This window comes from Bubalus kerabau, chromosome 15 (assembly GCF_029407905.1).
Source record: "Bubalus kerabau isolate K-KA32 ecotype Philippines breed swamp buffalo chromosome 15, PCC_UOA_SB_1v2, whole genome shotgun sequence".
Taxonomy (NCBI): Eukaryota; Metazoa; Chordata; class Mammalia; order Artiodactyla; family Bovidae; genus Bubalus; species Bubalus kerabau.
In genome coordinates this window covers 40,136,458-40,352,552 of record NC_073638.1, presented here as the reverse complement: position 1 = coordinate 40,352,552, position 216,095 = coordinate 40,136,458, and the positions used below count along the sequence as shown (strand labels likewise).

At 44.4% G+C, this 216,095-nt stretch overlaps 2 protein-coding genes and 1 long non-coding RNA gene across 21 annotated transcripts; 2 read left to right on the top strand and 1 right to left on the bottom strand.

Annotated features, from left to right (window-relative positions):
* Window positions 1–823: 823 nt before the first annotated feature.
* Window positions 824–182,113, top strand: PARVA (parvin alpha). 6 transcript variants are annotated; one of them, XM_055548607.1, is made up of 14 exons: window positions 824–1,183; window positions 1,662–1,875; window positions 109,418–109,507; window positions 109,589–109,659; window positions 112,569–112,671; window positions 133,361–133,501; window positions 142,577–142,692; window positions 146,492–146,550; window positions 148,131–148,150; window positions 149,659–149,720; window positions 150,384–150,452; window positions 153,243–153,344; window positions 154,241–154,313; window positions 179,304–182,113. In XM_055548607.1, exons 2-14 carry the CDS (start codon window positions 1,740–1,742, stop codon window positions 179,378–179,380), a joined length of 1,119 nt encoding a protein of 372 aa, XP_055404582.1. In that variant the 5' UTR covers window positions 824–1,183; window positions 1,662–1,739; the 3' UTR covers window positions 179,381–182,113. The 6 variants fall into 6 exon arrangements, with proteins under 6 accessions (XP_055404582.1, XP_055404578.1, XP_055404580.1 ...); XM_055548606.1 differs by lacking the exon at window positions 824–1,183 and adding an exon at window positions 1,245–1,500; XM_055548603.1 differs by lacking the exons at window positions 824–1,183; window positions 179,304–182,113 and adding an exon at window positions 158,937–159,222 and having other exon boundaries at window positions 1,238–1,875.
* Window positions 148,272–194,805, bottom strand: LOC129628937 (uncharacterized). 14 transcript variants are annotated; one of them, XR_008703004.1, is made up of 5 exons: window positions 193,670–194,800; window positions 193,140–193,360; window positions 186,889–187,121; window positions 159,292–159,467; window positions 155,345–156,222 (listed from the first exon to the last, which is right to left on the bottom strand). XR_008703004.1 is itself a non-coding variant. In XM_055548610.1 (4 exons), exons 1-4 carry the CDS (start codon window positions 193,792–193,794, stop codon window positions 156,188–156,190), a joined length of 552 nt encoding a protein of 183 aa, XP_055404585.1. In that variant the 5' UTR covers window positions 193,795–194,781; the 3' UTR covers window positions 155,345–156,187. The 14 variants fall into 14 exon arrangements, 5 of the variants coding, with proteins under 5 accessions (XP_055404585.1, XP_055404586.1, XP_055404584.1 ...); XR_008703003.1 differs by having other exon boundaries at window positions 186,889–187,124; window positions 193,670–194,798; XR_008703008.1 differs by lacking the exons at window positions 155,345–156,222; window positions 159,292–159,467 and adding exons at window positions 163,288–163,424; window positions 173,433–173,523 and having other exon boundaries at window positions 186,889–187,124; window positions 193,670–194,805.
* On the top strand, window positions 191,528–192,977 carry LOC129628938 (uncharacterized). The gene is made up of 2 exons (XR_008703012.1): window positions 191,528–191,992; window positions 192,126–192,977. It is a non-coding gene; the product is annotated as an uncharacterized LOC129628938 (long non-coding RNA).
* Window positions 194,806–216,095: the final 21,290 nt, after the last annotated feature.

Genomic DNA, 216,095 nt, shown 5'->3' with positions numbered 1-216,095 from the left:
ATAATTTTCAAAACAGGTAAAATTATGACTCTTAAGCAAAGACAAGAAGAACACTGAGAATCTGCTGACCACCTTGTTAAATTTATGTTCTCAGGAATTGTGAATCGGCTCAAGCACAGGCAGATGGGTTATTACAAGGCTTTAGGAGCATGTCCTAGGACAGGTGGGCCCTTGAAAGAGGTTCTAAGTCCAGGCAGCTACTCCCAAGGTTCTTCATTATTCGGACCACAAGGTTTCTCCAACACACTTATTTGTTCCATTGTTTTGCTTCTCTACTCATCAGTATGAGTGAGAGCTAAGTCACTTCAGTCGTGTCCGACTCATTATGACCCCACAGATTGTGGCCCGCCAGGCTCCTTTGTCCATGGGATTCTCCACGAAAGAACACTTGAGTGGGTTGCCATGTCCTCCTCCAGAGGATTTTCCCAACCCCGAGTTTGAACCTGCCTCTCTTATGTCTCCAGCATTGGCAGGCGGGTTCTTTACCACTAGTGCCACCTGGGAAGTCCAGGCATCAGCTTCCCTGTGGCTAAAAATGGATGCCCCCAATCTGGAGTCTGCATGATCATCACTAAGTGCTGGACTTCTGACAACAGTGTTTAGCTTAGATCAGGTTCTTGATGGCGACTATCTGATTGGCTGTTGTCCAGTCAAGCATTAGGGCCCTTTGAATCATGTGATCACTCAGTATCAATCAGCTGTAGCTACTTGGAGAAAACAGTTTGGGTGGGTGGGTGTCTATTTGGGGGGCAGGAGAGGGGTGTGTATGTGTGTCAGATTCAGGCAGGGGAGTCCAAGTGAGAACCTCAACTTGGCCAAACACTATAAAACGTGCCTTTAATCATTTCCAGCAAGAGTCTTTGAAATGCGGACATTTGTGCCCCACCCCCCACCCCGTTAGCCCAAATGAGTGTGGTTGTCACCGTTGCTTTTAATTAGGCAACATAAGTTTGGGGGGAGGGGCGGGTTGGAGCCCCCACAGGAGCTGATGACCACATCTTCCAATTCATGTTTCCACCTACATTTGAGATCCTCCTTTGTACAAGCCATTGAGCTGCTAGAAACACGGATGCCTCTAGGTGTTAACGAGTGCTCATGAACTTCAAACTTCTCACTCTAGAATGGGGTTGAAGAGGAGGTTGATAGCTATGATAAGAGCAGAACAGTTGGATGTGCTGTTCGGGTACGGCCCGAATACATTTCGGTTCACTTTCTTTCCGGAGCAAGCTCATTCTTTTTCGGGGGCACAGAGATGGGCCCAATAACTACACTTAGAAATGCAGCAGGTGAAAAGCGAGCTCCTCACCAAGCAGCCGGGCCAAATCAGTGGGAGGCAGAGTAGCAGGTGGGGTCGGTTCAGCAATCACTGAACTCGGGGCTGGAGCGAGGACGTGTGCCGATTGCAGAGCCGGGGAAGAGCGGCCTCCAGGCTCCAAGGCTCCCAGGCCAGAGGCTCACACACAGCGAAAGAGATGAGACCCCACGTCCTGCCAGGCGCAGGTTTGGGGCATCCTCCCTGCTCCCAGCAGCAGCGGGCGCGGGCCCCGAGCGCTCCAGCTCCTTGCAGGGCGGAGGGCGGCGCGAGGGAGGGAGAGAGGGAAGGGAAAGGCGAGCGTGAGCTGCCTCGAATGCTTGGAATAATTCCGCTTCCGTTTGGAAAGCCGCAGCCTCAGTCCCGCCGCGTCCGCCCAGCGCCAGCTCCGCGTCCCGACCGGCCCGCGGCTGCCCGCTCTGCCGCCATGGCCACCTCCCCGCAGAAGTCGCCGTCTGTCCCCAAGTCCCCCACTCCCAAGTCGCCCCCGTCCCGAAAGAAAGATGACTCCTTCTTGGGGAAACTCGGAGGGACTCTGGCCCGGAGGAAGAAAGCCAAGGAGGGTGAGTGCGGCCCGGGCAGGGCCGGGAATCTAGGGGCCGGAGCTCAGGGGGTTGGGCGGGAGCGCGCCGCGGGTGCCCGGCGCCGGGGAGGGGGGCGCGCGGTGGCGCGGGCGCGCGCTGCCCGGGAACGTCTCACGGGGCCAGTCCTCGCCGCTGCCAGGCTCGCTGTCGCCTGGGCGCTTGCCCTCCCGGGCCCCGAGGCGGTCGGGTGGGGCGGCCCGGGCCTGGGATCAGAAAGCGCCCGCGCTGGGCCAGGGGCCGAGGAGGCGGCCGGGCCCTCCTGCCCGGAGGCGACGGCCTCCCCTAGGCCCGAAGTCCCCGCCTTCTCCGCGCCGAAGGCTGGCAGTTCCCAAGTTTCTGCTGAAACTTTTCTGGGCGCCGTCACTCTGACTTTTTGCCTTCATTGGTCTTTGAAATCAGATCTTTTCCTAGTATGCGGTTGCAGCCTTGGCCTCCTGGAGCTCTTGTCTATCCCCAGGGCCAAGCCGGGCTCTGTAAATGCGTAGATCAACACCAAATGTTTGTTGAATGAATGATTGGAGCGGTGGCAGTCTTCAGTGGTCCCACCTTGTGAAAAATGATAAACTCGCACCCTAGGAGAAAACCTCGATTAGATACACGCACTCTGTAGCATCCTGGGCTCTGACCCTTCTGTGAACTCTAGTTAAGGCCTCTTGCAAAAACCATTTCCTTTTTCCCATCAGGGTGAATTGAGGAGAACTTACTTTTTTTCCAGGACAGTTTACATGTAAAATATTTTGTCTCGTGGGCAGATTTTACATCCTGTTTTTTTTTTTTTCTTAATTGAAGTATGTGTTAGTTTCAGGTGTACAGGATAGTGATTAAGTATTTCTGCAGATTATATTCCGTTATAGGTTACTTCAAGATAGTAGGTATATTTCCCTGTGCTATACAATATATCTTTGTTGCTTGTCTATATGTAATTGTTTGTATCTGTTAATCCCATACCTCTTATTTGTCCTTCCTCCTTCCCTCTCTGGGGCTTTCCAGGTGGTTCAGTGGTAAAGAATCCACCTTCCAATGCAGGAGATGCAGTGTAGGGAAGATCCCCTGGAGGAGGAAATGGCTACCCACTCCATTATTCTTGCCTGGGAAATCCCATGGACAAAGAAGCCCTGCTGGGCTACAGTCCATAGCGTCAAGAGTCAGTCCTGACTTAGCATCTTCACCACTGCCATGCTGTTTTCTAAAGTGGCCGCAGCAGTTTACATTGCCACCAGCAGTGTGTGAGGGTTCCCTTTTCTTCACATCCTCTCCAATAGTTGTTATATGTAGCATCCTGATTGTTGTTTTGAGCAATGAAGTGACAGTTTGGGAAAAGGCCTAGTGATGGGTGTGTAGGTAGAAGTTGCTTAGTTAAAAAAAAATTTTTTTTTTCAGACTCCTTAGTGGTTTGGGAATAAACCTTTTTAAGTTAGTGATGGTGATATGTAAAATAAGTTTCATGTTCCTGACTTAACTTATGAAAACTCAGTGTTGAGAATTATCAAACATGACACAGAGAACTAGACTTCTGATTATCTGTATTGAATTGAGAAGCAGCAAAACACATCCCTAAAAATGTTTCGCCCGAGTGTGGTTACTTTGGTAAACCACTGTGGAATAGTGTGCTTTTGTTGTTGTATGGTTGCTAAGTTGTGTCTGACTTTGTGACCCCCATGAACTATAACCTGCCAGGCTCCTCTGTCTTGGGATTTCCCAAGCAAGAATACTGGAGTGGGTTGCCATTTCCTTCTCCAGGGGATCTTCCTGACCCAGGGATCGAACCTGTGTCTTCTGCCTTGCCAGGCTGATTCTTTACCAGTGACCACATATATTGTGCAATACATGTGGCTTGGGGAGTGTTTTTCTAGGCTATCCCTGTAACTTTCCTATGGTGTTCTCAATATGGGCTCTCCAGCTTGAGACTGGGCAACTCAGAGTTACTGAAGCTCATGACCTATCAGAAGTGCTCACCCCACTTTGCCAACTCTTTAGAAAAGTTTACTTTATATTGAGCCCAAAGTTGGTTTCTCTGTATCTGCTACTGTTCTGTTCATGCAGCCAGGAGGAGTGGGATGGTGGCTCTTCACTTTCTCCAAGTGGACCTGCTTTGTGGAGTCCCTTGACCCTTCCAAACATCCTCTTTTCCTGTAGCTGGTTCTTGCAGATAAACTTCATGGCCCTCTGGTTTCCTGTCTTTTCAGTTTCAGTCAGAGTCCCTACAGGAAACACAGGAACAAATTAGTTGCGATTTTAAAACTAATGTGGTAAAGAACCTTCTGTGTAGGTTCTTAGATTCTCCTTGCTAAAGGGTCACTTTTCACCTTCCTTCCTCCAGATCTGTCTTCAAGGCTTGCTCTTTCCAAGAACACCATCCTGAGTGGTATCTGCCACGTGCCAGGCATTGCGCTAGGTACTGGGGTATGGCAGGGAAAGAACACACAAAAATCCCTGCCCTCACAAGCTTGCCTTCTAATAGGGAAGACAGATCACAAACAAGACAGTGAGTGGGTAAAATTTGTGTGTTATGTTATAATGGTGATTAGTGCTGCAGAGCTAAATAAAGCAGGGAAAGGGGAGATGGAGTGTTGTGGGGTGAGGGAGGGGGGATGGTTGGCAGTTTTAAGTAGGGTGGCTAGAGAAAGCCTCACCAAGAAGGGTTTACTCAGGTAAAGTCCTGAGGAAGTGAGGGAGAGCCGTATGTGTATCTTGGAGAAGAGCACTGCAGGTGAGGGAATGGCTGATGCCGAGACCCTGAGATGGCAGTGGGCCTGGTGTATTGAGGACAATTGTGGAAGGTGGTGAGGTCTCAGGGGTACTTAGAGTGAGGGTGGGGACAGGCTGTGTAGGGTCCTGGAGGCCTTTACTCAGTGACATGGGAAGGTCTTAGAGATTTTTGTGCTGAGGAATAGCATGATCATGCTTCTGTTTTAACAAGATGGGTCTGATGGTGATAAGTGGCTAAGGGGGCAGGGTTGCAGCAGGGAGATGGTCTGTGAGGCCACTGCAATGATCCAGCTAAGACATGGTGGTCTGGTGCTGAGTGGTAGCAGTGGAGGGGTGATCATTCAGTTCTGGATATAGTTTGAAGATACAGTGGATAGGATTTATTGAAACACTGGAAGGAAGATGAGAGAGTAGAATCAAAATGACTCCAGGGTTTGAGTTTGAACAACTGGAAAGGTGGAACTGACTTAGCTGAGTTGGAGAGTTCTACAGGAAGAGCTGGTTTGGAAAGAAAGGGCAGGGCTCTGTGTTGGATCCATTTAATTTGAGGTGCCTCTTGGATTTCCCAGAGGCCATATTGATTTCACAACTGGTTTTAGGAATCTAGTTAGGAGAGGGATCTGGGCTGGAGACACTCTGTGTAGGTGTATTTAAAGCCCGGAGACTGAATGGGATCATCAAAGGAGCACAGGACATACAAGAGGTCTAAGGACTCTCCAACATGTAGAAGGTGGGGAATGCAGAGGAACCAGTGAGAGAGGCTGGAAAGGAGTGGCCAGGATGATAGGAGGGAAACTGGGAAGGTGTGGACTCCTAGAAGTTGATTGGAGAATTTATTTCTATGGTTTACACTTCACTGAATTGATGCTTTTGAACTGTGGTGTTGGAGAAAACTCTTGCCTTGGACTGCAAGGAGATCCAACTGGTCCATCCTAAAGGAATCAGTCCTGAATATTAATTGGAAGGATTGATGCTGAAGCTGAAACTCCAATACTTTGGCCACCTGATGCAAAGAACTGACTCAATGGAAAAGACCCTGATGCTGGGAAAGATTGAGGGCGGGAGGAGAGGGGGATGACAGAGGATGAGATGGTTGGATGGCATCACCGACTGGATAGACATGAGTTTGAGCAAGCTCCAGGAGTTGGTGATGGACAGGGAAGCCTGCTGTGCTGCTGTCCACGGGGTCGCAAACAGTTGGACACGACTGAGCGACTGAGTTGAACACTTCACTGACTAATGTCTCCAGAATCCACTGCCTCCTTGTCAGTCCTCATTCTACTTGGGCTCTTGGTGGCATTTGTATTATTCAACTTTTTCTTTCCCTTAAAATTCTCCTCTCCCTTGATCTTATCCACAATGAATTGTTCCCTGTGCCTTTATTTTTTGGACTCCTTTTCAGGCTTTCAGTATTTGTTTCCCTCTCAGCAGTATTTCCCGGGGGACCTGCTTTGCCCTTTCTTTCTATTTTCCCCTCCATGGATTCTCTTACCCAATCCCATGATTTTGGCAACTACCTGCCAATTGATGGTTCCCAATCCACATCTCCAATGCAGATCTTTCATCCGTATCCAGATTCATCTTTCCCCTGTCTCCTGGGTGTGTCAGGGATGCTCAAACTCTGCATGCCCATGATGGAATTATTGGGTGTCCCACTGGCCCAGATCTGGTGCTTCTCTTTCAGCATTCTACCAGCTGAGGTGGAAATGTTGCAGTCGTCCTGTTTGAGAGGTCAGCATCTTTTTTTTTAAGAGGCAGATGGTAAATATTTTAGATGTTGCTGGCCCTCTGGCCTCTATTCAGCTCTGCCTTTGAGGCCACAGATGATAGGTAAATGAACAAGTGTGGTATGTTTCAATAAAAATATAGTTATGGACATTGAAGTTTCACTTAATTTCATAATATTCATATTTTCATAATTAATTCATAATTTCATAAATTATGAATTTCACATAATTTTCTTATGTCACAAAATATTCTTCTTTTGTCCTTTTTCAGTCACTTATGAAACATGAGAATCGTTCGTCGTACTGGGGCTGTGCAGAATCAGATGGAGACTGGATATGGCCATGGCAGTAGTTCGCCTGCCTCTGCTCTGTTTCATCCCCGCACCCAATCATCTCTCATGAAGTCCTGCTGATTCTGCCAGCTAAATATTTCTGTTTTAATTCAGACCTCATTGTCGTCTTCGGGATTGCATATTTTGTTAAACTTGAGCATCTTTAGTCTCCACCTAAAGTATTGCCGTAGCCAGCCCACTAGTCTCCCTGTCTCTGGTCCTTTTTTGTTCAATCCATGCATCATCCTTTTGCTGATATGTTGTTTTATTTTTAAGCACAGAGATGAAATCTCCCCAACAAAGTCCTTAGCATGGCATTCAGTCCTTCATAGTGCTTTGTGGTCTACCCTCTTTGTCTTAGTCTTCATTTCCTTTTCAGAAAGGCTCCGTTTTAGCTATATGAAACTGCTCTTCATCCCCCAAACACATCATGTTCTTCCACGTGTTTGCACCTTTATACATGCTGTTCCATGTTTCTGGAATGACCTTCTTCCCTTCTCTATGCAGCAAACTCCTATTCAATCATTGAGACCCAACTCAGATATCCCATCCTGCTTGAGGCCTGCTATAGATCCGATAGGAAGAGTGAGATACTTCTTTCTCTGTGATTCCATACTACCTTGTCTGTGTACGGGGGCACACTGCATTGCCACCCTTGTGGCTGTGCATGTCACACTATGGTGAGAGTGCTCCTGGGCCTGTCCTGCCTGCTATGGCATTTAACACATAGTGATATTGCAATTTCTATGGAATGAATTTCCCCCTATTTTTCTTGGTGAAAACAGCCCACCACTAACTGGCTGTGTAATCTTAGACAAGTCTCTTCCCCTTTGCTCATTTCTAACGTAAGTGATTAGGCTAAGTAACCTTTTGGGCCCCTTGCAGGTCTGGTATTTGATGACTTCTGAGTTCTCATTTCACCAGGCTTCTCTCAAATTCAGTTTTATTGTCTATGTCGGGTGGTCTGGGAGTGACATCATCACAAAGACCTCTTTCTTTCCTCCACTAATGAAGGCACCTCTGTGTCGGGAGGAGGAGATGGAAACCAGGATAAGTGGGCCACAGCCCAAGGACACCTCCATATTAGGAATCTGTCTCCTTGTCTCAGGGAATATCTCCATTTGGTCAACAAGCGCAGTTCATAATTATGTTTTAGCCATTAGTACAGGAGGAGAGACGAAATCCTGTAAACATTTGTAAGTGTCTAAAATCTCCACTTGCTGTCATGGAAAGAAGAACACAGTTGGGGAAAGTTATGACAATTTTAATAATAAAAGACTTCAAAAATACGTTACAAAATAAAAGTAAAATCCTTTAAAAATGTAAACATTCTGTTACATGTTCAGTATGTTCTGTAGCTTTGCAGTCAGTGGGAAGCCCAGATGAGGGCTTTTCCCTGAGGGCCAGGGCCCCCGGGACAAGGTGGCCTCATTCCTCCTTTTCCGTCTTCTCTGCAGACTCCAGAGGGCAGGCGTTGTTTATGCTGCTCATATCGTACCCCGTGTGCCCGGCACAGCATTGGCACTTAACAGGTGCTCTGTAAAACAGTACTAACTACCTGAACTGTCAGTGGGAATAAGATTCCCCGGGTTACTTTGAACTCTGCTCTAAGCTTTGATGACTCTTCTGGTGCTCTGATTCCACCCAGGCCTTCACTTCTTGCCCTGTGTGAGGGGTGGGCAGGGGGCAGGGGGAGGGAGCTTAGAAAACAGCCTCCTTCCTCCCCTCAGGAATCTCTTTACCCTTTTGTGGGAAGACGTCACTTAGCTCTGTTATTTCACAAACACACAAAGGCCCCTGAGACTGGAGGAGTGGGTCCTAGAACCAGTGGGCATGGATTGGTCAGTGGCAGCGGCAGCAGAGAGCCTGAGAGGAGGCCCACTGGTCAAGGGTGGTGACAGGCCAGTGTTCTTTGTTTTCATACAGAAAAGCTTGCTTTGTGGAAATGACATTTCACATGTTCATGTTAAAGTGCTTAAAGGAAGAAAGACCAGAGGTGAAATAGCCTATTTGCCAAGTTTGGGGAAGATGAGAGCAATGTTCAGACGGAAGCTCTTGCAAGAGAGATTCGGAATCCCTTTCATTCCCCCGAGTCAGCCCCGTCCCCTCACCCTGTTGATCCCTTCTAGCTTCATTTACGCACTAAGTGAGAACTCAGGAAATCTGAAAATCAGCCAGGGGCCTACCTCTATCACTGCAAGGGAGCTCCAGCACGACAACTCCCCCGACTCCAGCCCACCAGGAGAAGGAAACTCCCTGAGCCCAGCCTCACTCCTGATCATTGTCGCTGCCACCTCCTTCAGGCCTGGGACAGCTGTCTGCGTGGCGTGCGATCACTCTCGCCTGCGTTCGAAATCTGGCTCTATTAGCATTTCTAAGTGATAATTCTGTTTTCTCTGAACATACCCCCCGCCACAGCCTTAGAGAAACCCACTTGTGACTAGTGTCCTTGGCTTTCCTTCAAACCAGCCTTAGGGAAATGGCTAGGCCATGGATGGAAGAACCAGTGAGCTTAATCAGTTTAAACTGATATTAAACAGATATTAAACTGAAATATCCTTAACTACTGCACACTCTCTTGGGGAAAGGGAAATGAAACCAAATTACTTAGCTCCTGACTTTTTAAATAAAAGTTTTTTTTTTATTCTCCATTATAAAATTAACCTGTGCTTATGGGATTTATGGGAAAATAGAGAAAACAATCATGCAATGTTCTAATTCTCAAAAGCAATCATTATTAGGATTTTGGTTTATTTTTTCTATTTTTTTCTTTATAAATTTTTTCTTTTTTATAATTGTAACTGTGCCATTTCTGTTTAGTCACTCAGTCGTGTTTGACTCTTTTGTGACCCCATGAAAGCCCATACCATCTTTATATAGATAAAAATTCTGTATCTTTATTTTCATTTATTATAAATATTTTTCATCTTATTAGATTTTATTGAACATGCTTTTTATTGGTGCATAATACTGCATTCATAATAGTGAATGTCCTATTGCTTATTTAATCATTTCTTTTGGTGCTCTTTTTTATTTTTCTAGAAATAATGCATAACTTTTTTTTTTTAATATTCAGAATAATTTTTTTGCCTGGAGCCCCAGAAGTACAATTACAGGGTCAAAGGGTAACAGTTGACTTGCTTACCTTCAAGAGTTTATAACTGGTAACCAGGTGACATGACTGCTTTTGGATCTGGTGGTCTTCCTGGTAGTTTGCTTGAAAGTGAAGCCAACATTGTTAGGCTGAAATATTCTGGTCCTGGGAGGACTGGTCACTGGTGGGGTGGGGTGGGGTGGGAGAGTAATGGGTCAGGAGAGCACAGATTTCCAGCCTGGCCACTAACATGTACAAAGTAAGCTCTACTAGAGGCAGGTCTTCGTTTCAGAACATTCTCTTATGGCCATTCTTCATGCTTTTATGGCCTGGCCCTCAGCCCCAGTGCTCGTCCTTCTAACACGACCCAAGGAGGGGCTGCCTTGGGAATCGTCATCCTCGAAGTCAGGGCTGTCACTTCCTGCCCCGCTCTGAGTTCTCCCCAGGCTTGTGTGAGACCCGCTGGAGATTTGTTGAAGAAGTCCCTCCTTCCCTTGATCACTTCCTCTTACCTCCTAGTCCCTGAATTCTTGGACTTGCCGCCCAATTTGGTGACCACAGACAGATGGGAGGAAATCAAGACAGTGGGCTGAATGCTACAGCAGACAGATTCGAGTCAGGGTTGAAGGACCCCTTAGGAGATACAGTGCTTCAAGACGCCAAAGGAAGAAACCCATAGGCTGACAAGAGGAAGGACGGGATTTGGGGGCCTTCTGAGCTTCAGGTTGGATTTTGACACAATGGGCTGGGCTGTTGCCTCTGGGGTTGTTTCCTCAACCTGCACAGAAGGCAGTATTCAGGTGTCCCATTTCATCTCCTAAGAAGGGATCGGAGCCAGTTGGAGCACGTAATTATCACACCTACCACCCTAGCGGGTATTTCTGGGAGTCACTTGTGGAGACAGGCACCCTCCCTTAGTAGTGATGTGTTGCGGGCATTTATTGCATCACTGAGTCATATCCTATTCTTTTCACTCATCCCCTTATCACTTTTAAAATCCAGAGGCAACTCCCCTCTTTATGCTGTGAAATACAACCTGACACCAAGGAGCCAGGGATGATGCAGCGGTTCTCCTGGGGACGAGGATGCTGGATGATAAATGGGCAAGGCTGCCAGCCTCTATCTGCTCCCTCAGTACCATAAACTCAGGTTGCAGGGCTCCCGATGACCCTAAGGGGCTTCGTGAAGCAGGCCCTGCACTTGTGTTTTTCCAGGAAACATTTATTGGTAGAATAGTTAATCTGCCAATCACAGTGTTACATTGACTTTTCATTCAAAACCATTATTCCTAAAGCAGTTTTTGTCTTGGCCAATGTGACTTTGGCTACGGGGCGTGCTGGGAGGGAAATGCTTCCTGTGGGGAGGGGAAGTGAGAGAGGAATTCAGGAAGAGGGTCTGCAAGCCCAGTCACCCAGTTTCAGGGGCAAGGGCACTCCTGGTCTGTTGTGGTGGGCACCGAGGTGGCAGGATACAGAGATTCTTAGCATCCACTGGGTGTCTGAGTTCTGAACTAGGGAGGCTCGTCCAGATTAGGTCTGCGATTCAGGGTCTTGGCAGTGGAAGCTGGAGGAACTTGTGTGTGTTGGTCGCTCAGTCGTGTCCGACTCTTTGTGACCCCATGGACTGTAGCGCACCAGGTTCCTCTCTCCATGGAATTCTCCAGGCAATAATACTGGAGTGGGTTGCCATGCCCTCCTCCAGGAGGAACTTAAGCAGGCTAGTCAGGACCCTGACTGAGGAGGTGAAGAGCAGAGACAGTCTAATGCTTGGTGTGGACTCAAGGTTCACCACCTCCCCCAGAGTAGAGGTAGGTGGGGGAGGCTGCCAAGGCTCACAGGACGCCTGGGTTTTGCCTCACTTACCTCCCCTAGACTCCAGGCTTGGAAATAAACTTTCCTCTCAGGATAGGGGAGGAGGTTTCTGACTAAACATAAGGCTGAGCTATCCTGGGCTCCCAGCCCTGGTGGGTAAAGCTGCAGATGACAGCTAGTTAATGATGACAGTTGGGAGAAACAGGGGGGCAGTCGGAACTGACAGTTTTGATGCTGTTTGCAAAAGGCAGAAGAAGGGTAACACAATTCCATCTTAAACAACTCAGGATACAGGCAAGTCCCAAAGTAGCCCCTTGCAAGGAGGAGCAGCTGCCCCTTGGCTGAGGGTGGCGAGGCTCAGCAGCCCCTCCACTGTGTGTCCAAGCGCCTGGAGAACAGCACGATCCCTTAGCCTGCTTTCCCTCCACGCCTGTCATTATGGTAAATTACAAGGCTCCCATTATGGTCGGGAGAGGCAGGTTGATTTGTTCCTTCTGATTGTTACTGTGCTGAACTTGGCCGGGGTGAGGGGCACCCAGATTTCACACCTTGTAATGGCCCTGCCAGGGGTGGGTGTTAGCACAATTGGGACCTGACACTTCAATAAATCTGAGACATTCTGCTGCGGAGATCAAAGTTCAGAATTGCTTAAATTGGTGTTGGAGCAGGTGGGAAACAGGAGTCCAGGGCCATGAATTAGATAGATAGCAATTGTCGTTCAGTTTGTGAGGCTTGAACGTCAGTTTTTCAAATGATACGACATCAATTTAAGTAATTTGGGCTCCCAGCTACCTAGCCCTTTCAGTATTTCTGGTTCTTGGAAGTGTGATTCATGGTCTCGCTTATGTTCTTAAATGGAAAAAACCCCGAAAACAAACAAAACCTCAAACACACCTTGCTTGTATCACTAGGGTTGGACAGTTGTGTTGGATTATCAGTTTCCATGGGAGTGTGGATGACAGTTGCATCTCCTACCTGGATGTGCTGGGAACTGCCCAAGCTGCCGTAACCTCTCACCTGAGCTTCGGACTCATTAACATGTGCAGCTTATGGCATTGTAAATTGTGCACAGAGATGCACCTGGATTTTAACACAGGGCACATAATTCTCAAAGGCTTCTGATGAGGTGAGAAAGTGCTGTGGTTTCTAATGACAGCTCGAGTCTAGAGGAGAGGTGGTCTGGTTTATGTGCAAGAGTAGGCACTTCAAAAAAAATTGCAGCTTTATTGACATACAATTAACTCATTTAAGTGGTATAACTCAGTAGTTTTTAGTATAATCAAACTTATACAACTATTGATACAAACAATTTTAGAACATTCAGTTCAGTTTAGAACATTCTCACCACCCCCAAAACATAACCTGTACCTGTTAGCAATCTCTCCCCCTCTCCTCCCCATTCTCCTCCTCCCAGGTAACCATCAATATATTCTGTCTCTCCAGATTTGCCTGTTCAGGGCATTTCATATAAATGGAGTTCTGTCATATGTGGTCTTTTGTGATTGACTTTTTTCACTTATTTTCAAAGTCCATCCATGTTGCAGCTTGTATCAGCACTTCATTCCTTTTTATGACTAAACAATCTTCTATTACACAGATATACTACATTTTGTTTATCCATTCATCAGTTGATAGACATTTGCATGGTTTGTAGTTTTTTTGGCTATTACGAATAATGTAGCTGTCAATTTTCAGATGAAGTTTTTGTGTGGGCATGTTTTCATTTCTCTTGGGTATAAACCTAGGAGTGCCATTGCTGGCATTTATGCTGACTCTGTGCTTAACATTTTGAAGAACTGCCAGGTTGCACCGCTTTACCTGTTCACCAGCAGCGTATGAGGGATCTAATGCCTCCACATCCTCGCCAGCCCTGGTTGTTAATCTGTGTTTTTGACTGTAGCCCTTCCAGTGAAGTGGGTCTCATTATGGTTTTTATTTGCATCTCCCTAATGGCTAATGATGTTGAGCCTCTTTCCATGTGCTTTTTGGCCATTTGTAGGTCTTCTTGGGCACTTAGGTTTTTAAAATTCCATGGAGTTCAGCGCACATCTCCTTTGTCCTGAGCAGGATGGGAGTTCTGCCTGCTCATGCAGAAAGGGGAGGCCTGGCGAAGTCTCACCCTCCCGTTTTTCAGAGGTTGGCCGGGAGCCTGGGGGACATGCCGTGTCTTGTACTAGGTGTATCTTCATCTTGCAGAATGACTGTATTCCTGAACTCTTTCCTGTGGAGCAAATTGTCATTATCCTGTTACACCACCAATTTGCATGATTAAATGAGAAATTGTTTGGCTGGAATACAATTTTAGCCCCAAATTGTTAAAGAAAAAATATGCCAGAAAACCAGCAAAGATTTAGAACATGTCCATTTAAGTGGAATGTGGAAATTCTTGGTATTACACCATTACTTTTTAAATAATATTAACATAACAATGACAACAATTACATAAGAGCTTTGTGCTGTTATGGGCCAGAACGCAGTAGATGCTTTACGTATATTAACTTATTTGATCTTCCTAACAACGCTATGAAACAGGTATTATTAGCATCTTTGCCCGTTTACAGATGTGGAAAGTAAGGGACAGATAGGCCAGGCAACTTGCTCATGGTCAAGGCTAGTGTTCTCCAATGCATGAAATTGAAAAGTGAAAGTGAAGTTGCTTAGTCATCTCTGACTCTCGGCGACCCCATGGACTGTAGCCTACCAGGCTCCTCGATCCATGGGATTTTCCAGGCAAGAGTGCTGGAGTGGGTGCCATTGCCTTCTCCGAAGGTAACACTAGCAGCAGTAATAGATAAGCCCCCATTTCTTAGAAGCTTAACATCATAAAAACGTATTTCTTGTTTATAGCAGAACCCAATGGCAGCATTCTTGGTTGAATTGCCCTCTACACGGTCATTCAGTGATCCCAGACCCCTTAGCCCCTGTGGCTCTGCTTCTTCCAGGTTCTTTGAATCCTCATCAATCACCCAGTTAGTGAGAGAACAGGACTGCAGTGGGAGGTTTTTATGGGTCAGACACCTACAAGATCACTTCTGTCCACTTACCACTGGCCAGAACTCAGTTATGGAGCCATACCTCCATGTAAGAGAGGCCACGAAACAGAGTTGAGTTGTCTGCCCAGAGGGAAAGGAAATGAGCTTTGGCAGGTGTATCCATCATTATGCCATTGCTAGCAAGTGGAAGACATGAGATTTGAACCCTGGCAGTTTGGGACCAAAGACTGACTCTACAGCAGCATGTTCTACTTCCTCACCATGAACAGTGGCTCAAAGCCTGAGAAAATGTGGTGGACTGCACCAGTTTTTTTCTGTTTTCTTCCCACCTATAACTGTAGGTGGCTGCCTGGTTGCTGTGCTTAGGAATTCTGTCAAAGTTGCTATCTTCAGAAAACAACAACCATGAGAACAGATATTAAGTGTTTGCTCTGTTCCAGACATGGCTCTATGCATGTTACATGTTCTGCTTTATTTAATCATCACAATTACCCAGGAGATAGGGAATTATTATCGGTCCCATTTTCCAGGCAAGGAAGCTGGTTATGTGTCCAAGGCCACATAAGTAAGCAGTGTCTCTGGGCTTCGAAAGGCCCTTACACAAAACCCCACAGTACAAGGTGGGGGCTGAAGGGAAGAGAAGATGAGAAAGCCAGACACACTGCAGGTGCCATTCAAAACCCAGCCAGAACCTTGTTGGGATCTTGCTTCAAACAAAGCAGCTCTCTAAGTCATTTATGAGACAGTGGAGAAAGTGTAAACACTGGGGACGTGATGACACTAAGGAATCATTGTTAATTTGTAGGACGGCTATATTAAAAAAGAAAAAAACTCTTTCCTTACATTTTCAAAATACATCCTGAATGTTTATGGACAACATGATCAAATGTCTAGGATTTGCTTCAAATCATACAATGTTGGTGGAGAAGAAGCGACCATGAGTTGCCAATTGTAGGGTGGTGATGAGTCCATGGAGGATTAGGGTACTAGTCTCTCACTTTGGAGTCTATTTGAAATTGTCCATAATAATTATAATAAAAAAGGAGACTTTGAACCAAACTTTGATGAACGGACTTTCTGCAGCCCCCTGGATAATGAATGGTAAATGAAGTGCTGAGGGTGGGCTCAAAGCACTAAACGAGTTTGCTGAAGACCAGCTGAGTGGCCTGGGATGTTTTGTGGATCAGGCCCTCCAGGGCCCTGGGGGCCATTGGCTGGTGTTTGAATTATGGTTTGAGATACACCTGGAGGCAGGGTTTAGTGCCTGGAGAATAGAGCTTCTGAAAATGAGCCCCAGGGCCTCCAAAAGGCAGGAGCACAGGCTTCTGGGTGAGGAGAGACCAGGTCAAAGTTAGGCTCTGCCCTGGCCAAATGGCCTCAGATACACAGGCTTCTTGTGCAGCCCGTGATAAATATCTTGCTGAAAGGTACAGCTCGGCCCCAGGCCCCAGCTGCACTTTAATTAAACGGTGAAAATCCATCAAAGACGCGGCCTCCTCAGCCGGCCTGTTCTCTGGAGTCCCAGGTGAAGCCAGCTCTTGGCTGGCCGTGGGCCAGCAGGAAGGTGGGCTGCTGGCTTTCCCAAGCCCCTGCCTAAAATCAACATCTACCGCTTAGCAACCCGGCTTCCAACTTGATGCAAATTAAGCCTGGCATTTGGAGATGGTATTAAATGTCCTAAATCAATATTCTAGAGGCAGGATCAGAACAATTAAAACCCTGATTTTCTCCTCAGATCATTGGTGTATATATGAATAAGAAACTTAGCGGGTTGAAAGAGATGAGGGTCGGCTTGGTGGTGCTCTGAGCATAGCTTATTCCATCCTCAACATCTTTTCCTATTTTTCCATGTATCCAAGGTATGTCCAGCATAGAGGGGCTTTCATGTGTGATGTTGCATTTAATCCTTGCAATAACCTTAGGAGATCCTGTCATGTACATTTTACAGGTGGGGAAACTGAGGCTCAGAGAGGTGAAGTGACTTGTCCAAGGTCTCTCAGCTGCTAGGTGGTAGAGCAGGGAGCATAATTTGTTTCTTCACACTCAAATTTAGTGCATCACTCACTCTAAAACAACTGGCTTTTTCTGAATAGCTTCCGTGGCTCAAATGGTAAAGAATCCCCCTGCAATGTGGGAGACTCAGATTCGATCCCTGGGTTAGGAAGATCCCCTGGAGAAGGGAGTGGCTACCCACTCCAGTATTCTTGTCAGAGAATTCCAGTCCATGGAATTACATGGACTGGATTACTGTCATGGGGTTGCAAAGAGTCAGACACGACTGAGCGACTTTCACTTTTCTGAAGTTTTTCTTTCGCCAATAATAATAATAATTAACAGTGATAAATTAAACAGTATCAATAATAAGTGGCTAATAATTTACAGTTTCTCTGGCCTTAAAGGTGGTGGCAGCTTTTCTAGTTTGTCCATTTCTTTGTTCAACAAACAAAGGCAACCCAGTCAGGAGGTTTCTGGCTCTAGAGCCTACCAGACTCCCTGGCCCTACTACACACTGGGTGTGTGAGCAGGGACAGTCTCTCTGAGCCCCAGTTTCCTCATCTGTGAAATGGGATGTTACTAGTACCCACTTCACAGAGGTGTCATGAGGGTTAAATGAACTGGTACTTGCAAAGTGTTTAAAGTAGGGCCTGACCCTCAGGGGGCATTCCATATATATGAGTCCCTGGCAGACACTGTCATGGCCATAGGGATAGCTGTGTCTTGTCTCCCTTGGAACTTACCTCGTATGTATGGCCAGATGATATTATTGCCTCTTTTTTATTAAACTAAAGATATTTATGATAGAAAAATTCAAAGAGGCAAGAAATATGAACTGGAAAGTAAGGAAGGGCCCATTTCTTTTTCAGCTCTCAGGCTTTCAAGATAATAGTGTATCTGATGATGATAGTGTGGTGTCAGGCATTCTCTTATAAAGCATAAGTTTATACTCTCTGGAATAGCACTGTAAAGAGCATTCAGATGCTGCTGCTGCTGCTAAGTCGCTTCAGTCGTGGCCGACTCTGCGACTCCATAGATGGCAGCCCACCAGGCTCCCCCGTCCCTGGGATTCTCCAGGCAAGAACACCGGAGAGGGTTGCCATTTCCTTCTCCAATGCAGGAAAGTGAAAAGTGAAAATGAAGTCTCACAGTCGTGTCCGACCCTCAGCGACCCCATGGACTGCAGCCCACCAGGCTCCTCCGTCCATGGGATTTTCCAGGCAAGAGTACTGGAGTGGGGTGCCATTGCCTTCTCCAAAAGAGTATTCAGCAGTTTATACTTTTCACATACTCATTTATCTTGAGTATCTTTCACATATTGATTTATTATTTTTTTAATAAACATTTTTATGCACTGTCTGGATGTGCCACTGTTAACATTTAAGCAATTCCCTATCAATGGACATTTAATTTTTTTGTATTTTGCTACTCCAAATGCTGCATTGTATAGGCTTGCAAATGAAAACATTCTGTATCTGTTTATTTGTAGAGTAAATTCTTAGAGGTGAAATTGCTGAGTCAAAAATTTGTTCTGTTTGAATTTTGTTGGTTATTACCAAATTGCTCACTAAAAAGGAAATACTTGGTAAGAAAAACAAAAGTTGTCCTGAACTGTAGTTTTATTGGAAATGCTTTTCCTTGGCCATACAATTTTAGCTCTCAGACTTCTGATATAGATAGAATGTTCTGAATTTCAAGGCAAAATTCTGTATGTTCTTAACTGTCTACTCCCAGGCCCCCTATCCCTGTTCTCTGAAGGAAGGGTTTTGTTTTCTCCCTTCAACTTTCAGGATAAATATGTAGAGATTTCACACTCTTCTGGAATGGATGCTCTATACTGCAGAGGGCCCAGATTTCTCCTTGGTGGGAAAATTACAGGAGAACATCCCCCAGTGGATGGCTGGAGCCAGGGTCTTGCTGAGCATCCCACAAGCCTCCTTGAATCCCTTCAGACCCGGAAACAGCTGGGTCCTGCCAGTGTCCTCCCTTTTGCCTCCAGCCCCTACGGCAGGGAGAGATGGGACTAGCTAACAGATTGATTTCCTTTTAGGGATGACTGTTCCACCAACCCCCAGCCAACCAGGAACAGAAAGCCCAGTGACAAAGGTAATAAATTGTATCCAGGACCACAGCTAGGAGGGGGAGTGAAATGACTCACGAGTCTCTGCATCCTCCCATCACATTCCAACAGCTGCCTTCCTCGGGGCTTAGGTCACTCCCTAAGAGCAATACCCGGACCGGGCTGCAGAGCACGGCCACTGGTGGCCAGCCTGGCTGAGGGGGACCCACTGAGGGGGCTGCAAACGAGTCCTGGACTTTTCTTGTGGCCTGGTCCTTGGATAGGCTGGTGACCCTGGCTCCCCCTGGGAACAAGACACAGTGTGTTTCTGCTCTCAAAGGGCTCACAGTCTAACCTCTAGGGACCCCTGTCCTCCTGTGCCCAGCTCAGTGCCCTAGAGGGAGATACACCTATGAGCTTGGCGACCCTGGGCAAGTCACTTCATTTCTCTGAACCTCAGTTTTCCCCTCTGCAGAAAGGATGGGATGAACTTAGTACCAATCTCTAATGAATAAGCTGATTCATGTCAGAAACTTAGCTTGGGACCTGGCACACAAGCACTTAATATTAGTTGTTGTTATTACTACTATTTCTACTGTTCCTCTTGACCCATTTTGCAAATAAAACATTGGGAAATGTAAATTGGCTGTAGCTCTCATCCCTGCCTATGATTTGTAATAATAAGAGTGAACATTTATATAGAGCTTATTATGTTCCAGGGTCTTATGTGTGTTGACTCATTTAATTCTACCAAACCCTATGAGTCACCATGCTGCTGCTGCTAAGTTGCTTCAGTTGTGTCCAACTCTGTGCAACCCCATAGACGGCACCATGAGATAGGTTCTATTATTATCCCCATTTCAGTTCAGTTCAGTCGCTCAGTCGTGTCCAACTCTTTGCGACCCCATGAATCTCAGCATGCCAGGCCTCCCTGTCCATCACCAACTCATGGAGTTCACTCAGACTCACGTCTATCGAGTCAGTGATGCCATCCAGCCATCTCATCCTCTGTCGTCCCCTTCTCCTCCTGCCCCCAATCCCTCCCAGCATCAGAGTCTTTTCCAGTGAGTCAACTCTTCGCATGAGGTGGCCAAAGTACTGGAGTTTCAGCTTCAGCATCAGTCCTTCCAAAGAAATCCCAGGGCTGATCTCCTTCAGAATGGACTGATTGGATCTCCTTGCAGTCCAAGGGACTCTCAAGAGTCTTCTCCAACACCACAGTTCAAAAGCATCAATTCTGCAGCACTCAACCTTCTTCACAGTCCAACTCTCACATCCATACATGACCACAGGAAAAATCATAGCCTTGACTAGATGGACCTTTGTTGGCAAAGTAATGTCTCTGCTTTTGAATATGCTATCTAGGTTGGTCATTAACTTTCCTTCCAAGGAGTAAGCATCTTTTAATTTCATGGCTGCAGTCACCATCTGCAGTGATTTTGGGGCCCAAAAAAATAAAGTCTGACACTGTTTTCACTGTTTCCCCATCTATTTCCCATGAAGTGATGGGACCGGATGCTATGATCTTTGTTTTCTGAATGTTGAGATTTAAGCCCACTTTTTCACTCTCCTCTTTCACTTTCATCAATAGGCTTTTTAGTTCCTCTTCACTTTCTGCCATAAGGGTGGTGTCATCTGCATATCTGAGGTTATCGATATTTCTCCCGGCAGTCTTGATTCCAGCTTGTGTTTCTTCCAGCCCAGCGTTTCTCATGATGTACTCTGCATATAAGTTAAATAAGCAGGGTGACCGTATACAGCCTTGACATACTCCTTTTCCTATTTGGAACCAGTCTGTTGTTCCATGTCCAGTTCTAACTGTTGCTTCCTGACCTGCATACAGATTTCTCAAGAGGCAGGTCAGGTGGTCTGGTATTCCCATCTCTTTCAGAATTTTCCACAGTTTATTGTGATCCACACAGTCAAAGGCTTTGGCATAGTCAATAAAGCAGAAATAGATGTTTTTCTGGAACTCTCTTGCTTTTTCCATGATCCAGTGGATGTTGGCAATTTGATCTCTGGTTCCTCTGCCTTTTCTAAAACCAGCTTGAACATCAGGAAGTTCACGGTTCACATATTGCTGAAGCCTGGCTTGGAGAATTTTGAGCATTACTTTACTAGCGTGTGAGATGAGTGCAATTGTGTGGTAGTTTGAGCATTTTTTGGCATTGCCTTTCTTTGGGGTTGGAATGAAAACTGACCTTTTCCAGTGCTGTGGCCACTGCTGAGTTTTCCAAATGTGCTGGCATATTGAGTGCAGCACTTTCACAGCATCATTTTTCAGGATTTGAAATAGCTCCACTGGAATTCCATCACCTCCACTAGCTTTGTTCGTAATGATGCTTTCTAAGGCCCACTTGACTTCACATTCCAGGATGTCTGGCTCTAGGTCAGTGATCACACCATCATGATTATCTGGGTCGTGAAGATCTTTTTTGTACAGTTCACCGAGGCAGGGAGAGGTTGAGCTACTAGCCCATGGCTGGTAAATAATGGAGTGGTGGATCCAGGGTTCAATCCCAGACTGTCAGCTCTGAAATCTTATCTTCCTAACCACTGTGTCTTCGTGCCTCCCACTATATGTTTATGTATTTCTATAGGAAAGTTTTCCAAAGTTATAACAGTTAAGTGACATTTATTTTCCTCTTTTTACTTGCATTAAAAAAATAAAACCTGTTTTTTTCTTATAATAGCAATATAATATTATAACAATTTTGAAAAATAGAGACGAGGAAGATTCAGTTATCTACAGTGCTATCACCTAGACCAGCGGTCCACATGAAGGGCCAGTTCTTCCGTATTCCCGGCCCACTGTGGACTGTGATGTCCCACCGTGTGTGACTACCGTACAGTTTGTGTAACCTGGAACTTCCGTCCCGTTTGACAGCATTCACGCTGGTCTGCACCCTGTTCAACTCACAGTTCCATGGGACATGTGCTTGGATGTCGCAGCAATACTAAATTGCTAAAAGTTTCCAAATGCACACTCTACACTTATTTTCATGATAGGGTAACACACAGTTCACAGGCTGCTCCTGTCCTGTGAGTCACACTGCAAATTGCATTGAGTTAGACACTGTTTCCATCTTAGCATGTTTTCCAGAATTTTTTTTAAAAATTTATTTTTAGTTTCTTCACATTTCTTTTTCTCACTGTATTTCCTGTTACGATGTTCACTGTAAATAATTATTGAATATAAGAATTTAGTCTTTAATGACTATGATGTTATAATATTCCATCTGAATAATGTACTGTAGATTACCAACCTAGTCCTTCTGTCATGAGGTTCAGTATATTTCCATTTATTTGCCATGATAAAAGTATGATGTTGAACAGGTTTAGTCTAATTGCTTTTCCATATTTAATATTTCCATAGGGTAGATTTCCTAGAATGGAATTACTGGATCAAACAATATGAAACCTTTTCAATTTCTTGATAGTTATTACCAAAAGGAGATATGCCAATATATGCTCCCAGCAGTAGTCTATGAAAGTGTCTGCTTAACGACATCCTTTTCTGCATTTGTAATTATAATTTAATTAATGAGAACAACCTTAATTGTTTTTAATTTCTCTGATTACTGGTGAAGTTGGACATTTTCCATGCATGTAACCATTTATATTTCCTCTTTTGCTTTATACTTGACTGGGCACTAGAATAAAATGTTATTACTTTGAACAGATTTCAAACTACTTTAAATTGGAGGCCAAGTCAATCCATACAGAAAGTCTGTACTTCCTGATGTATGGTATCTCCTTTTTCTGGGTCTCTTTTCTCTGTTGCCAGAATTAGGGGATGCCTTTATATGGTCTCGATGGTCCCCTCTTTAGAATAAGCCATCTGAATTCATACTGAACAGTATATGGGATTGTGGTGTTTCTTTGTTTGGTTTGGCCACGGAATGCAGTTTATGGGATCTTAGTTTCTTGACCAGGGATAGAATGTGGGCCTTCTGCAGTGAAAGCTCGGAGTCCTAACCACTAGCCTGCCAGGCAGTTCCCTATATGGGACTGTTATCTGAATGAATGTGTTCCCCCAAATTTATATGTTGAAATCCTAACCCCCAAGTGGCGACGTTAGGGGGTGGGGCCTTTGTGAGGTGACAGAGAGAGGTTAGTGCCTTTATCACAGGGGCTCCAGAGAGAGCCCTTGCCTGCTTCTACCATGTGAGGACCCAGTGAGAATGCATCAGCTGCACACAACCATGCCAGGGCCTTGGTCTTAGATGCTGACCCTTAGGACTGTGAGAAATAAAATTCTGTTGTTTGTAAGATACCCCGTACATGGCAATTTGTTATAGCAGCCCAACAGACTAAACTGAGGATATTTCTTGAGTATTTTCAATTTTTTGCTCAAAAAATTTTTTTTCTTTTCCTTTTGTTTCTGTTTGTGTCAAATTTTGTCTTTTGTCGTTTGTAAGTATCACATGCCAACTTGAATCAAGCAGTTTTTGAAACTACTGATCTGCTGGAATTCCTGATGTATTTTTGTCAGTGGTGGGTAAAGTAGGAAGCACTTTTGAAATCTGGATGAGTTTAGGACAGTCTAGATGTCTGAGGACAAATATGTAACCATATTCCCATGTGCTGTGTGCTTCACTGGTGGTGTAGGCAAAGCGGGGCCTGAGGAGCGGTTCAGGCTGAGGTCTGGCAATAGACGTGGACCTGTGTTTCCCTTAAAGGGATATGTTGAGAGCTCTTAATTAATATTGGGCTTCCCTTATAGCTCAGTTGGTAAAGAATCCTCCTGCAGTGCAGGAGACCCTGTTCGATTCCTGGGTTGGGAAAATCGGCTAGAGCAGGGATAGGCTACCCACTCCGGTACTCTTGGGCGTCCCCTGTGGCTCAGCTGGTAAAGAATCCGCCTGCAATGCGGGAGACCTGGGTTTGATCCCTGGGTTGGGAAGATCCCCTGGAGAAGGGAAAGGCTACCCACCCCAGTATTCTGGCTAGAGAATTCCATGGACTGTATAGTCCATGGGGTCACAAAGAGTCAGACACAACTGAGCAACTTTTCACTTTTAACAGTGAACATCAGGAGATGTTTGTCAGTGAGATGTGATTTCTCTGTGTGCCCTTTCAAAGTCTGTGCCAATGGCGGGTGTAGCAGTGGTAGTGGCACCAGAATGCCCGACTGCAGGTGGTTCTCACCTTAACAAACCTCCAGTCCCCTTCCAGGCTTGGCGGATATTTTTAAGCAATGCAAAAGACCCTGATTGGAACCTATAGTTACCATAAGGGCAAATAATTTTAACTAGCTAAAATACAAAGACATTAAGGGAATTGAGAATGGAAATTATTTAATTTCATACTTCAGTTCAGTCGCTCAGTCGTCTCCGAGTCTTTGCAACCCCATGAATCGCAGCACGCCAGGCCTCCCTGTCCATCACCAACTCCCAGAGTTCACTCAGACTCACGTCCATCAAGTCAGTGATGCCATCCAGCCATCTCATCCTCTGTCGTCCCCTTCTCCTCTTGCCCCCAATCACTCCCAGCATCAGAGTCTTTTCCAATAAGTCAACTTTTCACATGAGGTGGCCAAAGTACTGGAGTTTCAGCTTTAGCATCAGTCCTTCCAAAGAAATCCCAGGGCTGATCTCCTTCAGAATGGACTGGTTGGATCTCCTTGCAGTCCAAGGGACTCTCAAGAGTCTTCTCCAACACCACAGTTCAAAAGCATCAATTCTTCGGTGCTCAGCCTTCTTCACAGTCCAACTCTCACATCCATACATGACCACAGGAAAAACCATAGCCTTGACTAGACGAACCTTTGTTGGCAAAGTAATGTCTCTGCTTTTGAATATGCTTTCTAAGTTGGTCATAACTTTCCTTCCAAGGAGTAAGCATCTTTTAATTTCATGGCTGCAGTCACCATCTGCAGTGATTTTGCAGCCCAAAAAAATAAAGTCTGACACTGTTTCCACTGTTTCCCCCTCTATTTCCCATGAAGTGATGGGACTGGATGCCATGATCTTCGTTTTCTGAATGTTGAGCTTTAAGCCCACTTTTTCACTCTCCACTTTCACTTTCATCAAGAGGCTTTTGAGTTCCTCTTCACTTTCTGCCATAAGGGTGGTGTCATCTGCATATCTGAGGTTATCAATATTTCTCCCAGCAATCTTGATTCCAGCTTGTGTTTCTTCCAGCCCAGCATTTTTCATGATGTACTCTGCATATAAGCTAAATAAGCAGGGTGACAATATACAGCCTTGACATACTCCTTTTCCTATTTGGAACCAGTCTGTTGTTCCCTGTCCAGTTCTAACTGTTGTTTCCTGACCTGCATACAAATTTCTCAAGAGGCAGGTCAGGTGGTCTGGTATTCCCATCTCTTTCAGAATTTTCCACAGTTTATTGTGATCCACACAGACAAAGGCTTTGGCATAGTCAATAAAGCAGAAATAGATGTTTTTCTGGAACTCTCTTGCTTTTTCCTTGATCCAGCAGATGTTGGCAATTTGATCTCTGGTTCCTCTGCCTTTTCTAAAACAGCTTGAACATCAGGAAGTTCACGGTTCACATATTGCTGAAGCCTGGCTTGGAAAATTTTGAGCATTACTTTACTAGCGTGTGAGATGAGTGCAATTGTGCGGTAGTTTGAGCATTCTTTGGCATTGCCTTTCTTTGGGATTGGAATGAAAACTGACCTTTTCCAGTGCTGTGGCCACTGCTGAGTTTTCCAAATGTGCTGGCATATTGAGTGCAGCACTTTCACAGCATCATCTTTCAAGATTTGAAATAGCTCCACTGGAATTCCATCATCTCCACTAGCTTTATTTGTAGTGATGCTTTCTAAGGCCCACTTGACTTCACATTCCAGGATGTCTGGCTCTAGGTCAGTGATCACACCATCGTGATTATCTGGGTTGTGAAGATCTTTTTTGTACAGTTCTTCTGTGTATTCTTGCCATCTCTTCTTAATATCTTCTGCTTCTGTTAGGTCCATACCGTTTCTGTCCTTTATCGAGCCCATCTTTGCATACTTAGGAATTTCATACTTAGGAAAGCCATTAATAAGCATCCACTCAAAAAAAAAATGCACAACGTTCAAATTAGTTTAGAAAAAGCTAGGTTAAAGGAACTTCTTTTCTTCCTATCAAGGCTTAATACTCTCTAAATTTCTAAAGCAGGAGCTAAGTAACATATAGGATACAATGTTTATAAAACTTTTCCTGTAGGATCCTACATTTCAAGAAGCATCTATTAACCTCTTGCAAAATAGGTATTTTGCAGCATACATCATTCAGTGGAAAATGCTGGAGCTGCCCAGCTTCTGTGGCATCGATGTTCACGTTGATTATGAGTCTTTGAAGCTGGTGATTGTTGTGCTGAATTATATAGGATCATCTGGGAAATAGGATGGGCTTTCCTGATAGCTCAGTTGGCAAAGAATCTGCCTGCAGTGCAGAAGACCCTGGCTCGATTCCTGGGTCGAGAAGATCTGGAGAAGGGAAAGGCTACCCACTCCAGTATTCTGGCCTGGAGAATTCCATGGACTATATAGTCCATGGGGTTGCATATCCCCTGCTTTATAAAGATTGATTTTTTTTTTTTTGTAATATAGTTATTCACCACCAGCTCTCTTTTATGTCCAGTAGTAGACCAGTAGCCTTTGGGGAGCAGTAGGATTGGGAAGTCATCATCGTAGGTCAGGTGTTTAATGGCACTAAAAATGTGTCTTCCTTTTACTAAAATAGAACAACCAAGACAGTCCAGTAAGCTAAGACATGTGATACAATTTAGGTTAGTGGGCCAATACTACATAGTGGTTAAGGAGAGTGGATGCCTAGAAATACAACTGCATATGTCAGACCCAGGCATTGCCACTTAACTAGCTGTATGACTTTGGGCAGTGAGTCAACCCATCAGAATTCTCAAGTTCCCCACCTATAGGAGAGTGAGGATAATAATTTCACCTACAAGGGTCGATGTGAGAATTAACAATGCATGGTAAGAGCTCAGAATTTCACGTATCAGTTGAGAGCCTGGCGGGGAGCAGTTGGCATCCATGATGAGGTAATCAGAGAGAGTGATGAAGGTCCCTCTGGGTGGACCTTCACCCAAGTGATGTGGGTGGAGTTGAAGGAAACCAAGGATAGCAAGGCACCCCAGGGCCGACAACAGCTGGGAACAGATCCTACCCATGAGCCTTTAAGGGGCAAGGGACGGGGCACTGACCAGCAGCTGGGAAGAAAGCTGTAGCTATAGAAGAGCAAACCATGACCCGGCAGGGAGGGAGCCAGGGGATAAACATCTCATCCACTGGTCCAGCCCAGCTATGGTAGAGAGTGGATTTGGAGCAACAAATGGTAAGGGCTCAGTGGGTGTTAACTAAAAAACATTTTTTTTTGGCATCAACTCTTAGTTGTGGCACACAGGCTTCTCTAGTTGTGACGTATGGTCTTAGTTGCCTGAGACGTATGGGATCTTAGTTCCCCAACCAGGGATTGAACCCTTATCCATGGCACTGGAAGGCAGATTCTTAACCACTAGACCACCAGGAAAGTCCCCAGCTAATTTGATGGATACTATGTAATTAACTTCCTCTTTTCTCCCTTGGTCACAGAATCTTCTACAGGATTGCTCTTGCTTATTCTCAGTGGCACTTCTGGAAAATTGAAAATGACTTAACCTTATTGCGTCTCAGCTTGCTTTCTTTCTGCAAAGGAGATACTGCTGGTATGTTTCTCATGATGTGAGAAATATAATGAATTAAAACATGTCAGGCACATAGAGCAGTGCCTGGCACATAATAAGCTCTCAGTAAAAATGAAGCCATGAGCTGTTGCCTTTTCTCACAGTTCCAAAGGGATATCAATGTGTATATTCTGCTTTGTTGCAGGTAATACGTATGTACATAAGAAGGAGCTTGTTTTTCTCCTGGGCCTGGCCCTCCATCTGAAAGTTTAATACCTTTCTGATTGTGTGTTCAGTGGTTGAGTCTCCATGCTGGACCTTAACTCAGTCCCAGAAACCTGAATACATTTTCTGACGCTGATGGCAACTTTTCTGTACTGTACTTGGCACAACGAAGAAGGCATTTCTCAATCCTGCTCTATTAGCTCTGCCTATTAAATCTTTGTGCTGAAGCACATGCCATCAACCCCGCCAGCATGTGTCTGGCAGCCTTCCTCCCTTCTCACAGAGGCCAGGAAGGCGGGGGCCATCGCTAGGATCCTGTCCACTTTTCTCAGTTTCCTCTTCTCTCTCTCTTTCCAAGGCATCATTGTGGAATCCCTGCTCCACTCTGCCTTCTCCTTTATTTTCCCCTTCCCCCACCTCTTTTATTGAAGACAAGGGTGTGGAAAGACAGGGAGAGGGATCCTCTTGGTTTTCCAGTTTTGCCATGAGCAGGAGTCTGTGGCTTTGATGTCACCTGGATAGAGAGCAGGTGCCCTGATTAGTCCTCTAAGGGCACGGGGACCCTACACACCCTCGGGGTGGAGAGCTGATGATCAGAAGCTGATCGGAGCCCCCACTGTGTTTCCCAGCCAATGCTCTGGGCATTTCCCCTGTGGCCTGAGGGGTTCTGCTGTGGGACTCAGGCCAATATCAGACCAAATAACTCAAGTATGTGTTCAGCATTTATGTAGGGTGGATGGGGAGAGGCTGGCATTTATATAAATGAAACTAGCAAGGCTGTTTTTTTGTCTTCACAATAAGACAAAGGGATTACAGTATTTTTATTTTGCATCATTTTCTGAGGTAAGCAACATCTTGAAAAATATTTAAAAAGGGAGTTTAATAGTTACTCAGATACATCACTTATTCCCCTAAATAGGTCTAATGGCTAGGGTTAGTTTAGTTTTTAAATTTCAGTAGACCTGGACCTGCTGAACTCAGGATCCTGTCAGCTTGCTGGTTTCGGGCTTGGTGGTGTGGCCTCTTGTTACACCTTGCAGTTCGCTCATTGGGCAGTGCAAACAGCTTTATCCAAAGTAGCTTTCCAAGAGGACTGTGCCTTTTCTCCCCATCCTACCAAGTGCATCATCTTCTTTGGCAAAGAGGGACCCATTATGTTTTATCAGTATGGAGGAAGCAGTATGGAAACTCAAGTTAACTGGTACCATATTTCCAATTTATTCCAAGGATGTTTTAGAATTTCTTATAAACTTGCACCCCACAAAGCCATCTAACTGGCTTACCACTTAATATAGCATTTTTTCTTTTAATCACTAGGAAACACTTAGATAGGAAGCTGGCCAGGACCTGAGTTATGGCCTGTGTGTAGTATGTTTATTCATGTGTTCAGCAAACAACCAAGTGTTATTCCAGCCTGGATGGCCTTTAGGTCTTGGGGTTGCAGGTGCCAGCAGGACATCCTGGGGCACTCGTGTTGGAGGTGAAGGGCTCACGATTTGGGAAGATCAGCCCATTTGTGGTAGGGGTCATGGTACATGCAGACCCTGCTCCCTGGGGATGCCAAGGTGGGTGTCGGGGTCCCAGGGAAAGGATCCAGTCCTAACGGGATTCAAGAGGACACTCAGTCTCAGCAGGCCCAGGATTGGGGGAGAAGGAAAGCCCTTCATGCTAGAGCTCAGTCCAAGAACTTGATGCTGCCAGCAGTTGGAATTGCTTTTGTAGCCTAAGTCTTCTGCGGTGGGACCATCCCTCATGGGCATGGGATGGCAGATGGCCAGGACCTTGCGCCAATCACTAGGTGGGGACTGGAAAGAAAGCACTGAGTTTGGCCCCATTTGGGGCAGTGTGGGTGGTCCTGCTCACTTCCAGCTGTGGGGCTTGAGTCATCAGAGGCCTGGCCAGGGTGCTTGGACGTGTGGCCAAACCCAGAGTCCTTTTGGTCCTGGCACCTGACCCTGGCCATCCACGTCTCATCTAGAGATTAATGAGCCATTGTCTGCAGTCACTGAGGAAGGCTGTGGCAGGCCGGGGAGAAGACCTCAGAATATAATTGACATGGTTCTCACACGGTCCATATGGGAACAGTAATGAAAATCACTCCCATGTGCCTGGTTTTCCAGTTTACAAAGGAAGGAATCTGGGCTATGTCAATTACCAGCTGGGTATCTATGTACAAACCACTTAAACCCTCTTAGCCTCAGTTTCCTCGTTTATAAAAAAAGGATAATGAAAGTCACTGCCTTGCCCATCTAATGGGTTTTTTATTTGAGACAATGAAGGACAGGGCAGGAGGCCAAATGGGACACACAAAAAAAGGGCTGGGACAGGTCTGGAGGAAATGCGGAGAATATAGTCTGTGACTTGAGAAGCAGGTGAAATGGTGAAGAAGGGCGTGCTCTTCTTCAGATTGCCCAAGACTGTGTAGTCTCCCTCTCAGTGGACACTGAAATTGCAGTGTTCAATGCAAATCAGATTGTAACTATGATTTCCCTGATCATAAAAGAAATACATGCTTATAAAAATTTAAAAAAATATTAAATATCAAGACAAATGTTAAAATAAACCATAGTCTTTTTATTGCTAATATTTGGATGTTTTCTCTCTCGTTCATATATCTAATATTTTAACAATAAAATAAAAATCATATTGTATATTCAGTTATAGGACTCAAGCTTTTGCAATGTAATTTGTAACATAAATGTTTTTAACAGAAGTAGACTCATGCTGTGTATATCAGTCAGGGTTCTCTAGAGAAACAGAACCAATGGAGATATATCTGTATGTGTGTATTGTGTATACATATACACGCATACAGACACATAACATACACACATAAGCATTTGTACTAAGAGATGCACACACACATACACATATATTTGAAGAGATTTATCTCAAGGAGTTGGTGTACATGTTTATAGGATTGGCAGATCTGAAACCTATAAGGCAGGCCAGCAAGCTGAAAACTTAGGCAAGAGTTAATGCTGTAGTCTTGAGGCAAAAATCTTCTCTTTCCGGGAAATCTCAGTTTGTGTTTGTAAGGCCTTGAACTGATGAGCTCTGCCCACAGTACAGAGGTAATCTTTTTCACTTAGTGTTAATCCTATCTATAGAATACCTTCACAGCAACATCTAGCTTTTGATTCATTAACTGGGTACTATAGCCTAGACAAATTGACACACAAAACTAACCCATCTTTGTATTTTTATCTTTTTGTTTCTCACGTCATGAATATTTTTTTCACAGCAGCACCAAACATTATATAAGAACTTGATACGACTATATTGTTTTATTCACCAAATGGCTTTACCATCATTTGTTTATAAATTTCCCTGTTGTCAGATACTTAGGTTGTATCCAGTTTCCACTGTAGATGTAATGTTTGTGATAAACATCTTTGGCTACATCTTTTGAGAAGGCAGTGGCACCCTACTCCAGTACTCTTGCCTAGAAAATCCCATGGACAGAGGAGCCTGGTAGGCTGCAGTCCATGGGGTTGCTAGGAGTCAGACACGACTGAGCGACTTCACTTTCACTTTTCACTTTCATGCATTGGAGAAGGAAACGGCAACCCGCTCCAGTGTTCTTGCCTGGAGAATCCCAGGGACGGGGGAGCCTGGTGGGCTGCCGTCTATGGGGTCACACAGAGTCGGACACGACTGAAGTGACTTAGCAGCAGCAGCAACATTCCTTATTAGTCCCTAGAATATATCATTAGTGAAGAATTAGTGAGTCAAAAGTAATAAAGATTTTAAGGCTTTTGATACACTTGGTCAAATTTTCTCTAAACTTCTCAAGGTGTGATCCTTGTACCAATGCCATCAGTATAACCAAGTTGTGGTTGCTGTTTTTCAGTCACTAAGTCATGTCTGACTCTCTGACCCCATGGACTGAAACACACCAGCCTTCCCTGTCCTTCACCATCTCCCAGAGTTTACTCAAACTTACATCCATTGACTTGGTGATGCCATCAGCCATCTCATCCTCTGTTGTCCCCTTCTCTTCCTGCTCTCACTCTTTCCCCAGCATCAAGGTCTTTTCCAATGAGTTGGCTCTTCACATCAGGTGGCCAAAGTCTTGCAGCTTCAACTGGGTAGCTTATGAGAAAGGCAGATTCTTGGGCCTCACTCCAGATCTACTGAATCAGAATCTGCATCTTAACTAGATGTCCATGTGACTTGTGTACATTGCAGTGTGAGAGGCACTGCCCAAGAAAATTTGTTCTGATTTGTAAACCAGCTGTAGTCTGAATGTTTCTGTTCTGAAATGTATCTGCTGAACTCCTGATGCCTGGTGTTGTGATATGAGTAGGTGAGGCCTTTGGTAGGTCCTTAAGTCATGAGGGTAGAGTCCTCATGAGTGGGATTAATGCCTTATAAAAGAGGGTCCAGAAAGATCTCTAGCCTTTTTCACATAAAGGGACACAGGGAGAAGGGGCCAGTTATGAACCAGGAAGACAGTCTTCACCAGAGAACTTGACCAGGCTGGTGCCTTGACTTTGGACTTGGGCCACCAGACCATGAGAATCAAATTTCTGTAGTTTATAAGCCACCCAGACTGTAGTATTTTGTTATAGTGGCCTGAATGGGCTAAGACATACCAGAAGTATTTGGGGATACTCGGTTCTCTTATCAAAACTGGGTGTTACTTTGTTTTTTTACCTTATAAATTTGCTAGCCCAAAAATGATATTCTGTTGGTCGTTTGATTTTTATCCTGTAACAAATTTATTGAATCAGCTGACTTCCATTGGAATTCAGTCAGGAAAGAGCTCTCCCTACCCCGAGCACTGCCTTAAATCATGCTCTGTGACATCTTAGGTGGATTGTGTGTCCAGCTATGAGGACATTTAAGGAATTAGGACTCACTTGTAGGTATGAAGGCCTAGTCCAGTCTGAAATCAAAACTTCAGCTTCCCTTCCAATTCCATGCTCTTCCACTCCCCCTGGCCCAGCCTGCCCCACAGCTCCGGCATGGGAGTGGGTGGTGGGCCTGGCATGGTCTTCCGCTCTCTTCATTCCCCCCTCCTATTTCTCTTATCTACAGTTGGGACAGGAAGGAATATGAGAAGGGACAAAAGTCCTCCTATACTGGTGCCATTGTTACAATGCTCTCCTGATGGTTGCTGGCTCACTGCTCATGTGTTTGGTTCTTCAGAGCTCCTGCAAGGAGTTTTAACAGAGTTCTTCAATGGGGTTAGCTCGCTTGGGATTTCAGTCTCTGAATCCGTGATGCAATGGCCTCCCCTGTCACGCACTAAACTAATGGCATTCTAGGACTGCTGTTGCCATCACCCATAGGAAAGCGTAATGTCATCTATTTAAATTCCCGCCAGATGACAGCAACGTGGAATGAAAATTCTGATATTTAAAAAGCATATTTCTGATTGTTAGAATATGGAAAAATCACTTCCTTTGCACATTGGAACTTTTTTCTTTTTTAAGGTTCATTTCGGAGGCCTCAATTCCACTAGATTAGCCCAAAAGTTCATTTGGATTGTTTTCCCCTGATAAGGAATTCTTGGTTTGCCATGACCATGTCGTCTCCCGATCTGGTTTCATAGCTCTCCCAGCCAAGTGTGCAGACCAGTCTCTGTTAGGCTCGCTGATTGATTGGGCTGTGGTGCTTGGTCAGCGGGTTGTGTCACTATTTCACTGCTGTCCAGTGAGCAGGGGACTGCTCAAGAGCTCGATCTGGTGTTTTCATCCCCGCACCACCCAGCTGCCCTAGCGGTGTCTGATGAGGAGCTTGGGGCAGGCTCATTGAGAGGCTGGGGTGTTGAGTATGCTCTGAGTTGGAATTCCAGCTGACTAGCTCTGTGAACTTGGCTTTATCATCTCATTTCCTCACTGACATAATTCAGATTAGTTCATTTATAAATGTGTATCATGTGCCTACTATGTGCTAAGCACTATTTTAGGAGTTGGAGATGTGGCAGTGAATAGGCTAGAGATCTGAATAATGAGAGAGGGTTGACAATCTTGGGGATGAACGTTCCAGAAAGAGGGGTCTGCAGGTGCAGCCACAGAAGTTCAAGGAACTGAAAGGCTCCCATGGTTGAAGCTTGGAGGTCGAGGGGAAGCTGGTGGGAGATGGAGCTGGGAGTCGGGCCAAAGTTAGATCCCATGAGGCCCCAAGGGGCTGCCAGAAGCCTGAGTTTTTCCCTAAAACATATGGAAAACTATCAGAGGATTTTAGAGGTGAATAACATGATCTGGTTTACTAGTGGTGGTAGTTACTACTACTCTTTGAACATTAACTGCAACTAAATAAGATAAGATATGCAAAAGTACTTAGTGGTATGCCTTGTATTCAGTAGGTGCTTGATGAGTGTTAATGAATATTTTCACCTTTTGGCGAAACACCGGTGGTCTCCTACAGTTTGACCTTAAAAGATGAAGTCTGTGATAGACTGAATAATGGCAATCCACAGATGTCCATGCCCTAACCCTTGGAACTGGTAACTATGTAACCTTATATCGCCAAGGAGAATTAAGGTTGCAAATTGAATTAACATTGTTAATTTAATTTTAAGGTGAGACCTTAAAATAGGGAGAGTGTCCTGAATTATCCAGATGGGTCCAGTGTAATCATCAGTTCAGGTCAGTTCAGTCACTCAGTCGTGTCCTACTCTTTGCGACCCTATGAATCGCAGCACTCTAGGCCTCCCTGTCCATCACCAACTCCTGGAGTTCACTCAGACTCACGTCCATCAAGTCAGTGATGCCATCCAGCCATCTCATCCTCTATCGTCCCCTTCTCCTCCTGTCCCCAATCCCTCCCAGCATCAGAGTCTTTTCCAATGAGTCAGCTCTTTGCATGAGGTGGCCAAAGTACTGGAGTTTCAGCTTCAGCATCATTCCTTTCAAAGAAATCCCAGGGCTGATCTCCTTCAGAATGGACTGGTTGGATCTCCTTGCAGTCCAAGGGACTCTCAAGGGTCTTCTGAACTCCACAGTTCAAAAGCATCAATTCTTTGGCGCTCAGCCTTCTTCACAGTCCAACTCTCACATCCATACATGACCACAGGAAAAACCATAGCCTTGACTAGACGGATCTTTGTTGGCAAATTAATGTCTCTGCTTTTGAATATGCTGTCCAGGTTGGTCATAACTTTCCTTCCAAGGAGTAAGCGTCTTTTAATTTCATGGCTGCAGTCACCATCTGCAGTGATTTTGGAGCCCCAAAAAATAAAGTCTGACACTCTTTCCACTGTTTCCCCATCTATTTCCCATGAAGTGATGGGACCAGATGCCATGATCTTCGTGTAATCATAATAATCCTTAAAAGAGGAAGAGCAAGGCAGAAGGGAGTCAGAGGGAGACATGACCATGGAGGAAGGTCAGAGAGAGACAGTGTTACTAACTTTGAAGATGGGGGAGCAGCCACGAGCTCAGGAGTGCAGGGGGCCGCAGAGCTGGAAAAGGCAAGGAAATAGAACCTTTTACATTCCCCTTAGAGCCTTAGATGATTGCTTCTTGACAGGAAAGCTACAACAAACCTAGACAGTGTGTCAAAAAGCAAAGACATCACTTTGCCAACAAAGGTCCGTATAGTCAAGGCTTTGATCTTTCCAGTAGTCATGTACAGTTGTGAGAGCTGGACCATAAAGAAGGCAGAGCACCGAAGAATTGATGCTTTCAAACTGTGGTGCTGGAGAAGACTCTTGAGAGTCTCTTGGACAGCAAGGAGATCCAACCAGCTAATCTTAAAGGAAATCAACCTTGAATACTCATTGGAAGGACTGATGCTGAAGCTGACGCTCCAATACTTCAGTCACCTGATGCAAAGAGCTTTTTCACTGGAAAAGGCCCTGATGCTGGGGAAGATTGAACACAGAAGGAGAAAAGGGTGATGGGGATGAGATGGTTGGATGGCATCACCGATGCAATGGACATAAACTTGGGTGAACTCTGGGAGATGGTGAGGGACAGGGAGGCCTGGCCTGCTGCAGTCCATGGCATTGCTGAGTCGGACACAACTGGGCAACTGAACAACAAAAACTAGAGCCTCTGGAGGGGATGCAACCCTGCCAGCATCTTTTTTTTTTTTTTTTAATTTTGGCTGCTCTGGGTGTTGGATGCTGTGCGTGGGCTTTCTCTAGTGGTGGTGAGCAGGGGCTTCTCCCTGTGGTGGCTTCTCCTGTGGCAGAGACTAGGCGCTCAAGCTTCAGCAGCTGCAGCACTCAGGGTCCAGAGCATGTCTTCTTCAGTAGATGTAACACACGGGCTTAGTTGCCCTGTGGCACGTGACATCTTCCCGGACCAGGGATTGGACCCACATCCCCAGCATTGACAGGCAGATTCTTAAGCACTGGACCACCAGGGAAATCCCCTGCCAACATCTTGATTTGAGTCCAGTGAAAAACCCATTTGGACATCCAACAGCCAGAATTCTGAGATAGTGAACTTGTGTTGTTTCAAGCCACTAAGTATGTGGTAAAGATTTTGTACTAAATATTCCAAACTCCAGTTCAATTCACTCCAGTATGACCTATGACGCATGCATTTTAAGATTTCCGTTTAGTTCACCATCTATTGATGGATGCCTACGGCATGCCAGGCTAGATAAGACGACTCTGGAGAAGCTGACCGTCTAGGAGACTTTCTGGTATTTTCCACAACCTTTAGGGGTAACAAGCTCCATATGTGCCTCTGGTGGCACATGGCAGCCTTTCAAGTACAGAAGTGAAATGAGGCCTGCTTTTCATTGACCTGGGAGGGCAGGGGAAGCAGCTGAGCTGGTGGTGAGAGGTTGGGCTCTCAGCTCCAATCCCCTTGGCTGGTGACCCAGACACAAGGACTGCAGGGAGGGGTCTTGCCCTGGGCCCAACCCCCAGGCCTCCTCCATGAGGCACCCCAGCCCTCCCCCTGCCCCCACTAACACCCTTTCTCAGGCCCTGCCCCTCCCCTGGGGGGCTCTGAGCCCGCTGCCTCCTTGCTTGCAGCTCTTATTTTCCCTTTACTAATCATCAGGTCCTGTCTGTGGAGGCGGCCAACAGGAGCTCCTGGAGGCAGACCTGCCCAGGCACAAGTTAGGGGCTCAGCAATGCCTGGGGTATGATTGGTTGGGGCTGGATACAAAGGGTTCCTGTATAAAGCAAGGGCCTTCGCTTTATCCTTTTAGGGAAGTTCATTCTCTCTGGTTGCCTCTCCTCCTCCTTTTGGAGATGTTGCTAGAATATCTCTGCAGCAGGGGCCCAGCCTATACCAGTCCACCCTTCACACTGAAACTCTTAGAACATTTGCGCCAACACCAACCACCAGCTCTGACCTAGTCCCTCGTTGACTGGAAATCCCCCTCCTCTTATCATCCCATTTATAACTGTGGTTTTAAACCTTAAAAAGAATAGTAAAATCAATGCATTTTTTTTCAGTGAAATATCAGTATATAAAGCTGAATACCAGGAGGCAGTAAAGTATAGAATTGTCATTAAGTATCTGGACTCTAGCATCAGACAGAGCTGGGTTCAAATCCAGACTCTGCCACTTATATAATCCCAACAAGTTGTCTAATTGCTGTCTTCATTTCCTCACCTGTAAAATGGGATGTTGGCAGTTCTTAGTGCATGGGGCTCTTTTGGAGATCAGAAGTGATTACTTAGGAGAGTGCCTGGCTGAGCATACATACTCAATAAAATGTTGGCTCTTATTACTAGAATATGAATTAATCTTCTAAGTTCTCGTGTGTAACATGTATTATCATTTTATTATACAGTTGTATAATTAATATTTAATTATACAACCCATTGCAGACAGTAGTTTGGCTATCTGTATGAACAAAGAACTTTTTAAAAATTAATTTTATTTTTTCAAACCACTTCAGACTTATAAAAAATTTTGAGGAGTACAGAAATTCCCATTTGCCTTGCATATAGTTTCCCCTATTGTTAATTATTAACATCTTACAACTAGTATGGCACATTTGTTACCATTAATGAACCAAGATCGATACATAATCATTAACTAGGCTCTGTACTTTATTCCCTAGTTTTCACCTAGGAACGTCATTTATCTGTTGCAAAATTGCATCCAGGATAGCAGATTACATTTATTATTTTTTTTAAGTATGATAGCATTTTATTTTAGTTTTTAGAATGCTTATTTACTTGGCTGCGCTGAGTCTTAGTTGTGGCATGCAGAATCCTGTTCCCTGACCAGGGATTGAATCTGGGACCTCTGCATTGGAAGTGCAGTCTTAACCACTGGACCACCAGGGAAGTCCCGGTATATTACATTTAATTGTCACTCAGAAATGGAATTAGGCTCCTCTAAGGAATTAGGCTCCTGTTGCCTGTGACAGGCTCTCAGACTTTCAGGAGTACTGGTGTTTTGTAGATATTTTGTAGGATGCCCCTGTATTGGAATTTGATGTTTCTCTCCTGGTTACCCTGGAGTTGAACACAGGAATTTGCAGTCAGTGGATCGTGGATGGCTACCACAGAGTTCTCTTAGCTTCAGCATCCATGAAATTAGAATCAAATGTCTGCGGGAACTCTCAAGCACAGTTTGGAGAATCACGGATAGATAAGCAGGGCCCTTGGTGTGGCCTATGAGATCCTTCTCAGCCTGTCCTACCCACTTCTCTAGCCTCTTCTCCCTGCTGGGAGCCCTCCAGATTCACCACAGTCCCCCAAGAAGTCTGGGCCTTGATGTATATTGATTCTTCTATATTGATGTATATTGATGTATATTGATTCTGGAATGCCTGTCCTCCTTTCTCTGTCCAGCTAATTCTTGGCCTCTGAGATCTAGGTTAACTTTTGCCTCCTCCCTGATGTCCTTCCCACTTTCCCTAAGGAGGCTGACACTGTCCCCGGGGTTGCCTCAAAACTTGGCATTTCTCTCTGTATTGTCCTTCTTGGTACAGGTATTGGTCCACCTCTCCCTCTGGGCCAGAAGCTTCTTGAGAGCAGGGACTGAGTCATAATCCTGTCTGTATTCTTCATGCCTGGTATGAGGCCTGGCATGCAGTAAATGCTCAAGAGCTAGCTGTTCAGTGAACGACTCTGACATTTAAGAGAGGTGCTGTGTCTGTACCAGCCTTAACACAGCATGTTTCCTTGATCCTAAAAATGTGGGGGTGTCCCTGTGGATGAAGGATGCCAGTAACCACCCCTTGGGTGGCTCTTTTAAAGCCACTTTCTCCCTGCCCCTGAGGGGTGTGAGTACATGGTGTGAACATGGAAAAGGCCACCAGGGGGCGCCAGGGAGCAGCTCACCGACCCAGCCTGAGAGGAAGATTGAGTGGTGGCTTCAGCAGCCAGCCTTGAGTTCTGCAGAATTCACAAAAAAAAAGTGTGTCCAAAGAGAGGTCTGTTTTGCTACTGATGTACCAGGCTCTGTAGCAAGGACAGGATGTACCAGCCTGTTCTGAAAACACGTGTGGGCCCCAGACAGTCTTTTTCCCCCCGAGATCTCTGCCTGCAGAAATTCGCACAGAAGATACCGATGGCCAAGAAATAACATTTGCAGGAGCAAATGATCTCGTTACAACTGCCAGCAGACTTTCACTTCATTCAGATATCCGAGTTTCTGCTTCCACTGCAGAGTTAATAGTTCTCCCTGGATTGGAAACTCTTAATGGATATTACTAAAGCCAAGATTATCACTGAGAAGTTGGAGCCAAAATCTCAGGGCTTTTTTTCAATTCTATGAGAAGGGGGGAAATAATAGCTGAGTTAATTTAAGATAATGAAGTTTGAATTAGAAATTTCTCTCTGGGGTCAGTAACCTCTTTAATTTTGTCCTTGTGGCTGGTATTATTAACACTCATAAGAATAATAGTAGCTCTATTGTATTGGGTACCTACTCCATGTTACACTCTGGATGCCCATGCCAGGCACTTGCCCTTGGGCATCCAGGGGGGATTAAAGCAGCATAATCCTCACCCGTTCTGCTACAAAGATAAGAGCTCCGTCTCACAGGTGAGGCAGCTGAGGGTCAGCCACATTAAGTGGTTTGTCAAGGCTGGAAATCAAATACTTTCTGGCTTCAAGACTTGAAGTCTTGTCAGTCACACAAGCACACCCCAAAAGGATCTAAAATAGCTGCCAATCATGAAACATGTCCATGCTCCAGGGGATGGGATGGGATTATTGCAGGAGACAGAAAGATATGGTATTGCAAGTAAACCCATGATTAATAATAATGATAAAAAGTATGATGGTATCTTACAGTTCTGGGGCTACAAGCTTCCCAGCAGTCACGGTAGACAAATGAAAATACGGGGGGTGGGGGGTGGGTATCTGCTAGAATTGAATGCGGTTTGCACTCAGAAGACTTTTATAGTTTAAGAGCAAAGTTAAGATGGAATCTGAACTCGCATGTTTTAAGAGGCAGACTCCTCCTCCTAAGGGTTTTGACCCAGCTGCTCATGATCCTCCCACACCCACCTTCTGTTTGGCTCCCCAAATGTGACAGTGATCAGGTGAGGTGCCCATCGGACAGGCTCCAGGAAACTGGCCCTGACGGCTCCCTATTCCATAAGGCTCTCTCGCCAGAATTTCTGAGAATGAGCATGCTAAACCATAGAGCCCAGAACCAAACTTGGAGAACACTCCAGCCCCAGCTGAAAGGCATTAATTGTCTATCCACAGCTTTCTTAAACAGGAGAGCGTTTGTAACTGGAGCGCAAAGCAGTTTCAACACAGAACCATGACTAAAGGAGGATGTGCAAAAACCTCTCGTACTTTTGTCCCATAGCCTGAGTCCCTTTAGAAGCCTCCAAGCTTCTCAGGACCGGGTGTGTGCCATGCCCTTGGCCGGGCATCACGCGCCCATGCCCGGCTCATCCTTGGCCAGTTCACTTCGCTGTGCTCCAAGACTTACCCCAGGGTCAGCATGGAGCTATTAATTATTTTTCTTTGTCAAACCTTTGTCAGCAACTTCATCCCTAAAGAAGTGGTTTGTATTCCCTTTGGCAAGAGTTGTGACTCTAGTAAATAAGAGATAATTACACTCGGGTTTTAAAATTAAAACACAAAAAGCTAACAGTACCAGTGAGGAGCTACTTACGTTTTACGGCAGCCTGCTTCCCTCGGGACAGCAGACTGAGTTTGCTGTGTTTCATGCAGACTCTGAGGGGTTTGAAGATAGATTTTTATTTTAAGAGGCCTGAAACTCCTCTCTTGCTTCTAGTTAGTATGAAATCATGCTTCACATTCTTTCGTATTTTAGCACCTTTGGAGGAATTTAAGGCTCTAAGACTGCAATTAAAATGTGAGCATTAAGGAGTCGCAAGATTAAATGAGAGAATGTATCAGAAAGCATTTGGAGATGTTTCTATTGCATCATGTTCATTCTATGTGCATAATGCTTGGATTTGGCAGGGAAGGAGAAAGGCGTTCTTGTCTTGTGGCTGCTGAGAATTTCTTTCTTTTTTTTTTTGTCCTCTACTTTGCGCTTGGAAAGTGAAAATATATTCAAGTGAGTCCTTACAAACATTTGATCTTGTTTTCATAAGAAGTGAGAGGAATTGTGAGATGTAATTTTAAAAGTGGAAATATATATTTTTTTCTCATGTAGAATTATTTGCTTAGCGTCGTTTGACCAGTGACCCCATCTTCGGGGCGGGAGAGAAGTGTGAGGTGTGGCTGACCTTTGCTGCCTGTTCACAACGAACCTCTCCGTAGTATGCCTGGTGGAAGTTGCTGAAGTTTTGCTTCATGGAGCTGCTGAGAGAAGACATCCTGCCGCTGTGTCAGAGGACCTAATGCCATAGAATGAAGGGCTGTGCTCCTTTTAGAATGTAAGGCTGGCTGCGGCGCCCACCTGGGCACTGGTGGGCAGGCTGAGCTCTTTGCTTTTCACCCGCGTGCCCCTCCCCCACCACCTTGATGAGTGATGTGCGGAGGCCAGTAGGGAGCACCGAGGACTCCAGGACTTGGGGAGAGTTTATGTCTGACAAGTGAGCGGCCAACTGTACTTACACAGATGGGCGTTCGGGCCCTGGATATCTATGAACATCCCCCAAAAGACACTGTAGGGCCCGTAGGAGTAAAGATGGTGTGGGAAACTTGAAACCAGGATTCCAACGTGGTGGAGTGGAGAGAGTTAAGTTTCATGTGTTGTGTGCTAAACTTTCTCATAGGGCTTTCATATCTGTAAATTATAGGAGAAAGCCCTCTTTTGACAACCCTGCGTTTAAGACGTTTCCACCACTTTGACTATTAAGTGGCATTATCTTGCCCTCCCCACCCCCACCCCAGATGTGCTTTGATAACCGGGCAGCACTCCCTGATGTCATCAGTACTTAAATTTATTTGGAGGGATGAGGAGAGTTTTAGCCCTTGAGAAACAATGGCCAATGTTTACTCTCCAGGGGAATCAGCCTTTACATCATCTGAACCTAAGACATTTTCTGAACTGTAATATATATTATCACAGATCTTAATTTGAGGCATAGATGTTAGAATAATTTCATTTTGAAATATGGTGGTAGTAAAATCCAGCATTAACATGAGCAGTCAGTAATTCAAACTTTTATTTGCTCTGATATCAAAGGACTATCTTTCTGCTCCCACCAGCCGGGTGTGGGGAGCAGGGAGGGTGGGGGTGGGGGGAGGAGGGAAGATTTAGCGTTTTGCTGATTATAGTACTTTTCCAGCCCAGTTTGGTTTTTTTCTTAAAGAACTGCTTCCCCTCCCCCCACTTTGTAACTGATTTGTTTAGTTTCTGAAGTCCACAAGAGTTCTGCGTGGCTCCCTGGATCTTTGTGAAAAGGCACATGACCTTTCCCACTAAGCTGTTGGCGCTAATCTATGCATGCCTTACCAGGGGCAGAAAGTTTGAAAACTTATGAGAACTGTTTATAATCTCCATTTGTTTCCCCCTTTCAACATCTTAATGCCACAGTGAACTGGCTGTTTTGGCAAAGAGGTCTCAAGTGGGATGATTGAGGGGGAATTTTCCCCCTTGGTGGAACTGATTGACTAGCCTATGTGAGCTGCTTTAGAAAACTTTTCATCTGTAGAATAATTTTGGCCATTATGAACATAAATGGCTTTGTCACCCTTTAGCAGGCAGATGGAGCATGTGTTTCACATTATTAATTCGAGGCGGCGTTAGGGCTGGTTGAAGCAGCTTTTAAGAAAGCAGGGTCTACACGTCCCCATCATGCTTCCAGTTCCACTGCAAAAGGCAGTGTTCACACTGCCCAGGGTTGCGGAACAGCCCCTTCTGATGGGAATGCTGTGTGACATGGACCTTGCCAAAAACTAATGGATCATTTACAGGAAATAAGAAGTTAAGGAGGAGGATGAGTCAGTAGACTTCAAAGCAAACCCATTTCCACAGAACTTAAATAATGAATACCAAAGACTGAGGATTTCACAGACAGCTTCTCCAGCTCTCGGTGCAGCTGGAAACTTCGTGCAACTCCAGTACTGTCTGCTCTGATACAGGGTCCCAACTGCTTCAGGAAAGAAGAGGAGATAAGGAAGGCAGGGAGAAAGAGTAGGGCAGGGATGAAAAAGAAAGAAGGGGAGTGATTTGAAAAGAAAGATAGAGGAAGAAGGATGGATGGGTAGATGGATGGGATAGATGGAAGGAGGGATGAAGGAGAAGGGAGAAGGAACAGAGGGACGGACAGGCAGAGGTTGGGGGTGTCAGATGGTGGGTAGTTAAGTCTAATTTTGTACAAATATATTTTGTGTGGCAAGTATCCTGGTACCCCTGTCACATGGGTCTCTCTTTAGCGGGCTGTGCTGTGCTGTGCTTAGCCACTCAGTCGTTGAGTGGATTACTAAAGTCAAAATGAAATTGTGTATCTTTTAAATGCCACTTAGTCATTTATGAGATCATAGACAAGGGGTTTAAGGAGTTTTCTTTTGGAACTGCTTATGATGGAGAACTGTGTTTGAGAAAATTGAGGGCTGGTTCAGATTACGAGCACAGCACAGAGGTCCCTCACTTAAGGAAACTTGTATATATCAGTGAAACAGTTGGAATTGGGAGATTTATGTGTATGACATAAATTTTTTTTTTTTTTTTAGATTTAAGGGAAACTTTATTCAGTCTTTTCCAAAAGCAACCTAGTTTAAAAATCGAATTGAGATGAATAGAGAAGGAAACCCTAGACAGATAGACACACACACACACACCCACGAAGGGAAGGTAGTACAGGTAGGGCTGCTAAGTCAGATTCTCTCCATCTTGGAAATGAGGTCATCCCAGATCCTGGTCAGCTCATCCTTCTCTTTAGTCTTCTGCTCAACCACCTCCTCCAGCGAGTAGACTCGCATCTGCTCCTTCCTCAGGACCACCTACAGCGCCAGGGCGTCCGTAGGGGCCTTGTTCCAGACCTGGGCAATCTCCTTGTTTGCCTGCGGAAGCTTCTCCTCCCCCTGGGCTTTCAGCACCTGGTACTTCTGGCCCTCCTTCCTGATCCTCTCTGTGTAATCTTCAACGCACTTCCTCGGCGACTCTTCATTCGTGTGGTAGCCTTCGATCACCTTCTTCTGTTTCTCTGACGGCTTGACGAGGTCGAAGAATGACTTCTCCTTGTAGTACAGGTCTGCTGTCAGCTGAACTTTCTCCTTCAGAACCTTCTGGATCTCGGCCTTGACAAATTCCTTCTCTTTCTGAGCTCCTCCATCGCCTGGTTCACAGTCCCCTCAAACCCATCCACGATCTTTCCCGTCTCCAGGATCCTCTCCTGCAGCTCCGTGCACCTGCCCTGCGGCGCCTGGTTCTCCTGCGTGACCTCCACCGCTGTGTCCAGCGGTTCCACTTTCAGGAGTTTATTCATAAGAAATAATTAGACAAAGGTATGAACACTGTGTGGATAACAGCATTGTTCATACTTGTAAAAACCTTGAAATAAACTTATACGTCTAATAGATATCAAGTAAATCATGGTGTATGTATATTGCATATACTATAACATCATCAAAAATACAATGCGGTTCTGTATTATTGACATGGAATGATTTCCACAGTATATTAAAAATTTTTCAGAAAGTATATGCTTATATGTGTATAAACATTTATATTTACATTGAAAAAAAGTCTGGAGGGATATACCTAAACTGTTAACAATGATTAAAACTAGGGAGGTAGGGTTTGGGGTGATTTTAATTTTCTTGTCTGCAGTTTCTCATTTGTTTTCTACAATGAATATGTATTACTTGCCTACTCTAAAAAAACAATTGAAAGAAAAAAAAAAAACAATTGGTAGGAGAGGGGGATTTTTCACTCTGAGAGAGGATTTATTCAAGCTTTTTTCCTACAGACAAGGGCCCAAGTTAAGTTTGTGTTTACAAAGCCCCTCCCAATGTTGGAAGGGGGGGAAAAAAACCTTCCCCAGTGTCAAAATCCTGTTTGTGGATCTCTTTTGCTTCAAGGGCCCTCTGGTGCCAAGCCCTCCTTCTTGCTCATAGCCTGACCTGAGTCCCCTCAGGTGGCCAGATGCCCTTGCAGCCAGCAGCATTGGAGGGGGAGGCAGCAGGTGTACCTCTGGCCAGATGGTAGGTACCCTTGCCTCTGGGCTGGAGACTCTAGGTTCTAATGGCAAGTGACCAGAGACCACCCAAGGCCAGCATTGGTATTTTAAAAGACTTGGGGACTGGAGGGGGAGGAGAAATCACTTATTTAAAAGAAGAAACCCTAGACTGCCTGTCATTGGAAGGTTTTTGCTGGACCCAGGCTCTCTTGGTCTGGAGGAAAACCAGGAAGTGCATTTGTTCCCCATTCTCAGAAGTTCTCCAAGCACATCAGCATGGGCCCATCAAGGGTCTGAGGCAGGGTGTGGGGGCTTTCTCTGCCTTTTCCATGATAAATGCTTCTACTTTCTGGGTGATGTGGGGTTTTATTCCCTCACTGTGGGCTTGACAAGGGTGCTCTGGCAGGTCCTGACCACAGGCCTCTGAGAAGTCCCTTCTGTGTCTGCTCTTCCATCTGCTGGAAGGCCATGGTGACCTCTGGGACTACTTCCCACTCTTGTCTTGATTTTTCTTTGTTGGATCCAGCTGGTCTCATCCCCGGGGTAGGATGGGTGTGGGAGGAGGACCAAGACAGTTGGGATTCTTTAGCTGGTGGGTTGCTGGCCTGGAGCAGAGCCCAGCTTCTCAGCCATCCCTGCCACAGCCTCCCCCCACCGCCTAGTTCTTAGTTGGAATGGAAGATTCAGTTCTATCTTGGTTTAGAATCAGCGTGCTGATTGCTTACTTCTCAGCAACCGGACCTCATTGGAGCCAGACTTAATCTTTGTTCATCACCCACTGGCTATGTGATCCAGGCAGATCATTTAACATTTCTGAGCCTCTGTTTCCTCATCTGTAAAATTTCAGCTTTACTGGGGGTGGAGGTTGGAGGGGAAGATGGGTAGGTTGAAGACTTACTTCCCTAACATAGGGAAGTGCTTCGAATAATATCTCACACACTGTAATAATATTATTACTGCTGTGATAACTGACATTGACTGAACAATACTTTATGTCAGGCAGTTTTCTAAATACTTTGCATATAGAAATTTACTTAATCCTCACAATGGCCTCTGGAGTAGATACTAACTAATCCCACTTACAGATGAGAAAAATGGAACCATGGAGAAATTGAATTAACTTGCCCAAGTTAGTATATGAATTAGTGAAATAACCAGGCTGTGACCAAGAAGCTTTTTTTGTTTTTTTTTTTAATTGTGGTAACATACACATAACATGGACTTCCTAGGTAGCAGGAGACCCGGGTTCGATCTCTGGGTCAGGAAGATCCCCTGGAGAAGGAAATGGCAACCCACTCCAGTATTCTTGCCTGGGAAATCCCATGGGCAGAGAGAGGAGCCTGGCAGTCTATGGGGTCGCAAAGAGTCAGACATGACTGAATGACTAAACAACACATAACATAAAATTTACCATCTTAACCATGTTCAAGTGCACAGTTCAGTGGTGTTAAGTGAATTCACATTGCTGTGCAGCTGATCTCCAGAGCCCTTTTTCATCTGGTAAAACTGAAGTTCTCTAGCCACTAAACAGCTATTCCCTATTACCCCTCCCCAGCCCCAGGCCTTGGAAGCCACTGTTGCACTTTCTGTCCCTATAAGTAGGACCGCGCAGTATTTGTCTTTTTGTGACTGGCTTATTTTACTTTGCAGAACATTCTCCAAGTTTACCTATGTTGTGGTATGTGTCAGAATTTCCGTTCTAAGAGTGAATGATATTCTATTATGTATATATATACACCAGATTTTCTTACCCATTCATCTGTCCCTAGACATCTGGCTATTGTAAATAATGCTCTTGTGAACATAGATATATCTGTTTGAGTTCCTGCTTTCAGTTCTTTTGGGCATATACCCAGGGGTGGAGTTACTCCGTCTTATGGTAAATCTATTTCTAATTTCTTGAGGAACAGCCATACTATTTTCCATTATGGCTATACAATTTTATGTTCCCACCACAAGAATTCCTATATCTCCACATTCTCCCCAACACATGTTTTGTTCATAGTAGCCATCCTAGTGGGTATGAGGTGGTATCTCACTGTGTGTGTATGTGTTTTTTTACAGATTTTGGGGTGTGGACATTTTTAAAGTCTTTACTGAATTTGTCACAGTATTGCTTCTGTTTGATGTTTTGCTTTTTGGCCCTGAAGCATGTGGGATCTTAGCTCCCCAATCAGGGGTTGAACTCGCACCCCTGCATTGGAAGGAGGAGTCTTAACCACTGGACTGCCAGGAAAGTCCCTCATTGTGGTTTTGATGTATGTTTCCCTCCTGACTAGTGATGTGAGCTTCTTCTCATGTTCTCCTTGGCCATTTGTGTATCTTTGGAGAAATGTCTATTCAAGCTCTTTGCCCATTTTTCAATCAGGTAGTTCGTTTTTTTGTTGTTCAGTTATAGGAATTTTTAATATATTTTGGGTATTAACCCTTTATCAGATATATGATTGACAAATGTTTGCTTCCATTCTGTGGGTTGCCTTTTCACTCTGTCGATTCTGTCCTTTGATACACAGAAGTTTTAAGTTTGGTGTAGTTCAATTTATTTATTTATTTACTTTTACTTTTGTTGCCTTTGCTTTTGGCTCCATAGCAAAACAAGGAATACTTTTGGGTGATCTGTAGTTGAGGAAAGATGAGGGAATAAGCAAATTTCTGTTCATTTTGTTTGGAAAAGTAAGACGTGAAGACAGGAGCCAGCACCCTTGGTGGTGTTGAGTAGTGTAGAGAGACTTAAAAAAAAAAAAAGATAAGAAGCTATAACTAAGCAAAGGCAGTTTGGGATTGGATCCCAGCCCAACATGAAGAGAAAAAGAGCCTAAGAATACTGTATTAGCAGACAATGTTTGAAGCAGAAAAAAGAAAAAGTCCTAAAGGGCTGAGAGCCAAAAAGTCCAAGTAAGAATAAAAAATTAGGAGAAAATGGGGAAATGATGGGCCTTTGACAGTCTAAAGGGGGGAAAAGGTGGTGTGCATTAGAGAAGGATTATTGGGTTGAAATTTGAGCAGGGAAGTTAAAAAATTCTTCTGGCTGGGCAAAAAGGGAGATTCTGCTGCCGGGGAAAATGGATTTTGCAACAGTAGGGGAGAAAAAGCAGGACACGAGGAAGTGAGGCTGCTAATTACGAGAGGGAGGGCTTTTCAGAGACTCGAGGAAATGACTGCAGAGCTAAATTCTTAGTCCCTTTCAGCCTTCCCTGTCAGGGGTTCCAGCAACAATGAATCGAGCACAGCCAGAGCAGGCGAGGAACAGGAGACATGGCAGCCCTGAAGAGCGTGCGGAGAAATATCTGAAGCCCATGTACGCCCTTTGGTTTCTATTATTTATGTTAAAAATGGCGAGCACTGTACTGTGGCAGGAAGAACTCTGGCCATGATTGCTGCTGCAGACCCCTGAAAGGCGGGAGAAGTCTTCAGTGTCTGAGGCAAACAGACCTTGAACAGCAGCAGCCTGGCCGGAAGACAGTGCCACAAGCCAAGGGAGAGTTCACCTGGAAAGAGCACTGTGCTGGGAGTCCAGAGGCCTGGTGCCTTCCGGCTTGGCCATAAATTCACTCTCCTTCAGTGATTCGTCGCATCTTCTTCTAGAAAACAAAGGCCACAGCTAGTTGATCTTCTTTTCAGAGAGGCAAAGAGTCTTATTCAAATGACCTGAAGTCGATGGGGATTATTTTAAGGACGTACGTGGACAAGAATTCTGAAGAAGCAGAACGGCTGGGCCAGACACCACAGGAGAGCTGGAGGGAGGACCGTGAAGGGTGCTTGGAACCTCAGGCAGCAGGAGAGGCCTCAGTGGTAGAAGTTTCTGGACTGTTCGTCTGGCATTCTGCCACTAACGTGACTCTGTTCTGTTCTCTTGCTACTGGCTTCCTGCCCCTCCTCTCTGGATCTTTTCTCTCCTTTGCTCCTGCTTGAAGTAAAGATTGTTCTGTGCTCTGATCCTGAGCCCAAGACTTGTTCTTAGAGGATAATGAAGATGATAATAGCAGCTAACATTTATCGAGTGCCTACTATGTGTCAGGTGGTGTTACAAGCACAAGATAGGTCTTAAATTACTTTATAGTCTTGGCAATCTTGTGGGGGCAAGAACCACCATTATCCCCAGCTGGAAAAAGCTGAGGCCCAGGGAAGTGATTTGCTGTGGTCACACAAATAGTAGGTGTCATAACCAGCATTCAGATTCAGTCAGCGAACTCCAGAGCCTGTGCTCTGCACACCACCCACTGCTCCCAGCAAGGAATGGGAACAGTGAGCTGCCAGAGGTCTTCAATTCCTGTTTCCCTCAATGGTTACCCAAGCAGCAGTCATCTGTCTGTTCATATCAAGCTGTTTAGGACATTTTGGGGGGTATTTTTCAATCTGTACGAGCTCTGAGAGTTAGTACTGAGTTTACTGTATGTAACATCTTGATGGACTCAGGCATTTGCCATTATGAATTGCTTGACATGGGTTGGTCAGGGAGGCAGGCCGACAAGAGAGGAGATTGAGGATCTGGTTTACTACAAATTCGTGGCACAGACAAGGGCATTCAAGCCTGGTAACAGAGGGATTACAAACATCTCAGCCCTACTCGGATGTCTAGGCAAAGATGTGGGACTAGAGTTCAGGGTGGGGGTGGTCACGGTGGACATTAGGCCATGAGAATGAATGAACTTTCCTGGAGAGAGTGTACAACGTGGTGAGTCTGACTATATTTATCAAATTCTTTCTCTGCGAGTCTAAATACCGGATGAATCCCAACAACAGATTTTTTTTTTTTTTAATTTGCCCTTTTTTTTTTTTTTTTCTATTTTTGTGATAATTTCAGACCAGTTTTGTTGAAATGGACTTCCCACGTGCTTAGGCTATCCACTAAGACATGTCTCAACTGCCCGCCTCTAATACCTAACTGCTCAGGCCATGCATTATAGTCAGGTTGGTGATGGTTGCAAGGGCAGTCAGAAATTAAGCGTTTGTTGGCAGTCATCTAGGTGCAGTGCTTTTAGTCATGTATATATTTTGGTGGGAAACAACAGCTTAAGTTCTTCAACTGAAATTGTGCAATTATCGTCTGTACACTCCGACCCTTAATCCATGAAGTAAAAGGACAAACCAGAAGGATGTGTTTCAAAAGTACTGGGGCTGATCAAATCTTTACTGATTATGTTCTTTTGGAGTTTAACTGTCTAAGCTCTAGAATATGGAAATGGGTCATCCCTGGAGCATTCTGGACTGTGTATTTCAAGATCTATTGATAGAATTCAAAGTCTTAGTAGGTGGCTGTGCCAGCCAGATGCTGCTGCTCTAATTTCACTTCTCCCTGCATTTGGAGAGCAAGTGTCCCAGTCAGGTAAGGGCTTCCACTCACAGTCATAATCTTCTGTGTATGATTGGAAATGTTCGGGAGTATGCTTGCTCCCATTTAGGATTCTTACACTTTTCTTTTTTTTAACTTAAAAATGGTTTCATGTTTACATTTCTATCCATAGATCTACTTATGTGATCCCTATAGTTTTTAATAACTTCATGGAGTCCTGTTGGGTTGCTATACTGAATTTACTTAACCTGTTCTGTGATTGGATGTTTAAACCGGTTTGATTTTGCATCTTAGTAATAACGCCGTTAGAAACTTTGTTTGCATTGCTTCCTTTTTTCCTTTCTGTCTCTCTTTTCTGTTTGAGTATTCCCTTGGGAATATAGCCCAAAGAAGAATTAAGGATCAGAGGTTTCATGGCTCTTGTTCCATGGCAACAGGCAGCCAGCAGAAACGCTGGAGCACTCACAGTGCTCCCGGTGATGGCTGAGCATGCTTGGTCCCGACATCTCTGCCAATATTGTTCTATCATTGTCTCTTGTACTGTTTGTTAGTAGGTTTACAGTTATTTTGACTCATATTTCTTAAGTTATTACTGAGGTGGAACATTTTCTCCATGTTGGTTTATTGGGTACATTTCCAGGGAGCATAATGTGTATATAAGAGGCTGGCACAGGGTACCACTTTTTAATGTTCCTTCTCTCTTTTCCCTTTCCCTCATTGGCCGTTTGTCAAATAGGGTGTCATTACTGACAACAGTATGTTTATATCATAATATAAGATTTCATTCCTATTTTGGATCGTAAATATCTGTTATAATTTAAAACTTTCTTTTGCTCCTTTTATGTTTGTTTTGTTAGTTTTTATTAAGGAGACTTTTTTATTTTTTAAATTGAAGTGCAGTTGATTTACAGTGTTGTGTTCATTACTGCTATACAGTGAAATGATTCACTTATACATATATATTCTTTTGTAAAATATTATTTCTATTATGGTTTGTCATTGAATATTGAATATAGTTCTCTGTGCTTTACAGTAGGACCTTGTTGTTTATCCATTCTATGTATAAAAGCTTACATCTGCTAACCCCATCCTTCTGCTTCATCCCTCCCCAACCTTCTCCCCCTTGGCAACCTCCAGTTTGTTCTCCACGTCCATGATTCTGCTTCTGTTTCATGGAGAGGTTCATTTGTGTCATATTTTAGATTCCACGTATAAGGAACATCACATGGTATTTGTCTTTCTCTTCTTGACTTACTTCACATAGTATGATAGTGTCTAGTTGCGTCCATGTTGCTGCAAATGGCATTCTTTTCTTTTTTATGGCTGAGCAGTATTCCATCGTGTGTATGTGCCGTGTCTTCTTTATCCATTCTTCTGTTGGTGGACATTTAGTTTGTTTTCATGTCTTGGCTACTGTGAATAGTGCTGCTGTGAACACAGGGGTGCATGTATCTTTCTGAACTATAGTTCTGTCTGGATATATGCCCACATGTGGGACTAGTGGATCATATGGTAATTCTATTTTTAGTTCTCTGAGGAACCTCCATACTGTTTTCCACAGTGGCTGCCTCAACTCACAACAGTGTAGGAGGATTCCTTTTCCTCCACATCCTCTCCAGCATTTATTATTTATAGATTTTTTTTTAAATGATGGCCTTTCTGACTGGTGTTAGCGAGTACCTCATTGTAGTTTTGATTTGCATTTCTAAAGGAGATCAGCCCTGGGTGTTCTTTGGAAGGAATGATGCTAAAGCTGAAACTCCAGTACTTTGGCCACCTCATGCGAAGAGTTGACTCATTGGAAAAGTCTCTAATGCTGGGAGGGATTGGGGGCAGGAGGAGAAGGGGACAACAGAGGATGAGATGGCTGGATGGCATCATCGACTCGATGGACGTGAGTTTGGGTAAACTCCGGGAGTTGGTGATGGACAGGGAGGCCTGGCGTGCTGCGATTCATGGGGTCGCAAAGAGTCGGACATGACTGAGCGACTGAACTGAACTGAACTGAATTATTAGTGATGTTGAGCAACTTTTCATGTGCTTCTTGGCCATTTGTATGTCTTCTTTGGAGAAATATCGATTTAGGTCTTCTGCCCATTTTTGCATAGGGTTGTTTGCTTTTGTTGTTGTTGTTGAGTTTTATGAGCTGTTTGTATATTTTGAAAATTAAGCTCTTCTCAGTCACATCATTTGCAAATATTTTCTCCCATTCTGTAGGTTATCTTTTCATTTTTTATGGTTTCCTTTGCTGTGAAAAAGCTTGTATGTTTTGATTAGACCCCATTTGTTTATTTCTGTTCTTATTTCTTTTGCCTTGGGAGACTAAGAAAATGTTGGTATGATTTATGTCAGAGAATGTTTTGCTCATGTTCTCTTCTACTAGTTTTATGGTGTCATGTCTAATGTTAAATATTTAAGCCATTTTGAGTTTATTTTTGTGTATGGTGAGATGATCCAACTTTCTTAATACCACTTACTGAAGAAATTGTCTTTCCCCCCATTGTACATTCGTGCCTGCTTTGTTGAAGATTAATTAACTGTAGGCATGTGAGTTTATTTCTGGGCTCTCTATTCTGTCCCATTAATCCAGTTGTCTGCTTTTGTGCCAGTACCACACTGTTTTGATTACTGTAGTATCAAAATTGTAGCTAAAAATACTAGTTTTGTAGTATTGTATGAAGTCTTGGAAGAGTTATGCCTCTTGCTTTATTATTTTTTTGGGGGATTGTTTTGTTGATTCCTGGTCTTTTATTATTCCATATGAATATCAGGATTATTTGTTCTAGTTCTGTGAAGAATATCATGGGTAATTTTACAAGAATTGCATTAAATCTGTGGATTATTTTGAGTAGTGTGTCCATTTTAACAATGTTAATTCTTCAATCCAAGAGCATGAAATACCTTTCCATTTCTTTGAATCTTCTTCAGTTTCCTTTATTAATATTTTATAGTTCTCAGAGTCAAAATCTTTCACCTTCTTGGTCAGATTTATTCCTAAGTATTTTATTTTGGGGAGTACAGTTTTACAGGGTATTGGTTTTTTTTTACATTTCCTTTCTGATACTTCATTGTTGTAGTAAAGGAATGCAACTGATTTTTGTATCTTAACCCTGTATTCTGCCATGCTATGCTATGCTAAGTCACTTCAGTCGTGTCCGACTCTGTGTGACCCCATAGATGGTAGCCTACCAGGCTCCCCCGTCCCTGGGATTCTCCAGGCAAGAACACTGGAGTGGGTTGCCATTTCCTTCTCCAATGCATGAAAGTGAAAAGTGAAAGTGAAGTCACTCAGTCGTGTCTGACTCTTAGGGACCCCATGGACTGCAGCCCACCAGGCTCCTCCATCCATGGGAGTTTCCAGGCAAGAGTACTGGAGTGGGTGCCATTGTATTCTGCTGCCTTACTGAATTCATTTCTCAGTTCCAGTAGTTTTTGTTTGGTGTCTTTAGGGTTTTCTATATATAGTGTTTTTCTCATCTGCATATAATGACAATTTTACATCTTCCCTTCCAATTTGGATACCTTGTATTTATTTCTTTTTCTTGTCTGATTGCTGTGGCTAGGACTTCCAAGACTATGTTGAAAAAAAGAGATGAGAGTGGGCATCCTTTTCTTGTTCCAGATTTTAGTGGGAAGGCTTTCAGCTTTTCACCACTGAATGTGAGTTTGTCATAAATAACTATTATTATGTTAAAATATGTTCCCTTTATACCCACTTTGATAAGAATTTTTATCATGAGTGGATGTTGAATTTTGTCAAGTGTTTTTTTCCTGCATCTGTCATGATGTGCATATAGTTTTGTCTTTTGTTGCTGTGGTGTGTCACGTGGATTGATTTGCATATGTTGAACCATCCTTGTGAACTTGGGATGAATCTCACTTGGTCATGGTGTATGATCTTTTTTATGTGTTGTTGGATTTGATTTGCTAATACTTTGTTGAGAATTTTAAAGGAGACTTTAAATAGATTTTAAAATATTTGAGTCTACCTTCTTCCTGCCTTATATTAATAATACTATTTAGTCAGTAGTCATGAAGTCATCTCTCTACTATAACTGGGGTAAATATACTTTTTGATTAAGTGCTCTCTGAGTTTAATTAGTTCATTGACCAATTTGGAAAGTATTCTCATATTTGGTAAGTTAAGATTTAATCTACTTTTCTTCTTATTGATACCAGATTCTTCCACCAGCATTTAGTAGATGGTGATTCTCTCATCCACTTATTGTGATTCTTAGTTTTTGTTTGTTTGTTTGCTTGCTGTATTCTAAGGACTTATAGGTGCTTAAATTCACCCCTGGAATCACTACTTTATTGGAATCTTTATCCTGGCTTTGATCCAACAAAATTCAGTTTTGATGAAGATTACTTTATAATATATCCTTAAATTTGATTATTACATCCTCCTCCAATCTTCTTTGGTATTATTGTGTATTTAGTTTTACTTATAAATTTTGCTAGTGATTTATCACATACTAGAGCACTCTAGCCAGAGAAGGCGATGGCACCCCATTCCAGTATTCTTGCCTGGAGGATCCCATGGACGGGGGAGCCTGGTGGGCTGCAGTCCATGGGGTCCCTCAGAGTCGGACACGACTGAGTGACTTCACTTTCACTTTTCACTTTCATGCATTGGAGAAGGAAATGGCAACCCACTCCAGTGTTCTTGCCTGGAGAATCCCAGGGACGGGGGAGCCTGGTGGGCTGCCACCTATGGGGTCACACAGAGTCGGACACAATTGAAGTGACTTAGCAGCAGCAGCAGCAGCAGCAGAGCACTCTAGCAGGAATTTAATTGTTCTTATGCTAATCTATTTTTGATTTATAGACTAATGTTAGTGATATTACTCTAAATCAAGAGTAGTGGCTCTATAAGTATTGCTTTATTTTTAATCCCCATTATAGTTTGATATCAATAATTTCTACTTCACCATGATATGCTATTCATCTAGATTCATCTAGATTCTCAAGCTTTTTTTTGTTTGTTTTTTTTTCAGTACTGGGAATCGTATCATTTTTCATTGCCTTTTCTAGCTTTATATCACTGGTATGTATTTGGTTGTTTTTGCATTCTCTGTTTACACTTATTGGGCTTCCCTGGTGGCTCAGACATTATTATCTGCAAAAAAAGTAGTATTTTTATTTCTGCTTTTCCTATATTTATTCTCTATTTCTTATTCATCATAATCTTTTCTACTATGACTTCTAATAGAAATACTGAGAGGAGAATCTTAGACCTCTGACTATGTTTGCAAAGTAAAGCCCTTGGGACTGCGCTATCCATTATGGTTAGCTGCTAGTCACTGATGGCTATATTTCAATTCAAATAAACTAAAAATTCAGTAAACTTAAAAATTTGGTTTCTTAGTGACATTAGCCATGTTTATGTGTACAATATGCCACACGTGACTCGTTGCTACTACACTGGACAGTGCAGGAATATTTCCATCATTACAGAAAATGGACAGCTCTAATCGAGGCTCTCCACACTAAAAATAATATTGATATTCAGCTTTTAACCTATAATCATTTTTATCTTAAGGAAAATATCCCCTCTTCCTAAATCAAAGGTTTCTTATGAAGAGGTAGTGTTGAACATTAATGATGGCCCTCTCAGAATCCACCAAAATAATTCTTAGATTTAAAAATAGATTTTTCTTATCAAAGTGTTGAACAGTCCTAATAAATTTCCCCATGTAGTGCAAGTTCTATCTTTGTAGAATAGCTCATATTATTCATTTTTGAAAATTTCCCCTGTCTATAGGATATTATATGTGATTTACTAAACTATATTCTTCAGTAAGATAATCTTATAATTTCAAGACACCTCCACCCCCCCACAGTATTGTCCTCATTAGATGTTCAGTCACGATATTATTGGCTTCCTAACAAGACTTTATGGTATATAATGGTTGGATGGCATCACCGACTCAATGGACATGAGTTTAAGCAAGCTCCAGGAGTTGGTGATGGACAGGGAAGCCTGGCGTGCTGCAGTCCATGGGGTCACAAAGAGTCAGACACAACTGAGCGACTGAACTGATATTTTGAAACAGTTTATGTAACTGGTATGTGAAAATTTAGTGATGTTCTCCTGAGAATTCATTAGGGGCTTCTTCTGGAAATGGATGGATGGAGCAAAATTTTCCCAAACAGTTTCTCTGATATGAGTCTCTTCATGTTTATAATTTGTTATCCAATATAACTAGTTTTTTAATCCAATATAATTGGGCTTCCCTGGTAGCTCAGTTGGTAAAGAATCCACCTGTAATGCAAGAGACCCTGGTTCAATTCCTGGGTTGGGAAGATCTGCTGGAGAAGGGATAGGCTACTCACTCCAGTATTCTTGGGCTTCCCTTGTGGCTCAGCTGGTAAAGAATCCGCCTGCAATGCAGGAGACCTGGGTTTGATCCCTGGGTTGGGAAGATCCCCTGGAGAAAGGAAAGGCCTACCACTCCAGTATTCTGGCCTGGAGAATTCCATGGACTGTATAGTCCATGGGTTCACAAAGAGTCGGACACGACTGAGCAACTTTCACGTTCGTAATTAATTCGTTAGACACCATTGAATGTAAACTTCTGGTAGAACACCAGGCAGCATGCTGGCTGACAAGATGAATGTGACATTGGCCGTCAAAAAGAATGAGGATTTTCACGCCCCCTCGTCATTGGGTTCCTCAAGGCTTATCCCTGCCCCTCAACCCCTCCAGCTGGACTCCCCAGCTTGAGTCCCCAGGTCAGTCTCCTCCTCTACCCACCTCCATCCCTTGACCTCATTACCTCTGCCCATCTCCGAGTTTCTAATGCAGAGAATACCCTTTTCCTCTTCACCTTTCATTCACCCTGAGGATCCACCCAAAGTTTCTGTCTAGGATTTTCTCTGAGTGATTTCTCTCTGCTCTCATCTTAATGTATTCCTTGATCATGTCATTCTTTTTGGCAAATAACTATCCACAGCCTTGTCATATTATCTGATTATCTTCTGTATCATTATGTATGTCTCATATGTCTAATATCCCTGTAGGGGTGGGAGTGGAGGGAGAGTTCAGGTTTTCTATTTCTTTTGTTTAGCAAAGAGAGTCCAATACATAAAGCTGAGTATGTGGATGAAGTTAAGAGATACTTATTGAATAAGAATTTTGATAAATTAAGGATTCTCATTTCATTACCAAGCAAAGCCAATAAAATCTGTGTCCAAGGGCAGGTTTTATGTAACCTAGGAGGAGAAAAAGGCAAAGGAGATTCCATAAAGGACCAGACTCATCTTCCAAGTTTGTTAATTCAGCCGCTATTTCCCCTTCACTAATAGATGACTCTTGAGTACCTAGCATGTGCTGGGTGAGGGAGATACAGGGTTGAACAAAATCAATATAGTCCCTGGCTTCATGGTGTTCACACCCAAGTAGGGGAGATTGGTATTAAACCAGTAAACCAATAAGTTGTTGGTTTCAGTTGTTGTTCACTCACTAAGTCACATCCAGCTCTTGGTGACCTCATGAACTATATAGCGTGCCAGGCTCTCTGTCCTCCACTAATTCCGGGAGTTTGCTCAAATTCATGTCACCTGAGGAGAAGGAAATGGCAACCCACTCCAGTATTCTTGCCTAGAGAATCCTGTGGACAGAGGAGCCTGGGGGCTGCTGTCCATAGGGTCGCAAAGAGTTGGACACGACTGAAGCAACTTAGCATGCATGCATGCATTGGGGAAGGACATGGCAACCCATTCCAGTATTCTTGCCCGGAGAATCCCAGGGACAGAGGAGCTTGATGGGCTGCCAGACACAGAGTTGGACACGACTGAAGCGACTTAGCAGCAGCAGCATGTCCACTGAGCTATCTGACCATCTTATCCTCTGCCACCCCCTTCTCCTTTTGCCTTCACTCTTTCCCAGCATCAGGGTCTTTTCCAATGAGTTGGCTCTTCGCATCAGGTGGCTGAAGTATTACAGCTTCAGCAATAGAGCTTCCAATGAATATTCAGGGTTAATTTCCTTTAGGATTGACTGATTTGATCTTCTTGCAGTCCACAGGAATCTCAAATGTCTTCTCCAGCACCACAATTTGAAAGCTTCAGTTCTTTGGTGCTCAGCCTTCAAATATATAATTCCAAATTGTATTAAGTGCTATAAAGGCAAGAGAAGAATATTGACAATTAAAGTTAGCCTAGGTGGTTGTTTAGGGCCTCAGTCAGTTCAGGAAGTGACATTTAAGCTGAGTGCTGAAGGATGGGTCATTAGCCCAGTATAATCAAGTAAAGAAACCAGGCAGAGGGAACAGCTTGTGCAAAGGCCATGAAATGTGAAAGAGCTTAGTGGGTCTGAGAAACCATCAAAGGCCATCGTGTCATTGAACATTTAATTAAATGTTCAAAGAAAAAAGTGTTCCCTAAAATAACAATTGTAATGTTAGAAAAACTTAGTCATTAAAGATCTGTTGTGATATTTGGTGGATATTTTTCTTTAATTTTAGACATTAATTCTGAAATATATAGCTTTCTTTTTAAAAATCTTACCATTTTTTCAAAAGTCAAGTGGACCTGACTGATATTTGAACATCATGCCTGCCAATATGCCTATAAAGTCATTGATAAATGTCCAAATGAACCCAAATTGTTGGTCATAATTTTAATCATGCCTTTATTTCTTCTTTCTTGGGGAAAAAAAAAAAGAGATGTTATTTTGACTTTTGGCTAAACATATTGTGTTGTAGATTATCCTTCAATGAACTATTTAAAATGTTTAAATTAGGTACTACTTAAAATTTTATTTTATTATACCATCAATAGCCAATTTAAAAGAGCCAACTATTTCTAGTTAAAAAGAAAAAAAGGCCAGTGTATGACTGGAGCTTGATGAATAAAGGGGAAATTTCCCATGGTTGAGGCAGATTCAGATTCAAAAGTACTTGGATTTTAAGCTATCTGACATGCATTTTAGAGATTTTTTTTTTTCCAAGCCAATGTATGAGCCTAGTACTGTCCAAGTAATATTACCGTGTATAATCTTATTTAATACTGAGAACATCCAGATTACATGGGTACTTTATTATGCCCATTTTCCAGTTGAGGAAACCAAGGCCTAGAGATGTTAAGCAGTTAGCCTGGGGTCACACAGAATATTGGTGAAAGAGTCTATATATAAACAGGTTGCCTTCAGCCTCCAGAACCTAAGCCTAAGCTCTGACCGCTGGGTCAGACAGAGCCTTGCCACAAGGTCACTTGACCACTGTGTGGCTGATGGAGTTAGGCAGTAAAGGAGCAGGCAGATAAATTAGGAGACTCTTTCAGTGGTCCAGGTGAGAGGTCAAAGCTTGGACCAGGGACTGCTGTGTAATTGAGAAGAAATTGGTATTTGGGGGTCAGGGCAAAAGGTTAGAAAAGGAAATATGATATAAGGGAATAAATATGCTTTACTTAGACTCTTTTTTAAAAAACCTTTGAATTCTTATTTTAAAAAATTTAGAATTTAGGGGGGAAAAAAGTAACCAGCAAAAGCATAGCAAGAAAATAAAATTAGGATCAGAAATGAAGTACGAATCAAACTAATAATTGATAAGTAGAAAAAAAGAAAAGTGAAAAATGATAATTATTATTAAGTGAGTCATTTGTATGGAATATTATTTATAACTCCTAGCTAAATTAGCTAACCAAGCTGAAGCAGATAAGTTGAGTGAGATAATGAAATTAGTCAACAATTTATTGTTATGAGATGTGAGAGGAGATATATTGCCCTCCGTGGGGCCCATTCTTTTTCTTTTTCCCCCGTTTTCTTTCCCTGTCTATTGAAGTCTGACCAGTCTGCATTATCCTGTTTAAATCCCTTCCTAAAATAGAAAAATGAAACCATCAATGTGTACACATGGTTATTTTAGCCCAAATCAACAATTACCAGCAGTAGAGATGGCCTTGCCTTTGTGCAAGCAAAGGTTACATTATATTCAACCTTTTCTGTTGAAGGGAGCAGAGATGGGTTTCATCTGCTTTAGAAATGCTTTCTACCCCAACAGACATATTTTTAAAAAGCAAGTTTTGTACGTTTATCATATGGATTATCAAGTCCAATGAACAAATTAGAAGGAAGCATCTGTGGGTGAATTTAGGTTATGTGTTGAGGTACAAAGGTCAAGTATAGCTGCTGTGTTACTTACTTTTATTCTCTTGAGAAAAGGTGAATGCACAAAGATGAGAAGTAAATTACCATCAGGCTTTGCAGCTGAGATGTGAGGAAACCTGTTTTCGGTTTCCAGGGAGCAGGACTGTGTCTGTCTAGGTGTGTGCCCAGAAACTCCTGTAGTGAGAGGGCAAGAGAGGGGGGAGGAGACCCCGGGAGCGACTGCCGAGGCCCACTTCATGTAAACGAGAGATTCACCTGAGTCTGCTCCGAGACTCCCTCCTCCTGGGAGAAGTCTTCACATCTGGGATTGGGCTTGCTACCAGCCTATGGGACCCTCCTTAGAGAGCCAGCAGCCCTCTTCCATGGTTCCAGTTGCTTTCTATAAGAGGAATTAGGAAACTTGCAGAACAGTGGGCGGAAGATGAGCAGAGAAGGGCAATAAAGGAGTCTCAAGCCCTGTGCATTAGACATGAAAAGAAGGAAGGAAGGAAAGTTAGGTAAACTGAGAGAAGTAGAGAAGCAGCAGAAAGGATGGATAACTAGATGCTAACACTAGGCCATTCAGTCATTCATTTGCACACTCATGTATGCATTAGACATTACTAAGCCAGGACAGAGTGGGCCCCTGAGATGGCCAAGGCACCATAACCTTTAGGTATCTTCTCTGGATGGTCCGCCACAAGTTCACAGACACTGGTGTGCCTAGATATTATATTCAGAATCCTTGGCATAGCTTCTGGCACATATCTGGTACTTAGCAAACCCTGACAGTCATCACATCACCAGCATCGTCATCATTACAAAGCTGTGAGATCCTTGAGGACAGACAGGTTGTTCTTACATCTTGAAACTCCTGGGTTGGCAAAGTGTCTAATGCAGAGATCAGACTCCATGAACCTTACGTTGAACTATCGACCAACTGAATGGAGACACTTTTGAGCACCTAACTCCATGCTGGCACCTTTAAAAGGCATGGAGAAAGCTTCTGAGACTGACCTTTGTCCTAAAACAAGATGGGGCATAAATTTAAAACGTTTTAAATTGAGAAGTCAATATAGGGGTTGCATTTGCTAAGTGCCAAGTGAATAGAAACAGAAGGAGCTTCAGGTATTTGGAGGAGGAGCAAATTCTGTCAGTTGGTAGGGAGTGGGTGATATGGATTAATCCAGAATCTAATCAGGTTCAGAGTTTTAAAAGCGCACTGATAAATATTTAACAAATAGCTCTCTAGGAAAAATGTATATGTCTGAATGCATGTGTAAGTGTGTTAGTTGCTCAGTCGTGTCCTACTCTTTGCCACCCCATGAACTATAGTCCACCAGGCTCCTCTGTCCATGAAGTTCTCCAGGCAAGAATACTGGTGTGGGTAGCCATTCCCGTCTCCAGGGGATCTTCTTGATGCAGGAATCGAACCCAGGTCTTCTGCATTGCAGGCAGATTCTTTACCATTTAAGTCTTACTGATAGGAAGGATCTACAGCACACAATTCACAAGTAATAATACAACGTCTAATACTCTTTGTTGTAGATATCACACTCCACTTGATTCTCACTAATTTTTTTTTTTTTTTGCTATTTTTGTGTTGTGTTATCCATAGCTAGCCTGTGATTGCGGTTCAGCCATGGTTTGACTAATGGAATTTCATCCCAATCCACCCACTCTTTCCCAATGCATTTGCTGTCATGGAATTTGATACATGATTTGCTACTTTTTTACCCTTGTGCAATAGTTCAATCTATGATTTTTCAGCTTGACCATGGTGTGAATGCTATATACATTCAGTAGAAAGAGTACTTCAACTTTTAAATTCTGGTCTTTTTCTAGGCTGGTGATGAGCTACCGGTTTGATACTGTCTCATAATGCTGGGCAGTGGCAGCAGCCACAGCTCGCAGTCAGGCATCCATGGGTGAACAGCTCATACTCGTATAACCTTTCTGTTCTCATATAACCAGTCTGGTTTTCATTTTCAGTATAGCATTCAATCAGTTACATGAGACATCCCACACTTTGTTATAAAATAGGCTCTGTGTTAGATGAGTATGCCCAACTGTAGGTTTATATAAGTGTTCCGAGCATGTTTAAGGTAGGCTCAGCCAAGCTATGATGTTTGACAGGTTAGATGTATTGAATGCATTTTCAACTTTTGCTATTTCCCCCGGTGGCTCAGATGGTAAAGAATCTGCCTACACTGCAGGAGACCCAGGTTTGATCCCTGGGTCAGGAAGACCTCCTGGAGGGAGGGAGGGAATGGCAACCCACTCCAGTATTCTTGCCTGGAGAGTTCCATGGACAGAGGAGCCTGGCAGGCTACAGTCCATGGGGTCACAAAGAGTCAGACACAACTGAGTGACTAATGCTTTCACTTTCTCTTTCAGACTTAATGATGGGTTTGTGTGCTTTGTCGCTCAGTCACGTCTGACTCTTTGCGTCCCCATGGACTATAGCCCACCAGGCTCCTCTGTCCATGGAATTTTTCAGGCAAGAATATTGGAGTGGGATGCCATTTCCTACTCCAGGGGATCTTCCCGCGTCAGGGATCAAACCCATGTCTCATGTATCTCCTGCATTGTCAGGCAGGTTCTTAACCACTAGCGCCACTTGGGAAGCCCCAACAATGAATTATCGGGATGTAACTTCATCACAAGTCAGGGATGATCTTTGTTATGTTCACTAAACTGAAACCTCTTTCAGCTTCAGCATTACATTTGTCAGAGCTTACTCATTCACCACCAACCTCAACACCTTCTTTGCCGAATCAAATAATCGTTTTCAAATACTGGGAAGGTATTTTCCTTTTTTTTATACCATTCACAATGTAATAACTACAGACATGACTCACATCTGCGTTATTGACATTTCTTCCGTTACTTTCTTAACTGTAGATAATCAACAGAATAAGAAACCAAGCTCTGACCTGCAGTATTTTCTATTTACATACTTGTAGCATGCTTTCCTGGTGGCTCAGCGGTAAAGAATCCACCTGCCAATGCAAGAGATGAGGGTTTGATCTCTGCCAATGCAGGAGATTTAGGTTGGGAAGATCCACTGGAGAAGGAAATGGCAACTCACTCCAGTATTCTTGCTTGAAATCCCATGGACAGAGGAGCCTGGTAGGCTACAGTCAATGGGGTCACCAGAGAGCCAGACATGACTTAGCGATGACTTCAACAACAACAGTGTATAAATACCACCCCATTGTGGCCAATTTTGTGGTATCTTTGAATGTGGACTTGGGAAGAGAAATGTTATACAGAACATCATTATACAGCATTTCTACCATATAGATCCCATAAATGCAAATAATCCCAAGAGCATAGATAACAGAACAAGTAATGAATGTTGAGTATTTATTACCCTTGTTTTTCAGTATCATTAATTATAAGTGTATGATTTAAATTTTAATAATGGCTGTTTTTAACAACCAGCCCCATGAATTCCTGAAAAACGTAATACCAGCAGGCTCTAACACCCCAGTGGCCCCCACTCCTAATGAGGAGGGAGGTCTCCTCTCTGGGGAGGAGCTCTGTATACCTCCTCCCCCTCCCCGCTCCCAGACATACAGGGTGTAGTTGCTCATGCCGCCCCAGCAGGAAAGCTCACATAGAGGCTCATATCTTTCCAGAATCTGATACCAGGCATTCTCTGGGGGGTTTGACATGGATCTTCCCAGGTCCATTACTCACCCTGATCCTGACGTTTAGTGCAGTTCCTAACAACTCTACAGTTCACACTCACTTCCATATCTCTTTCTTTAAACATGAGAAAGAGGAGCACTGGGGCCAGCCTTCAAGTCGGTTGCCCTGCAGTGTTCTGCACAGCCCCTCCCGCCCAGCCTCCTGAAAGAGACCCAAACCTGCCTGACGGGTTAAAGAGGTTCTCAAACTTTTTTTTTTTCCTGCCACAGAACAAAGAGACATGATTCCTAATATAAAAAACACATATTTTTATCAGGAAGGCATAATTTTATTGAAAAATTTGACCAAAACAAGCTCTGCTGGCTCCACCCTCAACTATATTTTCCTTTCTTAAGCAATATTCCTTTCACACAGATGTGAAAGAAAACCACCAAGTGGGAGCTTGGAGTAACCTGCCTGCTGACACGTAGCACTTCATTTTTGTGTTGGTTGGTGAATAGCTGATCCCCCATTTCCACTAGTACCTCCTGCCCTGCATGGGCAAGCTTGCCCCTTCCAGGCTGTGCCAGACCCTCCCACAATCTGACCCCAGCAGGTACCCCCACACCTGCTCCCACCCTGCCTGGACAGTGCCCAGATGTTGCCATTCACCATCACCCTGGCTCGCATCCTCTCAATCACAAGGTTTGAGCCGCAGAATACCCTGTGTGCTCAGCCCCCACCTCTGGATCAAAGCCAAAAGGCTCAGGCCTTGTGGCTGTGCAGCCCCTCTTGGTTTTGATAGAGAAGACCTCTCAGCAGCCTAGAATCAGAAAGGGGTTTTCAGAATCCAAGCCCTGTCTCTGATGTGTCTACCCTGCCTTTCCCATCCTTGGCGGGTTCCCAGGTAGCTTCACTCCTTTATCCCCACATTCTATTTCCTTTAAAACCCAATGAGCTCTCACCTGTCCAACAGCCCCACCCCCACCTCCATCCCCACCCCCATCCATGCTTGAGCCTTACCATCTACTATTAGACCTTCCACCTGCAGACCTTCTGCCCAACTGACTGGGCCTTGGCTTATGTCCAGATGACCCTGAGGCTGACGCCACCTGGATCCTCACGTCAATCTCCATCAACTTTCCTGCCTCTTGGTATTCTCCTTGTGCCATCAACACTTAGTCACAGCGCCTCACTTGCCCTTGGACACTTTTTCCTTGTCTTTTGCTGTGCGTGTGTGTGTGAGCACTAGTCCAAACCCAGTAGTTTTTGGAAATTCCCAACTTTCCCTGTTTTGACTACAACTCTGATCTTCATAGAGATAAGGGTCCTAGGTAACACTGGCACCTCCTGTCCATTTGACCAAAACCAAGAGATGGAATCTACGTCTCCAAAGGGAAAGGAGCTGTAATGTGATTGATGTCCAATCATAGAGTTAAAGTAAAACTGTTTCTTCAATTAATGTGAAAATTTTCCTGTTGTTGTTTAGTTGCTAAGTCATATCTGACTCTTTTGTGACCCCATGGACTGTAGCCCATCAGGTTCCTTTGTCCTTTGGATTTTCCAGGCAAGAATACTGAAGTAGGTTGCCATTTCCTTCTCCAATGGATCTTTCCAACCCAGGGGTCGAACCCACATCTCCTGCATTTGGCGGGTGGACTCTTTATCACTGAGCCTTCAGGGAAGCCCAAATAGCTCCTACTATGCTTTGAATTGTGAAATTACTACTACAATTGAGGAATGATTAAGTCGTCGTTTTTTTCCCCCTCATTTTCTTTCTTGCCTGTTGCTTGAAAAACATTGCTCACAGATGTTTAAGAACATATATTAAAAGTGAATTCCAGTGAAAGGCCTGTTAATTACATTATTCAGCCTGGTTCAGTAACTCTCTTTAAAAATAACATGCGTGTTTAGGACAGGAGTGTTTTCCAGTTGTCATTTCATGAGATAAATGTGTTGGGAAATGAAGAGAGTATAAATAGATGTGAAAGTCACTTTATCTAATTGCAGATGAATGCTGAGCTTTGGGAGCTGTAGCAGAATTGAGTCCTGGTTCAAACTTGCCTCGAAAGAGATTTATGATCATGGGATATGAAGCTTCATTTCCCAGGGGCTCTCCTGGTGACCATTAACTCTTCAACTCAGTAGTCCGTCTTTTTATCCAGCAGAGGCAGCTCGAAAGGTGGATGAGGGGAGAAGAAGGATGCAGCAGTTCATTTGTCAGGTCAACAAAACTAAACAACAACGGCAAAGCCACTGCTCCATGCTGTGGAATTTAAAGTGCTTTGACAAACTACGAGCCGCATTCTGTCATGAGTGTGTGATGCCAAGTGGCCTTCCCTTGGGCTTTGATGTCTTCTTTTTCTGTTTATGTCATCGAGATTTTCCAGAATGCTTTTAAAAGGGAGAATTAGGAGTAGCTCTAGCACCGTGGGTTTTAGACATTATTGTTGAAGCCTGGCAGAGCCATAGTATTTGAGCTCGTTTTCTGCCTTGACCTCAGAAAACCTTTTTCCAGAAAACTGACTACTTAGGTCTCATCTGTGGTTACACACAAAGGAGATCTGGGCTAGAAATGAGGGTTCTATTGTGGCCGTTATACTGAAAGATGCTTTCCTGATGGAATACTGCAGTACCACGTGGGTTAAAATATTAAAAGGTGTATTAAACTGAATTGTTTTAATGGTTGGAATACCCTTAGAGGTTGCCAGAGGGAGGCGGGGAGCTAGAGTTCTTAATGACGGACTGGAAGAATAAAATGCACTTGAACCTCGAGGTCGGATGCTGAATTCCTCCTGCAGGTGGAAACACTGCCCCTTACAGGGAAGGCCAAGTCTCATTTTTGTGATGACCTTACCACCTAGAAACTTTCCAGGAATCCCTTATCATCAGTTCCCCACCCAAAGGATGAAAAACACCATCTGATTTCCAATTTTCCCATCTCTTATTGGAGTTTGCAACTTTCTTGACTAACAGATGGCCAGAAAATGTGTAAGCCCAAATAAAAGCAAAGCACGCCTTCACTGTGTCTTCACAAGTGTCAGTTGCTTTTTCAAATTAAAATTATGTAAATCATCCCTTGGCTGGAAGTAGGAGAATCAGATATGAAGGAAACAAGCCTAGCACTGAAGAATATTTTAGTTTGGGTTGTGTGTTGGGCTTTTTTTTTTTTTTTTGCTTTGCTTCCCCCCCCCCGCCCCCCCTCCCCCCCGCCCAGCTTTTAATGTTTCCTTTTAAAGAGAAAGAAGAGAAGAAGCATTTGGTAGAAGCATTTTGCAAGTTGCTCATTCACAAAGCTCGCCGAATTTCACCAGCAGCCAGCCTAGAATATTAAGGCTGGCAGAGACCTTAGAGGTCCTTGTTTTAATTGACTTGAAGAGGGAGGGAAAGATTCTGGAGTAAAAAACCGAAGGAGGGCCTGGCCTCTCTGGGTTTGGTGTCTTTCTTACCTCAAGGAGTTAAAAGTCTGGGGCTGAGCGTGATCAACCAGATGGTCTTTAACAGTAACATGGTTCATATTGTTTACATTATCCTCTTGCAAGTACCGTGCCTCGTTTACCTTTTATGGAATAAAGTGTGGAAAATTGACCACAGATGTAAGTAACCAAGAATGACGGGGAAGCTGTTGTTACCAGGCCTCCTCTTTTCTCTCCAACACGCCTGATCCCGAAGATAAAAATAAAGAGAGAAATGGGAGGCTGGCCGAGCAATAATTTGCCTTACCTCCACGGCTCGGATACGGGCCGCCCTCTGCTTGACGTCTCCATAAATCCACGGTTGGCCTTGAGACTCCTGTGCAGGCTACCCTCACTTTCTGATTTTCCAAGTGCCCTCCGGTTAAAATATCATACAACGTAAGCAGTTTTTCCATCCTGTTTGGAAAGGCAGAGGGGGCAAGTCCAACATACTGGCAGGGAGCGGTTTTGCAGCCCTCTGGTCCCTGCAGGAGAGCGGAGAGCGGCATTTTGCAGCCTGAGGGGCACAGGTCAATCCTGCCTTCCCAATGCTGTGATTGCTACCTCGGCTGCAGCTGCAGGCTGGGCCCAGTGAATTAGAACTAGGCCTTCATGATTCTTGGGAAGCTGAGATCTCTGAGCTTGACAGAAGACTTGAATACCCAGAAAGGGCCCAGCTAGGCAGGAGCTTGTTGAGACAGGCCTGTGCTTTCCTTTACAGCATGCTTTTTAGGATTAGAAAGGCATTTATGCCTTTTTAAACCTTCAGAAGAATAGCCTCCCACCAAAGTCATAAACTAGGTTTCCTGAAGTCCCTTTGTTTTCTCCATCTTTCTCCCTCCCACGCTCCATTGCCAAGGCCATGTTGGCCCTCACCTCTCATCTTTCTCCATGGCATTTGCCACCTTTACCTGTGGCTGTGACCACCATCAGGTGACCGGACTTCTGCTCACAGGGCAGCTGGAGGCAGGGAGGGCCAAGGTGATCCACCCGGGGACCGCGGGCTGCTCTGGGCCTCTGTGAGATGGTTGCTATGCCTCAGAGTAGAAGACCAGATTGCCTTCCCTTTATGAGGGGCCAGCATGAGATGGGACTCCACTCCTCTGCTGTCTTGTATTCTCTGTCTTCTCATTCACATCAGTGCAGCTCCCCTTCTTCCTGCCAGGCACCTCCACTCACCCCTTCCACCAAGCTCTCTGTCTGGAGTCCTGGCTCTGCTGTCAAGAAACTCCCCACCATCAGACCGCCGGAGCCCACTCCTCATGCACTTTCCCAGACACTCAGGCCTGTCTCTGGGACATGGCCTTTTTCCCACACTCCCCTGGTTTTCCATGCATACTTGTAGCTCACTGGCCTCCAGGACTCCTTTGAAACCTGCCCTGCTTTTAAGGATTAGCCCACTCTCCCTGGAGGAGGAAGTACCAACACACACACACACACACACACACACACACCCCCCTGTTACAAGCCCCTGGAAGCATCTTGCTCACCGAGGACTTGAGCACTTGGAGCTGTCACACATGCCCTTCCCCTCTGTGAATGCAGCAACCTCCTTCCTGACCTGTCCATCAGCCGTGCAGCTCCTCTGTCCTCTTGGCATCGACAGCTACTCCATCCACTCCACCACGTGACTTTGCTCCCACGCCTGGAATCCCAAATGCTTGCCCTCTGAGCGTCCCCTCCCTGCGCACAACCGTCTGTGTCAGCACCTCTTCTAGTCTGCCATCCCCAGGAAGACGTGCTCGCCAACCTCTCGCTCCTGACCCTCGCTTCTCCCAGACCCTCAGTCCCCCACACCTCAGCCTGGTCAGCTGGAGATTATTTCAGCCACACTCTCCAGCATCCTCAGTTTTCCCCACCTCCACTCCAACCCCTTTTGTTCTTTCACTGTTCCAGCTGTGCAGTCTCCAGCCTGAATCCACTCACAAGGCCTTTTTGCAGAGCCTGGCACTGGCCCACTAAGAGCTGCTGGAGATAATCTCATAAGCTGCCTGAAGGACTTGGGACAAACCCCTGACTCTAACATTACCCCAACCCTCAGGGCCGCCCAAATCCTTTCTCCTCAGTCATCTCCTCTTTTCCCCTTATTCAGCAAATGTCTTGAAAATCCACCTACAGCACGGTGCTTTCCCAGTTTCTAATGGTGTATCAAACTGCAATCTGACTTCTGCTTCCTGTGAAATTGTTCCAGCAAAGGCTACCCATGACTTCCCAACTTCCAAATGTTCTTTCTTCGTCTCATGTGATCTCTCTTCAGTGGTCAGCCTCTTCGAGTACTCCTCTTCCTTGGCCATAACAGGTATCCCTGAGGGTTCTCTGAGCACTTCATCTGTTTTTTCCCCATAGAATCTCCCTTTTCTTCCTGCTTCTTAAAAATTACAATTCCCTGAGTTCCATCTTCTGCCACCACTCCCCTCACTCCTATCCGTGACCTTGATCCTGCAAGGTGGGAAAAAAGCAAATAGGGTTGATCTTCTGAAACCTTATTTCAACCCACTTCTGAAAATATCCTTCCCATTTAACACGGATGGGGAGGGAAACACTAGGTGACCATTGGTGCCTGACAGTCCGCTTCTGAGATGATGGCATGTGTCTCAGGGCTGAAAAATACTCATTTTGGTGGCAGTGCTGGTGGGCCATAGAGGGCAAACCCATGACATCTGCAGAAGGTTTGCACTGCTGTGTTGTGGATACAATTCTCATAGGCCATCAGGAGCAATGGATGGGCAGTTCCTAGAACCTGGGGAAGAGCTGCCGTTTATACAGCAGAAATGGTGCTAGGTTTAGAGTTAGGCATTTTATTTTAAATCCTATTTTCCTCTTACCAGTTGTGTGACCTTGGGCAACTGACTTCTTTCCTGGCTGTCTCTTAGTGTTTTCATTTGTAAAATAGATAAACATTATCATCTACCCAGGATTGGGGATAAAGCATATCTTAGGAAGATGTCATGATCTGCTAGACTTTGTTCAGTAGGATGATTGAACTGATACAGTGGTATTCTCTTAAGTCACTACTAAGCTGACAACTTACCCCATATTACTTAACATCCTCTTTTTATGGCGCTGGCATCAAGAATTGAGGAGAGATTGAGCAGAACTTGTCCCTGGCCTCAGGCTGGTTGAAATCACGCACAAAACAGGTAGAGTACTTGCAGTAATCATCTCTAATCCAGGTTTCATTGAAATTGCATAGCAGGAGCTCTGAGAATAGAAAGATAAGTGTGGGCTGGAGTAGACGGGACAAGTGGCCTGAGAGAAACTGGCTGCTTGGAGTGGAATGTCATGTTATAAAGCAAGTAGTGAGTGATCCAGTCATAGGCTTTTTTTTTTTTTTTAATATGGATCACTTTTTTAAAAGTCTTTATTGAACTTGTTACAGTATTGCTTCTGTTTTATGCTTTGGCTTTTTGGCTGTGAGGCATGTGGGGTCTTAGCTCCCCAACCAGGGATCAAACCTATGCCTCACCTGCCTTGCAAGGTGGAATCTTAACCACTGGACCATCAGGGAGGTCCCAGTCCTGGGCTTATATTAAAATTAGGTAGAGAAATTAAAATTGATGCCAGAGGCCCCAGGGAGTCACTAAATATTTTTGAGTGGGAACATGAAAATGGTGTTTTCAGAAGCTTAGTTTAGCTTCCTCGTATATAAGACATTTTTGATTGAGGGAATTGTGCCAAGGAGGACATTGGACAGATGGTTGCAGAACCTGATCTGAAGAAGTGCAGGGTTAGGTTGGGAGGGAAAAGATGGGAGTGCAAGCTATTTCATAAGAAAAAAAAAAAAAAAAAGAAAACACCTTCAAAAAGCAATGACCATTTTCATATTGTAGTTTCAGTGTGTGTTTTCCAACACTGTCAAGCAGTCATCCGATTCTCAGTGGCCACTGACCTGATGTCCTACAATTTAACTCAATTCTGATACTATCTACCTGAAAGATGCCGCCAATCCAGCAGGTTAAGGGCCTCAGTTTTACAAGGGTCTCGCATCCATACCCACTCATTTTAAATAAAACTAGACTCAAGTCCAGGTTGTTACCTATGTCTCTGACCTATTATGGATTAAAGGCTCCCACAGCCCCCTCCTCAGTTCAGTTAATTTGCTAGAGTGGCTCATGGTGTTCAGGAAAACAGTTTACTTACTAGATTACCTATTTATCAGTCATGTAGCCCAGGAACAGCCAGAGGGAAGAGATGCTTAGGGCAGGGTATGTGGGATGGAGCTCGGAGCTTCCAAGCCCTCACTGGGCGTCCCCTCTCCCAGTACATGCATGTGCTTACTAACTGGAAGCTCTCAGAACCCCATCCTTTTTCAGGTTTTTATGGAAGCTTCATTATGCAAGCATGACTGATTAAATCATCGGCTGTTTGTGATGGAACTTAATCTCCAGCCCCGCTCCCCTCCCCTGAGGTCAGGGGGTGGGGATAAGTCCCAGCCCTCTGCCTAGAAGTTGGTTCCCCTGACAACCAGCCCCCAACATTATTTACATAAATTCACCTCACTAACAGAAATTCAGGAGTGATCGAAAGGGGCTTGTAATGAGTATAAAACCTGTGTTGCTTTTATCAGGAAATTTGAGCAGCTTCAGGAGCTATGTACCAGAAATGAGAATGAAGACCAAATATATGTTTCTTATTGTAAATCACAATATCACAGAGATGAAAGCACAAAATGACTTAAAAGTAACTTTGACTTCTAAAACTTTGACCGGGGGTATTATGAAAATGAAGGAGAAACTTTTGTGTGTGGTAAAATATACATAACAGAAATCTGGAGTGGGTTGCCATTTCCTCCTCCACGGGATCTTCCCAACACAGGGGTTTAACCCGTGTCTCCTGTGGCTCCTGCATTGCAGGTGGATTCTTTATCTCTGAGCCACTAGGGAAGCAAAATATGCATAACAGAAATCTTACCATTTTAGCCATTTTTAAAGTGCACAGTTCAGTGGTATTAAATGCATTTACATTCTTGTGCCACCATTGCCACCAGAGGAGAAACTTTTTTTTAGATTTATTTATGTATTATTTTTGTCTGCACTGGGTCCTCATCACCGCACCTGGGCTTTCTCCAGTTGCAGAGAGCAGGGGCTCCTCTCTAGTTGTGGTGCGTGGGCTTCTCGTTGCAGTGGCTTCTCTTACTGTGGAAAAAGGTTCTAGGCACACAGGCTTCAGTAGAAGTGTGTGGGCTCACAAGCTGTGGTGCACCAACCTAGGTGCTCTGAGGCACAGTCCCAGACCAGGGATCAAACTTGTGTCCCCTGCGTTGGCTGGAGGATTCTTTACCATTGAGCCCCTGGGAAGCCCCAGAGGAGAAACTTTTACAGCAATCTGACTCACTGTACCACCAGAGCATGTGATCGATGTGCTTGCATTTTGTGTATTCTGTTATTTCAACATTTTCTACTAATTTATTTGGTCAAATATTGCAAAACACCAGTCTACAATGATTTGGAAATTTTAAAAAGCTGGTGCTTTTCTTCAGATTGCTTGAGAAGCACTCTGCTAAAGGAATAAGAAAGATACGGGGTGGGGGATGGATAAATTGGGAGATTGAGACTAATATATACACACTATATATATTAAAATAGATAACTAATAAGGACCTACTGTATAGCACAAGGAGCTCTACTCAATACTCAATGACCTGTCTGGGAATAGAATCTGAAAAAGAGTGGATGTATGTGTAACTGATTTGGTGTGCTGTACAGCAGAAACCAACACAACATTGTAAATCAGCTATCAGTTCAGTCTGTTCAGTCGCTCAGTCATGTCTGACTCTTTCCGACCCCATGGACTGCAGCACGCCAGGCTTCCCTATCCATCACCAACTCCCAGAGCCTACTCAAACTCATGTCCTTCGCGTCGGGGATGCCATCCAACCATCTTATGCTCTGTCATCCCCTTCTCCTCCTGCCTTCAATCATTCCCAACATCAGGGTCTTTTCCAATGAGTCGGTTCTTCACATCAGGTGGCCAAAGTATTGGAGTTTCAGCATCAGTCCTTCCAACGAATATTCAGGACTGATTTCCTTTAGGATGGACTGGTTGGATCTCCTTGCAGTCCAAGGGACTCTCAAGAGTCTTATCCAACACCACAGTTCAAAAGCATCAGTTCCTCAATGCTCAGCTTTCTTTATAGTCCAACTCTCACATCCATGCATGACTACTGGAAAAACCATAGCTTTGACTAGATGGACCTTTGCCTATCCTTCTCCAGGGGATCTTCCTGACCCAGGAATCAAACCAGGGTCTCCTGCACTGCAGGCGTATTCTTTACCAACTGAGCTATCAGGGAAGCCCAAATCAACTATACCCCAATAAAAATTCATTAAAAAAAAAAAAAAAGGAAAGGTATAGCATCCCTGGGAAGGAAGAGGTGGGCTATAGGAAGGGTATCTTCTACCCTCCTCTACCGGGCAAGATCTTATCCATTCTTGAAGCTCAACTCCTGGGTCCCTTCCTCTGAGAAACCTTCTCTTCCCAACCTCCCTGAAAACTCCCAGGCCTCACCAGAGATCAGTCAGCCCTCAGGTTGCTGCTGTCCCATGGACATACTTCTTTCTTTCTTTTTTATTTGGCTGTGCCAGATCTTAGTTGCAGCACGCAGGATCTTTACCTTAGTTGTGGCATGTGAACTCTTAGTTGCAGCGTATGGGATCTAGTTTCCTGACCAGGGACTGAACTCGGGCCTCCGGCGATGGGAGTGCAGAGTTTCAGCCATGGACCAGCAGGGAAGTCCCCATGGACATATTCCCATAGCTACTGTTGTGGGACCAGGTGGACTGGCCATCTTGGTGGTCTCCCTGCTAAAATGTGAGCTCTGCATGGATACTGAAGCCTTCTCATCTCTATGTGCACATTACCCTGCACGTAGTAGGTGTTGCGTGAAGATTTGTTCACAAGAATTAAATTGAATTTAGACAGCTGACTTAGAGAGTGGATATAGAGACGACGACATGTTGGGGTATAAAAGAAAGGATGTCAAGGCCATGCTTGGTACCAAAACTCCTTTGGGAAGGAGGAGGCCATTCATCTATTCTGAGGAAGATGTGTGGGGAAGACACAGAAGCTGATGCACAGAAGTGGAGTTGGGCAGCCTGTGTAGGGAATGTGCTGGGGAGGCAGAGAGGAAGAGGAAAAGGCAGCAGCATGGTCTCTGCTTTCCATTCACTCTTTAACCTCATACTTCTGTTGAAGCATTCATCACAGTTTCAATATCCAATCATCAGATATACTTCAACCCTGTCACTCATTTATTCGTTTATTCAATCAGTACTCACCAAGGGCCTATTTTGTGTCCAGCTTTGTGTTACAAACTTTGCTTAATAATGCTAACCCCTGAACATCCTTTCATGGTAGGTATTTTTGTCTCTGTGTCATAGAAGCAGCTCAGGAGATTGAGTTATTTGCCTGAATTAAGGCAGCTAATCAGTAGCATATCAGGGTTTGAACCAAGGGCCTGAATCCCTCCTGCCTTGCATAATGTCACGAGGCTGGTGCTCAGTAAGTGTTCATTGGGTCGATTCCAGGAAAACTTGGACCAAAATGGGAAGAAAGGGGACAGAAGAGGCAGTTTGGGGTTAAGGGTTGGCTTATCCAGTTTGGAGGAAGATTGTGAGAGAATGGGGCTGAGGTAGGCACTGTGGAGCCTAAAATGACCCATAACCCAGGAGAGAGAGGTCTGGGAGACTGTATTTTAGACCTTGTTGGGTCTCAGCCAATCCATGTCACTCCCTTGCAGTCAGCTCTGCCGCTTTTGCAAGTTCTCTACCGTGGCCTCTCCACTGTACTTGAGCTGCCACTGGCTTCCTTGTTCCCTTCACAGGACATTTCCACACAAAAGCCTTTTCACTTTCTGTTTCCTCTTCCCGAATGTTCTTTCCGCTTTGCGTTTGCATTTCTGGCTCCTTCACATCACCCAAATATGTTAAAATGCTCCCCTCTCTGCAGGCCCATGACCACCAATTTAAAAAGAACACTTCTGGTTTCCCTGTATCCCGTGGCCCTGCTCTGCGTTTCCTTACAGCCTGTCTTTGCTGGCCTGACGAATGTACTTACTTGCCTTTTCATTGTGTCTCCCCTTCACTAGGCCTGAAACTGCCTTGAGCAGGAGTTTATCTTGTCTGTCGTTGTATCCCCATAGCACCTAGAACAATTCTTACAACATTGATTGCTCTCCATTCATATTTGCCGGATAAATGAGATGACCAGCGTCTCTCTCAGAATCTGAACTGAGAACACAGCGACTTTCTTGGTTGGAGTTAGGTGTGGCCCCATGGAGTTGGTTAGGCTTGGGTTGACAGCCACATTCATCACATGTAAGCCTGGGAAGTTGGTCAAGATCAAAAGAAAAGCTAAAGGGAGAAAGAGTCCAGGTGTCAGAGAAGGTTTCACAGCCAGGGGATTCTTTTTCACATCGTGGCCTAATGATATTTGTATTGGCTTCTGTATTTGTTTTGTCCATAGACTTGTCTGGGTATCTGTATTAGTTTTCTCTGACTACATCATGAACTGTCACAAATTCAACAGCTTAAAGCAACACCCATTTATTATCTCACAGTTCTATAGGTCAGAAGTCTGGGTGGGCTGGGTTCTCTGCTCAGGGTCTCAGACTGAAATCAAGGAATTGGCAGGACCGGCCTCATATCTGGAGACCCTGGGGAAGATTTCGCTTCCAAGCTCATTCAGCTTGTTGGCAGTCTTCAGTTCCTTGCAGTTGTAGGACTGAGGTCTCTATTTCCTCTCTAGCTTTTGGCAGGAATTGCACATAGCTTGCAGAGGCCATTCTCAGCTCCTTGATATGTGACCCCCGACTCATCAGCAAGGGAGAGCTTCCCACATATCGAATCCCTCCCACACATCGAATCCCTCCCACAAAGCTCTCTGAATTCCTCTTCTGCTACTAGCAGGAGAAAACTCTGCTTTTAAAGCACTCATGATTAGATTAGGCTCACCCAGGTGATCTTCTGTTGATTAACTTAAAACCAACTAACCAGTAACCTTAATTATATCTGCAAAATCCCTTTTGCCTTTTAACCTAACATTATCAGGGCATGATATAGTCACAGTCCTAGCTTTAGGATAGGAAATCTTAAGGGCGAACTTTAGGATTCTGACTATCACAGTATTCATTTTTCTAAGCTCCTTTAATTCATTAGCTTGGAGGGCTGGTAGAAGGGGGAATCTGTTATTTGCAACTGAAGAGCAATGGCAATAATTGCTCTTTATTGCAATGGCAATAATCCACAGAGGCCTGGCAGCCCAGTGAAGTGGGGGAGGTGAGTGTACAGTTATAAACTTTGTCTTCTTGACCTCTGCTAAATTGTGGTTCTTATTTTTTTCCTCTGGAATAGAGTTCAGTATATAGAGATGTGAAAGATTAGACCATCTGCCATACTTCAGATGCCAAAAATAATGAAAATAGACCCTTGCCTCTAAACTCTTGGGTAGAAAACTTTTTTTCTTTTTTTAATGCTTTTCCTTGCGGATTGCTCTCCGAATGAGATCATTGGTGATCCTGAGCCTTTTCCCATGACTTAATTGATGAGGAGAGGACCGCCCAGCTAAAGCTTACAGAATACATTGGAGGTAATTGGCTTAAAGCCTACAGGCTCTTGTCGAAATGAGTGGTTTTGGTTAAAGCACACCATGCAGCCGAAAAGTATTATGTATGTATGTTTTCATCTTGAGGTATTATCAAGAAATTCCACATAGAAAGGAATAAACTATGGTTTGGCATTGAAAAAAAAGTTTTTTAAAGAAAAATGCAAGAAGTAAACTCTGTTTCCTGCAGATGTAAATCAGGGCAAATTTTAAAGCCTTTCGTGACTCAGAGAGAGATCACCAACCAAATCTGCGGAGAGAGGCAGACTAAAACAAAACAGCTACATTTTTTATGATTTTTCCTCCTGCTGCTTTTAGCTCTTCATTTACCCGACATAACACAACTTTCCAGACGCTGCAGGAAATCGGAGATACGGAATTGCTGTCCACTTCACTGCCTAGCTTCAAAAAATGAATAGTCAGAGCTGAGCATCAAAACCTAGTAAACTGGGGATTTGAGAAAGAAAGCATACTTTGTGGCACGTTGGTGGCAGTTTGCAGGATTGTGAGATGAGCGATAGAAGGATCATCACCCCTCGGAGCCTAGTCCGACCCTTCTTTAATGCACAGACCGACTCAGCAGCATGGGGACAGGAGGTCATCAGCTCTGCTGGATCCTACTCTTTGGAGTGAATCAGGAGCTAAGGAGGCAGCAGCTATGAATGAAGATAAGGAATCCTAGATCTTGGGTAGTACCTGGTGCCGCTGCTGGGGGACCTGGCAATTTTGAGCCTCGGTGTCAATTAGAGATCATGATGCCTAGTTAGCAGGATTGTTTCAGAATTAAAGAAGATGTATGTGTAAGCTTTGTAAACCATTAAGCAAATGTAAGTGATTCTATTATATGAGCATTATTAATAGGAAGACATTGAAGTTCCCACCTAGTCCCATCCAACCTGGTCCCTAGGTTCCCATTCCATGGAGCCCAAGACAGGAATGGGAAATGCAAGGAGAGGCTTTGTGTTTTCAAGGCCAATAAATCTAACACTGGAAGCTTGAAGCTGCTTTTAAAAGGGAAAAGGGGGCAGCCACTGTGCAGCATAGAAGCCTCAGGCCCTAGACAGAAATCCAGGTCGAGCTCCAGGAATTCAGCCCAAGAGCAGAGCTCTTGCAAGCTACCCACCAGACTCCCTGAGGAACCAGATGCCAAGCGTGAGTCTAAGGACCCGAGGGGATAAGAACCTGAAGCTTCATGAGGGTAGAAGGCAGAGGGCTTCCATGGCCCCTAAATGAAATAGAGGTTGTTTCCATAGCCAGTGGGGAGCTATCCAGGTGTTTCATGTTTCTTGTTGACTTAAGTTTTTAAAAGCATCTGTCACAAACTTTTTTCTCTTGGGTAACTCCTTCCCCCTGCAGATGTAGGATTCAAAGATAGAAAGCTGAACTCTGGGCTTTTGGCAATAACCGAGTCAAGTATATTGATTGATTTTTTTATTCAACAAGAGTTTATGATGCCTGCTCTTTTTCAACCCCGTTCCAGACCCAGGGGAATCAGCGATGCAGCATAGTGAGTATCAGATGGGTGCACGTAGATACTTGGATGGAATGGAAGCAGGTGTGGCATAATTTTTGACTTCCCTCTCCATGCTCTCAGCCAATAGTGATTTCATACAGTGACCGCTGCTGCTGATTTCTATCCCTAAGATGCTGATTTCTGTCCCTAAACCTTGCTTCCGTACTTTCTTCCTTTCCTCTACCTTTAAGTCCTAGCTTGAGCCCAGCTTCTCCTCCAGAGCCTTCCTAGATCTTCTCATATATGTGGATCACCACTTGCTTGTTGTCTGTGCCGCACATTTCCTGTCTTGAGATCTCATTCCTGTTTGCCTCGTCCTTTTCAGCTTGGTTTGTAGATCCTGAGCCTGGCTCAGTGGGGGCTTGTTGAGCTGAACCTAGAGATAGTCACTTCCAGCACTGTGTGTTTTGAATTTTCTGCCCTGACTTCTGTCTGCTCGTGGTTTCTCCACAGAGTGGGGGCATGTCAGTGTTGCCCCCAAATGGTATAGACTTGGCAGAAGTGGAATCCACATTGTCATTGGGAACAGCTGTGGGTGAGACATAGGTCAGTAGACAAAGGAGGCATTGCAAGGTCCTCCAGGCAACACCATGAGGCAACGTTCAAGGGCAAAGAAGAGGGGGACCCCCACTAAAAAACATGTGGGGGACCAGGAACAGGCAGCTCAGATGATTATCACTGTGTGCTTGCAATGACTCATCCAGTTTTTAGGTGTAAGGGCGCTGGCCCGGTGTGTCTTAAAGGTCTTAGTCTGACTGTCTGGTTGAAGGAAGAAGCCACTGACTGTTGCCACATAGGTGGACCTGGGCCTCCTGAGCCCCTAACCCTGGGCTGGGGGAAGAGAAAGCAGCTGGGATGGGGTAGAACTAGGACAGGAAGTTCAGGATTTCAAGATCATATGAACAGCTGGATTGTAGTGCCTGGTGGCCTGTCTAGGATAGAGCAGTCCTATAGTCAGTGGGTAGAGCTGAGGGATCCTGTCCTGCAAGTAAGGGGCTGATAGAGTGGTCAAGAAGGCTGTGGTCTCGGGGAGGGCTGTGCTTCAAGATGGAAACTGAGCACTGTGATGGAGTCTGGGGAAAACTAACTGCAGTTGGATGTTGCATATACTAACGCACCCAGGCAGCCTGGACATTGGGTGTCTAAGTTAAGGTCCCTGCATACTCCAGTTTATGTAAAAGAAGTGAGCTAAGTGTGCTCCATCCTGGGGTGAGTAACCATGGGAAGCTCTTACCACTCCTGGGCCTGAGTGGTTACTGAATTCCAGAGATTAAAAAAAAAATGGCGCGCAGAGGGCCACCCAACAGCCAGAGCCTATGACCTTTGGTGATGGTGACTCCATAGCAAGAGAATCAGGAAATAACCCAAGCTCCTCTCTCTCCTGGCCTTCCCGGGCTACTTCGCATTGGTCTGCTTAATCAGAGGCAGAAGGCAATCTTGCCCACTAACATAGCCACTCTCGGGCAGGAGAGGGTGGGGGAAAATGGATCTTGAGGGGCCAACTGTACGCTTTTGCAACATAACTAATACTCGATCCTCCCTTCTGAGGGAACTGGCCCTACCAACAGCCTCTCTCTCCAAGAAAGGCGGGGCTCAGGATTCATGTGAGGTGAGCCTCAGACTGAAAATCTCTGTTGCTTGGAGTCGACAGGAGCTGAGAAAAGAGGGTCTGGCACTGTACCTTTAAAATAACAGCTTGCTCCATACATACGGGGGCCATGTGTCCTCAATTTTCCAAGACAGTCTCAATTTCAAATATTCTGTCCCATTTTGCCCATAAGAATACTGGCACTTGTCAGATCACATGTTCCAATTTTTGATTCAGAAAATATGGTCACTGTATCCCTATACCACAACAAATGCCAGATGGTTAAAAAAGCTAATTTTTTATAATGGTATACTTATCCCAGTTGTTGAGAAAAGACAATTTTCTGACTATTGAAGCAATTGAAGAAATTATCAATGACAAGTTTGATGGGTTCAATTACATTTTTAAAAATCACCTTTTTTCTTTTTTCTGTACAAAGAAAACCAGCAAAGCTAAAAGGTAAACGGAGAAGCAACAGATTGGGGAAGTAGTTACAATAAACATAACAGCTAAAATTCACCATCCAGACACTTTGGAGAATTTTATATAAATTTTAAAGGGTACAATCAAGACTTCATTGGACAGATGGTCAAAGGATATGAGTAGATAATTCACACAAGAAAAACATTCACTGTAAACAAATCCCAGGGAGGTAATTTAATATGTTCAAGTTAAAACAACTGTGAGTTACCATTTCACACCTATGTATATTATAAAAAATAAATAAAAGCTATAAAATATAATGTGAACAGGGCTTTGTAAGAACATGCACATTGCAGAAGGCATTAATATTTCTTTTTCTTTTCCCCTTCCTAGAGGACAGTATGGAGATATGTAAAATATATCAGGACACAAAAGCAATCCCTGACTGACTCAGCAATTCTATTTTTGGAAATATAGCCCAATAAAATTATTAGAAAAACTATTATTATTAAATTAAAAGTATTATTAGAAAAAAGTATATATACTATATTGTATATTATATGTGCACACTCTTGATACAACATAGGTTTGAACTGCATGGGTTCACTCACAAAGATTTTTTTCAAAGGATATGTATTGCAGTATTACATGACCTGCAGTTGGTTGAATTCTTGGATGCAGAACTTCAAGTACTGAGGACTGACTATAAAGTTATATTCTATTTTTGACTAAGGAGAGGATGGATACCTCTAATCCCCGTGTTGTTCAAGGGTTAACTGTACATATGCACATACACACACACACACACTTTTACCTGAGACAACCCAATTTACCAACAACTGTGTGATGACTGAAATATAATAGTCTAGAATAAGTATTATATTATTAAAATATCAAATATATTCACTTTGTAAACATGCTGCTAAGTCACTTCAGTCGTGTCCAACTCTGTGTGACTCCATAGACAGCAGCCCACCAGGCTTCCCCGTCCCTGGGATTCTCCAGGCAAGAGTACTAGAGTGGGTTGCCATTTCCTTCTCCAGTGCATGAAAGTGAAAAGTGAAAGTGAAGTTGCTCAGTCATGTCCGACTCTAAGCGACCGCATGGACTGCAGCCTACCAGGCTCCTCTGCCCATGGGATTTTCCAGGCAAGAGTACTGGAGTAGGGTGCCATTGCCTATGAGAGAAGGTATATTTTAAAATGTTAAGTTTTGAAAAAGTACAATGAAACTCTGGCAATAATGATGTGGTCATGTGAAAGCTGCTGCTGCTGCTAAGTCGCGTCAGTCGTGTCCGACTCTGTGCGACCCCAGAGACGGCAGCCCACCAGGCTCCCCCGTCCCTGGGATTCTCCAGGCAAGAACACTGGAGTGGGTTGCCATTTCCTTCTCCAATGCATGAAAGTGAAAAGTGCAAGTGAAGTCGCTCAGTCGTGTCCGACTCCTTGCGACCCCATGGACTGCAGCCTTCCAGGCTCCTCCATCCATGGGATTTTCCAGGCAAGAGTATTGGAGTGGGGTGCCATCTCCTTCTCTGATGTGAAAGCTAGTTTTGTCCAATTATAAGGATCAGATAAGAGTCTAAACTGTGCTGTTCATTAGTTTTCTAAGGTGAAAGTGTATTCTGTGGTTTCTGGCTCATTATTCATTATTGCTGATTTTAGATATTCTAAATGTAGCCTGTTCACCATAAAAATAATGAGTAAAGTAAGAATAAGGCTCTGACTCCTATTGGTTTGTAGATTGAGTGTCAAGGGTGATGCTGGTTACTTCTTCAAATGTATCTCCATACAGAAGGGGTGGTGGTGGTGTTCAGTCACTCAGTCATGCCCAACTCTTTTGCAACCCCGTGGACTGTAGTTTGCCAGGCTCCACTGTCCATGGGATTCTCCAGACAAGAATACTAGAGTGGGTTGCCATTTCCTTCTCCTGGGGATCTTCATGACCCAGGGGATCAAGACCTTCTTGACTGCATTGGCAGGCAGATTCTTTACCACTGAGCCACCAAGGAAGCCCACAGGAGGGGTGGCCACTTCCTATTTAATGCTGTATTCCTCGCCTGTGGAACCCTCTGTTCCCTGTCTCTTTTCTCTCCCTCTTGATTGTGATCTGTGAGTACCAATGCACCTGGTTCTAGTAGGTGAGGAGGCTCCGTGTGTGTGGTACTCAAATCCTTGAACATAGCCATTTAAACTCAACCGTGAAGTCGCTTCAGGTCCATCCGTGTAAAGGTCAGTCTAGTTACTGTCCTCCACTGCAGGAAAAAGACAATTCAATCTCTAGTGTATGTTTCTGTGGTGTTTTTAAAGCCTTAAATGCTAATCTGTTAAAAATAAGGGTGGGGAGTTCATTGTGCAAATGTGAAACTTACAAATGCCAATCCCTGTGTTCCTCCTGTGAACCAGTAGCCAGTGTCTAGCTGACTCCTTGATCTCTGGCAGCAGGGAGAGAGGGACTGGGGCACGCAGCTGAACCCCAAGCCCTGGAGGTAGCATCCCAGTCTGCTTGGGTGCATAGACTTCCTCTGGGAAACCCAGGGCCCTCTGGTACCTTGCTCACTGAGACAGTGACTCCCATAAACGTGTAATAAGTTCTTGTATGCAGACCCCTTGAGAGTGTTTGTGGAAATTCCACCTTTCATTTTCTGTGTGACCTTGAGGAAAGCACTTGAAACCTGAATTCTCATAGCAGAAAAAGCATAGGAGAGGAGGCTGAGGAAAGTTTGTGTGAGTGCTCTCAGTTCAGTTGCTAGCCCTGAAAGTAGATGCCATATATATACTATGAAAATTCATAAAAGGCGGAAGAAAGGCTAGAAACCCCATAGAGCTCCAGTTATCCATCAAAAGGACTATTCCTGGTTGTCAAGGAAATGAGCATAAGTTTTGAAGTCAGCTGGACCAGTGTTAACCTAACTGATGCCTCATTGCCTCTCCTCCTCACACCGAAACTGTTAATGATGGTATCTACCTCTTGGAGTGCTTGTGAGTTAAAATTAAATAATCTTGTAATGAACATAAATGAATGTATGATACAAAATAAACCTTCCATAAGCGTTAGTTCTCTTCCCCTTCTCTCCCATAGGTTATCTTGCATACAGGAGGTATTTGGTTTATAGTATATATACACTGTATGATAATTGAGTCATATGTAGAGAGTGACAGTCTGATTCACCTGCCACACAACAGAGATAACCAAACACCGGGAATATGATCTCTGTTGGCCATAGTGCGGCATGGCCAGCTACAAACAACAGAAGGAAGAAGGCAGAAAGAGATGGGATATGGATGTGACTCTTCTCAGGGATAGGATTGCAGTCTCTGAGCGCAGTACTGGTCCACATACTAACATGAAGATGCAGTCTGTCCAGCATGGGATACAGTAATCTCTGATCACCATTCCCCAAAACCAACAGCAACAAAGAAGTGTCCAACACGAAGTAGTGGGATGTCCCAGTGGGTAGACGGAGCACAGCAGCAGGAACTTGGGGGAGTGATGCTCAGATGTGCAGAAAAGCAAATGGTAGTCTTGGGACACATTTAGCCCCAGACACTGGGGAGGGGTTCTTGGACCAGGATTCATCAACAGGGACTAAGGCAAAAGGTCAACAATAAGAACTTTGATAACAGACTGGATAATGAACTCTGTCTGGTACTAGAATGAAGCTCTGTTTTGGGGTCAGATGATCATGCTCTTGAGCCCAGGACAATCTCAGATCAAGTTGGAATCCTGGAAACTGAGGCAGGACTGAGTCACAGATGAGAGTCAGTTGGTCCAAGTCATGAGGATGGGATGGGATGCAGCAGCTGGGAGCCAGTGTGGACCAAACCCTATTCCTCTTGAAAGCGGACTCACTTGCTGCCACTTGGTTAAACTTTGGGCTAGTCTCCACAGATGTCAGTGGAAATTGCTCCAGAGTTTTCCAAGGATGCCCCCAAAGTTTCCCTTTCCCTGCTCCTTTCTCTTTATTCTCTCCCCAGCTTATCTAAATCTGTGTGAGTAACATTTAGCCAAGAAGCTCTAGCAGGATTTTGGTGAGAGGAAGGAACTAACTGTAGGTAATGGAAAATTATATTCAGTGTATTATGGTTGCTTTAATTGGGGCTTAGTCATGATGCTTAATTCATTTCTAAATCTGAAATCTCACTGTGAATTTTCTGTTTAGCAAGAGGGATCTGGATTCAAGATGGTCATGAAGCACCATTGCGGCCCCTCTTGAAGCAGCCTTCCCTGACTTTCTGTTGAAGGGCTCCCTCATGGACTTACTGTTTCTCTTCTCCTCTTGACCACAGACTCCAACTCTGTATTGTCTCCCTTCCTCTCGGTGCGTTGTACTTTCCAGCTAGACCAGTGGTTTTTTTTATGGGGGCAATTTTTGCTCTCAGGGGACATTAGGCAATGTCTGGAGACATTTTTGATTGTCGTGACGGTGGGGGTGGATGCTCTTGGCACTAGTGGGGAGAAGGCCAGGCTACTACTAAAAGCCCTACATTGCACAGGACAGCCCCCCACAACAAAGACTGATCCAGTCCAAAACATCAATAGTGGCTCTGTTGAGAAACCCTGGTCTAGATTGTCAGCCTGTTATGAGCTGACGTGATGTCTTAGATTCTGGCAAAATAATAATCACCACTAGCAACTAACATTTATCAAACTTTTACTATGTGCCAGGCATTGTTCCCAACACTTTCTACATATTAGCTCATTTAATCTTTTTTTGTTAGGAATGATTGTTATCCCGTTATACAGATGGGGGACCTGAAACGTGAGAAAATTAACTTACTTAAGGTCACACAGCCAGTAGCTGGTGAAGACCCTTACTAACAGTAAGAATAGTAGTACTAATAGCAGTGGACTTTTTATTAATTTTTATCAAGCCAAGGGCTTTGTATATTTTGTTTCATCTTTGCCAGAACCTCTGGCAACAGAAGTCATTTAAGGTTTGCAGAACCTAGGTCTCAGTTGAACTTGCCTTTTTTGTTTGTTTTTGTTTTTTAATTAATTTATTTTTTAATTGAAAGATAATTGCTTTACAGAATTTTGTTGTTTTCTTTCAAACCTCAACATGAATCAGCCATAGTTATACGTATATCCTTTCCCCTTTAAACCTCCCTCCCATCTCCCTCACCATCCCACCCCTCTAGGTTGATACAGAGCCCCTGTTTGAGTTCCCTGAGATGTACAGCAAATTCCCATTGGCTGTCTGTTTTACATATGGTAATGTAGGAACTTACCCTGTTTTTATGAATGTGTATGTTTTTAAACTTAGTGTCTCTCTCTCCCACTGCGCTGTAATCCTAAGACTGCCAGGCTCTTACTGCTGTCCTGCTCCCGGAGTGGCCTCTGTATTCAGCTTGAGTTCTGGCAGTGGTGTGCGCTCCGTAAGTGATTAAGGGGCGAGAGAATGAAATGGCAGAGTGCTGGATGCCCATAGATGGGCCTGCTGAGACCTAGCTGTGGCTTGGCAGCTGTGCCATGTTTTCTCTGCCCTGGAGCTTTCCTCCGATTCTTTCCCTCCACTGGACCTCAAAGCTGCCCCGTGAAAGGGTCTGGTCCTTATCACCATATAGAGTCCAAAGAGTGTTGGGGACGGGCTAAGAGTTTTCACTGGCTGGCCTCTCCTGGGCCTTGTCAAAACAAGCAGGAGCATCTTATTGTTTATAGGAGCTAAAAATCATGACCATGTTAAACCCAAGATTGTCAGGCTCCTTTGGACGTTTTTACAACCCACTCTCAGACGAGGGATGGTCTTTCTTGTGGCTGGATATCAAGTCCCTACGTAATGAAATTTGATGCCATATGATGCTAGGTAGAGATACTCCTTTTTCTTTCTGATATCTGGACATTTTCAGAACTTAGATAATTTTATCCTATTTACATCAAACATGCAGGTAACTCTAGACTTTTATATCTGTATTATTTCTGGGGAGGTCTAATATGATTATGAATGACAGTAATTGACATTACATGCTTTGATTAAATTTCCTTTGCTGTGAATCAAAACCTTTTAGTCCAGTCCTGCAGTGCTATTTCTGGACTTCTCTTTTACATACTCTGATGCGTTAGGCAGCAAGTATGACACAAATTCACTGTCATAAATTCTGCATCCCATAGATTAAATGAGATAGGGCATGCAAGGTTGACTTAATGCGAGCCACATGATAATTAATCAAAAATGTTAGTTGAATTGCTTTATGCCTTTTAGGTGTACACTATTTGAAGAATTATAGTGTTTCTTGAATGATAATTGTAAAGCTGATGTTTATGAGCTGGCTGTTTACAGATGATCATGGATAGCATAGTAATTACATCCCAGGATTTTTCTCCCTCCAGGGTTTTTAGGTGGTCAGTAGGACCTTAGAGGAAACTACCCCAGATAGCCTCCTGCCTCCTCATCCCCTAAACAACAGCGGCAAACTTGATCATCACCTGGTCAGCCTGCTAGAGATGGGTAGAGGGGAGGGAGGGTCTGGATCAGTTACTTGATCCTGACCGCCTCGCCCCTTCATTTGGGTGCACAAAGCATGTTGCCTTGGAAAATGCACCGTAGCATTTCCAGGTGTCCAATGCTCCTGGCCTTTGAGCATCCTCGGGCCCCTCTGCAGCACTGTCTCCACCACAATCCATACTTTGATCTTTGTGGTCAGATAGAATAGGAAGTAAAAGTCCTCTGCTTAATTGGCCATGGCATCTCCTTCCAGCCTAGGGATTTTTCCCAGGACTGACTCTCAGTGAAGCCATCTCTGTCTCTTTGTTAAGTCTCTCCCCACCCCTGGGGCAGAGTGATTTGGACACAGGGTCCTGGAGGACTGATCGCATGGTGGGCATCCCCACCAATGCCTCATGAGTTGGCATCTTGGGAACCTGTCCTGAGTCTCTGCAGTACTCTACTAAGGTGCAAATGAACTTGTCCCAGCATCTGAGGAGTCCACTGGGCCAGTGCCAGTACTGGATCACCTCCCAGCTTAATCTGGGAGTGAAACAGGTGCACAGGCCACCCCTCACCCCTAGCCAAGCCTTTGCCTTAAGCCATCTAGCCAACAAACCCAATGGGCCATGGTGGCAAATGTTCAAATACAAGAACATTTTCCTCTTGGCCTTAATGCATGTCTAAGATGATAGGTTCATGCCTGGAAATGTCTATGTAGATACCTTCCCATGTATATTACCTAACTGTGGGTTTAGGTTATCTTTCCTGAAAGGATGAGCTCCCCATAACTGAGATAAGACTTGAAAGCACAGCACAGCCCTCATGCTGTGTCTGGGGCAGCTTTAGGTCTCCCAGCTATACCCATACTTTGCTGTGCTTAAAGAAATGCTTATGACCTTGAGTCTGTGGGCAGGCTAAGGAATTTCAGGTCCCCCCAGATGAGACTCACTTCTCAGTAGTCTAAGCATCAACCCCTTGAAAACACCCTACCCAGCTCTGACTGAGGTGTATACCCAGCCTAAACAGAAAAAAACAGGCACTCCAGATTTCTAGTTGCCAAGAGGCAAGCGCTAGAATCCTGTTTGCTTTGCAGCAGGTCTGTGAGTCCCATGTGGCATCATATTAAATTATATAGGCAGCCACTTGTTCTCAACTGATGCACTGAGCTGAGAGTTGTGGGTTGAGCAGGCAGCCTTCTCCTCGGGAAATGGCTGAAAAGATGCTGTAGCTCCACAGACCTCCGGACCTTGGAAACTGGGCCTGAAAGCAAAGGAGTGAGGGCCACCGCAGGGAGACCTCAGCTCTGGGCAGAAGATACCATGATTGTGGCTGAAATCCTAGACCATGGGCTGCGGGGCACTTTGCCCTAAAGGTGGGTCAGAGTCTGGGCAAAGTTGGATGTGCTATGGTAGGGGTGGTTCTCTGCTGGGGGTGCCCTGGCCACCTCCTGGTTGCATCTCTTGTGTTTGGGCTTCTGAGATGGCAGATGCCCCTCCTCTTGCCTCCGAAGGTTTATTGTGTCAATCTGACCTGCATTAGCCTAGCTCTGTTGTTAGAGAGAGCTCTGGAGGGATGGGGTGTGTAGGTGGGGGAGAGAGTGTGGGGTGTGTGTAAGGTGTTTAGAGGTTGGGGTGGGAAAAAGAAGATGAACATGGAAATAAAAGAATGAAGGACTTTTGAAAGAAAAGATCTACCTAATTTTACTGCTTGCTGTCCTCTGCTCCCTTGTAAAGGTAAATCTAAGCATGCATTCTGAAAGTGTAGTGAGAAGCTTTTGGCTTCTGTGAGGTATTAGCCTGCTAAATGCTTTTCCTGAGACCTAACAGCCAGCTCTGCTCAGTAGCTGGAGCAGGGAGGGTGTTGTAATTCTCATTAGTGACAGTAATATCAACTGGACAAATATCTTACTTCAAGAGCTCGTAATTACTGATGCCTAATGGACCTTTGAAATTCTCCCAAATAGTTTGGGATAAATAGATAAAGGCAAGGACTGAAATGAGTTTGACTGATGTGCATGCAAGTCCTTGGCAAGACTTTCCACTCGGTTTCCTCTCAGATTAAACATGGCTTGAACCTAAACATGTTTGGGTTTATGCCTGGGCTGAAATTCCTCCCCATGGACCTTGATAGGTTAAAGATTACATCAGTTTCGGCTCTTGGATCCAGGTTCTGAAAAGACCACAACTAAAAGGAGTAAAAAAGGTAGCTGTGAGCAACGTTTAGTCAACGTGGGAGCCTGAGGGATGGCTGTGTTGACAGTCTCCTTGGCTCCCCTGAAGATGTGCAGGGGGGACCTGACTCCTCCCGGGGGCCCACAGTGCTGTTATGACAGATTCACAGCTGGATGATGAATCGATGGACCCCAGAGTCACTCATTTGCCCCCTCTGGGAAAGCACTTGTGTTGAAAGTCCCAGCATCTCTCGGGGGAAAGAAGGAGACTTGAGGGATCCTGAAGTTACAGCTGACCCTGGGATGCTCCAGAGCAGAGCTGGGTATCAAAATTGGGGCAGGGGTTGGAGCAGATGCAGAGGGAAGGAGGGGGATGGAGAGAAAAGAACCCAGGCTGATGCTGAGTGAGAGGCATTTTGTTGTTTCATTTAAGACATTGTGGAGACCATTGAAAAGGATGATTTTCCCCTTTATTTACTAGATATTTATATATATGTTTTCTTTATATTAATTGCCACATAATATATTGTATTAAATTTCCCTAGGGACTTTGATAGACTGTTATTATGGATTTTTAGAATGAAGTTGTTCTCCATTAAGAATATTAATCATGCTTACCCTATTAGTTCCATTTTTTGTTTCCAGATTGACCTTATTCTTACTTGCTTGACCTGATCTGCCTCCTTAGTTTATAAAACAAGCCTGTGGTTTCCTTCTGCTTTTCTTCACCCAGAATCTAGTTCTTCAGTACCATGAAACACACACACACACACACACACACACACAGAAACAAGAACTTCTTGCTGTAGAAAACTTCTGACAGATACTAAAGTAGAAAGAATAGCATGGGACACACCCTCAAGCCCATCTCTCTCTTCTGCAAGGATTAATCCACGGCCAACCTTGTTTCATATATACCTCCCATCTGACCCTCAGCCCCCACCAGAAGATTCTTTTGCAGTGAATCCCAAGTATACCATTTCAGTATTTTTATTTCCGTTATAGCTCTTAAAGATAAGGGGTTTTTTTGTTTTGTTTTGTTTGTTTTTTTCAAAAAAGAGAAACACAATTATTATATTACATGTAGATAAAAGTCTAGTAATTTCTTAACATGTTTAGCTATTCAGTCTCATAATTTTGATCATTTTTTATTTTTAGTTTGTTGAAATCAAGATCAAAATAAGACCCATGCCTGGCAATTAATTGATATTATACCAGATCTCATTTATTCCTTGAAATGTATTCATTGAAGAAACTCACTGAGCTCCCATGGTCTAGATTCCGCTGGCTGTGTCTTGACAGCATCAGTTAGCGTGTCTGTCTGTCCCCTGCGTCTCCTGAGAATTGAGAGGCAGACCTAGAACCGATGGTGCTGTGTCCCTTGGGGGCAGGAGGAAGGAGAGGCATGGTGTCTGGTTGTCACCGGTTTGTCAGGATCCATTAGTGCTCATTGCCTGGAAACCTTCATTCATTAGGGGTTTCCAGATCATCATGTTCTCATTCATCTGTTCTATCATCATTTATCAGCTGAAATGCCTTATAAGGATAAATGTTGCCTCATTAAGCATTTGATCAATGCAAGTATGGTTTGATTTAAAGAGAGAGGATAAACATCAGATATTTTCTCTTTATTCACCAGTTTTCAGAAAGAAGGGGTTTCCTAGCATCTTCCAGAGGTGACAGAGAGGTGTTGAGTTTTGTTTTTCTGCATCATTATTGACTCGTGGATTTAACTATGTTTGATGTATTTGGACCCCTTGCAGTTATCGATGTTGAGACTTAAACTTTTCAGTCTTTGGCCAGTGAAAGCCTCTTGGATGTGATCTTAATCTGGTACAAGTTCATACCTAACTGATTTCTAGCAATAAGATGCTTCAGGCTCATCTTATATATTTTCTGCCTCAGAGCTAGAATTGGCCATTTGTCCAAGAAGCCCTGATTCCTTTTATAGGAAATGGCATTATTGTTTAGAGCCCACAATCCAGATGCTATGCATGTTGAACAGCATCTTTTTCCACCTCTGAAAATACAGCCAAACCACAGTCGACTCCACCACTCGTTAAAACCGTGACGGTCATCACCCCTCTGTCATCTCCATCTGGCCTTCACCTTGCCTCCAGACCACCTCCCAGTCTCTGTAACACCCACAAAATATTACTTCTTAACATTCCTGGGTACTTTCACCATGCCACTTGACCCAAAACTTCCTTCTGCATTATAAAGCATTTCATGGGCCTTTTTCTACTGTCTCTTTCACAATCCTATCTGTCCTTATCAACCCAAGATAAAGGGATAGATCATCACTTCTTAAAAGTCTCCTCCAACTTTATTCTTAAGCTCTGTTGTCTCGCCAAAGTCTTGCCTGTTTCATGAGATCATCTCTAAGCAGTCCCACTCTCTCCCAGGGCTTGTCCACATTCCTAGACACACTGGGGAGAAGTGGGCTAGCAGTTACCAAATGCTCACTAGGGCATGTCCTCCTACTGTGCTGAGCATTTCGTGTGTGCTCTGTCATCTAAGCTTATTTACAGTCTTGTGAGCTAAGAATTATGATTTCCATTTCAGAGGGGACAAAAGTTATTAAATAAGAGGCAGAGCTGGGATTCATCCTTTCTTCAGAGCCCAGGCCAGCTCAGATCGCCTAATCATGGTGCTAGATCCCAGGAGGACTTCTGCATGGATGGATCCACTAAGGAATCTTCCTGAGCTTTCTGCAAATCTGCAGAGCTCTGCTCTCCTTATCCTACATTGCTTTCAGGAGTAAATCCACACCTTGTGTGTTCTGGCTCTTGGTTTAACTCTCTGACACCTCACAGACTCTTTGCACTCCAGCAGTCTTCCTGAAAATGGGTCTGTTCTCTTGTCTCTTCACCTGATGAACTCCGACTTCTCCTTTAAGAAGCAACTGAAGCATCTCTTTTAAGGAGCTCCCCCCAGACTTCCACCTCCAGATGAGTTAAGTGATGCTGCTTTGGCTCTCCCAGGGGACCATGCTCTGGGAATGGGTCTCATTCATATCTTTGACCCCAATTCCAATTATTTGTGGAACTGGATCAAATGGCAGGTTGTACAGAAAGAAGTTGCAGTGGAAGTGTTGGGCGGGCAATCAGAACACCAAACACAGTAAAAGCATCTCTGATTTACTACAATTTCTTTTAATAGGTTCTCCGTATAGTACCTGGCCCAGGAAAGTTGCTCAGCAACACTGTTAAATCCATACTTACACAAATGGATGAGTGTTTGGTACCAGTCATCCTATGCTTGCTCACATGAATCAAATGTTAACCTTCCTTGAAATGGCTTTTACAGTTTCTTGTGGCCTCTGTCACTCTCTGCTTCCATTGTACGTGTGTATTTTTGTCCATAAGTTAAATTATGTTCTGGGCCTGGAAGATGCAACTGGCAAGAGGCTCCCAACGCATTGCCTTGCACGTAGTCAAGACTCAGTAATTATCCGTGGAATTTAATCAAATGGCAGGTTGTACAGAAGGAAGTTACAGTGGAAGTGCCGGGCAGGCAATCAGAACACCAGACAGACAGTTAAAACATCTCTGATTTGCTACAATTTCTTTTAATAGGTTCTCTGTACAGATTTGCTGTCAACGTGGATTATTGGTTTAGTAAAAAAAAAAAAAAAGGAATCCAGGGAGCTGCAATAACGCTTATGAGGCACAGAGACTGGCAGCATTTTGTCACTGCTTCCAGGGTGATGGGCACAGATGTCTGCTCTGGGACAACACTTTGTCATAATGCTGAAGACGCCTAGATAATAAGTAAAAAATGCTTCCGCCTAAAGAGCCAAGACCTGTTGGCCTTCTCTGCTCCTTCCTTTGCTGTCTCCAATTCTTTTTCTTTTTAAAGCCCAGACCCACCCAAGATTACCATCTGTCTCTGACCTAGAAGGTGGAGCTGTTTGTTTATACTATGTTTATTTCTGCCGGAAGGGGGCACTGTTCAAGGATCAGCCTGGCCACACTGCCCATTCATTCCGAAAATATGTATTAACATCTCATGGCCATACAGCAGTGGGCAGGCCTCTTGGCACACTCAAAAGAGTGGAGGAGATGGGTTCTTCAGATAGGTGCACAGATAGATAATTACAAACAGTGCTAAGTGAGATGGATAGAAGAACAAAGATGCAGCCATGGAAGGGTCTGGCACTGCCTTCTCCATGAAGCCCTCCCTGGTCCCTTCTGGTGGTGCAGGCCTAGCCTGGTCTCCCTCATTGCCCAGAGCCATGCCTGTGTTGGTCCTCAGACCACTGAGACTCCAGGTATATATGAATATGAGCTCCTAGGGCAAGGGTTCATTCTTTTCTAGAATATGTGTGGCATATAGCAGGTGCTCAATCAGCATTTAAGACTGGGAGGAGGCCAATGAGCACATTTTACCAGGCCTCATTCCATTAGATGAAGAAGTCAGAAACTTCCCGCAGCACTGTGATTATAGTCGTGTGATGATGAGTTAGTTCCAAAACTTCTGCTCCATCCCAAGAAGGAGGAGTCTCTCTTCCAGAAGGGATGGAGGGAGTGAATAATGAGCAGAAGTCTTCAGCATAAGGCCTGGCCTATTCAGGAGCTCAGCACAAGGCATGTCCCTTCCCCTGCCCCCTAGAAGTTTCCTTAGCGTGGTCTTGTGCTCTGATGCAAGAACCTGCCCAGCAGCAGTACCAGCCTCCTCTCAGGGCAGACCTGAGCCAGGTCAGGTCCATCTCCTGCTCAGCTCTGAGTCTCCAGCCTGGGCATGTCACAGTTGGGATTAAGGGGTTGTCTGTTTTGAATGGCATGGGCTTAGTGTCAGAATAAGATGAACAGGGTTCTGCAGCCCATCCATTCTGGTTTGCTTCTTCCTTGGAGAACAAGAGTATGTTCCCCTCCCAGATATGTTGCCAAAAACATACCCTTTTAGCTCCCATCAGGTCTCCTAGAATTTGTCTCCTAGGGGAAGGGGTGGCAGACCCTGGCCCCCAGATCCCTGGGTGAGCACAGTAGATGCTTTTGCACTGAACACAGAGTCCCGGGTCACCTCCTTTTTCAGCCCGGCTTGGTAGATGGTTTGGTGTACACAGAAGGCTGCCCACTTAATCAGGCACCTCCACTTTTCTGTCCCAGGGCTCTGGCTTCTGAAGCCCCCTCAGTTGGTACCCAGTGTGGCCTGGAAGTACAGAGAGGTAGCACCCGGGGGCTACCTCAGTAGTAGGGAAGTCTCCTGGAGACACTGTGTATGGTTCCTTAGCCCCATAGAAGCTGCGGTTCAGGTGCCCACAGGTAACCAGCTCAGTAACATGGGCCTCCTTCTCTGGCTCTTCCTATGTCTCTGCATCTCTTTCCTCACCCCTCACCCCTTTTCCTGGGATTTCTTTCCCCTTTCATATGACTTCAAACTCATACACTGGGGAAAGGAGACAGCTAACTGGTAGAATCATCTTCCAGAGAACTTTTCAGGAAGTCTCTTACACTTTCTGAACTTTGGCTTCCTCATCCACTAAAGAGAGCGAAGAGCCTGTAGCCTGAACCTCACATCAGGCTGTCATCTGGTTCCCCAGAGGCCCCACATTTTGCACTTGCTGGTCCTCCTGCCTGAGCACCCCCTCCCCTCCCCACCTCACCCCCTTCCATAGCTGGCAAATGACGCAACTCTCCAGATCCAGCCGCCTTCCCCGAGGACTGGGAACCACCTAAATGTCCAACAGTTACAGAAGGGTTAAGCAGTGTGTGTGCATACCTTCAACAGAGGTTGAGAAAGCCAGTTAAAGGGATATTTTTGATGGCATAAGGAAGTACAGTGAGATTATCTGATACTATAAAAACTGGCCATGGAACTACCCAGTATGTACCCAGTATGGAGTATGTGTAAGTGTGTATATAAAACATAGAAAAGCAGAAGAAAACATAACATGTTACCTCTAAGCAGTAGGGTTGTTTTCCTCTTAGTTTTTTAATATTTTTCAGGTTCTCTTAAATTAGCATTCTTTCTTTTCTAGCCAGAAATAAGTCAACTTGTTATTTAAAACAAACAAAAATACAGCTTAAGTGTCGCCTCTGTCCTCAGAGAGGCTAAGCGTACAAAGAGTGACCAGACCACCTGTAGGGCTCAGTGTACAAAAAGTGTTACACAAAATGGGAACAACATACAGTGTAGTGTTGAGGGTGTAAACCCTGGAGCCAGCTGTGGTTGTTCAGTTGCTAAGTCATGTCCGACTCTTTGCGGCCCTTTGGACTGTAGCACGCCAGCTTCTCGGTCCTCCACCATCTCCCAGAGTTTGCTCAAGTGACTGTAGCTGTGAAATTAGAAGACATTTACTTCTTGGCAGGAAAGTAGAAGAAACCTAGACAGCATATTAAAAAGCAGAGACATCAGTTTACTGACAAAGGTCCACATAGTCAAAGCTATGGTTTTTCCAGTAGTGTACAGATGTGAGTGTAGTTGGACCATAAAGACGACCGAGCACTGAGCACTGACGATTCGATGCTTTTGAATCACTGTGGTGCTGCAGAAGACTCTTGAGAGTCCCTTGGACAGTAAGGAGATCAAACTAGTCAATCTTAAAGGAAATCAACCCTTAACATTCATTGGAAGGACTGATATTGAAGCTGAAGCTCCAATATTTTGCTCACCTGATGCAAAGGGCCAACTCATTGGAAAAGACCCTGACGCTAGGAAAGATTGAAGGCAAAAGGAGAGGAGGGTGGCAGAGAATGAGAGGGCTAGATAGCATCAGTGACTCAATGGATGTGAACTTGAGCAAATTCCGGGAGCCAGATGACCTGGGATCAATCTGGGTTCCACTTTTTTGCTCAAGTTACATAACCTCTCTGGGCCCCATTTTCCTCATTTGTAAAATGGGGATAATCAGTTCCTACTCATCAGATTGTCAGGAAGATTAAATGAGTAAATATATATATTAAAGAAAGGGGCCGCATCTGTGTCCCTGGTACAAAAGAAATGCAGTGCAAGTATGTGTTCTTTTCACCATTATCCATTCAAGGGAGAGTTTCCACCAACAGTGCTCCTTCAGGATAAACCACCAGCTGACCTCCAGACAAATCCAGATTTAGCCCTCTAGTGAACTGATCCAAACAAAACACAACGATGCTGTGGCCACTCCCTGGCCACCCCCCTACCCAGAGCCCTTGCTTCAGTGGAGTCCACCACTCGGAAATTCCAATGAACTGGTACTTGATGTGGCACTTTAAGCAGCACTGAGCCACTGCAAAAATAAATGACTGGCTTACTTTGAATTAATAAATAAGAATGCTATAGACACGAAGGCCAAAGAGCCACAGAGAAAGAAAGAAAGAAATTTGACTCCGGCGATGCAGAGATACAAAGCCAGTGAGTTGCAGAGGCCACCCTGGTTGCCTAGAGCCCCGCTGGTCTTCCCATGGTCTCTGCATCTCCCATGTACTCCTCTGTTGTTCCCTCCACTTTGGAAGAATGCTCTGCTCTCAGGACTTGGCTCAGAACTGCGTAGAGGACCATAGCGTTACTGCAGTGCAGTTTGTGGGCACATCTTTCCCCTCCCTGCTCAACTACAGCATTCTCTGAGCACTTACTCAGTGTGTAGCAGCACATGCCTGGTGTACTGGTCTCTCGCCGTCACGGGCATCTACCAACCCCAGAAGGAAAGTACTTGTTTGTCATTGTATTCACAGCTCCTGGCCCAGCCCCTGGTACCAGAGATGCCCATGTATGCTTATAAATGAAAGAGATGAGCAGGGCCAGTTCTACCCTGGCTGTCCTGAGTTGTGCCCACACTTCACATCTAATTAGCTAACATACCAGGTCAGTTTCTGTGGTCTCCCCAAGGCTGTTATTAATACAAATGCTAGGGTATATGGATGCACAGAGATGCACACGCATGCATGACAGCCTGGTGTCACCCGTTATAAACTCCCGGAGAGACACACCTGCACCACTTTCTACTTAAGTAGGAACAGACCTTTAAAACCAAGAAAACGGTTCTGGTGCTAGATCTAAAGTGACAGCGGGCATGGTGTGGCAAAAGACGAAGAACGCTGATGTGTTTGATTTTGATCATAGACCCTCTGTGCCTGAGCAGTGTTTGAAATTCCCACGGCTTACTTGAGACCTCACTGGTGTTTCAGTTCACATGGTTTTGACAGCCCAAAGCTAGTCAACGGTGCATCCGTCTCCCTCTGAGCGTACTTGCAATTTGAGGGCTGCTGAATCACGTGTTTGGCTGAACAATGAATTAATATCCAGGGGCCATCTGCCTGGCAGCCTTCCAACTCTGCAGAGACTATAAAACTGACTAAAACAAAGACATGGGTGGAAACTTTAAGACTTGACACTATAGATTCCCCTGTCGGCTCCCATCATAAAACCAACCTTTAAGTTCCTTTTTTGGCTGTGCTTCAAGGCCCATATGTCAGACCCTGGTGACTAAACAGCTGTGTCAGGTAGAGCAGAGTGTGGGGGGACCCTGACAGTCTGCTGAGGCCACTCTGAGCTGTTCCCATGTTTGCCTGATGCTTTATATTATGGCCGCTGAAATAAGTTTGTTTTTTGTTGTTTTTTTTTTTTAAGTAATAAAACTCTGGTTTAAGGGCTAGGATGGAGGGGGTGGTGATTTTGCATTTCCTTTTGATAATTTCACACAGAAGAAGAATGAACCCACATGTTGTAGGCAGGGGTGAGATTTGAGAACAGAACCTGTCCCCCAAGAAAATGTTGGAGCCAGAGGAATGCCCCCCAAAGATATCCATATCCCAGATATGGATTTTAATGAATCTAGGGATATATTAGCTTACTTGGCAAAGGGAAGTTAAGGCTGCAGGTACAATTATGGCTGCTCATCAGCCGACTCTAAAATAAGGAGATTGTCCTAGGTTTTCCAGGCAGCCCAGTGTAATCATAGAGTACTTAAAAATAGAAGAGATAGGTAAAAAAAGAGGTCAGAGTACTGCAATGTGAGAAGGATTTGACCTCCATCCCCCATTGCCGACTTTGAAGATGGAGAAAGGGGACTACAAGCCAAAGAATGCAGGTGGCCTCCAGAAGCCAGAAAAGGCAGGAAAATGAATCCTCCCCTAGAGCCTCCAGAAAGGAGCAAACCCTGCCAATGCCTCAGTTTTATCCCAGTGAGACCCATGTTGGACTTATAACCTACAGAACCATAAAGATAATAAATCTATGTTGTTTCAAGCCACCAAGTGTGTGGTAATTGTTACCACAGCAATGGAAAGCTAATACAACAGCCGTGTCATAAAAGCCCCATCAGGAACAATGGATAGATTCAGTTTCCAAAGCAGTTCCAGAGAAAGCAGTAAAGACACCTTCAGTGATGGTTGTACTGGTGGGACAGATCTCTTCTTGGGAAAGTAGAAATGACCTTGCCAGGCATCCTTAAGTTATGAGGAAGCTCCGTCTTCTCATCTCAGCCCTGGAAACAAACCTAAAAACCATGCAGTTTCTATGTGGAAACAAGTTCTCACTTGGGAATAAGTACAGCTTGCACTATAGGACTTTGAGATGGTCTTTGTGCTTTGCTTCCTGTACAAATGCTTCTATAGGGGTCAGCTAATTTTGGATAAATTACCACTGTCTCCTTGGTGATGGAAAGAAACATATGCATCTCTTAAAATTATGGATTTCCCCCCAGTGAGCACTGTATTTCATTGGAAAAATAGAAAATTTGGGTTGATTTTTTTAATAGACTATTTTTATAATACTTTTAAATTTATAGGGAAAATGAAAAGATAATACAGAGAGTTCATTTATGCCTATGTTCAGTTTCCCCTCTTATTAACATTTTATATTAATATGCTGCATTTGTTATAATTCATGAACCCATATTAATATTATTAAGTTATTCAGATTTTTTTCAGCTTTTACCTAATGTCCTTTTTCTGTCCCAAGTTCCCTTGCAGGATACCGTGTCACCCTCAGCTGTCACATCTTCTAAGGTTTCTCTTGGCTGTTATATTTTCTCAGACCTTCCTTGTTTTTAATGACCTTCTCACAAAACTCAAAATATAGAACAGTCTTATGGACTCTGTGGGAGAGGGAGAGGGTGGAAAGATTTGGGAGAATGGCATTGAAACATGTATACTATCATGTATGAAACGAGTCGCCAATCCAGGTTTGATACATGATACTGGATGCCTGGGGCTGGTGCACTGGGACGACCCAGAGGGATGGTATGGGGAGGGAGGAGGGAGGAGGGTTCAGGATGGGGAACACATGTATACCTGTGGCAGATTCATTTTGATATTTGACGAAACCAATACAATATTGTGAAGTTTAAAAATACAATAAAATTTTAAAAAAAGATTAAAAGTGATTAGCATAAAGAATAAAAAAATTAAAGAAAAAAGAAAAAAATTATCACAGACTTAAGTATAAAATATAATGTATAAAATTTATAGAAGAAAATTTAACAAATCTATTTGATTTAGGAGTTTGGTGATGAGTTTTTAGATGCAACACCAAAAGGACAAACCATGAAAGAAAAATTGATAACTTGGACTTCGTTAAAATCTGCATAAGAACTTGTTAAAATGAAGGGTATATGGTCTGTGTCTAGATTAATTTTTGCAGTTGGCTATCCAATGAATTCAATGTAGAAAGGATAGTCATACCAACCAATACTAGAACCATTGGATGAAAGTGAAAGTGAATTTGCTCAGTCATGTCCGACTCTTTGCGACCCCATGGACTGTAGCCTACAACGCTCCTCTGTCCATGGGATTTTCCAGGCAAGAGTACTCAAATGGAGTACTTTCATCCAATGGTTCTAGCATTGGTTGGTATAACTGTCCTTTCTACATTGAATTGCCTGTCCTAATTTATCAAAGAGCAGCTGACTGTATTTGTGTGGGTTCGTTCCTGGGTTCTCTATTCTGTTGCATCGACCTATGTGCCTGCTCTTTTGCCACTGTCATTTACCTTGACGTCTGGTAGTGTCAATCGTCCAGCTTTGTCCTTCTTTAATATTTTGTTGTCTACTTTGAGTCTGCCTTCCTATGTGAACCTTAGGATTGGTTTGTCAATATACATAAAATAGCTTGCTGTGACTCTTGACTAGGATTACATTGAATATATAGGTGTACAAAAAAGATGTTCATGACCCAGATAATCACAATGATATGATCACTCATCTAGAGCCAGACATCCTGGAATGTGAAGTCAAGTGGGCCTTAGAAAGCATCACTATGAACAAAGCTAGTGGAGGTGATGGAATTCCAGTGGAGCTATTTCAAATCCTGAAAGATGATGCTGTGAAAGTGCTGCACTCAATATGCCAGCAAATTTGGAAAACTCAGCAGTGGCCACAGCACTGGAAAAGGTCAGTTTTCATTCTAATCCCAAAGAAAGGCAATGCCAAAGAATGCTCAAACTATCGCACAATTGTACTCATCTCACATGCTAGTAAAGTAATGCTCAAAATTCTCCAAGCCAGGCTTCAGCAATATGTGAACCATGAACTTCCAGATGTTCAAGCTGGTTTTAGAAAAGGCAGAGGAACCAGAGATCAAATTGCCAACATCCGCTGGATCATGGAAAAAGCAAGAGAGTTCCAGAAAAACATCTATTTCTGCTTTATTGACTATGCCAAAGCCTTTGACTGTGTGGATCACAATAAACTGTGGAAAATTCTGAAAGAGATGGGAATACCAGACCACCTGACCTGCCTCTTGAGAAACCTATATGCAGGTCAGGAAGCAACAGTTAGAACTGGATATGGAACAACAGACTGGTTCCAAATAGGAAAAGGAGTACGTCAAGGCTGTATATGGTCACCCTGCTTATTTAACTTATATGTAGAGTACATCATGAGAAATGCTGGGCTGGAAGAAGCACAAGCTGGAATCAAGATTGCTGGGAGAAATATCAATAACCTCAGATATGCAGATGACACCACCCTTATGGCAGAAAGTGAAAAGGAACTGAAAAGCTTCTTGATGAAAGTAAAAGAGGAGAGTGAAAGAGTTGGCTTAAAATTCAACATTCAGAAAACGAAGATCATGGCATCTGGTCCCATCACTTCATGGGAAATAGATGGGGAAATAGTGGAAACAGTGTCAGACTTTATTTTATTACTCCAGAATCACTGTAGATGGTGATTGCAGCCATGAAATTAAAGGACACTTACTCCTTGGAAGGAAAGTTAAGACCAACCTAGATAGCATATTAAAAAGCAGAGACATTACTTTGCCAACAAAGGTCTGTCTAGTCAAGACTATGGTTTTTCCAGTGGTCATGTATGGAAGTGAGAGTTGGACTGTGAAGAAAGCTGAGCACCGAAGAATTGATGCTTTTGATCTGTGGTGTTGGAGAAGACTCTTGAGAGTCCCTTGGACTGCAAGGAGATCCAACCAGTCCATCCTAAAGGAAATCAGTCCTGAGTGTTCATTGGAAGGACTGATGCTGAAGCTGAAACTCCAGTACTTTGGCCACCTCATGCGAAGAGTTGACTCATTGGAAAAGACTCTGGTGCTAGGAGGGATTGGGGGCAGGATGAGAAAGGGATGACAGAGGATGAGATGGCTGGATGGCATTACTGACTTGATGGACATGAGTTTGGGTGAACTCCGGGAGTTGATGATGGACAGGGAAGCCTGGCGTGCTGCAATTCATGGGGTCACAAAGAGTCGGACACGACTGAGCAACTGAACTGAACTGATAGGTGAATTTGGAAAGAACTGACACTTTAATACTATGTCTTATAATCCATGAACACTGTCTCTCGATTTATCTAGATCTTTGATTACTTTCATCAGAGTTTTGTAATTTTCTGTATGCCATCCCTGTGTACATGCCACTAGATTTATATCTTAGTATTGCATATTTGGGTGCTACTATAAATGTTATTGGGCTTCCCTGGTGACTCAGATGGTAAAGAATCCGCCTGTAATGTGAGAGACCTGGGTTCAGTCCCTGGGTTGGGCAGATCCCCGGGAGGAGGCATGGTAACCCACTCCAGTATTTTTGCCTGGAGAATCCCCATGGACAGAGGAGCCTGGTGGACTGCAGTCCATGGGGTTGCAAAGAGTCAGACACAACTGAATGACTAAGCACAGCACATAAATGATATTGTGTTTTTAATTTCTAACTTTAATCATTTATTGTTGGTGCATAGGAAAACAATTGATTTTTGTCTATTAACCTTCTATCCTGACCCCTTGCCATAACTGCTTATTAGTTCTAAGAGATGGACTTCCCTGGTGTCTCACAGGGTGAAGAATCTGCCTGCAGTGCAGGAGCTGCTGCTGCCAAGTCGCTTCAGTCATATCCGACTCTGTGCAACCCCATAGACGGCAGCCCACCAGGCTCCCCCGTCCCTGGGATTCTCCAGGCAAGAACACTGGAGTGGGTTGTCATTTCCTCCTCCAATGCATAAAAGTGAAAAGTGAAAGCAAAGTCGCTCAGTCGTGGCTGACTCTTTGCGACCCCATGGACTGCAGCCTACCAGGCTTGTCGGTCCATGGGATTTTCCAGGCAAGAGTACTGGAGTAGGGTGCCATTGCCTTCTCCTAGACCAGGGTTCGGTCCCTGGGATAGGAAGATCCCCTGGAGAAAGCAATGGCTAGCTACTCCAGTATTCTTGCCTGGAGAATTCCGTGGACAGGGGAGCCTGGCTTCCTATGAACAGTCCATTGGTCACAAAAATTCAGACATGACTGAGCAACTAACACATAAGACTATGGGGTTTTTTGTTGTTGTTGTTTTGTTTCATCATTGGTCAATTCTTTGGGAGTTTCTACACAATCATATTATCTACGAACAGAAGTGAAAGTGAAAGTTGTATCCGACTCTTTGCAACCCCATGGACTATTACAGTCCTTTGAATTCTCCAGGCCAGAGTACTAGCATGGGTAGCCTTTCACTTCTCCAGGGGATCCTCCCAATGCAGGGATTGAACCGAGATCTCCCACATTGCAGGCGGATTCTTTACCCTCTGAGCCACAAGGGAAAGTTGTATTTCTTCCTTTCCAACTTGTGCACCTTTTATTTCCTTTTTCTGCATTATTGTAATAGCTAGAGTTTTTAGTATGATTTTGAATAGAGGAGATATCTTTGTCTTGATTCCAGTCTTAGGATATAAGCATCCATTTTCTCACCAGTAAGTGTTTTTTGGTAGATGTTCTTTCAGGTTGATTTTCCACATAGAGAAAAGTTGTTGGGATTTGCCAACCAGACAGTGTAGATGTCTCTAGCTGCAGGAATTTCTGGGGGACCATTGAGCCATTTAGAAATTAAAGGAACTTGAGTGAGCTTTCATGACGGCCAGAAAGTAATCACTGGGGTCCCGAGAACGAGCTAGAGCAGCCTGAGTACCTCACTGGGGTTCACTTGCACTGGAGGAGAAGGAACAACCTGCATGTCCTCTTGCTGTCCCTCAGTATGGTGTTTGGGTTTTTCCTCTACAGACATGGGGAGCATGGTCCAGTGCACTCTGGGGAACAGATGGGTTCACAGCCCTCGATGCTCTGGACCCTACCTGCTTATTCACCCCTGTTCTTCCACCCTGTTTCTCCTGTGTGAGCCCTACATTCCCAGTGCTCAGGCATAATCACTGCTGTCTCAGTAGCTGCCCGGTTTGTCTACATTTTGCTGTTTATACATAAGGCGTGCTTTTTGTGAGGCACCTGTGTTAGATGAAAATGTAAATTTTTCAAAGTCCGGCTCTCGTGTCCCCCTTTCTGAGAATCCTTCCCAGTCTTCCCCATCTACAGTTAACCTTGTTGCCCCCACCACTGAGCTCCCACAGCCCTCTGGTTACATGTATCTCATCCGAGTGCAGCATACTGCCCATCGTGTTTTTCTGTGCCTGCCTCTCCCACCAGAATAGACTGAGGCAGACTCATGTCAAATCCCCAAAGCCTATGCCCAGTGCTGGCACAGGGTTTGCTTCAAAGGAGGTGCCCAGTAATGTGTATTGGTCACATGAATGAAATTACTAGCTTTGCACAAATGGACCCTTTTGTACTCTTAGAAACCTCTGTGCATTCTTCTCACCATACTTGTTTTCCATCTGGTGTTCTTCGGGCCCTTGTATATATATTTTGGAGTATAAGAGATATCTGCAGCTATTCTGTTTCTCATGAAAAAAAAAAAAAAAAAGGAAGGGAAAATTACTGTTGTTTGTATACCTACTGTCTTCATCCATCAACTTTATAATCTTGGTGTCCCATGCACCAATTAGGGAGTTAAGGCTCCAAGCCCCAGAAGACACCAACTCAGCTGACTTAAACAAAAAAGGAACTTCCTTTATCACTTATAACAAGACACAAAAAGCTAGGGTGGCTCTAGGGATGGTGGCTTAGCAGTATCAACAAGAACTCCTTTCTTTCTTCCCTGCCAACCTTAACGTATTAGCTTCTTTGGGCAGACCTAACTTCATGACTACATATCAAGGCATAACATCCTGATGCAGTAATGGTTAGAAGGAGAAAGATAACTTCTCTTTCCTTGAGCCTCTTTTTAAAATGAAGGACAACTTTTATAGAAGGTTCTAGAAATTTCCAGTTACAGCTCTTTGATCAGAATTGTGTTACATGACAATGCTTGAGCCAGTCACCACTAAAGGAATTGAGATTATCATGATAAGCTTAACTCAATCGAAATCTCACCTAGAAGCATGGCGGTGGTGGGGGTGAGGGGGTTGTGCAGTGTATACTGGGACAAAATGAGAGAGTATTATTTCAGCAGAGAGAGAGAAAAAATAAAATCAATATTGGGGAAGAAACTAATAGTGTCAGCTGCACCTTTGTTTTAAACAAAATTGTTTTCTATCACATTTCGTGTTGAAGTGTTTAAGTCACCAACATAAGGTCCCATGGCTGATAAAAAAGAGAAGTAGGATTCAAATCCAGGTCTTTCAGACTTCAAAGCCCATCCATGTACTTGTTCTGCGGCACAGCTGGACCCAGAGTCATGCTGTGTTTCCCAGAAAAGCCAGGCTCCCTCCCTCATGGTGAGCGCTTCAGGAGTTGAGGCAATCGCCCTGCTCTCCCAAGCCCGACCTTCAGCCGGGCATTTAATCTGTTTATTAAGTTATGACTAATGGCACCGCGAGACACCAAAGGCTGCACATTCAGACCTAGTTTTAGGTGGTTGAGGAGGTTCGGGGGAAAACATCATATTCATATTCTATGCCGAGAAAATTCAATTGCAGCTCTTTCTCTTTCAGAGTGCAGGGGTGGCGAGGGGCTTCTGCTGGGTCCTGCTTTGGTTTAATAGAAATGAAACCTCCAAAGCACGTGGGCTGTTTTGGGAACATGGCCACTAATGCGGCCCCATGGGGCGGGGGGCCAAGGCTGAGCCGGGCAGTTTGCATATTCACTTTTACAAACAGTTGGCTCCAAGTCAGCAGTTAATGGGATGGGAATGATGTTCCTGTACCAAATCATTTCCTGAAAAAAAACATTTCCAATTGCAAACATATCTCTGCCTTTCTTCTTGGGTTTGTTTTGTCTCTGTGAGTGAATTAAAGAGGCAGGGCAGAGGGGAGTGTTTCTGACTGGGGATTTTTCATCTAAAAACATTTCTAACAATGATCTACACAGAAAAAGAGGTCCTGTTCAGACCCACCTTTAGGAGTCCTGGCTGCAAATATGGTGTTTCTAGTCACACGTTAGAGGTACAAATATCTCTATATTCACAGATTGGCTCTTACTCGACAACAGTCTTGGGACAGAGGTAGCTTTTTTCTCTTTACAAAAAGTAAGCTGGAAATTCTGGCCTAGAAATGTGCCCACACACGCACACACAGGATCAGGCCAAAGTATGGTTTTCCTCCCCTAAGGACAGGCTGAAAGTCTTCTTTGCATGCTGTACACTGCTCTGGTAAATTGTGCTTCAACTTATAACCTGTGCAGTGGAAGGGTAGTCTTAACAGGTTTATTCATTTTATTCAACAAATGGTCCTTGAATGCTTATCATTTTAAGTAATAATTGCAAATAATTACATAGCTCTTAACCAGGTACCAGACACTCTTCTAAATGTTTTACATGTATTAACTCATTTAATCTTCTCAACAACTCTAGGAGGTAGGCAATATTATTATTACCCCCATTTTGCAGATAAGGAAACTGAGGTGTAAGATGGATGAACTTGTCCAAAGTCACGTACTAGTAAGTGGTAGAGCCTGTATTTGAATGTAGGCAGTCTGACTCCTCTTCAGAGATCTAATATCAAACAAAAGAGGAAAAGTGCCAGTCTTTCCACAGCTTACATTCTGTTGAGGAGGGGATAGATAATAAATGTAGAAATAATAGTTATTTCAGATTGTGATGAGTGCTAAGGAGAAAATACAACACAAGACGGAGGCAGGGGACTATTCAGAGGGTCGTGTAGGTCTTAGGAAGGAATTGGGGTTTTATTCTGAGTGTAATGGGAATTCCCAGGTGGCAGTAGTAAAGCATCCTCCTGCAATGCAGGAGATTCAGATTCAATCCCTGAGTCAGGAAGATCCCCTGGAGAAAGAAATGGCAACTCACTCCAGTATTCCTGCCTGAGAAATCCCATGGACAGAGGAGCTTGGCGGGCTACAGTCCACAGGGTCACATAAGAGTCAGACATGACTGACCTACTAAGCATGCACATGAGGGGAAGCCACAGGAAGGCGTAAAGCAGGAGAACGTATGATTGTGTTTAATCCTTATAGATCATTCTGATTGTGCTCTAGGAAGTAGACTGGCATGGGGAAAATGCATCAGAAAGCAGTGGGCAGGTTAGAAGGTGGTTCTGGTTATTTAGGTGAAAGATAACGGTGGCCTGAACCAGAATGGTGATGATGGAGCTGGTGAGAAGTGGTTGGAATAGTGTCCTGTTTTGGAGGTGGAACCCAGAAAACTTGCCAATGTATTGGCTGCAAACAGTAAGGAAAAGAAGGGAAGGGTGATTCCTCAGATTTTGGCTTGAACTCTTATGCAAATGGTAGTGCCATTTACTGAGGAGGAGGAGGAGGAAGGTGGACGAGTCTTGATGTGGTGTTGTTACAGTGGAAGTAAGGGTACTGAAGATCACGTGTTCTGTTTTGGGTGTATAAATTTGAGATCTCCATTAGTAGACAAAAGAGGAGATATTGAGTGAGTCTGGAGCTCAGGGTCAGGCCGAGGCTAGAGATTTTGTTTGTTTTTGTATGTTTCTGGTTCTTGTTTTAATAATGAGTTGACTTTTGTTTTCACAACCCAGTGATGCTGGGTAAATAAAACCACTCAAAAGAATAAATTAGGACAGAGCTTGGTTGTTTTTGTACATGAAAAATATCTAGGAAGATGCTGCATTTTTACCCTATCCCTGATTTTGTTGCCTTGAATTCAGTTTTAGATAATACAATCTTATTAACTTTAAAAATATATAATACAGCATACATCAGGCTGGAGATTTAAATTTGGATATCATCAGCATTTGGACCTATGGCATCAGTCAGGATAGCACCATCACAGAATCTTCTGTGATAATGGAAATCTACATCGGCACTGTCCAATGGGCTGCCACCTGCCCCACGGGGGCCACCGAGCACTTGAAATGTGACAGGTGGAACTAAGAAACTGAGTTATTAATTCATTTAAACTTCAGTAGCTGCATGTGGTTAATGGCTACTGTATCGGACAGCACAGACCTGGTGGCAGGGTGGGATGGGGTGGAATATACAGATGGAGAAGGTTCTGGGCAAGAGCTAGTCTCTTCACTGGCCAGTTAACCCTGTCTCACACCCACACTGAAACGTAACTTTATTTCCACTTCCCATTGCCTGTGTAGTGATGCTTGTTAAGTGGTAGAAATCTTGCTTCTTTGTGAGAAACAGCCTGGAAAAGCAAATGGCTGGTCCTAGGAGGAGTGCTAGGAGACATTATAAAGCCGAAAGAAGCAATTGTACTTTGCTGGAAAGCAAACACAAGCCCATATTTATAGAATCATTTAAACCTTGAAAGTGTCACTTATATTTTTCAATTATGTTTTGTGGGGGGAATTATATAGAATGGTGGGTGTCTGTGGATTTCGAGATTCAAGATGGTGACTGGCTGATATCCCATCTGAATGTCAAGAGCCCACAGCAACAGGACTGAATACCAGCCTCATAATGCAAGTTGTGTCTCTCTAGGGCAGAGTGGGTTTCACTCCCTTTGTTAGGCAATCTCGCTCCCTGTCCAACTGCAACCATCAGTGAAGTCTGCTAATGTGAAAGAACTCTTTGTAAGCAGCTGCCTGTGCTTAAGAGTACTTGCAAGTGTATGCTGGCAATCGGTGAGGCCAGAGTCAATACAAAAAAATAAAATGGAAAGATGGGACATTGCTTTTACCAGAGTTGATTGCAGCTGCCGAATCACCTCCTTAAGAACTGTTTGGTGACCAGCTCCTTCAGAGAAAACGGTTGTTCTGTGCTTAATTGGTGCAAAGGAATTGCCCATACTGGAATTGAGTAGAACTGAGGGGATTTGAGCCACTGCTTTTAGGAGAGGTCAGTGCTCAGCAAAGGGCCATCACACAACTGGTTTTGTGGTAGGAATTTATATATATATATTTTTAACTAAGGCTTCATGTCGGGGGTGGGGGTCAATGGATGGAGGGGGTGGGCTGGAAGTGTCTAGTGGTCACTGACCTCTTGTTATTTTTCTTGAGGACAGTGGAATTGTAGACTTCTAAGATTTGGGAAAGTATAAAAGAACTTGATGGTCACCTGTCCAGCTTTTGATGTTCAGCTGAGGGAACAGGCCTGGAGAAGTGAGGTGCCTGACCCCAGGGCCCATGACTCCCTACGGTTGAAGGGATAAATCCAGAGCCCAGGGAGAGGCCAGAATGAGGCATCCTCGAGCAGTGCAAGAGGTGGGTGGGAAGGAAGGGGGAGAGAGAAAAATGTCCAAAAAAATACACAGGAGCCAATTCAGGAGAGAAGTCAGAGGAGGGTTGACCTGAGGATGGAAAAGGCCTGTGGCTCAAACGGAGCCTCAGCGTGGGGACCTCATGCATCCAGTCAGCAAAGACTTGTCAAGCGTGCACTCTGAGCCGGACGGCAAGCCCTTGAAGGAGGGACAGGAGGGAGGCATGGCAGAGACTTAGGAAAGACGTCAGTGCTCACTTTGCTTCCATTTATTCCAAGATCATCTCTGAAGGGAGGCAGATGTCCATGCCCGATTTTTCTAGGAAAGCAAGTGAGGTGACAGAAGGAGTGAGATGAAGGGGACGGTTTGCTCCTTTTAAAGGAGAGGCAGGAATCGGATGCAGGCTGCGTCACAGCTGTACGCTAACCCTGGTGCTTTCGTTTCTCAATCCGCCTCAGTGTGGAACACGGCTATGGGCTGCCGCATAACGCTGCGCTTCCTTCTTTCAGTGTCCGAGCTTCAGGAGGAAGGCATGAACGCCATCAACCTGCCCCTCAGCCCCATCCCCTTCGAGCTGGACCCTGAGGACACGATGCTGGGTAACGGGGTCTCTTGTTCTCTCTGGGTTAGCCTGATGCCTTCAGAGCCACCACCTCGCTGACTGCCTTTTCTTTTTAAAGAGGAGAATGAAGTGCGAACGATGGTGGATCCCAACTCACGCAGCGACCCCAAACTTCAGGAACTGATGAAGGTAAGAGGAAATTAGAAGGGGATTCAGGTGCCTCCAACTCCACAGGTGTCTCTAGACCAGTCACCCTGTGTAGGTGGCACCACTCGAGCCACTGCAGAGAGAACAGAAATCCACAGCAGTCCCTGGCCACAGGCAGCTTGCAGTCCAGAAGGTGGACATCTACAGGTTAACAGAGGTGGGACGTTACAGGTGCCCAAGGAATGGTATGGACCATAGGCACTGGAGAAGTTAGTGCAAAAAACTCACATTTGCCAGGATTTTCTCACTCACACAGCCCTTTCACTGCATTTCCCAAGGACCCGCAAAAGTACCCTCTGAAGTTGGATTTAGTATCCTCTCCATCTCTTTTACAGATGAGGACACTGAGTCTCAGAAAAGCCAGGTGATTGTTCATTTATAGTCATGGCATGAGTGGAGGAGATGAGATTCAAACAGAAATGATTAAGATGAAATAACATACTGTGCATAATGTACTTGGCACAGTGACTGACCAATGGTCACCCTCAAAAAATCTCTATTTCCTCCCCCTTCTGATTCCCTGTCCTGTGTCTGTCTTCTTCAGCTTCTCCAAGCTGCACTTAAAACAGGACCAAAAGGCACTGGGTGCAGAGTGATTCACTCAAAATGCAAAGCTGAATGTTCATTTTCCTGCTCAAAACCTGTGTGTAGCTTCCTATGAACTGCAGGTTGAAGCCCACAGTCCTGGGGGTGGTGTTTGGCATCTCCATGCTCCAGCTGCCTCTTTAACCTCAAATAATCCCTGCTTGGCAAGGGCACCACGGGGACAGCAGACCTGTTCATGGCGGCTCCCGGTGCGCACCTGCACACAGCTGCCCCGCACTCCCACCGCCAGGGCTTTGGCCATGCAGTCCCTCTGCCCAGGCACTCTACTTGCCCTTCAAAGCCAGGTCATGTCCTTCAGGAAGCCCTCTCTAAACCCCGGGGCTGTCACTCAGCCCCTCTGTGCCGCTGTGGTTCACGCATTTGCTTCTGTACTGTTGTCATCAAATGACGTTCCTACGACTCATATACGTCTCGGTCTCCTTCACTAAGTGGGGAGCTGCTCCCGGTTAAAGATTGTCCTTTTTTTTTCATCAGGGACAGTCTTTTTGTACCCTCAGGATCCAGCACAGAGTGATATATAGCAGATATTAATAAATGCTGGATGCGTAGATGGTTGGATGGATGAAGGAGAGAAGGAGGGAAGGGGGAGGGGAAGAGAGAGGAAGGAGGAAGGGAGGAAGCACGGAAGCTCCTGCCTTAGGCCAGTAGAACACTGTGCTTTGAAAGCCCGAGCCTCCACTCAAGGGTGGAAACCAAGCCCAGCTCCCACCTGTGTTGTAAAGACAATCTGCTTATGTGAAGTCAAAGACGTCAAAAGGTGATGCTCTGGGACCTCGCTGGCAGTCCAGTGGTTAAGACGCCACGCTTCCACTGCAAAGGGGTGTGGGTTCAATCCCTGGTCGGGAACTAAGATCCCACATACCACATGGCATGCCCCCCCCCACAAAAAAATGGGTGATATTCCGTTTAGGTGAAGTGGTCAAAAAGTCGGAACTGTAGTGCTTGCCTGAAGCTTGTGATCAGGAGAGGTGACTGAGCACAGAGACCAGAGGGACCTTCTTAGGGTGAGGGAACTATTCTGTATCTTGATTGCGGTTATGGTTACCCAACCGTGTACAGTGACCAAAAGTCATCACACTATATACCTAGAATTGGTTAATTTTATCATATATGAATGATACCTTCATAAATAAAGCAAGAGGTTGAAATTAAAAAGGCAGTGGCCTTGTGCAAGCTTCAGTTTCCTCACCTGAAAAGCAAAACTGATGCTATCTGCCTCTTGGGATGCCGTGTGGATTAACTGAGTGACTGGTCACCTGGAACGCCTCTGCTGGATGCCTGATGCACAGAGGCTAAGACACGGACCACAGAGGACACCGCGCAGCCCCACTGAGAGGAGGCCTGGCGCAGGGAGGACACCATGTGCTGTAGAGTGAGGTGGACAAGAGTCTGATTATTCCTGTCCCTGCCCACAGTTAGCTCTGGGACCTGGGGCTATGATTACTTCTGTGTTTGGTTTTACCTCCTGAACATAGGGGTGACAGTAACCACCTGGCCAGATGTCATAATGGGAGAGTGCTTTATTTATTAATACAATCTGCCCTTATTGGACATTTGGCCCTTGGTGTGTGTAATTCCTTTCTTTTTTTTCCCTGATATTGGTTTTGACTTTTGGCCACTCGGTATGGCATGTAGGATCTTAGTTCCCTGACCAGGGATCAAACCTGTGCCCCCTGCAGCGGAAGTGTGGAGTCCTAACTACTGGACCACCAGAGAGACCCTGTAATTCTTTTCTACCACCTAGTGTGGGAGGTGTCTTCAACTTCCATTATAGAGGTGGGGAGTCAGAGGTTCAGAGCAGACAACTAGCTTGCCGTAGATTCATAAATCACAGAGATATGCACACAGTGTTCATGGATGACAGAGGTACACACACACAAACACATACCAGTCCATGGATCCCAGAGATGCACAAATTATTTTAGTAGGTAAAGTGAGGGTTTCAACCCCGGTTTGCATGACTCCAAAGCCCATCCTCTCCTGGCTGCAAAGCCACACAGCCGAGCACTGCGTGAACGATCCTTGCCATTCGGGGAAGGGAAGGCAGGGCCAGAGGTATTAGCAGAGACACTGGAGGCACTGGCACTAGCAGAGCCTATACCTGCAGCTTAACAGGACTGTTGGGCTCACACTCACAGCTGCTGGCACACATACTCAGGGGTGTGGATAATTCTGCTCCGTTCAAAATCTGAAGTTCATTTAAATTTTCACTGTCCAGGATGAGAACACTGGTGTGTAAGGAAACACCCTATGACTCTTCTCTTATTCTCTCTCTCACTCTGCAGGTATTAATTGACTGGATTAACGATGTTTTGGTTGGAGAAAGAATCATTGTGAAAGACCTGGCTGAAGATTTATACGATGGCCAAGTCCTGCAGAAACTTTTTGGTAAGAGGAGAGTTGAATGTCGCAGTGGGTGTCTTTAAATCTAGTTCAGAGCTGTTCTCCAGTCACAACAGTTCACCGAATGGAATAGGGATGGGTGCCTTGGGCTAGCAGACCAGTGAGATGTACTCAGGATGTTTTACATGAATGCATTGCAAAGGGAGGCTTTGTGACCAGACAGGGTTGCTCCGCCTAGCAGCTGAGAATCACCAGCAGGGCAGTTGACAAGACTCCACTGCGCACTGAAAACATGCTTCACCCTCTCCAGAAAATTGTGCACCTGTGGCCTCTGTAGGTGTATTTACATGTGCGTGGAGTTGCGTGTGTGTGTTTGTATACCTCTGTCACCTGTACATATGTGTGTGTTTGCATGTATATATGCATACCTCTGCAATCTATGGCCAGGTATGTGTGTGTGCTCCTCTGTGTATCTCTCTCCGGTTGGTGCAAGTACGCAGGCGTGTGGCCCTGTGACACTTGGCTCCTGTGTGTCTCCGGGTGTCTCGCTTCCGGCAGCGTACGCATCCCTGCGGCAGTTTGCAGCTGTTCTGTGAACGTGTGAGGCTGTTGGGGAGGGAAAGGAGACTTCCGGGTGACATTAGTAGGGAGAGGACAGATTCATCGTGACTGGATTTGGACTCCTCCTCTCTGTCCCCCACTTTCTGTCCTCCTAACCGCTGCCCTAAGTTCTAGACTCTCATTCTTAGCTTCCCACTAGCGCCTCACACTGAGCGCATCCTCTTTCCTAAGGATGTTTCTTTCCTTCCAAGTGAATAAAACCCCTTCCTCCCTTCCCTGCCCCTCCATGGCTGTGGGGCAAGGGGTCTCCATGTCCCAATTTCTTGCTCAGAATTCTCTCCCGCATCCCCTCCTCCCTGCCTTTTCACTTGTCTGAACTGTTGAAACAATTTCCGAGCTCACCTCTTTGCCTCGCATCTCACCTGCCCCACCCCATTCCCCTTTGCAGAGGGAGGCTTTGTGACCAGATGGCGCTGCTGGTGGAGGAAACTTTTTTAATTGCAAGTCTCATTTTGTCAGTACTCGCTCTCCCCTACCTGTGGGACAAAGTCCAGACCTGTTAGCACAGCATCCAGAGCATCGCATCTGTCTTGTCAGCCTCACCTCCAGTCACTCACACGCGTGGCTCATGCCATGTAAAATGCTTAGACGCTCACCTAACACACAGTGAGTGCCCAGTCAGTGTCTTCTATCATTTCACTGGTAGTTTGTGAACACCACACCATATTAAGACATACACCAGGCATATTCACACCTCTTTTCTTCTGCCTCTGGGGCCTTTCTTCCTCCTTTATCCACTGAGGTAAACCATCATTGCTCATTCTTCCTATCTGTAGAGTCAACCAAACGTGCCTCCCCTCAGCACATAGTCACATTTGAAAGAAATAGTCGTGTGTTCTGTGTTCTCTCAGATATAGATACACACACGTATATAAAGCATTCATGCTTTTATTATATAGATAGACACACATGTACATAATATGCATGCCTTTGTTATATAGGTACACATACCTATATATAACATACATGCTTTTATGTTATAGATACAGAAGACATGTATACATAATATATATGCCTTTATTATTGTAAGACATTCCATTTTGTTTGTAGCTGTTTATGTAAATGTATGGGCTTCCCTGGTAGCTCAGCTGGTAAAGAATCTACCTGCATTGCAGGAGACCCTGGTTTGATTCCTGGGTCAGGAAGATCCCCTGGAGAAAGGATAGGATACCTACTCCAGTATTCTTGAGCTTCCCTGGTGGCTTAGATGGTAAAGAATCCACCTGCAATGTGGGAGACCTGGGTTCGATCCCTGGAATAGGAAGATCCCCTGGAGGAGGGCATGACAACCCACTCCAGTATTCTTGCCTGGAGATCCCCATGGACAGAGGAACCTGGTGGGCTACAGTCCATGGGGTCATAAAGAGTCAGGCACAACTGAGCGACTAAGCAAACACGTATAAGTGTATGTAGGCTTCTCAAGGGCAGGAGCCATGTCATATTCCTTTTTCCAGTCTTCTCCGGTAATAACACATTGCCCAGCACTTAATCAATGTATACTGAACAAATAAATGAATAATATAAAATCTAGTAATTTCTAGGAGGCTAAGCTCATTTGGTACTCAATCATCAATATTAATGAGTATTAATATTTAAAGGCTTGTAAATGCAACTGAACACAGAGGGGAATGTGTTTGGCACGTGCAGATGTGGAAACACCCTGAGCCTCACTGATGACCTCTCCTAGCATTTGTTGCTTTTAACTGCACCACCAAATTTCTAGTTGGGACCTGACACTGTCCAGAAGTGTTCTATGCTGGCCTTCGCAAGCAGAGGTGGGACATGGCTGTGGGGTAATGGAACACGGTCATGAAGCAGTGTCCCCTCTGGGAATGGTTACAAAACAGCCCAGCATCGTCCATGCTGCCCCGAGTCAGGCATCAAGTACAGTCAGGTTAGACTACCTCAGATCTCAAACTTCACGTTGAAAAGGTGATTAAAAACAGAGCTGATGCCTCTTTAGTTAACATAAGTGTGGGTCTAAGGCTAGACATACACATTCAGAAGCTACAGACAGCATGCCCACTGTAGAGAACTCGTTTGCAGTTTAAAATGTGCATCAGGAGCTCCTGGGAGGAGGCGGTCTGGAGATGGGGGTTTGGGGTGACCCCTCTGACCTTGAGGTCCCCTCTGGCTATTTTCCTTTCTTCGTGCCCAACCACATTTCTCAAAATAATGGTTGGCACTCCCTGGCCCTGCTTCCCCCCACTAAGCATGCCCTCCTGAGGCACGGGCTGGGTGCCACCACCGTGCCATCCGCACTTCCTTCCCACGTCGCCAGTGTCACCTGAGAGTCCCGCTTGCGTGGCGACACGTGACCCTACAGGCGTCTCACCTGCCTCCCCACCTGACGGTCTCTGTGGCCTCGCGCTGCCGTTCTCTTCCACCTCTGACACCCGCTTCTCAGCCGTCCTCCTCCTCTGTTCTTCTCTCCATAATGGTTGGGTTTCCTCCAGCTTCCATCCTTGGCCTCCTTCTCTTTTTCTTTCATACCTTCTTCCTGGGAGATTTTGTCTGTTCCTACAGTTTCACCCATCAACTACATGGTCATCAGCCTCAGATCTCTATCCTGGAATAGCTCTCTCTTTGAAGCTGTGAGTAAGGTTATCTCTTCCCTGCCTTTCCAGCCTGCCCACCTGCATCTCACATGGGCACCTGTAACCCGCCTGCCCCCAACTCTGCTTATCTTCCTCCTCCCCAAACCCATTTTGTTTTCTCTCTTGAGGAATGCTATTACGAGCCCAGATTAGAAATCTGGGGGTAATCCTGAATTGCTCCTTCTTCCTTCATATTCTGTTGGTCACAGTTCTAACAACTGTATTCCCATATATACGTGTCAAACCCATCTCATTTCTCAATCAGCTAGAACATGTGCAATGGCATCCCACTCCAGTACTCTTGCCTGGAAAATCCCATGGACGGAGGAGCCTGGTAGGCTGCAGTCCATGGGGTCGCACAGAGTCGGACACGACTGAGCACCTTCACTTTCACTTCTCACTTTCATGCATTGGAGAAGGAAATGGCAACCCACTCCAGTGTTCTTGCCTGGAGAATCCCAGGGATGGGGGAGCCTGGTGGGCTGCCATCTATGGGGTCGCACAGAGTTGGACACGACTGAAGCGACTTAGCAGCAGCAGCAGCAGCAGAACACGTGCAGCGTTTATAAAAGTGCCTGGCGCACTGCGCCCTGGGTCAGGGGTGGCTGTCACCAATATTTTCCAACCCCACTGCTGCCGCCTTAGCTCAGAGCCTCATCATTTGTCTTAACTTCTCTGGCTCCAAACTCCTTTTCTTACGTTAAGCTGTTTCCTGCCTTGGGAGCATTCTGAAGTTCTCCCAGATCTTCTTCATATTTCACGATTTGTTTTACCACTTAAACCCATAGCCCATTTGTCAGTGTTTCTTTAAAACTTTTTTATTTTGAAATAATTTTAATAGAGTTGCAGAGACAGCCAAGAAGTTTCCCGTCTCCCTTTACTCAGCTTCCTCTAATGTCAACATCTCACCAAGCAGACGGTAAGCATCAAAACTAAGAAATCAGTCTCAGGACAGTGCTTAACTGAATCGCAGAATTTATTTGGATTTCACCAGTTTTTACATTCATGTCTTTTCTTGGTTCTAGGAGGTAAACCCAGAATCCCCCATTACATTCAGTTGTCACATCTCCTATCTTTCATGACCTTGGTACTTTTGAGGAGGACTGGTTAGTTATTTTGCAGAATGGACCCCAATTTGGGTCTGCCTGGTGTGTTCTCATGATTAGAGTTGTGTGTTTGGGGAGGGGTAGCACAGAGCTGATGTGTCCTCAGCGCATCATTTCAGGGCAGACACGATGTTACCGTGACTGGTCACTTGTGACATTAACCTTGACCACTCAGTTAAAGTGGTGTTGGCCAGGCTTTCTTCACTATAAAGTTTTACTACTTTTCTCTTTGTTATTAACTTATATGCAAGGAAATACTTTAAGACTTTGAAAATATCTTGTTTTTTCTTACACTTGTCCCACTAACTATAATCAGTGGAGCATGTCTGCTGGTTATTGCTGTGGTGGTCTAGTGGAGGTTTTCTATTTTCCTATTCTCCCATGCCTTCTACATTTATTAATTCAAAGTCTTCTGTAAGGATAAGACTTACATGTGTATACAGTATTTATTTATATTAGTATGGATACAAGGATACTTACTTTATAATCATTCGGTTCAGTTCAGTTCAGTCGCTTAGTCATGTCCAACTCTGCAACCCCATAAACCACAGCACGCCAGGCCTCCCTGTCCCTCAGTAGCTCCTGGAGTCTACCCAAACTCATGTCCATTGAGTCAGTGATGCCATCCAACTATCTCATCCTCTGTTGTCCCCTTCTCCTCCTGCCCTCAATCTTTCCCAGCATCAGTGTCTTTCCAATGAGTCAGCTCTTTGCATCATGTGGCCAAAGTATTGGAGTTTCAACTTCAACATCAGTCCTTCCAAAGAACACCCAGGACTGATCTCCTTTAGAATGGACTGGTTGGAGCTCCTCACAGTCCAGGGGACTCTCAAGAGTCTTTTCCAACACCACAGTCCAAAAGCATCAATTCTTCTGCACTCAGCTTTCTTTACAGTCCAACTCTTACATCCATACATGGCCACTGGAAAAACCATAGCCTTGACTAAATGGACATTTGTTGGCAAAGTTATGTCTCTGCTTTTTAATATGTTGTCTAGGTTGGTCATAACTTTCCTTCCAAGGAATAAGCGCCTTTTAATTTCATGGCTGCAGTCGCCACCTGCAGTGATTTTGGAGCCCCCAAAAATAAAGTCTTTCACTCTTTCCACTGTTTCCCCATCTATTTGCCATTAAATGATGGGACTGGATGCCATGATCTTAGTTCTGAATGTTGAGCTTTAAGCCAGCCTTTTCACTCTCCTCTTTCACTTTCATCAAGAGGCTCTTTAGTTCTTCTTCACTTTCTGCCATACGGGTGGTGTCATCTGCATATCTGAGGTTATTGATATTTCTCCTGGCAATCTTGATTCCAGCTTGTGTTTCTTCCAGCCCAGCGTTTCTCATGATGTACTCTGCATATAAGTTAAATAAGCAGGGTGACAATATACAACCTTGACGTACTCCTTTTCCTATTTGGAACCAGTCTGTTGTTCCATGTCCAGTTCTAACTGTTGCTTCCTGACCTGCATACAGATTTCTCAAGAGGCAGGTCAGGTGGTCTGGTATTTCCATCTCTTTCAGAATTTTCCACAGTTTGTTGTGATCCACACAGTCAAAGGCTTTGGCATAGTCAATAAAGCAGAAATAGATGTTTTTCTGGAACTCTCTTGCTTTTTCCTTGATCCAGCAGATGTTGACAATTTGATCTCTGGTTCCTCTGCCTTTTCTGAAACCAGCTTGAACATCAGGAAGTTCACAGTTCATGTATTGCTGAAGCCTGGGTTGGAGAATTTTGAGCATTACTTTACTAGCGTATGAGATGAGTGCAATTGTGCGGTAGTTTGAGCATTCTTTGGCATTGCCTTTCTTTGGGATTGGAATGAAAACTGACCTTTTCCAGTGCTGTGGCCACTGCTGAGTTTTCCAAATTTGCTGGCATATTGAGTGCAGCACTTTCACAGCATCATCTTTGAGGATTTGAAATAGCTCAACTGGAATGCCATCACCTCCACTAGCTTTGTTTGTAGTGATGCTTTCTAAGGCCCACTTGACTTCACATTCCAGGATGTCTGGCTCTAGGTAGTGATCACACCATTGTGATTATCTGGGTCATGAAGATCTTTTTTGTACAGTTCTTCTGTGTATTCTTGCTATGTCTTCTTAATATCTTCTGCTTCTGTTAGGTCCATACCATTTCTTATAATCATTGCAAACATTATAATCATTATTGTCATTATTCTTGGTTTGTTCATATACTTCTAGCTTTGAGCACCAGGAGCTCTTTCAGGTTGGCTCCAAGTACCTCCTGTACATACTGCCCTTTACTTATTTTTTTTTTTTTTTCTGAGCGTTTTCTTACTTTCTAATATCATAAGATGCTCCAGGCTCATCTTATATTTCACTTTTACTCTGACCCTAGAATCAACTACTTCTCCAAGGAGGCCCAGTTTCTTGAATTTGAGAATGGTGTTTAGAAGTCGATATCAGGGTATATGCCTTAGTGTTTTGAAATTGCTCTTTGTTGCTCAAATAAACGTCCATGTTTAAGGACGGTACTATTACCTGGTGGTACCACAGTGAATCAGGCATGATCATTTCCATAAATTTAGCTTAAAATTGTACTGGGGCTGGGCATGGAGAGCAGGAGGGAACTGAGTTTGGGATTAATAAACCAACTATGAAATACTGGCACTTAGAAAAAATAAAATGGCATAGGGGCCTCCAGGAGGCCAGATATGCCAAGTCACATCTTGGGAGCAGGATACAGATCTGGAATCTGGGAATCCATGCTGATGATATCGTGCAGCAAGGGCTCAACTCAGAAATGAGCAAGATGCCAAGGCAGAGATCTCTGGACCAACAGGTGTGTGTATGTGTGTGTTGTGTGTTGTTTGTTATTGTTATGGTGAAATTCTGAATAGGTGAGCATCCCTGACAGGGATCTCTGGACCAACAGGGGTTGTGTGTGTGTGTGTGTGTGTGTGTGATTGTTGTGGTGAAGTTCTGAATAGGTGAGCATCCCTGACAGACAGGGATCTCTGGACCAACAGGTGTGTGTGCATTTGTGTGTGTGTATCATTGCTGTGAAGTTCTGAATAGGTGATCATCCCTGCGGTGACAGGTAGACCATCTGGCTGGGTGCTCTCTGATCATGAGCTCTGAGAGGGCAGCAGCATACCCGGTGCTCCTCTGTGTGGCCAGATGCCACTTGCTCAGCATTAGTGTCTGGTCTGCTTTCTGAGTCCCTAGGCATACCTGGGAAATTCTTCTGGCACAGCCTTCTGCAAGTCCTTCTTTCCAAGCTGCCTAACCCAGCTGCCCATTTCTGCCTCTGTCGTCTGCACCTTCCCTCTTGTCCTGGCAACAGAGCTGACAAAGTTTTCCTGAAAGGAGATGCTGAAACAAGGACGTAGGTGGAAGAAGTTTATGTGAGGGGTAATCTTAGAAAATACAAGTAATGAAGTGGAGAATGTAAGAGAGGAAGAGAGAAACAGCACTAAGTGTGCAGTGATAAGGATGACAGCTCTCTTTGCAGCCAAGGCTCAGTGCTGGGGGGTCCCTCTGAGAAACCAGGTGACACCACCCGTCAAAATCAGGCAAGGGAGCAGGGGCATTTATCCTAAGGCTCCCATCACTGTGCGGATGAGGACTGTGTGGGAATTAAGAACCCCTGGAATGTACTCCTGGTAGAGAAGGAGAGAGCTTCAGAGCTGGAGACAGGAACCATCAGCATGCTGAGAGCTGCCTGCAGTGGCAGGTGAACGCAGGGAGCTCTGGAAAGAGGTATCAGCATCATCTAGGGAGACCAGAGGGTGCAGCTTCTGCTGTAAGACTGCGCCTCCCGACGCCGGCCACTTCTCTGTACCGTTGCTGTAGCCACCTGGGAAAAAGCAGCTGCTGGCCGCTCTGGCCGCTCTTCGTGGTACCCACCCCCGTGCTCTCACAGCAGTGGCTCCAGCCCTTTCCACACCTCAGAACAAAAACTTCCCACCCCACCCCCAAATGAAGAAGTTTCTCCCTACCCTGTGCAGAAATTCACCTCATCTTTTATCCCAGGATTAACCTCTTCTCGGCTGCACAGGCAGCACTAGTGGTAAGGAACCCGCCGGCCAGTGCAGGAGACGCCAGAGACGTGGGTTTGATTCCTGGGTCAGGAAGATCCCCTGGAGTAGGAAATGGCAACCCACTCTAGTTTTCTTGCATGGAGAATTCTGTGGACATAGGAGCCTGGCGGCCTACAGTCCACGGGGTCCCAGAGAGTCTGACACGACTGAGCACGCACACAAAGACTCTTCAGGTTAACTGATAGATGTAACATCCTCAGTTCCCCTGGGTGTACTCTTACCCCAATGCACCAATGGCAGAGTCTCAGAACTGCCCAAAGGTGGGATAGCTTTCCCAGCGTCTCAGTATGCAGGTGCATCCATGGACACCTTGCTATATTTGCATTCCCAACACCGAGGCAGTAGATGTGACTGAGTGAGGCAGGAGGCGAAGGATTCAAGGGAAATGCTTACCCCAGATCATCATTTCACTTGACTATGGGCTGCTACCTGTTTCTTATTGGGGTTTTCTGACTTGGGACAGCTCTGCCAGTTTCCCTATGGCTTGTTTGATTCCCCTGATCCCTATCTATGAACATGTGTGTGTAACTGGGAACAGAAAAAGCCTATTCTGAGAGATGCAAGCCACAAGGCTCTCCCTTCTGGTTTTCACAATTGCTTAGGACTGAAACAGGATATCTTCTTGAAGCATGAGACCAGGAGGGTTTTTAGTTTTGTGTTGGGTGTCTGTGTGTGTGTCCTTGATGAATTAACATTCATCAAGCAATAGCCATTTGATTTGCTATGTGCTGCTGCTGAGTGTAGGGCTTTAGAGGCAAGTGCATCACAGCGCCGCCTTCAGAAACTCATGGCCTGGCACTATGAAGGGCTGTGGGCTATCAAGTTGAAGATTTAGAAAGGCATCCTGAAAGAGGGGACGTTTTGAATCAGGCCTTCTGGAAGGGCAGAATTTCAGCCAGATGAAGGAGGAGAAGAACATTCTAGTAAGAAATGTTGCTGGTAAGCCCCTGTAGATTTCGGCGTGAGTGAAGAGAGAGTGTCAAAGAGAAAGGAGCACATCCAGTGACCATCAGGATTGGTTGGGTGGGGTATGTGGCGAACATAGAAGACGGGACCCAGCACCCAGACCTTGGTTTCTGACACTGGTCTCCAATAAGAGAAACCAGGGCCTCTGGAGTATTGGCGACTCTGAGACTGGAGCTGGGCATACCAATGAGCCTGCAGCATCTTGCAGTGCAGAAAGAGGCATAAGGAAAAATATGCACATATATATGTGGCAGCGTGCTGCCAGTGTTTAGGGCCCATGCGAAAGAGTTCCCAATGGCTAAACTCGAGCAAGAAAATGAGTGACAATAATGTTGGATTATAACCCAAAGGCTAAAATAATATCCTTAAGTTCATATTGATATCAGTAAATAGCTGAATAAATAATGAAGGAGAAGAGACAAATCTTCTTTACAGAATAATTCCAAATAAGTTATTAATTTATAACTCCTTCAAGGAAGTAGAAGTTAACTCCCCACCCTTGAAATGGACTGAATTTAGTGACTGGCTTCCAGTGATCAGGGTATGGAGGAACCTCATGCAGACACTACTTTGGCCAAATCAAGGTTGCATCTCCAGTGATAACTCCCATCCATAGCATGAACCCTTGATAGGAGGCAATGAAAGGGCACTTCACCTCTGTGGTCTTCCTCTCCCAAATCTCCAGTCTAACTATGAGAAAAACAGAAAAAAAAAAAAAAAAACACAGGATCCCTCAAAACTGTCAAGGTTTTGAAGAAACAGGTATCTCTGGGGGGAAAAAAAAAAATGATCCTAGAAGACAGGAGTCTAGGCAGGTAATGAGGAGGTGTGAACAGAACAAGATGTTAGGGAAAACTAGTGAAACCCAAATAAATATGGAGTTTAGTTAATAGTCATGTACCCGCGTCAGTTCATCCGTTGTGACAAATGTACCATAGTAGTGTAAACTAGGTTAAAGACAGGCGAACCTGGATTTAGGATGTAGGAACTACCTGAACTGTCATTTCAGCTTTTCTATAAATCTATAAACCATTCTAAAATGAGAAATTTGTTCAAAGAAACATGAGCCTGCCTCATAGAAGACCTTTGCACTAAGAATTTTAGACTATATTCAGTGGGCAGTGGTCACTGTTGGTGGCTTCTGAGCAAAATGGCACCATCAGAAATAGGAGCCACAGGAGGATTGCTTAGAGGCAGTAGAAGAAACTCCAGCAAAGCATCTTTTTACAAGATAATGATGGTGTCAAACTACAGGAGTGGCAGTAGGTAAGGAAAAGCTTCAAGAGAACCTGTTGTTTTTCAGTCGCTAAGTCCTGTCTAATACTTTGCAACCCCGTGAACTGCAGCACACCAGACTCCCCTGTCCTTCACTATCTCCCTGAGTTTGCTCAAACACATGTGCACCGAATCAGTGATGTCATCCAACCGTCTCATCCTCTGTTGCCCCCTTCTCTTACCCTCAATCTTTTCTAGCATCAGGGTCTTTTCCAATGAGTTGGCTCTTCCCATCAGGTGGCCAAAGTATTAGAGCTTCAGTTTTAGCTGAAGTCTTTCCAGTCCTTCCAATGAATATTCAGGCTTGATTTCCTTTAGGATTGACAAGTATGACAATCTTCTCCCACAACAATTCGAAGCATCAATTCTTTAGCACTCAGCCTTCTTTATGGTCCAACTCTCAGATCTATACATGACTACTGGAAAAACCATCGCTTTGACCATATGGACCTTTGTCAGCAAAGTGGTCTCTGCTTTTTAATATGCTGTCTAGGTTTGTCATATCTTTTCTTCCAAGGAGCAAGCTTCTTTTAATTTTGTGGCTGCAGTCACTGTCTACATTGATTTTGGAGCCCAAGAAAATAAAATCTGTCACTGTTTCCACTGTATCCCCATCTATTTGCCATGGAGTGATGGGATGCCATGATCTTAGTTTTCTGAATGTTGAGTTTTAAGCCAGCTTTTTCACTCTCCTCTTCCACCTTCATCAGTTCAGTTCAGTTCAGTCGCTCAGTCGCATCCAACTCTTTGCGACCCCATGGACTGCAGCATGCCAGGCCTCCCTGTCCATCGCCAACTCCCAGAGTTTACTCAAACTCATGTCCATTGAGTCAATGATGCCATCCAACCATCTCGTCCTCTGTCGTCCCCTTCTCCTTCCACCTTCAATCTTTCCCAACATCAGGGTCTTTTCAAATGAGGCAGTTCTTCGAATCAGGTGGCCAAAGTACTGGAGTTTCAGCTTCAGCATCAGTCCTTCCAATGAATATTCAGGACTGATTTCCTTTAGGATCAACTGGTTGGATCTCCTTGCTGTCCAAGGGACTCTCAAGAGTGTTCTCCAGTGCCACAATTCAAAAGCATCAATTCTTCAGTGCTCAGCTTTCTTCACAGTCCAACTCTCACATCCATACATGACTACAGGAAAAACCATAGCTTTGACTAGGTGGACCTTTGTTGGCAAAGTAATGTCTCTGCTTTTTAATATGTTGTCTAGGTTGGTCATAACTTTTCTTCCAAGAAACAAGTATCTTTTAATTTCATGGCTGCAGTCACCATCTGCAGGGATTTGGGGAGCCCAAGAAAATAAAGTCTGTCACTGTTACCACTGTTTCCCCATCTATTTGCCATGAAGTGATGGGACCAGATGCCATGATCTTAGTTTTCTAAATGAGTTTTAAGCCAAGTTTTTCACTCTCCTCTTTCACCTTCATCAGGAGGCTTTCTAATTCCTCTTTACTTTCTGCCTTTAAAGTATATCATCTGCATATCTGAAGTTGTTGATATTTCTCCCAGCAATCTTGATTACAGCTTATGAGTCACCCAGCCCAGCATTTCACATGATGTACTCAGTGGGTAAAGAATCTGCCTGCAATGCAGGAGATGCAGGTTTGATCCCTGGGTTGAGAAGATCCCCTGTAGAAGGAAATGGCAACCCATTCCAGTATTCTTGCCTGGAAAATCCCATGGACAGAGGAGCCTGGAAGGCTACAGTCCTTGGGGTTGCAAGAGTCAGACATGACTTAGTGACTAAACCACCACCACCACTCTGCATATAAGTTAAATAAACAGGATGACAACATACAGCCTTGACATAGTCTTTTCTCAACTTTGAACCAGTCCATTGCTCCATGTCCAGTTCTAACTGTTGCTTCTTGGTCTTCATACGGTTTTCTCAGGAGGCAGGTAGTATGGTCTGGTATTCCCATCTCCTAAGAGAACCTAGTGATGTGTAGAATGAGCAGCTGAATGTAGAGTAGGCTGACTCTACCTTGTTGTTGTTCAGTCACTAAGTCATGTCCACCTTTTTGCAACCCCTTGAACTGCAGCACACCAGGCTCCCCTGTCCTCCACTGTCTCCCAGAGTTTGCTCAAATTCATGTCCATTGAGTCGACCATGCTATACTCTAAATGGTGAGTATTAAATAGGGTTGATTCCATGAGTCCCAGGAGGAACAGCATCTTGAAGGGTTTGGTCATATTGGTTTTGAGAATCTCTTCCCCACACCCAAAAAAGTACTTAGGCTGAAGTAGTAGCTATGCTACAATTGAAAGAGTAATGAAAAGCAAGATAGATCGGAGTTCCAATCCTGGTTCTGCCACGAAAACATTCCTCTGCAACTCGGGTCACTTTTCTATAAAACCAGGAAGATGACCTGTACAGCTTTACAGTAGAGCTGTTCAAAGAGTACCCACTAACCACATGTAGTTATTAAAAGAAATTAAAAATTCATTTACCTAGTCACACCAACTCCATTTCAAATGCTCCCTTGCCAAATATGTCTAGTGGCTACCATACTGAATAGTGCAGAAATGAGCATTTCCATCAAGAAATTTCTTTTGGATAGCACTGCCCTGGCTGTTGCTATGATAGTCATTGATTCTAAGATGATTGAAGATAATGTATACTGCTATTCTTAAATTGGAGGGGACATTTTCTGGTCTCTGAAAAACTCAAAAGCTGGGTGAAAGTCTTTTTATTCTTATTCTTTTGTTTATAAGCAGTAGAGAAGCTCTCCAGAGTGTCTCACTAAGTAAAAAAAATAGCATGGTGCCGAAGTGCTGTGTCAGTGTGCCTGTGCATTGAGACGCATCTAATATTTGAGTGCATAGAGAGTATCTCTGGTGAGTCACAAAAACTCTCCATAGCGTGGAACTGGGGAATCTGGGACAGCAGAGGGAAGAGGGGACTTAATTTTCACAGCCTGAATTTTGTCGGTGTTTGTATGTTCTCAATTTTAAAGTACACATATAAATTTCAATAGCAAAACTAAATCTCTCAGTAGATGTCAAATAATAATACGTCATACATTTCAACAGCTCTCCCAAGTGTAACAGGAAGAGAAGGAAACTACCTAAATATGATAAAGACCATTTATACAAAACTTAACAGTGAACACATTAAATAGTGAAATATCAAAGGCACGACATTGGGAACAAGTCAGAGAGGGTAGCTATCACCACCATTATAAGTGTTTTGGATATGCAAGCTAATGTAATAAGATAAGGAAATAGGTTTGCAGGCTGAACATTGTGGCTCACTAAATGTTGAAGCAAATCTTCTTGGCCTGCATACTTTAATATAAACCTTAAAAAACACATATTTTTTTGTATTGTATGGCTTAACTGGAAAGGAATGAAATCCTACTGATGCCAAGAACAACAAGGAAGTGTAAATCCAGTAAAATAAGTGTTAATTTCTAAACAGTAATTAGCCTGAGGTTTAATGGCTCACACAGGGTCAAGAGAGAAAGCCTGAAAGGAAGGGGAATTGGATCAGATGCTCCTGAGTATACACCAGGGTCTCTGAAGTGTAACACTTTCAGTGGGTGAAATAGAAAATCTTGTCCCACAGAGAGGGTAAGTAAGGATAAATGTCTATCTCAGCCTTGGATGTGAATAGGACACAAGAAAGAAGTCTGCACTGATAATTCCTTATCATCAAATGTCTGTACTCACACACATTTTGGACTAGAATTCACAGTACTTATGTGGTTTTAAATGGCCCAAGCTGAAAATGTAGTTAAAACCTGTTCCAAGTTTTTAGTGCTTCCCAAGGCAGGAGCAAACATATGCCTCTTTAAAAGGATGAACCTTAAACCCAGGCTACAAAAAATTCCCAGAGATAAAATTCCAAGGTAAATGAGCTCAAGATCAGAAATCACCAAACACATGAAAGTAAGCCAGTATGACAGCATCAGCCAAAACAATAAAGTACAGCTTCATCCCACAAATGCTAGAGATACGAGCAATTGCTCAGTTATGGAATATAAAATACATTTAATATGTCAGAAGTTTTAACACTATTGAAAGGATGATAAAAGCACAAGTAACTATCAAAATTGGACAAGCAAACTATGAGAGAAAACTAAATAGAACTTCTAGAAATGGGAAAAAATGGAATAATGTAATTAGAAACTTCAGTGGATTAGACACAGCTGATTAGGAATTGATGAGCTGGAATATGGCACTGAAGAAATTACCCAGAATGCAATGTGAGAAAGACAATGGAGTGGAAAATGAGAATTAAAAACAGAGATTAAGAAAATCCAACACATGGCTAATTGGAATTCTATCAGGAGAAAACAAAGAGAATGGTGTATAGATAATAATTAAAGACACAGTGAATTAAAAATTTCAGAACTGATGGAAGATATGAAGTCTAGATTCAGGAATCTTAGAGTATCTCAAACATGACAAATAATCAGAAGTCTTCATAATGAAACCTAAGACACTGAAGGCAAAGAAAAGATCAAAAGCAAAGAGAAAAAAAGAGATTACCTATAACAACAGACTGAAAGCTGTCTTTTATCAGGAACAATAAAATCCCAAGGCTATTGGAATGAAAATTTCAAAGTGCAGAAAAATATTGTTAACTTACAAGTTTATATCCAGAAAAAAAAGAAAAAACTTTTAAAAATGGGAAGAAAATTAAGGCATTTTAAACAAACATGAAGTGAGAGGGTTTACTACCAACAGACCCTCACTAAAAGGAATTTCTAGAGTATTCTCCACAAAGAAGGAAAATGAACCCCCAGAAAAGATATGAAATGCAACAAAAAATGAAGATATAGTAGAATCAGAATCCCAGACAACTATAGCACCTAAGTCAGGAGTGGTGATTAGTTAGTGTGCTGAGGTCCTTGTATTATTTAGTACGTGGATAAAGAGACTAATTAGCACAAGACTGTAAGTTAAACACACATGCTAAAACTTCTAAGGAAACCACTAAAATAATAAGACAGAGTATATAGCCTCCCTACTTTTAATAAGGAGAAAATGAGAGGGAATAGAAGCCTTAATCTAAGAGACGACAAGGATGAAAGTGGGACATAAAGAATCAGAAAAATAGAGTAACAGGAAGTTCAAAATAAGCTGATACAAGTGAATCCAAGTATATTTGTAAACCCAATCAATGTAAATTGGCTTTATGCTTTTAAAAGATTGTCACACTAGATAACAAAAAATCTTTCTATATGCTGTTTACTAGACATAGTCTTTAATATATGAGGATACAGAAGGGTTGAAAGAAAAAATGGAACTAATCGTATCTACTAGACAATACTAATTAAAAGAAAGCTGGGGTAACTATTTTAATATGAAGTAGACTAAGGAGAAAAACATTGCTGTGGAGAGTCTCTACATTATTAATGAGACTAACATTACTAGGAAATAAGGACATTTTGAATTTCCCTGGTGGATCAGATGGTAAAGCATCTGCCTACAATGTGGGAGACCCAGTTTCGATCCCTGGGTTGGGAAGATCCTCTGGAGAAGGAAATGGCACCCCACTCCAGTACTCTTGCCTGGAAAATCCCATGGACAGAGGAGCATTGTAGGCTACAGTCCATGGGGTCGCTAAGAGTCGGACACGACTCAGTGACTGCACTTTCACTTTCAAGGACATTTTAAAACTAAAACACTTCTATGCATTAAATGTTACTATATAAAAATTTTAAATGTCGGTCAGAATTACGAGAACTTGACAAATCTACCATTAACATATTTCTTTTAATAACACATTAAGAAAAAGTTCATAAAACTAGAGAAGAGCTAGACAATCTAAATGACCAGCAACACCTCCAAATGAGTATTCTCATTCTTTTCAACTGCATGGAACACTTACAAATTTTGACTATGTCCATAAAGCCTCAACAAGCTATACAGACCAAATTCTTTGACCATGATACAATAAAAAAAACTTTTTTAAACTAGCCCTCTCCACGTTTTTGGAAACTAAAATATAATAACTTAGGAATTGTTCATATTGGAAGGAGTAGTTTATGTATTCTAATTCTTTGAAGGGTGGTTACATGTATATAGTATGATATACGTGGCGACTGTGTTTGTTAGAATATCTAACAATTCTAACAATTCTGAATGACAACCATTCAGAATACTTGAGTTTATTCTGCCCTGTTTTGATATTTGAGAACTTTTTGAATACTGTTTCATTGTTTCTATAAATAACCTCTGCAAAAGCCTATTTGGATGCTAACTTCAAAAACAACTGAAAGATTTACAATATAATCCTACCTGAGAAAATTTTCTAAATAGCATCCTATTTCAAAATCATGTCTACTACTTTACAACAAGTTAAACTAATGATGAACAATTTTCAGAACTATAATAACATGAGAGAAACAATTTCCTGGAAGAATAAGAATTCGGTAATGGAAATTTTCATAGAACTAGCTGAAATTAGCTGAATAAAGGGGAAAAAAAACTAAAGACTTTAAAAAGAAATGATCTATAAATTCTTAGTAACACTGAATGAAGTTATTTAACTGTAGGACTATTTGACTAGATCTCTTAAATTTTAAGGGTTGAATATTTTTAAAATAATATGAAGGGTAGAAACAATAGAAGAGACTCTCAAAGAAATCTATCTTAAAATGTCATAAAATTGAAATAAGTGACATAAGCTTACAAAATAGGGACAGTAATGTTTTATGTTATTTGTGTGCCTAGAGAATACTGAAAACTCAAAGAATAATAAAGGAATTTGATAAGATGACTGTATTTAAGAAGAAAATTTATAAGACAATAACTTCTATTTTTACCAGTAATAATCAGTTGGTAATACAGATATACATACACACACACACAGGATGTTTACTGCAACTTTATTACAAATGGGGAAAAAGTGGAATATAACCTGACTGTGTATCTACAGGGGAATGATAAAAATTCATTCAGGCTTTTCCATAACCCATTTTCTACTAGGCAATTTTGTCTTCAAAGAATTACTCAAGAGGCATTTGACTTGGATAAGCTATAACTACTGAAAAGTAAGATAATGTAAGCTATATGGGGACCACTGATGTATGGTGAAGTTTCATTAGTTTGTATGGCATGCCTAAAAAATGAGGAGAAAAGACATTTTAAACATGCTTCAGAAAGTCCTGTCAGTCCTCCAGTGAGTTGTGGAGAATGGATTAGGTGAATCCAACAGCAACGTAGATAGCATATTGAAAAGCAGAGACATTACTTTGCCAACAAAGGTCCGTCTAGTCAAGGCTATGGTTTCTCCAGTGGTCATGTATGAATGTGAGAGTTGGACTGTGAAGAAAGCCGAGCACCAAAGAATTGATGCTTTTGAACTGTGGTGTTGGAGAAGACTCTTGAGAGTCCCTTGGACTGCAAGGAGATCCAACCAGTCCGTTCTGAAGGAGATCAGCCCTGGGATTTCTTTGGAAGGAATGATGCTAAAGCTGAAGCTCCAGTACTTTGGCCACCTCATGCGAAGAGTTGACTCATTGGAAAAGAGTCTGATGCTGGGAGGGATTGGGGGCAGGAGGAGAAGGGGACGACAGAGGATGAGATGGCTGGATGGCATCACCGACTCAATGGACGTGAGTCTGAGTGACCTCCGGGAGTTGGTGATGGACAGGGAGGCCTGGAGTGCTGTGATTCATGGGGTTGCAAAGAGTCAGACACGACTGAGCGACTGAACTGAACTGAACTGAATAGCAGACAACATATTTCCCATTCAGTTCAGTTCAGTCACTCAGTCGTGTCCGACTGTTTGCAACCCCAAGAATCGCATCACGCCAGGCCTCCCTGTGCATCACCAACTTCCGGAGTTCACTCAGACTCACGTCCATTGAGTCGGTGATGCCATCCAGCCATCTCATCCTCTGTCGTCCCCTTCTCCTCCTGCCCCCAATCCCTCCCAGCATCAGTCTTTTCCAATGAGTCAACTCTTCGCATGAGGTGGCCAAAGTACTGGAGCTTCAGCTTTAGCATCATTCCTTCCAAAGAAATCCCAGGGCTGATCTCCTTCAGAACGGACTGGTTGGATCTCCTTGCAGTCCAAGGGACTCTCAAGAGTCTTCTCCAACACCACAGTTCAAAAGCATCAATTCTTCGGCACTCAGCTTTCTTCACTGTCCAACTTTCACATCCATACATGACCACTGGAAAAACCATAGCCTTGACTAGACGGACCTTTGTTGGCAAAGTAATGTCTCTGCTTTTCAATATGCTATCTAGGTTGGTCATAACTTTCCTTCCAAGGAGTAAGCGTCTTTTAATTTCATGGCTGCAGTCACCCTCTGCAGTGATTTTGGAGCCCCAAAAATAAAGTCTGACACTGTTTCCATTGTTTCCCCATCTATTTCCTATGAAGTGGTGGGACCAGATGCCATGATCTTCGTTTTCTGAATGTTGAGTTTGAAGGCAACTTTTTCACTCTCCTCTTTCACTTTCATCAAGAGGCTTGTTAGTTCCTCTTCACTTTCTGCCATAAGGGTGGTGTCATCTGCATATCTGAGGTTATTCATATTTCTCCCAGCAATCTTGATTCCAGCTTGTGTTTCTTCCAGTCCAGCGTTTCTCATGATGTACTCTGCATATAAGTTAAATAAGCAGGGTGACAATATACAGCCTTGACGTACTCCTTTTCCTATTTGGAACCAGTCTGTTGTTCCATGTCCAGTTCTTTCTAACTGTTGCTTCCTGACCTGCATACAGATTTCTCAAGAGGCAGGTCAGGTGGTCTGGTATTCCTATCTCTTTCAGAATTTTCCACAGTTTATTGTGATCCACACAGTCAAAGGCTTTGGCATAGTCAATAAAGCAGAAATAGATGTTTTTCTGGAACTCTGTTGCTTTTATGATGATCCAGCAGATGTTGGCAATTTGATCTCTGGTTCCTCTGCCTTTTCTAAAACCAGCTTGAACATCTGGAAGTTCACGGTTCATGTATTGCTGAAGCCTGGCTTGGAGAATTTTGAGCATTACTTTACTGGCGTGTGAAAGGAATCCAAAATTGTTCCTTAAGATAGAAATATAAATTTACATGAATAAAATAGACTTTTTTTTGCCTTTAAGTATTAAGGGGTTATTGCGTACCTGAACCATTGATTTTAAAAGATACCAGGATAAGTACCACTCAAAGAGAAAAAAAAAAACCTTCAATTAAACTATTACCTGATGCTTTCTTATGACTTGGAATTTTTATGTTCTACTTTTTGAAATTGCTCATGTAGGCTTTCTTTAAATTTATTGAAGTATAGTTGATTTACAATGTTGTGTTAATTTCTGCTGTACAGCATCTTGTAGGCTTACTGAGACATGGACGTGACCACACTGTGAAGAGTTATGACCAAGTTCATCCACATAGAAGCAGTGGTAACTCTTATAGCTTCCATCTGGCTGTCAGCAGTTGTAGGATCCCATCAGTTTTAAGACAGCCTGATTTCAGAGATGTTAAAATGTGAAAGGACGTGTGCGTTAGAGTTGATTAAGTAGGACACATCAAATTAGTTATCTTCCAAGTGGGTTTAAAAGGAAAGAAGGTTCTTGAGATATAAATATGATTCATATTGTACTACACTACAAGAGTGTTCAAACACCTTGAATTAGGACTTGACCACTGCCCAGGGGAAGCATGGAAGGCTTTCCAGTCGGGGCACAGGAATGTCCTTGGAGAAGAAGGCAGACATGAAAAAAAGAGGGTAAACCCCAGATATGAGGGGAAATAGTTCAAATATGATAAACTGGGTTAAATGCCCACCTGTGGTCCTGGATTCCCTGGAGAAGGGAAAGGCTACCCACTGCAGTATTCTAGCCTGGAGAATTCCATGGACTGTATATAGTCCATGGGGTTACAAGAGTCAGACATGACTGAGTGACTTTCACTCATTCACTCATGGTCCTAAGGCCTTATCATTTTGGGGTTTCAAGACACAATCCCTAGGTCTTCACAATACATACCAGCACCACAGTGCCACCATCAGCTGAGGAAGGGGCAGCAGCAACCCTGTCTTACTAGGTGCCAGTATGTATTTGGTGAGTGAGTGAGTGAATGAAGGTGTGAGTGCATGGCTTAGGGTGGTGTGTAGCAAAAGTAATAGCTGTTCTCTTTCCCTTGTCGCCCCAGAGAAACTCGAGAGTGAGAAGCTGAACGTCGCTGAGGTCACCCAGTCAGAGATCGCCCAGAAGCAAAAGCTGCAGACTGTCCTGGAGAAGATCAACGAAACCCTGAAACTTCCTCCTCGGAGCATCAAGTGGAATGTAGACAGTGAGTTTTGTGAAGGGAAATGGGATTGGTACAGGACACCTGTGGGGTTTCCCCAGAAGGTTGCATCATAAGCTGGGTGAGTGCAAACCCATATATCTCTGAGCGAGATCTGCCTTTTCTTAGAATGCAAGCTCATCACCCTCATCCAAAGGAATCTGAGGAAGACCACAAAATGTCAAAATCTAGTGTGCTTTTTCTGTAAAAGACATTCTGTAGGAACCTCATGTAGATTGTTGGGAAGGAAACTCCTGCTCGTTGAGCTACGTCTGAGTCCCAGCACAACCTTCTGAGAAAACTGTCTCCAGCTTGTCAAAGCTCTGGAAAGCGGAGATCCCTAGTTTGAGCAGCTGAGAAGTGGGGAGCAGGGACTTGGCTCTATTCCAACGCCCACCCTCTTCCTCTCACCCCCTTACTGTCCAGAGGGAGCAAAGATATGGTTGAGAGCATAGGTACTGGAATAAGATTTTAAAATTCAGGTTTTCATGCAAGTGTAGCTCAAGGATCTCAGAGAGTATAAATGGTTCATTCTCTTGCTGCCTCAAGGGCCTGGCTGTCTAATATGGACCTAATTGAGTCCATATCAGTCAACATGAGATCAATAGATTTGAGCGAATCCAGTAGCAACAACATGTTTTCCTATCGGGAGCCCAACATTGTTTTGTTCTTTGTGATAGAATAAAAATATACATTTAGATGAATAAAATGACTTAGACTGTAGGTTTTGCCTTTTAAGTATTAAGAGATTGAGTATTATATCTTATTGTATCTGATGTAGACAACTTAAAATTTTTTTTTGGCTGCACTGGGCCTTTGTTGCTGCACACGAGCCGTCTCTACATGCGGTGTGTGGGCTTCTCATTGCGGTGGCCTCTCCTGTTGCAGAGCACAGGCTCTGGGCACCGGGCTTCAGTAGTTCTGGTGCGTGGGCTCTAGAGTGCAGCCTTAGTAGTCGTGGTACACGGACTTAGTTGCTCCACAGTATGTGGAATCCTCCCAGACCAACGATGAAACCCACGTCCCTTGCATTGCAGCCTGATTCTTAATTGCTGGACAACCAGGGAAGTCCTGATGTATACTCCTTAAAATGGATGCCTCCTCCCCACCTCACCCCACCCCAAAAAACCACCTTTTAGACCTGAGAAAGTAAGGTCTCTGACCTCTCCAAGTCAGAGACATAGTAGCTGCCACTGGCGATCTCTTCAGCAGGTTCCTAATATCCGACATTGGAAAAAGATGCCAAGTACCTCCTTCAGCATAATTGCACCTTTGCTTACAGGCATGATAAGCCGCCTGGAGCAGCACACAGCACGGGGAACAAGGCGTCCTCTGCCGAGCAGAGCAGACACCTGAGGGCGGGAGGGGGCAGGCCGTGGCTCTGAGCCCCAGAGGCTGCCCCAGGCCCCAGGAATGCTAATCATGTTCAGCGGGGGAGAGAAAGGGAGCTGATCACTAGTTTGGGTAATGTATGTGCATTCTGGAAATCCATAATAGTAATAAGCATTAAAGTCCTCCGATGGTGACCTCTGGTCAGTTTTGTTTGATCCTATTTCCTAGTCCTTTGAATATGGACCATCTCTATATACCTCTCCAAAACAAAACACCTTTTACCTCTTTTTTTTTTTAATTGAAGTATAGTTGATTTGTTAGTTGCTCAGTCTCCTCCGACTCTTGCGACCCCATGGACTGTAGCCCACCAGACTTCTCTGTCCATGGAATTCTCCAGGCCAGAATACTAGGGGGAGTTGCCATTCCCTTCTCCAGGAGATCGTCTCAACCCAGGGATCGAACCCAGGTCTCCTGCATTGCAGGCAATTTCTTTACCATCTGAGCCACCAGGGAAGGAATGAAATACTGGGGAAACCCTCTGGAGCTCTCTTTTCCTTTTTTTTATTGAAACATAATTGGTTTACAGTGTTGTGTTAATCTCTGCTGTACAGCAAAGTGATTCAGTTATACATATATATATATATATATACACACACACCCATTCTTCTAAAAATTATTTTTCACTATGATTTATCACAGGATATTGACTATAGTTCCCTGTGCTACTGTAGTGGGACCTTGTTTCAAAACTCCTTTTTGTGTATCATGGAATCCAACTCGGAAAATAGGAAAGATGGAATTGTTTTGTTTCATTTGTTTTTAGGCAACAGAAATTTATTTGCTCCCAGTTTTGGAGGCCACAAGTTTGAGACCAAGGGGTGGGTATCTTGGTTCTTTCTGAGAGCTGCAAGGGGAGGATCTGTTACAGGCCTCTCTCCTGAGCTCACAAAGGGCTGATTTCTTGCTATATTTCTTCACATCATCTTCCTTCTATGCATATCTCTGTGTCCAAATTTTCTCTTTTGATAAGGACACTTGTCATGTTGGATTAGGGACTCCCCCTACTCCAGCATGACCTCATCTTAACTAATCACATCTGCATTGATTTTACAAATAAGGTCACATTCAGGGGGACTGGAGGCTAAGACTCCAGTGGGTTTTCATTTCCTTCTCCAGGATGAATTGGAGGCTGAAGTGAGCAAATCAACCCTTAACATCTGGCCAGCCGCCCACCTACCTCTCTGTCCGCAAATGTATTTGATGCTGTCTCAGCCTCTCTCCTTGTCATCCATACACTGGCCTCATTTAAATAGGGCACAATATTCCCACCTTTCTAGAACCCTTTCTGGAAGACATTTCCTTGATCTGAAACATTCCTCATTTCATCTTCCCCATCCCCAAACCATTTTGCCTGGTTTAAGATTGGAATTTTTTAAAGCCACATCAGAACCCTTGTCTTCAGTGGCTTTGAATGATTTGTTTTGGGTTCGCATTCACTTTCATTTCTTATAGGGAAATGTCTACAAGTAAAATAATCACATCTATTACCACTCTCATCTAGCTGTTTTCATTTTTTTGTCATTACTATCCACATCAATGCATAGTTTTTCATATTTTTACTTGATGAAGGCATGTACAAACTCATTTTGTTATCCTCTCTTAATATTACATCATACATATCTTCTATATTCGCATGTGGTCTTTGTAGTCATAATTTTTGATAGCTGCTCTGTTTCCTGGGCTGGGTATCCCATAGTTAACTTAAACCCTATGTTGACATTGATCTTTTTTAGAATGTTTTCCAGCTTATTGCTAATATCAGATAGTGCCGAGTTAAATGTTAGGTTGTGACTCTTTGCTTCTCTTGAATTATTCTCATCAGATAGCTTTCCAGAACTGAGAGGAATTACTAGGTCAGAGGGAATAATTATCTCAGGGACCAGCTCCCTGTGATGCCTTGGGGCTTCAGGCTGCAGTGGTTTCTGTGATAAGGAATGTGGCGGGCATGACTCCCAGGGCAGGCTCTAACCCCTCCTCTCTCGGTTATCTTCCCTGGCTCTTTCTGAGGACATTGTGTCATCTTTCCACTCAGGATCAAGATGGCAGGGACAGCACTGAGTTTTCAAGGTCCTTGATCCAGGGTTTTAGGGGATTCTTCCTTTTCTTTTCTTTTTTATTCATAGTAATAATTTTTATTTTTGAAAATTTAGAAAATACAGTTAAAAGATGCTTAAATAACATCTAACATATTTAATATATTTATTGTGCTGTATGCCTTGTACTTATCTAAACACTTTACATATTTTGAGCCTTGCAATCATTATTCAACCATCTGAGGTAAAGATTCTACAGTCCCCATTTTACAGATGGGAAAGTTAAGGCATAGAGAGGTTAACAAACAATAAATGTAAGCTTCCCAAGGGCAAGGATTTTTGTCCCTTTACTGTTGTATCCCTAAAGCCTGGAAAAATGATTGGCAATACTAAGAACAGTACTATTTGCTAAAGAAGTGTCATTGTTCAAGGTCACACGGTGGGTGAGTGGTGGAGCCAGGAATGAGACCCCAAGAGTCTGGCTGCAGAGCCTGTGTACTGAGCCCACACATACTGCCCCCGAGAGCTGTCCATCAGATCCAAGCACTGTCAGCCTTGTGATGTTCCTTTGGGGGGTGTGGGTGTGTGTGTTTGTAAGAACTAAATACATCAATAAATGAATAAAATGTGTGCATATACTTTGCATATAAAGTATATTTTTATGAAGATGAGATAAACCTGTATATATGTTTAGAAAGTGTTTATCTTTACAGATCGTTATCCTTTTTTATGTCACTTTTTAAAATCTAATATATAGATTAGGTATATCATAATTTACTTAACTCATGCAGATTTTAAGATTTTTTTTCCATTTTCTCACTAATATCGGTACAGCCCGAGGAGTTCTGTCTGCTCATAGACATAATTACTTCTTAGGAATAAAAACTCAGCAGTGTTAGTTTAGAGCCAAAGGATATGTACATTTTAAGGTCCTAACACATACTGTCAAACTGCCTCCTCCCAAATTGCACCAATTTCTGTTTCCACCACAATTCATGTTTGGAGAACTATTTCTCACTCAGCAGCACCCTTGAAACAGTTTCCCAGCCCTGGAGCGACCCTCGTGGGGTCTGCAGGGCCCAGTTTATACAGTGGAGGCCTGGCTTCTCAGCCCTGCTGTCGTTCTGCACGTTTCCACCCTGACTTGAGCACAGGCGCACAGTGGCCCTGCATTCTGCCCGGCATCAGGGAGAAGACACCCAGGAGATGTGCTGAGAGATAAAGGGATGAGAGTGCCCAGATACACAGAGGTTGTCAGAAGCTTTCTTAATTGAAATGATAACATGTCTTTATTCTAAAGAAACATTTGAAGCAGGAAAAAAGAATCTTTCAGCTATAGCATTTTGTTTTTTTTTTTCACTTTCCAAGGCTTGGCAACAAGTACCTGTGTGTATGTGTGTATTTGTGTACATATGTGTATGTGTGTGTATTTATATACATGTATGTATGTGTGTATGTACAAATATACATGTATTTATAGGCATACATCCATAAATGTATATATTTACCTTATTTCTAGTTCTCTTTAATATTCTTAATATTTACATCTATCTACTTTGTCAATGATTTTCAATGCATGCAAACTATCTCATCTTGTGGATGTCCTATAATTTGTTAAAGCAGTGACTATTAAATCATGTTTGTCCCAACCTTGGGATTTGCAAGGAAAATCTCAGGCATCGCTGAGGAGAAGAGAAACAGCCCTGTAGTTAGGATAAAGGGGCCAGAGCAGTTGTGCTCCTTTTCATCAGTTTTGCCTGATGACTTTTGGAACAAAGGATTTCTCTGCTTGCTTTTTTTTTAAAAATTGAAGTTAGACTGCTTGTCTAAACTGTCATCTTACATTTGGGTGTGCGTTTCCCAGATTTTTTAAAAATGATAATACATTAATGATAATTACCCATGATGTTTTATCACAGCATACTGAATGTAGTTACCTGTGCTGTGCAGTAAGGCCTTGTTTATCCACTGTGTGTAATACCTTGCATCTGCTGACCCTAACCTCCCAGCCCATCCCTTCCTCACCCACCCTCCTCCTTGGCAGCCAGACGTCTGTTCTCTGTGTCTGCGAATCTGTTTTGTAGATAAGTTCATTTGTGTCATATTTTAAATTCCACATAGAAGTGATATCGTGTGATATTTTGTCTTTCTCCATCAGGCTTACTTCCCTTAGTATGATCATTGCTAGCTCCATCCAAATGGCATTATTTCATTCTTTTTAATGGCTGCTGCTCCTGCTGCTGCTAGGTCGCTTCAGTCATGTCCGACTCTGTGTGACCCCATAGATGGCAGCCCACCAGGCTCCTCCATCCATGGGATTTTCCAGGCAAGAGTACTGGAGTGGGGTGCCATCTCCTTCTCCATTTAATGGCTGAGTAGTATTCTATTCTGTAAATATGCCATATCTTTTTCCCCCCAAACTTTAAACTTAATTTTGTATTGGGGTATAGACGATTAACAATGTTTACTATCGGGTGAACAGCGAAGGGACTCAGCCATACATAGACATGTATCCATTCTCCCAGACCTCCTCATATGCAGCCTGGCACATAACACTGAGTCGAGTTACAAGTTCTATACAACAGGTACTTGTTGGTTGTCCATTTTGAATATAGCAGTGTGTCCATGACCTTCCCAGACTTCCTAACTGTCCCTTCCCTCTGGCAACCATAAGTTCATTTTCTAAGTCTGTGAGTCTCATTCTGTTTTGTAAGTTTATTTGTATCATTTCTTTTTAGATTCCACATTTAAAGGATGTCATATGATATTTCTCCTTCCCTGACTTACTTCACTCAGTATGATACTCTCTAGGTCTATCCATGTTGTTGCAAATGGCATTGTTTCATTCTTTTTAATGGCTGAGTAATATTCCATTTATATATTACCACTTCTTTATCCATACCTCTGTTGATTACACCACATCTTCTTTATCTATTCATCTTTCAATGGACATTTAGGTTGTTTCCATGTCTTGGCTATTGTAAATAGTGTTGCTATGAACGTAAGGGTGCAGGTATCTTTTTGAATTATGATTTTGTCCAGATATATGCCCAGGAATGGGATTGCTGGTTCATATGCTAACTCTTATTTTTTGAGGAACTTCTGCACTGTTTTCCATGGTAGCTACACCAATTTACATTTCCACCAACAGGATAGGAGGATTCTCTTTCTCCGTGCCCTCTCCAGTATTTATTATTTAACATCCTTTTTACATAGCATGTATGTGATGTGAGAGAGAGAGAAAAAGAGAGAAACTATGTAATTTTCTCTCTTGAAAGTATACGCAGAAAGAGCACTCATTGAAAGAGTCTGACATCTGTATGGTGCCTGCAACACAGCTCTGCTTTGCTTACCAAGACAGTCAAGGCAGCAGACAGCATCACCAGAGTGTGAGAACAAGATTTCTGACCACAGCTTTTCCAGCATTATGAAAAAAGGAAGTGGTAGCAAATGTCCTTACGAGCCTCAATGACAGGACTGATGTGGTCAGTTCTGACTGGAAGAACAAACCCAGATTTTGCCTTGTCCATCATGTCAGTAGGTCAGTCCCATGCAAGGTGCCCTTTTTTGAAAGGGTGAGTGGGTCACACTGGGTGTTCCTTGTGGTGCTCGGGCTCTCTAGTTGCTGCATGGGCTCAGCTGCCTCATAGCACATGGGATCTTTGTTCCCCGATCAGGGATCGAACCCATGTCACTGCATTGGCAGATGAATTCTTTACCACTGGACCACGAGGGAAGCCCCCAGGTGCCTTTTTTAAGGCTATAAATGTTGGGAGATTCTTAGTTGACAAAACCAAAGGCCCCAAGCTGAAAACTCCTTCTGGAAGGCCATGAGTTAGGAGCAGTTCATCTGCTGTTTGGTGGTGGTATTGAGTTGCTGTTCATCAGAGTCAGTGGAAAACCTTCTTTGAAGCAGCAGTGATAACAGAAAACTCTAATAAGTTCCTAAGAATGGTCTGAATCATTTCATTTTCTTGGTGATTTCCCAAAGCTTCTGTTCGAGCAGATTTATTGATCCCAGGGCAGACAGAATGACACCCTAATAATGGGCCCAGTTCACACCCACTAACTACACAAAATAGACATTTCTTGTTCCTTCCTTAAATGCCCCTGTAATTAGACCCATAGGCTAGCAGGACTTGCTTTCCCTGTGAAGGTGGGTAAAGTATCCAGAGACTTTCTCCTTTCATGAAAGAAAGGGGAGAAAGTTGACATGGTTTAGTTGCCTGGATGCCAGGCACTTCCTCATAAGTGATAATAAAAAAAATCTCCCTGGAGAAGGGAATGGCAACCCACTCCAGTATCCTTGCCTGGAGAATCCCATGGACGGAGGAGCCTGGTAGGCTGCAGTCCATGGGGTCGCAAAGAGTCGGACATGACTGAGCGATTTTTTTACTTTTACTCTTTACTTAGTAACGATATAACATCCAGCTAAAGACTAGCAGGCAGGTAGTCTTTCTGCCCTCTTCTGATGTCTATGTCAGAAGCTTTCTCTATCTCCTTTATACTTTAATAAAATTTTATTACACACACACACACATACACACACACACATAAAACCCACCATTCCTAGGCATTGCTATGTGCTAGGAGCTTTGCCTATGTTATGTCTGGAAGTTCTTACCACCTGCATTTCTTCATAGGCATTGTTGTCCTCATGTGCGAGGTTGAGCAGGTTGAGCCTCAGGGGCCTTGAATGGCTTACCCAAGGCCGTGAGCTCAGTAAGGGAATGGTAGTTTGTCAGGTCAGAACGCAGGCTCCAGTTGGCTTGACCCTGTGTGCCCGTTACATCACACCCTTTTTTCCCTCTCGTCTCAGAAAGCTACACCTCAGTAGTTTCCCAGCCTTTTCTCGCATATACAGCTTACCATCCAGCACACAGCTCAGCTATAGAAGGCAGCTGGGGCTGAACATCCCCTCCCAGCTATGACCCAAAGGGCAGTGCCTGCACTCAGCATGCATGGCATCAAGAGGGCAGCAAAGTCCTGGGGTGTCTCTCATGCCTTCCTCTGGGGTCTTAAAGCCCTGGACGAAGGAAGGCACCCGGTGTCCTGACTCCGTGTTCACTGATTGAGGGCCTGCTTTGTGTAGAGCCTTGGAACAAGAGTAGGGGTGATAACCCAGAGAGTTCCCCGTCAGATGGGAAGGGAGGGGGAAACAGCAGACATGCTTACGGTCATCAGCAGAGAGTGAAGAAGGTGGCGGTGGCGCCGCGCTGATCAGCACTCAGGGTCCAGCTGTTGTCAGGATCCCAGTCAGAGTGGAGAAGCACTGCGCTGCAATCCAGGAGTAACACCATCTACGAAGTGAATCCACGGGATCTGGCTGAGAACCGAGGGGCCCCAGGGTGAGGCCTACAATAAGGGTGTCCCCTGACCCTTAGGGGTGGGATAAAAGGGGCATTGATTGTGGATCAGAGTGAATCAGGATGCTGGGTGAGGGGTCACTGAACCCAGATCTCTTTTCCATTTTGTGTACAAGCATTTAATTCTGCATGTAGCTGAAGATGAGGTTTGATGGCCATGAACGGCCTCACAAGACCAGGACACAGACTGCATTAGCCCCATGTGGTACTGCTTTGTTTTGAATATCTGTTTATATCTGCCTAGAACCTGAAAGAAGATTCTCTGATTTATAAATTATCTTTTATTTCAGCCGTCCATGCCAAGAGCCTGGTAGCCATCTTGCATCTGCTAGTTGCTCTGTCCCAGTATTTCCGGGCACCAATCCGACTCCCAGACCATGTTTCCATCCAAGTGGTTGTGGTCCAGGTAAGTCAGAAACCCCTACAAACATCAGTGCCCTTAAAGGGGTGCAGGGGCTGAGCTCTGGGGTGAGCTCGGGCACACTGGGAAGCTTGCTAGGAGGACCGAATGAATGCTGAGTGTGCCTGGGTGTGCTGTGTGTTGGGAGGCATGTCAGTGAGCTTTCTGATGCATGTGGGCTCATCTCCGATAAATGTACAAAGGGTGGAACAGCGTGTGCTTGTGTCCGGGACAGCCTTATGTGGGGCGTGTGCCTGGGGTTTACATGCTTTCGTGAGGAAGGTGCCTGGGTGTTATATATTTGAGGGTGGGTGCTGTATATATTCGGAGAAGGCAATGGCACCCCACTCCAGTACTCTTGCCTGGAAAATCCCATGGATGGAGGAGCCTGGTAGGCTGCAGTCCATGGGGTTGCTAGGAGTCAGACATGACTGAGCGACTTCCCTTTCACTTTTCACTTTCATGCATTGGAGAAGGAAATGGCAACCCACTCCAGTGTTCTTGCCTGGAGAATCCCAGGGACCGGGGAGCCTGGTGGGCTGCTGTCTCTGGGGTCGCACAGAATCGGACACGACTGAAGCGACTTAGCAGCAGCAGCTGTATATACTTGTGAGGTCTGTGTAGTAGGATTAGGAGAACATATTCCTGTGTGTCTATGTATATGTCCTACAAGCCATGGAGAGTCATTTTTTGGTTAAACAACCAATGCACAGTTATTGAGAAGAGGCAGGTATCTGTGCATGTGAGGGCACGTGTGCGTGTGTACACATGTGTGTTTGAGAGAGACTCTGACAGGCCGTGCCCGTGTTGAGGGCACTGCCACTTTTCACCTGCCCAGAGAAGCACAGCTGGGGTATCAAGTCATCTTGTGCAGATTATTATGTGGAATTTCCATTCACACATGGCTCTGTCCTTTCCACAATGAGGGGATGCTCTCTCCCCATGACTATCTCATTCTGCTCCTAACCCCATTAGATACTCAAATTCAATTTTATTTTCCAACTTTATGCTGTTGAGCAAAAGGTCGTCATTTTGTTGGCTTCTGTTCTTTTCCAAATAAACATGCTGCAAGGGAGAACATCCCTAATGAACAACTCCCTGGTTATTCAAGGTTATCCAGGGTTCTGTCTGGCAGCTCTGCCATCCCTTGGTGAAGAAGAGCCTGGAGGGCCAGTAGGATTTGCTTGAGAAGCCAGGCCAGGCCAGCTTCCTGGACAAAAGGTCTTTGGGCCAGGCTTTCAGGGATCAGAAGTGAACCGGAGGAAAGGTGGACATGGGGGTGCCAGTCTGCTGTGCCCTAATGAAAAAGTATTTTTTCCAATGCCCTCTGGGTACTAAACTTGCCAAACATTAAGGGGATATAATAGGAATATGACACCTTGGCCCTGCTTGCCCAGAGACAGGACTACCTAAGCAGCAGAGAGGGCTATCAGCGGCCCCTTGTCAATGCAAACGTGTGTGGTTCAGACAGAGTGCAGCTGACTGAAAGGGACTAATTGGCCTCACTTATTGGGCTCTCAACTGTGTCAAGCATGGCATGAAGGATTTTATGGATATGCGGCCAGCCCAGAGCCTCCTGGTATATGCATCTTCCTAGTGAATCCAGGCCATCTCTATTGTGTCATTTTTTTTTTTTTTTTACCAATCAATAAAGTGTGAATCCATTTCATTATATTTTTTAAAACTGATTCAGGATTTGTGAGGATGGGGGGTGAAACAGTGGTCACTGCAGGCCCATGTCTCATGCCTTATTTTGAGCTCAGTTATAGGCCATCAGAAGCCTGTTGCTGGTTTAATTTCTCCTGCAGGCAGTTTCGTTAGCATGAGGGAGAAAGGAGGACGTGTTACATAAAATGGCATCAAGGCATGTCAGGTTTTATGGGGTGTTTTGCTTTATCAAGTTAAACAGGCACAGAAACATGACTCAAATGGCTGTAAGATGCTGACTGAACTAGAGGGTTAGTTCTTTAGGGAACAAATAGTGGATCGAAGTGAATCAGGATGCTATGAGGGGCACTGAACCCAGAATTCTTTTCCATTCTATGTACAAGCATTTATTAATTCTGTCTGTTGTTGGAGATGAGGTTTGATGTCTGTGAATGGCCTTATTAGTCCTATGTGAAAATTTTTACATATGTTGAAGCTGAATTTGGAGAAAGTCCTGGTTTATCCTCACTGGATCTTTTTTAAATGGTATTTTACATTTTTTTTCTTCCTTTTTTGCTTTGATAGTTCATTCTTCTTAATCTAATCCAGATACAGGCATGGCCTTTATCCAGCTCTACCTTTCCTTCTGTAAAAGGATTTTGTAAGGATGCTAGTTTCTGTGGCTGTTGGGAATGCCGAGAAAAGCTTGTGAAAGTTGGGCAGGAGGGTCAGAAGGTGGGCTTTAGCTAAGAGAATAAAGCTTGGAGGCTCCTTCTTGACATACCTTGGCCTTTGTGGAAGATGGATTTGCTCTGACAACCTCTTGCTATGCCTAGACTATCTTCCAAGTGTCTGGTAACTGATTGAGTAGGGACCTGATGAATGCATCTCTTTCCTCACCTTCATCAGGTCTCCCTGAACCCCAGCACTGCTTCATCAGCTCACATGCCCACATAAACCAGTACTCAACTGACTAACAGTAGGGACTTCTCTTGGCCCACTAGCTAAGATTCTGCGCTCCCAAAGCAGGGGACCCAGGTTTGATCCCAGATCAGGGATCAAACTAGATCCTGCATGCTGCAACTAAAACCAGGTGTAGCCAAATAAATTAATTTTTAAAAAATTAACTAACAGCAGCCTCTGTCTCTCCGAACAGCATTCTGATCGTCCCTGTGCTCCCCTGACTCTGCCTTTTTTGCTGGGGCCATTCCTCCTACTAGAGTGGTCTCTCATCTGTGTCCAGCCCAATCCTAGGCTGGCCCTGCCAGCTGAAAGCACTTGCTCTGGTCCTGCTCTCAGCACTTCCTCTCTGCAGGGGGCGACCATGTAATTGCTTATCCACCACACGTTTGAGAGGGAAAGAAGATCCTACTCTAATAATTGAGCTGGGTCCTAAGGCATAAACCAGGGGCTTGTTTGAGGAAAACCTTCTTGCTTACCTGTTCATCTACCCCATTTTATTCTTAAGTTCCTCAAGGTCTGAAACTGTCATAAGTCCAAGAGAGGGGCTTGTACAGAGAAGGTACTGATTAATGAAATGGAGAAGAAAGAGGATGAGTTGATGGGAGGGGGTAGACAGATGATGGGCAGATGGATGAGTGGATGGACTTACAAAGTGCTTACCCTTTTCTCAGAGCATAAGCTAGTTACCTAAGGACTGTACTACTTACTTAAAAGCTCCCCTAGTTAAACACTTTTTAAAAACTCTCCTTCTGATTTCTCCAAGTTGGCCTCAGTTCCTCCCCCCCTCCCCCCCGCCCCCCAGTTAAATGTGTTTCTCGGCTTCCCACTGTGGCCCCAGTCGGAGGGCAGACACACCCTGGCCTTCATTTCCATTTGGTTTACTGTGGATTTCTCCAGGAGGCAGTGTGCTTCCAGCAGAAGGTCTTCCAATAAAGAAAGAAAAGAGTCACCATCCAAGAAACAGCCGTCTTGTTTGGAATAAACACTAATTGCACTTAAGTATGAATGGTACAGTCCAGTCCCAGGAAACCAGGGGCCTTGTTTCACTTCTAGCGGTATCTCATCGCTGGATTCATTTCTTAAATGCCAGTAACTTTCTCAGTATCAGGAATGTTAATCAGTTTTTTGTATTTTTCTAAAGCATATTTTTCTCTCCTCCTCCCCAACCCTCTCCCCACCCCACCCCCGTTTTCAGAAACGAGAAGGAATCCTCCAGTCTCGGCAAATCCAAGAGGAAATAACTGGTAACACAGAGTATGTCAACACCATTGTTGCCAGCGATTCTGTAATGGAACACAGATGTTTCTCCGAAATTCATCCATTTGCTGATATTTAGTTTTCATTTATTGGGATTGCAAGAGGGATTAGACTTCAGCCAATGATTATAGTTTAGCCTTTTCTGTGCATTCAAAACATGCCTCTCAATGCTTAAGGTACAAACTTGGGTGGGGAAGTGGGGAGAGGGAATTAGCCGTGATTGAAAAATTCTAATTTTGTGGCACTCCAGGAAAAAGTGTGCCCAAAAAAGCCAACCAGCATGAAATCGTCATGCCATAAACATGGGATTGAATTTAAATTGTTAACCTTCAAAAGGACGTTTTTCTTCCTTTTCTGAATCTGATTTATATGGTCACGTGCCATGACCCAGAAAGTCCCTCTCTACCTTACAGTGGTGGATTTTTTTTTTTTTTTAATTTACACTCACAGAAACAGGAATATCCGAATATGTAAGAGGTTTGTCATAAGAAAGATAAGTTTTGTTCTCAAGCACAAAGAGTGGGATGGTGTGTGGGGGTCTGAGATCGGTGGGCAGGCCTGAGCCCTGGCCACACACAAAACCAGGCAAAATTTATTTGTATCTTCTCCTGCTCCTCCAACTTTCCTCTATAATCCTTCGAACAAGAAGAGCCAGTGGAAAGGGCAGCGGCACATGAAGCAATGATTACACCCCCTAAAACCTCACCACCCAAGGATGGAGGAGAAAGCTATCCTTGGTTTACTTGACTTGAACACTGAGTTCATTATTCTTCCTAGTACACTACCTGCAAGCCATTGCTTAATAGGTGATAGATATACAGTTAGAATAAACATAATAAGAATTGAGAAAAAAGATGTATTTAGCATTTAGTATATACTAGAAATTATACTGAAATATTTGTATATATTAAATCATGTGATGCTCAGAACATCTGATTCAGTTGTTTACCATGTTATCTTCATTTTAAGGGTAAGCAACCTGGAGCCCAGAGAGGTTTGGTAACTTGCCCAAGGTCACACAGCAAGCAAACGGCTCTGTAAGACTTAAACCGAAGTGGTCTGTCCCTAATTCTCGTGCTCTTACTACTTTGCTGCATCACTGCTACAAGTATGGTTCCAACTCCTGCCCTCTTTGAGAAAACCTATGCTAGGTCAACGGCAGGTGTGCCTTGGTGGAACGGGAGAGAGCCAATCCTACCTTCCCAAGCCAATGCCTTCAGCAAACTGGGCAGTGAAAAGCCATATTGAGATGGTCCCTGAGCCCTGCTCCTAAAACATGGTTGGGGGTCCTGAATTTCTGAGTCCAGTATTCTTTCTCAACTGTAAGCAATAGTATGAGTTTATTTAAAGCAAGAAATAAAGTTAAAGCAAGTCCTTTAAGCATCACTTATACCAGGCTTTGTGTGAACACCAGTATATCTGTAAAGCAAAGGGGAAAAAGAAGTGGTAATGTGGTAAAGACCACCCATAGTTGGAGACTCAGTGCAGAATAAGATGCCAAGGAAGGAAGCTTTGGGGGATCTGCAGCCAAAGGTGAGGAGAGAAGAGTCACACTGTTTTTCCTCTTCTTCCCGCAGGGCTCTTTCTGGAAGGCATGGTGAGTTGCATAAGATTGTCCTCTGGTGCTGGTGACTGCCAGTGGTGTCTAGTTAATTCTACAGCAGCTGGAAGAACAGGCACTCAGCTTGCTTCCTGCCTGTTTGTCTGTGCCAGCCTGGTGACAGGGCTGGCTGGTGGGGAGGGAGGGTCAGCCGCTGGTGGGAAGAGAAGGAACCACGGCTGCAGTCCTCCTGCAGGTCACTAGACCGTCGACACTGCTGGGCTTCTGCGTGGGTCCTGCGTGGGCAGTGTTGCTCTGCGAATATTGTGGAAGTAGAGCAAGTGATGCGCACAGCACAGTCCCCTCTCCCTACTCTGTCCAGCCCTTCTCGAAGCTGCCTCTTTCCTCATCACACCTCCTACCTCTCCCATTTCCCAGAACCTTGGGTTTATTTCTAAGGTCTCTGAATATCCAAGATCACAATTCCCGTTCTCAGATTTAATCATCAAGAGTGGGTGCAAGAGTGGGAGAGGCAGCGCAGGACCACGAGCCTCCCAGGCCTGGGCTCCTCTCGGAGACTCCCCATTCTCAGTGGCAGATCCGTCTCCACTCTTTCTTTCTACTATTTATTTTTTATTTGTTTATTTGGCTGCATCGGGTCTTAATTGCAGCATGCAGGATCATTTAGTTGCAGCATGTGGGATCTAGTTCCCTGTTCAGGGATTGAACCCAGGCCCCTTGCATTGGGACTAGAATCTTAGCCACTAGACCACCAGGGAAGTACCTCCTTCCACTATTTCACCCCTCAGGTCAAAGGACCTAGGGGCTGTAACAAGGAAAATCCCTGCAGGGGGCATGGCTTCACTATTTTCTCTGATTCTATATTCACTGTGGATAATATTTTGAAATATTCTAATCATACTAATAATAAATCAGCAGATACTTCAGAGTTTAAGGACCATGTACTTTCTAGTCTTTCATCCTCATAACCCACCTAGGGGAGCTTCATGTCCAGTGCGCATTTTATAGAAGAGGAAGGCAAGGCTAAAAGGATTGGAGTGACCAGATCCCTCAGGAGGGGGAGCTCCTCTTCTGTGCTGCAGCTCTGTGGCTCCCAGTCTGCCTATCTGCCCTCTACCAGGAAGCCTGTCTGGGTTTTGAAAATTAGGGAGTGAAATGATTTGATATTTGCATGATATTCTGCTTCCAGAAAGCTTCAGAAACACTTTAGAACCATGACTAAATCATGGTATCGAGGAATACAAAACAGTGAAGAGAAATGGCCAGTTCCAAGCCAGACTGCCTGCTAGAGCCCCCCCAAACCCAGCCTAAAGAGAGTCGACACTCTTTAGAGGGTGGACACACGTGCTCACACACACACAGGGGGAGAGGCCCCCAAGATAAGAGTCCACCCCAAACCTCTGCCCAAGCCGTTTCCCAAGTTTCCAGCACAGTTTATCCCCCAGAGAATTCTCACCTGGAGGTGACCGCTGGTCTGTAGAAGCTGGTGCCTGGGCCTGGGGCGCCACTAGCTCTGGGCTCTATTTGCTTTCTCTTTTTTTCAGAACGTGATGCCTTTGACACCTTGTTTGACCACGCACCAGACAAGCTCAACGTGGTGAAAAAGGTGGGAAAGAGGTGCCTGAGAGGGAGGGCGGGAGGGAGGAAGGGGAGTGAGATGTCAAAAGACATCAGGAAAACCCACCCCCAGCAGCTTGCAAGCTTTCTGAAACTGGTGTCATGTCCAGATGACCACAAGCACAGGGCTTTCCTGCTTGATGTTTGTTTCACCTGTCTTGTTCTTGCTGGATGCCTTATCTAGTTTCTTTCTTCTCCCATTCAGATGACAGCATCTCTGGGAGGTTCTGAGGCTATGGGCCCCTGTCTTCCACCCACACTGAACCCCCAGCCGTCCCTGCTCCTCACGCAGACCTCCCTCTGTCTCCCTGGACACAGGCACCCGTACATCGTGGAGGGGGAACCGGAAGGGACCCGATGTGGTCATTTCTCCTCTGGCCCCTGAGCCTGGGCTCAGGCAACCAGCTGTCATGCTGTCCTCTCACACTCCCTGCTCCTTGCCCCATCTTGGGCCTGGCTATTTGAGTCATACAGTGCCTGGGACTGCAAATCCTGGGGGCCGTCCTTCTCTGTGGACACAGGAGTTCCACAAGAGCTTCACTGGCTGCGCCGCCTTGGCTGGGCCTCGTCCTCTGTCCTCACGGTGGAGTCACGGGGCAACCTCCAGGGCAAGAGTCTCCATCTCAAGGCCTGGCTTATGCTTTTCTTCTAGACACTCATCACTTTCGTGAACAAACACCTGAATAAACTGAACCTGGAGGTCACAGAACTGGAAACCCAGGTGGGTGACAACCCCGAGTGCAGGGTCGGGGACAAGACCCTGCAGGACCACCACTGTTCCCAGGGCCCCACGTTGCCGGGAGGCTTTCCACCCTGACCCTGGAGCTTCTCTGGGGAAGGGAGAGGAAATTCTATTCTACTCAGAGGGGTGAACTGCATGAGATTCCTCTGAATTTTTTCCTATTTTTCATTTTGAAAATCTGCAAAAATATTGTCATGAACCCCTGTGTACTCTTCACCCACATACACCACTTGTTAGCATTTGTCCACATTTAGGGTTTTTTTCCTCTTCCTACCTCTAAATACTTCAGCATACGTCTCTTAAGAACAAGCACATGCTCTTAGAGAATCACAATACAGTAATGAAATTCAGGCAGTTTTAACATCAGTGCAGTGGTAACCTATTTTGGTTGAACCATGTGAAGTTGCTGATACTTGACTACTCTTGACATGAGCAGTGTCACATGGTTCAAAGAAACACAGATGTCCTGATATTCTCACCTGATACGTTTAGTTGTCGTGTCTCTTTAGTCTCTTTTTAATAAAGAACAAATCCTCAGCCTGTCTGCCTAACGCTGACATTTTTGAAGAATACGAGCTATATGGTGCATGGAATCTGTTTCTCTCCCTCATGATTAGAGGTAGGTTTGGAGAAGACAATGGCACCCCACTCCAGTACTCTTGCCTGGAAAATCCCATGGACAGAGGAGCCTGGAAGGCTGCAGTCCATGGGGTCGCTGAGGGTTGGACATGACTGAGCGACGTCACTTTCACTTTTCACTTTCATGCATTGGAGGAGGAAATGGCCACCCCCTCCAGTGTTCTTGCCTGGAGAATCCCAGGGACGGGGGAGCCTGGTGGGCTGCCGTCTATGGGGTTGCACAGAGTCGGACACGACTGAAACTACTTAGCAGTAGCAGTATGCATGTTCAAGAACAGTACCACTGAGACAATACTGTGTTCTCAGGTATTTTTGTCCATCAGTTCTGTACCTGGGGGTGGTAACTTTGATCACTTGGCTAAGTTGGCATTCTCCCAGATTTCCTTACTGTAAAGCTCCTCCCGTTTATAATTAATAGCTAATCTGTATTTAGGAGATACTTTGAGACTATGTAATGTGTCCCATTTCCCAATCTCCTTTCATTCGCAATTAATTTCTAAAGTGTGATTTTCTTTTGAATACATGGGCACCTCCTATATTTTTAAAGGTAATTCCCAGGTCTGTGACTGAGCTCTCCCTGGGTGTGTCTCAACTCTGGAGGCAGCATCATATATGGGAGACAGGGACACTCTGCAGAAGTAATGATTCCTGGAGAGAGCTGGAATGAGCCCTTGGAACTTCCTCTTCACTTTTCATGGGCAGGGAAGGGGGTCTCTTCTGAGCACGTGTGGGGTCTGTCTGCAAGTTTCACCACCAAGTCATTGGAACTGTAATTGGGGGTGGGAGCAGGCTAGGTCTATGGCACTCAGAGCTATGAGTAACCCTGACCCTAACCCAACGTCCTCCTTTGAGTTGACAGATTGGATTCTTTCATCCTCAACCCATTCCAGCCACATCCAGAGGAAGGCCCATCTAATCTATGCCATGGAAGGGCCTTGATTTTGACACAGATGTTGGGGTCTGCTTCCCATGGTCCACCCTGGGGTGGCCTGGAATGAGTCATGCTCAGGCCCTACCCGCCTGACTTGAAGGCCAGATGGATGAACACAGGGAGGAAGCCACTCCTAGGTCAAGTTCATGCTCAGGGTGGTTTGCCCATAACCAAGACTGAGCCACAGCCCCACCAGCTAGTCACCCAGGAGAGCTCAGACTCTGGGCCCAGCCCAGATTCTGGGTAATTCAGTCTAGTATTTTAAAAGTTTCCTAAGATGCTTCCAAGAACTTTGACCTCTTGTGAACTCTAGCAACTGTTGTTTATACAAATGTTTGATGGCTCTGCCTCCTTTGAAAGGTTCTAGAATATCAGGTATGCACCTGACTGCTATATCTTCACTCAGGCCATTTATCTTCTAGACCCACAGCACCTACTCCTTTCACACTCCCCTCATCTTACAGCCCCCACTGTGCCCACAAAGCCTGCCCAGCACACACGTGCCCCCCCTGCCTTGAGTGGAAAGCCTGCACCCCCTGCTTGGCTTCAGCGCCTGTTGTTCCTTTGACCAGGTTCTCAGCCAGTCAGGCCTCTGTTGTCCTTGATGGAAGGGACCAGCTCTAAGCCTCCTGCCATGGCCCTGAGCACACAGTTGTGCTTTGTCAGCAAGAGCCAGGACGTTGTGTCCTGACTGCTTTGTTGTTTTCCCGAGCTAACTCCTGCTCAGCCCTCACGTCTCCATCCAGGCAGCACCTTCTCCGGAAGCCTTCCCTGGTACCTGCCGTGGGATGAGTGACCTCTCCTAGTCTCACGCAGGCCAGCATGTTGCCCTCCCTCAGAGCAGCAGCAGCTGCATGCCTGTCCTCCACAGGAGTCTCCCCACTGGACCGTGAGTTCCTCCAGGGCCGGAGCCACACCTGACCCACCTCTGTGCTCCCTGTGCCAGATCAGGGCTTGGTACAGAGTCGGCGCTCAATAAATACTGGACCATTTGAGATCAGGAGTGTGGGCCTGTGTGTGGACCAGCCGGACGTGGGGCAGCAGACCTTCCCAACTTGGGCCACTGTTCGTCACTGCCCACCAGCAGCCTGCCTGGGGACATAGCCTTTGGGGGTTGACCTGGAAGCTGATTGGCCCCTGGATGGGCCGGGGCCAGAGGGCTAGAGGGCCCAGTGCCTTCACCTGACTCTCTCCTCCAGTTTGCAGATGGGGTATACCTGGTGCTGCTCATGGGGCTCCTGGAGGGCTACTTCGTGCCCCTCCACAGCTTCTTCCTGACCCCAGACAGCTTTGAACAGAAGGTAAGAGGAGGCCCCAGCCCACATGCTTGACCCATCTTCCCGTACTTGTACTGGGACCATCTGGGTAAAGGTGGCGGCTTCCTGTCTCCCCAGGGTCTTCAGTGGTTGGATGAGGGGGGCCATGGTGATGCACAGCTGAGCTGGGAAGCAGCGACTTACAGGCCCCTGAGCATTCCTCCCCTGTACCCCAGACCCCTGGCCACACCCTCCTGCCGGGGGCCACAGCCCAGCTTCATCCCTCCCCAGAGGTGACAGGGAAGGTGGCTGCTAAGTGGTTGGATGTGGGACTCCCTTTGGCCACACAGGGTCTTCCTTGTCACTCACAGGCTTTCTCTAGTTGCTGGCGAGCTGGGGCTATTCTTCATGGCGGTGCATGGGCTTCATCCTGTGGTGGCTTCTCTCACTGTGGAGCACAGGCTGTAGGGCACACGGGCTCAGTAGTTGCGGCTCGCAAGCTTAGTTGCTCCACATGTGGAGTCTTCCCAGACCAAGGTTCAAACCGGTGTCCCCTGCATTGGCAGGCAGATTCTTAACCACTGCGCCACCAGGAAAGTCCTTTTGAACATGTCTTACTGTCTGATTTTTTCAACTGTGAGCACAGATGTTCCTGAGTTTACAGTCCTGGCAGTGACTCAGGACCACAGTAGGACACAGAGAGGATTTTTAACTCCTCCAGGAGTGCTTCACCAACAGAGGCTAGGCCTCGTCCACACTCCGTGTGGCAGGCCCACTTTGGCCGCCTTGTTTCTGCTTCAAAAGCCAGCCTCAGTTTAGCTCAGCCCCTGCCCCTCTGGCTACAGTGCTCATTCTTCCACTTTCCAGGGGCAGGTCCCAGGGAGCCTCAAGGGGCCAGGAATGAGTGTGCAACGCCTCACATACTTCATTTCTCTTTCTAGGTCTTGAATGTCTCCTTTGCCTTTGAGCTCATGCAAGACGGAGGATTGGAAAAGCCAAAACCACGGCCAGAAGGTACTTTGCTCTTCCCTGGGTTTGTGGCAAGAGGCAAGACCTTCCCCTGCACACAGGCTTTCACGGCAGAGAGCATGATTTGTGTTTGATACCAGAGGGAAGACTGTCTTCTCTGAAACCTTCTTTGCCATTGCAAGGGAAGGTGGGACAGGGCACAGCTGCTCAGTTCTGGGGATCCTTGGTGAGCTGCAGATTGCACAGCCATGGGGGAAAAAAAAGGAAACTGAAATCCCACGTGTGGGATTGTTGGTATAAGGGCCCATGCAGACGTGATGCAGAGCAGAGGTGCTGCTGCAGGAACTGTCCTGGCCTGATGTCCAGGTTCTTCTGTCCCTGGACAGGGTGCTGACCTACCCAAGAGCTATCTCCCAGGTAGGCAAGGGGAAGATGGAGAGGTCATCACAGGTGCTCTGCTCTGAGCATAATTACCTTTTCTGCGCTCTGCCAGCTCCAACTCTGCCTAAGGACAAGGCCTGATTTGTCAGGTTTGCGTTGCAAAGGTTAAGGCTGAAAAAATGCAAAAAGCAGCAAAATGCTCCAGCAGCACTCCCTTGCTTGTGCTTAATTAAAGCAATGTGCACATTTGTGCATGTCGGAGATGGTGGGAGTTGGGCTAAATTGGAAGGACAAGATAAGGCTTTTGTATTTTTTTCTTTTATACTGGAGTATACAATGTTGTGTTGGTTTTAAGTGTACAGCAAAGTGATTCAGTAATACACATAATGGATCTATTCTTTTTTAAAATTCTTGTCTCATTTAGGTTATTATAGAGTATTGAACAAAGTTCCCTGTGCTATATCATAGGTCCTTGTTGCTTATCTATTTTAAATATAAGTGTATACATGTCAGTCCCAAACTCCCAATCTATTCCTTCCCCTCTGGTAAACATAAGTTCCCTAAGTCTGTGAGTCTCTCTCTGTTCTGTAGTAAGTTCACTAGTATCATTTTTTCAGATTCTACGTATAAGCGATATCATATTTGTCTTTGTCCGATTTACTTCACCTAGTATGATAGTCTGTAGGTCCATCCATGTTGCTGCAAATGGCATAATTTCATTCTTTTTAAAGGCAGAATAATATTTATTGTATATATGTACCACGTCTTCATCCGTTCATCCATCAATGGACATTTAGGTTGCCTCCATGTCCCAGATATTGTAAACAGTGCTACAGTGGAGTGCATGTATCCTTTCAAACCGTGTTTTTCTCCAGATACATGCACAAGAGTAGGATTGTTGGATCATATGGGAGCACTGTTTTTAGTTTTTTAAGGAATCTCCACACTATTCTCCATAGTGGCTGTATCCATTTACCTTCCCACCAATAATGTAGAAGTCCCCTGTCCCCGCACCCTCTCCAGATTTTGTTTGTAGACACTTTGACGATGGCCATTCTGACTGGTGTGAAGTGAGATCTCATTGTAGTTTTGATTTTCCTTTCTCTGATAATTAGCAATGTTGAACACCTTTTCATGTGCCTCTTGGCCATCTATATGTCTTCTTTGGAGAAATGTCTATTTAGGCCTGCCAATTTATTTTTTTTTGGTATTGTTTGGTTTTATATTGAGCCACATGAGCTATTTGTAAATTTTGAAGATTAATCCCTTGTTGGTAGCATTGTTTGCAAATGTTTCTCCCATTTTGTGGGTTGTCTTTTCGTTTTATACATAGTTTCCATTGTTGTGCAAAAGCTTTTGAGTTTAATTAGTTTAGCTGACAATGGTGAAGCAAGTCTTGGAGGGATTTGATGCCAAGGCAGCAAGTTTGGACTTGATTCCATCATAGTAGGAGTCATGGAAGGTTCTTGAGCAGGTGGGTAGTGTGATCAGAGCTCTATTCCAGAGATGACTTGGAAGGCAGTGTGAAGAACAGATAGTTAAGTGTGGGACACCATCAGCAGCACTGGGGAACCTAAGAGGAAAAACAAGCTTGAGAGGGGACGTAAGTGTCAGCTTTGGAAACCTTGAGGTTTTGACCAAAGAGAATTGGAGTTCAGGCCAAAGACCAGGGCTGTGGTTATATCATTGCAAGTCTTCCACTTATACACCAAGCGAGAATGGAACAACAGGAAAGCATGTAAAGAAAAGGGAAGAGCTAGCAAAGGCAATGGCATCCCACTCCAGTACTCTTGCCTGGAAAATCCCATGGATGGAGGAGCCCAGAAGGCTGCAGTCCATGGGGTCGCTAAGAGTCGGACACGACTGAGCGACTCCACTTTCACTTTTCACTTTCATGCATTGGAGAAGGAAATGGCAACCCGCTCCAGTGTTCTTGCCTGGAGTATCCCAGGGACGGCGGAGCCTGGTGGGCTGCCGTCTATGGGGTCGCACAGAGTCAGACACGACTGAAGCGACTTAGCAGCAGCAGCAGCGACAGTATCAGAGAAGACAATGGCAACCCACTCCAGTACTCTTTCCGGAAAATCCGATGGACGGAGGAGCCCCGTAGGCTGCAGTGCATGGGGTTGCTAAGAGTCAGACACGAATGAGCGACTTCACTTTCACTTTCATGCATTGGAGAAGGAAATGGCAACCCACTCTAGTATTCTTGCCTGGAGAGTCCCATAGATGGAGGAGCCTGGTGGGCTGCCATCTATGGGGTCACACAGAGTTGGCCACGACTGAAGCGACTTAGCAGCAGCAGAGGCAGTATCTTGTGGGAATGCTTTTACTCATGAGGCTGGAGGACAAAGCAAGAAAACCAGAAGAAAGAGGTCGATTGTGAACACATCCGTTGGTCCCTGTCTCATGACGCTTTCCAGACCTCAGTAACTCAGCTGGCCAGCAAAAGCCAGTTTCTTAGTCCTATTTATCACCTTGTTCTGAGCACCTGGTTGCTGCCAGAGGTGAAGTTGTAGCAATGCTGTTGTCCCTTTTGAGGCTTTCTCCCTGCAAGGCCACTCGAGCCATTCTAATGCCTTTAAAAGTGGGCTCTAAGCGTCCTGTGGCCAGCTGTTAAAAGCACCCTGCTTCTGGGTATGGGAGATGTAGCAGGAAGAGTTCTGGCCAGCATTTCAGCTGCATCTTCTTGATCTGCTTAATGTGAAACTTCCTGGTTACAGATTGGAAGTTCTCCTTCTGACACCAGTTTTCAAGCATTTATACCCTTTAACACAGTTTTTCCAATATCAATTAATCTATAGGGATATTTCAGCATATAGATGACATTTCTTATATAATTATTGAACTGCTTAATATGAAATTTCCTGAGCGATGTGAATGGAAAAACACGTCTGTTTTATTTGCTATTATACTGGGCACTATGCCCATGCTGAGAATTTCCAGTGCATAAAGTAGAAGTGAAATGGAATTCTGTGAGACTGTACTTTGTGAGAAGTGTACCCTAGCATTCTCTCTTGTTTCTTTGCTTCTACCTGGGAAGTGAAATTTGGTAGTAAATGCTGTAGACTTTTCAGAAAGTGCTAATCTAGGTAGTTCTTTGAGGGTGTTTCAACATCAAACTGGCTGTAGTAGAGGCATTTTTTTATGGCAGATATTTTTAAGGTCAGGAAAATGCTTCCTCTGCCATGCTGTTTCACACTCAAAGCTCTGTTATACCTGGAAATCCCCTGGAAACTTTGGGTTTCCATCTCAGATGACTGTTGCTACTCACGCTTCATAATCTTTTAGTGCCCCAGTTGCTGCTCAGTCGTGTCTGACTCTCTGCAACCCCATGGACTGCAGCACTCCAGGCCTCCCTGACCTTCACCATCTCCTGGAGCTTGCTGAAATGTATGTCCATCGAGTCAATAATGCCATCGAACCATCTCATCCTCTGTCATCTCCTTCTCCTCCAGCCTTCAATCTTTCCCAGCATCAAGGTCTTTTCTAATGAATCAGCCCAGTTAGCGTAAATGCAAGCCAAGCTTTAGCATCAAGTTCATGGCCAACAGAGCAGCTGAAATATCAGCATGAAGGTGGTGGCTTTTTATTTAGGGTGTCATACCATGCCTCTTCAGTGGCACATGACCACTCTGTAATCATTCAAATAGACTCATCTTTGAATATGGTTAAGATACCAGCACTCTAGGCAGATGGGGACTAGAAGACACTTAGAACCAGATAGGAATGAAGTCTGCATGTAAGACAGCCAGCAGGCAGATGGAATGTCTAAAATATAAGGAGTCTAAGAGCTGGGACCAGGCTACTTCAAACAATGCTGAGAATCCAGGCAGGTTAGTTGTAGATGATCAATAACTGTTTGTGGAAGGATTTGGTCAGAGGCTGGAAATATGGGAAATGATTGAACTTCCCTCCCCCATTCCCTTAGGAGATAGTTTACAGACCAGTGGCAAAATTTTGAAGCTCTGATACGAGTGTTAGCAAGGATGTACCGCAACAGAGGCTTGCTCTTTGTCCTTGAGTGCTTGCATGCTAAATCACCTCAGTCGTGTCCAACTCTCTGTGACCCTATAGACTGTAGCTCACCAGGCTCCTCTGTCCATGGGGTTCTCCAGGCAAGAATACTGGAGTGGGTTGCCATTTCCTTCTCCAAGGCATCTTCCCGACCCAGGGATCAAACTCACATTTCTTGTCTCCTGCATTGGCAGGCAGGTTCTTTTACCACTAGTACCACCTGGGAAGTCCCTATTTGTCCTATGTAATACATTTAAGATTTTACCATAGGCGCTTCCATGGCACAGTGGGTAAGAATCTGACTGCCAATGCAGCGGACGTGGGTTTGATCCTTGATCCAGGAAGATCCCATGGGCTGCGGAGCAACTAAGTCTGTGCGCTCTGGAGCCCACAAGCCGCAAGTACTGAAGCCCATACTCTACTACAAGAGAAGTCACCACGATGATAAGCCTGAGCACTGCAACTAGAGAGTAGCCTGCCTCAACTAAAATAAAAGAGCACCCACAGCAACTAAGTCCCAGAGCAGCCAAAAATAAATCAAATTATTTTTTTTAAAGATTTATCATACAAATGTAAATGTATGATTCAAAATGTCCACATCCTAATCCCTGGGACCTGTTATTACCTTACATGCTAAAAGAGACTTTGCAGATGTAAGTTGAGGATCTTCAGCTGGATCCTCATTGGAACCCCCCAAATGATCCAGGATAACCAGAGGGATGCAACATGAGAAAGACTCCACCAGCCATCGCTGACTTTGAAGACGAAAGGAGGCCATAAGCCAAAGCATGCAGGCAGCCCCTAGAGGGTTAGAAAAAGCAAGAAAACAGATTCTCCCTGAGAATCTCCAGAGGTGAACACAGCCCTGCTGACACCTCGATTTTATCCCAGTGACACCCATTTTAGATTCTGACCTTTAGAATTCTAAGATGATAAATTTGGATTTTTTTAAGCCACCAGATATGATAATATGTTAAACCAGCAATAGAAAACCAATATACCCTATGACTAACAATTCCACTCCTAAGTACGCAGGTCCATATACCAGGCCACTGGTCTAAGAATATCCATAATAGACTACACTGGCATGTGCATCCGCAGTAAGCAAGCTAAATACACTGAAGTACACTCAGACCATGGATTAGTGCACAATGGCAACAATAGAAAGGAATGAAGTGAGAAATCACGAGACAGACTTCTAGTTGCTGAAGCATGAAGAGGTCAGTGATTATCCTCTGCCAAAAAAGCAAGTGTAAAACTGGACAAAATGATCAAAAGCAGCCATTTCAAGGCACTGAAAACTCACCAGAAGTAGTCAAGAAATTGAGAAATTTTCTTGAAAGACAACAGAGAGTAGTTAGTTATACCTCAACAAAACCATAAAATATACATCAATGAAATTGTTTAAAGGATGAATCCTATAAACAATTTTGAGTAAAAAAAAATCACAAAATAATGTGTAGTATAAATCTGTATATTATGAAGTATAAAAATAGGCAAAACTACAATTTGATGTTTAAGGGTTCATATGTTGCTGGTGGAACGTAATCTTACATCCTATGTATCAAGAGTAATCATGATAGAAGTGGGGATAGTGGCTACCTTTGCAGGGTGACTGCGAACCTGGATGCAGAGAGGAAAGGGGTGCTTCTAGGGTACTGGCAATAGTCTACCTTGGACATGAATTGTGGTTACATGAGGGTTTTCATACAACTGTTTAAAACTCTGTGTGTGCGTGTATAGCATGTACTTTTCTGGATGCTTGTCATATTTAAAAAATTAATGTAAAGCTTATGGCTAAATCACTAGACAGGGTAGCAAATCACTGCCAAAATAACCCATACCAAAGGATGGAAACAGGAGAGCAAGGCAAAGACTGCATATGAGCTCCATCCATTGGAGATGGCATGGAGGCTGGGCTCACCCTGAGTAGGGGGATTGTGACCACCCCATTCATTCCAGCCCCCACCAGTTGGTGGCACTGAGCCACCGGATTTCCTCCCACCTTGGTCAGGGAACTCAAAGATGGAGGTAGGAAGGCATCAGAGAAGGGACCTCAGACTGGGATGAGGGAGGCTGGGGTGGCCCAAGTGGGTCCGTGGAGGGCATGGCCTTGAGTATGACTTGTCTCTTCCTTGGCCTTGACCAGACAGCTTCTGCTCTGGCTGTCTATCCATAGGAGCCTTACCGTCCTGTCTGCTCCCAGACAGGGACTCGGGACCAGCACAAAGAAGAGATCAGAGCAGTACTGACTTGCTATTAATACAATTTATTAGCCCAAGGTTTTAAAGAGGCTGTGTTTATATTGCAGGGAGTCATAGATCATTCCTAGGAATCCAAAGCTCCTTTCCTAGCTGAGAGGGCCCACCTACTGGCCTACCAGGAACTACCTGTGTGGCCCTTGGCTTTCTTGCTAAGAACACACAATAAGTAGTGTCTCTGCTTGTAGTCCCCCACTTCACCAGGCCCACCTAGTGGTAATGACCTACAGAAAGAATGAACTCAGATTTCCCAAGGAGCAGGGCTTACTTTATGTGAATGGTACCCCCTGGAGTTGTGCAATGGAGACTTAACAGACTTAAGCACAGACTTAACAGCTATCCGTTAAGCTCTATTACTAGGCAAAGATGGGAAAGTTGAAAGGAAACTACCATTTAGGGAGCCCTTCATATGTTCACAAGGCTTCCCTGGTGGCTCAGACGGTAAAGCATCTGCCTTCAGTGCGGGAGACACGGGTTTGATCCCTGGGTCAGGAAGATCCCCTGAAGAAGGAAATGGCAACCCACTTCAGTACTCTTGCCTGAAAAATCCCATGGACAGAGGAGTCTGGTAAGCTACAGTCCATGGGGGTCACAGAGTCAGACATGACTGAGCAACTTCTCTCTCTCTCTCTCTCATATGTTCACGAAACACAATCTTACCAGTGAGAAAACTGATTCCAAGACATTAAATAGCTTTAAGCAGATCATTAACCCATTGTAGTGAAGATACACTTCAAATTTTAGTGGACATTAAAACAGAGGAGACGTATCAATATGACAGAGTAGAAGGATGCAGAGTGCACATCCTTCATGAGCACATCAAAAATATATCTACATGTGGAATAATTTTCACTGAAAACTAACTGGAGACTGGCAGAAAGACTCTTGTACAACCAACACTATGTAAAAGATCTGCACAGAATTGGGTAGGAAAGGAAGGGAAGTGATCAGAGACCTCTGCTCCTGGGAAGGGATGCAGATGAGGAGGGGGATCACATGGACAGAGATCCTCCCTGGGGAGGGGGCAGTCTGAGCCACATATTGGGCACCCTGGCCCTGGAATCTGACACCAGGTGGATGAGTCCCCTTAGGTTTGAAAATCAGTAGGACAAATAGGAGGACTATATGAAACCTAGACTCTTCTCATGAGGACCACGCTTGCTAGCTCTCAAAACTAGGCAGAGGAAGCCAATTGAAACAGCAGGGGACCCTGGCTGGTTTGCCGTAACTGCCCCAGCCTGAGCTGAGTACTACTCCAGCCCCACTTGCTCCATGATGCTGCTCCACACTAAGGCAAGGGCTGCTGCAGCCGAGGGGAATGCTCAATTTTGAGGGATGGAGCTGGTTTGGACATGGAACAGCCTCTGAAAGGGGCAGGGGAAACTTCTACTGGTGCTTATGGAGACAGCACATCAGAAGTGGTCTAAGACCCTAACTAGGCTGGGACTGCCACAGCCCACACACAGACCGCCTCTGTGACCCAGTCCAGCCCAATCCTGCCCTGCTCTAGGGAGATGGTGATGGGAGGGGGAGATCACACACTTATGGGGAACAGAGCCAGTTCAGATCCTACCTTAGAGCTTCTGCTTCAGCAACTTGAGACTGGACCTCTCTCCCAATAGGGTGATATCAGCCACTGAGCAAAGCAGATGGCCCAGCTCACACCTAGCTCTACATGTAGCCCCTCCATCTCCAGCCCCACCTCCTACCAACGTGACACCTGCCAGAACACCGTGGGGAAAGATGTGACCCATGCTCATGTCAGATCCAGCTCTCCCACCAAAGCCACTGGACACATGCAGACTGTATAGAGTCACTTCCACACAAGGACATCCATGGAGTCAGTAACTGTTTCACCTAATCTCATAGGGACAGAGGAATTTATTTCAATTGAAAGAACAAGAGAAAACCCTGGAAAAGAAACAATGAAGTGGAAGTAATTTACTTGGTAAAGAGTTCAAAGCATTAGTAATAAGAATGCAAACTGTATTAGGGAAAAGAATAGATTAATACAGTGAGATTTTAATAAGGAACTAAAATATAAAAAAGAACCCATCAGAAAGGCTGTGGAGAGAGGGAACCCTCATACATTGTTGGTAGGAATGTAAATTGGAACAGCCACTATGGATTACAGTATGGAGGTTCCTTAAAAAACTAAAAATAGAACTACCATATGATCCTGCTGCAGAAGGCAATGGCACCCCACTCCAGTACTCTTGCCTAGAAAATCCCATGGATGGAGGAGCCTCGTAGGCTGCAGTCCATGGGGTCGCTAAGAGTCAGACCCGACTGAGTGACTTCACTTTCACTTTCCACTTTCATGCATCGGAGAAGGAAATGGCAACCCACTCCAGTGTTCTTGCCTGGAGAATCCCAGGGACGGGGGAGCCTGGTGGGCTGCCGTCTATGGGGTCGCACAGAGTCGGACACAACTGAAGTGACTTAGCAGCAGCAGCAGCAGCAGCATGATCCTGCAGTCCCACTCCTGTGCATATATCTGGAGAAAACCGTAATTGAGAAAGATACATACACCCTTATATTCATTGCAGCATAATATACAATAGCCAGGACACGGAAGCAACCTAAATGTCCATCAACAGAGGAATAGATAAAGAATATATAGCACATATATACATGGAATATTATTCAGCCATAAAAAAAACAGTGAAATAATGTCATTTGCACTAAAACTCATGGACCTAGAGATTGTCTACTGAGTGAAGTAAGTCAGAGAAAAACATCATACAATATAACTTATATGTGGAATCTAAAAAATGTTACAAATGAACCTATTTACAACCCAGAAATAGTCACAGATGTAGAAAACAAATTTATGGTTATGGTAGGGGGGAGGAAGGGGTGGAGACATAATTTGGGAAACTGGGATTATACACATATAATCTTAATTATTATATTATATACACACTAACTATATAAAAGAGATAACTAATAAGGACCCACTGTATAGAACAGGGACTTCTACTCAATACCCTATAATGACCTACATGGGAAAAGAATTTTTAAAAGAGTGGATATATGTATATGTTGAACGATTCTATGAAGACCTACAAGACCTTCTAGAACTAACACCAAAAAAAAAAGATGTCAAATATCAAAATGAATCCGCCACATCAAAATATACCCGCCACACAGGTATACATTTTGATATTTGGCAAAACTAATACAATTATGTAAAGTTTAAAAAATAAAAAAAAAAAAGATGTCTTTTTCATCAAACGGGACTGGAATGCAAAAGTAGAAAGTCAAGCCTGGAGTAACAGGCAAGTTTGGCCTTGGAGTACAAAATGAAGCAGGGCAAAGGCTAACGGAGTTTTGCCAAAAGAATGCACTGGTCATAGCAAACACCCTCTTCAAACAACACAAAAGATTACTCTGCACATGGACATCATCAGATGGTCAAGACCAAATTCAGGTTGATGGTATTTTTTGCCACCAAAGATGGAAAGACGCTATACAGTAGCAAAAACAAGACCAGGAGCGGACTATGGCTCAGATCATGAACTCCTTATTGCAAAATTCAGCCTTAATTGAATAAAGTAGGGAAAACCACTAGGCCATTAAGATATGACCTAAATCAAATCCCTTTTATGATTATACAGTGGAAGTGACAAATAGATTCAAGGGATTAGACCTGATAGAGTGCCTGGAGAACGATGGATGGAGGTTCATAACATTGTACAGAAGGCAGTGATCAAAACCATCCCCCAAAAAGAAATGCAACAAGGCAAAATAATTGTCTGAGGAGGCTTTACAAAGAGCTGAGAAAAGAAGACAAGCGAGAGGCAAAGGAGATAAGGAAAGATATACTCATCTGAATGCAGAATTGCAAAGAATAGCAAGGAGGGATAAGAAAGTGAACAATGTAAAGAAATAAAGGAAAACAACAGAATCTGAAAAACTGGAGATTTCTTTAAGAAAATTAGAGGTATCAAGGGAACATTTCATGCAAAGGGGCATGATAAAAGACAGAAACAGTATAGACCTAACAGAAGCAGAAGAGATTAAGAAGTGGCAAGAATATATAGAAGAACTATACAAAAAAGTTGTTAATGACTCAGATAACCACAATGGTTTAATCACTCACCTAGAGCCAGATATCTTGGAGTCCAAAGTCAAGTGGGCCTTAGGAAGCATTAGTATGCACAAAGCTAGTGGAGGTGATGGAATTCCAGGTGAATTATTTCAAATCCTAAAAGATGATGCTGTTAAAGTGCTGCACTCCATATACCAGCAAATTTGGAAAATTCAACAGTGGTCACAGGACTGGAAAAGGTCAGTTTTCATTCCAGTCCCAAAGAACAGCAATGCGAAAGAATGTTCAAACTACCACACAATTGCACTTACTTCACATGCTAGCAAGGTAATGCTCAAAATTCTTGAAGCTAGGCTTCAACAGTATATGAACTGAAAACTTCCACATGTACAAGATGGTTTTAGAAAAAGCAGAAGAACCAGAGATCAAATTGCCAACACCTGTTGGATCACAGAAAAAGCAAGAGAATTACAGAAAAACATCTACTTCAGCTTCATTGACTACACTAAAGCCTTTGACCATGTGGATCACAACAAACTGGAAAATTCTTAAAGAGATGGGAACCAGACCACCTTACCTACCTCCTGAGAAACCTGTATGCAGGTCAAGAAGCAACAGTTAAAACTGGAGGCAGAACAACAGACTGGTTCCAAATCAGGAAAGGAGTACATCAAGGCTATATATTGTCATCCTGCTTATTTAACTTATACACAGAGTACATCATGAAAAATGCTGGGTTGGATGAATCACAAGCTGGAATCAAGATTGCCGGTAGAAATAACAACAACTTCAGATATGCAGATGATACTACTTTAATGGCAGAAAGTGAAGAGGAACTAAAGAGCCTTTTAATGAAGTTAGAAGAGTGAAAAAGCTGGCCTAAAACTCAGCATTCAAAAACTAAGACCATGGCATCCAGTCCTATCACTTCATGGCAAATAGATAGGGAAAAAGTGGAAACAGTGACAGACTATTTTCTTAGGCTCCAAAATCACTGTGGACAATGACGGTAGCCACGAAATTAAAAGACATTTGCTCCTTAGAAGAAAAGCAATGACAAACCTAGACAGCATATTAAAAAGCAGAGACATCAGTTTGCCAACAAAAGTTCATCTAGTCAAAGCTGTGGTTTCTCCAGTAGTTGTGTACAGATGTGAGAGTTGGACCATAAAGAAGGCTGAGCACCGATGAACTGATGCTTTCAAACTGTAGTGTTGAAGAAGACTCTTGAGAGTCCGCTGGAGAGCAAGGAGATCAAACCAGTCAATCCTAAAGGACATCAGTCCTGAATATTCATTGGCAGGACTGCTGCTGAAGCTCCAATACTTTGGCCACCTGATGCAAAGAGCAGATTCACTGGAAAAGACCCTGATTCTGGAAAAAATTGAGGGCAAAAGGAGAAGGGGGTGATGGGATGGTTGGATGGCATCATTGACTCAATGGAGATGGGTTTGATTTAATCTCTGGAAGATAGTGAAGGATAGGCAAGCCTGGCGTGCTGCCACTCAGGAGATCACAAAGAGTCGTACACAACGGAGCGGCAGAACAACAGCAATATGTATAACTGATTCACTGGAGACAATTATATGCAAACAAATTTGACAACCTAAAAGAAATGGACAAATTTCTAGAAATATAAAGCCCACAAAAATTGAATCAAAAAGACAGTTTGAACTGACCTATCACTCGAGGTGAAATTTTTGTTGTTTAGTTGCTAAGTCATGTCCTACTCTTTTGTGATGCCATGGATTATAGCCCACCAGGTTCCTATGTATATGAGATTTTCCAGGCAAGAATACAGGAGTGGGTTGCCATTTCCTTCTCCAGAATATCTTCCCGGCCCAGGGATCAAACCTGTGTCTTCCACACTGGCAGGTGGATTCTTTACCACTGAGCCACCAGGAAAGTCCAGAGATGAAACAGAATCTGTCATTTTAAAACTCCATACAAATAAAAGTCCAGGACCAGATGGCCTCACAGGCAATTCTACCAAACAAAGGAGAACTTATACCAATCCTTCTCAAACTCCTCCAAAAAACTGAAGAGGGGGGAACACTCCCAAAGACATTCTCTGAAGCCACCATCACCCTGATACCAATACCAGATGAAGATACTACCAAAAAAGATACTACCACAGGCTTATATCTTTGATGAATAGAGATGTAAAAATTCTCATCAAAACATTAGCAAACTGAATCCAACAGCACATGAAAAAGATCATAGACCACAACCAAGTGGATTCATTCCAAGTACACAAGCATGCTTCAGTGTATGCAAATCAATGTGATACACCACATACAAAAGAAAAGACAAAAACCACATGATCATCTCAATAGATGCCAAAGAAGCATATGATAATATTCAACATCCATTCATGTTAAAAACTCCTACCAATGTGGGTATAGAGGGATCGTATCTCAACATAATAAAAGCTATTCATGACAAATCTATAGCCAATATAATACTCAATAATGAAAAGCTAAAAGTCTTCCTGCTAAAATCTGGAACAAGGACATACACTTTCACCTCTTTTAATCAACATAGTATTGGAAGTCCTACCAACCACAGCAATCAGATGAGAAAAAGAAAGAAAAGTTATCCAAATGGGAAAGAAGAGGTAAAATTGTCATTACATGCAGATGTCACGATTCTATATATATAGAAAACCCTAAAGACTACACACAAAAACTACTAGAACTGATAAATTCAGCAAGGTAGCAGGATATTAGATTAACGTACAAAAAGCAATTGCATTTATTTACACTAACAATGAAATATCAGAAAGGGAATGTAAAAAACAGCACCAGACTTTCATGGTGGCCCAGTGGTTGGGAATCCACCTGCCAATGCAAAGGACACAGGCTCGATCCCTAGTTCAGGAAGATTCCACATGCCATAGGGCAGCTGAGCCCATGTGAAACAACTACGGAAGTCCGAGAGCCCTAGAGTCCATGCTGCACAACAAGAGAAGCCAACATGGGCTAAGAAGCCCATGCTCCGCAACTAGAGAGTAGCCCCTGCTTGCCACAAGCAGAGAAAGCCCGCACACAACAGTGAAGATCCAGCACAGCCAAAAACAAATAAATACAATTTAAGATAAATATTCTAGAAGCAGCAGCCGTGGTGGATGCATGTTGATGTATGGCAAAACCAATACAATATTGTAAAAAAAAAATAATAATTAAAAACAAATAAAAATAAAAAATACCTTTCAAAGTTGAATTCCCAAAAAAGAAATACTTAGAAATAAACCTGACAAAAGAAATGGAAGACTTATACACTATAAAACATTAATAAAGGAAATTGAAGATGATTCATAGAAGTGGAGAGATATCCCATGCCTTTGGATTGGAAGAATTTATATTGTTAAAATGGCCATACAACCCAAGTGTGTGTGTTTAGTTGCTCGGTCATGACCGACTCTTTGCAACCCCATGGACTGTAGCCCACCAGGCTCCTCTGTCCATAGAATTCTCTACACAAGGATACTGGAGTGGGTTGCCATTTCCTTCTCCACACAACCCAAAGAAATCTCCAGATTTAATACAATCCTGTCACTCATGACATATTTCAAAGAACCAGAACAAATAATCCTAAAATGTATAAAGATCCACAATTGCCAAAACAATCCTGAAGAAAAAGAACAAAGCAGAAGGCATAATCCTCCCAGACTTTTGGTTACTACAAAGTTTCAGTAATTGAAGACAGTGTGGTACTGGCACAGAAACAGCCATATGGATCAATGGGACAGAACAGAGAGCCCAGAAATAAACCCAAACACCTCCAGTAACTATTTTTGATAAAGGAAGCGAGGATATACAATGGGAATAAGACAGTCTCTTTAACAAATAGTGTTGGGAAAGTTGAAGGGCTGCATATAACTCAGTGAAGTTAGAACACATCTTCTCACCATACACAAACTCAAAATGGCTTAAAGATTTAAACATAAAACATGACACCATAAAATTCCTAGAGAGATCATAGGCACAACATACTCTGACTTAAATTGTACCAGTGTTTTCTTAGGTCAGTATCCCAAGGCAATAGAAATAAAAACAAAAATAAACAACTTACAAGCTTTTGCATAGAAAAGGAAACCATTTTTAAAAAGACAATGTACAAACTGGGAGAAAATATTTGCAAGTGATGTGACTGACAAAGGCATGTAATTTCCAAAATACACCGCAGCTCATACAGCTCAAGAACAACAAAAAAAAACAATGCAATCCAAAAATGGGTAGAAGACCTAAATAGATCTTTCTCCAAAGAAGAAATAAAAATGGTCAAGATACATGGAAAGATGCTCAGTCTTGCTAATGACTAGAGAAATGCGAGTTAAAACTACAATGAGGTACCACTTCACACCAGTCAGAATGGTCATCATTAAAAACTCTACCAGGGCTTCCCTGGTGGCTCAGTCAGTGGTCAGGAATCCACCTGCTAATGCAGAAGACACATGTTCAATCCCTGATCTGGGAAGATCCCATGTGCCCCAGAGTGACTAAGTCCATGCACTGCAACTCGTGAGCCTGTGCTCTAGAGCCCTGGATCTGCAACTGCTGAGCCCATGTGCTGCACTGCTGAAGCTTGTGTGCCCAGAGCCTGTGCTCTGCAACAAGAGGAGCCACCACAGCGAGAAGCCTGTGCACCACGACTAGAGAGCGGTCCCCACTCGCCACAACTAGAGAAAAGGCCTGCACAGCAACAAGACCCACCACAGCCAAAATTAATGAATAAATAAGTAAATACAATTATTTTTAAAACTCTACAAATAACAAATGCTGGAGAGGATGTGGAGAAAAGGGAACTCTCCCACACTTTGGTGGGAATGTAAGTTGGTATGGCCCCTATGGGAAACAGTATGGAGGTTCCTCAGAGAACAAAAAATAGAATTACCGTACGACCCAGCAATCACACTCCTCAGAATATTTCTGGACAAAACTACAATCCAAAAAGATACATGCACCCCTGTGTTCACAACAGCACTCTTCATAATAGCCAAGACATGGAAATAACCTAAATGTCCATTGACAGATGAATGAATGAAGAATCCATACATATATTAATACACAATGGAATACCACTCAGCCAGAAAAAGGAAGGAAATTATTCCCTTGGCAGCAACACAGGCACAACTAGAGATTATCATACTAACTGAAGTCAGAAAAAAGAAAAATAAATACCATATGTAATCACTTATATGTGGAATCTAAAATATGACACAAATGAATGTATCTACAAAACATAAACAGACTCATAGACAGAGAACAGACTTGTGGTTGCCAAGGTAGAGGGGGTTGGGGAAGAGATGAAGTGGGAGGTTCGAGTTAGCAGAGGTAAGCTATTATATAGAGAGTGGATAAAGAACAAGGTCCTACTGTATCGCACAAAGAACTAATATCATCCTTCTCAACTGTTAAAAAACACTGGAGAGAGGAGAACATTCATAAATTCATTCTACAAGGTCATCATTACCCAGATACCAAAATCAGGCAAAGATACTACAAAAAATAAAAAATTACAGGCCAATATCTATGATAAATATAAGTAAAAATTCATGACAAAAATATTACCCTAATTCAACAATATAAAAATCCCAAAATTAAATGGGACTTATCCCAGGAATGCAAGGATGGTTCAGTATCCCTAAATCAAATGTGCTACATCATATTATAAAAAGTAAGGATACAAATGATATGATCATCTCAGTAGACACAAAAGGTATTTGACAAAATTCAACATCCATTCATGATAAAAAAAAAATTCTCAAAGTTAGTATAGAAGGAACATATTTTGATACAATAAAGGTGATTTAAGATAAGAAAGTCTTTCTAAGTGAACAATGTAAAGAAATGGAGGAAAACAATAGAACAGGAAAAACTAGAGATCTCTTTAAGAAAATTAGAGATAACAAGGGAACATTTCATGCAAAGATGGGCATGATAAAGGACAGAAACAGTAAGGACCTAACAGAAGCAGAAGAGAGTAAGAAGAGGTGGCAAAAATACACAGAACTGTACGAAAAAGGTCTTAATGGCCTGGATAACCACAGTGGTGTGGTCACTCACCTAGAGCCAGACATCCTGGAGTATGAAGTCAAGTGGGCCTTAGAAAGCATAACTATGAACAAAGCTAGTGGAGGTGATGGAATTCCAGTTGAACTATTTCAAATCCTAAAAGATGATGCTGTGAAAGTGCTGCACTCAATATACCAGCAAATTTGGAAAACTCAGCAGTGGCCACAGGATTGGAAGAGGCTGGTTTTAATTCCAATTGCAAAGAAGGGCAATGCCAAAGAATGTTCAAACTGCTGCACAATTATCCTCTCATTTCACATGCTAGGAAGGTAATGCTCAAAATCCCTCAAACTAGGCTTCAGCAAATCCTTCAAACTAGGCTTCAGCAGTATGTGACGGAGAACTTCCACATGTACAACATGGATTTAGAAAAGGCAAAGGAACCAGAGATCAAATTGCCAACATCTGTTGGGTCATAGAAAAAGCAAGAGAATTCCAGAAAAACATCTACTTCTGCTTCATTGACTACGCTAAAGCCTTTGACTGTGTGGATCACAACAAACTGTGGAAAATTCTGAAAGAGATGGGAATACCAGACCACCTTACCTGCTTCCTGAGAAACCTGTACACAGGTCAAGAAGCCACAGTTAGAACCAGACATGGAACAATGGACTGGTTCCAAATTGGGAAAGGAGTATGTCAAGGCTATACATTGTCACCCTGCTTATTTAACTTACATGCAGAGTACATCATGAGAAATGCTGGGCTGGATGAATCACAAGCTGGAATCAAGATTTCCAGGAGAAATATCAATAACCTCATATATACAGATTATACCACCCTAATGACCAAATGTGAAGAGGAACTAAAGAGCCTCTTGATGAAGGTGAAAGAGGTGAGTGAAAAAGCTGGCCTAAAACTCAGCATTCAAAAAACTAAGATCATGACGTCCATTCCCATCACATCATGGCAAACAGATGGGGAAACAATGGAAACAGTGATGGACTTTATTTTCTTGGGCTCCAGAATCACTAGAGACAGTGACTGCAGCCAGGAAATTAATAGATGCTTGCTCCTTGGAAGAAAAACTATGACAAAAATAGCATATAAAAAGCAGAGATATCACTTTGCCAACAAAGGTTCATCTAGTCAAAAGTATAGTTTTTCCGGTAGTTCTGTATGCATGTGAGAGTTGTACCATACAAAAAGCTGAGTGCCAAAGAATTGATGTTTTTGAACTGTGGTGCTGGAGAAGACTGTTGAGAGTTCCCTGGACAACAAGGAGATCAAAGCTGTCAATGCTAAAGGAAATCAACCCTGAATATTCATTGGAAGGACTTATACTGAAGCTGAAGGTCCAATACTTTGGCCACCTGATGAAGAGAGTGGATTCATTGGAAAATACCTGATGCTGGGAAGGACCTGAAGGCAGGAGGAGAAGGGAACGACAGAGGATGAGATGGCTGGATGGCATCATCGACTCAATGGACATGAGTTTGAGCAAACTCTGGGAGATAGTGAAGGATAAAAAAGCCTGGCATGCTGCAGTTCATGGGGTTGCAAAGAGTCACACACAACTGAGCAACTGAACAACATGATAAACCCACAGTTAACTCTATACTCTAAAGCTTTTTCTCTAAAATCCGGAATAGGACAAGGATGCCCATTTTCATCACTTGTAGTTAACACAGTGTTGGAAGTCCTAGCCATAGCAGTCAGAAAAGAGGAATAAAAAGTATCCAACTGGACAGGAAGAAAAACTACAAAGATGACATCTACAAAGTCACCTTTGTAGATGACACGATACTATATTTTGAAAACCCTGAAGTCTCCACCAAAAAACTACTAGAACTAATAAACGAATTCAGTAAAGTTGTAGGAAGTGAAAGTTCTATAATCTGAAAACCATGAAACACTTATGAAGCAAATTGAAGATGATACAAAGAAATGGAAAGATATTCCATGTTCATGGATTGGAAGAATTAATAGTTAAGATGTCCATACCACTCAAAGCGATTACAGATTTAACATAATCTCTTCCAAAATACTCATGACATTTTTCACAGAACTAGAAAAAATAATCCTAAAATTTATATGTAACCACAGAACACCCCACATTGCCAAGGTAATCTTGAGAATAAAGAGCAAAGCTGGGGGAATCATTTGCTATAACTTTACATTGCAAAGCCACAGTAATAAAAATGACATATACATCAATGGAACAGAATAGAGAGCCCAGAAATAAACCCACACACTTGTGCTCAGTTTATCTACAACAAGGGAGGCAAGAATATACAATGGAGGAAAGACAGTCTCTTCAATAACTTGTACTGGGAAAACTGGACAGCTACATGTAAAAGAAAGAAATTAGAACATTTGTTCATATTGTATACAAAAACAAACTCAAAGTGGATTAAAGACCTAAATTTACAACCTGAAACCATAAAACTCCTACAGCAGAACACAGGCCAAATATTCTTTGATATTCTTTGACAAATTGTAGCAGATTTTCGTAGATCTCTCTCCTAACAGGAAAGAAACAAAAGCAAAAATAAATAAATGGAACTTAAATTTAAAAGCTTGCACATCAAAAGAAACATTGATAAAATAAAACAAAACAAACAAAAAAAACCTACTGAATGGGAGAAAATATTTTCAAATTGTATTATCAGAACCAGAGGGATGGAATGGGGAGGGAGGAGGGAGGAGGGTTCAGGATGGGGAACACATGTAAACCTGTGGCGGATTCATTTTGATATTTGGCAAATCTAATACAGTTATGTAAAGTTTAAAAATAAAATAAAATTTAAAAAAAAAAAAAAATTGTATTATCAATAAGTGGTTACTAGAGGATCCCCTGGCAGATCAGCTAGTAAAGAATCTGCCTGCAATGCAGGAGACCTGGGTTCAATCCCTGGGTTGTGAAGTTCCCCTGAAGAAGGAAATGGCAACCCACTCCAGTATTCTTGCCTGGAAAATCCATGGACAGATGAGCCTGGCAGGCTACAGTCCATGGGGTTACAGAGTGTCAGACACAACTGAGTGACTAAACCACCATCCAAAGTATGTAAGTAGCTCATACAACTCAATAGAAAAAAGTCATACTACCTGATTAAAAGATGAGCAGAAGACCTGAACAGACATTTTTAAACGAAGATATACAGATGGGAAACAAGCACATGAAAAGATGCTCAGCATCTCTAATCTGAGAAATGCAAATCAGAATGACAGTGAGATAGCACCTCACACCTCTCAGAATGGCTGTCAGGAAAATATCTGCAAATAGTAAATGCTGGAGAGGATGAAAAGGGAACCCTCCTACACTGCTGGTAGGAATATAAATTATTGAAGCCACTATGGAAAATAGTATATGTGCTGCTGAAGTAAGCACTTTATTTTGGGGGGCTCCAAAATCACTGCAGATGGTGACTGCAGCCATGAAATTAAAAGATGCTTGCTCCTTGGAAGAAAATCTATGACCAACCTAGAGAGCATATTAAGAAGCAGAGACATTGCCAACAAAGGTCTGTCTAGTCAAAGCTATGGTTTTTCCAGTAGTCATGTATGAATGTGAGTTGGACTATAAAGAAAGCTGAGCACTGAAGAATTGATGTTTTTGAACTGTGGTGTTGGAGAAGACTCTTTGAGAGTCCCTTGGACTGCAAGGAGATCCAACAAGTCAATCCTAAATGAAATCAGTCCTGAATATTTATTGGAAGGACTGATGCTGAAGCTGAAACTCCAATACTTTGACCACTTGATGCGAAGAGCCAACTCATTGGAAAAGACCTTGATGTTGGGAAAGATTGAAGGCAGAAGGAGAAGGGGACGACAGAGGATGAAATGGTTGGATGACATCACCGACTCAACGGACATGAGTTTGAGAAAGCTTCCGGGGTTGGTGATGGACAGGGAAGCCTGGCATGCTGCAGTCTATGGGGTCTCAAAGAGTCGGATATGACTGAGCGACTGAACTGATGAAAAATAGTATGGAGCTTCCTTAAAAACTAAAAGTTGAACTACAATATGATCTAGCAATTCCACTGCTGGGTATGTAACTAGAAAAGATAAAATCTCTAATTCAAAAAGATACATGCACCTGATGTTCATAGCAGCTCTATTTACAACAGCCAAGATGTAGAAGCAACTCATATAAGAAACTGTGACATTCGGCAACATGGATGGACCTACAGAATATTATGCTTAGTGAAATAAGCTAAAGACAGACAAATACTATATGATCTCCCTTATATGTAGAATCTAAAAAACAAATGAATGAATACAACAAAACAGAGACTCGCAGATATGAGAACAAACTAGTGGTTACCAGGAGGGAAAGGGAAGGAGGGAGGAACAAGATAGCGGTAGGGGATTCTCGGATACAAACTACTATGTATAAAATAAATAAGCAACAAGGGTATACTATACAGCACAGGAAGATATAGCCATTGTTTTTAGTGACTTTAAATGGAGTATATCTATGAAAATGTTGAATCACTGTGTTGTACACCTGAAACGAATGTAATATTGTAAACCAACTTATTTCAATAAAAGAAGAACTAAAATTAATTAGGTTAAATGGACATTTTGAAACCTTTTCCCATATTGGCCATTTTCTTTCTCAAGCAACCTTAGAACTCACCTGTCTTTAAAAGAGAAAAACAAATCCTCTCATCTCCATCCGTGTCTGTCCTTCATCAGGCTCCCAAGTCCCTCCTTTGCACCCACGCCCACTGCTCATACTGCTGTGAACACTTTGCCTCCACCTATAAGTGGCCATGCTCTCTCCCAAGCCACCAGTAGGACCATGTCCCCTGAGACTCTTTCCAGCTCTTACCTTCTTGGGAGCATATGGCTCTACTAGTCATCCCCTCTTTCTGGAATTTTCTTTCTTGGCTTCCAGGACACTGGGCAATTATTCATTCATTTCAGTTCAGTTCAGTCGCTCAGTCACGTCTGACTCTTTGCGACCCCATGAACCGCAGCACACCAGGCCTCCCTGTCCATCTCCAACTCCCGGAGTCCACCCAAACCCATGTCCATCGAGTCAGTGATGCCATCCAACCATCTCATCCTCTGTCGTCCCCTTCTCCTCCTGCCCTCAATCTTTCCCAGCATCAGGGTCTTTTCCAATGAGTCAGCTCTTTGCATGAGGTGGCCAAAGTACTGGAGTTTCAGCTTCAGCAACAGTTCATTCATTCATCTCCTACTAATATGTCTGAGGTCTGTGCATGCCAGGTACCAGGCCAGGCACTGGAGCAAAACACGATCAATTCTCTGCAGTCACATTGCTCAGAGTCCAGGCAGAGACAGATTTCATCAAATAAGCACACAAATCATTGATTTAGAACTGGAGAGAGTGCTGTGAAGGAAGAGTGTGAGAGTTTTGAGAACATAAGACAGGGTGCCCTCACCAAGACCACATGTCAGACTTCATGAAGGAGGCAGTGCTTTGAGCTGAGGTCTACAAGAGGATCAGGAGTCAGCTACTTGGGAAGAACAATCTAGGTGTTTAACAGTGTGTGCAGAGGCTGAGATAATGGAGGACAGCCTATTGGGAGGTTGTAAAAGAAAGCCAGTGTGGTCAGTGCAGAGTGAATGAGCAGAACATGGCATGACATGAGATTGGAGAGGTGGGCTGGAGTCAGCTTTTGCCCTGTGAAACCATGGATGAGGATTTTGGGCTTTAAGTGACATGGCTGTATGACCATACAAGCTGTGAGCTGCACACCTCCTGTTAGTCACTCAGTCATGTCCGACTCTTTGTGACCCTACGGACTATAGCCCACCAGGCTCCTCTGTCCATAGAATACTGGAGTGGGAAGCCATTCCCTATTCCAGGGGATCTTCCCGACCCAGGGATCGAACCTGGGTCTCTTGCATTATAGGCACATTTTTTACCACCTCAGCCACCAGGGAAACCTCCTAGGACCAGAGTTATGTTGTTATCTATGGTAACACTGTGCAAATGTGAATAATATACCGTGGAGTGTGCATCTTGCACAACCATACCCAGAAACCAAGTAGTCTAACTGCAGTGAGTACAATGGACAGGAGAGGGCAAGAGGCTTTGAGGAGCCCAGTTAGGAACCAGCGGCAGTGGCCGCAGTGTTACCTTACCTGCCCCTTCACACACTCCCTTGTTGAGCTCACCTTTGCCCCTGTCTGCCTCTCTAGCAGTTCCTCCTTAGGCTAACTCCCTAATCTTTGACTTGGGTGGAATTTAAGGAACACTCAACATCAGGCAGTAAGGGGAGGACAGGAATTAGCCCAGAGGATATGGGACTGTATTTGGAAGAAAGTGATTCAGCCTGACCAGGGCGAGGTAGCAGGTCTCAGCTACGGGTCAGGATCCCAATTAGAGGCTCAGATCTGTGCAGGAACCAACACGGAAGCAGAAAGGGGGCTGCACTCCAGGTCTGGCGGCTGGTCCCTGAGCCCCTGGTCTATCAGCAAGAGAGCTTGGAGCAGAGTCTGAGCCCCGCAGGGTGGAGCAGGATTGGTGTACAACTGAGACGAGGCCTGGGCAGGAGCAGGCAGGAGGCTTTCCAGGAGTTGAGGGAGCCCTCAGGAGATTCCCGAGCCCTGGGCCCTCGGCTTCTGGCCCAGTCGGTCTTAATCTTTGCGGGGCTGGGACCTGGGCACGCCTGACTCTTGCAGTAGCCACAGCTGCCTGCGTTCCCAGGCTAAGACCTGGAGCCACTGGAACCCCCGCTCCCCACTCTGCTGGTCCTGAATAATCCCCGTTCCTATTTACCAGGCCACTGCGGGAGCCCTGACCTTGTCCCCTAACCCTTCTCTCACAGCAGCTCAGCCTCCTCTCTCCCACTTTTGAATCCTAGAGCATTTATTATTTTCTATTCTCTGACATCATTTACTTCATCTGACGTTCTGCACAGTTAGGTTTTTTTTTCTAATAACTTTTACTATGAAAAATATCGCATAAAGAGTGGCACATAAAAGTGTGGGTTAGTGAAATATTCTACGAGCCACCTGTAACTAGCACCCAGTTCAAGGGAAACAGCCACCCCGGCTCCTGAAATTTCCCTCCACTTGCCCTTTTTCGACTTATGTAATCCTCAACCTCAACTCTCCCGCCTTGTATAGTCATTAGGCTTTCACCTTTTTCTTTTTTTAACTTTTCCTTATAATTACCACAGTTTGTAACTCTATATGGGCTTCCCAGGTGGCTCAGTGGGGAAAGAATCCACCTGCAATGCAGGAGATGCAAGAGACATGGGTTTCATCCCAGGTCAGGAAGATCACCTGGAGGAGGGCATAGCAATACCTACTCCAGTATTCTTGCCTGGACAGTTCCATGGACAGAGGAGCCTGGCAGACTACAGTCCACAGGGTCGCAAAGACTTGGACACAACTGAAGCGACAGAGCACACACAAGCATGTAGCCCTATAGTAGGCAAAGAGTTCCTGTTTTACATTTTCTCTAAGCTGGTTCTTCAGGGAAGGCTCTCCAGCAGGGTCATGAGTGCAGAGGGGCCAGAGCAGAGCCTCGTGGGGAGAAGGTGGAGAAGTCAGCGTCAGCAGAGGGTTAGTGAGGCAGCCAGAGAAAGTGACCAGTGGAGAGAGGAACAGAGAGAGGGGACAGGGGAAGTGAGGGGGGAGGAAGTGGTTGCATGAAAGCTCAGGACCCTCAGTGGAATTCTCCTGATAATAGAGTCCAGCTCCCAGTCTCAAACCTGGCCACCTTGCTCTGTCCTTAATCTTTCAGATGACACCTGTCTACCCAGTATTCCCTGCCAGGTGGGCTCCTATGCCATCTAGGGGCCCGCCCTCCCTTCTTAAAGGAGAGGTGGCTTAGTCGTAAGCCACCACCTCATCCCCCACTGTAGCCCCAGGCTATCCCCTCCTTTCCACCACTCACAGCTGGCTCTGTGGTGCAGGGTAAAGGCAGAGGGGCCCCCAGACACAGGTGAGACCATGGACAGAGTCAGGTCAGGTTCCTCGCACCTGAGATGCTGATTCCAGGGCAAAGGCTGCGTGCCCTGGAGCCCGCTGTCTTTCAGTGAGAGGTGCAACACCCACACCCCAGCACCTCTGCCCCTCACTGCCCCCTGCTCTGAAGTCTTGCTGCATAGCCCTCCCATCCTTCAATGCCCACCTGACCCTGGTTGGCTTGTGGGGCTGCTCTTCTGTCCTAGCAGGACAGGGAGGTGGCTCTTCAGGAGCACACCACTCCCCTGGGACCATGCTGGGCACCCATGGTGGGTGGCAGGAGGAAGGGGACAACCAATGCCAATTTGGGCACCACTGAAGAAATGTGTTTTTTGTTTTGTTTCCTATGCAGACATCGTCAACTGTGACCTGAAATCTACCCTGCGAGTGTTGTACAACCTCTTCACCAAGTACCGGAACGTGGAGTGAGGGTCAGACTGGACCATCCCCGGAAGCGCCTTATCCTGCTTACTCCTGTCTCCTGCTCTGTGCTCTCCTCCAAGTCCAGCTGCTCTTTTCTCCGAGATAGTGGGAACTGAGATCAGGAAGGAAATGACCTCAGTGGGCTGACCTGACCTCCTAGGCTCTGAGGCTGACCCCACAATGGCTGTGAAGGTTGTCCCATCCTGGTACCAGGTCCAGATTTCCTTCTGTGTAATCTGGAACCGGCTTAGGCACAAGAGCCCATCCACCCACCTACCCACCCTCACAAGATGAAAACAAAGATAAGAGTTACCATTTAATGGGTGTAACCTATGGGCTGGGCACCATGCTAAGTGCTCTGACCTACTCCAACTTGTGAATACTCATGACTCCCACTGAAAAAGATGTTATCATCCCCTTTTACAGATAAGGAAACTGAGGCTCAGAGAGGTTACGTGACTTGCTAGAAGCTGCCGTTTGTTTTGCTTCTTTGAAGAACATATTCGTTAATAACTAGCCCATTATGTTACATTCTCTGTACATTCTGTACTTGCGTTTACATGTCTGTATATGCATGCATGTGCACCTGCGCCCTCCAAGAAGATAGGACCCCTGATCTCAGCACCAGGCAGGCTAGGTCAGGACTCAGTGGTTCACACTGAAATTGGCAAATCGAATTTAGCCCAATTAATAGTGTGTGTGTGGCAGGAGCTGTATCCCTCAACTCCTTTGTACAGATGAAAATTACTCTTAATTCCTTCAGATTTGTAATAACCCCTTATTCTAGTTTCAGGGTGACATTTGGAAAGGATTCTGTTTGAAATTAATGGAGTGGCACATTTTGCAGCCTTTTTGCCTGATTGCATGTAATGGAAGTGCCCTATATTTTCCTACAAAATAAGTCCTTGATTCATTATCGTTAGGCAAATGTACAATATACCCAGGCACCGCAGAGAGCTGGGCACAGGCCCATGCGAGCAGGGCTTGGGAAGCAGGGCTCTTCAACAGGGACTCTTGAGCTTTAAAGAAAGGAACTCCTTTTTGCCCTCTAATTGATCATTTAGACCATTTCTGGCGAAGTCTACCCACATGCAATTACTGGCTAATTCAGGCAAGCAAAAATGCAAGTTATTTAGACCCAATCTGAGTAGGTTTCCTTGCGTGGGTTACCCGCAGGCTTGTGGTTACATGGATCCCCTCTACATGAACCCAAGTTTGGAATACAGGGCTCAAGTTGTCTCAGCCTGAAGGGCCTGGGATAGGAAAGGGGCTGAAGGGGGGTGACTAGGAGGACAAGAAGCGTGGGGCAAATACTTGCACACTTAGCATACAGGGGGACATCCTCAGACTGAGGGATGTGGCTTGTGGTATTTAACATTTGTACTCTAAGTTGACCAAAGCCTTGGGACAGGTAATAACTTGTACTGATATATCTTCATTATAGAATTTTCTGAAGTATGCTAGGTGGACACCAGCCTGTATCCCCACCTCTGGATGTCTGTGCCTACTTTAGTACTACTTGAGGCCCAGTTGCACAAAGCCCCTCTCTGATTTGAGGAATTGATCGTGATCTCTATCTACACCACCCAGAGGGAGGCCTTCCGTCGTGTCCAAACATTCCTTCCTGCTTTTCATCAATTCTTACTCTATAGTCTCGCAGTCACTCAAAACCCATATAATTTCAATATACTACTTATTTCTGGAGAGATTTCACTCTAAGAAGTATTATTCAGCATTTAAGATGCAAAGAAAATGTACTCTCTTGTGTCAATCTGTGTAAAAGAATACAATCTTTTTTTACATAATTAGTGAAATAATTCATTTGTCATTAAGAAACACTAAATACAGTACTATCTCTGTTTGCTCTTTTTTAAATTCCTGATAGCAATTCAGCATAAATAATTACTTTGTCTCCTTGAGCAATACTAAGGCAGATGAAAAAAGAGAAATGAACTCATTTAAATGTGCTTTGCTATATGAATTTTGTCTCCATGTTGTGCTTTTTTCTTATATTCAAGCTGCAAATGGACAGTGGACAAGTGACTTATGAAGAGCACTCCTTTTTGTATTTTACATATGTACTATATGAAAACACATCAGAACACTTGGAAATTCTTTTAATAGTAGGTCCAATCTGTCAGAAAATGGTGTTTTGAGACCAAGGTCTTTACCTTACTCTAAATTCCAGGGCTTGGGCCTGGTTTTATAACCCTGCCATCTCATTTAGAGGTTTTTCTTTACCTTATGGAACCTCGTGCCTAATACATGACTGTTTTTGAAGGGGGGTAAAAGGCATCAGAAAACAAATAAACCAAATGTAACCTTTGTCTCTTTTAAAAGAGAAAAAAAAAGCTGAGGCAAAAATCAAGTCTCTGTAGCCTCACTGGATCCTTTTTTCCTCTTTTCTAAATTTAGATTCTTTCATATTTTTAATAGTTAATGTGTAAATTGTGCAAAATTCAAAAAGCATGAATGGATATCTAGTGAAAAACCCAGTCTTCCTCCCTCCTTTTTTCCCAGCAGACAATACCTGTCTCCAGAGGCAACTATTGTTTCTAGTATTTGCTTCCAGATACCCCAACAATATAAAGTATATACATGTCTGTCAACATATATAAGACTATTTTAAGCATAAATAGCATATTATACATACTATCATGCACACTGCTTTTTTCCATTTAATGTTCTATCTTAGAGATTATTTTGTGCTGGGTATTAAAACTCTCATTAAACTGAGACTATGAAGTGAAGTGAAGTCGCTTAGTCATGCCCGACTCTATGCGACCCCATGGACAGTAGCCTGCATCATGCTCCTCCGTCTATGGAATTTTCCAGGCAAGAGTACTGGAGTGGGTTGCCATTTCCTTCTCCAGGGAATCTTCCCTACCCAAGGATCGAACCCAGGTCTCCCGCATTGTAGACAAACGCTTTACCGTCTGAGCTACTTATATATGTATGAAAGTGAAAGTGAAGTCGCTCAGTTGTGTCCGACTCTTTGCGACCCCATGGACTGTAGCCTACCAGGCTCCTCCGTCCATGGGATTTTCCAAGCAAGAATACTGGAGTGGAAACTGAGAATATGAGTACTTTATAAAGCCAGATGCACATCCCTGCTCTGTATGAGCTAGAAAATGAAAGCCCCACCAGAAGGAGGTAATGTTCTAAACAGTCAAGACTGGGACCTACTGGAGTGGGGGTGGAGAGGACATTACCAGAAACATTCCCTTGTGTCCTCAACTGAATTTATTTCTTAAAGGCCTCTTTTGGATCATTATGGTAAATGGTGTACAGTTTGATTAAGCTTGTAGTTGTACATATTACTAGGGCTACTAATTTGTAATTGACTCAGAAAATACTAAAAGTTACTGAGTAGCCACAGTATCCTGCTACAAGCCCAGCCACCCATGCAGAGCCCGTCTACTCTATGCGAAGGCTCCAACTTCACATGTGCAGGCACAGAGCTGACATTTCCAAAGTCTGGGAGAAGGACTCTTTATCAGCACATCATCAATGTTGTCTTGAGTTGGTTGCTATTTGCAATTGCTGCTCTTGGTACTTTTTAATTATGAATTACAGTTAGCTTAGCTTTATCATTATCAGTTTATTTTGTTGTGGTTTTCCTGGTTAACCCAACAGAGTACACTGAAGCTTATTTGCATCAACAGTATCCCTGGGCTGTAATTTACCAATAACTTGATTCTCAGACATGTATACATTGTGGTTCAAATATGAATCATCCATACTCCAGTGCTAGAACAAATGTATACATAATCCACTCCCCCTAAATTATCATTAATTTATTTTTCCAGTGGAAAATGAGACTAGATGGAGTCGGTAAGTCAAGCAGTTTTGCCCTAAGTAGGGGCTGATCAAAAATAATTTCAGATCCACTGCACTTAATTACAACCCCACCTCAAGAACTCTACCTACATACAACATACTAAAGATGCCAAAAGGGTGTGTTCTGAAACCTCCGTTAATGCTAATATTGCATGCAATCTCCACCCCCGCCCAAACTTCGCTTATATCCGTTGGAAAATTCGAGAGTTGCTGCAAATACTGAGAACGAGAAGACTAAATTGAGATGCAATTACTGGGTGGTTGGCGGACTGATCAGCTTCCTAACACTTGTAGATTCAGGTTCCAGTAAAAGACCAATGTAGGAGCTGCTCACTGTTATAACTGCAAAGATTCTATCTGCACACAGTGAATTTTGACTGTTTTTTCCTCTCTCTTTCCTAAAAAATATAAACCCAGGCTAGCTACAAGATTTGCTCATGCCCGATACTTCGCTCTGGTAGTGTTTGCACATGTGTTCATGATGCTAGCCAGGCACCATGAGGGTGCTCAATGGAGGATGCCCAGTCCCCACCCCACGCTCGACAATCTTTTGAGATTTGCAGATTTCCCAGGCAGGAAGCACCGCTGAAGCATCTTTTAAAAGTACATTCTGTAGGATGTAAATAGATGTGAGGTGAAAAATGTTACCCTTGAGTTGAGAAAACAAGAGGCCAAAGAAAATTAAACTACCTTTCTATGGTTTGGGTTTTATTTTTTGCTTTTTTTTTTTTTTTTCTCATTGGAGCCTGACTCAGTGTTCCTTGCACTAATGAAGATTATGACTCTCTAAGGGGAGACCAGAAGAGGGCATCCCAATCGTGCTTGACCACGGGACTTATTTGGTCCCTGAAGAATTTGCAGGCTGAGTACTCTGTGGAACTCATCCATTCATTTAGCCCTTAGGCCACATGGTCTAGAAGTATGTATTGAGTGTCTACGATGCATTAGGTGAACTGTGACCAGTGGCCATCAAGGCTCACTCATAGAGCTTAAAAATAATCACAAATTAAAGGTACTGACAAATTGAGATGACCTCTGTGGAGAAGTACATAAAACTTTGAAGGAGGTCTCATTTAGATTTTGAGGTCAAGAGAGGTCCCTGGCAAAGTAATATTTTAAAGTGACACCTGAGGGAGTTTCCTGGTGATCCAAAGGTTAAGAATCCACCTTACGAAGCAAGGAACACAGGTTGGATCCCTGGCCGGGGAACAAAGATCCCACATGCCAAGAAGCAGCTAAGCCTGTGTGCATAACTACTGAGCCCACGTGCCCCAACTAGAGTCCGTGCATCACAACAAAAGATCCCACGTGATGCAACGAAGATCCGACACAGCCAAATTAAAAAAACATTTTTTTAAAAAGACATTCTAATAAATAAAAATAAAGTGACACCAGAATCGCTGAGCTATTCAAGTAAAGAATATTAAGAACAGGATCCCAGCTAGGAGAAGACTCAGTTCCCTGAACAAACTGGTAGGAAGTCAGGATGGCTCGAGTACAGAGTTAGAGGGGAGAAGAGGTGTCAGATAAAAGGATTACAGATTCTATCATAGGAAAAATGGGAAGCAATGTATGTTTTTTAAAAAGCCTTCCGGCCACTGGGTGGGAAAACTGGAGAAACCTATGTCAGTAATATGGACTGCCCTTCCCATCTCCTTACCATGGTTGTGGCTGGAGAGCAAAGGGCCCAGGAGAGGAGCTCCAGCTTCTGCCCCGCCCCACGCTAGTCTGGTCTCAAGCCTGCATAGGAAGCCTGGGTGTGCTATCCAAAGGCAAGGCCTGCTGGGCGCTCCTAATACTGTACCCTCCTGCAGGGATCCAAGGAGCTCTCAGGCATCCCCGTCCTCTCTACATTTGGGTCTTATGAGACGAGCTAAAGAACCAAAGGGGGCTTCCCAAGTGGTGGAGTGGTAAAGAAACCGCCTGCCAATGCAGGAGACCCAAGAGATGCTGTTTCGATCCCTGGATCAGGAAGATCCCCTGGAGCAGGATTTCCAGTTATTCTTGCCTGAAAAATTCCATGGACAGAAGAGCCTGGTGGGGTACAGTCCATGGGGTTGCAAATAGTCGGACATGACTGAACACACACACAAGGAAACCAGAAGGCTGGATGAGGCTGCACATGTAAAGCAAAGCAAAGGAGCGCCTACCAGCCAGAAAGCTGTGCCCTGGGGACCAGCGCCTCCAACCTGCTTACCAGAGGACTTGTACTATCTCATCCCTATTCGGGTTCAATGTGGGGAATGGGAACACTGTTCTGCAGCCCGGGCACAGGGCAAGGTATAGGGTTCCTGGAAGTGGAGTAATAATTTCATTTTCCCAATTATTATTAATCAGCATGAATTATTATTATTACATAAGGCCTACCAAAAGTGGGTCACTTATGCTGCACAGTTAGGGTCTTGTGAAATATCTTTCATAGGAAAGTAGTATATTATTTTCATTGGAAGTGAAATACCAGAAATATTAGAAGACACCCCCACTTGGGAGCTCCTTGGTTGGAAACCAGCCCAGTGGGTACCTGCCCCACAAGCAAACTTCTCCTTAGCCGGCTCCCTGGCCCAAGCAATCAGGATTCTTGCCTCGACTCCCCTCTGCACACTGTGGGCACTAGCCTTGATGCTGGCATTTAAAAGGGCACTTAGGAATTTCTGAGAAGCCCCAATGATTAAGATAAACGATGTTTTATCAGTGAAATGAACTTTTCATTTCTTGTTATTGATTTTCATGTTTTCACATTTTCAGATGTCGTTTATTTGCCCTGGGGTGGCATTCCAAGACACACAAACGTCATTAAGGCAACCACTTTAAAGAGTGCCCTGTTTTATTGAGGTGGACAGGACAATAGATAAATATTTAATCAGCTACACATTTGCTCAGTCTGGGAGCTAGGATTAGGACTGCACGATGCTCAGGCTCTTATGTGTCTTCCTGGAAACCCTGACAATGGCCTCACCACCTGCCCTTTAGAAACACAGTGTTGCCCATAGCAAACATTTGCCAGTGTTTCTGAAAAGCAGCTCCTGGAAGGCTTTCTTCACTCAAGCTTCAGACGACATCCAGTCGCTCCTTAATTGCCACAATACTGGAGAATATACTCTTATGGAACAGGAGACATTTGGCTTGAAATAATAGATAATAAGACAGTCCCCAGTGAGCATGTGCTAAGCTAGGCACTCAGGCCATGGATGCTGCATCTCCTCCATGTTGTGAGTCTCTAGGTGATGAGTGCACATTGCAGGGAGGGGCACTGATTGCATCCTCCGTTCAGTACCTGAGCCCACACTTCCTGAGTCGCCTGCCCTCGTACTGATGAACAAAACACCAAATACCCTGGAACAAGTCCCCAAACTGCACATGATCAGAATGTGATCAAGTTAGAGGATATTTGTGAAATGCCTGCTCTGGGGTCAGCCCCATTCTATGCAGAGAATGGGATCCGAGAGTACAGGATCCCTGTCCAGATGGAGTCCTCCATCCTAATGGGGGTGACAAATGCAGCTCATTTGAGATAATTCAGTGATGAGGCAGGACAGACGCCTTTGAGGGTCCCTAGTTAGCTTCTCCCATAAAATACCCCAGCTGCCATGTAATCCTTAGTGGCATTCGCCCCCAGGATCAGCAATTTCATCTTCCATACAGATTTGGTGCTTCAAAAAATCCACACAACTCACCCGAAAGCCAAATGGAGACTTAGGAACATTTTTCTAAAGTCTTGCTTTTTGTTGGGAAATCACTTCATTCCACAAATTCCAACTAGCCAGCAAGGAGCCCAAAGTCCAGCCTGATGTTTTAACTGCAAGACGTTTTGACTGTGTCACTGCACCCAAAGCTCTCTCTCCACTCCAAATCACCCTTTGTTCAGCCCCGTCGAGAGGCATTGCTGGTCTTAAACCCCAGCACAAAACTGCTGCAAAAAAATCAGAGTGAACATTCACCAGCAACTGGTCACTCTTGGGGGCATCTTCACTTGCCATTGGGTGATCCCTGGCTTCTGCACGTCTCCTCTCAACTCGTGTGAATTACCTTCACCTCCCCAAACACCTGTTCCTACCTTTTCCCCAGGCCACTCTCCCACTTCCTCCCCCTTTAAGTCTCCATCCCTTTCTTCACTAAGAAATCAAAGCTGTATGTGTCATGTTCTTCCCATAACATCAACTTCTCGCTGCCTCTCACTTCTTCCCATCTCAATTTCCAGGCTGCCCCTACCTTCACCTGCCTCATCCAAGACCAGCTCCCTCATTCTCCTACAAACTCAAGCCTCCCTCCTCCAGTATCTTGACTTTTACTCCAAACCATGCCTGTTTCTAGGATGAAAAATACCTGTGTTTGTGTCAGTCCTCCCTGAGATTCCATTTTCCCCCCATTCTTTTCCTTAAGATGTTCCCTGAAAGTCTACAGATCCATACTGATCCCATTTCCTTCCTTTCTTTTTAGAAATTCCTAAAACCTACCACTAGTTTTCAAGAAGCTGAAACTGCTCTCAGTGGTCATCACTACATCTATCAGGCTAACCCAGCCCTTATTTCCCTGGCTGTGGAGCATCTGACCTTGCTGTCCATCACTTCTTTCCAGAAACTCAGCTGCCAAGGTTTCAGAGGCGCTGTGTTCGTCTGCTTCCCTCCCACACTCTGGCTGCTGCTCTGTCTGCTCCCAGGTTCCGTCTTCCTTGCCCCAGCCCCCGATTGTGACTGCCCCCTGGAGGCACCTCCACAATTCTTTCCTTAGGTCTCTCTGTGGCCGCCACCTGTGCCTGCTCTCCCCCAGCCCCGACGTCTCACCCTGCCAGTTGGGCATTTCCAGCTTTATAACATCTCCTTTTGAATGGAGTAGCCCACGTATAACTTGGCACACCCCAAACTGAATTTTTATCCTTCCTACACCGGCTTCTCCTTTAGACATCCCTGTCTCTTGCAGAAGTGGCTTCTTCTTCCCAAGAATCCTTGTTCTCAGATGCGCATGCTCTGAATTTTCTGCTCCCCACACTGCTTTAGCCAATCAGTTGTTAATAATCTCTTCATGAACCGCCTGTCTTGCACTGATTCCCTTCCTCTTCAGGCACTCGGTGATTTCCCTGACTCAGACAGACTCCATCCTCTCACACCTGGACATGAAATGGCCTCTGAAATAGTTTCCCTTTGGGCTATTCCATCTTGTGCATGTTCCCTGCTTAAACTTCTTGAAACACAGCTCAGATAATCTTACACCTTGTCAAACAAAATGAACAGAGGTGCTTCTTGAGAACTTACAGTACGTACTTTATACAAATCTTCTCACTTAACCCTCTCAACAACCCTGTGAGGTGGGTACTATCATCATCCTTATTTTACAGGAAGAAAAATAAAGGCACGGAGAGATTTAGTGACTTGACACAGGTCACATGCCTCGCCAGCGACAGAGCTGGGCTCTGAGCCCGGGCAGCCTGGCTCCAAAGCTCGGGTTCTCACCTAGAACTCCAAAAACATTAGTGGTTTCCACTGTCCACACACCAAAACCCCTTTGCCCACTCAATGTCCCCAGAACCTGGTTCTATACCACCTGACCAATCACTAACTCTTTACATCCAGACAGACCCATCTGTTGCCGGACAACCTTCGTTTCCTGCCAGCAGCTGTTCTCCTTGTCCTTGTTTTTAAATGGAATTCCTGCAACAACCAGGCTCTGACCGATAAGGTTGTTCATTCATCGATTTATTCTTTACTCGTTCAATAAATATTTAGACCTTACCTATGCCTCCAGACACAGTCCTAGGCAAAGAACACCACAGAGAACAAAGTAGACATGTCTCCTCCCCCTGAGTATATACTCCAGACCCAACATGGACCTGGGCTGCATCTCCCATGCTTCTGCTCAGTCTTGTCCCTCTCCACCTGCTATCCCTGCTATTCCCTCTGTCTCTGGGACCAGACCCCCCTTTGGTTGTGTCATACGTAACCTGTGCTTTGCTATAGCCAAGGGTGTTGCCAGGGACAGATGCTGCCTCTTGTGAAAGCTAAGCTTCCAGCCCCTTTCTGCTCAGGAGGCCATGAATCAGTGATGAGTTGCAGCTGTAAAGCAAAGACTTTAAATAAACTCCTGCTGGACTCTGACTATGTGCCAAGCATAGGGTTGGCTCCTGCAGACATCTCAGCAAACTCTCAGGTAGGAACTACAGTTATCCCTATTTTACAGAAGAGAAAACGGTGTCCACAGAGGTTCACCAGCTGGGACTCAAACCCAGCTCTGACTGAAATCTCATTCTTTCCACAATTCCCTGCTGCCTCCATATTCTTATAATCCTGGCCAAGCCAGGCCACACGAGCTAGAAACAGGGATCAGGGACTTCCCTGGAGGTGCAGTGGATAAGAATCCTCCTGGCAATGCAGGGGACGCAGTTTCAATCCCTGGTCTGGGAAGATTCCACATGCTGTGAAGCAACTAAGCCCATGTGTCACAATCACTGAGCCCACACACTGCAATTACTGAAGCGGCACGCCTAGAGCCTGTGCTCCACAAGAGAAGCCCCCGCAATGGAAATCCATGCACCATGACCAAGAGTAGCCCCCTCTCATGCAACTAGAGAAAGCCCACTCGCAGCAGTCAAGACTCAGTGCAGCCAAAGATAAATAAAAATCTTTAAAAAGAGAGCAATGTGGGGCTTGACTTTAACTGTGGATCATCTTAAATACTATATTTATTCTTGGCTTCATTTTATGTATTTCCTCATTTGATTGGCAAAGGAGGAATGGTGGGGCTTTCCTTAACTGACTATAAGAAACTTTATAATTGGGTGAAGAGAAAGTGAAAGTGTTAGTCACTCAGTCATGTCCGATTCTTTTGCAACCCCATGGACTGTAGCCCCCAGGCTCCTCTGTCCATGGGATTCTCCAGGCAAGAATACTGGAGTGGGTTGCCATTTCCTTCTCCAGGGGATCTTCCCAACCCAGGGATTGAACCTGGGTCTCCTGCATTGCAGGCAGATTCTCTACCATCTGAGGCACCAGGGAAACCTAGGGTGAGGAGAGGTTTAACAAAACTCCAAAGGTGTTATTTTGATGGTATGTTCTGTCTTTTCTGCCAAATACTTGGTTACTGGGATGCTCTGAGAAGGGGTGCAGGCATAAAAGTCTGAAGGAGTCTCACTCCCATTCCAAAGACATGGCCTGTCATTGCCCTGGAGTAGCAACTAGGGGAGGCTGTGCAACTTTGGGCAGAAAGCAGGAGACAGGTTGAGTGCAAGGGATGTGGCTGGAGGGAGAGAAGGGCCTGAGTCTGGGCAGGCTGAGGCTGCTGACAATGGCCAGGCCCAGGACCAGCAGCCAGACCTGCTGAGGCCCCACAGGTGTGACTCACACAGGTTCCACAGTCCAGACAGGTATACAGGCAGAAGGACTCCAGCAGGTAGGGCTGAGCCCTGGCAGTAAACAAGGCTTGAGATCACCGAGGGGCTGCCCAACTAGCCTTCTGAGCTCCACTGGGGAATGGCAATGTAGGGAGGGGTCAAGACTGGAACTTAAGGACTTTCCTGGTGGCTCAGTGATTAAGAATCCACCTGCCAATGCAGGGGACATGTGGTCAATTCCTGGTCTGGTAAGATTCCACGTGTTGCGGAACAACTAAGCCCGTGTACCACAACCTCTGAGCCTGCGTGCTGCAACCGCTATGCCTAGAACCTGTGCTCTGCAACAAGAGAAGCCACCACAGTGAGAAGCCCCCTCACGGGAACAAAGGGTAGCCACTGTTGGTGGCAACTAGAGGAAGCCCACATGCAGCAATGAAGACCCAGTGCAGCTAAAAATAACTGACTAAACAAGTTTTAAAAGACAGGCGCGTAAGCCTGTGAGGGGGACGAGAGCCGGGACAAGAGAGCTGCCATCAGAGTGCCCAGGCGCTCTAGCCAGACACTGGGTCTTGAAAAACCCAACCTTTCCAGGGCTGTTGAGCTGCTGTCTGCCTTGAACCCTACCCCCACCCTCTCCAGTCTTCCTTCCCGAACTCCCCAGTCAGGGAGTTGGCTCCTGTGTCTGTGGCTAGGCATATCAGTGGACCCAGGACCCAGCGGTGGGAAACTAAAGAAATGTGATGACAGGCATCCTGGCTCAAAGTCCAGGCCCCGCCCAGACTCCCTGCTCGGACCACGGCTCCACTGGCAGGGCCTGCGTTCAAGCGTGAATGGCTCCGCCGAAAGTCTCTGCTTCCTCCCGCCATGATCCAGGATTACTCACACTGGCCTCCAGATAAATGTAGTTCAAAAAGTTTAAGGTGCCGCATCGATGCATATTTGCAAAAACTATGAGATCACACTTCAGAACGGATTTCCAAGAGAAAGCAAGCAAGCCATACACAGCAGCCATCTTCTCCTTCCTTTAGATTTCCCAATGACACAGGGAGTCAACTTACAAAGACCCACAACTAACCCAGGAAAGAGGGTACAACCATTAGGTACAGCTAGAACCCCTGAAAACGTCTATTTAGAGCAAAAGACCTGGGTTCAAGCCCTGGCCTTTGCTAGCTGTGTTTCATCGGGTGAGTCACTTGACCTCTCTAAGGCTCTTTTTCTGTAGAAAGGTGCAAGGGGAGGCGGGGCTTGTCACACAAAGTATCGGGCTTGGTTCTGTTTGCCTGACTCGGAAGGTGCCAGCTTCCCACCTCACCCTCTTCAGGGCTCCCTCCTGAAGCTGTGTTCCAGCTACGATAGTAACCATCCCAGGCCAAGCAGGACCACAGTATAACCCAGCACTTGTCGAGAGGACTGAATGAGTGTGACTGTGGACACTGTGTAGAGCTGAGAATGCCGGGGTAGGTATGAAGTTCTTATTGCTCTCATTCCGACACGTGCAGGACCAGGGCCAGCCAGTAGCAGCCTGCTCACTCTGTTTCTCACATTCCTATGGCAGACGTGACTAATCGAGCCCGCACTCTTCCTCCTTAGGCTGACCAGTGATGTCTGCCGTGGAGTGGGAGCAAGGGAGGAAAGGAAAGCTATTTGCCAACGCAATGCTGTACAGACTTTACCGCTTGGAAACCCACACAAAGCTCCAATAGGTGCCTGAATGCTAATCGCTGCCCCTGTTTAGGTCAGAAGCCCACTCCTGGAGCCAATAAACTGCAACTGGGAGTAGGGGCAGGAGGTAGAATCCATAAGAGAGTAACCACCAACCAAGCTTGAGAGAAGGAAACATCTACTAGAAGAGAGTGTCTTGTTCCACAATTGTTCTCTTCTGGAAAAGCCACTATTCCAAGCTCTGAGGGTAGCACCAAGCCATATGGGAGATGAGCCAACAAACCCAGGGGGAGTTAAGTGGCATGGCCAAGATGACCCTCTAGAAGAGGCTAGAACCAGCTTCCATGCTTTTTACCTTTGGACAGGCAGCAAGGTTTGCAAACACCCACATATTACCCAACCATCCTTGCAGAGAGAGGCCCACAGACCCTGCAGCCAGAGAGCAGCCTGAAATGTGAGACCTGGCGAGCCCTTGGCCAGGTTCTCAGAGCCTGAGAAGCAACCTCAGTGAAATCCAGAAGGCACTATATCAAGAAGCTGGCAGTTTGGGAACAATCCTGCTAAGTCATAAATGCTTCAAATTCTTCGGCTTTTGCCTTCAGAATTTCTGGCAGCCTCGGGCAGGGGGCAAGTGTTCGCGGACAGACACTGACTCGCCTCGTCTCTGTTGGGGAAGGCCAAGCCAGACTGAGACGGAGAAGCCAGCAGACCAACTCTCCTCTAGAAAAGTCTGCGGGTGGGAAGTGCTTTGCTGTGGATACTCTGGTGCCCACCCAGAACCCCATTAAAACCCAGGCTCCCATGCCCCCACATCCTCTCCCTTTCCCCTACAGCTGCCTCCCAAGCCGCCATCAACCTCAGCCAAGGAGGCAGGTGGTCCAAGTCTACACGCCCTCCCCTGGGGACCCAAGCACTGGTCCACAGTGACACAGAGGCCAGTACCTTGTTTCTGTCCATGCCGTCTCCACGTAACCAGCCCTTCAGAACTCCTGGCGAGAGTTGCAGCTGCCTCGCTGTTGAGCTTTCCTCCCCACCCGCTCCTGCTCCCTCTCAGGTGTTGGCCCTGTGATCCGTGCTCCCAGCAGGTGTATCTTGTTCCCCACTCCCTGTCTGCCTGGCACTGGCAGTCCCCCATCTTAGAGTGGGCTTCCCAGGAAGCTGATCTGCAGAGCGTAGAAAGGGGAGGAAGAGTCATGGGGTCTGGGTGCTGAGAGCACTGTGAAATAATCTCATTCAGCCCCACCACCCCACCGTGGAAACAGCCTGCCAGAGGCCACAGAATGGACTGGTAGTACAGCTGGCCCCAGACGCTCTGACCCCACTACGGGATGATATGAAAATTGCTTATATGTCCGATGTTGGGCTGCACCCCACAGGCCTGCAAGCCTTGTAGTTGTTCAGCCTCAAGACAACTAAACAGTCCAGAGACAGTGACAGAGGCCTCAGTGGTTTCACGGCTAGGGAGACCTTACATGTCTGAAGCAAGGCCAGAGCGACACCCCGCCATGTGCGGTGGGGAGGACACAGCAGAGGTCTTCACCACCCGGAGGAGAAGGCGGCTACTGCTTACAGGGGAACTGACATCAGGTTGGCGCATCAGCTACCAGGGAAACCAGCGGCAGGAGCACGCCCCTCACAACCCCTCAGGTTAATGAACAGCATGAGGTCAAATGTTTTCCTTTTAACAAGCTAGCAGGTGGAGCTGTTACAGCCTAAGGGGCAGGGAACAAGCGTGTTCGTGTCAGCAGGACGGAGGTGAAGCAGGTGTGGGTCAAGCAGGGGGATGTCCAAAGAGCAAGAGGACAGCCATCTTGAGTGGCCTGACCGTACACTTGTATATGTGCTCTGTATATAAGCATTTCCCCTAATCTTCACAGCAGGCCATTAAGGGACATGTCATCAGCTTCATGTTTCACAGATGTTATAAATGAGCTGTCTGCAGCTTAGAGATGGTGGCGCCAAATTCCAAGCCAGGCCTGCACGACTCCCCAGCCTAGACTCTGGGCACTAGCCACAGTGCCGCTAGCTCCTGGGTGAGAACAGGTTGTTTATGACACATATGAGACCCACATGGGTTCTGTCTCCTGATGCCTCTGGGTGAGGATGGCATAGGGAGGCCCTCTGTGGGCGAGGCTGAGCTCCAGGCCTCGGCGGGATCCTGACCCGAATGTGGCCCACGTGTCGAGTCACTCCTTCTGCAGATCAAGTTCCCCCTTACTCCTCAGGGTGACCCTGTGAGGTTGGCCTTCCAGCCCAGGAATGCCAGAACCTGTAGAGTCAGGAGTTAAACCAAATCCCATGCCGCTCCTCAGGGAGGTCCCCAGAGGTGACAGAAATGTGTCGCTCATGTTCTATGAACTAGGCTGAGTCAGAATCGTTGCGACATGGCTCGCGGAGGAGGCAGCAGGCTGCAAGTCCAGGACGATGTTCAGTGGGGGAGGGGGAAGGATGAAAGCCCCCTGATACACCTGCCAGGAGAGAGAAGGGGGGACCTACCTCTGCGCAGGCGAGAATGGGAAATGGGCAGAACACCTGGGGGCAGGCCCACCAGTCCCGTGGGTCCCCCTGCATTGCCCCTCTTGTACACACACCCCAACCCTGTGCACCTCAGGCCATGAGGCTCCTACCTGCAAGGTCAGCCTCCTTCAGGCCCTGAGCCCACAGAGGGCACCTCGGTGCCCCAGTGAGGTTATCTTACTCACACTGATGAGCCTAAGAGCCGAGCATTGGCCTCTCGCCATTTCCCAACACCCCTGCATTTCTGCCCCTGTTTCCTTTCCTATCTCGCTTATTTTCCAAAGGAAGTATTGCTGATCATGAGCCCAACTTTGGCTCCCTTCCCCAGCGGTGGAGGGTAAGGATGTCAGTATTTGTGCCCCCAAATCTGGCTACTGGTTATGGTCTCCTCTAAGGGATAGAGCTCTTGGCCCCAGTGGAGGTGTTGGAGCTGATGATGGAGGCAGTCCTCGGAGGCGACACTGGTATGGCTGCTGAAGCTCACACAAGGTTTAGATGGGCAGACGTGATTCCAATATCCAACATCAGGCAGAGGGAGGAGAATCTGGCCACCTACCTAGCTAGTGACCAGGAGCTCGACAGACTGGAAGCTTTGGGGAAATCCCTGGAGTTCAGCGCTGAGTCCAGAGCCAGAAAAGGCCTCAAGGTCTGGGCTCTGACTACTAGGCTGAAGGGCTGAACTGCACCTGGGTCAGTGATGAAAGCCTTGGAGAAGGTGGGGCCAATCAGGGCATGTTGTCTGGACCCAGAAGAGCCAAGAGTAATCTGTTCCTCCAAAGTGACCCAGGGTAGGCAGGGATATACCACAGGAATCCATAGGAGAGATGGGATGCAAAGGTGCTCAGCCTTGCACAGAAGTGTTGGGGCTGCAGAACGGGGCCGGCCCAGGTAGCACATGAGATGCATCATCAGGCAAGGAGTCCTGGGACCCAGGTTCAAGAGCTAGCTCCACTCCTGAGATGCCGAGAGACCTTGGGCAAGTCATGGCACCTCTGTCTCAGTCAGGCACTAACTTGCAGGAGTCCCTGCGAGAAATGCAAGGGCCACTCAGAAGGAGGGAGAATGTCACAGTTTCAAAGCTGGGGGTGGGGCTAAGGGAGCAGTTCGGGACGCTGAAGCACTGGAAGCAAGCACTGCTGGGGACCTGGTGCCACACCAGGGCTGGGAGCAGGGCCTTCAGGGACCCAACAGGATCTATAGCTGCAAGAAAGGGCCGCCAAAAGGGAGCTGTGGCTTTTGGTGGAAGAATCTACTCACTACTGCCAAACTGAGGCTGGGCAGGGAGGAGCAGGGGGTAAACACCCCCTCTTTCTCCTCTGGTCCTCCAGTCTCCTGCCGGCCCCCAGGAGAGCCCAGCTGTTGCAGCCTCCTGGGGCACAGAGAAGTGTGGACCTAGGCCTGGAAGCAGGCCTGGAGGGGCAAAGAGAGACGACCCCGCACAGCCCCTCTGAAAACATTTCCTCCTCTAAGAAAGGAGACAATATCTGTCCTGCTAACCTCCAAGGAGCCTCTGAGGATCAAGCAGGAGGGGGACCAGGGGACTTCTGAAGTTCCTCCCAGCTCTCAGAGCCTAGGATACTTGGCAAATAAAACCACTAGAAGGAAGGGCTGAGCGGAGTGCCTGGGACAAGAGATCAAAGACTATGGAAGCTGACAGAGCCCATGTGCAGACCCAGCAGAGTTTGCATTTATGTGGCCACCACAGTGGGCTCCAACTTCCTCAGGAGACAATGGGTATATATAGAAGGAGTAGTTACAAGGCCCAGGTTCAAATTCCAGTTTCGTCACTGTTCAGGTAAGGAACGATACTAAAGGAAAAGATACTATCCTGAACTGTAAACATGGAATAAACTCTCACAGACTTACTATGAGTAAATTCAGGGAGATGGTGTGTCCGTGCCTGGTACACAGTGGGTTCTCATTAAATAGGAGCAGTTTACTTTCCCTTCTTAGGGACATGGGAGAAAATGGCACAGACAATGTGAAGTGGTGAAAAGTGAAAAAGCAAGTGAGCTCGGCTTGTCTCAGGAAACGGGTTACCTATGAAACCATTCCACCCTAAAGGTGTGCTGAGGAAGGTCTAGAAAAAAAAAAAAAAATGCTGTAAGACAGGTAACATGAGACCATAGAGCGACCCAGTGTGAATGTCCAGAGATGACTCAGCCTCAGGACAGGACGTGGTCCAAAGCACGTCCCAGCCAAAGCCCCAGGTCCCCCAGCAGCTGGCTCATCATCTTGTGAACACATGCTTCTTCAAAGGGCATCCCGCACTTCCAGGTGCCCTGGTGGTTGGGAAAGGCAGGGAGGATAAACCCTTGAGCCTGTGCTGAAGGGCCAGCTTCTGACTGGTTGAATGAAGGACATGAGTCGGGTACTGCGGGAGCAGCCCTGGATGCAGTTCCCACTCGGCCACTAGCGGCGGCTTCTCTTTGAATCTTTTCTCATCTGCAAAACAGGAGTGATGGTAATCTCCACTTCACAGAGTTTCCATGAGGACACCAAAAGAGCGCATGGAACGTGGGAAAGTACGCACCGGAGGCTGCGGCAAGATCAAGCAGCAGAGCCCCGACTTCACTGCTCCCCCCGAGGCGCCTGTGCCCAGGGGAGAAATGCCTCCCTCATCAAAGGCAGAGGAGGGCTAGCTCTTCTCTGCCCCAGGGCAGGAGGGAGCTAGTGCTGATTGGGATGGAGAACAAAGACATCCAGGCCCCTGAACTCTGAGCAACCAAGGTCACAGGTGAGAAGTCATTTGGGGATTTGGGTGGCAGGGCAGACCAACCAGACAGAAGTAACCTCGATGGTCGCTAATTCCCCATGACTGTGCTCACAGCCAACTGAACCACTGCAGAGGCTGATAATTCCCTGAAGGTCCAAGGAAGGGGCACCCAGTAAAACTTGGCAGTGAGCTCCCGGGTGGGAAATACAGAAACTGGAAGGAGGGCACTCCTGCCTGAGTCAGGGTAGAGACAACTCACCCTGTAATTCTCAGACCTCCCCCCACCCAAGGTGCACTAGAATGCAGGACAGACTGGGTCAGGTTCTCACTGCAGAGAGTGGGATCAGTCATTCCCAGCAAACCCTTCTGTTATACTCGCCAGAGCTCCAGGTATTGGTGGTGAGGGAACACAAGCTCGGTAGACTTGATGTTCAAGCTTAGTGATCCTAGTTCTCAGAATAGGCCAATCAAAGAAGCTCTCCACTTCCTAGTCTTTGTGGGAAAAACTATATCTTCTGTAGACTGGCCCCTGTCTGGACAGGATTCCTGGGGCACCAGCTCCCACCGCAATTCCTGGCCCCTCAGTAGCACTAAGGGGATGTTTATGCTTTCATTCCCTTATAGGAAGTACTGCCATCCAGACCCCAAAAACAACACTCATACTCTAATATTTGTGCCAAACCCATTGGAAAAGGACTTCTGGAAGCAGACTGCACCCAAAACCCCAGAAAGCACCAAGACCCCAGACCCCAGCACATCCTAAAGGAAAAAAGGCCAAGCATCCCAGACCCAGGATCCCCAGCAATCTGGACCCAGTTTAAAAGGGAGACAGCGTTTCCTGCAGTTCCAGAGCATCACAGCTCCTCCAGATGCTAGGATGGGCTCTGGGGGTTCAGAAAGGCAAAAGACACATCTTTGCCCTTGAAATGGCTATACTGGGACTTATAAACAGGTCTGAGTGGGAACAGAAGGCACGGAGTAGGGATAAGGGTTGAAAGAAGGACAGGGGTTGGGTTGTGAAGGACCTTGAATGTCAAGCTAAGGGACTGTCTTTGTCCCGTGTTTGGGAACCAGAGGGTCTCTAAGTTTCTCTAAGCACAGAAGTGAAAAGATCAAGTTGTAATGTGCAAGGAGAGGGAAAGAGAGGCCCTGCCTGCTCCATGGGCTCACAGCCTGGCCACCAGGGCCATGCTGAAGGGTATGTCAGCTCCCTGGGCCCACAGAGCCCAGGTGCCAGGTAGCTTCGGCCCTGCTGCTCTCTTGCTCCTTACATCTCTTGCTGGCATGGTCAAAAGATGTGGATGGTCCTGTTGGAGGCCCGGAAGCCTCCAGACTCTGCAGTGATATAAACGTTAGAGCACTGGTTTAGAGACAGGCAAGTGGGTTCTAGAACCGAATTTCCTTTATGAAAGACCTTGAACAGGACACGACCACTCTCAGAATTGGGTTCTGTTACTGGAGAACAGCTTTGCTTATTGCTGGGGGATGCGATGAGATCATGTGTGTCAAGGCAGCTCGTGTGTGGCCGGAGCCCCCGGAAAGAGGTCCACTATTGCTTGCTGAACATAAACCTGACTAGCAACTCAGACTGGGAGCTCAGCAGGAGGAAGTCCAGCCAGGCCCAACCCAGCAGGAAAAAAGTTCCCTAACTGGGAGAATTCCCGGGATCACCAGTATTCTGAGACCATATCAGGCAGTGCTCTGACCCCTCGACAGTCCCCGGGTGGGAGAGGCTGGGGCTCTGCTCCAAGAGTTTACAGGCTATTAATAGTTCATGGTAGCAGGGCCACAGGCCACTGTCCAAGGGACTTCTTTTTACCCCGTGCTTTCAGCTGCTCTGCTGTTTAAACCACTTAGAAAGAATCATATTATTTAGGGAAGCTGGTTGGGAAGAGGACATGAAATCCTTCCTAGAGAAGACCACCACTTTCTCCCAACTTTTTGTTTCCCAACAGTTACCTATATATTTCACCTCTCTATTTTTCTATATATTTCTAGTAAGGAAAATGAAAGCCTTTCTTCTCTGCTCTTTGAGTCTTTTTTAACATCGTCTATAAAGAGGCATTCACATTGTAAAACATTTTGACATTTTCTCACTTAATCCTTATCCTGAGGTAGGGTGTCTCATTTTATCCCCGTTTTGCAGGTAAGAAAACTGAGCTTCAGCAAGCATATGTGATTCAGCCAGAACTGCAGGGCTGGCCATGATCAAGGTCAGGATTTCTTCCTCCAAGTCCTGCACTCTTTCCAGCGCTCCACATTGCCTCTTATTTCCCTAAGGGACTCTATCCAATAGCTTTTCAGAGTTCCTGTCTGAAGAGCACAGGAACAGAGAATTCGGAGTTTGAAAGGACCTGCCTCATTTCCCACACAAGGCAGGAACCCCTCCCACAGTGTTCCTGGCGGATGGGCGTCCTGTTTCTGGGAAGGGAAAGGAAGGAGAACCAACGTTAACAAACCCACAAAGGACTGTATCACTGAGGTTGCCTTCACTTAGAGAGTGCAAGTTCTAACTTGATCAGCCTAAACCAAAAGGAAACTTCATCTACATAACAAGAGTTCTCAACTGGTTAATTCAGTGGCTCAGTGACGTCATCAAGGACTCAGGTTCTTTCTGGAGTTCAGCGCTGCCGTCCTCCGCGGCAGTGTTTCTCTATATGGGCCTGAGAGGCTGCCTCCATAACAGGCCTCACAGACAGCCTCAACAGCAGCCAATAGAAGAGGGACAGGAATTTTTCCCTCCATGTGTTTTCTTCCTCTTTTTTTAAGGCAAAGACGCCTTTCCTGGTATCCATTAGAGATGTCTCACATGTCTCCTTGGCCAGGACTGAGCCTCATGGCCACCCTTAAAACAAGCTCAACCTAAGGGAATGAGATCACCAGGATGACTGCCCTGAAATCATGAATATTTATTATGTCTCCCTGAGTCACGGAGAGGAAGCATGGAGCCCTGAATACAATCAGGATTCTGCTAGCAAGGAAAAAGGGGAGAATGGTTTGAGCGGAGCTAACCAACTATCTCTGATCCTGCTAGATGCTATTTTCTCTAGCTTTAAGCGAAACAATAACATTGAGAAGAACTCAGAGACTTGAATCCGTGTCTGTTGGATTTTACCCAGCCTTTCACTCACTTCTGTGACCCCAAGTGTATCCAGAACAATGCTTTATAGAGAGGTGGCACCCAACAAAGCAGCTCACTTTGATGCAATAGACATTTAGAGGTTGCCTACTGTGTGCCAAGCACTTTGTAAGGTGCTGGGAGTATAGAAATGAACATGGCAAAGGGTCTACCCTTGAGCTTACCCAATAACCTTTGGGTTATTGTTCTTTTTATTGCTGTTATTATTAACTAGCATTTACTTAAGTACACATAATATGCTACAAATTTTGAAAATATGTAACATTCATGTCAAGATTCAGGGTATTCATAATTCAAAAAGACACATGTACCTCAATGTTCATTGCAACGCTGTTTAAACGCTGTTTAGCCAGATCATAGAAGCAATCTAGATGTCCATTAGCAGAGGAATGGATAAAGAAGTTGTGGTACAATACATACAATGGATTATTACTCAGACTTAAAAAGGAATGAATGTGAGTCAGTTGCAGTGAAGTGGATGAACCTAGAGCCTGTTATACAGAATGAAGTTAAGTCAGAAAGAGAAAAACAAATATTGCATATTGATGCATATATATGGAATCTAGAAAGATGGTACTGATGAACCTATCTGCAGGGCAGGAATAGAGGCACAGATGTAAAGAACAGACTTGTGGACACAAGGAGAGGCTGGGACAAATTGAGAGCAGAGCACTGATGTCTATACTCTATCATGCGTAAAACAATAACAAATAGGGAGCTGCTGGATCACAGAGAAAGCCCAGCCTGGTGTTCTGTGACAACCCAGAGGAGTGGGATGGGAGTGGGGTGGGAGGGAGGCTCAAAAGGAAGGGGGTATAAATACCTATATATACTTATGGCTGATTCACGTTGTTTTACAGCAGAAATCAATACAACATTGTAAAGCAATTATCTTCCAATTAAAAAAAAAAAAACATTTAAAGATTGTCAGGGTATTTTTTGGTTCCTATTGGCAAATGATTAAGTGACATCATGAGACAGGAAGTAACTTGCCCAAAGTCTCAGAGTTCCAGGGTGTCAGACCCAAGGATAAATTCAGCTGTATCTAACTCAGAGCCCACCGTCTTTCTGTCAGTCACATTCTCTGTGCCCCTTGCCCAATTGAATGTTCTAGTTTACCAATGAAAAAAAATGTGTAAAGTTAAACTAGCATGCGGATATGTGGGTCTCAAAAGTTGTAGTCATAGAGTCATAAGGTCAGTTTTTGCTTATCTTTCCTTGTCTCTTCTGTTCTACTCAGTAGGCGTTGCCCTCCCCCTTCCAAGAGATGCAGAGTTGAGCAGTTTTACCACGTTCCGGTGGCTAATAATGCCTCACATAGTTTCCAACAAAATAATTCAGAGATTCAAAGTCTCCCCTCCCTCAGCTGGAGACTCACTCCACAGAGAACCTGTCATCAGGGACGTGAGATGCTTCTTTCCTCTTTGCTTTTTAGACAATAGGTTTTCCTCAGGTCAGAATCTGAATTCAGAGTTCCTCACTTTTACCACCAGCCTCCTGGTACCTCTGGGCCTTCTAGAGCTGCCTCAGGATGATCCAAGGAACATGCTCTAAGATGCCGCAGGAGAAGACGAAAGAAATTTGTCGGGCCGCTTTGCTCACAAGCATCCTTCCAGACGTGTCAGGAGGTTCAGGATCCCACAGGTTCCCCTGTGAGTCATGCTCCTCTGTGCCGGCACACCCTGCTGGATGTTGGTGGGGTGTAGTCTGCTCAGAGTCCCTGGATTGAGGGTGCTTTGTGCTTAAAACAGATCTGCAGCCATCCTCTTGGGAGCCCGGAATTGGAGGAGTAGGCAGTGAGCCACCCATCTGGCCCAGGAAGTCTGTTTGAAAGGAATTATAAGAAATTCCATAAACATCGCTCCCTAAACCCCATGAGTCCCACTGCAGGTCTCTCAGCAGCCTGGGCCAGCATGTCTGGAATCAGAGCCCTTTAGAGTACAGGCGTATTTCTATGTTGGATGTACCAGGCATCTTTTTCCTCTCCCTCTGCAGCAAAGAGCAATGGGCAGCTTCTCAGAGCACCTCAGGCTCTGTGCCAGTCGCTCAAAGTTCTTCTCCTTAAATAAGTGCTTTCTGGGGAAGTTTGGTCAATAACCCTCCCCTGGGCTCCCAGGGCTCACCGGGTTTTCAGAGGTCGGGCTCGGGCTGAATGCGGGCCTGACTCTGTCATTTTTCTCATGTTCCCTGCCCACCCACCTCTACCTTCTCCCATCTGAGATTTGGTTTCCCCTCTGTCATTCACCTTGGTTTTTCTATCCCAGCCAATTTTCCTGGACACTAAATAAGGTCTTCTGGCTTATGGCCAGTGTTGTACCATAGTGAGAACAAGCAGAGGCCTCAGCCAGATTCAGATCCAGAAACTTCTCCTTGCCGCTGCGTTCTAAGGTAACTTTCCTGAGACCCAGTTTCCTCTTTTGTAAAATAGAGACAACAGTTCCCACCTCGTGGTGTTGTTGGTGAATTAAATGAGAGCTTTTGTGTAGGGAGTCTGGTAAACAGCCTGGCGTATCGTCGGATACACAACCCATGTCCGTCAGCATCACACCACCTAGCCCACCTAAACAGATTCACTTGTGCTCCATATACATGTCTTGAACTAACCTGAAACAGACATTTTTCAGATTTCTGGGCTGCCCTGGAAAGGTTTTGTCCATCATCCCCATCTCAGTTTTTAAAAAAAATCAGAAGCTTGAAAGTTGAGGAGGGACTGGAGGGAGGGCAGTGAAGTAAGCCGGATGCTAGAAGCTCAGATTGCCTTTGGCTCAGTCTAGATTTGAGGGAAACCTGGAATTACTGGGATTTCATCACAGCGGCTGGTCCAAGATAAACCTGCCAGAACTGCTCAGAGGCCAGATCTGGACTGCAGTGATAGCCGGGGCCTGCTGAGAAGCAAGGAGAAACTATTTATGTGACATTTTTTCAACCCCAACCAAGAATTTTCTTTGGCTCAAGAAGACGGTGTTGGGACCAGTTTTCATTTGCATGGAGCTCATTTGAGCCTCCGTGCCTCTGACAGCAGAGACTTCTTAGAAAGACTTCCATTCCCCTGCCTCCCTTCCACGTGGGCCTTTCTCCTGATTTAGAAATAATGATTCATCCAGGAAGGCTAATCCCCAGGTCCAGAACCTCACATATAGGTTTTCTCTGATTTGGTTCCACACACAGCCCACACAGTCACACACAGGTCTGGGCAACAGCAAAGATGGCCACCAAGGAATATCTGCCCTCCTTCCAAATTGGCAGGCTTCATCTAATCGAACGCATGTTAACCGATGTGGTGCATTTTAATACATTTTGCTGTTTCAAGCTGTGGCAGAAAATTAGAGTGTGAATCTTCTTAACAGCTGCTTCTAGAGTAGCTGTCTGTAATTTCTGCATCCTTGACTCATTTTTGCCAACCAAAGAAAGACTAGTCCATTTATTATGTATCTTGGAGGGGTTTTATGGCAGTCATGTCTGGATGAAAATACCTCAGTTTTTATAGTATTATTATGTAGACTCTATACTTTTCAAATAGGCAGATTCGGGGAGTGGTATGAACATTCGAGGAATAGAAAAGTGAAGTATTTTTTGAGACAACAGTCCAGAAGGAATCCATTCAGATCAACATTATCTGCTTCCAACTAGTCACCTTATTCCAAAGACATTGTCCAACCTGTCTTAGGTGTCCACTGTATGTATGTCTTTGGTTCATCATTCTTACTCAAAGCCAAGCTCAAGAATGGTCTTTGCTGCATTGTCATGGCCAAAGATCAGAAACAAATATTCATCGAAAAGGGACTGGCTAAATTAAGTATGATACATGCCATCAATGGAATGCCAAATAATCATTAGAAACAGAATGATGTAGCAAGAATGAACAAATGCTGTTAGAGACCTATATCCAAGAATTAGATCCTAGTCATACTAGCTACCCCCAGGGAGGAAAACCAGTGCCAGAGAGGCAAAGGAAAGGAAGAGGTTTTGTTTCATCATTTAATTTTTGTTTGCTTTGCACTTTGTATCTTGTATTACCCATATAAATAATAAAAAAATAATTGATTTTTCCAAAGGTACATTTAGAATCTTGTCCAAATAAGATGATTGAACTGGCTATATAATTCAATTGTAATTACCAGCTTTCTCATCTGCTGAGCACTTAACCTGTATTAGCCTCTATATTAAAGCTACTTACTACACATTTTATCTGATTTTCCCTTCAAAGCAATCCTATGAAGTAGGTTTTACCATCTTTATTTTCAGAATGAGGACATTGGGACTCAAAGAGCTTTTAAAAGTTGCCTAAGGTTACACAACCCACACAAAGCAAACTGGGATTCAAACCTTGGTTGGGCTGACGTTTTCCATGGGCCCTTGGGGACCTCTTACCGTTATTCAGTGAGACTGCATCTCCCTCCTCACTCTGTCCCCGTGGGCCTGGCAGGGGGCTTGGCACACAGGAGGTGTCTAAGACCATGCTGGGTGAATGATAAACAGAAAGCAAAACAGTGAGAACAAGACTCAGAGAGAAATTCCCCTAAAAGGAACGTTGCACACATTTGAGCATCTTAGAATTGCAGAATAACATCCCTTTGAGGTTACTTGGAAGACAGCAATCTTCATTTGGATGGCTATATTCTGCTGTGTTTGCTGAGGAGAAGAAAAAAAAAAATAGTCACGTTGATTTTAGTCACACCTCACAAAGCCTCATTACTTCAAAACGCCTGTCTGCTGGAAGACCATTTCACAAGGAGAACCAGAGAATGTGGTTTTCATTAGGCTACCTTTAAAAATAACTGTCTTTGTGATGGGATCACATGAAGAAATAAGTATTTCTCTTTTGTTTTATCTTGTTTTTCTTCATGATTGTTGGAAAATTCCAACAAGCTTGGCATTCATTGCAGGGTGAATTTGGGACCCAAACAGTTAAATATCAGCCAATTTGGCTTCCTTGCTGCCTCCCAGCCAAGGAGATGAATGGAATGTTCATGAGGTCGCTTGGCAGGCATCCACATTCCTATGGGAACGTTGAAGCAGGGAGAGCTTTGGGACACTAAGAGGCAAATGTGTGGGAGTTATGGGGCAAACTGCGAATGATCCAAAGTCTCAGAAAAATGCACAGAGCGCCACTGGCCCGAGGATGCTTTGCAGAGGACCAGCTATGTCTCCGCCCTGGCTCACGTCCATGACACGACAGAAACCACGCTGCTCAGTTCCTTCTTACAGCTGCCCAGGAGTGGAATGGCACAGGCCACTTCCCGCACGGCTGCGGACGGGAGCTCATTAAAAGAATTTCATCAAAGAGTCCCACTTCTTCAGCTGATCTTTATACTCATTCCTTTTTCTCTCATCCTCAAGAAAATGACTTCAGGGGAATGCGCCCAACCCCCTCTTCCCTACTTTGCTCATCCCCACAGCTTTCTCTGTCCTTCCGCAAGAGAGGGATTCAAACCCAGTGCATTTTCATTTTCCTGAAGGGCTTCATTGTATCATTTAAAACCTACTCCAGAGACCAGGTGAGTTCACCAGAATTCTCACATTACAACCCCTTCCAACTTTTAGGAAAGGCTACATCTGATGGAGGACAATGGTAGAAGTGGGATTTTCTGTTTTAAATTAGATACCATGATATTCACATTCTCCCCCAAAGAGCAGCTCGTCAGAAAATGTCTTACCAAATAGATAGCCAGTGGGAATTTGCTATATGACTCAGAGAGCTCAAACCGGTGTTCTGTGACAACCTAGAGGGGTGGGATGGGGTGAGAGGTGGGAAGGAGGTTCCAGAGGGAGGGGACATATGTATACCTTTGGCTGATTCATGTTGATGTATGGTAGAAATCAACACAATATTGTAAAGCAATTATCCTTCAACTAAAAAAAAAAAAAGAACATATCTTACTGCCACACTAGAAAGGAAGGTTGAGCCTATGCATTCAGAGACTTCTGCATGTCCCCTAAACATCTCTTGTGCTGGTCATACTCAGAAATGCTCTCTGCTGGAAGCCCTATGCTCTGATTCTCCTTCCCACTATGGTAGCGTTGGTACCAGGGAGTGGTAGACCTTTGAGAAGAGTTCTCTGTAGTAAGAACTGTTAAGTAAGGGCTGTTAAGATAAGACTTTTTTATTTTAGCACCATTAGGCTAGGATACAGAAAGAATGGAGACACTGGGAGCTCTGGAGTTTATTTTTCTGTTTCATCTTATCTCCAGTGTTTGCAAGAAGACATCGTTCCATTTCATCTCCAAAGGCTAAAAGATAAACAAGTGTTGTGTTGGCCAAAAAGTTTGTTCAAGTTTTTCGTAACATCTTACATTTGTTGTTGTTATCTTATACAAGTAAGCCTCTTAGTAAAGTTTCAAACAATATTAAAGTATATAGAACAATACAGAAGTCTTTCATCACTTACCCAATCATAGATCCTACCTCTGAGATTACCTTTGCTCATACCAGATTTCATGTAATCTGAAATGCCATCGATTGTCAGATGCATGCCCACTTCAAAGATATTAAAAGATGAAAAAAGATGCTAGGTATCTTTCCACCTATTTTTCTCAACACTCCACATATCCATAGATTTTTATATAATTATTAGTTTTTATCATTAATTTATTTATTCCAAACACATTGTTCTGCAACTGCCTTCTGAACATTTCTTGGTGCACCTTCTTTTTCAGTTAAAGATTTTGTTCCCTCAACAACTATATCTCCAGTGCTAGAACAGTCCCTGGAATATGGTAGGAAGCCATTTCCCCCTCCAGGGGATCTTCCTGACCCAGGGAGTGAACCCATATCTCTTGTGTCTCTTGCATTGGCTGACAGATTCTTAACCACTGCTCCAACTGGGAGCCCCAAGAAAGAAAGAAAGGTTCAACTAATGAATGACCAGCCTCTTTTGTTCTTCTAATGTCTACACGGTCTTCAATAGTATTTATTGAACCTTTCCCCATTCAAGTAACAAGAATGGTTACTTTATTGAAATAGATGGTTTCTTTCCATTTTTTTTTTTAACCTTTACAAGTAATACTGAATATCCTGGCTATTGTTTTTGTAGAACAGAAATAGTAATTATCATCATGCTATTATAAGTACTTTACATGTATTAACTTATTTAATATTCACAAAAGCCATCTGAGGTTGGCGTTATTATCATCATTTCCATTTTTCAGATGACAAAACTGAGGGAAAAAAAGAGGTTAAATGACTTGCCGCCAAAGTCAGCAGGGAATAAGTTATCGGGCCAGGATTTGGACCCTAGTCAACCTTGCACCAAAGGCCTATCACTGTGCTCCTTTGTTTGGATGGAGATCTTGAAATTGAATTCTTATGTCTGAGGGGATGAACATTTGAATCTAAAAATGCTGTATCAGTTTAATTCCCTCCCTCATTGTTTAAGACTACCTGCTTCCTAACACCCTTGCCAATAATGGATGCCATCAATTTTTAAATCACTGAAAAATATAGGTAAAAAATAGTATTTCATCATTCATTAAAAAGTCAGACACAACTGAGTGACGAACACTTTCTTTCTAGGTGTACTGTGACATTAAGCTTGATTTCCATTGATTGTCGGCAAGTTACATTTTTCCTATGAACTGCCTAATCATCGTCTTCGCCCACTTTTTGTATTGGGTTCTTTGTCTTTGGTTGTTGATTTTAGGAACTCTGAATAGTATTACAACTGTGGCAAAAAGCCTCCCCTGGGCTGTTTCTTTGATATAACTCAGTCTGTCACACAAAAGCTTTAACATCTGATGTAATCAGGTTCATCCGTTTCTTTCTACATATGGCTTCTGACTTTTGTGTCCTTTCCCACTCACGATGATAAAGGAGTATATTTCCTTCTTCTAACTTTTTATTTTTAGGTTTAACTCTATATTCCATCTGGAACCTATTTGGGGATAGAACTTGAGCTCTCTCTTTTTAAGTGGACACCCAGCGTTCCTATCCCCCTTCTTTGATGTGCTATGTTTATCATACATTAAATTTCCACGAATGCAAAGATCTGTTTCTAGACCTTCCGTTTCATTGTCTTAATGGTTTATTCCTGAGCTACAACATGTCTGTAAAGAACAGAGGCACAGTCAGTGCATAATTAATGTCAATTATCTCCTTCATCTCTTGTTATCCTTCCTATATACTTTCTCTTTCCACAGTTCCAATCTATAAATCCATGTCTCTTTAATTTTTCTTATCTATTTATTAATAGAATCTTTCACCCTGAGTTTTAGGGTATAGGCCTGACCACCCTCATCTCTAATCTGAAATGAGATAATGTAGTCACTTAACCAAACCTTTTCTACATAGCATTATAGTTGTAAATCCCCTTTGTGGATCACTGCCTTGTTGCGGTGAAGCGGTTGGCATAACTAAATGAAGCTATGAGCCATGCTGTGTAGGGCCACCCAAGATGGATGGGTCATAGTGGAGAGTTCTGACAAAATGTGGTCCACTGGAAGAGGAAATGGCAAATCACTCCAATATTTTTGTCATGAGTATCCCATGAACAGTATAAAATGGCAAAAAGATATGACACCAAAAGATGAGCCCCCCAGGTTGGAAGGTGTCTGATATGCTACTGGAGATGAATGAAGGGTAATTACTAATAGCTCCAGAAAGAATGAAGCAGTTGGGCCAAAGCAGAAATGACACTCAGTGTGGATGTGTCTGGTAGTGAAAGTAAAATCTGATGCTATAAAGAACAATACTCCATAGAAACCTGATATCTTAACTCCATGAATCAAGGTAAACTGGACATGGTCAAACAGGAGATGGCAAGAGTAAACGTCGACATCTTAGGAATCAGTGAATGAAAGTGGATGGGAAAGGGGGAATTCAATTCAGATGACCATTATATTTACTACTGTGGGCAAGAGTCCCATAGAAGAGTAACCGTCATAATCAACAAAAGAGTCTGAAATGCAGTACGTGGGTGCAATCTCAAAAGGACAGAATGAGCTCAGTGCCTTTCCAAGGCAAATCATTCAACATCTCAGTAAGCCAAGTCTATGCCCCAAGCACTGATGCTGAAGAAGCTGAAGTTGAATGGTTCTCTTAAAACCTACAAGATCTTCTAGAACTAACACCAAAAAAAAAAGATGTTCTTTTCATCATAGGACATTGGAATGCAAAAGTAGGAAGAGATGCCTGGAGTAAAAGGCAAGTTTGGCCTTGGAGTACAAAATAAAGTAAGGCAAAGGCTAACAGAGTTTTGTCAAGAGAACGCACTGGTCATAGCAAACACCTTCTTCCAACAACACAAGAGATGACTCTACACACAGACATCACAAGATGGTCAATACTGAAATCAGACTGATTATATTCTTTGCAGTCAAAGATGGAGAAGCTCTACACAGTCAGCAAAAACAAGACCGGGAGCAGACTATGACTCAGATCATGAACTCCTTATTGCCAAATTCAGACTTAAATTGAAGAAAGTAGGGAAAACCACTAGGCCATTCAGGTATGATCTAAATCAAATCCCTTATGATTATATAGTGGAGGTGACGAATAGATTCAAGGGATTAGATCTGGTAGACAGAGTGCCTGAAGAACTATGAATGGAGGTTCATAACATTGTACAGGAGGCAGTGACCAAAACCATCCCAAAGAAAAAGAAATGCAAGAAGGCAAAGTGGTTGTCTGAGGAGGCTTTACAAATAGCTGAGGAAAGAAGAGAAGCAAAAAGCAAGGGAGAAAGGGAAAGACATCCCCAGCTGAATGCAGAGTTTCAGAGAATAGCAAGGAGAGATAAGAAGGCCTTCTTCAATGAACAATGCAAAGAAATAGAGGAAAACGATAGAATAGGAAAGACTAGAGATCTCCTCAAGAAAATTGAAGATATTAAAGGAACATTTCATTCACAGATGGGCTTGATAAAGGACAGAAATGGTAAAGACATAACAGCAGTAGAAGAGATTAAGAAGTGGCAAGAATACATGAGTAATGTATTAATGACTAATGACTGGGATAACCTCAATAGTGTGGTCACTCACCTAGAACCTGATGTCTTGAGGTGGGCCCTAGGAACTCAAGTGGGCCTTAGGAAGCATTACTACACACACACACACACACAAAACCTAGAAGAGGTGATGGAATTCCTGCTGAGCTATTTCAAATCCTAAAGATGATGCTGTTAAAGTGCTACACTCAATATGTCAGCAAATTTGGCAAACTCAGCAGTGGCCACAGGACTGGAAAAGGTTAGTTTTCATCCCAATCCCAAAGAAGGGCAGTGCTAAAGAATGTTCCGACTACTGGACAATTGCACTTATTTGCCACGCTAGTAAGGTTATGCTCAAAATCCTTCAAATCTAGCCTTCAGCTGTACTTGAATTGACAACTTCCAGATGTACAAGCTGGATTTAGAAAAGGCAGAAGAACCAGAGATCAAATTGCCAAAATTTGTTGGATCATAGAGAAAAGCAGAGAATTTCAGAAAAACATCTGCTTCTGCTTCATTGACTACGCTAAAGCCTTTGACTGTGTGGATCACAACAAACTGTGGAAACTTCTTCAAGAGATGGGAATACCAGACCATCTTACCTGTCTCCCGATAAACCTGTATGCAGGTCAAGAACCATAAGTTAGAATCTTACATGACACAACTGACTGGTTCAAAATTGAGAACCAGTATGACAAGGCTTTATATTGTCACTCTGTTTATTTAACTTATATACAGAACACATCATGCAAAATGCCAGGCTGGCTGAGTTACAAGCTGGAATCAAGATTGCCACAAGAAATATAAAAAACCTCAGATATGCAGATGACACCACCCTAATGGCAGAAAGCAAAGGGGAACTTTCCAGTAGATGCATGCGAATGTGAGAATTAGACCATAATGAAGGTTGAGTGCCAAAAAATTGATGCTTTCAAATTGTGGTGCTGAAGAAGACTCTTGAAATTACCCTGGACAGTAAGGATATCAAAGCAGTCAATCCTAAAGGAAATCAACCCTGAATACTCATTGGAAGGACTGATGCTGAAGCTGAAGCTCCAGTATTCTGGCCACCTGATGGGAAGAGCTGACTCACTGGAAAAGACTCTGATGTTGAGAAAGACTAAAGGCAAAAGGAGAAGGGGGCAGCAGAGGATGAGATAGTTAGATAGCATCACCGACGCTATGGACATGAACTTGGGCAAACTCCAGGAGACAGTAAGGGACAGGGAGGCCTGGCATGCTCCATGGGGTCCCTCTGGCAGTCCATGGGGTCACAGAGTCAGACATGACTTAGCAACCGAACAACAACAAAATAGCTATAAATAACATAGCTTCCTCCCAGTCCCATTAAACAGCCACTCTCTCCTTTTTAATCAGAATAAAAAACAGTTGAATTTCAGGACTTTCTTGGTGGTCCAGAGGTTGGGACTCTGTGCTTCCAATCCAGGAGGCACAGGTTCAACCCCTAGTTCAGTTCAGTTGCTCAGTCGTGTCCGACTCTTTGTGACCCCATGAATTGCAGCACGCCAGGCCTCCCTGTCCAGCACCAACTCCTGGAGTTCACTCAGACTCACATCCATCGAGTCAGTGATGCCATCCAGCCATCTCATCCTCTGTCGTCCCCTTCTCCTCCTGCCCCCAATCCCTCCCAGCATCAGAGTCTTTTCCAATGAGTCAACTCTTCCCATGAGGTGGCCAAAGTACTGGAGTTTCAGCTTTAGCATCATTCCTTCCAAAGAAATCCCAGGGTTGATCTCCTTCAGAATGGACTGGTTGGATCTCCTTGCAGTCCAAGGGACTCTCAAGAGTCTTCTCCAACACCACAGTTCAAAAGCATCAATTCTTCGGCGCTCAGCCTTCTTCACAGTCCAACTCTCACATCCATACATGACCACAGGAAAAACCATAGCCTTGACTAGATGAACATTTGTTGGCAAAGTAATGTCTCTGCTTTTCAATATGCTATGTAGGTTGGTCATAACTTTTCTTCCAAGGGGTAAGCATCTTTTAATTTCATGGCTGCAGTCACCCTCTGCAGTGATTTTGGAGCCCAAAAAAATAAAGTCTGACACTGTTTCCACTGTTTCCCCATCTATTTGCCATGAAGTGATGGGACCGGATGCCATGATCTTCGTTTTCTGAATGTTGAGCTTTAAGCCCGCTTTTTCACTCTCCACTTTCACTTTCATCAAGAGGCTTTTGAGTTCCTCTTCACTTTCTGCCATAAGGGTGGTGTCATCTGCATATCTGAGGTTATTGATATTTCTCCCGGCAATCTTGATTCCAGCTTGTGTTTCTTCCAGTCCAGCGTTTCTCATGATGTACTCTGCATATAAGTTAAATAAGCAGGGTGACAGTATACAGCCTTGACATACTCCTTTTCCTATTTGGAACCAGTCTGTTGTTCCATGTCCAGTTCTAACTGTTGCTTCCTGACCTGCATACAGATTTCTCAAGAGGCAGGTCAGGTGGTCTGGTATTCCCATCTCTTGAAGAATTTTCCACAGTTTATTGTGATCCACACAGTCAAAGGCTTTGGCGTAGTTGGGGACCTAAAATTCCATACGCCATGAGGTTTGGCCAGATTTTTTTTTTACGTTTTTGGGATCGCTGGATGATTCCCCATGGCCATGTGGCCTGCACAGAATCCCACAGGTATCCTCACCACCCCCAGATTCATTGATTCTCACTCAAGGGACCCAGGTTCCACCCCTGCCCCTCTCATGGGGCTAACTCTGTGAATGAAGGTGACTCTTCTGCCACTATATTCCAGTCCACCTCTAGCCTCCACAGTGTTAATGACACTGTGAGATCTCTCTCAAGTCATGAATAAAAATCTCATATTTTTTCTGCAAGTTACTTATTTTCCACACATTGAAGCTTTACGATTTGGGCCATAATAATCTAGTCTCTATTCCAACTGCTCCTCCATATAATGCAGAATAACATCTGGTTAAAAGCAAGACCCCAGAAGCCAGTCAGCTCTGTCTGATCCCAGCTGCCCCCTCAACAAGCTGTGTGACCACAAGCCTCTGTCTACCTCAGCTTCCTCATTTGTAAAATGAGGGTCATGATGGTAATAAACCCATCTGAAAGAGTTGTTGTGAGGCTAAATAAATTAGAAATTATAAAGTACTTAGAACAGTGCCTGATTCACAATAAAGCCCTGGAAGTATTTGCTAAAGTAAGTTAAATGAACCATAAAGGCTTTCTTACATTTTTATTAATCTCTTCTACTCCACATAAGATTTGGTTTATTTAGATTTCTCTGTCCTTAAATATTCATGTGAAAATATTCTTTAGATATACCAACTAGGCTTGGAACATATGTGCTTTTTCCCATCCTCCATAGATGCCCTGTGGATTTCTGAGACTGATTATCTCATAGAAATAATAGTAGTGAGAATAACAACAATAATAATAATGAAGTTTGCAAGGTTTACATGAAGAAAACTTCTAAACTCTCCTGAAGAAAATAAAAGATTTGCCTAAGTGAGTAGTAAGACTCAGTGTCATAAAGATGTCAATTATTCCTGAGTTAATTTGTAAATCAACTCAATAACAATACGAGTAAATTTTTCAGAACTAGATACGGTGATTCTAAAAATTATATGAAAGACAAAAACAAACATATCCTGGAAATTCTAAAAAAAGAAATGAGGGGGGAACTATGCTTAGCAGATTTTAAAAGTTTTTTTATAAAGCTTCGTGTGCTCTTGCTACATGAATTCACAGACTGATGAACAGAAAGAATAAGAAATGAGACTGTAGTGTACCATAAGGGAGGCATCTCAAATTAGTGGAGAGAGATGGTGTTGATGGTGTTGGGCAGTTAGTAGCCATTGTAAAAACCCATAGACATTCAATTCTCATCAGCAGTAGTTTTAAATATATATGTGTGTGTGTGTGTGTGTGTGTGTGTGTGTGTGTAGTGTCAGGCTGGGGTGAAGGGTGGGTTTGCAGGATCTTAGTTCCTCAACCAGAGATTGAACCTGGGCCTTCAGCAGTAAAAGCACAGAGCCCTAACCACTGGACCACTAGGGAATTACCAGCAGTAGTTATATTCTATAAAAAAGCTGCAGACACTGAATTAGTGAATACTGAACCATTTTTGCTAGGAGAAATACAGGATTAGGGTTCTGCCAGCCTCTGGTCACAACATCTCATCAACTGATCAATAAATACCTTGTTTTATGGGCTTTTCTGTTTAAAGACCCCTTATTAATGTACACTGTTGACTCATTAATATGTAACTCATGGCCAACAGCACTGTAACTCCTGCCTGAACAAAGCTTATCTAACACCCGTATTTTCTCTGTGCGGTTCTATAATTGTAACCTTCTTGTGCTGAGAACACTAGACGGCACCTCAGTGATACGCTTGGGAGCCATTTTAAATAGCAAAATTCCCAAGAAACAGTACAGAAATACAAAATGTGGTGCTAAATAGACCACAAAAAGAATACTCGTTTCCAGCACCAGAACTGAAACAAGAAGGCAGAGCATCATCTGAGCTGAGGTTGACCATCATCATCGTGGTCAACCTCAGCTGAGAACATGCATGTGACAGGAAATTCTAATATTCTAATAATATTCTAATATTCGCCACTCCTTATATGTCCACAAATGACAGCAAAAGCATTATGAGTACTGATTTTGGAGTAACGAACATATTTTAGCAAGTAGGTGAATTTGTAAGCACAGAATCTGTGAATAATGAGGATAGATGTAGTTAGAACCATATCTCACACTGCATACCAGAATAAATTCTAAAGCATCAAATCTTGAAATGTGAAATGATAATCATAAAGTATTAGAAAAATAGTAGACAATTTTCTTTATAACCTTGGAGTGGAGAATTTTCTAATCAAAACACAAAATCGAAAAGCCACAAATAAAATTGTTTAATTTTGACTCCTGTAAAAAACAAAAACAACTTGAAGGCAAAAAAAGAACTACTCTAACATAAGTCAAGCTTAGTTCCTAAACAACCAAAATAGCAAAAGGTAAATGACAAATTGGGAAAATATTTGCAATTCTTTTCAGAACAAAAGGCTAATCTCCTCACAATATAAAATGTCCTAGACAGAGATGAAAAAAAAACTAAACTACAATTTTTAAAAAAATGAAAAAGGATATGAAAAATTCGGGGAAAAAATATATACAATTCATAAAGCATATAAAATATTCAATTTTATTCATAATAAAAGGAATGTAAATAAAAGCTATGTTTAGATATTATTTCTCATCAGTCTAGCAAAAATCCAAAAGATTTCAGACTGATGTGATGACATCACTTTGAAGAAACGTTTATTTTTATACATTTCCATTAGGGGTTTTAATGGTACAGCCTGTATTGAAGACAAATTGCCAATAATTGCATTTGATCATGCTAAGTCGCTTCAGTCATGTTAGACTCTTCGTGACCCCATGCACTGTAGCCTGCCAGGCTCCTCTGTCCATGGGATTCTCCAGGCAAGAATACTGGAGTGGGTTGTCATGCCCTCTTCAGGGAATCATCCCAACCCAGGGATCGAACCCATTGTTCCTGGGGCTCCTGCATGGCAGGCAGATTCTTTACTACTGAGCCACTGGGGAAGCCCC

Bases quoted from the DNA above. Each gene is read 5' to 3' on its own strand.
- PARVA (XM_055548602.1), top strand. From the start codon at position 1,473: ATGAGACCCCACGTCCTGCCAGGCGCAGGTTTGGGGCATCCTCCCTGC. The intron at 109,508-109,588 runs GTAACGGGGTCT...TTCTTTTTAAAG, and splicing joins CCCTGAGGACACGATGCTGG to AGGAGAATGAAGTGCGAACG. The intron at 153,345-154,240 runs GTAAGAGGAGGC...TTCTCTTTCTAG, and splicing joins CAGACAGCTTTGAACAGAAG to GTCTTGAATGTCTCCTTTGC.
- LOC129628937 (XM_055548608.1), bottom strand. From the start codon at position 193,794: ATGCGCCAACCTGATGTCAGTTCCCCTGTAAGCAGTAGCCGCCTTCTC. The intron at 159,468-193,139 runs GTACTGGCCTCT...CTAACCCTCTAG, and splicing joins ACGGCATGGACAGAAACAAG to GGGCTGCCTGCATGCTTTGG. The intron at 156,240-159,291 runs GTAATAACAGGT...TCCCCTCTCAAG, and splicing joins AGTCTCTTTTAGCATGTAAG to CTTGTTTTTCCTCTTAGGTT.